The sequence below is a fragment of the Hypanus sabinus genome, chromosome 25, assembly GCF_030144855.1.
Source record: "Hypanus sabinus isolate sHypSab1 chromosome 25, sHypSab1.hap1, whole genome shotgun sequence".
NCBI lineage: Eukaryota > Metazoa > Chordata > Chondrichthyes > Myliobatiformes > Dasyatidae > Hypanus > Hypanus sabinus.
In genome coordinates this window covers 33,987,076-34,275,433 of record NC_082730.1, presented here as the reverse complement: position 1 = coordinate 34,275,433, position 288,358 = coordinate 33,987,076, and the positions used below count along the sequence as shown (strand labels likewise).

The 288,358-nt window shown below is 40.2% G+C and overlaps 4 protein-coding genes across 7 annotated transcripts; 2 read left to right on the top strand and 2 right to left on the bottom strand.

Moving 5' to 3' along the window:
• Positions 1 to 56,063: 56,063 nt before the first annotated feature.
• On the bottom strand, positions 56,064 to 57,592 carry gpr25 (G protein-coupled receptor 25). The gene has a single exon (XM_059950674.1). The coding sequence runs from the start codon at positions 57,453 to 57,455 to the stop codon at positions 56,358 to 56,360; it is 1,098 nt and encodes a 365-aa protein (XP_059806657.1). The 5' UTR covers positions 57,456 to 57,592; the 3' UTR covers positions 56,064 to 56,357.
• Positions 57,593 to 80,979: 23,387 nt separating this feature from the next.
• LOC132381152 (protein FAM107B-like) lies at positions 80,980 to 217,443 on the bottom strand. Of its 2 annotated transcripts, none has more exons than XM_059950431.1 (5): positions 217,367 to 217,443; positions 106,040 to 106,076; positions 93,507 to 93,675; positions 88,913 to 89,057; positions 80,980 to 82,212 (listed from the first exon to the last, which is right to left on the bottom strand). In XM_059950431.1, the coding sequence occupies exons 2-5, from the start codon at positions 106,059 to 106,061 to the stop codon at positions 82,105 to 82,107; spliced, it is 444 nt and encodes a 147-aa protein (XP_059806414.1). In that variant the 5' UTR covers positions 106,062 to 106,076; positions 217,367 to 217,443; the 3' UTR covers positions 80,980 to 82,104. The 2 variants fall into 2 exon arrangements, with proteins under 2 accessions (XP_059806414.1, XP_059806413.1); XM_059950430.1 differs by lacking the exon at positions 217,367 to 217,443 and adding an exon at positions 123,726 to 123,931.
• tmem167b (transmembrane protein 167B) lies at positions 129,903 to 138,952 on the top strand. The gene is made up of 3 exons (XM_059950424.1): positions 129,903 to 130,060; positions 136,847 to 136,978; positions 137,560 to 138,952. The coding sequence occupies exons 1-3, from the start codon at positions 130,051 to 130,053 to the stop codon at positions 137,640 to 137,642; spliced, it is 225 nt and encodes a 74-aa protein (XP_059806407.1). The 5' UTR covers positions 129,903 to 130,050; the 3' UTR covers positions 137,643 to 138,952.
• Positions 217,444 to 217,529: 86 nt separating the features above from the next.
• LOC132381150 (mitogen-activated protein kinase 14) lies at positions 217,530 to 274,333 on the top strand. 3 transcript variants are annotated; one of them, XM_059950427.1, is made up of 13 exons: positions 217,542 to 217,680; positions 217,873 to 218,008; positions 231,683 to 231,812; positions 236,990 to 237,048; positions 240,509 to 240,620; positions 248,042 to 248,071; positions 248,636 to 248,683; positions 253,606 to 253,720; positions 260,404 to 260,475; positions 264,823 to 264,902; positions 268,803 to 268,881; positions 270,131 to 270,304; positions 273,457 to 274,333. In XM_059950427.1, exons 2-13 carry the CDS (start codon positions 217,893 to 217,895, stop codon positions 273,528 to 273,530), a joined length of 1,089 nt encoding a protein of 362 aa, XP_059806410.1. In that variant the 5' UTR covers positions 217,542 to 217,680; positions 217,873 to 217,892; the 3' UTR covers positions 273,531 to 274,333. The 3 variants fall into 3 exon arrangements, with proteins under 3 accessions (XP_059806409.1, XP_059806410.1, XP_059806408.1); XM_059950426.1 differs by having other exon boundaries at positions 217,530 to 218,008; XM_059950425.1 differs by lacking the exons at positions 217,542 to 217,680; positions 264,823 to 264,902 and adding an exon at positions 265,483 to 265,562.
• The last annotated feature ends 14,025 nt before the right edge of the window (positions 274,334 to 288,358 follow it).

Below are 288,358 nucleotides of genomic sequence, written 5' to 3'. Positions count from 1 at the left end.
TCCCTTTGCACTTGGAGGTGATTAGGGGTAGCAGGAGCGAGGTGAAGTAAGGCAGCGGGCCCATCATCCAAAGCAAAAAAGATCTTACTTTACTTTATTGTTGCCAAACAATTGATACTGGAGCATACAATCATCACAGTGATATTTGATTCTGTGCTTCGCGCTCCTATGGAGTACAAATCAATAGTAAGTATAATAAAAATTTAAAATTATAAATCATGAATAGAAAATAGAAAAAAGAAAGTGAGGTAGTGCAAAAAAAAACCGAGAGACAGGTCCGGATATTTGGAAAGTCCGGCCCAGATCCGGGTCAGGATCCGTTCAGCAGTCTTATCACAGTTGGAAAGAAGCTGTTCCCAAATCTGGCCATACGAGTCTTCAAGCTCCTGAACCTTCTCCCAGAGGGAAGAGGGACAAAAAGTGTGTTGGCTGGGTGGGTTGTGTCCTTGACCTGAGGTTCAGTCGATTTAAGTGATGAGCCACAACGGAAAGGTTAGGTACAAGCCAAATTGAGGTGGTGGAGTTCAGGTCCCTGATTATATCGAAGTGACTGAACCCCAATGTTTGGACGATGACTTAAGCACCATGCTGAATCGGAAAGGTAGGTACATTCCGAATTGAGGCAGCGGGATCCAGGTAACAGACCATATTGAGGCAATTGAACCCAAAGCTTGGACAATGATATTGGCGCCAGGCTAGATTGAAAAGGTCAGGGTGTTGGGACCCGAAGCAAGGTACAGGCCAGTTCAGCTTGCTGCTCCATTCTGCCCTGAACTAGGGGTCTGTGGATGGACACTATTTGTGGACTTCAGTTCACTACATCAGAGCACTACTTGCTTGCATTTATTGTTTGCATGATAGGCAGCATCAAAGCAGGGAAAGAATGTTTCAGGCTGAGACCAATCCTGATGAAGGGTCTTCATCAATCTTGGTCCGAAACATTGACTGTTTATTTCCCTGCACAGATATTGCCTGACCTGCTGAGCTCTTCAGTGTTTTGCAAGCATTAATCTTGTTTGCAGACTATTCCACTGTTTTATGTCCAAAAAGTAAGCTCAAGTACTTTCAGTACATTTTCCCAGGGCATGCATTACATTTAATATTAAACCTATATATTGAACCTAATATTAACCCTATTAACTTTTATGTAATATAGTATATCTGTATGGATGAGGGCTCAAATATAGTCATAAGGTTTAATAAAATCTTTCATTACGTTTATGAACATGTTGCTAAACTGCCAAAGCTCAACACATATGTTGATATCCAATATTTTATTAGCTGAAGCCTGATTATATTTTTAACACAATGCAGACATTTATAATATAAAACAGAACACAGCATCCTTAGCAACAGATGTATTCAGATTCTGCAAAGTATACAAACTATTTCTTCACAACAGACTACAGTTTAGCAGTTGGCTACTAACACTCTGTTTTCAGAATACTATCTTGCTTTGTTTGCTGCAGTTTAATTGACTTGTTCGATGTTTTATTCATGCCCTTTGCAAGGATGGCAATCACATCCACTTTTCAATACAAATGTGCTTCTCTCAGTAATCTGTATGGAGAATGAACAGCATGAAATGTGAATTGTGTTTCTTTCTCCAACAATACTGGCTAATTCGCTGGGCATTACCACTGCTCTCCTCTTTTTTTTAAACTCCAGATTTGTAGCATGCACAACATTTTTGTCTTCATATTGTCCTTATGTAGATACTTCCAAACTAAACAAGTGAAAAACTTGTAAGAACTGAAAGTTTGAGGCAGCTCCAGAATTCCTGCCTAATTTAGCTGCACCTACTTTGTGCACAAGGCTAAATGCTCATCGTTATTAACTACCCCTCAGGTTGAAACTTGTGCTTGCATTACAAAATAATGATAATGGGTCTCAAAATGACACGATTCACTCATGAAAAAATGCTGTAACTAAGCCAGTGGGGGAAGGGAAGGATTACTAACTACATCAGTCCTGATGCTTTAGATGATGAGAGGATGCTTTACTCCAAAGCAGAAATCTAGAACTAGAAGGCCTGGTTTTAGAATTAGGAGCCACCCACATAAAACAGAGCTCAGGAAGACTTTTATCCTTCAAAGACTCAGAAATCGTTGGACTTCCTGTCTATAGCTATATAAGATCTTGGTCAGACCCCACTTGGAGTACTGTTCATGTTCTGGTCACATCACTACAGGAAGGATGTGGAGACTATAGAGAGAGTGCAGAGGAGATTTACAAGGATGTTGTCTGGGTTGGGAGCATGCCTTATGAGAATAGGTTAAGTGAACTCGGCCTTTTCTCCTTGGAGTGACGGAGGATGAGAGGTGAACTGATAGAGGTGTATAAGGTGATGAGAGGCATTGATCTCCGCCCCCCCCCCCCCCCCATCCTCACCACATTCTACAGAGGATGTATCAAGAGCATCTTGAGCAGCTGCATCACAGCCTGGTTCGGGAATTGGATCACAAGTCTCTGCAGCAGATAGTGAGGTCAGCTGAGAAGATCATTGGGGTCTCTTTTCCCGCTATTACAGACATTTACACCACATGCTGCACCCACAAAGCTAACAGCGTTATGAAGGACCATACGAACTTCTCATACAAACTCTTCTCCTTCCTGCCATCTGGGAAAAGGCACCAAAGCATTTGGGCTCTCATGACCAGACTGTGCAACATCATTTATTATTATATTGAAATTTGTCTTCTACTGTGCCTATTGTCTTGTTTATTATTTATTTATTAATTATTGTACTGCCCTGCACTGTTTTGTGCACTTTATGTAGTCCTGTGTAGGTCTGTCGTCAAGTGTAGTTTTGCGTTGTTTCATGTAGCACCAGGGTCCTGGAGGAACGTTGTTTCATTTTTACTCTGTACTGTACCAGCAGTTTATGGTCAAAATGACAATAAAAAGCGACTTGACTTGACTTGACTTGAGTTGATTGGTTGGATAGCCAGAGGCTTTTTCCCAGGGCTGAAATGGCTAACATGAGGGGGCATAGTTTTAACGTGCTTGGAAATAGGTACGAGGGGGAAGTTTTTCACACAGAGAGTGGTGGGTGCGTGGAATGCTCTGCTGGTGACAGTGGAGGAGGCGGATACAATAGGGTCTTTCAAGAGAGTCTTAGATAGGTAAATGGAGCTCAGAAAAACAAAGGGCTAAGCAGTAGGGTAATTCTAGGCAGTTTCTAGTGTCGGTTACATGGTCAGCCCAACATTTTGGGCCGAAGGGCTGGTAACGTACTGTAGATTTCTATGCTCTACATTCTATGGAGAGCTATGATAGCTGACACTTTGAATGTATTCAACGCTTAGATAGATATATTACTGGGCAATAGGGGAGTAATAGAAGCTAAGATCAGACACCCGTGTTTTTAATTGAATCGTAGACAGGGTCAATGATACATGTGGCCCACTCCTGCTCTGCCTTATTAAAAACAGCAATGAAAGATATGGAGATGTTACTCAATGCCTGTGATAGGTGGACAAGTGCACTTTGGAAATGGATATCATTTGAATGCAACTGGTAGCCAATGAATGTAAATGCGGGCCATTGTGGCTGCTTCTCTGACCTGGTATATTCCTTCTTGTGAAATAATTAATGGATATAAATGTGTTTGTAGCCCTTGTATGAAATGATCCTTTTGAAGATGACCAGTTAAACAGCTTGCAGCCTGAAGTAAGCAGACAGAACTGGAATGGACCACATTCCTTCAAAATACTGTGTTCCGCGCAGGAGGTTTCTGTCACCTCTACTATCTTGGACTCCTTGTCCAACATATAAAATTCTGTACTATACTGAGCGGGTTCAGTGTAGTGGGGCTTTATGTGAGTATGACAATATCATGGTTATGCAGTAAGGTTTCTAATCAGAAAGCTTGGACCAAAGACCTAGATCTTAGAGTCCAAATAAATCTAGTATAATAAGCATAAAGCTAAAATTATTGCAAAAACTTACAGATACGTTTCATGGAGAACTGTATGTAACTCCGAACTAATAGCAAAGTGGTTGATGCGAACTGCCCTCTAAAATAGTCTCGAAATATCAATGATATCAATGATTTATTCAAGATAGTCAGTGAAATGAGGGGTTTTTGATCTTAATAGCCTGAAAATAAATGTAAAGTCTTTCAAATACTCTCTGAACGTGAAAGATCCCCAGGAACTAATCTGAAAATATGTGGAATTATTTCTGATGTCTTTTCTGAAATGTACCCTGTAATATATATAGAAACATTGAAAACCTACAGCACAATACAGGCCCTTCAGCCACAAAGCTGTGCTGAACATGTACTTACTTAGGAATTACCTAAAGTTACCCATAACCCTCTATTTTTCTAAGCTTCATATACCTGTCCAGGAGTCTCTTAAAAGACCCTATCGTATCCGCCTCTAATACTTTTGCCGGCAGCCCATTCCACGCTCTCACCAATCTCTGTATACAAACTTTACCCCTGACATCTCCTCTGTACCTACTTCCAAGCACCTTAAAACTGTCCCCTCTCGTGTTAGCTTTTCAGCCCTGGGAAATAGCCTCTGACTATCCACACGATCAATGCCTCTCATCATCTTATACACCTCTATCAGGTCACTTCTCATCCTCCGTTGCTCCAAGGAGAAAAGGCTGAGTTCACTCAACTTATTCTCATAAGACATGCTCCCCAATCCAGGCAACGTCCTTGTAAATATCCTCTGCACCCTTTCTATAGTTTCCACATACTTCCTGTAGTGAGGTGACAAGAATTGAGCACAGTACTCCAAATGGGGCCTGACCAGGGTCCTATCTAGCTGCAACATTACCTCTCGGCTCTTAAACTCAGTCCCACGATTGATGAAGGCCAATGCACCGTATGCCTTTTTAACCACAGAGTCAACTTGCGCAGCAGCTTTGAGTGTCCTATGGACTCGGACCCTAAGATCTCTCTGATCCTCCACACTACCAAGAATCTTACCATTAATGCTATATTCTGCCATCATATTTGACCTACCAAAATGAACCACCTCACACTTATCTGGGTTGAACTCCATCAGCCACTTCTCAGAACAGTTTTGTATCCTATCGATGTCTCCCTGTAACCTTTGACAGCCCTCCACAACACCTCCAACCTTTGTGTCATCAGCAAATTTATTAACACGTCCCTCCACTTCCACATTTCAGAGTATCTGTCTTGATCACATTACATACGTTATCCAACATTTCACACACTAAGTCAGTGGCTACCTTTTATCAGGACTTAATTGGGTCATACATAAACAATCTAGCGTTAACCGTTTTGCTTCAGCTATCAACAACCTGATTCTGACTCTGATTCAAGAAACTTATCCCCAAACCTATCCAACTCTCGTACCTCTTTTAAGGCACTCTTTGTTCAAACTTCTGATCATCTGTGCTTATATTTCCTCCCTTGTGACTTGATGCTAAAATTAATTTGGTAACCCTCCTGCAAAACACCTTGGGATGCCACCAAGTTAATGGTGCTATATAAATACAATACATGTTTTTTTGCTTGATGATTTAGTTTTATTTTGCAATCTTTGTAGCATTTAGTTATTCTGATTAGCCTATTCTGAACTAGCTGGATCATGGTCCCATGGGTCTGTTGCCAACTATCTTTAAACTTTGAGAACAGATGGCTCTGTCTCCTTTCTTTTGTCAAAGGTTTGTAAAGATTTAAAGATCTTTCTCCCCCTTCTTGCTAAACTTCCAGTCAGCAGTCTGTGAAAATTAGCATTTCAAGGCCGGTTATTAAGAGAGACCCCTTACATAAACATACTCTTTGGTCTGCACTGTTTCTGAATGATAAAGACCGAGGACAGTAAATTTAATGATACCTTTGTTTTTAGAAAGAACAGAACTGTGATGCAAGAGTTAAAACATTGTCCTTTTATTCTTAGCGATTTAAGTCATAGATCTTGTGGCAACGTCTGTCTTACTGCGGCAGCTGCTCTTGTAAAAATAAATGGGAAATAGGTCACACCTTAAATCACTGTCCTGCCATTTTGATTATTGCAGGGTGAATGCATCAGGGAGGACTGACCCAAAGCTGTTAAACCGAAAACCACCAATTATGCTTCAGTTAATGCAGAAATCTCACTTCAGCAGAGAAGCAAAAGAAAAATTCAAACTGAGAAGTTTAAGGCTGTTATTTAAAAATAAATATTAATGAGAATACCTTTTCTTGTAGTTTGGCTTGCTAAAATGTTCCGCTTATTTGCATATGAGGATTAACTACTTGAATAAGATAAAGCACAGTATCTGAAAAATGTGCCCAAGCATGAATCACTGGAGAAGGAATTCAAATCAAACCATTCATTCTTCTTTAAGTAAAGTCAGTTTTAGGCTATCATAAAGCAATGTTAATCTGCCAGTCCAGAACTAAGCCAGAATTGTACCTGGTGCTGTATTGATTGGGGTGATTTAAGTCATCCAAGTGACCTCTTCAAAGTTCGAAGTTTAAGGTAAATTTATGATCAAAGTACATATATGTCACTATATACAACCCTGAGATTCATTTTCTTTTGGGCATACTCAATAAATCCATAGATTAATAACCATAACAGAATCAATGAAAGACAGCCCAAGTAAGATTCATCCAGAGTGCACATGGCAACAAACTGTGCAAATACAGAAAGAAGAAACAATAATAAAAAGTAAGCAATAAAAATAAATAATAATAATTAAATATAAATAATAATAGTAAAAAGTAAGCAAAACAATAAATATCAAGAACATGAGATGAAAAGTGCTTGGAAGTGAGTCCATTGATCATGAGAGCATTTCAATGATGGGGCAGGTGAAGTTGAGTGAAGTTATCCCTATTGGTTCAAAAGCTTGATGGTTGAGGGATAGAAACTGTTCCTGAACATGGTGGTGTGAGTCCTGAGGCTCTTATATCTCCTTCCTGATGGTAGGAGTGAGAAGAGAGCATAACCTGGGTGGTGGAGGTCCCTGATGATGGATGCTGCTTTCCTGTGACAGTGTATCATGTCAATGTGCTCAGTGGTTGGGAGTGTTTTACCCTTGACGGACTGGGCGACATTCACTACCTTTTTCCATTGTGTTTCCTTACCAGGCTGTGATGCAGCCTGTCAATATACTCTCCACTACACATCTATAGAAGTTTGTCAAAGTTTTAGAATCTCCTCCAACATCTAAGGAAGTAGAGCTAGCTCTGAAAATCGGGATGCTATGGTAGTTTACTTATTTAGTCATTTAGAGATACATCACAGAACAGGCCCTTCCAGCTCATTGAGCTTCATCGCCCAGCAACCCAACTATTTAACACAAGCTCCCACTGCCTATTAAATCTTCCCAACGGTGGGCATCTCAAAATAACATTTAACAACTAAGTCCAGCACCTGGCCTTCACGTATGGCTCAGCTACCAAGCCCGGCGGAACAGTTTCTACTGACAGGACAAGGGGCAGGGGCGATTTACCGGCACCTTAAAGCCCGTCACCTCGGGCAGAGGGGTCTTGTTAGCTGTGGTTGACAGCTTGTCTCGGAGAAGGAAAACTCTGATCAGACTTGTAGCTATGGCCACTCATGGGGAAGGCTTCAAGAGTAAACCCCAAGGGAAAAATCCAGAGCTGGAGTCCTTAAGCCAGTCTGACATTGACTTCAATGCTGATGGGCCACTGCTACAAAGCCACTGGTGCCAAACTGCATCAGTCTCTGCCATTCAGTTGGATTCATCAGCTGCATGGAGAGGGAGGCCTGAGACATGGGCAACAGCTTGCTGTCCCACCTCATCCTGGCTTGGCTTGTGTATCATGTAGTCAACTGGGACACAACATCCGTGGTCAACCCTGACCAATGGAGGGCTTCATATCACTGTCTTCGGTGAGGTGCCATCAGAATCAGGTTTAATATCACTGGCATATTGGTGCACCATCAATAACTCTCGGAGACAGGAGGCGAACGATAGGCTTTTATTAGCTGCAAGAAACGACCACACAACATCCTGGAGACTGAGGGAGGAGCAGTGCCTCCAACTGCCTTTATTACAAGGGTCTGTGGGAGGAGCCACAGGAGTAGTCAGCAGAGGGGCGTGTCCAGACAGGTTTATGTTGTTCACCACATTCACCCCACCTTTGTTTTAAAAGAGAGTCCCCATGGGGCGAAGTTTCTTACAAGTATACTTACAGGTTAAGTCTATCAGGTGGTCGAATCTGTTGCTGCGATCTACATAGCACCGAAGATGGTGGTTGTGCTGGTTCCGGCCTGACTTGAGGCGTCAGCCCATTAGGCATCAGTAATCCCTCATGCGTGTGCGAGGCGCCCGGTATGGGAGTGTCATGAGGAGTGTGTGTAGGGCTTGGTGTGCGCGGTGTCTCGTGGGTATATACCTCGGTGGGTACGGGGTTTATAGTCACCATGGAGTGTTCGGAGTAGGGGTCTGGTGCTCCTGCGGGTGCCAGGTTGCAGACGGAGACCGTGTCCTCCCGCCCATCAGGTAAGACCATGTAGGCAAACTGGGGGTTCGCATGAAGTAGGTGAACCCTCTCGACCATTGGGGAGTATTTATTTCTCCTCACATGTTTCTGGAGCAGCAATGGCCCTGGGGACGTCAGCCAAACCGGTAGGGTGGTCCCAGTGGCAGAATTCCTGGGAAAAGAAAAGAGTCGCTCATGAGGAGTGGCATTGGTGGACGTGCATAACAGGGAGCGGATGGAGTGGAGTGCCTTGGGGAGGACCTCCTGCCGGCAATCCCTTTGACTTAAGGGCTAAAAGTGTGGCCTTCCACACTGTAGCATTCTCCCTCTCCACCTGTCCATTCCCCCGGGGATTATAGCTCGTGGTCCTACTAGTAACAACGCCCCTAGCCAGCAGGTACTGGCGCAGCTCGTCACTCATAAAGGAGGACCCTCTATCACTGTGGATATAGCAGGGATATCCGAACAGAGTGAAGAACTGGCGCAGGGCTTTTATGACGGATGTGGCAGTGGTATCGGGGCAGGGGATGGCAAAGGGGAACCGTGAGTACTGGTCGATTATGTTGAGAAAATAGACATTGCGGTCAGTGGAGGGAAGGGGACCCTTAAAGTCGACACTCAGTTGCTCAAAGGGGCGGGTGGCTTTGATAAGTTGTGCCTTTTCAGAACGGTAGAAGTGCGGTTTACACTCAGCGCGGACTTGGCAGTCCCTGGTCATCGTCCTGATGTTCTCAAGGGAGTAAGGCAGGTTCCGGGCTTTCACAAAATGGTAAAATCGGGTGACCCCCGGGTGGCAAAGATCTGCATGGAGGGTGTATAGCTGGTCGAGCTGTGCGCTGGCACAAGCTCCCCGGGATAGGGCATCAGGGGGCTCATTGAGCCTTCCAGGCTGGTACAGGATATCATAGTTGTAGAGTTCCATTCTCCACCACAAAATTTTTATCATTTTTGATTTTGCCCTGCTGTTGCTGAACATGAACGCAACTGAGCACTGGTCGGTCAGCAAGGTGAACCTTTTGCCGGCAAGATAGTGCCTCTGGTGCCTAATAGCTTCCACTATGGCCTGGACTTCTTTCTCCACCGCGGAGTGCCGAATTTCAGGGCCTTGAAGGGTATGAGAGAAGAATGCTACTGGCCTGCCTGCCTGCTTGAGGGTAGCAGCCAGAGCGAAGTAGGAGGCGTCACTCTCTACTTGGAAGGGAATGGTCTCGTCCACGGCATGCATCGTTGCTTTGGCAATGTCCCCTTTAATGCAGCTGAAGGCCGCACGGGCCTCAGCTGAGAGGGGAAACGAGGTGGACTTGACCAGGGGGCGGGCCTTGTCTGCCTAGTGAGGGACCCATTGGATGTCATAGGAAAAGAAACCCAGGCACCTTTTGAGGGCTCTGAAGGTGGTGGGAAGAGGGAGTTCCAACAGGGGGGGCGCATACGGTCGGGGTCAGGGCCAATGACCCCGTTCTCCACGACATACCCAAGGATAGCAAGTCGGCTGGTTTCAAACACACACTTGTCCCTGTTATAGGTAAGGTTAAGAGCTTTGGCCGCTTGGAAAAATTGTTGGAGGTTAATGTCGTGATCCTGCCAGTCGTGACTGCAGATGGTGATGTTATCCAGATATGGGCACATGGCTTTCAGTTGGCACTGGTCCACCATCCGGTCCATTTCCCTCTGGAAGACAGAGACACCATTCGTGACACCGAAGGGGAAGTGCAGGAAGTGGTAGAGCCTGCCGCCGGCCTCGAAGGCGGTGTAGGGGCAGTCCTCTGGGCAGATGGGGAGCTGATGGTAACCGGATTTCAGGTCTATGGTTGAGTACACCTTGTACTGAGCTATCTGATTGACCATATCCGCGATGCGGGGTAGGGGGTACGCGTCAAGCTGCGTGAACCTATTGATGGTTTGACTATAGTCCACGACCATCCTATCTTTCTGCCCTGTCCAAACAACAACCACCTGGGCCCTCCAAGGACTTGAGCTTGGCTCAATGATCCCCTCCCTGAGCAGCCGCTGCACCTCTGACTGAATGAAGGCCCTGTCCCCCGCGCTGTACCTCCTGCTTTTAGTTGCCACCGGTTTACAGTCGGGGGTCAGGTTGGCGAACAGTGGTGGGGGAGGGATCTTGAGGGTGGAGAGACTGCAAGTGGAGTCAGTAGCGTGGCTGTTGGCATGGTGCTGGGTTGATGTGCAGATCGGTGTGTGTGTGTGTGTGGTCAGTAGCGGGATGTATGACGAAACCCCACAAAACTGAGGATTTCTGACAGTGAGTGGTGGGAGGGGCCCATCATATGCCATAGTCACACTTTTCAGGTGGCTCTGGAAGTCAAGGCCCAATAGCACAGGGGCACACAGTTGAGGCATGACCAGCAACGCAAAGTCCCGATATTCTGTGCCCTGCACCACCAATGTTGCTACACAACCCCCCCCCCTCCCGGATGTCTGTGGAATGCGATCCAGAAGCCATGGTGACCCTCTGGCTTACCGGCCATGTCACGAGTCCGCAGCGTTTTACTGTGTCCAGGTGAATAAAACTCTCAGTGCTGCCCGTGTCAAACAGGCAGCTAGTCCTGTGCCCCTCCACCAGGATGTCCATCATTGACCTTGCAAGCTGGTGTGGTGCGCTTTGGTCGAGGGTTACAGAGGCCAGAGTTGAACCACCATCTTGGTGTCCGGTAAGCACCCGTGAGTCGGAGGCAGGGCGAGGTGGCATCGACAAAGATGGCCGCCCCCATGCCTCACACGAGGTGGGCAGGCAAGATGGCAGCGACCAAGATGGTGACCCCCATGCCTCGCACGCGGCGCTGCTCGACCCCACTCTTGGTTTAGACTTACAGACCTTGGTGAAATGGCCCTTCTTTCCGCAGCTGGAGCAGGTAGCTTCTCGGGCCGGGCAGCGTTTTCGGGGGTGCTTTTCAAGTCCGCAGAAGTAACACTGCGCGGACTTGTGACTGGCAGCAGCCGTGGTCGATTCGCCGGAGGGTTGCAGGGAGTTCATGGACTCGCGAGTGGCAGCAGCTGCGGTCGATTCGCCGGCGGGTGGCGGGGTCTGTGGAGTCCACGGGGCTGGTGGAAGATTACGCGGCTGGACAGCGTCAGCATCATGCAGAGCAGCCTCCTGCATGTCGGTCAGCTCGATCACTGACTGTAAGGTAAGATCGGCGTTTTCCAGCAGCTGCTGGCACACGTACACTGACCTGATCCCCATAACGAAGGTGTCTCGTACCAGGAGCTCCGCATGCTGTTCCGCCGTCAGTCCCCTGCAGTCGTAGGCCCACACGAGTGTCTGTAGGGCTCGGACAAACTCAGCGCTCAACTCTCCGGCCCGCTGCCGCCGTGTCGCTAAGCGATGTCTTGTATAGACGGTGTTCACCGGCCGCAGGTACTGTCTTCTGAGGGCGTCCAGTGCCCCTTGGTAGGTTGGCAGGTCTCTGATGAGGGAGTACACCTGGGGACTGACTCTGGAGAGCAGAACTCTGTGCATGATAGCAGGCTCAGTCACGGGAATCTCTTCCAGATACGATTGGAAGCATGCAAGCCAGAGTTCAAAGGCAATGGCTGCTTCGGGATCTTGAGGATCAATGTCCAATTTATCCGGTCGTAAAATGCTCTCCATGGTTTAACATTGCAGCTAATAAAATTGATGCACCATCAATAACTCTCAGAGATGGGAGGCAAACGACAGGCTTTTATTAGCTGCAAGAAACGAACACACAACATCCTGGAGACTGAGGGGGGAGCAATGCCTCCAGCTGCCTTTATACAGGGGTCTGTGGGAGGAGCCACAGGAGCAGTCAGCATAGGGGCGTGTCCAGACAGGTATATGTAGTTCAACACACATGTGTCGTGAAATTTATTAACTTAGCAGCAGCAGTACAATGCAAAATATGATAATATTAAATAAATAAATTACAGTATGTACATGTATGTTAAATGGTTAACTTAACAATAGTGCAGCAACAGAATTAATATTTTAAAAAGTAAGGTAGTGTCATGGGTTCAATGTCCATTTAGGAATTGGATGGCAGTGGGGAAGAAGCTGTTCCTGAATCACTGAGTGTGTGCCTTCAGGCTTCTGTACCTCCTTCCTGACAGTAACAATGAGAAGAGAGTGATGGGGGTCCTTTATAATGGACACCACCTTTCTGAGGCACCTCTCTTGAAGAAGTCTTGGGTACTACAGAGGCTAGTACCTAGCCAAGTAGTCATGGGTGTAGAGAGAGTAGAGCAGTGGGCTAAGTACACATTCCTTAGGTACGCCAGCGTTGTCATTGAGGATTACCAATCTGCACAGATTGTGGTCTTCCAGTTAGGAAGCTGAGGATCCAATTGCAGAGCAATGTACAGAGGCCCAGGTTCTGGAGCTTATCGATCAGGACTGTGGGAACAATGGTGTTAAACTCTAAGCTATAGTCAACGACACAACGAGAAATCAAATGGAGTGTTGCTTTACAGTTTTTGATGTAGATTGAAAGTAAAGGAGAATCATGCAGCTCTTTGGAGGTTGGTGCTGAAGTTGAATGAATAAATTGACAGTTCAGTTTAATCAGAACCCCATCTGACATGGAATTATGCAGAGATGAGCTAGATTTCAAAAGCACATTTTGATTCATTTGAATAAATGTTACAGTTTTGTTAAAAAAAAAATGACCAAAGTTAAAAAGAAACAGGTTAGAGAGTTCAAAACATTGCAATTAATTTATTTTGTTAAAGCTCAATAGATGGTAAAATCAGTTTGGGTACCCTGATGGAGTTCATCTTTCCAGTTTAATAGTCTTCACTATGTTATACCCATAGCATCCAAAACATCAAGCAGAATAACAGAGAAATCTGTCCTTCGGGATTGGGAAATGCCAGCTGCATAAGGATAGTTTCACACAGAGATAGGACATTGAGAGTGACCATTGATACCTACCCTCCATCACGACTTGGCCAACTGCAGAAAACAGACTTTCTATTAAAGTCCAAACACGAGGAAATCTGCAGATGCTGGAAATTCAAACAACAACACACACAAAATGCTGGTAGGAGAAGCACTGTCGACGTTTTGGGCCGAGACCCTTCGTCAGGACTAACCGAAAGGAAAGATAGTAAGAGATTTGAAAGTAGAGGGAGGAGGGGGAAATGCGAAATGATAGGAGTAGACCGGAGGAGGTGGGATGAAGCTAAGAGCTAGAAAGGTGATTGGCGAAAGTGATACAGAGCTGGAGAAGGGAAAGGATCATGGGATGGGAGGCCTCGGGAGAAAGAAAGGAGTGGGGGGGGGGTGGGGAAGCACCAGAGGGAGATGGAGAACAGGAAAACAACTAAATATGTCAGGGATGGGGTAAGAAGGGGAGGAGGGGCATTAACAGAAGTTAGAGAAGTCAATGTTCATGCCATCAGGTTGGAGGCTACCCAGCCAGTATATAAGGTGTTGTTCCTCCAACCTGAGTGTGGCTTCATCTTGACAGTAGAGGAGGCCATGGATAGACATATCAGAATGGGAATGGGACGTGGAATTAAAATGTGTGGCCACTGGGAAATCCCGCTTTCTCTGGCGGACCGAGCATAGGCATTCAGCGAAATGGTCTCCCTGTCTGCTTCGGGTCTCAACAATATATAAAAGGCCACACGTGACTCCTTTGTTCACTCGTCCACCCCCCATCCCTTCCCATCGATCTCCCTCCTGGCACTTATCCTTGTAAGCGGAACAAGGGCTACACCTGCCCTTACACTTCCTCCCTCACCACCATTTGAGGCCCCAGACAGTCCTTCCAGGTGAGGCGACACTTCACCTGTGAGTCGGTTGGTGTGGTATACTGCGTCCGGTGCTCCCGGTGTGGCCTTTTATATATTAGTGAGACCCAACGCAGACAGGGAGACCATTTCGTGGAACACCTACGCTCGGTCCGTCAGAAAAAGCAGGATCTCCCAGTGGCCACACTTTTTAATTCCACGTCCCATTCCTATTCTGATATGTCTATCCATGGCCTCCTCTACTGTCAAGATGAAGCCACACTCAGGTTGGAGGAACAACGCCTTATATACTGGCTGGGTAGCCTCCAACCTGATGGCATGAACATTGACTTCTCTAACTTCCGTTCATGCCCCTTCTCCCCTTCTTACCCCATCCCTGATATATTTAGTTGTTTGTTTTTTTCTATCTCTCTGCCCATCACTCTGCCTGTTCTCCATCTCCCTCTAGTGCTCCCCTCCCCCTTTCTTTCTCCCGAGGCCTCCCGTCTCATGATCCTTTCCCTTCTTTAGCTCTGTATCACTTTTGCCAATCACCTTTCCAGCTCTCAGCTTCATCCCACCCCCTCCGGTCTTCTCCTATCATTTCACATTTCCCCCTCCCCCCACTACTTTCAAATCTCTTACTATCTTTCCTTTCAGTTAGTCCTGATGAAGGATCTCGGCCCGAAACGTCGACAGTGCTTCTCCTTATAGATGCTGCCTGGCCTGCTGTGTTCCACCAGCATTTTCTGCGTGTTGTTTCTATTAAAGTCACCAAATACGGTTGAAGAATAATTTGCTTCACCTCAGCTCAACTATTGTGAATTAATCTAGTTACTTCAATTACAAAGCTGTAAATTATTTGACATCTACCCCTATTACCTCTGCCTGTGGGCTCATTCTTCTAGTGGTCATTCTATGTATGATAGAGAAACTTCCTTTCATCAGTTCCAGCCTTTAGCATTTGAACTTTTCATGTTCATTGAACTGAAAGGTTTATGCTTGCTTGAATGATTGCAGTCTTGCCCTTCAACCAAACAGTTTTAAATTCATACCCTGTTCCAAAGGTTTGAAGCACGTAAACTGGGTCATTACCTCAAATGAAGAGAATACAAAATCATGCCAGCCCTTCCCCATCTATCATAAAGAAAATTAGGACAAGAAGCAGGTTAGGCCTTCTGGTCTGTCAAGCCTGCTCCACCTTTCAATAAGATCATGGTTGATCAGGCCTTTATCAGTTTAGCTTCACAAAAAATACAGCTTTAAAGCTTAGAAGGATGTGATCCTAATTTGGACAATTGGGAGGAGTTTGATCAGTGGACCTCAAAATGGACGATATCCATTTCCAAGCTCTCAAGTGGTTGATGAAGGGTGGTGGGGAGTGCTCAGTAGCAGGGGGTGGGACATCCATAGCTGAGGGGTTACCACTTGATTTAAGAAATTAATTACTATTATAAGAATTTGATCCTTAGTACCTCATAGTTGATTACAAGGTACACATAATCAGCTCATCACTTGCAAATCCAGCATTTGCTTCGGCTTTGCTTCAGGCGTGTTAATGTTGTTGAAAAGCAAGGTGACATTTTTGTACTTGGCTTATCTGGAAAAATCTGGACTGAAGAAATCCCGGACTGCACATTATTACCATTCACTACTGCAGTACAGGTATTCCCATACCTTTATTACTCATTGATGCAATTCCATTCAATGGGGTAAAGCTCAGAATCTGCCCTTTCAAATGGTCTTGACTACAGACAGACAGACATACTTTATTGATCCCGAGAGAAATTGGGTTTCATTACAGCCGCACCAACCAAGAATAGTGAAGAAATATAGCAATATAAAACCACAAATAATTAAATAATAATGTTAATCATGCCAAGTGGAAATAAGTCCAGGACCAGCCTATTGGCTCAGGGTGTCTGGCACTCCGAGGGAGGAGTTGTAAAGTTTGATGGCCACAGGCAGGAATGACTTTCGATAACACTCAGTGTTACATCTCGGAGGAATGAGTCTCTGGCTGAATGAACTCCTGTGCCTAACCGGTACATTATGGAGTGGACGGGAGTTATTGTCCAAGATGGCATGCAACTTGGACAGCATCCTCTTTTCAGACACCACCATCAGAGAGTCCAGTTCCATCCCCACAACATCACTGGCTTTACGAATGAGTTTGTTGATCCTGTTGGTGTCTGCTACTCTCAGCCTGCTGCCCCAGCACACAACAGCAAACATGATAGTGCTGGCCACCACAGACTCGTAGAACATCCTCAGCAACGTCCAGCAGATGTTAAAGGACCTCAGCCTCCTCAGGAAATAGTGACGGCTCTGACCCTTCTTGTAGACAGCTTCAGTGTTCTTTGACCAGTCCAGTTTATTGTCCATTCGTATCCCCAGGTATTTGTAATCCTCCACTATGTCCACACTGACCCCTTGGATGGAAACAGGGGTCACCGGTGCCTTAGCCCTCCTCAGGTCCACCACCAGCTCCTTAGTCTTTATCACATTAAGCTGCAGATGATTCTGCTCGCACCATGTGACAAAGTTTCCCAATGTAGCCCTGTACTCAGCCTCATCTCCCTTGCTGATGTATCCAACTATGGCAGAGTCATCAGAAAACTTCTGAAGATGGCAAGACTCTGTGCAGTAGTTGAAGTCCGAGGTGTAAATGGTGAAGAGGAAAGGAGACAGGACAGTCCCCTGTGGAGCCCCAGTGCTGCTGACCATTGTCTGACACACAGTGTTGCAAGCGCACATACTATGGTCTGCCAGTCAGGTAATCAATAATCCATGACACCAGGGAAGCATCCACCTGCATCACTGTCAGCTTCTCACCCAGCTGAGCAGGGCGGATGGTGTTGAACACACTGGAGTAGTCAAAAAACATGACCCTCACAGTGCTCGCCGGCTTGTCCAGGTGGGCATAGACACGGTTCAGCAGGTAGACGATAGCATCCTCAACTCCTAGTTGGGGCTGGTAGGCAAAGTGGATGGGGTCTGAATGTGGTCTAACCATAGGCCAGAGCTGCTCTAGAACAAGTCTCTCCAGGGTCTTCATGATGTGGGAGGTCAATGCCACTGGTCTGTAGTCATTGGAGCCACTGGGGCGTGGTGTTTTCAGTACAGGAATGATGCAGGACGTCTTCCACAGCACAGGAACCCTCTGGAGACTCAGGCTCAGGTTGAAGACATGGTGAAGTACTCCACATAGCTGGGGGGCACAGGCTTTGAGCACCCTGGGGCTGACACCATCCGGGCCTGCAGCCTTGCTTGGGTAGAGACGTTTCAGCTTTCTTCTCACCTGCTCAGCTGTGAAGCCTACTGTGGTGGTTTCAGGTGAGGGAGGGATGTAGTCACGAGATCAGGGTGGGGGGCTGTGAGGAGGGGTAGGAGGGGAGAGTGGAGTATGTGTTGGTTGGGGGCCGACAACAGATGAATCATGTGGGGGATGGGCAGGGGGGCACAGTGTCAAATCTGTTGAAGAACAGGTTAAGTTACATTTTTCTAGCTCACGGCCCAACCGAGATATCACTGCCCCTCTTCAGGCAGAGAGTCAGGTTTTGCCTGAGCTATGATGACATCATAATTTTCCCCTTTATTGATTGCAGCACTTGAGGTTGGGCTTAAACAATAGGTGATTGACTATGATTATTGATCAGCAACAAAAATGGCAGAAGCAGACCAAACAAAAGGAAGTGTAGACAGTGCAGTGTGAAGTATCTGACATATGGATTTCTACCAGCACCAAGCAATCAACAGGAGCCAATGTGTCTGTAGTGTGAAGAAGTTTTTTCAAATGATGCAATAAAATCGTCCAAGTTCCTTGACCATTTGAAGAGAATACACTCTGATAAAGCAAATAAGAGCTCGGCTTATTTTCAATCACTTCGTGAAAGCTTTCAAAAATGGAAAACATTTCAAAGCATATTTCACAACAAACCAGAAATGATATGCATGCTTCATACAACAGTTTATTGCTCATTGCTAAATCTGGAAAGCTCCATCAAAATGTAGAAGAACTGATTTTGCCAATGAGGCCCCCTCACCGCGCTCGTATGCAATAGCTGTCTCCGCGGTGAGAATGCCACCTTTCATAAATAATATTTGTCTAGGGCTGGTATGATTTGGGGTTCAGTCAAACAGGAGTGTCATGATGTTCCAATTAAAGAAACGTCGATCTGAGCGAATGTTGTGTGAATACTGCCTGTGCTCAATTATCGTTCGGCAAGAAATAACAGATCACATACCACATAATATTATAAAGAAAGTATATTTATTAATTTCAGCTTTGTCAAACAGTTATTAAGAGAAAAGAAAGAAAGAAAAATAATAAAGGGGCCCATTACAGTTAAACCAGTCTAAATGTGCAATAACATTGGAGCTCGTATCTTCCAAAGCCATGTATAAACATCACTGGTGGAGCCAAACCCATGATCTGTGTGAAAGCACCAGCCACTATCCGACACCTCTTGAAGCTCATCACGAACAAACTGGCTCTCTCTCAGGAGTACTAGCCCTCCTGCTTGGAGCTATTCATCGGCACAAAGTACTTCATGCAATAGGGGCTCCTTCCCATGGCGTTCAGAGGCATCTTCCCACCTGACCTCCGCCAGCTCCATCCAAAAAGACTCCAAACCAGACTACTGTTAGTCACAAATCTCTCTCTGCCCCACTCTCTGTAGCACTTTCCCCAGATCCCACCATCCTGATTGGCTGACACAACATTCTTAAGTTGAACATCTTAGCCGAAATTTATCTTTGCCAAAATTCTACCAGCAGGACACATTTCTTTTGCAGACAACTGATGAAATGAAATACCTACAGCACAGCATTAGAAATCTTAACCAGGGTGTTACACCAGCAGTAAGAGAGATTCAGAGTACAGTTTTGCATAAGTCACCAGATCAAATAATTAAATCAATTCCACCCAGTGACAACTCTGTTCAAAGATGAATAGATGAAATATCTGAGAATGTGGAAGACATGTGGAATGCACAACATACTAAGGATGACAGAATTTGCTCTGCAGTTGGATTAGTCAACTTTTCCAGGCAATAAATTGTTGCTTCAATAAATTGTTCGCTCCAGAAAAGATGAAGGCATGGTTTTATTTGCAAGGGTACTGGAGACCGATATGAAGTGGGAGTCAATATTTTGGAGCCTTGAGTAATTTTTCAAAGAGAATGAGATTCCTCTCACCAACATTCTTGATTGTGCAACAAATGGGGCACCGTCAATGACAGGACAACACCACTGGGTTATTACTTCTTTGAGAAAGAACTGAAGCTAACATATTCACCAATCGCTGTGTAATTCACAGACAGCATCTTTTCACAATAAGCCTAAGTGATCAGCTGCCCATATCATTACATACGGATATCAGAGCAGTAAATAAGATCATCCCTTTATCTCAATGCATGACTATTTTCAGTGAATGATCTGAGTGCAGAGTTTGAATGCTTGCTGTTGCACACAGAAATCAGATGGCTCTCAAAAGGATACTGTCTGAGATGCTTTCATGAAGTTTTTGAAACGGTGACAAAATTATTTGAAAACTCAAATGCTTCTTTCAGTAATCAACTCAAGAATATTAGGAATGACCTTGCTTATTCATCAGAATTATTTGCAAAGTGTAATCAAATCAGTTCCAAGGGAATGATGTGAATATTATAAAATTTAAATCAGTCCTCTGCATTTCTGTCAAAGTTAACTCAATGCATTTATAACTTTGGCTGTCATGGTCTTTTCCAATTTCTAAGCTTCTCAGAGTTGGAAGAGAAAGAGAGAATATCAGATGATGATGTTCAAGTATACTGTGCCCACCTGGGCGAGCTGCATAAAGACATGTCAGAGAGATTTCAGGATCTTCTCTTGATCCAAAATCCAGATTGGGTAATAAATCCATTCCTGAATACTTGTAATGAGGAATTAACATCAAGGATGGAAGAAGAAATTATTTCACTGCAAAATGACTTTGGGCTGAAGCCGAGGTTAAAAAAAAATCATATCAAATGTTTGGTTGCAGAAAGAAATCTCTGAACACTATCCTGCACTATTTGAAAAAGTCAAGATGTTCTTTATTCCCTTTCCAACATCATATTTCCAACATCAAGAGCTATGTTTCAGTGCAGTCATCCAACTTCCGCCAAAGCAAAGGAACAGGTTGCAAGTTACTGAACATGGGGATCTGAGACTCGTTCTGTCACAACCATGGATTCAGCAGCTCAGTAGATACAGCAATTGCGCTTGTGAATTTTCATGTGTCAGCTAATTATTATTTAATCATGATAGTATTTAACTCCAGGCTTGTCATCGTAGTCTTGGACAGAGCTTTGCTACTGTTTGCATTCGGCTTTCCCAGAGATCTCGGACTTTCAAGTCAACTGACTTTGCGGGACGTCACGTGATGACATAGGGTCGAGACGTTGGGAATCCAGCTCCCTCGTAAAGAGTAATGAAATAGGGTTTAAATGAAGGAGAGTTAACAAATATCTATTAGAAACTATTTATAAGCAACTCAGGATTATCTTTTGATATGGCTCCTAAACTGAAACAGAAGAAAGCTACTACTTCGAAGACTGCGCAAATCGGCGGGGGAAAAGGCCTAACCGTCTCAGTGAAGCCTCGGGCTCAAGTTGGATCTCCTTCCAGCGAAGTGCATGGCACTTCCGATGATGCGGGAAAGGAAGTTGCAGCAATATCGGCGGTCTCTAAGAAGAAACAGCAAGAACAACGCATGCGCGAAAGTATGCATGAACAGATATTAACAAAACTACAAATCCCAACTGCAGCTGGAAGTGAAATTGGAAGTGGATCGGAAGTAGAAACAGACTCTTTGGGAAATTCAGAGGAAGAAGAAGAGGAAAAGAAGGAAGAGATTAAAAGAGACATAAAAGACATCCTGATATATATGACGAATGAATTAAAAGCTATAAGAACAGATATGACAAATGAATTAAAAGCTGTAAGAACAAATATAAGAAGGATGCAGAATACACTTGATAATGAGGTGGAAAAACAAAAGAAGATGGATAATAAAGTTAAAGAGATGGAAGTAAAAGTGGAAGAAAACACTAAAAGAATAGACAAGATAGAAGAGAATAATCTTGCCTGGACAATAGAAAGAAATCGGATGTTGGAAAAAATGGATGTGCTTGAGAACTCTAGTAGATGAAATAATTGTAACCCCCTGGGTCGCCTCAGGCTCGCTCAGCTAATTTCGTCTAGGGGGAGCAGCCTTCGGCCCCGCCAAACTGGGTAATCAGCTGGTGTGGATGCTGTGTGATGTCCCCGCCTCATCCAAAAACAGACAGTACACCATATGCGATTAAATGAGTACAATTTATAAAGGTTACTATAACTAAGTGATTAATAACGATACAGTATATATGAAGAGAAAATTAAAGAAAAGGCGCCAAACTTATCAAAGTCCAAACCACTTCGTGCACAGCCGTTGGAGCTCAATTTCTGAAGTCTTCTGGCCACCATTCGATCCCCTCCGAACTCCTCGACTCGCAGCTCAGGACCCTCCGAACTCCTCGGACTCTCCAAACAGCTCAGGACCCTCCGAGTGGTCAACCAAGCACATCTAGCTTCATCCCCCCTCCTCGGAGAATCTCCCGGCCTCGGACCCCCCTTTGGGGTCCGATCCTCGCCCAGCTTAGAGCATTGCGTCCTCTCTTTCGACCCCCTCGCGCCGATCTGCCCAAAAGCCCGTCAACAAAAGCTTACAGACTCAGAAGAAAGAACATTAATCCCCATTTGGTTTACAAAGGAATACCATTCTCGTTATCAGTAAATTAGCATTCCTGCTAGTTAACAAAAAAGAAGAAACCCTCTTTACATAATATTAGAATTGTTGGTCTTATGGAAGGTACAGAGGGAGAAAATCCAATAAAATTCTTTCAAGACTGGATTCCGAAAATTTTGGAAATGAAAGAAGGAAGTCAAGTAATTGAAATGGAAAGAGCACACAGAGCTTTAAGAGCAAGATCTCAACAAGATCAAAATGCAAAATCAATTTTGATAAAACGCTTAAAGTACCAAGATAAAGAAATGATCTTGAAGGCAGCTACTCAAGGTGCTAAAAAGAGAAATGGGCCATTGATAATAGAAGGGTAAAGAGTTTTTTTTTATCCAGACATAAGTTACGATCTTCTGAAAAGGCAGAAGGAATTTAATCCAATGAAAAAATCTTTATGGGAAAAGGGATATAAATTTTTATTGAGCAACCCAGCAAAACTGATAATTTTCCTGGATAATGGAGAAAGTTTTTTCGTTGACTACCGGAAAGTGGAGAAATTTGTACAAGAAGTACCTGATTTCCTTGAAGAGGAGTAAAGAATTATAGAAATGTAAGGACGAATGATGAAGACTGAAACAAGGTTGGACTTGATGGACATTTATCAGGGAAAAAAATAGTCGAGGAGTATTAATTGGGAGTAGAAACATTAATTATTTGTTTTTTTTCTCTTCACTAATATATATTCTTTTTTTTTGCGGGGGAGCTGGAGGAGCTCCTGATCGATGGCTGCGAGTTTCACGTGTACAATCATGGCGATTGCCATGACCCGTAAAATGGGGGGGGGGGTAATGTTGTGTTCTTTTTATTCGCAACATTAGTGTGGGGGTATTTTGTTTTTTTTTCTTATATATTAGTTACCTTTCTTCTATTTTTCTTCTTTTTTGCCTGGATGGTTGGGGAGAGACTCATAGCAACATGGAGAATTTTAAAGAGTTCCCAAGGTACTATGAATGATTAATTTACTTAATTTATTAAGTTTTAATGTTAATGGAATTAATGGACCTGTGAAAAGAAAGAGTTTTAACATATATTAAGAAAATGAAAGGAGATATAGCTTTTTTACAAGAAACACATTTAACAGAAACAGAACATAAAAAATTAAAGAGAGATTGGGTTGGAAATGTTATTGCAGCTTCATTTAATTCAAAATCGAGAGGAGTTGCAATTTTGGTTAATAAATCTTTACCAATTAAAATACAAAATGTAATAATTGATTCTGGGGGGAGATATGTGATTATACGTTGTCAAATTTTTTCAGAATTATGGACTCTTATGAACATTTATGCACCAAATGAAAATGATGCAAAATTCATACAAGAAGTTTTTTCGAAATTGGCTGATGCACATGATAAAATATTAATAGGTGGAGATTTTAATTTTTGTTTAGATCCAGTTTTGGATAGGTCAACTAAAGTTGCTACAAAATCAAAAGTAACAAACTAACTTTATCATTAATGAAAGATTTAAACCTGATTGATATATAGAGAAAAGTTAATCCAAGAGAAAGAGATTATTTTATTCAAATAGACATAAAACTTACTCAAGGATTGACTTTTTTTTATTCTCAAAAAATATTCAAGATAGAGTGAAAAGTGTGGAATATAAAGCAAGAATACTGTCAGATCATTCCCCCTTGATAATGACAATGATAATGATGGATAAGGAGGAATCCATCTATAGATGGAGATTTAATTCAATTCTATTAAAACGTCAAGATTTTTCTGATTTTATGAAAAAACAAATTCAACTTTTTTTGGATACAAATCTACATTCAGTTGAGGATAAAATTGTATTATGGGAAGTGATGAAAGCATACTTAAGGGGTCAGATTATAAGTTATACATCTAAAATTAAGAAGGAATATGCAGCAGAAATAGATCAATTGGGAAAAGATATCATAAAGTTAGAAAAAGAATCTCAAAGATATATGACAGATGAAAAACGAAGACAACTTGTTAATAAAAAGCTACAATATAATACACTCCAGACATATCATACAGAAAAAGTAATTATGAGAACTAAACAGAAATATTACGAATTAGGTGAAAGATCACATAAAATTCTTGCTTGGCAGTTGAAAACAGAACAGGTTTCTAAAACAATAAATGCAATCAGAACAAGTGTAAATAAGGTTACTTATAAGCCTTTAGAAATTAATGAAGCTTTAAAAAAATTTTACACTGAACTATATCAATCAGAATCAAAAAATAAGATTACTGAGATAGATAAATTTTTATCACAAATAACTCTTCCAAAATTAAATTTGGAAGAACAGAAAGGATTAGATATGCCCAGAGTAATAAATTCCCAGGAGAAGATGATTTTCCTCCTGAGTTTTATAAAAAATTTAAAGATTTATTAATTCCTCCTTTTATGGAATTAATACACCGTGGAAAGAATGCATAAACTCCCACAATCTTTTATAACAGTGATCATAACTGTATAGCCAAAAAAAGATAGACATCCTTTAAAACCAACATCATATAGGCCTATTTCTTTGTTGAATACAGATTATAAAATATTGGCAAAAATTTTATCTAATAGAATATCTAAATATTTACCAAAATTAATACATATGGATCAAACAGGTTTTATTAAAAATAGACAATCAATTGATAATATAACCCGGTTACTTAGTATAATTCATTTGGCACAAAAAAGAGAGGAAATGAGTGTGGCAGTTGCTTTGGATGCAGAAAAAGCTTTTGATAGATTGGAATGGGATTTTTTATTTGAAGTATTGGAAAAATATGAGTTAGGAAAATCTTTTATACAATGGATTAAAACTTTAAATACTAATCCTCAAGCTAAAGTAGTTACAAATGATCAGATTTCAACACCATTTTGCTTAACGAGGTCAACTAGACAAGGCTGCCCATTATCACCTGCTTTATTTGTATTGGCAATAGAACCATTAGCTGAATTAATTAGAACAGATTCAGATATTGGGGCTTTAGAGTTAATCAAGAAGAATATAAGATTAATTTATTTGCTGATGATGTTTAGATTTATTTAACAAACCCATGCAATCTTTGCAAAGATTATCTTTTAGATTGGAAGAATATGGGAAAGTAAATTGGGATAAAAGTGAAATTTTACCCCTTACCAAAGGAAATTATAATCAATGTCGATTAGCAACTCAATTTCGATGGTCAATAAATGGGATAAAATATTTAGGTATTAGAGTTGATAATGATGTAAAAAATTTATATAAACAAAATTATTTGCCATTATTAAAAAAAAATAAAAGAGGATCTTGATAAATAGATGATGTTACCTATAACATTAATAGGTAGAGTTACTGCTGTAAAAATGAATATATTTCCTAGATTGCAATATTTATTTCAAACGTTACCAATACAATTACCTCAGAAGTTTTTTCAAGAACTGAATACATATGTAAGGAAATTATTTTGGAAAGGAAAGATGTCAAGAATATCATTGGAAAAATTGACATGTAAATTTGATTTAGGAGGGTTACAACTTCCAAATTTTAAGAATTATTATAAAGCAAATCCAGTTAGATTTATTGCGTCTTTTTTTGATGAAGAAAAACCAGCATGGATTAGAACAGAATTAGATAAGATAGGAGAAAATATACCAGAAGATTTTATATATAAATGGGAATCCAAATGGATACGGGAAAAAAAAGAATCTCCTATATTAAGACACTTGATTGATTTATGGAATAAGGTAAATATGGACGATGAGATAAAGAAATCTTTATTAGCAAAAAGAACTTTAATTCAAAATAGGCTTATTCCTTTTACAATGGATAATAAACTTTTACATAATTGGCTTCAAAAGATGTCGTTTGATCAATTAAAAAATAAATATAAAATATCAAATAACACTCTTTTCTGTTTTTTTCAATTAAAAGCCTATTTACGAGAAAAGTTGGGACAAACAATGTTGATGCCAAAACCTAGTGAAATAGAAATATTAATTCAGAAAAGAAAGATTAAAAAAATTATATCTTTAATGTATAATTTGATTCAAAGGCAGACAATTAAATTAGGAATTCATAAATCAAGACAAAAATGGGAATCTGATCTGAATGTTAAAATTGATGGAAAAAACTGGTCAAGATTATGTTCTGATAGTATGAGAAATACAATAAATGTTCGACTTAGATTAATACAATATAATTTTTACATCAATTATATATAACACCACAGAAAATAAATAGATTAAATTCAAATATGTCTGACCAATGTTTTTGATGTAATCAAGAAATTGGTACTTTTTTACATTCTACTTGGTCTTGTTTTAAAATTCAACCATTTTGGATAAATTTAAGACTTTTATTGGAACAAATTATTGGAGTACAACTCCCACATAGTCCACTATTATTTTTATTAGGAGATATTGAAGGGACAATAATGAAATTTAAATTGAATAAGTATCAGAAAAAATTTATAAAAATTGCATTGGCAGTAGCCAAAAAATTTATCACAGTTACTTTGAAATCTGATTTATATTTAACTATGGATTGTTGGAATAATGAAATACGTAGTTGTATTCCACTTGAAAAAATTATGTATAATCTAAGAAATGAATATGATATATTTTTGAAAATTTTGTTCCCATACTTACAAAAAATAGGATTAAATACATAGGTCCTTTGAAGATAAAATTATAGTAATTGGGGAAAGTAAAAATAAATATCAAAATTATTTTGAACTCCATGGAGCATGTGGAGATCCTCCGATATCCAGGCAATCTTTCTCTTCTTTCCTTTTTTTTCTTTCTTTAGATAAGGGTTGGGGGGGGAGGGTTAATATTATTTTTCTTACTATTTTATTACCACATTTATTCTTTGTACTTTCTAAAATTTCATAAATAAATAATATTTTTTAAAAAAGTCAACTGACTCTGAAGACTAGTGGTATTCGTTTAATGTTTAGATGTTCTTTTCAGCCGCAGTGTAGGCTTTGTTTTCCTTTTGAGAATTTTAATTAATGGCTCTGTTTGGCCTAGCGTTTATTGTTTTATTTTCCCTTTAACACTGTTCGTATTAAAGTCTATGAATTATCGACCCGCTTCAGTGCCTCTCACTCTGCACTTGGGCCATATCCGAATCTGGTCACACCTTCTGAGTGATATTCAGTCTAATGTTGAAAAGCTCATTGTTGTAATGTGAATGAAGTCACTGGACAGACATAGCTGGTAGATGTAAAGTAGTCTTTTATTCAACAAAATGAGACACACTCTGAAGGAAAAGGCCTGTTTGAACCAATATTATATCGCATTTTAAATGCTAAAGATCAAAGGACAATTCTAAATTTACAATGCATCTACAATGCTTTCTTTGAAATACATACAACTTTTTCACCTCCTTCTTTGCACCCACACTCCAGACACCCAAAATGAATATAAATCAGCATTGTTTGTTTTTTTTTAAATTAACTACTGTTCACAGCTCTCGGAACCTATTATCCAGAGCTGCATTTTAAATTTCATCTACAGTCCATGTTCAGGTATATGGATTGTTTGCAGAAGTTAGATGCTGAAGGTAATATCCTGGAATACACCCTAAATCCAGAATATGTCTGAGCACATGTATCACTACACCAAGCCCATCCATCTCATTGAAGGGCGAAAAAGAAATGAAGTAGTGAATATTTGGACTATTTATGTGCATTTCAAAATTGTTGCTGAAAATAGTTTTTACTGCAATTAAATAAAGAAATAATTTTATTTGTAGCTTTAAATAGTTTTGAATAACTTTTGCAATTATTTTCACTGCTTTGAATTTGCAGTTCCTGTTTTCTTTCACTGTGCATCATAAATAAACTTTTTTACAGTTTTTTATGAATGGCCAGAATGGGAGAGGTCTGGGAGCCAAGGGGGCAGTAACCCAAAAGGGTTTGGGAACCATTGGTGTAGATGGACAGAAAAATCGACATGAGCTTGATGGGCCAAAGGGCCATCTCTGAGTTGTGGAGCTACATAATCTATAACTCTATGATACGTACCTCTTAATCAGAAAGTCATGTGAGCAGATGTTCAATGTCAAAGTGGAAGCTAGAAACAGAGAACTGTTCAGCCCACAATATTGTGCTCACCTTTTAACCTACTCTAATATTAATCTAATCCTTCCTTTCTACATGGCTCTCCATTTTTCTTTCATCCATGAACCTACTGAAGAGCTTTCTAAATGTCTCTAATGCAGCTGCCTCTACCACCACCTCTGGCTATACATTCCATGCATCTACCACTCACTGTGTAAATAAAAACTACCTCTGACATCAGTCCTATACTTTCCTCTAAACACCTTAACATTATGTCCCCTTGAATAAGCCATTTTCATCTTGGTAAAAACAATCATATCATAGGAGAATGAAATCATTTCTACGTACAAACTGAATCAAAGAGAATTCTCTATCAAAAAGCTCTGCTCCCAGGTCTTGTTCCCATCTTCTTATAATGAACAGTACCACAGATATTGCAGCCAATTTGAGTTTGCATTTATCTAATCAATATTAGAAGAATTGCAACAGGCAGTGTAGCAGAGGAAAGTGGTTGTTGAGATGGCAGTGGGCCAAGAGATTCAATAGGACCTCTACCACTTGAATTGTTTGTAATAACAACCTCTAAAAAGTTTACCTTTGCTGTGGTAAGCAAACAATGAAAGATAGACGAGTTAAGGGAACTTTTGCCCCTTAAATTATAAAGAAGAGCATTGGGATAAAACAGAAGCTGACATGGTATGTAAGGCTCTCTAAGCCGTACTCTGCCATTCTAACTCATGGCTAGTGCTCTATATCTGTGCCAGCTCATACTCAATACTGCTCTGCCAAGTTTGCTTGTGTCTTGATCACCTGAATACACAACTGCATGAGGTCCTTGTCAGGTCATGAATTTTTACTTGAGTGGTCCAATTAACTGAAGGCTCGGGTATAGTGAAAATATGATGCACAGACCTTGGTCAGCCTCAGAGTTCTGTAGGACATTAAAGGTTTCCATTGTTAATTTGAGAATGGCTATAGGGAGCTGGAACAAGTGACAGAGACTCGGTAAGGGGAATTGTTATTGCAGAGAGCAGAGAATACAAGAGATCTAGTATTTTACCATTCTAATAATTAAAATGTAATTTAATTTGTAAAGTACTGAGCATTTTAAATTTCACAAATTGTATGTAAACTGGTTCAGCAAATTAGTGAATGACACCAAGATTGGGGGTATAGTGGACAGCGAGGAAGATTATCAAAACTTGCAGTGCGATCTGGACCAGCTGTAAAAATGGACTGAAAAATGGCAGATGGAAATTAATGCAGACAAGTGCAGGGTGTTGTATTTCAGTAGGTCTTATACAGTGAATGGAAGGACACTGAGGAGAGTGGTAGAACAAAAGGGATCTGGGAATACAGGTCCATAAGTCATTGAAAGTGGAGGCACAGGTAGATAGGGTCGTAAAGAAAGCTTTTGGCACATTAGCCATCATAAATCAAAGTACTGAGTACAGGAGGTGGGATGTTATGTTGTATAAGACATTGTGACCTAATCTAGAGTATTGTGTGCAGTTTTGGTCACCTACCTACAGTAAAGGTGTAAATAAGGTTGAAAGAGTTGCTGGGTCTGGAGGAGCTGAGTTATATGGAAAGATTGAATAAGTTAGCACTTTATTCCTTGGAACATAGAAGACAGAGGGGAGATTTAATAGAGAGATATAAAATATGAGGGGCATTGATAGGGTAAATGCAAGCTGGGTTTTTCCAATGAGGTTGAGTGGGACTACAATGAGAGGATATGAGCTAAGGGTGAAAGTTGAAAAGTTTAAAGGGAACATGAGGAGAAACTTCTTCACTCAGTGTCATGGTCCGGATTGGGTTCCCTTTAAATTTACCTTTTTGTTTTACGATCCAGACCGTTGACTCCTTGTTTCCCTTTAATTCCCTGTTTTCCCGTGTCCCTCGGGCTTAGTGATTAAAGGCAATTTACTCTCGACCGAACCAGCAGTTTATAAGTCTTCGGCTTCAGCCGTTTGGTGCAAGAGCGTTCAAGGATAACCCGCCAGGGTGAGTCAGGAGCTCACCGCTGCTTGGAGTGGACTTGTGCCCAGTTATAGTACCGTCTATTGTTGTGTGGTCTCCATGTCCGTGTCCTGTGTTTAAAAGGGGTCCTGGCCCTGTGTCAAGAAGAGTCCCAACCCCGTCCAGTGACTAAGAAGGATTCCCGGCTCAGTGTTTTATGTCCTGTGTCTGAGCCTCTCCCGTCAATAAGAAAAGTCCCGACTCCATCCTGTGTCTAAGGAGGATTCCCGGCTCAGTCCTGTGTCTGAGTCTGTCCCGTGAATAAGAAGAGACCTGGCACCATGCCTTGTGTCTAAGGAGGAGTCCCGGCTCAGTGTTCTATATCCTGTGTTTGAGTATCAAGTCCAGGCTCCAAGGTTCCAGTATCAAGTCCAGGCTCTGAGATTCCAGTATCAAGTCCTGGCTCTGGTGTTAAAGTATCAAGTCCAGGCTCCAAGGTTCCAATATCAAGTCCAGGCTCTGCTGTTCAAGTATCAAGTCCAGGATCCATGGTCTGTGTTCTGAGTCCTGGCCCCGAGGTCCGTGTTCCGAGTCCTGGCTCTGATTCTCGAACTCCAAGTCCTAGCCCAGACTCTAGTCCAGGCCTAGTCCAGGGCCTGAGTTCTTGTCCATCACGCCTATTCCTGTTTCCACTTTGCTCTCCTTGATTTCTCTCTTTTCTATTCTTGCATCACGGCTCTCCTTGTAACTAGTAATAAAGTCTATTTGGTTAACCCCACAAAACGGTGTTTTGTGTCCTGCATTTGGGTCCTCCCCCAGCACCCTTGCCCCCACATTGTGACACTCAGAGGGTCATGAAAGTGTGAAGTGAGCTGCCAGTGCAAGTGGTGCATACAAGCTTGATTTCAATGTTTACGAGAAGTTTGGATAGGTGCATGGATACTAAGGATTGGATGGCTGTGGTCTGGGAGCAGGGCGATGCAACTACGCAATGATTCAACACAGACTAGATGGGCTAAAGGGCCTATTTCTGTGCTGTACTTTTCCATGACTCTATGGCTTTAGCACCTGTGAATTTTGTTGCTGCATACATATAACTAAATTTATCAGTATCTGGTTACAGATGGTTAGAATAAAATTTGCTTCTATGAATGGTCACAGGGAGCATTTTATTTTGCCAGTCTGTGTTTTATTTTACTACTCAGTAAGTTGTACATCGCCAATCTAACTCAAGTCAACCTCCTTCCTAATCATCATGGCCCTTGACTTCCTCAGTAACAAATGAAACATGATTGATCTCAACCTTGATTGTGCCCTATGAATGAGCATCTCCAGCCTTCCAGAGGATTGTTTCCAAAGATTTACAATTTTCTCTGGTAAAGTCATTTCTTCTCCTTTTGTCCTACCCCAGCACTAATGCGCACACTTCCCATCATGAAGAAATTACATCTCAAATTCCTTCCAATTATCCTTCAAGTATACTAGTAATAATAGAGTAATCACTCAAGGCGAGTATGATATCCTCCTGAGGAGAATGCCTCTTCATGACTTTGTTTAAGGAGGGGAAGCTGATTCACAGGCAACCACCACCAGGTTCTTCATGGGTCACAGGGACCAATGGCATGGGATGCAATATGACTGGGGACCCTTCACTGTTGCAGCATTCCTCTGCCCTCACTGCCATTGTCATCTGTCATTATCTTCTGCCAGATCCACCACTGAGGTCTTGGTTGGATTGCTCATTGTCTGCATCCTCCCCCTTGACCTTTCCAGCACGGGTGAACCCACCAGCAGATGAGGTCTAGATGGCATCGTTCCCTGGATCTCAGGAACTCACAAGCCTTTCAGCTATGATAAGGTGACAATCCTCAGAGAAGTCTTCAAGAGTATGGTCTATCACAATGACACCACCTCCCATTCTTCTCAGTTCCAATCAGTATGGGTAAGCAAACATTGTCGCACATCAATGAAAACTATCTCATCCAGACACCAATCCAATAAAAGATGTTGCCTGGGCATGTGCCCATATTTAGGTACAGTAATCTTGTTGTGATCTCACTAAAACCTTATGCTATTCCAGTCTGTCTTCTTTGCATTTGTATCCAATCTCCTTGTAATAAGAGCTAACACATATCTTGCCTTTTCCATTGTACTCTGTACCTGTACATTCGCTGCATTTCATGAACCAGCATATAAGACCATACGACCGTAATACATAGAGGCTGAATGAGACCATTTGGCCCATCAAGTCTGCTCCACCATTCAATCGTGGCTGATCGTTTCTTCCCTTCCTCAACCCCATTCCCCAACCTTCTCCCTATAACCTTTGATGCCATGTCCAATCAAGAACTGATCAATCTCTGCCTTAAATACACCCAATGACCTGGCCTCCAGAGCAGCCCGTGGTAACAAATTCCACAAATTCTCCACTGTCTGGCTAAAGAAATTTCTCCGCATCTCTGTTTTAAATGGACACCCCTCTATCCTGAGGCTGTGGCCTCTTGCCCGAGACTGTCCCAACATGAGAAACATCCTTTCCACATCTACTCTGCCTAGGCCTTTCAACATTTGAAAGGTTTCAATGAGATCCCCCTCATCCTTCTAAATTCCAGCAAGTACAGACCCAGAGCCATCAAGCGTTCCTCATATGAACCCTTACATTCCCAGAATCATCCTTGTGAACCTCCTCTGAATCCTTTCCAAGGCCAGCCTCAGGATATCCTCCTCTTTTCTTATATGACGAGCCCAACTGCTCACAATACTCAAGGTGAGACTTCACCAATGTCTTATAAAGCCTCAGAATCACATACCTGCTCCTGTATTCTAGATCTCTTGAAATGAATGCTAACATTGCATTTGCCTTCCTCACCACCGACTCAACCTGCAAGTTAACCTTTAGAATGTTCTGCACAAGGCCTCCCAAGTCCCTTTGCATCTCAGATTTTTGGATTTTCTCCCCATTTAGAAAATAATCTGCACATTTATTTCTATTACCAAAATGCATGACCATGCATTTTCCAACATAGTATTTGATTTTCCACTTTCTTACCCACTCACCTAATCTGTCTAAGTCCTTCTGCACCCTATCTGTTTCCTCAACACTACCTGCTCCTCCACCAATGTTTGTATCATCTGCAAACTTGGCAACAAAACCATCTATTCCATCATCTAAGCCATTGATATACAGCATGAAAAGAAGCGGTCCCAACACTAACCCCCTGCAGAACACCACTAGTCACAGGCAGCCAACCAGATAAGGATCCTTTTATTCCCACTCACTGCCTCCTACCAATCAGCCAATGCTCAAAACATGTTAATAACTTTCCTGTAATAGCATAGGCTCTTAACTTGGTAAGCAGCCTCATGTATGGCAATTTGTCAAAGGCCTTCTGAAAGTCCAAATCTACAACATCCACTACATCCCCTTTATCTACCTTACTTGTAACCTCTTCAAAGAATTCCAACAGTTTTGTCAGGCAAGATTTTCCCTTGAAGCCATGCTGACTTTGTCCTACCTTTGTCCTATTTTATAGCTACATAACTCTTTATACGAGTACCTACTAGTCGATTGCTGATGGGGAAAGAACTCCTTTTCTTTTCGTTCTACTGAAGTATTAGCTATTGTTACTTTCAGAACATAAGAACATAATAAAGATGAGCAGAAGGAGCCAAATTATCCCCTCAGCCAGCTCTGCCATTTAATAATGTCAGAGCAATGTGATATTGGCCTCTGTTCCATTTTTTCCTGTAATTATTGGCTCTTCTAAAGAATGTCTTCTGATCAGCCTTCAGTATGCTCAATGACTCATCCTTCAGGTTAGAAACTTCAGAGATTCACAATCGTGTAGGAGATTAGCCTGCTCCCTGTCTCCATCTTGAGTGGGTAACATGTTATCCTCTTAGTCTGGAGAGCCCCATAGGGGAAATATCATTTCAACATCTACCTTGCAAAGTCCCTTCTGAATCATGCATATTCCAAAGGAAAGTACTGTATGTGTTTCTCTTATTGTTCTAAGCTCCATTGTATCAGTCCTGCCTGCTCAATGCCTTAAAACAGAAATGAATGTCATGAATCTTTTCCAAGCTCTTTCCAATATGAGTATACTTCAGGCTAAATAGAGTAACTGAAACTAATGCACGCAGTTTTACCAACAATCTGTTCAGTTAAAACAATTCTAGTCAACTTTCATATTTTGCAATATGAAATAACCCTTCTCAATAAGGGCTAAAATTCCATTTGCCTTCCTAATAACTTGTTGTATCTGCATATTAACTCTCTGTGCATCATGTACAAGGACAGCCAGGTTCCCGTCTCCTGCAGCATTCCTGGTCTCATCCGTTTAAACAATATCCCACAGTTATTGCAAGCTTTCCTCTGCAAAGTGGGTAATCTTACACTTCCCCACATTGTACCCACCTCACAAAAGCTTGCCTACTCACTTAACCTCTCCATATTATTTTGCAATCAAATTTGCACTCTCCTCACACCTTACTTTCCTCGCTAGCAAGTTTACCTTTCTATCTAAGCATTGTGAAGAGCTGAGCATGCCAACCCAGAAATCCCATTTATTGTTGCTCTCGCTTCTAAATAAGCCTTCCTTTGAAAATAAAATACTGTGGAACCTGGATATCCGAAAAAGTTTTTCTTTAGTGGCTGGAAAGAGCTGCAGATCACACAGCACCTGTGGTTTGAGAAATATTTTGTGGAGATTTAACATTTAACTTTTATTCAAACAGAGATGAAGCCTTATCAGTTTCAATCTCTGTGGATGCTGTCTGACTTGCTGAGTATTTACAAATTTTTCAGCATTTAATTCATCATTACATGCTTTTCCCCATATTGTCAAGTATTTTTTCTTACAGCAACTGAAACAAGTGTATTAGAAATGCACATAAAAAGTATTATGGCATTTTGTATATTCAACAGATAGATGCCGCCAGTAACTGCTAAGCTGATGTTTCACATTGATTGCAGACAGCAGATCGTTGCAAGCAATTTTTTTGTTTCACTTCATGGTGTGGGAACATCTTCAACATGTTCAGTCTTTGAAGGGAATGGTTTGTGGCCTCTGCAAAGGTTTATACCACTTCCTGTGCTGATTAAGAATTGCCCTTGGACGATGGTGCAAATGTGTGGGAACATTCTAGTGAACAGCACAGGTTAGAGCTGAAATGACTGTTTGCCAATCAGTTTGTTTCACTGAGACAGACAGATATTAAAAAGTTCAAGAGTTCATGAGTCTCTGGAGTATCTTAAGTAAAAGCTGTACAGAAAAGGAGAAAATCTTCTAAAGGGATCGTGATTGGATAGCGAATGCTCTGTTACCATAGAAACAGACTTTTATATTTAAAAAAACAACATCCATTGTGCACAAATGAAACAAATTTAAAATATATAAAGATTTTAATTGGCTCTCGCTCTGCCTGTGCCATCCCATTGACTGGTACTTGTCATGCCCGTCATTTAATGCCAGTCTCTTCTCTATTGTATCATTTTTAAATAATAATTAATGTAGAACAGTATGTTCCAGTCCAATATTTGCTTCAATTCGCAAATGTAACATCAATGCTGTTAAAAGGTAAGACTCTATATTTCTTTGGAAGATTTTGAGAAATTATTTTTCCAAACTGCTGCTTATTCTGTCTGGTTGCTCTGCAGTGTCTGGGAGTGTATACTTCAGGAAAATACGTCTCTTTATTGAATGTGTTAAAAAAATGAAAAACGGAGTTTAGTGTGGAAAAGTGTTAGGCCAAGCACTTAGGCAGAAAAAAAATAGAAGGACATTGGGAATGAGTTGAGTACAAATGGACATGGCTTTTCTATACATGATGATATTACACTCTGTAATTAGAAAGACCTATAAAGGTCATTATTGTAAAGTGTGAAATTTTAAAATAGTAATGTATGGTCACAATTGTGCAAGATTTTGATGAGGCTGCCCAGCTTACAGTTATATTCTCTTTTCTTAAAGGACTATACTAGCATCGGGGGCAGTGTAGAAGAGATTAACTCAGCCGTTTCTTCATACGATGGGTTGTCCTATCATGAATATCTGATAAAGTTTGATCTGAATTCCTTGGAGTTTAGAAAGTGAGGGATGAGGGATGCAAAAGATTCTAGAGACATGACGGGGTAGACGTTGAAGTGTTTCTATAGGTTGATAGGTAGATGATTCAACTAGTCTAATGAAGGAACATACAGGCAACCATCTAGTTAAGAACACCCGACCTATGGGCACCATATCAGTGAGTGAGCTCCCGTAGTCTTACTAAATTCAAAGTCTGTTGCACATACAGGTATTCCTTCTTGCAAACACAAGAGATTCTGCAGATGCTGGAAATCACATCGACTGTTTAGATGCTGCATGGCTTGCTGAATTCCTCCAGCATTTTGTGTGTGAAACAGCGGAACTAGTCTCCTCTCTCTCTCCCCATTTTGCAGTTGTTCTTTCTTAATTGTTTTCTGTGCATCTGATGCCAAAACTGCTGAGATACAGTTACCATATCAAGTGATTCTTGTGTATTTATGGATAAAACCAATTTATAGACACCTGCACAACCAGAAACTATTTTGGTGGGGGGGGGGGTGGCTGTGTTAGAAGATATGGAGCTATCATTTAAAACTGAGAGGTGTAGGAATTGTTTCTCAAGGCAAGTGGTAAGTATTTGGAATCTTATCTCTCCAGATTGCAGAGACATTTTGTTAGGCTATTTAAAGAGGATGTAGATAATTTTTTGAAAGACAGAGAAATAGTGGGCCATGTGGAATTGGCACAGATGGGAAGCTGAGGCCTGGGGCAAATCAGCCATGATTATAGTGAGGGGTCATGGTTGATTCTTGGTCCTATTTTCCTCAATTTTCTTGAGTTCTCGTGTTCTTATTTCCTTTCTGTCTGCTTTGAAGACAATGAGTTTTGTGCTTTACCTGTGCCGATATCCTCCAGTCATTCAACCAACTTGTTAACCTTCATGGCTGAAACATTAACAGTGAAATAAACTCAGGGTTCAAAGGTCAAAGTTCAAAGTAAATTTATTATCAATATGCATATGTGTCACCATATACAACCTTGAGATCATTTTCTTGGGGCACACTCAATAAACCTATAGAATAAAAACCATAACAGTAGCAATAAAAGACTGCCCAGTTAGGGTATTCAACCATAGTGTAAAAGATAACAAATTGTGCAAATGCAAAATAATAATAATAATAATAATGAAAGAAATAAGCAAAAATATTGAGAACTTAAGATGAAACATTCTTGAAAGTGAGTTCCTAGGTTGTGGGAACATTTCAATAATGGGGCAAGTGAAGTGGAATGAAGTCATCCCCTTTGGTTTCCAGAGCCTGATGGTTGAGAGGTAGTAATTGGTCCTGACCCTAGTGGTGCAAGTCCTAAGGCTCCTGTACCTTCTTCCTGATGACATTAGCCAGAAGAGAACATGTGTTGGGTAATGTGGATCCCTGATGATGAATGTGATGAATGCTGCATTCCTGCAACAGCATTTCATGTAGATGTGCTCTGTGGTGGGGAGAGCTTTACCCATGATGGACTGGGACATATCCACTACTTTTTGTAGGATTTTCCATTCAAGGGCATTGGTGTTTCCACACCAGGCTGTGATGCAGCCAGTCAATACTCTCCATGACATATCTATAGAAGTTGGTCAAGATGTCATGCTGAATCTCCACAAATTCTTTAGGAAGTAGAGGCACTGTTGTGTTTTTTTTTATAACAGCACTAACGTGTTGGGGCCAGGACAGTTCAGTAAAATAATACTGAGAAATTTAAAGTTACTAACCCTCTCCAACTCTGATCTCCCAATGAGGACTGACTCATGGCTCTCTGGTTTCCTTCTTCTGAAATCAATAATCAGCTCTTTGGTCTGACTGACACTGAGTAAGAGGTTGTTGTTATGGCACGACTCAGCCAGATTTTCAATTCCACTCCTATATACTGATTCACCACCAACTTTGATTTGACCTATGACAGTGGTGTCATCAGCAAACTGAATTTGGCATTGGAGTTGTGCTTAGTCATACAGTCATACGTGTAAAATAGGAGAACAGGGAACTAAGCACAGAGTCTCATGGAGTAACTGTGATGATGGAGATCTTGGAGGAACTGTTGTTGCTAATCCGAACTGACTGAGGTCTGCAAGTGAGAAAATCGAGGATCGAATTGAACAAGGAAGCATTGAGGCCAAGGTCTTGAAGCTTATCGATTAGTTTTGAGGGGATGATAGCATTGAATGCTGAGCTTTAGTTAATGAAGAGCATCCTGATGTATGTACATTCACTGTCCAGATGTTCCAGGTCTTGGTGATTAACCAATGAAATGGCATCTGCTGTGCACCTGTTGCTCCAGTAGGCAAGTTGGTCTGGATCTAAGTCCCTTCCCAGGCAGGAGTTGATATTTTTCATCACCAGCCTCTCAAACACCAAGTGTTACTGGGTGATACTGGGTATGCAGGTTAATCCATTACTCTTCTCCTGTATGCAAAGAGTTTTCAGTAGTGTTAAAAGATAGTTATGAGGAGCAAGATTACAAAGCAGAGAGAGGCCATTCATCCCAGCAAGTTATTGCCAACTCCCAACAGAGCAATCCTATCAGTCTCATAAACATGAGGGATTCTGCAGATGCTGAAATTAATGAGGAACACACACACACAAAATGTTGGAGGAATGCAGCAAGTCAGCCAGCATCTACAGAGGGAGGTAAGCAGTCAATGTTTTGGACCAAGTGCCTTCATCAGAACGGGAAAGGAATGGGGAAGAAGCCAAGGTAACAAAGATGAGGAGCACAAGCTGGCAGGTGATAGTTGAAACCAGGGGAGCAGGACAGGAAGTTGGGTGGGGGAAGGGGATGAAGAAAGAGGCTGGAAGGTAATGGATGGAAGAGGTAAGAGACTGATAAAGAAAGATTCTAATAGGAGAGGATAGTGGATCTTGGACAAAAGGGAAGGAGGGGAGACCACCAGAGGAACATTTGAGGAGAAAAGAAGGGGTGAGATGAGAACCTGAATGGGGAATGGGAAATGAGGGGAGGTGGGGGGGGGGGATAGAAATTACCATAAGATAGAGAAATCAATTTTCATGCCATCAGGTTGGATGATATGAGGTGTTGCTTATCTAGCCTCAGTTTGGCAGTAGAAGAATGGGAATCGAAATTCTATCAAACTGTTCTCCCTCTCTTTATATCACATATTATATTAATGGGTGACAGTCAAGAGAGGCAGGGGGAGCAGACAGAGAGAGCAGAGCACCCCTGTGGCTATTCCCATCAACAATAAGTATACCGTTTTGGATACTGTTGGTGGGGATGACCTACCAGTAACAAGTTGCAGAGGTCCTGTCTCTGGCACTGAGGTTGGACCCTCGACTAGGAAGGGGAGGAGGGAGGAGAAGAGAGCAGTAGTGATAGGGGATTCTATAGTCAGGGGGGCGGATTGGAGATTTTTTGGGGAAGATCGGGAGTCTCGGATGGTATGTTGCTTCCCTGGTGCCGGGGTCTGAGACATCTCAGATCGGGTGCAGGTTATTCTCGAGAGGGAGGGCAAGAATTTAGATGTTGTGGTCCATGTAGGGACGAACGACATGGATAGGATGAGTGAGGGGGTCTTGCGTAGGGAGTTAGGTGCAAAGATGAAGAGCAGGACCTCCAGGGTAACAATCTCAGGATTGCTACCTGTGCCACGTGCAAGTGAGGCAAGGAACAGAAAGATTATACAGATTAATACATGGCTGAGAGGATGGTGCAGGAAGGAGGGCTTCAGGTTTTTAGATAATTGGGCTTTGTTCCAGGGAAGGTGGGATCTGTTCCAAAGGGACAGTTTACACCTGAACTGGAGCGGTACTAACATTCTTGCAGGGAAGTTTGCTAGTGCTTCTTGGGGGGGTTTAAACTAAATTTGCAAGGGGCGGGGATCCAGAATGTGAGAGAGGATAGCGAGAGGAAGAATAAGGGACAGGTGGGGGCTACACAGTTCCAGAATATTAAGTGTATAGTAGAGAAAGGTGAGGCGGAACAAGTGATAAGGAGGACACATGTACAGAGGGATAGTCTGATGGAACATGGAGTGAAATGTGCAGAAAGAATAAGTAAATTTAGGAAGGACAACAAAATTCTAGGGGCGTATAGCCCGATGGGAGTTCAGGGAGCTGGGTTAAGCACAATAGGCAGCGATTCAAACAGAGAGAGAAGTGGGCTAAAAATTCTATATCTGAATGCACGAAGTGTCAGAAATAAGGTGGATGAGCTTGAAGCTCAGGTGTGAATGGGTAACAATGATGTTGTTGGGATAACGGAGACATGGCTGCAGGGAGCTCAGACCTGGGAAACAAATGTACAAGGGTATACATGCTATCGTAGGGACAGAAATGTGGGCAGAGGGGGTGGGGTGGTCCTATTGGTGAGGAATGAGATTCAGTCCTTTGCAAGGGGGGACATAGGATCAGGAGAAGTAGAGTCTGTGTGGATAGAACTGAGGAACAGTAAGGGCAAAAGGACCCTTATGGGTGTTGTCTACGGGCCACCAAACAGTAGCATGGATATTGAGTGCAAGTTGAATAGGGAGTTAACATTAGCATGTGGCAAAGAGAATGTCGCAGTAGTTATGGGGGATTTCAACATGCAGGTGAACTGGGAGAATCAGGTTGGTGCTGGACCTCAGGATAAGGAGTTTGTAGAATGCCTACGGGATGCATTCTTGGAACAGCTTGTACGAGAGCCGACCAGGGACAAGGCTATTCTGGATTTAGTGTTGTGTAATGAACAGGATTTGATAAGCGACCTTGAAGTAAAGGAGCCATTAGGAGGTAGTGATCATAATATGATAAGTTTGTATCTGCAATTTGAGAAGGATAAGGGCTGCTCGGAGGTGTCAGTGTTGCAGTTGAACAAAGGAGATTATGGAGCCATGAGGGAGGAGCTGGCCAAAGTTGACTGGACGGATATCCTAACAGAAAAGACAGTGGAACAGGAATGGCAGGTACTCTTGGGAATAATGCACAAGGTGCAAAATCAGTTCATCCCCCGGAGAAGGAAGGATTCAAAGGGGGGAAAGGGGCCACAGTGGTTGACAAAGGAAGTCAGAGATTGCATAGCATTAAAAAAAAGAAAGTATAACAGAGCTAAAGTGAGTGGGAGGACAAATGATTGGGAAATTTTTAAGGAACAACAGAACTTAACTAAAAAGGCAACATGGGGAGAGAAAATGAGGTACGAACACAAGCTAGCCAGGAATATAAAGGAGGATAGCAAAAGCTTTTTTAAGTATGTGAAAAGAATGAAGATAGTTAAGAACAATGTTGGGCCCTTGAAGAATGAAATTGTTATGGGAAACAGAGAAACGCCAGAAGAATTTAATAAGTACTTTAGATCTGTCTTCACTAGCAATCTCCCAGATGTATGGATGGGCCAAGGACATAGGGTAACAGAGGAAATGAAACAGATAGACATTAGGAAGGAAACGGTGATGAGTAGACTGATGGGACTAAAGGCTGACAAATCCCCAGGTCCAGATGGTCTGCATCCTAGGGTACTAAAGGAGGTGGCCCTGGAAATTGCGGATGCATTGGTAATCATTTTCCAATGTTCCTTAGATTCAGGATCAGTTCCTGAAGATTGGAGAATGGCTAATGTTATCCTACTTTTTAAGAAAGGAGGGAAGGAGAAAACAGAGAACTATCGACCTGTCAGCCTAGCATCAGTAGTGAGGAAGATGCTAGAGTCCATTATTAAAGATGAAATAGTGGCATATCTAGATAGCAGTGATAGGATTGGGCTGAGCCAGCATGGATTTACTAAAGGTAAATCATGCTTGACTAATCTATTGGATTTTTTCGAGGATGTAACCAGGAAGTTAGACAAGGGAGATCCAGTGGATGTAGTGTACCTCGATTTTCAGAAGGCATTTGATAAGGTCCTACATAAGAGATTGGTGGGTAAAATCAAAGCTCATGGCATTGTGGGGAAGACATTGACATGGATAGAAAACTGGTTGGCAGATGGAAAGCAAAGGGTAGCGGTGAATGGGTGTTTCTCGGAAGGGCAGGTGGTGACTAGTGGGGTGCCACAGGGCTCAGTATTGGGACCACAGCTGTTTACGATTTAGATGAAGGCATTGAGAATAACATCAGCAAGTTTGCTGATGATACTAAGCTGGGTGGCAGTGTGACATGTGATGAGGATGTTAGGAGAATTCAGGGTGACTTGGATAGGCAGAGTGAGTGGGCAGATACTTGGCAGATGACGTTTAATGTGAATAAGTGTGAGGTTATCCACTTTGGGAGTAAGAACAGGAAGGCAGATTATTATCTGAATGGTGTAAAGTTAGGTAAGGGAGAAATACAAAGAGATCTCGGTGTCCTTGTTCATCAGTCACTGAAGGTGAATGAGCAAGTGCAGCAGGCAGTGAAGAAGGCTAATGGAATGTTGGCCTTTATTACAAAGGGAATTGAGTACAAGAGCAAGGAAATCCTCTTGTATTTGTACAGGGCCCTGGTGAGACCACACCTGGAGTATTGTGTACAGTTTTGGTCTCCAGGGTTAAGGAAGGACATCCTGGCTGTAGAGGAAGTGCAGCGTAGATTCACAAGGTTAATTCCTGGGATGTCCGGACTGTCTTACGCAGAGAGGTTAGAGAGACTGGGCTTGTACACGCTGGAATTAAGGAGATTGAGAGGGGATCTGATTGCAACGTATAAGATTATTAAGGGATTGGACAAGATAGAGGCAGGAAATATGTTCCAGATGCTGGGAGAGTCCAGTACCAGAGGGCACGGTTTGAGAATAAGGGGTAAGACATTTAAGACAGAGTTAAGGAAATACTTCTTCTCCCAGAGAGTTGTGGGGGTCTGGAATGCACTGCCTTGGAAGGCAGTGCAGACCAATTCTCTGGATGCTTTCAAGAAGGAGCTAGATAGGTATCCTATAGATAGGGGAATCAAGAGATATGGGGACAAGGCAGGAACCGGGTATTGATAGAAGATGATCAGCCATGATCTCAAAATGGCGGTGCAGGCTCGAAGGGCCGAATGGTCTATTCTGCACCTATTGTCTATTGTCTATTGTCTATCACGGCAACCACCTTCATTTTATTTCCCCTCATGTGTCCTTCAATCTCACATTGATCTTTTTTACTTGCCACTTCCCTACACTAAGGAGCAAGTTAACTTGTCAAAGCTACTTTAGGATGTGGGAAGAATCCCAAGGACCTGATGGAATCCCACACGCGACAGGCCGCACCCAGATCAAGGTTGAACCCTGGCCCCTGGAGCATGAAGCAGTAGCTCCAAGGGTCTCGGCCCAAAACGGCAACTGCTTATTTCTCTCAGCGATGTTGGCTGACCTGCTGAGTCCCTCTGGTATTTTGTGTGTTGTTGCACTGGATTTCCGGCATCTGCAGAATCTCTTGTGTTTATGATTTGCCGCGCCGCTATCTGGTGCATCGCCACCCACCATTAAATGATTCTGCTGATCTTCTGGGTGAGATCAGCTCAACTCAATGAGTCCAGTACTAACCAGAGTGGGCATGTGAGACAACTTCCTGTTAAACACTTCCCACCTGCATATAGTTTGCCTGCACACTGAACCATTGTCAGCTTTTCACTTCTTTGTAATTGAAGACAAATTCACACATTCTCTCATGATAGGCGCTGGGACAATGTTGACCTGATGCAACAGCTGATGCTGGAAATCTATAGGAATACATATCTTCGCTCTGTCCACAGCAATCAGGATTTCCCGGTGATCAACCACTTTAATTCCACTTCCCATTCCCATTCTGAAATGCCACCTCTACTGCATTGATGAAGAACAATATGAAGGATTGAAAAATACGGTGACACAAAAAAAGAGAAGAAAAAAACCCTACTAAAGCAAGAAAAAAGTGAGAAAAAAACCCATTGGGTTTTTATCATTGTTAAGAGTGCTGATTTAGATGTGAAACGGAACTTATCAGATAGTCCCTGTTCTCAGTGCATTTCTCAGAACTCCTGCAACAAAGCTGCTAACTCTAAAGTTTTGACTTGCGTAGCATCATTAAAGCAGTTTTGTTTAATGACCCGGATCCCACCACCTACAGTGATTAATTCATAAGCTGGTATCTCACCAGCTCCTGACTAATGTGCAGGTATAATGGTGGCCAGTATTGCCGAGATTTAGATTGGAAGCAATGATTATCTTCTCTCCTTTTAGCTTGGGGGGTTTTGCCAACACAAAGGCCAATTGCATTTCCTAACCACCACTCTGACTATCAACAGCCAACTTCACTGAGACCAGACACCAATCATTGTCTGCAGAATGCAGTGCCATATCAAAGCATACAGAGGCCGATTGCATTTGCTAATCACCACTCTATCACCGGCTGATTTAACTGGGACCAGACACCAATCATAGTTTATTAAAGGTCTACAGAATGCAGTATCATACCAAAAGGATCATTAACACACAAGCTTTTAAATATACCAGATTAGGTCAGGGGGCACAACGGTAACAAAGCAGTTAATGAAACGCTAGTGCATCAGAATTCAGAGTTCAATTCTGACACAGTCTGTAAGAAGTTTGTACGTTCCTTCCCATGAGCATTTGCTTTTCCTCTGGAGGCTCCGGTTTCCTGTCACATTCCAAAGATGAACCAGTTAATGTGTTACTTAGTCATTGTAAATCGGTCCTGCAATGAGGCTAGGGTTAAGTCATCGGGTTGCTGGGCGGTACAGCTCGTTGGGCAGGAACTTCCCGTTCCACATTGTAACTCAAAACAAACAAACAAACAGCAGGTAAATAAATATGAGGGTTAAAGGTCAAATAAGCTTCCACATTCCCAGTGAAATAATGGAATACACTATTACTGCATCGATTAAAGTCGATAACTATTTGCTTTCATAAGGTGGTTAAAGTGCTGTTCATATCATTACAATCAACATCATTTTGTCGCCACCCACCCTCTCAATGCTCTCTTAGAGAAATGCTCAAAAAGGATTTAGATGGTAAATGAATAAAAGTATAGATTTAAATGATTTTTTGTATGAAAGATATATATTGAAATAGAATGAGGAAAAGTGCTCAGAAAGCTTACCAAGAAGCTGGCACAGCAGGCTAGTGTAGTCAGAATGAAAGTCTCACTTCTGAAAATATCTATTCATCAAATACCATCAGTTGGTAATGTTAGTAGTGAATATATCATTTAAAAAAATACTAAACTTTAATCCCAGTAATAGTTCATGGTATTAATATAAAAAACTACAAAATGGCTCAGGTTTTGAAGTAATTTCATTTGATTGGCTTTATTTGTCACATGTCATATTGAAACATCAAAGCGTGCAGTGAAATGCATCACTTGCGTCAAACCAAATCAGCGAAGCTGTGCTAGGAACAGGCAGCAAGTCTCGCCATGTTTCAGCAGCAACACAGTGTGCCCGCAGCCTACTAATCCTAGGCGTACGTCTTTGGAGTATGGGTGTAAACCTGAGCACCTAAAGGAAACTCATGTGACCATGGGTTCGGAATGTACAAACTTCTTACAGACCGTGGCGGGAATCAAACCCCAATTAGCGATTGCTGACTCTGCAAAGCAGGTTATGCTGACCTCTGCACCACCGTGCTGCCCACACACTGCTCTTCATTATTTTCCCTTCTGTGCCTCACAGAACTTTCCCCTCTAATTGATGAGGTGAATTTAGATTTTCAGAAAGTATTTGATAATGTGAAATAAATCAGAACTAGAGTGCATGGATTTGGGGGTAATATACTTGTGTGGATAGAAGATTGATTAACTGATTAAAATGCAGGATAGGAATAAATGGGTAACTTTTGCATGAATTCTGTAGGGTGCTGTGAGCCCAGCTGTCATTAATCTATGTCAATGTCTACAATGAGGTCATCAATATATATAAAATATCTTAACTTGTTTGGTGCCAGTCTGGACTGTGAGATTCAGAGATAAATAAATGGGCAGGGTCAAGGCAGGTGGAATTTAAAGTAAAAAAAAAGTAAGGTCATTCAAATTTAGTAGAAAAAGTAGAAAACTGATTTTTTTTGTGTGCTGAGAATTTGAAAGGAACCATAGAACCATAAAGGATTACAGCACAGAAACAAGTCTTTTGGCCCTTCTTGGCCGTGCTGAACCATTTTTCTGCCTAGTCCCACTGACCTGCACCTGGGCCATATCCCTCCATACACCTCCCATCCACGTACCTGTCCAAGTTTTTCTTAAATGTTAAAAGTGATTTAACAGAACTTTAGAGGAACTTGGGTTTTCTTGTGCACAAGTACATGAAGTTTTACAAGTAGATACAACTAGGAACCAGGATGGAAAATTGTATGCTGACATTTATTGTGAGAGGATTTGAGTTGAGGAAGAGTCAACTTGCTTCATTTAGTTTGGTCTCCGGTGATCCAGCAACTGGCATTATCTTGCGTAAGCCTGAATGCCCTACCTAAGGATAGACACACTTGCAATAGAGAAGGTGCAAGAAATGTGCACTTGATTCAGTCCTGGTATAGGTTTTCAGGACCTGGTACATTCATTGTTGTGATTGAAACATTGTAGTTGATGTAAAATAGTGCGATTATCATGCAGAAGTTGGCAGATGAGGAAAGGGTTGCAAGGAGACCGCAGGACAGCAAGAAGATGTGAGGAAGCTGTTGTGAGAGTGCCAAAGGGGTGGGCAGGAAAGGATGGAAGTTGGGGAAAACACTGCAAGTTGGCTCATTGGGGAGATGAGTGGGTGTGAGACGTTCATTTGGGATCGCACTGAGAGAAGATCAGGAGGGTGGTGCAGAGAGAAGTTAACTGGGATAGAGACTGGCTGGGGCTGGCCATGTACAGGGCAGGGAGAAAGCGTGAAAGGAGGTTGGTAATAGTGTGCTCATAGAGCTGTGGAGAAGGTTTGGGGGGGGGGGAAGAGAAGAGTGCTGAGGGAACATCCACAGAGGAATTTAGGAAAGGGGAATCTGGATAGAATGCTACTGGGAGGTCTTGGACAGGGGAGACAGCTGTAGCTAGTTGGTGAGGTGGAGGCTTAGAGAGCTGTGGAGATACCAGTGGGACTTGGTGACAGAAATGGGAGATTAAATGCAGTGCCTGGGGAGGAAACTTTGTGTGGGCGAAGGGACGCATCAGGGGTTGATTGAGGGAGAACTTTAGGAGCAAATCAGATGGGGAGACACAAAGAGAAGTTCTTAATATTGAACAATAGTTGGAGGTGACAGATTGATGCAGGTGGGAACAGAAAGACAGACGGACAGACATACTTTATTTATCTGGAGGGAAATTGGGTCTTGTTACAGTCGCACGAACCAAGAACAGTGTAGAAATATAGCAATATTAAAAAAACGTAAATAATTAAATAATAATAAGTAAATTATTCCAAGTGGAAATAAGTCCAGGACCAGCCTATTGGCTCAGGGTGTCTGACACTCCGAGGGAGGAGTTGTAAAGTTTGATGGCCACAGGCGGGAATGACTTCCTATGACGCTCAGTGTTGCATCTCATGAAACACTGAAATCATGAAATCATGCTTAGTGGGTTCCAAAGGGAACAAGGGATCTAGGGAGAAGATTGAAATGTTATTAGATGGCAGAGAAGAACCTGACCATGAGCTGTCCAAATTCAGAGGGCAGTAGCAGAGTTGAATAGACTGCAGAAGGAGCGGGTGGTAGGTGATCTTAGTCCATTCACTCCTTCCAGTTTCCCTGTGTGATGTTCGCCCTCTGCCGTCTGTAATATATTTCAGCAAGTTCCTTTTCATCTTGGTGATAAATACCAAACAGTCTAATATACCCAGGGGGTGGTCTGGTCTAGAGTACAGTACAAATCGATCAATCATGACACCTTGTATAACTAGATTGCTCAATGCTTCAACATGCTTAAGTAATAATAGCTTGAATTGATCGGACATGTTAATCTATTAAAGAGTTTTTTCAACAACGTTATAATGATGCCTCCATGTGTAATGTGGCAGAATTGTCTCCAATGAATGTTATGGTACATTTTCATTTTCACATTTTGATGAATCCATCTTGTGTTGAAAGAGATCAATATTCTTTGGTTTCATGAGTATAGGATGTTTTAGCAAGTTTGTTAAAGTTTTCTTTAGGTGTGTGAGAAAAAGGCTTGTGCAACGAGCAGCGGGCCGATTAAAGGCCATTTATTTAACTGACTGGCATTGGTTTTCATGGACCGAACCAGCAGGTGGCGTCTGTAAGCAGCCGATCTGTAAAAAGTCAGCCAGTTTAGATGAAGATGTCTTAAAACTTCAAAGCTCAAAAACTATATAATGCTAATTTTTGCCTTTGTGGCACAGTGACTGTCTGTTGTCAACCCTGTGGAACCATTGATGGCAGCTTGCACCACTGCTGCAGCAAGCTTGGGAGGTGATCAGCCTGCGGGCAGCAGGAACTAAATATTTATCCTTGAAATGCCCTGCTGATTGGGTGCAACAGGGCCATCTTGGTGGCTGGGGGGCGTGGGGTGCTGTGTGAAGATGAAGATGGTGGCAGAGTGTCATGGATAATAGAGCTGTTACCTCACAGATCCAGTGAACCAGCCTCGATGTGGACCTCAGACACTAACTGTGCCCTTTCTCCCTGTGGATTTCCCCGGGTGTCCAGTTTCCTCCATCATCCCAAAGGTGTTGGTTGATAGGTTAATTAGCCACAACATAGGATTGGTGTAGGATGAGTGTCAAGATGGTTAATGCCAGCATGAACTTAATGGGTCAATGGGTTGTGTTCAGTGCCAGGTGACTTTAATAATAATAGAGTGGGAGAGGAGAACAGGGAGAAGCTCGTGGGGAAAATGGCTGACTGGGAAGAAAATGGGGTGAATGGGGTGGAAAGAAGAAAAAATTTCTTTGAAGGGGTTGGTACCAGCGTGGAGGGGGAGCTGGGAGATGATTTTTTAAGTACAAAGACTGTGTAGGTGTATCCAGCTGGTAACACAAAATCAGAGAATATGTGGAGATTGTGAAGGGAAGGGACCTAAGGAAATGGAAGACCAGGAGAAGATGAAGTAGGAACTAAGGGAGTCAAGTAAATTAGGATAGGGATGTCAGTGGAATTGATGGGAGCTTGACAAGGCCTTGGGGAGATGGAGAGGTGGGGGCTGGAAAGTAGATTGGTGTGGAAGAATTCAATTTTTAGAAGTTCAATACGGTTAATATCTTATAATAAATGTAGTCAGACAAGAGGATTCTGAAAATGACAACTTTTTCAAATGAGTTACACTCCTGAAAAATAAGACCATAAGACTTAGATAAAAATGACATAAAATAAAAATAAAACTTTAAAAGAAAAAAATCAGCTGCAAATATCAGGTGTGTATTTTCTAAAACATATCCAATGTCTATATAATCAGCTATTTCAGATATTATTTTTATCTACGTACAATACTCTCAAGTAAAGCATTTCATGCGTATTGCTTTGGGACTTATGAATTTTGAAATCATCTTGATTGAACAAAATGCAATAAAGTTTAACAGCGCCCGCGGAGGATTTAATCTTAGCCTCAAAGTAACCAGAGTACAATAACAACTATCAATAAGTGCTCTATGTGAAGGGCTATAATGTCGCTTTTGAATTTAGACAGTGCTACGCACTTTGTAATAAAAATAGGCATTAATATCATCCAACATTTCTTCATGAATAAATGTGAAGAGCATTCTAACCAAAGATTAAAGATCAAAACACCCCAGCGACTGGAGGTCTGCATTCAAACATCAGCATGGTTTACTGGTGCCATTTGGCACTCTTGCAACAAGTATTTAGTTATTGGTTTTATTCAGTAGGCCCCCAAGATAACAAATCTTACAGTTGCACATGGCGACATATGTGTACTTTGATAATAAACTCACATTGAATTTTGAAGTAAAAACAGAAGAGTTAGGACACGCTCAGTAGTTCAGGCAACAACCATGAAAAGAGATACAGAGTTAACAATTCAAGTCAAAATCCCTTAAATCAGAATTGTGAAAGTGATAAAAGTAAGTTTCAGAGGGTTGCTGCCTGACCTGCTGGCTATTTCCAGCATTTGTCATTTGGTTTCATACAGTACTGCAGCAATAGCTCTGACCTGCTTTACACGGCCCTTTCTAATTGCCCTCATTACCTTCATTCTTTCTTCTGGGCAAACATGACACCACCCCAGCCGAAATGTTACCTTTGGCCTTTCTACTTCCCCCTCTCCCTGCCACATAAATCCAACTTTGTTTTTTTTTGTTCTTCCCCATTTCTGATGAAAATCCTTGACCTGAAATATTGACTGTCCACCTTTTGACAGGTGCTGCCTAACCTGCTGAGCGTTTCCAGAAATTTGCTTTTATTCTGAAGAAGGAATCTGTTGATATTACCGAAAATTTCCATGTTTTGAGCATTTATTTATTTTGTTGCCTTCAATGTTGGTTTAAGGCTTTGAAAGTATATCACTCAAAGTAATGCATTCTGTGTTGATTTTTAAATGGGCTTAAAGAAAGCTTGGCATTGGAGAACAACATTTACAACCTCAAATGCCCCAAAGTGTCTAACAGGCAATAAAGCACTTTGAAATGTAGTTCTTCTGCAACATAGGAAACTATATATTTTGAAAGAAATCACATTTCAAATATGTTTTTTTCTGGCTGTACATATCTTCTTATTGGCATTAATTAGTTTTGATTGATTTGAAGATATAAATCTGCATACACAGTAAAGTGCACAATAAGCAAAACATTCACTTTGGTGCTGTTATTTGTGATATAGATGAGTTTTAGCATACTGGCGAAACTCCCCTATTCCTGTTTGCATTGGCATCATGCGGTATTTTGAATTTACCTAAGAAGAAGTTTTGCTGAAGAAGTTCACACTAAAAATGTGCTTTTCAAAATAAGATGTTGTGCTCAACATTAACTAATCAGCTTCATGTATCATTTTCCCATTCCTTTAAATGTATGGGCTTTAAAAAAAATTAAAGATCAGCTTGCTATACTTTTGCTTCTGTACTCACAGCAGAAACAGTGTTAATTCCAGAATTACGTAAACCACGTAAGCAGCAATTTTTACATTGTAAACTAACTTTTGTTAAGTATAGACACTGCTTTGAAAAAATAGTGCTTCACAGTCATCAGAATTTGTGGCGGGGGTGACAGCTCGTCTGAGATTCTCAACTCAGAAAGCATGATCTGAAATCCAACTGACAAAATGAGTTTCACCAGCATTTTGCCTTCTCACTGCACAGATTTTCCACAGGAATTAATTTAGCATACTCACGACTTTTTAAATTAAATTTATTAACTTTTGCTCTTGCTTCTCTTATTGAGTAAAAATAAAGTTTCATTAGTGTCCGTGGTTGAAACTAGCATTGAAGAATTTTCATGAGAAATGCCATACATGTACAGTAACTTACAAAATTTATCCCCGCTTGATGTTTTCAATAATTCAGAACCAAAGATTATTTTTTAATGAGAATTCTATCCTTGGGAAGCAGACCTACTTGATGTTTTGGGTACAATCTCTCAATCTGCACTAAATCAGCTTTTACTGTAATTAATTATTTTAAGATGTTCAACTTTGTTTTTGATATTTCAGAACTTATTCTTATGAAATTCAATTTAAAAAACATAACTGATGAATTATTTTCTGAATTAATTGCATGCCACTTCAGTTTTAGAAATACAACAAATGTCACCGGACCTTTTCCTACATGATCTTTATAGCTAATTGTTTAATTCATTAATGGAAATATATAAATTAGTCATAAAACCTGTACGTAAGTGCAGTATTTATTAAAAATGTAGAATAAATACAAATTCAAATATTGACAGGATATTTTAGTGTTATTCAAAGCTGAGATAAGATTTACTAAACAAAAGTAAAAGGAGAAATGTTGTGGAATATTGTATTACTGTGCAATACAACACAATGTTTCATTAATGGCACATCCCCACCTTGAAATAATTGCTGTTGTGAGATAAGTACTACTCTCGCTTTAGAGATTTGCAGAAAAAGCTTTGAAAATGTTGTGTTTTTTCTTCTGTTTCATGGAAACTATCGATGTAGAAAGAATGTGATATCTCCTCGTGATTAAATACAATAAAGAGGAAGCACTGAGGGGTGTTGAGGAACATCCCTGCACCAGGTCCCAACCCAAAACAATTGATGGTAGTGTCAGTGGTGAGATTTCTGGCTTCATTATTCCCTGGGTGAGGGAGCAGAAACATTGATTTTAAATTTTTGCCCTCCTAACCAATCAGCCACTATCCATAATTTTAAAGATAAAATTCCCAATGTCCAATGTCCAACATCTGCAATGGTTAGACAAACAATGGTAGGGAAAGAACACTTTCAGATAGTTTCATAAACCCAAGCACACTAATTGAATATTTCAAAATTAGTGATTTGGATATTTATTTTTCATTAGTGTACTTTGACTGTAGGAAACTAATGCAGTTAATGATAATTTGTTTTTTTTTAAACTATGATTCGTTCTTTCCTTTTGTAGTTCAAGCTGGGCGTATTTACTCCCTCACTGAAGAGTTGTTCATTTTCTCTTACTAATTCTGTAATTAAAAATCTTTCCTTGTAGAAATAATTATTTGTCACCGTTTTTCCCCAAATCACAGACCTTGATTCTCACCGCCTCACAGTGAGGATTAGTCATCTCAGCTCTACAGGTTTTCAAAAACTTACCTCTACGCCTTTATGTGAACTTGAGAACTTGTAAAATGAGTCATTTATTTTTGCCCCTGATCCTTTGGTTTCCTATATCATTCTAACTGTTCAACCTTGCATTTGATTTAATGCACTGATATATTCTTTTCACTTTAGGCTTTAATCCTATTCTGATGCTCATTTTCAGTTTCTCTAGAAAATTTACATTCTAGCCTCAGTTCCCTTCTCTTTTCTATCCCCCGACCTTACTGACTTCTTTGCTGTACAAATGCTCTATCATTTCAGTTTTGCTTCTGGCTATCAGTTGAAAAAGTTCGTTCAGTGTTTGCTCACAACTGGTTATACACACACACACACCCTGATAAAGGATCTCGGCCCGAAAAGTCGGCTCTTTATTCCTCTCCATAGTTGCTGCCTGACCTGCTGAGTCCCTCCAGCATTTTGTGTGTGTTACTCTAGATTTCTGGCATCTGCAGAACCTCTCGTGGTTATATTCAGAATGGCTTTATTCATTGTGAATGCTATGTGCATGTGAAAATCACTATATGAAGGTACATTCATTCCTTATGAAAACAAAGTCTTGCTCCAAATGAATGGGGAAGTTAAACATCAATGGGAAAAGCCTGGATTCAAAGATTCCAAGGCACTTACTATCAAAGTATCTGTGCAGTACACAACCCTGAAATGTGTCTTCTGACTGGAGGCTTGGAGTTGGAGGACAGTATGTGGGAGGCTGGGATGGAGGAAGTGGTCTTGTTTTGTTTCCGTTGTCTGTTTTCTTCTGTCAGGCACTGAGGGCATGATATTTTGGCATCAGAATGTGTGACAGCTCTTGTGGTCTGTCCCCCAGCACATCCTTAGGTGTGTTGGTTGTTAACACAGATGGCACATTTCACCGTATGTGTGATAAACAAAATTGGAATCTAAATCAGAACAGCACTCAAATTATTTCTGACTTCAGGTTTTCCCAAAGTAATGTACAAAGTTCAGCAAGACACTGAATGAAGGAGGGTTAAGCACTGGACAGGGCAACAAGGAAACCAGCCTACACTCACATTCAAAATAGTATCATTTGTGCTCACCCAGTTTGGGAGACTGGGCTTCATTTTAACGTGTCTATCAGCATAACACTCCCTTTGTATTATGCTGGAGAGTCAATTATGTGTTGCACAAATCTCAGTGTATGATTTAAACACAGAGTCATCTGACTCAGAAACACGCTTATTGCTCCATTCACTGTAAATTCTAGAAAATGTTGTGCGTGAAAATCCCAGGAGATCAGCAGGTTCTGAGATACTCAAACCTCTCCATCTGATACCAACAATCATTCCACAGTCAAAGTCTCTTAGGTTGCATTTTCTCCCTCATTCTGATATTTGATCTGAAGAAGAACTGAACCTTCTGACCACATCCACATACTTTTATGCAATGAGTTGTTGCCACATGAATGGCCGATTAGGTATCTGCATTAATGAGCAGGTGTACTTAATAAAGTGGCCACTGATTACATAATGTGGGGGAAGAAAGGAAGGTAGAAAAGTAGCGTAACTTTTAAATAGTAAGGTGTTTGAATGCCATTGATATTCAGAGGCACTTAACTGTCCTTGCAGATGAAAGCTAATGTTCAGATTCAGCAAGCAATTAGGAAGGTAAATAATTGGCATTTTTTGGAAGAGATTTTGAGTACCAATGTTTAGATGTCCTTACTCTGATTATGTTGAGCCGTGATATGAGTGCATGTGGAATATTATGCACATGATGATTGCCAGAGGAAGCATGTGCTAGTAATTAAGGAAATTAACTTGAGGTTTATCACTATGATTCTTGGTTTGTCAAATGAGGAAAGATGAACTTGACTGGGGATGCAACCTCTTTAGTTAGAAAACCTGAGAGGCGATCTTTTACAGCAAAAAAAAATTCTTACACCACATTCTGCATTCAGTTATTGCTTTTCCCTTGTACTACCTCATTGCACTGATGTGATGAAGTGATCTGTATGGACAGCAGGAAAACAGTTTTTACTCTACCTCGGTACCGTGACAATAAATAATTGCCAATTAGGTCATCAGGAGTCACTGTCACAAAATCAGCAACTGGCTATTCGGCAAAGAGGTAAGTACACTTTTCCCCAACCAAAGGATAGTGAAACTTGGGAACTCTCTACCCAGTGGTAGCTCAGTCCCTAAGTATATTGAAAAGACTGATTGACTTTTAGATATCATGTGAATCGGAGGTGTGGAATAAATGAAGGACAGTTCACCAGACCATGCGACATCAATCATGCTCTTATTGTAAAGGCGTCACAAGAGAGCAATGTCAATTCTAGCACTGATTTCCTATAATCATGTTCACATTTCAATTTGCTTAATCTTTACCTATTCTATTATGTGTCTTCCCAGAATAGTTATACATTACGTTCATTGACATCCTTGGGTCCTTTAATTTGGTCATCACTTCAAAAGATCATTCGTACTTTCAAACATGGTCTGCACACTACTGATCCAATTTGCCTGTCCTTGGGCAAATGGGAAGACCAACCTTTCCCATTTTCACAAGTTTATAAGTGTCATTTTATGTCAGAGCCATATTGTACACATTAGAAGGCTCTACGTGTCACTTCAAAATTGATTAGCAATCATTGAGAGTTAAGCCAGTAAAATTATGTCCTTTATTAGAAGAAAAGATTTGTAATCAACCCATTTATCTGCCTTAGACAGATAATTCCTTTGACAGCTTTATCCATATTAATTAATCACGCCTCTGAAAGCTGATCAGTTATATATGTTTCAGTGTGGTTGTAGAATCTGCTGTTTGTAATATTTACAGAGGATAGACTTTGGCGAGGGAGGAACCTGAATGAAGAAATACCTTTGGTGCTACTAATTATTCAATAAAATATGTTAGTATTAAATATATGTTACTTATTTTTGGTTTCATAGCTGAAGTGAAATAAACTGGCAGATGAGATTTTACTTTTCTTTGTCTTAAAGAAATTTGCCATAAATTCTAGTTTACTGAAAACAGTTAATTTGAGGAATTATAGACTCAGTCTGACTAAAGGACAAGCCCATCATCCCGGCAATCAATGTGGTTAGTCTCGCTCCTTACACAGGATATGCACACCACATCTCAAGTGTTGTGTTTAGGTACAACCGGAGCAAGAGACTTCACACCTCTTGCAATGTATAGTCTGTCCTCACAATTATCCACTGAACCTGCATATCAGCCCTCACTGATTCATGCACAAGAATATCCAATTTCTTCTAGAATTAAGGAATATTCTGCCTTTTTTCCAAGGGGAATGGTCTCATAATCCTCTCCACTATGCTTCATCTGCCACAGTCTACTCAGCTTGTCTATCTGTCTACATCCTTCTGGGATGCCCCTCTTCACAAGTTTATCTGATAAAGTTTAAAAGAGTACCTCAGAAGTGGAAACAAGACAAAAAGAACAGATAGCTGATGCAAAAAGCACTTCTATTTAATTTGGCATAAAAACATTTAAAGCTGCCTGAACACATGGTGTGAAAGGCATCACAATTTTACATTTGAATGGAATAGCAGAATTACTTGCATTTATATATCAGAATACAACCCACAAGCGTTAAGGAATTCATATTATCACTGAGACTCACCGAGGCTTTGATACATTTTCATGAGGATTCTACAAAGGTCACTGTTTGACTCAAAGCACTGAAGGTGTAATCATCAAGTGCAGAGCTTTAATTGTCATCATTTGGATTGTCTGCAACGTTTCGAACAAAAATCTGTACTTCTACATTGTGTCAATTGCTAGAAATGGTTTAATTTTGAAGGTTCTGCGAACATGCTGCTGTCGGTGGCAATCGACACAGAGCCAATGCTGTTCCTTCTCCTTCTGAAGTTTCCAAAGATACAACCTAAGAATCGATGAGCTCTCAGTCTGAAATTCCGATCTAAGAAGGCGTAAATGATTGGGTTCATGCAGCTGTTAACAAAAGCCAGGCAAGAAGCAATGGCCAAGCAATGGTTGACTATAGTCCAGCAAGACATGTTAACATTGCTGAATTCCAAGCACAGACTGATAGTCTTAAAAATGTTAAAGGGCAACCAAGACAAAACAAACCCAGACACAATGGCAAAGATGATTTTTAAGGAGTTTTCTCTTCTCTGGAGAACCTTGTTGTTGTATTCATAATGAACCCTTAGCCTATTAAGAATTGAGCAGTAACAGAACAGTATAACAATGACAGGCAGGACGAAGGTCAGGCAAATAGCAAACAAATAGAAACCTCGGTAAAAATAAGAATCTGAGTCTTCGGTGCATCGGATTTCATCATCTTGTGCAGGTATAAGTTTCCTGAAGTAGGCAGATGGAATGGCTAGAAGCATGGATGCAAACCAGATCACGAAACTGATTGTCATAGCATAATTCTGCGTCCTGAGGTGCTGGAAGTCGAGCATCTTAACGATGGCCAAATAGCGGTCAACGCTCATGCAGGTGAGAAAAAAGATGCTTGAGTACTTGTTGACAGCAATGATGTAGCTACTAATTTTGCAGAGTTCATTGCCAAAGATCCAGTGGTGATTGTTGCCAGCTGAGGATGCCCACAAAGGCAAGCTGAAGACAAAAATCAGGTCTGCAATTGCTAAGTTGATCACAAATGTATCCACCAGTCTCCTCCTTTTCTTCTCTTTGAAGGCCATGTTTATAATGACAAAGATATTACCCAGAGATCCAATCAAGAAGATCAGATAGTAGAGGACTGAGATGGAAATGTCTGCCCAAGGTAAATTCTCATGGTAACAGATATCGCCATTTATGTCATCGACATAATAATTAGTCATAAGTTCAAAAATTGGATAATTATCAGTCATGTTAAAGTAGTCTGCTTTGCTGGACATTTTCATTCAACTTGTCGCAATTCTGCTCTTACTTTAAATCTGCTGTACTGATGAAAGAGGAGCCTTCGCTATTTCCTTTGTTTTGTTCCTCAGAGTGTCTTCTGAAGACCTGAAGAGGTGCAATTTGCTCAGGAAAACCAAGGCAGACTGATCTTGAGCAGAAAAGTAAGACACAAGAGTATACAGCTCTCTTTTAAACTCATTTCATTCTAACCGATGTGGTGCTGTTTACGTCAGATGTGTCAGATTTGGTGATACAGGATGTGTGTGGCAAAAAAAATGAGGAGGGGCAAAGCAAGCACTTAATTGAGATAAGCACTTCAATCACACTATCGCCTGTCACAGCCACTCAAAGGTTAACAGTTGCTAAGCAAGTGTTTAATTGGGACAAAATGTGGTGCAATATGGACAATGTGGACAATGTTTTACTTGTCATTCTATGACAAGCAGAGAATGAGCTGAAAGAGAATATTATGCTTCTGACTTTGTCATAGAAACTATAAAATGTGCTAATTACCTGTAATGTTAGCAACAACACACAACATTACTGAAAGGCTCAGGATTTGAATTATTTTGTTTCTCTGAATTTTATAATTTCTCCAATTTTTGTTATTTTTTGCTCGAAATCTCTGGTTGGTCAGTTTAAGCACAATTAGTTTTCTGTCAGTAATATCTCAAACTGAGCAGACCTGTTATTCTACGCTGTAGAATCTGCAGGGACTTTACAACTTGAAAATTGGTATGCCCGTTTACCTTGAAATGAAAGCTGTGGAATTAAACACCCTCATCACAATTCTGAAGCAATTTAATAATCATTAATGCAATACCAAACAATTTATTTAAGCATTCCAGTTAAATAGCTCTGGCTAGTATGAACTTGTACTATAGATTTTCTTTCAAAAATGCAAAATTTCATATTTCTTTTGTTTTTGGTGTGATTGGCTTCTTTTGTCTCTTTCATATTCTGATTATTCTTGCCCTTGACTTACATAATGGATTTGAGTATTAACAGTCCTCCTTCACTTTCGTTGATGTGCTTTTCCCAGATTTTAAATCCTACTGTTAAAGAAGACAGATCACTGGCTCAGTAAACTCTCTCTAAACCATTATCAGATCACAGCACAGAAGTATTTTAAACTGAAGAGTAAGGGAAAAGTAACAAGATATCTTAATTCACAAGATATCCCACTCCAGCACCACCCAGCCTATTATTTTGCATCATCATGTTGACAAGGAATATTTACCAATATTCCAATGATTTTACTTCTTGTGTATTACTAAAAATAATTAAATGTTAATTAATTTAGAAAGTTATATTGGCTAGACTTTCATTGCTTTGATAATATTTCTAATGAGCCTTATCAAATGAAAACAATCCAAGAAGCCCCAATGTGAATGTTTAGAAGATCTTATTTAAGTAGTAACTAAAGGACTTTGTACAACCGATGTTTTACTATAGTTGCATTGTTTAATTCAACTAATATTTACCTATTTCACAGAACAAAAATTTCAATTATGCAGTGAGATTTGACAAATTGCTGTTCAGAATTTATTAAGGAATGTGTCAGAAAGTAAGTAAGGTAGAAATTATCTATGGAGGGGAATGCCAACAAAACTGATTAGAAAAGTTGGCTCTGTTATAGGAATCAAACTGGACACACTGGAGGCTGTGGTAGAACAAAGGACCCTACAGAAAATCCTGGCAATTCTGGACAATGTTTCTTACCCTCCCCATGTCACCTTGGCTGAACAGAGGAGCACTTCTAGTAATAGACATAGACAACTACGCTGCTCCAAAGAGATTATCTTTACCTTCGGCCCCTTCCTGTTAGACTGTTTGAGGGAACTTATTATTTTATTCTGTCTTACTTCTCTTCTAAAATCTGTGTATCTGTGCACTTGTAATGCTATTGTGACACTGTAATTTCCTTTGGGATCAAAAAGTATCTATCTAGCTTTCTATAAACAATCGACATTTCAGAACAAGACCCTTCATCAGGACTGGAAAGAGGGGGGGCAAAAGCCAGGATAAGATGTTGGGTGTGGGATGAGGAGTAGGGAGAGGAGTCGATGGGGCAGGTGATAGATAAGACCAGTTGAGGGGAAGGTAGGTGGATGGGGTGGTGGTGATGAAGTAAGAAGCTAGGATGGGGGGAAAAAGTAAAGGGCTGAGGAAAAAGGTCTCTAATAAAAGAGGTCTCTTTATACCCCTCCTCTGATGCTGCCTGATTTGCTGAGTTCCCCCAGAATTATGTATTTCATGCTCAAGATTTCCAATCTCTTGTGTTAACAAGAAACTAATTTTATTTGGAGGAAGGGGAGTGGAATGAGGGCATGCAGGTTTTAGATAATCACCAATAAAACTGTGGCAGATGAGGACTTACTTTTTACACTGCAGAAGTAATGCTTCCAAATGTACCTTCTCAAATAGATAGTTTAAAAAAGGAGACTCAACAGTAATTTCATAAAGGGAATTTGTTAATAATTGAAATTCAGTTAGTTTATAAATGTTGGGGGGGGGGGGAGAATCAAAATAGATAGGAATAAATAGTGTTTACAAAGTGTAGGCATGGTTGGTTGAATGGTCTTGACATCGGGCATAGGCCACCAGCAGCACATTGCTGGAATCCTCTGTCAAGTTATCCCCAGATTAGCCCATCTTCGAAGATCCTTCCTCTGCCAAGGATGGGCTCTTTAGAGCTTCTGCTAGTGTTCCTGCCGCACTCGTTTTTTTTGTGGGATGGGGCTGCTAACCCCATGGCCAGCCAGACTTGGGACCATCCATGGTGGAGTTGGCATGATTACACTAAATCTGCAATTCTCAAGATTACAAAGAAGCAAGACCAAAAATTGTGCAGTAGTATTTTAGTTATTTACAATGCCAGAAAGTGGCAGAATGAAACCTCATAACCACAGCTTAGGTAGCACATAATTCTTCAAAGTGTCAGGAACCAAGATGCAGTTCTCTGTGGCCACAAGTGCAACCTCAATTTGATACAAACATTGACATATTTGCACAAAGCAGCATGTCAGCTCTTAACTTGCTCACAAATTGTTTTGTTTAGGCAGAATCAAAACAAATTGTTTAGGCAGACATCTCCTTATAAGTCTATTGGTTACATCTGTTTATCATTGCCTTCTCATAATATACTGTTGGCAAATACCTCTTTCTACACATTTTATAAAATTGATGTTTGATCTGAGTTCTTATTAATAAAAAAACAAATAAATAAAAGCTGAGTTTAATATTTATATATCAACATGCAAATTAAAAATGGATTTATATGAGGAAAATAAAAATGGAAAAAACCATCAAATTCATAGAGGAACAAAATAATTTAAGTGTGAAGTGAATTTAAGTATACTAAAGCTCACTAAAAACTCTCACATCCATTAAATGTAATTAGAAAAGGTAATGAATGTTATTTTTATCTTAAGGGATTAGATAGAAAAGCAAGGAAACGATTTAAGATCAGAGAGCATTGGTTGGTCATCATGTGAAGAACTGAGTCAAAATTTGGGCACCAAAATTCAGAAAGAAGGTGTAAATGGAAGGTATATACTGAGAATTCCAGAAACTCCTGCCAAATCTTGGAATTTGCTAATAATTTGCAAGAGTTAAGGCCATTATTTCAAGGTGTAAATGCAGTAATTTTCACCAAACGTCACACCATAAGTTTCTGACACTGGTAATTTACTTTCCATACATTCATTGCCTCTTTTCCTCGTATTTCAAAACTGCTGATAAAGCTACAATGTGACACTGCATAAAGTCTCATTTGGAAGTCAATGTACAACACGTTAGTAGCATTGGTCTCCTTAATCCATTCATCACAGACATTTACACCACACGCTGCATCCGAAAAGTTAACAGCATTATAAAGGGCCCCACGCACCCCTCACACAATCTCTTCTCCCTCCTGCCATCTGGCAAAAGGCACCAAAGCATTCGGGCTCTCATGACCAGACTGTGTAATAGTTTCTTCCACCAAGACATCAGACTCCTCGATACCCAGAGTCTAGTCCAGGCATGGGCAAACTACGGCCCGGGGGCCATATGCGGCCCGTTAAGCTTTTTAATCCGGCCCGCAGAACTTGATGAAATTATATTAATAAACCTTGTTAACGTTTTTTCCCCGCAATTCTGGCGTTTTCCCAATAGATGACGCACTCTATATACATTGACCTTTGTTGAGGTACAGCGTATTACTCCACATTTGTGCTTTACTCTTTGTTCGGCTCGACCTATTTGTGTGAACAGGCGTTCAGCATCATGAACATCAACAAAGCCAGCCACAGATCCAAGTTAACTGATCAACACCTCAGATCCATCCTGAGAATCGCCACAACAAAACTAAATCCAGACTTTGATGCACTGGCTAAAAAGGGAGACCAACAACACTGTTCCCACTGAAATTAAAAATAAGTTTCTTTGTTGTGTTATGTAAAAAATGCATTTGAAAATATTTTTTCAATAAGCCTTACATGTTACATGTCATTTCTGTTAAGTGATGGACATGAGTAGTGCGCAGGTGCACGTACGTTCTCAAAATAAAAAATGCGCTCCAGATCAAATAACGCGCTCTGCATACTGGCGCGTTGTCACTGTTCTCTCCTTGTGCTGGTCGTTGTTGAGTTTTGGCACAGGGGACAATTGAATAAGAAGGAGCAGGACAAGTAGACCTGCATCTCCTACCGTTTTTGAAATAAAGACAGTCAGGAGGAGAGTGATGATGATAATATCTTGAAGGATAACAGAATTTTCATTGCTTTAAAATAATAACTGTTACTATTAAAAAAGCTGTATTTTATTCATTTAATTTTCAGTGTTTTAAAAGTCATTTCAATAAATAGCTAAATACCATGGGACTTCAAAAACAGATATTTTGTTGTAATGCATTTGTTCATTTTCAATTGAAATTAAAGCACATGTTTTCTACATATCCCATGATATTTTATTTTCTCTTATGAGGTGTATTACCAAAACACTCCGTCCATCTGCTCCTGGTCCGGCCCCCCTGTCAAATTTTAGAACCCTTTGTGGCCCACAAGTCAAAAAGTTTGCCCACCCCTGGTCTAGTCTCACACACACACACACACACACACACACACACACACACACACACACACACACACACACCTGAACACCACTCCCTTTGCAATTTTTGTTAATTTCTTTCTCAATTCTTGCTAAAACATTGTGTACATTTACATTTACATCTTTTATTATTATATTGTAATTTGCCCTTTACTGTGCCTATAGTCTTGCTTATATGTTGCAGCTATATAGGACCCTGGTTAGACCTCACTTGGAGTACTGTGCTCAGTTCTGGTCACGTCACTACAGGAAGGATGTGGAAGCCATAGAAAGGGTGCAAAGCAGATTTATAAGGATGTTGCCTGGATTGGGGAGCACGCCTCATGAAAACAGGTTGAATGAACTTGGCCTTTTCTCCTTGGAGTGATGGAGGATGAGAGGTGACCTGATAGAGGTGTATAAGATGATGAGAGGCATTGGTCATGTGGATAGTCTGAGGATTTTTCCCAGGGCTGAACTGGTTGCCACAAGAGGACACAGGTTTAAGGTGCTGGGGAGTAGGTACAGAGGAGATGTCAGGGGTAAGTTTTTCACTCAGAGAGTGATGAGTGTGTGGAATGGGCTGCCAGCAACGGTGGTGGAGGCGGATATGATAGGGTCTTTTAAGAGACGTTTAGATAGGTACATGGAGCTTAGTATAATAGAGGGCTATAGGTAAGCCTAGTAACTACTAAGTTAGGGATATGTTCAGCACAACTTTGTGGGCTGAAGGGCCTGTGTTGTGCTGTAGGTTTTAAATGTTTCTATGCTTATTAATTATTGTACTGTCTTGCACTGTTTTGTGCACTTTATGTAGTCCCGTGTAGGTCTGAAGTCTAATGTAGTTTTGTGTTGTTTCATGTAGCACCAGGGCCTTGGAGGAACGTCGTTTTGTTTTTACTGTGTAGTGTACCAGCTGTTATGGTTGAAATGACAATAAAAGCGACTTGACTTGACTTAAATACTCAATAAACTTAACACAACATGACTTAAAAATCTCTGCTGACTGATAAGCTTCTAAGTGATAATTATATTTTCTCTTGATTTAATATGTTTAAAAGCTTTCTTGCCACTAGGTTAAACTGACTAACCTGGAGTTGTAGAGTTACGTTTATACGTTTAAAAAATCATTAAAAGTTTTTCCAGCACTCTTGCACTTATTGCCTTCCCAATCACTTGATAAAGTTACAAACACTTCCCTTTGCAACTTGCACTGCTGTGTCTTTTAGAATACATCCCATCCAGATTTTTTGACTACTTAAGTGCAGGCGACTTTTATTCTGATTCCCCTTTATCAATTTTTAGTCCATCCAGTTTTAAATGTAACCCTGGTAGCATCTCTGTTCCTGACTAAAAAAAACAAAGAATAAAGATAAAAAAAATACTCATTTAGTATTTCCGACCTGCCTCTGCCCCCTAAATGGCCTCTACCTTACTTTTCCACCATCGGCTATTTAAATGTCAACAGAAACCTTTTAAGCTACGTTTTAGATGATCTGCAAATATGCTTTTATGCCCTTTTATTTCTCTTTTCATTTTGTAACCCAGTTTCCTTTATTCGAACTGCTTTTCAAATTTTTTCAGCTTTCCATCTATCAAACACCAGGCTTTTTTTTCTCTCTGCCTAATCTTACTCTGAGTCCAACTGAGACTTACTGTGACTGATATTTGATGTGTTGTTCTGCAGCAGCAGTACCATGCTAGAGTCCTCGGGGACTCGAATGTGCCGTGGACCATGATAACCATATTTTAATTTGATACTGTTAATTGTGTTTTATGAAGTTCTGTATATTTTATAATAGCGTTTTGCTGTGATATTGTAATCATTTGAATAAACTTTTGTATACACAAAAAAAAGTACACTGCAAAGTCATAAAGAAAGTAATCGTTCATGGACCATTCTGAAGCCTGATAGCAGAAGGGAAGAAGCTGTTCCTGAATCATTGAATGTGCGCCTTCAGGTTCCTGTACCTCTTCTCTGACAGTAGCAATGAGAAGTTATGTCCCGGATCGTTAGGGTCAGACTTGATGGGCCAAATGGACTAATTCAGCTCCTATGTCCTATGGTCTTTGGTGATGGATGCTGCCTTCTTGAGGCAACGCCTTTTGAAGATGTCCTCCATGGTGGGAGGTTTGTGACCAGGTTGGAGCTGACTAAGTCTACAGCCCTCTACAACCTCTTGTATCCTTTGCATTGGAGCCTCCATACCAGGCTGTGATGCAGCCAGCAAAATGTTCTCGACTCGATCTATAGATGGTTGTAAGAGTCTGTGGTGACGTACCAAGTCTCTTCAAACTACTAACAAAGTTGAGTTGTTGGCATGCCACCTTCATGATTGTATCAATGTGTTGAGATCAGGGTAGATCCACAGAGATGTTGATGCCCAGGAACCTGAAACTGCTCTCCCTTCCTTCTCCTGATTCTCTCAATGAGGACTAGTGTGCATTCTCCTGACTTCCCTTCTTGAAGTCCATAATCTGTTCCATGGTCCTGCGGACTTTGGGACTGCGGTCACTGTTGCCACCTCACTCAAACAACTGACCTCGAAGTAGGGTTTAAGCCTCCTCGTTTCCATCTGAAATTCTACCAGCAACAATAGCGTCATTAGGGAATTTATCGATGGCAATTTAGTTGTGCTTAGCCATACAGCATGAGCGTGGAGCAGTGGAATAAGCAAGCATCCTTGAGGTGTACCTGTGTTAATAGTGAGGAGGCGGTGCTATAACTAATCGACAGTGTGAAAGTCTGGGTGTAGTTCTCTTCCTAGTGTTAGGCAGCTCAAAGGGTAACGTAACCTGAACCTATTATGGGACCCTAATATTAACCTATTCTTTATCTGCAGTTTTTGCCTCGCTGTCCTTGATGTGAATTACCCTGGTCAGATTCTATGTTAACCTACCAAAAATTAGTCCTCTACACTTAAGGAATTTTATAGTAAACTCTTCTTTTACTTTCTATAGCTAATCCGAATTCTATGATGATGTGATCATCGTTTCCTCAACAACAAGCCTATCTCCTCCACTGATCAGTCTCATTTTCCACAACTAGATCTGACAGCTCCTTCTTCTCTAACAGGATAGGAAGATGCTGATTAAGAAAACACACTTGCACAAAGTATTTTCCTTCTGTGCTTTCAACATTGTTATTATCTCAGTTTACATTTTAATAATAATTGGTTCCCCAACATCATCGTTCGATGGTCCTCAGACCTCTACATGATCTATATCCTTCCCACTAAATAAAATAGTAGATTATTAATTTATAAGCATGATCAAACCATGAATTAAACTGTTTCCAAGCAGTAAATTTATTTCACTAGATATTCAGACAGACAGACATACTTTATTGATCCCAAGGGAAATTGAGTTTCGTTACAGTCGCACCAACCAAGAATAGTGTAGAAATATAGCAATATAAAAGAATAAATAATTAAATAATAGGTAAATTATGCCAAGTGGAAATAAGTCCAGGACCAGCCTATTGGCTCAGGGTGTCTGATACTCCGAGGGAGGAGTTGTAAAGTTTGATTGCCACAGGCAGGAATGACTTCCTATGACGCTCAGTGTTACATCTCGGTGGAATGAGTCTCTGGCTGAATGTACTCCTGTGCCTAACCAGTACATTATGGAGTGGATGGGAGACATTGTCCAAGATGGCATGCAACTTGGACAGCATCCTCTTTTCAGGCACCACTGTCAGAGAGTCCAGTTCCACCCCTGCGACATCACTAGCCTTACAAATGAGTTTGTTGATTCTGTTGGTGTCTGCTACCCTCAGCCTGCTGCCCCAGCACACACCAGCAAACATGATAGAACTGGCCACCACAGCCTTGTAGAACATCCTCAGCATCGTCCAGCAGATGTTAAAGGACCTCAATCTCCTCAGGAACTAGAGATGGCTCTGATCCTGCTTGTAGACAGCCTCAGTGTTTGACCAGTCCAGCTTATTGTCAATTCTTATCCCCAGGTATTTGTAATCCTCCACCATGTCCATGGATGGAAACAGGGGTCACTGGTGCCTTAGCCCTCCTCAGGTCCACCACCAGCTCTTTAGACTTTTTCACATTAAGCTGCAGATGATTCTGCTCACACCGTGTGACAAAGTTTCCCACCGTAGCCCTGTACTCAGCCTCATCTCCCTTGCTGATGCATCCAACTATGGCAGAGTCATCAGAAAACTTCTGGAGATGGCAAGACTCAAAACTTAAATGAAACAATTAAGATCCAAATTATTAAAAAATATAGAAAAAGACTAAAAATTGCAAATATTTTAATTTTAACATTTAAATAAGGTACAGGAGTAATAAATATCACATAAAAAAATCCGAAGTGCCAACAACTTCAAATTCTTAGCACTAAATTTGTACCCAATTTGTGCAATTTCTGCATTCATGCAGAGAGTTTGTTTCAAAACTACTTTCCTTATTTCCAATCTATGCTGTACTTTAATCACTTGTTCTCTTTATAGAACTCTACAAATTGTTCTTTTACTCTTAACCCTCCGTGAACAATCAAGGTCTTCCATTTCAACCTCCAGCATCGCAGATAAATTTTAAATCATATTCTTGTTGTAAGAGTTAAATCTTGGACTTCATCAGCTAAATCCTCTCATTTTCATTATGGTTTTCTTCAAGTTTCTTTACTGTTACTTCAGCTCATCCTTCTTCAGTCTTGGTGGACTTGTTAGAAGCTCACTTTTTATGCACCAACTTCACTATTTATTTGAAGATTTCTTAAGAATCTTAAAGCCCTAATTTAAATTCTAGGATGACAAGATCCCTCGATCGCAAACCAACTCTCTTCTCTTCCCCAAGTTTTAAAAAAATTGATGCAATTATCTCTCAGCACAAGCAAAATCCTAATCATACTAAAGTGTTCCATATGTATAAATTCAAGCATCATACTTAAAGATTCCTTAGAAATTATCTGAAAATTCTCAGATAGAAAATAGACGACAGCATTCAGAAAGGGTTGACATGAATTACCCAGAATTACACCCTGCAGCAAGAAACAGTGAACTGTCCTTGGCTGGTGTGTAAAACAAAAAAGAATGAATTAATAATTAAAATTCTAAAGAATTTTTAATCTAATAAAGAATTTCATGTTTTCACATACATCAAATGGAATGCAAAAAAGTAGTAATGTGTCTATAATTTTGTGATTTTACTAATTTGATTAATATATCTTACTTGTTTTATTTGCATCATTAGCCAAGGATAATTGTTAAAAATGAGAGATCAGTAGTCAGCCTCTTCACAATTTGTTTTTACTCAGTTCTTTGGTTATGTGATCATTGAAACAATGTTCCCTAGTATTGGTGAGTTCGCTGTTCTCAGTTGTTGTTTCACTCTCTGTATAACCTTGACTGTGTCACTACCCACAGCTTCAATCTGCTACTTGATTGGCTTAATCTCAAATAACAATGAGGCAGCCTACAGAGAAGAAGTCATCACCCTGACACAGTGGTGTCAAAAAAACATCCTCTCCCTCAATGTCACAAAAACAAAGGAGCTGGTTATGACTACAAGAGGAATGGAGACAAACTAACCCCTATTGACATCAATAGATCTGGGGTTGAGAGGTGAACAGCTTCAAGTTCCTTGGTATACACATCACCGAAGATCTTGTGGTCTGTACATACCGGATGTGTGGTGAAAAAAGCACTATGGCGCCTCTTTCACCTGAGATGGTTGAAAAAGTTTGGTATGGGACCCCAAATCATAAGAGCTTTCTGCAGGAGCACAATTGAGAGCATCCTGACTGGCTGCATCACTGCCTGGTATGGGAACTGAACATCCCCCAGCCACAGTTCTCTACAGAGAGTGGTGCAGACAGCCCAGCACATCTGTAGATGTGAACTTCCCACTATTCAGGATAATAACAAAGACAGGTGTGTAAAAAGGGCATAAAGGATCACTGGGGACCCGAGTCACCCCAACCACAAACTGTTCCAGCTGCTGCCATCCGGGAAACCATACCACAGCATAAAAGCCAGGACCAACAGGCTCTGGAATAGCTTCTTCCACCAGGCCATCAGACTGATTAATTCACACTGATACAATTGTATTTCTATGTTATATTGACTGTCCTGTTTGCATAATATTTATTATAAATTACTATAAATTGCACATTGCACACTTAGCCAGAGAAGCGACGTAAAGATTTTTACTCCTCATGTATATAAAGGATGTAAGAAATAAAGTCAATTCAAAAATCCTGTGGGCAACTGGCTTAGGAAGAACTGAATCATTTAGGATTCCAGTAATGCTCAATTATAAATTGGCAATGAAATTAAAGGTGATCAAGCCAAATTAAAGACAGTCACAAATCAGCATGTAGGAGGAGGATTGGAAATCTGGCTGAGTGGTGTCACAACAACAACCTCTCACTCAATGTTAGCAAGACCAAGGAGGAGGAAACTAGAGGTCCATGAATCAGTCCTCATCTGGGGATCAAAGGTGGAGAGGGCCAGTAACTTTAAATTCCTTAATATTTCAGTAGACCTGTTCTGGGCTAAACACATAAGGACAATTACAAAGAAAGCATGCAGAGCCTCTACTTCCTTAGGTGTTTGAGAAGATTTGTCATGACATCTCATACTTTGAGAAACTTCTTTAGATGCGTGGTGAAGAATATATTGACTGGTGGGGTAACACCAATGCCCTTGAATGGAAATCCTCCACAAAGTTGTGGTTATGGCCCATTCTATCATGAGTTAAGCTGTCCCCTCTATTTAGCACGTCTTCATGGGGCGCTGTCACAGGAAAGCAGCATCCATCAACAGGGACACCCACCACCCAGTTCATGCTGTCTTCTCGTTGCTGCCAGGACTCATACCACCAGTTCAGAAACAATTATTACCCCTCAACTGTGAGGCTCTTGAACCAATGGGAATAACTTCATTCAATTTCACTTGCCCCTTCACTGAACGGTTCCCACAACCTATGGACTCACTTTCAAGGACTCTTCATCTCATGTTTTCGATACTTATTGCTTCTTTATTCTCTTTGTATTTGTACAGTTTGTGGTCTTTTGCACATCCGTTGTTTGTACATCCTGATGGGTGTGGTCTTTCATTGATACTTTTATGGGTCCTTGGATTTACTGAGTTTGCCTGCAAGAAAACGAGTCTCAGAGTTGGATGTGGTGACATATATGCACTTCAATAATAAACATACTTTGAACTTTGAAGTTCACATTAAAAATTGGTAAGCGAACTGAAGAAAAGGGACAGGAGAAAATCTGCAGATGCTGGAAATCCAAGCAACACGTACAAAATGCTGGCCAGGAAAAGAGTAAATGATCGACATTTTGGGTCGAGTCCCTTCATCAGGATCGGCCGGAAGTGCCAACTGTTTACTCTTTAAATTAGATGCCGCCTGGCCCACCGGAGATCCTTCGCCACTTTGTGTGTGTTGCTTTAATAAGTAAAGAGGCAGGTTAAAGCACTAGCTTTGAGTGTCAGTTCATGTTATTAAAAAGATACACTGTTCACGCCACTTAAGGGATAAGACTAAGGTATCTATGATGTCTTAAAATGCAAAAGAATAGAAATTGTGTGAAATTGTAACTTTCTGGGCAGAGAAACCATTTCTATAACCATTTATATGGTTATAGAAACAGACTAAGTCATGAAGATATAGATTTATATATGGACATACACACATACACATATACATACATATATATGTATATATATAGATAGATAGATAAATATATACAAACGTTTGTAGATATAGATATATAAAACTGTGGCAGAGTTGCTTAAAGAAGGGCTGAGCATTTTTTTCCTTTGAATTAATTCAAATCTTATCTGGTTTGGAATCATCATTACTGACATACATCAAAAAAATCTGTGGTGTTTAATTTCCCCTTGTCAAACAAATCTTGTAAGGTTGCCTGTCTAAATACCAAAATTTCCCTCACAAAAGCTCTGCTGCTAAGTTCTGTGTTGAATCACAGGACATATACCAGAGGCTGACAATTCCTCCTGTCTAAACCTTCACTCATCCTTTGGAGGGGAGTGCATATAATTTTGTATATGCAGAACAGCCATTTGCAAACAAAAGTAATTTTCTGAAAGAAGAGGTAGATAAGATTAAAAGTTATTTCTAAATCAAGGAACAAGTTGATTCAGGAGGATTCAAAATACATTTTTTCTCAAAGTATGTATGCAGCATGCAATGCTGAGATTCATCCTCCCCACAGACAGCAACTAAACAAAGCAGAACCTTGGAACCTGTTCAAAGAAAGAGAACATCAGAACTCCCCAACCACCACATGCAAAATAAAAACTCATGCAAATAGCAACAAAAAAGGAGAGAAAACACACAGAATATAAAACACAAAATCAAAAGGCATATTTAAATTCAGCTCAGCGTTCCTTATCTACAATAACAAAGCCGCCATTTGTATCAGAAATTACATTATGTTGAATAAAGGATACATTCTGATCAAACAGGATAGAGACTCCTCGCGATCTAGATTGAGTGAAAGAACATGAAATATCATCTTTACGAATATAGGTTTCTTGAAGAAAGATTATACGAGTTTTAAGTTTCCAGATATAAGAGAAAATCTTATTTCATTTAACAGGGTTATTTAGACCTTTCACATTAAAACTGAGTATATTAATAAAAGAATCCATCAAGTATCCTTTAGTAATGTATAAAAGGTAATCACAGACATGTAGATAGTGAATAAATAAGACAGTAAAACCATCTAATCAGCTTTCTGGAAGAACCCATTTCCCCCCTCCCTCCCCCCATAGAGAGAAATCAGCCAAGGGAGGCTGAAGACTAAATCTAACGTTCCGAACCCAATGGTATTTGCAAATGTATATACTCCAAATACAGATGACTCCTTGTTCTTTGAACCTCTTTTCTGCCTGATTTGAATCAGTATTCCTTACTGATGGGTGGAGGTTTTAATTTTTGGGTTGACCCTATATTAGACCGCTCTTCAAGTAAAACCCCTGTCACTAATAAATCAGTCCTACTTTTTAAATCTTTTCTATTTCAATGTGGTATTCTCGACGTGTGGCATTTTTTACACCCCCAAGAAAAGGAATATTCATATTTCTCTCAGGCTCATCATGTGTACTCTCGGATTGACTACTTTTTTATAGATAGAAACTTGCTTCCACTGGTACGATCCTGTGACTATAAGGAGATTGCTTTGTCTGATCATGCACCTGTGCTTCTGGCTTTAAGATGAACTGTTTACTCTGTATCAAATAGAAGTTGGCGTTTTAACATTATTGTTATCTGATAAAAATTTTCTAAAGTTTTTGGAAAACCATATTACTTTTTTCTTTAAAGAAAATTTTAAAGGAGATACTGCTGGTACTATAGTCTGGGATACTTTTAAAGCATATATTCGTGGAGAAATTATCTCTTACTCTACCTATATAAAGAAAAAAGCTGACGAAGAAAGGTCTGACCTAGCAGCGATATTAAAAGATCTTGATCGAAAGTATGCCCTATCTCCAGAACCAAGTATATATAATAAACAGATTGAAATCCAATCCGTATAATCTTCTGCTGACTTACCCAATTGAATGACAGCTGTTGAGAGATAAAACTCAATTTTGTATTCACGGGGATAGAACAAGTAGTTTATTAGCCAATTGCTTAAAATCTTTTACCGTTAATTGTCAAATCACAGAAATTTTTAAAGATAATGGTACTAAGATATCCAACCATTCTGAAATTAACAACATATTTAAAGACTTTTACCTTGTTGTATCAGTCTGACTCTTCTTCAGATGATGCCTGTATGAATGCTTTTTTCAATAATATCAACATTCCTACATTGTCTGCTGATATCCTAATACAATTAGATCAGCCTATTTCCAATGAAGAAGTGGCTGAGGCTATATGTGCTTTACATTCCGGTAAGACCCCAGGACCTGATGGCTTTCCTGGGGAGTTTTATAAAACTTTCACTACGTTACTTACACCTTATTTATCCTCTGTTTTATCAGAGTCCTTTAAATCAGGTAAACTCCCTTAATCTTTTTATGAAGCTTTTATTTCTCTTATTCTTAAAAAAAATAAAAATCCAGCTGAATGTTCTTCATACAGACCAATTTCTTTATTAAATGTTGATGCAAAAATGTTATCCAAAATCTTAGCTCGAAGACTTGAAAATATTTTACCATCTATTATATCACATGACCAGACAGGATTTATTAAAAATTGTTACTCACGTTTTAATATACATCGGTTATTGATGTGATATATTCACCATCCAAAAAAAAAATCAGAGTGTATACTATCCTTAGATGCAGAGAAAACCTTCGATAGGATTGTGTGGAATTATCTTTTTAAGACCTTAGCAAAGTTTAATTTTGGGCCTAATTTTATTCATTGGGTTAAATTAATTTATTTGTCTCCTACTGCTCGGGTTATTACTAACTCTCAAATTTCTAAGCCCTTTAAATTACAGCAGGGAACTAGACAAGGTTGCCCTCTTAGTACTTTACTTTTTGCTTTAGCAATAGAACCCTTAGCAATAGCATTTCAAGAATCTAAGGACATTTCTGGTATACTAAAGGAAGGTATGACTCATAAAATTACATTATACGCTGATGATATTTTACTTTTTATCTCTAACACTGAAACTTCTTTACCTTTGGTTCTTTTCTTAATTTCCCAGTTTAGTTTTTTTTCAGGATATAAGCTGAACTTACATAAAAGTGAGCTATTTCCTTTAAATGACCTAATGTCATCAAATGCCAAATTTCCGTTCCAAGTTGTTACAAGTCAATTTACATATCTAGGTGTAACAATTACTAAAAACTTCAAGAATTTATTTAAAGAAAACTTAAACTCCTTATTGAATTATTTGAAAAAGATGCTTTCTAAATTGTCTCCTCTTTCTTTATCCCTAATAGGCCAAATTAATTTGATTAAAATGAAGATTCTTCCTAAATTTTTATGTCTTTTTCAGGCTTTACCAATTTTTATTCCTAAGTCCTACTTTGATTCTTTAGATTCAATTTTATCATCTTATATTTGGAATAATAAACAAGCTCGTTTAAGTAAAGTTTACCTACAAAGAAATAAAGAGATGGGTAGATTAGCCCTACCCAATTTTAGGTTATTACTATTGGCTGCCAATATAAGGAATATTACTTTTTGGTCCTATTATATTTATTGTGAAGTTTGCCCATCATGGGTCTCCTTAGAAGTTAATTCTGTAAAACATTCCTCTATTGTCTCTCTTCTTGGATCATACTCTTCTTTTTGAGCAAATAAAACAACAGATAACATAATTGTTAAGCAAAGTTTAAGGATCTGGTCTCAATTTAGAAAAATTTTTGGTTTAGCGAATTTTTCATTATCATCTCCCATTCTCCTTAATTATTTTTTTTATCTCTTCCATGACTGACAAAGTCTTTAAGAATTGGGATGAACTAGGTATTAAATGTTTTTGGGACCTGCTTATCTCAGGATCTCTTGCTTCATTTGACCAATTGTCAACTAAATTTGCACTGCCAAAAACATATTTTTACAGATACCTTCAAATTAGAGATTTCTTTCGTTTCCAATTAACTACTTTAATTGATAAAAATTTAACTGGATGATCTTTTAAATTTAAAACATTTTGTTAATGGTTCTATTACCGGTATCTAGAATTTGTTGATTGATTCTCGACAAGACTTTTTAGATAAAATAAAAAAAGCTTGGGAGGATGACCTAAATTGTCAGATTTCTGATGAAAGATGGAGTAAAATTCTTAAACCGGTTAATAAATCATCTTTTTGTGCTTGTCATTCTCTTCTACAATTTAAAGTGGTTCAGAGCTTACATTTCTAAACAGAAGCTGTCCAGTTTTTATCCGAACGTTTCTCCACTTTGTAATAAATGCAACTCTGCTGATGCCTCTTTAATTCATATGTTTTGGTTTTGCCCTACAATTGAAAAGTTTTGGCGGGAAGTATTCCATTCCTTCTCACAACCTTTTAGGGTCCAATTTGACCCAAATCCCCTTACTGCCTTGTTTGGTATTAATGCAAATGAAGATATAATTTTAAATTCTCCTAACCTACAGATTTTAGTTTTTACCTCTCTTTTAGAGAGGAGAGCAATCTTGCTTAAATGGAAGGAGTCTACCCCTCCTACACATCTTCAATGGCTACGTAATATTATGTCTTATTTAAATTTAGAGAAGATCCGCTGCTCAGTCTTAAATTCGAAACAATCTTTTTATGATATCTGGGGACCTTCCCTAAATTACTTTTCCAATTTATAAAGTTTAACAGTGCACAGACTTTTATGTATATTTCTATCTTCTCTTCTTAAGTGAAAATGCTTTTTTTTCTTATTATCCATTATCATCCATCAGCTTTTTTCTTTTGTAGTTGGTAGGGAGTTGACTTTTTTTATATAAAAAAATTATTTCATGATGTATGACCTGTCTTTAAATTTTTGATTACAGAGTGGTATACCTTTATGTGATATGCTATAACATTTTGATCAATTTTATTACAATATATGAATGTACACAATTTATGTTGAGATGTATCTATGTGCTGCAACTCTGTAAATCTTGCTTTTTCTTCTGAATAAAAATATTGTAAAAAGAAAAGTTCTTTATCTACAAAATTGCCCAAAATAGCAACAAAAAAAAAGGAGCAAACAGAAAATCTGGAAACACTTCATACATAGAGTCCAATCCACATACTACGTTGATAGGACCTTGCTCTGGTGCCATCTTCCAACGGCATCGAGGGAGATGGAGAGATCATTTGAACGCAAGGACCTTCCCTTAGGAGCAGTGAGCAAGAAGGAGAGAGAGATGGTCACATGCAGGCAGCTTCCTCCGGCAGCAGCAAGCGAGAGGCTTGCAGACAGCACTGAACACTTGCTCGCCCTCCGCGCCCACCTCAATGATTTCAATCTTCCTGGGCACTTCAATCAACGAGAAATGGCCCGCGCTCCATCTCCAGGCTCCGTGGCCTCTGTGCTACTTGCTTCACTTGAAGCCTCGTGGAACCCTCTTGGAGACAGTGAAGCACCAAATTGTCCAATTCACCCAAAAACACACCACCAGAACGCAGATCACAGGTTCCAACAGCAGTCGAACCATGTTTGAAGTAAAATGAAGACGCAAAAGAATTGAGTAGAGTAACTTCATAAACTGTCTTGACAATGCCAAACTAATTTGACAGAAAATGAAATGAAAAATTAGTGGAAAACACGCAATAAGGAAACCCTTAGAAGTTAGAGTTATGCACAAGGAAAGAAATTCTGGCTTAAGGTAGTGCTACTAAAGTGGGCGACAGCTTATGTGTGGTTTTCAAAGCAAGAAATACAACTAAATTATTAATAACACTTTTCATGTGGAAAATTGTGGTAAGCAATCACCACAATGAGGGAGTGAGCGAAAGCAAGGCCAATCCAAGGGTCGAGGTGAGCCAGTGCAAGATGGAGTCAGAGTGAAGTCAAGGCATATTTGAGGAGGAGTTGGTTAGAGTGGAGCGGAGTTGTTTTGGAGCCCGTATCCCAGAACGGGAGCAAGCTTGGATCCATCTAAACATCAGACTAATTTGGAAATGACAAGCACGTAGAATTTGGAGAAACAAGAAATCAAATTTTATTGAATATAATGCATTTAATTGCGCATCATGCAATGTTGCTTTGCAATAGTTCAACTAAGCTGAAATGTTTTATTGATGATTTCTATTTGTACTCAGTGTCTGAGGCTTCCTGCTTAAGTGTCCAACAATAATCAGCCAACATTGATGGATTCCAGTTGTCCTGATATTGGTTCTCCATGATCACCATATCTTGGTGAAACCTCTCACCATGCTCGCAATTGACTGCACCAAAGTTTGCAGGGAAGAGGTCTAAATTGGAATGCAGAAAATTAATATTTAGTGACCTGTTGCATGTCGTGGTTTCAGCTTACATTGTGGGCAACATTTTAATTGAATTATAAATAGAAATAATAAAATAGGTGTTTTCTTAAAAGAGGTGTATTATAGGGAAGTTTCACAGTGATTTTCATGATCAGCAGCCCAATATTCACAAAATACACCCAAAAGTATTCAGGAAGCACAATCTTTGTTGTCCAGTGTTATAGGCAATAAGCCTCCTTAGTATTGCTAATTAACAAATGTATGTGGAGTATTGTAGGAAAATAATTGTTGTACATAATTTTTTTGTATTTTACTTCTTCTTTTAACCCATCTTTCTGCTCTTTATTTCTCCTTATAGAGCAGAAATCTACTTTGAAGCTATCTATTGATGTTTATACTTTCTTCTTGGCCATTGAACTACTAGTTTCAGTATTATTCTTTTTGTTCTGTTTCTTTATGGTAATACAAAGTCTATTTCCCAAAGCACAATGCAGACAGCAATTTTGGTTGCAATAAAAAATATTAGGCATGCAAATGATTCTGTTCGAACAATGGGTCTTTGACTTGAAGTGATAGTTCTGTTTCCCTCTCCAGTGATATTCCGTTTTAAATTTCTAGCATCTGCAGTTCTTTTTTGATAAGTAGATGCCCTTTATCCTCAGCTTGGATATTTTGCAAGCAATATTGTTTCCACAATATTCAATATGATGAGAAAATTTTTTATAACTATATGGAGATGATGGACAGTACTACCCTCTGTATAGAGGAAGGCAATTGTGGAGCGGTTTAAGTTCAAAGTGTATTCATTATCAACCTTGAGATTCATCTCCAAATAGGCAGCTACAAAACAAAGGCACCCAAAAAAAGAACCTCTCTATATATAAAGGAGACTGTCCAACACTCAACATGTAGAGAACAATAACCCACAAAAAAATGTTGTGTCAGTTTGAATTTTGTGACAATCCCATTATGTACTCAATGCATCGAGACTACCTGCTACTTCCAAAGCTATAACTAGGTTTCCTCTGTGATGTATACATGGATGTTAAAACCTGATATGTACAATGCAGGCTGTAGAAACTATGGCAATTTTGAACACATAACTTGGGAGTTCAAATTGGTTTGAATGAGGAAGGGTTAAAAGTTTCTCAGTTATTTGGCATGTTTGCCCCTTATTGGAGGGTAGACTTTAACACAACCATTATGGGCGAGAAACTGGTGAATATCCCTAATTACTGTTTTAAGGGGACAAATAGAAGAGATGGGATCAGAAAACAGAATATTCATGTTCAGCAATTTGTACTTTTTTAAGAGATACACAACTTCTAGGAAACCTACTTTGCTATGATGCTTGTGATCACTTTGGGTGTTTGCACCCCTGACTGGTTTTGCTTCTGTCTCACTTGTGTTGTTTTGATTTGTTTTCAGTCCCCTGTGTTCGAATGCTAACTGAAAAACAGTCAGCAACAGAACTGTGTTTAAAGCTTGAAAACCACAGTTCTGAAGATAGGCATCTTGCTTTGCACACCTCTCATTCCACCTGCCTTATTTTGCATAAGCGGTGAAGAAGTTAACTAAGATTGCTACTGTGCAAAGTTCTGCACCCATGCTTACCCAGCTCTGTGTGACTGGAGAATTTTCTAAAGATTTGTTTTCAATAGTCAGGTAATTATGGCTTTGTATTGCTTTCACAAACCATACAAGTTCCAGGAGCAATACAGCTAGTGATTTGAATCCAACACAATGCACGATTTCATAGCCAATGATATGGTCCTACTGCAGCACAAGTGGTAGCCACACATTAATGCCAATGGAAAGCTTAAATCTTTGCCATGCAAAGTCCATTTGTTACCATCATGACAATGATAGTTTGGAGCATGTCCTCCAGGAGATTGTTCCATTGTCCTTGGTCAGGAAGACCAAATTCACTCTCCTACCACTCTCTCTTCACCAGCATCTTTGCCAACCAGCCCAGTCTGCTCCTGTTCAAGATGAAGCATGTAATTTTGACTAAACCTTGTTGAACCTGAGGTGTTAAAAATTAATCTCCAAGATCACCTGTGGTATCCACCACGCAGACTGCAACAACTGACAAAATACTACATTGGAGTGAAAGAACAGGAAACGCACAGAAGGGACGGCTGTCAACGTAATGTACATATATACTTAGAAAACTTGTTTGTGCATTTGAAATAGTCATATTTATAAATTTCGACTGGCATGTTTAAAATTAGGAACGGTTATTTTCTGCCAGCTTTTATTTCTGCATTGTCATCTAATGGATTTTGTGGTTAGTTTCAGATAGAAGTAATGGTGCAGGATCATTAATAAGTGGGAAAATTGGATTATAGTCATTTGAATGGCATTTGTATGAATTTTTCATGGGAAGTTCAACCAGCAAGTGGCTCTCTGGGTTGCTTCATCCTTTCTTTCTCCTCCATCTTCCTGTTTATGATCATTAATGCTTGTTGCCTGGTTAGTTGTACATAATAGGAAAATAATTTTAAGAAATGTAAGCAGTTCTGAAAGAAAACATTACTTCTTTTGTTACACTTAAAGTGTAGTGAATACGGGTACAGACAAATTCAATTACACAAATAATTTCCTAAAAAATTATAATATGTAGTCTTTTTTATCGTAATTGTAACAGCAGCTGCCCTGTTGGAAAAGAGAGAGAGAGAGAGAGAGAGAGAGATACCACTTCTACCTCTTCCAACGAGGCACAGGGAGATCTGTATTTACTGACAATTACCTTTATTGTTCAAACTAACTAATACGTGAATTCATACACTAAATACCTAGTGCGCACACCTGCTAAGTGTCCTTGACTCTCCTGGATAGTCAAAGAATAGCAAAGGTATTACCCGGGCAGAGGAATTTATGCTGGCCAGATGCTCCTTGTTCCTCGTGGTCCTGACTCACTCTCCATGTGCTTCACGCAGGGTTCTTCTTGCTTGTGTCTGCGATGGTTATTCTTCAAAGTTACCACCACCGGCACACACAAAGCATCCACTTTTATATCCATTGCTTATCAATTCAAATGTTGCATTCCCATGTCATTGGCCGCAGGTCATGTGCCTGGCCTTTAACACCTGGTCATTGGCTCTGGTCCAAGCCAGCATCCATCTATTGTCCTCTTCCCATCAAGGGACAGTTGCTGACTCATGGCTCTTTGTTCTGAGTCAGCAAAGAGCTCGAATCGCCTCAGGCATTCACAATCCTGCATGTTATAGCCAACCAAAGAACACCTCACAAATAACTCCTTATTTAGAAATGACCTCCAGTCCAGCAGGTTACCTGAAGAGTCACTAATCAAGTCCAGCTTGTCAAGCTTACAAAATGGAGAATCGAGTGTCTTCACAAAATGGCAGCCTCCATCCCTCAAGCACACGGCAAGAGCAAAGACTGCTTCCACTGTCCTTGATTCATTTGAATTCACTGATTTGAAGATTGTCATTCTTTCTGGCCAACAGCCCCAATTAGCTGAAGTTCCATGCAAGTAGTTAAAAAGGTATAAACAGGCAAACTACCACTTAACAGAGTAATAAATTATGTATTTAATCAAATTACAACACTACAAGTACTATTACAGTACTATAAAATTTTATTTTAGTTCCCAATACTTATCGATGGAGGAATTCATCCAGTGAATGGTCTTTTGAATTGATCGCAAATGAACAAAATCAGTGCAGACCTCCTTCATACAATGTTTTTGATGATTGCACCCTTCAAGTCTTCATTGTAATATTCAAGATGATTGTTGATACCTTCAACTTCTTCGTAGTACCTAACTTGTTGAAGTAGTGAAATTGTTCCATTTTCAACCCCTGCCGTTTCTGGCATCTCCAAGCCTGAATGCTAGAAACTGCAACCTTACTGCTTGCTTGTTTTGCCAGCTGTCAGTGACAAAGATCACTGCCTTTTGAACACAAATACATGCAACTGACGCTATTTAAAAACTGTCTACTCTAAGCATGGAGTAGTGTCGAACAGCCACGCAACTGTGTGTGACTGACACTAGTTAGGAACTGTTCAGCAACGATTTCCTGTCCCAATTAAATGGCATAGTGTCCTAAATAAGGGAATCCCAGCTATTACCTTGAATAGTTTTTGTTCTTTAAGAGTTATCCCAAATATGTGGCTTCCCCAATTAACCAATGGCTCAATTAGCCAGAATCCACCAGACAGCACTATCAACCAACTGAGTCAATTGTTGTGTTTCACTAGATGCTAAACTGAAACTATTATATTTATACTGTACATATATCTTTTCAGAAGAGACATTCCTTCTCCTGTCGATTCTGCATTTCTAGTATACTATTATTTCTGCCAGCTCCTCACCTGTTTGTCCATAATGTAACGCTCATGTAGCTGGAATGCAAGACAAAATCTAATAAAGTGGATTATTTTAATTTGTTAAAGGCTGTGTACAAAAGGTTAATTATTTATTTTTGACTTGCTCAAAGTCAAGTCAAGTTTATTGTCATTTAACTGTATACATATATATATATAGATATAAAACATATATAACCATATAATGTATATAGAAAAATGACAAAATTTCTCTGAACCAGGGTGTAAAGCAAAGGAGTACACATAACATACATAAAACATGATAACTTATGAAGGTAAGAATAAAATCTACAGATGAATTACACATAAACAACAAACTAAAGGGTATTAGTATTAAATATTGAAAAGTACAGAACAGACTAACCAGTGACACTTTGAACGTGATGCAGCCGGGAGTTCAGAAGCCTAATGGCCTGAGGTAAAGGAATTGTTTCTCATGCTCACCATTCTTGTTTTAAAGCATCGTAGTCTTCTGCCTGATGGTAGAAAGTCAAAGATGATGCTGGATGCATGAGTGGGATCCTTAATAATACTAAGCGCCCTGTGTATCCAGTGCTCCTGATAAATGTCCCTATGAACTTCTCAGCTGTTCCCACTGTCCTTTGTGGGGATTTCTGGTCCAATGTTCAACTGCTCCCATTACAGATGGAGATGCAACTTATCAGGATGCTCTCAATAGTGCTCCTGTAAAACACACTTAAGATGGGAGGGAGCCTTGCTTGCCTCAACTTTCTTAGGAAATGGAAGCACTGCTATGCCTTCTTGTTCAGGGAAGTGATATTGAGGGATCAGGTTAGGTCATCTCTGATGTGAGCTACCAGGAACTTGGTGTACTTAACTCTTGCTACGGAGGAGCTATGTATTCACAGAGGAGGATGGTTCATCTGCTCCTTCCTGAAGTCCACAATGCTAACAAAGCTAATGTTGTTCCAATAAACACACTTTGTAAACCATTTCATTCAGTAAACTACCTTTGTAATTAGCTGTACTGTATACAATATGACATACAATTGTTTAATATCAGTGATTTCTGACCATAGTAGATTACATCCTTTGAGGAAATTGGTTCATACCTGTTTAAAATGACCGAAAGAAAATAATCTGCTACTGTGGACAAACAGATGTTTCCAAAGCTGAGAATAGCCAAAGTAGTGAAATGCTTGCCTGATAATATGATTAAAACGATTGGTCAGATTTGAGAAATGTCGTGCTTTAAGTGAAAAATGAGCCAGATGTTACCAGAAATAATTCAGTTCATTGTTGAAAGTTACAAATCCCATCTTTCTCATCACTTCATGAGCTAGGATACAAAGAGGCATAGCATCAGTTAATCACTGTTTTATTCTCGACTAGTTAATCTAGCCATTCACTGTAGCTGCTTTCTTTGTTGTCCTCAAGTTTTCTTTGATCTTGACAAACTCTGGGACATTATCATGTTCTTCCAACTTTTGTTGTTCCTCTTCATACTGTCAATGAAAAGTAAAGTAATTTTCAGAAGTAATGTTATTCCATTGTAAGATAAATGTAAAATTTAAACAGTTTAAAAATACTACTTTACATAAATTACAAGAAGCTCTCTGTAAAGATGAACATCTAAAATTCTTGCTAAGCTTAACCTAACTCTCATCGAAATCTGTTCACCTGTCTTTTGAGTGCTCGTTGATTCAATCATTGATGTTCTCATTTCATTTTTCAATCTTTTTTATTGATTTTTAAATAAAGAATATACAAATCTGAAGAGGAGTTTAACAAGTAGATAATATAAAAGACATATAAACAGCAATAGTAAAAACAGAAAGTATATAATGTCAAAATCAAATAGATAAAATATTATGCTGTTATATATAAAATGGTCAAAAAAAACCTACAACTCCTCATAGCAATCATAAAAAAAAGATTGGAAATTTTATTGATAAAAAAAAAACCCACTAACTAAACTGAAACAAAAAAAAAAGAGAATGAATAAAAAAGGAAAGAAAAAGAAAGACTGGGCAGTCCAATTGAGGATAAATTTAGAAAAAAAAACCACATCCTTCCAGTCATCTCCGAACCTTCATGGACAAGGATTTTCCCCAAAGAGAATAAAGAAAAATGAATTAAAAAAATTAAATCATGTGAAAATATTGAATAAAGGGTCGCCAGACTTGTTCAAAATTAAAGGATGTATCAGATGTCCGGCTTCTAATTTTCTCCAAGCTTAGACATGGCATAATGGAGGAGAGCCAATAGAAAACAGTAGGCGGGTTAGATTCTTTCCAGTGTAGCAAAATATCTCTCCTAGCCAGTAAAGTTGAAAAGGCTATCACATGTTGAGCAGAAGCAGACACTTTGCTTGCTTCCTCTGGAATAATCCCCAAAATTGCTGTAAGTGGATTAGGTTGAACATCCACATCTATAACTTCAGATAATATTCCAAACACATCCTCCAAAAATTATTTAAACTTACACATGACCAAAACATATGAGTTAGAGTAGCCACTTTTGCATTACATCTGTCACATATAGGGCTTATATTAGGAAAAATATGTGCCAATTTATCTTTGGACATATGGGCCCTAAGTACTATCTTAAACTGAATTAAGATGTGGTGTGCGCAGACAGATGAATTATTGACTAAATAATAAATTTTACTCCATTGATTATCTAAAAGTGAATGTTGAAGTTCTACTTCCCAGGTGCGTTGAACCCAATCATTAGGTGACATGCGAGCATTCATTAACTGTTTATAAATGATAGCTATTAATCATTTTTGAAAAGGTTTAAACTGAAAAATAACATAAGCCAAATTTAAAGAGCAGGGCAAGGGGTAATTCGGTTAAAAATCATGTAAAAAATTCCTAACCTGTAAATACCTGAAAAAATGTGTATTAGAGATATCATATTTATCCATTAACTGTGAAAAAGACATTAAACAGTCTTGTAAAAACAAATCTAAAGAAGTTTTTATTCCCTTAATTTTCCATGTTAAAAAAAACCTTATCCAAAGTTGATGGTTTAAAAAAGAAATTAGAATAAATATTACTAGAAAGTAAAAAAATCATTTAATTCAAAAAATCTATGAAATTGAAACAAATTTTTAAAGTATGTTTAACAATAGGGTTAAGAGCTTGTCTACCTATTCTGGACAGTGAAAACAGAAGAGGAGCTCCTAATGAAGAAGCTAACGAAAACCACATTACTGAATTTTCCTCCAACTGTAACCATGAAAGGCGATCTTGGTCGTTTATATCATAAATCGAAAAAGTAATATAACGAATATTAATTGCCTAATAATAAAATCTAAAGTTTGGTAAAGCCAGTCCTCCATCTTTTTTTGATTTTTGCAATAAAAGTTTATTCACTCTAGAGCTTTTATTATTCCAAACATAAGAAAAAATCAGAGAATCTATTTTATCAAAACATGTTTTTGGAACAAAAGAGGGAACTGCTTGAAATATATATAAAAATCTCGTTAGAATAACCATTTTTATAGCATTTATTCTCATGTTCTCATTCATGTCAACAAAACTTTTCCTGACCCCTTCATATAAATCTCTGTAAGGTCACCCAACTTCTCAAATTGCTGGATTTCCTTAAGGACTCGAATTTCCTTTGTGTCACTGATTAAAACGCTCTGTAACCAAATACTGTTCTGATTGTCGCTAGCTCTCATTTTGATAAGTTATTTCTACAAAATATTTTTGGATAATATTCCACCTTAACCATGCAATATAAATACTGATTGTTATTGTATAAGCATACAAAAATATTTTACAGATTGGTTCGACCAACATACTGCAGATAGATCAATACATCCAGGTAACACACACAAAATGCTGGAGGAACTTAGCAGGCCAGGCAGCATCTGTGGAAAAGATTGTGTTGCTTGGATTTCCAGCATCTGCAGATTTTCTCTTATTTGTGAATAAATCCAGGTGATTTTTAAGCAGAACCTTCCAGAGGAAATTACTCTGAATTTACATATGAATGCAAAACCTCCACCTTATTTCCACTGTGTAGCCAAAATGCAAAGCTTTGTACCCAATTCAAGATCAAGGACAGGTAATCAGTGCATCTCTGGCCAATGAAAGGCTTGGTTTTACCACAAATTGCTTCCTGTGTGGCAATTTACAGAGATTAGTAGGTGGGGTACTCTGCAGACACTTTTCACCTCTCCCTGCTTCAATCCTTCATTCGTATCTGCTTTAAGAAGACAACTATCATGGCAGTAACTAAGAGAAACAAAGTAATATGCCTTAATAACTACTAACATCCATCACCATGAAGTGCTTCAAGAGGCCCGTTATGGAGGCAATAACTCCAGCTTGTTTCCCTTAGAAGGAGGTGGGATTTGGAGAGAGGTACAAGTGTTTAAGAATTAGGTCTCTGGACTCGCTACAATGTGGAGTGTGATGCACATTTGCAAATAGTTAGAAGCTGAGGGCTTTGTTGATGAGACTTCCGCTGAATCTGAATCAAAATCAGAATCAGACTTAATATCAGTGGAATATATTGCAAAATTTGTTTTGCGTTGGCAGTACACAATATTAAAAACTATAAATCAAAATAAATAGTGCAAAAAGAGAGGGGAAAATACTGGGAAAGTGTACATAGGTTCATTATCCATTCGGAAATCTGATGTCAGAGGGGAAGAAGCTGTTCCTAAAATGCTTTCTGTGTGTCTTCAGGCTCCTGTGTCTCCTCTTTGATGGTTGCAATAAGAAGAGGGCATGCCCTGGGTGATGGGGGTCTTTAATAATGGATGTCACCTTTCTGAGGCATTGGTCCTTAAAGATGCAGTTCCCATGATGGAGCTGGCAGAGCTTACAACATTCTGTAGCTTTTCCTGATCCTGTGCAATGACCTCCCCCCACCTTACAAGACACTGAGTCCATAATCTCCATGGTACACCTGTAGAAATTTGTGAGTGACTTTAGTAACATACGAATTTTCCTCAAACTCTTAATGAAATATAGCCACTGTTGTGCCTTCTTTAAATGTCTGACCTAGGATAGATACTCAGAGACATTGACATCTAGGAACTTAGAAGTGTTCACCCTTTCTACATCTGATCTCCCAATGAAGACTGGTGTGTGCTCCCTCAACTTCCCTTTCCTGAAATCTACTATCAATCCCTTGGTCTTACTGACGTTAAGTGCAAGGTTGTTGCCGCCACACCACTCAACTAGCTCATCTTCTATCTTGTTCCTGTACACCTCTTCATCACCATCTTAAGTTTTGCTAACAGTAGTTGTGTTGTTGGGAGATTTATAGTTGATGGATGAGCTGTGCCTAGCCACACAACCGTGGGTGTAGACAGAGTTGAGCAGTGGGCTAGGCACAGATCCATCAGGTATGCCAGTGTTGACTATCAGCAAGGAGGAGATGTTACTTATGATCTGCTTGGACTGTGGTCTCCTGGTGAGGAGATACAGTTGCAGAGGGAGGTACAGAGGCCCGGATTTTGGAGCTCGTTGAGTAGAATTGAACGCATGATTGCATTGAATGCTAAGCTGCAGTCAATAAGCAGCAGACTGACGTAGGTATTGCTATTGGCCAGGTGATCCAAGGGAAGAGCCAGTAAGACTGCATCTGCTGTAGACCTATTTGACAATAGGCAAATTGCAGCAGATGCTGAGGTCCCGGCTTGGGCAGGAGTTGATTCTAGCCATGATCAACCTCTTAGAGCATTTCATCACAGTAGATGTGAGTGCCACTGGGTGATGGTCATTCAGGCAGCTGACCATGCTCTTCCTGGACACTGATATGAAACAGATAGGAATCCCTGACTGCAGATGAAGATACCCTCGAATACTCGCGTCAGTTGGTTGGCGCAGATTTTCAGAGCCACACCAGGTACACCAGCAGGGCTTGACATCTTACGACAGAGGAGTCTTCATCTGGGAGTGAAGCATCACAGGCACTCATGATGTTAGGTTTTGCTTTGTAGGAAGTAATGGCCTACAAAACCTGCCAGAGCTGACGTGCACCCAATTCCAACTCGAACCTCAATCAGAATTGGTTTTTTTTGCCCTTAAAATTGACTTCTTGTAGAGCAGAGAAAATCTTTGGCTGTCAGCTACAGACATTAAAAGACCTGTTCAACACCAGAGCGAAGGAAAGAGCTTAAAAATGGACTTTTGATATCACCATCTATCGTATTTTAACCTTACATCTTATTGTCTACCTGCACTGCACTTTCTCTGTAACTGTACCACAATATTCTGCATTCTTGTATTGTTTTCCTTTGTACTACCTCCATGAATTGACCTGTATGAATGGTATGCAATAACTTGGTACTTGTGACAATTATGAACCAATTTCAATTTCTTCTTCTTCCTTCAATCCCCACACCTCCACATGGAGCACATATCCTTCTACAATTCCACCAGCTTCTTCTTCCATTCCTATGACTCACTGTCTTCAACGTCAAATCACTACGATCCACTGTGTCCCCCCCCCCCCCCCCCGCTCGCTCTATTGTCCTTAACAAATACAGAGCTATGATATCCACACCTTAACAACTTCTAAATAGAACAAAGCTCACCTGAACACTTTCTGCTGATCTCCCGAGCAAGTCCTAGTGCAAGGAATGCCAGAAAGCAATCTTTGACTCTCAACACTCAACTCTGAATTGTCCAGCCAAGTGCCAGAATGTTGCAGCTATGTTCCAATTTCCTAATCAATGCTCATAAATCCAGGTGGTTGTGAAAGGTTATCTGGATTTGGCTGAAAAGTAAACCAGGTGAAGGCAGGATGAACATAGTTCTTCAAGACTTCTTGGAGAGGTGTGTGAATATCACCCAGAGAATGTAGACCAATTTATAGAGAGAATACTTTGAATGGATCTGGGCTGAGAGCTGATACAGATCAGATGGGCCAAATAGCCTCTACCTATTTTGGGACAATATATGAAATATGAAAATTAAAATAAGGACATTGGATAAAAAGAGATGACGTATGGTAGAGTAGATTCAATGCTTTTATCATGATCTGAGATCATGGTTCGGTGAACAGTACAGAAGATGCACGAAAATCATGCATTCATAAAAAGAGCTTTTAATCAAAAGGTACATTGTTAATTGCATTGCTCAATGTACTAGGTACTGGGCATGTTTGGTTCCTTGGTAATCCTGATCTGTCCAGAGCAGTTTTCTTAATAAAAAAAAATGAAAAGTAAGCCCTGCTATTGGACACATTATTTTAAAGCTGAATACAAAATTCAGAGGTAACGTTTTCATTCTGGGCACACGTTATATATATTAGATTATCACTGCATCTCAGATTTCTACAGAATTATTTTTCTTAACAATAACTTCATATGGTCAAGAAAATGAACTGAATTCCAGGAGTCTTCCTGATTCAGTACAAATGCTGATATCCCATGATTTTGGTCTGGGGCATCCATTTTGTAAAGGGCAGATCATTCACATTACAAAATATCAAAAAAAAGACAGCTTTCTTAGAACCTTACTCCACCCTTCCTCCCCCCCCCCCCCCCACCACCCAGTTATTGACAAAAACAATTAGAACCACTCATTTACATTTGCCAGGTCCTCGGCAATTCTTGAACTTCCTGTATGCGTAAAAATACTTTTGCCGAATACAGATTTAATACCAGGCAGATAATTATCAATCTAAATGTAGGTTGCCCCTTTGAATATGGCAAGCCTGGGATTGAGGGATTAAAATGTAGGGAATAAAAGGCCAATGTTAAATGGTCACACAAAAGATGAGCTTGAAGAAATTTTTGTTGCAGCTAACTGAGATTGAATGATTACTGTTGTTGATTTGGACACTTCCATTAAATTGCATTAATACCATGGAAACAAGTGGAAACTTGTTTTTTTGTGTTTATTTTGTACGCTTGTTGGTAAAAAGCAATGCAATTCACATGCAAATTGATTTCCTTTGATTATTCAATAATTGCTTAGTGAAAGATTCAGATGGTTAAGCGTACACTTGAGAAACACACTTATTTTACTGTGTGGTTGGGACTGAAACTATTTTTACTAAAGCTGCCAATTTTTTACCAAATCTGTATAAATGTATAGACATATGTAGCTACAGCACACTTGTGCTTTATTGGTAATTGTACTTGAATACATTACTCTAAAAATTTTGAATAACTGATACTAGATTATTGACATTAAATTTAGCAAAGTGATACAAAGGGTCTAAACGTACCTGCTCTAGTTTCTGGTGCCACTTATGAAGTTCTCGTTCAAAGTCTGTTTTGGGTCTCTGGGCTTTTTCCTGTTCCCTTAATAAATTATATTTTCTTTGTTCCATTACCCATTGAAGTTCAGGTTTTCTCGGTAGTACAAAGCCTCTGAGAAGGAATATAAAAATGTTGATCTGTTTTATATAGAAACTTCCAAAATGCTTTGTTTCAGTGGACTCTTTAAGTATAAATTCAGTTTTTGTCAGGTGAACTTTAAGTTACATGCTAATGTTGCATGCTTCTATCTTTAAAGGACATTTAAATATTGGACAATAATATAAAGTTCATAGTTTGTTTATTCCATCAATAACAAAACCACACTCTACCATTATTTTTCCCTGTGCCTCAGGAATCAAGGACGTTCAGTTTCACAGTGAGTGAGCCTCGTGCAGGGTGTGCGCACAGCTGGCCACATCCTCCAGCAGAAAGCTGCATGTGGGGCCATTCAAGAAAAGTGCTTTTCCAATTTCTTTGGTCCTTATTCTTTAGCTATTAAATGAAAATCAAACATTAAATCGATAGGCAGATGGCCAGGATTCTCAGGGTTAAGGAAAATCTACTCCATTATTTATAAGGTTCTCAGTGTATCTTCTCAACAAGAAAGAGGGTTAAAAAATCTCTAACCAAGGTATCTTTCACAATGCCTGCCAGGAACTCCACCACCAGACACATATTCCTCTACCCCTTCCTTTCACTGCTCCCTTGCTGGCTCTTCAGTCCCCAGCAGCTACTCCCCACTTCAACATACTTTCCCATGTGAGCCAGGAAGTGCTACACCTGTCCTTTCACTTCTTCCCTGTGCTTCTTTCAATCTAGAGTACTGCATTTCCTGTTGATAATGTGGTCTCCTCTACAGCGGAGAAACAAAATGCAGCTTTGGCTGATAACTCTGTAGGGCTCCTGAAGTTAGTCTGTTGGAGCCGCTCTGAGCCTCTGCCACCTTAATTCTCCATCCCAGCCCTGCTCTCAGCTTTGTGCCAGCAGTAGCCTGCGACATCGCAATGAGGCACAACGCACGAGCCCAAGAGACGGCACCTCGTCTTTTGTCTGAGCACATTGCAAACTTCCAGACTTAGTATTGTATTCTCCAATATTACAGTAATTTGCTCTATCCTTCTGTCAGTTACCTATTTGTGATTTTGGCTCAGCACCATTCCTTCCTCTTGTATATCCTCACCTAATGAGCATGTCCCACAGTCCTGCTATTAACGATACATAAGAGAGACAAAGGAGAAGAAAATCTGTTTTTAACTGTCACATAAATCCAATTGATCTCTACATTTCATATGTACATATCTCTTTATGATAACGCTCCACACCTGCCTACTCTAGACTCTCTACAACCAACCTTATCAGCAAATATTTTCTCCTGCTTTTTCTTTTCTGACTTTCTATTCAAAACATCCATGCATTTCACCTCAACTGTGCACATTGCATATTAGATCAGTACAACACAGGAGTATGCCCTTCAGACCTCAATACAGTAAATGAGACTCATGCTGCATATTCTGGAAATCTGAAATGAAAACAAAAGTGCTGGAAAAGACTGAGGCTACATCCACACTGGACCGGATAATTTTGAAAACACCGGTTTCGCGTAAAAACGACAGGCGTCCACACTATGGGTTTTTAAAAAAATACCTCCATCCACATTGAAACAGAGATTTCGGTGAATCTCCTCCTGCGCTTGCGCAGGACACATCTACCCAAAACAAGCGACATGCTTGGTGCCGAATCTCGCAGTGAAAGTGCGCGTTTGTGTAGTTACAAACTAGAAAAACTTAAAACGACGGACAGCTGTTGGCTCTCGCGCAGGAGAACTTAAAATTAAAAAAAACAAATACTGGAGTGTATGGAGGCAACCGACAGAGACAGATTGACCCAGCTGACAACAAACATTGAAAAACTGACTAACTCTGTTGCATTAATAAAGCACCTTGTTAAATGTATAAAACACGTCTGCATCAGTGTTATCTTGTGTTTCCATACAATGTTACATTAGGATGTTACACGCCTATTGTCAGAGAAGTATTTGCATAAATAGGTAAACCACCTTCATACAAGCAAGGACAGAAAACAGGGCAAAGCGAGTATACTTATTTATTCAGTGAGTTATGGGTCAAAGTATTTGGTGAGTACATTTCTAACTCTTCTGGCTTCAGTCTCGTTGCCTGTTCTGAAATTGTTAGGTTGTGTTCAAGAAAACAATGAAATAGCGCACTGCCGTCTGACAGCGCTTTCAGAAGTCTCCGGTTACCCCGTCCACACTGCTCTGGTCAATCTGGTGTTTTCAAAAATACACACTTTGGAGAGCATTTATGAAAAGCTCTGGTTTCGGGGGACGAAAACACCATTTTAGTGTGGACGGAGGGTAAAAGCAAAGAGAAAAAGCTTCAGTTACGGATTTATAATAAACTGGACTGGTCAAAGAAAACTGAGGCTGTCTACAAGAAAGGCCAGAGCCGTCTCTATTTCCTGAGGAGACTGAGGTCCTTTAACATCTGCCGGACGATGCTGAGGATGTTCTACGAGTCTGTGGAGGCCAGTGATATCATGTTTGCTGTTGTGTGCTGGGGCAGCAGGCTGAGGGTAGCAAACACCAAAAGAATGAACAAACTCATTCGTAAGGCCAGTGATGTTGTGGGGGTGGAACTAGACTCTCTGACGATGATGTCTGAAAAGAGGATGCTGTCCAAGATGCATGCCATCTTGGACAATGTCTCCCATCCACTCCATAATGTACTGGTTAGGCACAGGAGTACATTCAGCCAGAGACTCATTCCACCGAGATGCCACACTGAGCGTCATAGGAAGTCATTTCTGCCTGTGGCCATCAAACTTTACAACTCCTCCCTCGGAGTGTCAGACACCCCGAGCCAATAGGCTGGTCCTGGACTTATTTCCACTTGGCATGATTATTATTGAATTATTTATGGTTTTATATTGCTATATTTCTACACTATTCTTGGTTGTTGCACCTGTAACAAAACCCAATCTCCCTCAGGATCAATAAAGTATGTCTGTCTGTCTGTCTTATCCAGCGTAGTGTGGACAATAGGTCATAGTAGAACAAATTTTCAATTGTTGCATTCAGGTCTAAAGATTTAATCGCCGTGGAGGACTTCTTACTCTTGTGGGATAATGTTTTTCCTGACAAGGGGGATCACTCTGCTCGGCAGGTGAAACTTGTGGCTGTGAAACCAAAACGTATACATGATAACGCAACTATTAAATACACAACAGGCAGCAAGAGCAGAAGGAAAAATAATTAACGTCTCATGACTCATAAAGTGCCTTGAACCTGAAATGTTAACTCTGTTTTGCTTACCAGTTTCAGCCTAACCTGAGAAGAATCTCTAGCATTTTCTGTTTTTATTGTATATTCTGACCACTCTTTGATTAGAAACTTTTTCTCAATTCTCCTCACAATTTATTCGTGAATATTTATAGCCTCTGGTTTTAGCGCACTCCGTAGATGGAAATATTACTTCCAGGTTCCGCATCATAAAGGCTTTTATTACATCATTCCTCAAACAGCTCCTTTCAAAAGAAAATCTAAAACTTCTTCAATTTTTCCCAATGTTTCTAATCTCTCAGAAGTCTGTATTTATTGACTTTCTATTATTTTTTATAATGTAGAAGTTAGAAGTGTTTCACGGAACTGCATCACTGACCCAGCCAAGTTTAACACAAATTTCCTAGTTTTATTTTCTGCAAATAGTGGTTAGTTTTCCTTCCCTACAATTGTATAACCTACATCTCCACATTAAGTGACTTATGAATGTCCCCTTTGTACCCCCACCCAGATGAAATTAGTATTTATCCTTCTTCTACACATTTTGAAGTTTGCTTTAAGAAAATTTGTTTGCCAATGAAATTCAAATTCTGAATGTTTTACTTACTTCTTATGTGAAGTCCTTTTCTTCTCACTCTTAATTATGTTGCGTGATTTAGTGTTTATTAGAGGTTTTTTTGGAATTAGCACATATAGCAAATAACTGGATTAAATCTAAAATGCAGCGAAGAACAATGGGCTCCCAGGAATTGTGATCCAAATTAATGAAAAACACCACAGATAATTGGAAGACCAGACATCGCACATTTAAATTTGTTATTTGTGTCTATAGTATGGGTGTGAAGCAGGAGGTGTATGTAGTTCAAAGGAAACATTGTAGATCTGGAATTGTCCTGAATTTTGATCATTAGCATATAAAATGTCATGTAATGTTGGGTCAATCAGGCCTCTTACTCTGAAAGGGGTCTCTCTCTTTCTGTCTCTCTCTCCCTCTCTCTCTCTCGTGACTCCAAAAGGCTGTCAGCTTATTTGTGAGTGTGTGTATCAAATAAAACAACACTTTTCATACCTACCAACTGTGTCTCTCCAGTGGCTTTGTTCACACAACAATGTCAAATCTACTGACAACTGAGTCTGAGGCATTTGTGCAAACTGTTGCAAGGACCAAAGGCAATTACTTTGCTCAACAGGAAGAAAATCACAGAACAAACATAAACTTCCTGTAAAATTATTTTCAAAATCACCTCTTAAGCAGGACTCACCTCTTGTGATTTAACACCAATTCACGATGAAGAGCACGATAACTCTTGGAATCCTTCACAGGATTGTTGGGTTTCTGGGGTCTAATGAGCTCAGTCTTGCCATCACCCTGAGTTACCTTAGCTTTCTTTAACCCCAATTCTGCTCCCCTGTTACCACTCCAGGCATTTCCTGTGTGAACAACAAGCAGATCTTTGTTACCCACATGTTACCATTGAATGTTGAGTACTATAAAATAGTTCATATAGTTGGAAGATTTAGTAATAAATTCAATCAAATCAAAGTTGTTTAACTTGCATTTAATTAAAATCACTAATAACTAAGAATTAATATTCATTTATTAATGAACTTATTGAAACAATGTGTAAATATAAAATATTGGTGTGACCCAGTGTTATTCACTGCAAGACCTCCTAAGCCAGTCTTGATTTCCATCAACCCCAGGAGAAGGAGCTGGGAAATGCAGTATGTCAAACATTTACCTTGCTTTTTGTGTTCTCTAGCAATGCATTACTTTTAAAGGGAAAACATAGTTACATAAACAAATGTTGCTGCAAGTTGTGCAAATCTCCTAAGTAAGTTTAGACCTGATAATCTGTTGGCAGAATTCAGCAGATCTGGCAGCAGCTATGGAGAGGAATAAACAGGGTCTCAGTGTGAAATATTGACTGCTTATTCCTCTCCATAGATGATGCCTGACCAGCTGAGTTCCTCCAGCATTTTGTGTGTGTTACTCTGGATTTCCAGAATCTGCAGAATCTCTTGTGTTTATTATCTGTTGGCAGAGCTGCTGGATGAGGAATTGATACTGGTTGGGGCAGAAGGAGAACAAGCTGACTCCTATTCAAATTGTGTCATAGCCTATTCATGTCCATTGGAGCATGCAGATGAGACATTTCAAAAGTTACCTTTTGCTCTTCCATCTGCATAAGTCTGCCCAAGATAGACCCTCAAAATAATGAAATGAATGAATGAAACAAAATGAAATATCTTTATTGTGGTACAGTTTGTCATGCACCAATACAGCGAAAATGAATTTGCAACTCTCGTACTCAATACTATAAAACAACAAATAAATAAACAGTAAATAAAATCAAGTAACCAGCCAGTACAAGCAATATCCAGCGGTACAAAAGAGCAACTCAGATGCATGACAGCCATAAAACCAGTATTAAAAGTAGCAATATAACAATTTATGGATGAAGCTTGATCAGTTGGTTCAGAGCAGTTATAGACATTTTTAATGGTATTGGCTGTTTGACAACACAAATTTTGACTCAACCACGTAAGAGCTGAAAGCTCTTATTTGAAAGATAATTTCTAGATATACTTCAGAAGAAAAGAAAGAAAAATGACACAAGTGTGAGTATGCACCTATGTGTTCACACACGCACACATACACACTTCACGTACAAAACTAAACACACAAAGACATGCATGGAGCAAGAGAAAGAGATACAGCCCTTTGTCTATTGCTTTAATTATAACCAGGAAATGGTTTGAAAGCAGAAGTGATATTATTAAACACTATCTATATATATATATATATATATCACAGAAAGAAATGAAATAAGGTTTTTATAGACTGAGTTTGTTTTACAGCTTGTGTTTTTTCTCTCCTCCTTTGCTTGGTTTGAATTGACTTTAAATGTTATTCAATGATAACATCTCATCAGTAAAAAAAATCTAGGGATAAATTGCTGATACTGAAAATATAAAATAAAAATAGAAAATTCTGAGAAAGTTCAGCAGGTCAGGCAGCATTCATGGAAAGAAAAGCAGAGCTAATGTTTAAAGCTGAAGATGTTCATTACAACTGGAAAATGAATCTCATCCTATGAAAATTAATGTCCTAGATAGTATTTATGGTGAAGTCCATGGTAACCAGGCACTGGGGACTCTCTTGTTGATTAGGGGTTGCCAAGATGATTATGAGGCATTCATTGAATAGCATTTTTCTTGCAGGTCTTTGAGTCCTTTGATATTGAATTGCTTTTGGGTACATCATTGTGCCTTTTCTCATTAAGCCCTAAGTTGATTGAAATGTCATGCTGGAGGAAAAGGGAGAATGGAAAAAGAGGGAGCAGGAGGAAGGTTATGGCAGGAAGGGATGTTGTCCTTGAAAGATGAAAATTCAACTCTGGTGAATTATGTTTCGTTATGTAAGATATTTTATACTAAGTATATCAATGCAATATATTCAATTAACTTTTGCCTTTGCTGTATTTGCTTCTTAGCAACTCATGACATGGCAGTAGTTCGCCAAATATTCTCTGTCAGATTGGTATTTATTCATTAATCCTAAATTGGGAATTGTGATTTTTTCTCTACTTTTAAGGACACTTTGTTCATTAGATTAATATATGTTTCACATGAGACATTAGCTCATTCAGGGTGAAAAATATTTGCACTGGAAAAACTAGAAATGAAAAGGGTGTTCCACTTTGGGATATCTCATTTGCCTATAAAACTGTGCATAAAATATTATGAGGAAGTAGTTGCATAAATTAGACATAAAAATTGATATCAACAGAGCATAATTATAAATTCATCTCGGAGTGGATTAAATTGAAAAAGAGTCTTGATCTAGTTGTTTCACACTAGCTGATGTCCCACAGCTAGGAAACAATTCCCCTCTGTATTTGATTTGTTCAGGAGCTGCATTGCCAATGTACTTCACCAGCTCACAGCAGAACTCCTTCTGCACAGATCTCTGCTCAGGATATATAGTAAATATAAAATGTAATTTTCCCTAAAACAGAGGATGTGTTAATGCCACTGCGTAAAAACCTGTTTCACAAATTAGCAAAATGTGATTTACAGTTAGGTCTTTCAGTAACCATTTTTTAAAACTTTCTTCATTTTTAAGACAATTCGGATGTGTAATTCAATGGGAATGCTGCAACCATTTTGTATTCCACTTCCATTCATGTGAAATGTGAATAAGAACTTCAAACTCTTCAATGGCTGTCAGAACTTATTGAAGACAAAGTGAAATGATTAAGTTTCTTTTTATTTGCTTTCAGATAGTGCCGCACAATAAACCAAACATGTAAACTATCTTTTCTACTTCCTTCGGGATGTTATTTCAAAAGTAATTGGTTTGGTCGTGTTATTTTCTGAGGTTATGATGTGAGATATGTATTATCATTTTAACAAATCTGGGCACAATAACACAGTGAAAATATAACGATGCATTTTTCAGTTCGTAAGAAATTTAACGAAGTTAAATTTTTTGTTGTAATAGGTTTTTGCTGTAATATTATTGACAGAAAATAATGTCCAGTTGTTACCATTTATACAAGGGTTAGAATGGACAAGAAGTTCTGATACTCTATGTTGTCAGTCAAAGTGTGATGACTATCTCACGCAGAAACTGTAGAATGCTTAAATTAAAATAAATGTATGTTTCTAACTTAGTAATCTACAGGACTTCGTATTTGTCTTTGTTAGGAGAGAGATGAAGGTTGGCCTCAGTATTATGGGGTAACAGTGGTCACACATGGACATAACTTCACATTACATCACCATTACCCACCAAGCTTGGTTACCAGTATATAATGACCTACTTTGTATGAGCAAAGATGGCATTGAGTATGCATCTTTCACATAAAATATTTGATCTGCACACGTATGATTTGCAATAGCAAGAGACTGACTTTCTTATTTTAACTTAATTTAGCTTTAGAACAATATTAAAAATAAATTGGACTCCTGCTCCAAAACATACTACTTTTTGCTTAAAGGCTTCAGCCAACCTTTGTAAAACTTGGCTGGAGAACAATGGGCGCTGTTTGATCTGCCCATTTAAACTAAAACCCTTAGTTTTCTAAACTCCTGGTTTACTCCACTTCATCAGCACCCTCAGTTTATCACAGTTTATCACTTAGCTTTTCTGCTTGACTTTGAATTCTGGTCCCCTGGTGGTTTCAATTTAAAATTTCCCTCCAAATATAAACGCTGTCCCCTCTTCAAATCTACTCAAGCACTTTAGCTCCATCTGCTGGTGGTTGGGCTTCAAGCACAGGAGACTTCACACACTGTAAATTAATTCCCTCTGCTTCTTCATCTCTCCCAGCTCCTTAAAGATTTTCACCCTCAATGGAGGACCAATAAATTGAAAAGGAAATGGAAAGCAGAATAAAATAATAACCTTGGGAACTGGAAAATCTTCTCTAGATATGTGAAAAGGTAAATAAAAAGGTTAATGTGGATTTTAACTACTTCTGCGGCGAACTCGAAGAGGCAAGACCCCCATCACCCAGGATAAGCCATTTTCTCATTGTTACCATCAGGTAAGAGGTTCAGAAGCCTGAAGGCACACACTCAGTGATTCAGGAGCAGCTTCTTCCCCTCTGTCATCCGATTTCGAAATGGACTATGAACCCATGAATGCACCCTCACTTTTTTTTTAATATTTCTACTTTTGCACTAATATTTTAAAATGTACCTATTTAATATACATATATATTTACTGTAATTCATTTGTTTTTTCTCTATATTTGTCATGTATTGCATTGTACTGCTGCTGCTGCTGTTAACAAATTTCACAGTATATGCCAGCGATATTAATCCTGATTCTGATTCTGAGTGAGGCAGGATAAATTATTTTGAGGAATAAGGATATGGTGCAGGTATTAAACAACTATTCAGGGAAAGCAGAAAACTGCATGTCTGGAGTAAATGAGGAATGAGAAGTTAGTTTGTGAAGAAGAAATACTGGAGAAATAATTGGTACTGAATTACTCCCTGGATCTAATGACGAGTACGCAAAGGCTTTGAAAAGGGATGACTGCAAATATAGTGGACTCACCGGTTCTCATCTGCCAAGACCCAATTGAATCTAGAATGGTTCCCCAAAAGATCACAAGCTAGCAAAGGGAGAGAGAAAATTGGGGACTACTGACCAAATTATTCTGTCATCAGTATTTGGGAAAATGTTGGAATCTATTAAGGAAGAAGCAAAAGGTACTTTAGAAAATAACGATTAGACTGCAGAGAGGACATTGATTTCTGAAAGAGAAATCATCTTGGACAAATCTGATGGAATTTTTTTGAGGGTGTAGCTAGTGCAGCAGGTATGGTTAAACTAGCTGATATGGTGTATTTGTACTTTCAGAAACCTTTCAATAAAATGCCACACAAGAGATTGCTGAACCAAATTAAAAAATGCAGGATTACGTAACATACTGGTGTGGATTGAGGATAGGTCAAAATAAACAATACAATTAATGGGTCTTTGTCAGGCTGAGAGGCTGTGACTTGCCTCAGTGATCAGTATTGTGGCCACATTTGTTCAGAAGGCATTTCAAATTATATGAATGAGGAACCAAAAGCAAAATATCTTTGTTTTAAATAGCTTAGTTCTAATGAAACCGAGCTGGGCGGCAGAGTTTATGAGAAGGATGTAGGCTTCAAAAGATGTAAACAGTCCATGAAAATTGGTTAAAAGTAAAGTGACAGAAAAAATGCAAAGAGGATTTTTTTTGTGTGTTTGAACATTGAAAGACTGAAGTACGTTGCATTCAAGGGAATTTTGATTCATTTAACATGAATCACTGATGGTTAACATTTAGGTGCAGCAAGGAATCAGGAAGATAAATGATAGATTTACTATGATTGCAGTACAAGTGACTCCCAGTATAAAGAGATCTAATGGCATTTATATGGTCAGCCCATACCTGGAATATTGGAAGACCAAAGTCAGTGCAGATTGGTAATAACATCTTTTCCTCACTGATCATCAGTACAGGCAGACTTCATTGACGCATGCTCAGCCCACTTCTTTACTCTCTCTACACTCATCATGTGAAATTAACCACAGCCCAAGTACCACTTATAAATTCGCCAAAGACAAGCTTTTGTTGGTGGAATCTCACACAGTGATGCGAGTGCTTACAGGAGTGAGGTAAATCCGCCTTTGAATGATGTCCTCACATTCAGCATCAGCAAGACCAAAGTATTGATTGTGGATTTGAGGAAGGGAAAGTTAGGAGGACACGCCCCAGTCCTTGTTGAAGGGTGAGCAACTTCAAGTTCCTAGTCATCAACACGTTAATGCAATCACAAAGAAGGCATCCCACTGGACCTATTTCATCGAGAGTTTGGGGAAATGGTGACCAAACACTCTTACACACTTCTATAGATGTGAAGAGCATTTTGGGTGGTTGCATCACAGCCTGATATGGGGCTTCCAGTGCACAGGATCGCAAAAGACTAGAAAGGGTTGTAGAGTCAGCCAGCTCCATCACAGACAAAATTCTCCCCACTATTGAGGAGATTTTCAAGAGGAGTGCCTCAAAAAGCTGACATCCATCATTAAGCACCCTCACCAGCAGGAAGAAGAGCCCAAAGACCCACGTGCATACTTAGAAGCAGCTTATTCCCGCCCACCATCAGATTTCTGAACAGCTATTGAACCAGTACTCATTATTTATTTTTGCGCTATTTACTACTTTTTGTCATTTGTAGATTTTTAGCTTTGCCACTGTACTGCTGCCACAAAGCAACAAGTTTCATGCCGTACGACAAAGATAATAAACCTGAATCTGAGACTGATTCCTGAATTTACATATGGTCTCTCTGTCTCGGGGGAATTGTGCTTGTGACAGGAGTGAAAGGAAGTTTCACTACACTGATTGCTGAAAAAATAAAGGTTTGATCTATGAGGGATTGTGGTAGGAATGAAGGAAACAGTGGATGTGGCTGAAACAAATTGAGGAGAGCTTCTCTCTTCTATCAAGTTTAAGTCACGAGAAACCTGGTAAAATGAAGCGGAACGTTTATAGCACATGAATAACATGATTCATGTCACAAAGCAAACCGATAATAGCCCCTGATTAGTCGGTCATATGACATGAAATTTGTTGCTTTGACAGCAGTAAAGTGCAAAGAGATAAAAATCTCTTCCTCTCTCGCAGACCCCAGTAAGTTTGGTTTGGCCATACTATAGGTTTTTGCAAATAAATCAAAGTGAGGCGTTTTATGTTTAATGAAACCTACAACACATTTTATTGAACTCCAAAACCTAAAGACAAAAAAAAAGCACTAAAAATCCTTAACATAACAACATCAGACTAGCCTCTTAAAGTGAAACCCTATGTCACAACCATGGATTCGGCAGCGCAGCAGATATGACAGTTGCACTCGTGAATATGCATGTGTCTGCTAATTGTTATTTCATTGTGATGATATTTAACTCCATTCCTTTCGTCGTCGTGCTTGTTGAGAATTGAACAAAGCACTGCAACACTTTGTGGTCTGCTTGCATTCAGCCTTGCCAGAGAAAGTGGACTGTCGAGTCAACTGGCTCTGAAGCCTAGCGGTGTTCATTTCATATTAGTTATTCCTTTCAGCCACTGTGTAGGCTTCGTTTTCCATTTGAGAGTTTTAGTTAACGGCCCTGTTTGGCCTAGCGTTTATTGTTTTCTTTCCCTCTGACTCTGTTCGCATTAAAGTCAGTGAACCTGCTTCAGTGTCTCTCGCTCTGCACTTGGGCCATGTGCAAACGCAGTGACACCCCACCTCAGTGTTGGTGGCCGTGATTTATGTACATTTCTCCCAATTACATTACCTTACACAGGTGCCTCCCCCAACCCACCCCAGAATTCACTGAAACCGGCATCGTGAGCCTGTCTGGAGCTTGGACCAGCTGCCCTGCTCAGGTCCTGTGTTCCGCAGTGGAGGAACCACAGGTGCCTCTGGCTCACCCAAAGGTGCGTTGCCACTCTAATGGTCACGTTGTGATGCCAGGGGCATGGCAGTGGATTCCTCCCAGTCTTGGTGGGCCAAGTAAGGGTACGTACCAAAAAACATTCAGGTTTACCCCTCTTATTTATGATAAAGATCTTTTCTCCCCATTCCAAAATACAAAACAGGCCATCATAAGGGGGCCCCAAGAGAATGTTGGTGTGCGTCATGGCAGACAGAAAGAAACAAGGTGGAATGTAGGTCCACAGGGACCCAAGAGCACTGTTTGTCATGATGGGAGGTGGGAACAGGGGAAAAGGAATTGAATTTACTGAGGAGGCTGAACACTGTTGAGAGGCTGACCAGGTGGTTTTGGCATCAGGAATAAGTACACCTGACACCCATAACACTGCCCATATACCTACTCAGCTGCGGATGGCTGCAGATCCTCTTTGGGAGCTGTTCTGAGTCCAAGCACGACCCATGGGAGTGATCATGCCAACACTCATTGGTCAGGGAAGCCCTCAGAGCAGCCTTTAAGGAGCAGTGAAACTGTTCACGTGGGCCATTGGCCTGTCAGTGGTACAACGTGGTGTGACGTAGCTTAATGCCGAGGTTCTGGGCCATCTCACGCACGAGGGGTTTGTGGTTAATGAACTCTGTAAAATGGCGACCCTCTGGAAGAAAATGGTGGATGGTCAAATGGAGAACAAGCAGCTCACAGTCCAAGGTACTGTACTTCCTTTCAGGGGTGTGGAGGTGTGGAGTTGCTGGCTGAAAAAGACGAGCAGCTGCCACACGCCTCCGACCAACTGTCCATGAACAGCACCTACAGCAAGGTCTGAAGCATCAGTAGTAATGGCTATGGGTGCATGGGGGAGCGGGGGGTCAGAAAGGTCACATTAGGAAGAGCTCGTTTGGTATCATCAATTGCCCTGGTCATGTCTGCTGACCAGTCAATCACCTGATTTGGGGTATTGTCTTTAAGAGCACTATACAGGGGGAGCAGAAGTTCAGCTACTCAGGAAATGAAACCTACCATACCTAAAAACTCCTGTAGTTTTTTTTAGTAGTGTGGGACGGTGGGAAATCCATAATAGCAGCTATCTTGATGGGAGGGGTTTCACACCGTCTGCACAGATGTAAAGACCGATAAAGTCGATGGTTGACAACCCAAATTGGCATTTAGCAGGATTAATAATCAACACATGTCAGCTTTAGTGCTTGAAAAATATGCAATAAGATATGCGTTCAGATTCAGTGCTCTGGTGACAAGCATATCATCCGGGTAAACAGAAAGAAAATCTAAGTCTTTTAAGACAGTCCATCAGCTGCTGTAAAGTCTGTGTTGCATTCTTCAGTCCAAACGGCATGTGCAGAAACTCAGAGAGGCCAAACGGGGTAATCACAGCAGTTTTGGGAACGTCCTCTGAGCACACAGGTAGCCCCTAACTAGATTGACTTCGGAAAAAATTAACTTTCTGGTTAAACATGTTGAAGTCTTATATGAACCAAGCGACGGCATTTTGCTCGCAGAACTCCAGTAGTTTCAAAGCAACTGCGTTAGCTGACATATTCAATAACTCTGGAATCATCCTAGAGCATCGGGGTCACCAATGTATGTTTTACAAATGAATTGAAGTGAAGCGTCCTACGTTTAATGAAACCCATAACACGTTTGATTGAACTCCAAACCCTGAACACAAACAAAATTTGTTAACAATCCTTAGGTAACAACATCAATGCATCAGACCATCCTCTTAAAGTGACAGTCATTGTGAATTCTGTACATTATCCTACAACATCTCCTTTACAACCAACATTAACACAGATGTACCACAAGGCTGTGTGCTAAGCATTCTGCTATATTTGTTTCATACTTATGACTGTGAGGCTAAGCACAGCTCCATTTAAGTTTGCTGACCACACCATTGTCATTGGCTGAATCAATTGTGGTGATGAATCAGCACATAGGAGGGAGATTAAAAATCTAGCTAACTGCCACACCAGTGACCTCTAATTCAATGTCAGCCAGACCAAGGAGTTGATTATTGATTTCAGGAGGAGAAAACTAGAGTTCCATGGGCCAGTCTTCATCAGGAGCTTTAAGTTGCTCAGTGTTATCATTTCTGAGGGTTTGCCCTGGGTTCAGAAGGTAAGTGCCATTACGAAGAAAGCACATCAGCACCTCTACTTTCTTAGAAGTTTGCAAATATTCAGCATGACATCTAAAACTTTGAGAAATGTCTGTAGGTGTGTGGTGGAGAGTATACTGACTGGCTGCATCACAGCCTGGTACAGAAACACCAATGCCCTTGAAAGGAAAATCCGACAAAATATGGTGAATATGGCCCAGTCCACCACGGGTAAAGACCTCTCCACCGTTGAGCACATCAACATGGAATGCTTTTGCAGCAAAGCAGCACCCATCGTCAAGGACTCACACCACCCAGACCACATTCTCCTCTCTCTGTTGCCACTAGGAAGAAAGTTCAGGAGCCTCAGGACCCACACCACCAGGTTTTGGATCAGTTATTACCTCTCAATAATCAGGCTCTCAAACCCCATCTCTTGCCCCATCACTGAACTGTTTCCACATCCTATAGACTCACTTTCAAGGAGTCTTCATCTCATGTTTTCAATATTTATTGTTTATTTATTACTAGCACTTATTATTTCTTTAGTATTTCCACAGTTTGTTGTCTTTTTCATATTGATTGTTTGACCATCCTGTTGGATGAAGCCTTTCATTGAATCTATTGTGGTTCTTGTATTTACTGTGAATGCTCTCAAGAAATGAAACTCAGGGTTGTATATGGTGAGAGACATGTACTTTGAAATAAATTTGTTTCAAATTTTGAACTTTGAAGTAAGTTTATTATCAAAGTACATATATGTTGCCGTATACAATGTTGAGATTCATTTTCTAGCAGGCATTTATATGAAAACAAAGAAATATAATCAAATTTTAAAAATCTATACATAAATGAAGAATGATAAACTGTGCAAATAAAAAATATAATACCGAGAATATGAGCTATAGAGCCCTCAAAATGAGTCTGTAGGTTGTGGAAGGTTGAGGTGAGTGAAGTTCTCCTTGCCAGTTCAGGAGTCTGATGGTTGTACAGCAATAACTCTTTCTGAGGTGTGGGACCTAAGGCTCCTACCCAATGGTAGCAGTGAGAAGAGTGGGGTCTTTTTTGATGGCAGAGCTCATTGTAAGTATGTTCAATGCTGTGGAGGCATTTACCTGTGATGGACGAGGATGTGTCCACCATACTCTGTAGACTTTTCTATTCCTGGCCATTCGTGTATCCATACCAGGCTGTGTTTCAACCAGTTAGGATATTCCCCACTGTGCATCAAGAGAAGTTTGTTGAAAGTTTGTTTGGTGGCACACCAAACCCGCGCAAACTTTATAAAGGTAGAGGTGCCTTTGTGTCTTGGTTCCAGGACAGATACTCTTATATGGTAACACCAAGACATTTAATGTTACTTACCATCTCCACCTCTGATCCCCTAATGAGCACGGGATCATGGACTTTCAGCTTTTTCCTCCTCAAGTCAATGATCAGCTCATTGGTGTTGTTCACGTTCAATAAGAGTTTGTCGTTGTGACACCATTCAACCACATTTTTATTTCCCTCCTATATGCCCATTTGTCACCACATTTGATTTGGCAAACAACAGTCATGTTGTTAGCAAATATAAATACAGAATTGGAGCTGTACTTAGCCACATAATCAAGTGTAGTGGAAGTAAAGCAGAGGGAGAAGCACACAGACTTAACACGGTTAAATGTGATTATAGCATAATCGTATAGATGAGTAACTGTTTTTGTGGCACCCTGAAAACTTGGAAGTTTTCTTACCAGAAACAGACCCAATGGCGGTGACCAATTTCTCCTCTTTTTTGAAGAAGCAAAGTAATCAAATCAAATCATTATGAATTTATCACGAGTCCACATTCAAATTCATCATTGGTGCCAATCTCCTTAACATGAACAACTTTTAGGAAATGGACTCTCCAGCCCTAATCATGTCATAGTTTATGGAAATTTCACTGCCATCTTTCTTATAATTGATCAAAGGTACTTTCTGATGTTCTGAGATCACTTATTGTACCAAATGAACATCGGTCTTTTTAGAAAATCAGGCAACAAGGGAGAAGGTGCAACACACACAAGATGCTTGAGGAGTGCAGCAGGCCAGGTAGCATCTATGGAAAAGAGTAAACAGTCAATGTTCCAGGCCGAAACCCTTCAGCAGGACTGGAAAAAAGACGAGAAGTCAGAGTAAGAAGGTGGGGGGAGGGGAGTAAGAAGTACAAGGGGAAGAGTCAGAGGGCTGGAGAGATCACAGGGGGAGAAGGGTGAAAGAGACTACCACAGAACTCTTGTCGAAAGGAATATTTGAATTGCTACAGGGTAGGCATCCCTTAAAGAGATTTTTCGGTGTAGTACAAAGAAAAAGATCAAGATTGGCATATAAATCCTCATTTACTTTAATTCCATATAACCACTTAAAATGACTGCATGTCAAGTTTTTTTTTTGAAGGAGAATAATTCAAGTCTTGGAATTTGAATACAAATAAAGATTCCTCATGAAATACATCAATAAGAGATTGCCCAGAATTGGATTTTAATAAAATAATTAAAAAAATAGTGCTTTGGCATTCAAAGTAAACCTTTGAAGGCTTGATCTTGACCCAAAATATTGATAATTCCTTCCCACCTCCATCACCATCCCCAAAAAGATGCTATTAACCTGCTGAGTTCCACCAACTGATTCCAGCATTTGCCGTATTTTGTGTCTCTCCTTTTTTGAAAACGTAACTTATTGCTTACCAGATTTTGTCCCATCTCTCATGCTTTTGAACCCTGTCTGTGGTGGGTGACAAACAGAAAAAGGAAAATTAGACTGCTTGAATTACTTGCTCTAATCGCTGCTGATAACCTTTGCAAAAATATCGAATTATCAAAGGCTTTTGAAATGCTGAACTCAAGTTAACTCCAGAATTTTAAAAAAATTATGGTTAAAGCACTATATTTACTGCAAACCTTGACTATTCAATTGGTTGGTCCTACATCCGCAAAATGAACATAACCAGTTTCAATTGACTGTATCTGTTTGTAGTTGTTTGAGTAAGTCCTTTAAGTGAAATTATTTCTTTTAAATTGACATCCAGAGCAGAGATTTATTTTTAAATATTAAAGTATGTTTGATTTACTGTGAAATTGGTTTATGTCCAGTAACAAATTTAATAAAACAATCAGTTCAGATTTTTAGTCATTTTCAGTATTTAAAATTCCATTTACAGTTGATGGACTTAACATTCCCATATACAAAAATCATATTCGGTTAATCCATTTTTGGCTACCTTTAATAAAAATGCAAAAGACTACAATTTATAAATATAAAAATGCATATTGACTAATGCAAGAAAAAAATCAATAATATTCTATTACTTTATCTATTGATCTGGATCTAGATTAAGCTTGTGATTAACTATCTCAGTTGGGCATAATTTTGAATGACAAAATCACTTCAGGAAAACTATAGACATTGCAATGGAGCTTGTATCTAGTTGCTGTCTGCATCTAAATCAGAAATTCTCATACCTCATACAAGGTTGCTGTTACATTATTTCCATAATGATATCTACTGTATCATAAGGGATCTAAATTGTTATGTCATTGCAAGAGATCTATACTGTTATACACAAAAGTAAGCAATTTATACTTATTGAATTGCATTTATCACCAGGGCAATATATTCTGAGCATTGTGCAGTCTATTGCCTGTACTCTAAAAGTAAACAAGAAGTAAGCTGCAGATTTGATTCAAAGTATATTTAAGAAATAGAGCTCAGGAAAACAATAATGTCACATTTGAGGAGTACTTGACTGGTATGCAGCTACCTACATTTTTCAAATAGTATATTCTCATATCATGTGATGTTGATTCAATAATGATGTCTAAAGCCATTGCAAAATATTTTAGGAGTATGCATCAGAGGACACCATATAGATTTAAAGAATAGTGACTTATCGCTAAGCCATTTTAACAATGTCTTGTCCAATAGGTTAATATTTGTATAGCCAGTGAGTTGTTACCTTCTTCAGCAATGCATTTTATCTAACATAAAATTAGCTTTGATTATGTTCGGTACATTATCATCTCTAATATTCAAAAAGAATGAAAGCATCACCATTTCACCATCAAATCATATATAAAGTTTTAAAATAAAAATAATCACACAATATAGCTGCTGATTTATTGCAAGGTTTCTGCATATTCAGTTAATTGGAACATGTTGGCACCGGGACATATTGTCCCAATTAAGAGGCTTCCCCAATTAACTGAAGTTTCATGGAAACAGATAAAAAGACAGATAAAAAGTACTATTTAACTAAGTAACAAATTGTGCATTTAAATAAAATACAGAAAAAATGGGGTCACTACCAATACTACAGGTGGTTGTCTATCTTATCTGACGATGACAGGAAACCTGGGTGGGAGGGCTTTAAAAGTTCCACTCTGCTGAACTCTGAAGTCCAGGTCTGGTGGGACAAATAAATATCACAACTGGGTTCTTCCCTGGTTACAGTGGATGACCATGACTTCTACTGCACCTTGTCATGCACTTTGTTCTCCATGTGGCATTGCAGAAGCACCTCCCTGACCATTGGATCTCATTCGCCCATCCACCAGAGCTGACTTCATATGCTAAGACAGGCAGGTCCCTATCTCACTGGAGTATGTGACCCACTGGCTACCCGTACCTGGTTTAGTCTGCCTGTTGAAGAGGTGTACAAGAGTGTAGCCACTTTCACATGTACAGCTGAGTTTTGGGTGCCTGGTAGGGACCAAAGGTAACACTTAAGTTGATTGTCGATACCTTCAAATTCTTCATAGTTCCTAACTTGTTGAAGTAGTGAAATTGTTTAATTTTCACTCTTGGCTGTTTCTGGCATTTCCAAGCCCGAGTGCTTTCAACCACAGTGAGCAAAACAGTTCTGAATTGTCTTACTGCTTATTTCTCGCCAACTAAGATCAGTGCTTTTTTAAAACAAAAACACATTCAACTGACACTCCTCAAAAACTATTCTCTCAAAGCACAGTGCAGAGTTTAATGGTCACACAAGCACATGTGACGGATGCTAATTAGAAACTGTTTATTAGCAGTCTTCTGTCTCAATCAAGTGGCATGGTGTGTCAAGTAAACTAAGGGAATTTTGGCTATTTCCTGGAATAGTTTTTGGTCTATAAGAGTTGTCCCAAATTAACAGCTTCCCTGGTTATCCAATGGTCCTATTATCAGGAACACAGGCAGCTGTGCGACTCCTAACAGCGCCTGACCGTGCTCGACTCCTCCCCTTTCCCCTTCCACATCTATTGCAGCCGTTCCGTGCTACGCTTCTCAGCTGCCAGCACATAAAGCAAGTTCTATGTGACAAGTCAGCAGCTACTTTCATTACCACCATTTTACAACTTCTCTTCGCCTCCTCTGGTCTCTCTCACTGGCCCATGATACTATCATGAAGAAGGTTCATCCCACCACTATCCCCAAATCTAAAACTTGCTGGTGGGCTGAGCTCAGACCTTCCTTCAGCATTTCCAGGAAGTCCGAGTCAACCCTTCCTCCTGTATTGTCCAACCCTGAAAAATCCTCATATGCTTGATATTTGTACTCTGTATGATCCATGGCAGGCTCATCAGCTCTCTGAATCACTGACATTATCATTCCCCATTTACTCTCACCTCCCCCCAGTAGCTGCTTCACTTCCCTTTTAATGAAGCAATATCTCTTTCCCTGTTATTTCCCATGTACCCTCCTCCACTCCCTGGGCCAAACTGTCCCAGAAATTCCAAATATTGTAATGTGAACAAAGTCACCAGAGAGAGAGAGAGACACTCACACAAAATGCTGGTGGAACGCAGCAGGCCAGGCAGCATCTATAGGAAGAAGTACAGTCGACATTTCGGGCTGAGACCCTTCGTCAGGACTAACTGAAAGGGAAGATAGTAAGAGATATGAAAGTAGGAAGGAGAGGGGGAAATGCAAAATGATAGAAGACTGGAGGAGGGGGGTGAAGCTGAGAGCCGGAAAGGTGATTGGCAAAAGGGATACAGAGCTGGAGAAGGGAAAGGATCATGGGACGGGAGGCCTCGGGAGAAAGAAAGGGGGAGGGGGAGCACCAGAGGAAGATGGAGAACAGGCAGAGTGATGGGCAGAGAGGGAGAGAAAAAAAGAGGGGGGGAAGAAAACTAAATATATCAGGGATGGGGTAAGAAGGGGAGGAGGGGCATTAACGGAAGTTAGAGAAGTCAGTGCTCATGCCATCAGGTTGGAGAGAGAGAGAGACTGAAGCAAATAGATACAGAGTGGCCGATTCAACAAAAACAAGCAGCAGGCATGATATTGAGACTTTTTCGGAGGAAGAGTCCTGCTTGACCCAACATCACACGGCCTTTTATATACCAAAGACCAAAGGACAATCCTATATTTACAATGTAGCTACAATGCTTCCTTTGAATTACATATAACTTTCATACCTCCTTCTTCACACCTACACTCCAAACAGTTACAACTAAAGTTAATCAGCATTGTCTGGTTTTTCAATTAACTGCTGTTCACAGCTCCAGGAACTGATTGTCCAGAGCTGCATTTTAAATTTATAATCCATGCTTAGGTCTAAAGATTGGTTGCTGAAGTTAATATTTAGCTATGCACATTACGTGCAGAATATACCCTAACAAGGGAAATTAAATCAGCCATAATCCAATGGTGGAGCAGACTTGATGTACTGAATGCCCAATTCTGCTCATTTGTCTTATATTCTTAGCTCTTGATTCCCCAACACTGGAAAAAAAAAGAGAGTGCATTTACACAATCTATGCTCCAGAAACAGTCAAAATTGATACAGATTAGCAGTTTAACAATGCAACCAGTAATGCAGTCTTGCAACCTTGGTAACCAGTAGATTACCAATATCTGTGAATGAATATTGCTATTTTAAAAGGAAACTTTAGCAATTCAGTAAAGGCTTTGGTCAGAGAATTTATAAATTTATTTGTATCACCACCTATTGAGGAGAATGAATAACTACATCATCAGTGAAAATTTAATAAGCATCCTGAAAGTTACAGTACGAAGTTCTTATCTGGGTGTGTTGGTCTCCAATTTAGTCACAGGCCTGTCTAGCTTTCAGACTGGCTCAATTAGCCCTAATCACTTGCCATTGGGAAAAAGTTATTTTTAGATGCAGAGCATTAAAAGAATACAAACAAAATATTCTTGGCCAACAGATCTCATCTGTAACATTAGTCAATACAGCATGGATCACCAACAAATACTTTGAGGGCCTGCCAAGCTTTTAAATTTAGACAGTTAGCTAAAATTAGATTTAGTTATTGTCTTATACACCAGGGTACAATCTAATTCTTGCATGAAACTCACAGAGGAAACAGTATGCATGGTAATCATGAATATAACACTAAACACAGAGAATAGTACAAAACACTGGGATGGCACAAAGAGGGAAAGCACAATCGGAAATAAATGCTAAAATATGGCAGTGACAAGCCTTGCACAAGGAAAGACCAATTCGTAACATACTGTATAACAGTACAACTCAGGAACAGGTCCATCAGCCTATGATGATGTGCCAAACTAATTATGCTAAAGATGTCTAATTAAACTAATCACTTCTGCTTGCAATGATCCATGTCCCTCCACTCTCTACATCCTTGTGTGTCTATCTGAGAGCCTTTTAAAGGCCTTAATCTGTGTGTCTCGCAAGACGATCCGGGTATTCCCTAACTGGAAACCTTGGATGAATTATGAGATTCAGTCCCTTTTGAAGGCTAGAGCTGCGGCTTTTAGGTCTGGGGATACCAGTCGCTACACAGAATCCAGGCGTGAACTCCGGAAAGCCATTAAGGGTGCCAAGAGGCAATACCGAGCCAAGTTGGAAGCCCAGGCTAACCAGACGGATGCCAGTAGACTATGGCAGGGTCTAAATGAGATCACTGGGCACAAAGAAAAGGCTGGAAATATCAATAACTGTAGCGCTTCTCTTCCTGACTACTTAACGTATTCTACGCAAGATTTGAACAGAAGAGGAGTGTCCCGCCCCCTCCGGATGAACTGGACCTGGTGGCATCAAGATTCATCGTCACCGAGGAAGACATTAGAAGAGCCTTCCTGAAGATAAATCCAAGGAAGGCAATGGGCCCAGATGGCATCCTGGGACGGGTTCTCTGGGCCTGTGCAAGCAAGCTAGCTGGAGTGTTTGCTGACATCTTCAACTGCTCCCTGCTTCAGTCTAAGATCCCCTCATGTTTTAAGAAGGCAACGATAATCCAGCTGCAGTGCTGCTGACAAAAAAGCCTTGCAGAGGGTGGTTAGGGGAGCAGAGAAGGTTATTGGGGTCTCCCTACCTTCTGTCCAAGACCTCTTTCAGAGTTGATGCTTCCAGAAGACACGGTACATCATTAAAGACCCCTCACACCCTCTCCATGAACTGTTTGTTCTTCTGCCATCAGGTAAACGTTACAGGAGCATCAAAACTAAAACCACAAGGCTACTAAACAGCTTCCACGACTGTTAAGTTTGAAAGTAAAATAAAGATTAGTATTTGCATGAACTTTTGTAGTATACACATAAGCTAAGATCACAACTCCTTAGTTTTTGTTTGCTGAAGAAAAGGAATAAAAATAGGTGGTTAGCAAATTGAAGTCTGATGCTACAAGACTTTAGTAAGGTACAAGATGTTAAGATATTAAAGGAAGTGACAATGTAATCGCTATCTATTTAGATGCTGAATTGAATGTATAACTATATTACTCTGTAGAAAAAAAACTCTTTTGTATTGTGTTAGATTATAAAATCCTGTAAGACTCTGTATTAATTCATTTTTACCAATGGTAAAAAAGCTTTGAAGGAAGGGGATGTTATGAATGTGCAGCAACTCTGAGGGGCCGAAGGGTACAGAGTCGCCCCCTCCTTTTTGAGAATCGCAAGATCGCTATTAATTCGGGTCTGCGACCCAGGAAATGAGAGAGAATCCTCAAGGTCTTTGGAATGTGTCCTGGCCTCAGCAAGACAAAGCCACGGATAACGGCCATTGTCTCTTGGAGACGGAATTGTGTTTTGAGTACTGTCCCATTCATTGAAGCCCCTCAGGGGACGACCAGAGTGGGCTGGTTGAGGGATGGCATCATCCCAACCTGATTGACATCTGAGACCCCGTGAGTAAGGATAAAAGTGGGTCTGGGGAACAACCCCTTTAGACGCACCAGGAGAAACGCTAGAAATCCCGTGACAGCGTTTAATAGTGACAGCCGGTGGGGGGCTCGCGTGTGTCCTTTTCCCTTGCCTGGGAATTGGCGGGCTCACCACGAAAGGACGGCTTCAGCACAAGTGACCGGCCACACCAACGGAACTCTTGAAGGGTCAAAATCATAAAAAGGAAAAGCTGGCAAGTTTCTAAAAAAAATCTCTCTTGTCCCCAACCAAAGGCTGCATCCTGAATGAACTGAGTGACTTTTATATTTCCATCGGACAGTTCATTATCTCCTAGACAACGATAGAGCTATTTCTTATTGATTATTATTATACCCACACTTTTAGATTTAGTATTGACGACGTATATTATCTGTATGTTTGCATTGATATTATTTTTGTGTATTTTTACTAATAAATACTGTTAAAAATAGTACCATCAGACTTCAACGGACCTCTCTATCTTTGCTGGTAAGTGACCCAGTTACGGGGTTCGTAACAATTCTGCTTTGGACACTTTTAACTTGCACTGGACACTTATAACTTGATTTAAACTGACATGTGGCTGTTGCGTTTTACTATTTATTGTTATGTTTATTATTTAGTGTTGCGTTTGTTATGTTATGATTGCACTGCTCCTGGGAAACGCTGTCTCATTCTGGCCTGCAGAGCTGATGTATGGTTAGAATGACAATAAAGTTTTAAAATTTTGAATCTTGAATCTTGAAAAGCAAGGTGGCATGCCTGAATGACTATCGACCTGTGGCTCTGACATCAATTGCTATGAAGTGCTTCGAGTGATTGGTTATGGCACACATCAACCAGCCTACCGGTCAACCTCGACATTTTGCAATTCGCATACTGGAGCAACAGGTCAACGGCAGATGCCATCTCTCTGGCACTAAATTCCTCCTTAGAACACCTGGAGAATAAAGATGCATATATAAGGCTCCTTTTCATTGACTACTGCTCTGTCTTTAATACTATCATTCCAAATACACTGATTTCTAAGCTCTGGAACCTGGGTCTTAGCTCTCAGATCTGTAGTTGGATCTTCAACTTCCTCACATGCAGGACCCATGCTGTAAAAATAGGGGACCAGCTCTCCTCTACAATCTTTCTGAGTACCAGTGCCCCACAAGACTGTGTACTCAGCCCCCTGCTGTACTTACTGTACACCCATGATTGTGTAGCCAAGTTTCCATCGAACTCAATATATAAGTTTGCTGATGACACCACAGTTGTAGGCTGTATCTTGGGTAATGATGAGTCTGAGTACAGAGAGGAAATTAAGAACCTGGTGGCATGGTGCGAAGACAATAACCTATCCCTCAACGTCAGCAAGACAAAGGAATTGGTTGTTGACTTCAGAAGGAGTAGTAGAATGCATGACCCCATCTACATTGGCGGTGCGCAGGTGGAACAGGTCAAAAACTTTAAGTTCCTCGGTGTAAATATCACAAATGACCTGACTTGGTCTAACCAAGCAGAGTCCACTGCCAAGAAGGCCCACCAGCACCTTTACTTCCTGAGAAAGCTGAAGAAATTTGGCTTGTCCCCTAAAACGCTCATTAATTTTTATAGATCCACCATAGGAAGTATTCTTCTAGGGTGCATCACAACCTTGTATGGAAGTTGTCCTGTCCAAGACCGGAAGAAGCTGCAGAAGATCATGAACATAGCCCAGCACATCACACAAACCAATCTCCCGTCCTTGGACTCACTTTACACCACACGCTGTCGGAGCAGTGCTGCCAGGATAATCAAGGACACGACCCATCCAGCCAACACACTTTTTGTCCCTCTTCCCTCCGGGAGAAGGTTCAGGAGCTCAAAGATTTGTACGGCCAGATTTGGGAACAGCTTCTTTCCAACTGTGATAAGACTGCTGAACGGATCCTGACCCGGATCTGGGCCGTAGCTTCCAAATATCCGGACCTGACTTGCACTACCTTACTTTCCCTTTTCTATTTTCTAATTATGATTTATAATTTAAATTTTTATATTTAATATTTATATTTACTTCGATTTGTACTCCAGGGAGTGTGAAGCGCAGAATCAAATATCGCTGTGATGATTGTATGCTCTAGTATCAATTGTTTGGTGACAATAAAAGTAAAGTAAGTAAGTAAGTAAGTAATCATATCAGCCTCCATCCACCACCCCTGACAGTGCAACAGCATCAGAATCATGTTTAGTATCACTGGCATGGTGTGAAGTGTGTCGTTTTGCAGCAGCATTACAGTGTATTCCAACCCTCATCACTCCCTCTGTAAATAAAAATGGCCCATCATCTCCTCTGGACTTGCTCCTTCTCACCTAAAACGCACACAGTCTGTTGTTAAGACATTTCAACACTTATCTATGCCTCTCATAATCTTAGACACTTCTATCAGGTCTACCCTGAGCTTCTGCTGGCTCCAAAGAAAATTACACTAGTTTATCCAACTTGTCTTTACACTGTAATTTCTCCTCTAATCTATTCAACACCCTACTAAACCACTTCTGCACCCTCTCCAAAACCTCTACATTCTTCCAGAATTGAATCCAATCAGCATCCTGACTATTAAAGGAAGCATGCCATATTTCTTCTGTGCATACATCATAATTGCAAAATTTATTAAAAAAATACTTTTGGACTAAATTCATAACTAAGGTCCAGGGGAGGAAGAAGCCAAGGACCAAATGAATAGAAGGCTGTAGACATGGGTAGATGGGTATCAGAAATGGTGGATCAACCCCTTCAGTAGATGGAGTAGAGCAGGATTCGGTAAAGGAATGGGCTGGATGTTGGTCACAAGGTAGATTGCCTGACTGGATGGGAGAGTGGAGATAATTCAGTGGTTAGTAGTTATAAGATAGATTACAGTAGACACAGACAAGATCAGAAAGAGAAATGGGGAAGAGAGTTGTCGGTAGTAAGAGGATGGTGGCAGAAAGGTAGGGTCAAGTAGCTTTTGTGGCTCATTGACTGCAAGTTCATTAGGCCAGCCTAACTTTCAGTCTAATTTTCATTAGGCAACCCTAATATGCAATCTAATTTTACATGTCAATTTTAATTGAAACATAGAAAACCTACAGCACAATACAGGCCCTTTGGCCCACAATGCTGTGCCGAACATGTTACTTACTTTAGAAATTACCTAGGGTTACCCAAAGCCCTCTATTTTTCTAAGCTCCATGTACCTATCCAGGAGTCTCTTAAAAGACCCTATTGTATCCGCCTCCACCACCATTGTTGTCAGCTCATTCCATGCATTCACCACTCTCTGAGTAAAAAACTTACCCCTGACATCTCCTCTATACCTACTTCCTAGCACCTTAAAACTGTGTCCTCTCATCTTAGCCATTTCAGCCCTGGGAAAAAGCTTCTGACTATCCACACGATCAATGTCTCTCATCATCTTATACACCTCTATCAGGTCATCCTCTGCCACTCCAAGAAGAAAATTCTGTGTTCATTCAACCCATTCTCAAAAGACATGCTCCCCAAGCCAGGAAACATCCTTGTAAATCTCCTCTACACCCTTTCTATAGTTTTCACATCCTTCCTATAGAGAGGTGAACAGAACTGAGCACAGTACTCCAAGTGGGGTCTGACCAGGGTCCTATATAGCTACAACTTTACCTCTTGGCTCTTAAACTCAATTTAAGATTGATGAAGACCAATGCACTGAATGTTTTCTTAACCACAGAGTTAACCTGCACAGCAGCTTTAAGTGTCCTATGGACTTGGACCTTATGATCTCTCTGATCCCCCACACTGCCAAGAGTATTACCATTAATACTATATTCTGCCATCATATTTGACAGACCAAACTGAAACACCTCACACTTATCTGAGTTGTACTCCATCTGCCACTTCTCAGCCCAGTTTTGCATCCTATCAATGTCCCGCTGTAACCTCTGACAGCCCTCCATACTATCCACAACACCCCCAACTTTTGTGTCATCAGCAAATTTACTAACCCATCCCTCCACTTCCTCATCCAGGTCATTTATAAAAATCACGAAGAGAAGGCGTCCCAGAACAGATCCCCGAGGCACATCATTGGTCATTTACCTCCATGAAGAACATGACCCATCTACAACCACTCTTTGCCTTCTGTGAGCAAGCCAATTCTGGATTCACAAAACAACGTCCCCTTGGATCCCATGCCTCCTTATTTTCTCAATATGCCTTCCATGGGGTACCTTATCAAATGCCTTGCTGAAATCCATATACACTACATCTGCTGCTCTACCTTCATCAATGTGTTTAGTCACATCCTCAAAAAATTCAATCAGGCTCATAAGACATGACCTGCCTTTGACAAAGCTATGCTGACTAGTCCTAATCATATTATGCCTCTCAAACTTATAATATGTTTGGAAATTAATTGCTAATGTTAATTGAATCATTGGACTGCTGTGCATTGGAACCATAGTATTGGCATTCTACTAAGGGCCAGATCAAAGGCATTCAGGTCTGGAAACCAAGTAAAATCCAAGTAGACCAGCTACAATCTTGGAAAAACACTCTCACGTGCAAGTGGCAATTCTGGACCAAACTTCAGTTCAGATTGGCATCAACATCTTTTCCACAATCTCCATCAGCACGGCTGCAACATAAGGTTGTGCTTTCCCCTTTGCTCTACTCACTTTATACTTACGACCGTGAGGCTAAGCACAACACCACTGTCATTGGCCAGATCAAAGCTGGTGATGAATGAGCAAAATGGAAGGAGGTTGAAAATCTGTCTGAGTGGTGCCACAATAACCAACTGTCACTCAACATCAGCAAAACCAAGGAGCTGATTATTGACTGTAGGAGGAGGCAGCCCGAGATCCATGAACCAGTTCTTATCAGGACAGGGTCAGCATATTTAAATTCCTCGGTGTTATCATTCTGGAGGTTCTGTCCTGAGTAGTGGCATGTAAGTGCCATTATGAAGAAAGCACGTCAGCGCCTCTACTTTCTTAGACGTTAGCGAAGATTTGGCATGACTTCTGAAACTTTGCAAAACTTCTATAGATGTGTAGTGGAGAGTATATTGTCTGTTTGCATCATGGCCTGGTATGGAAACACCAATGCCCTTGAGTGGAAAATCCGACAAAAAGTAGTGGATACAGCCCAGAGCAATGGGTAAAGACACCCCCCCCCCCCCGCCCCACTAGTGAGCACATCTACATGAAAGCAGCATCTATCATCAAGGACTTCCACCATCCCGACCATGCTCTCTTCTCACTGCTGAAAGAAGGCACAGGAGCATCAGGACTCACTACCAATGTGGCACAGATAAGTTGGTCCAAAGAGCCTGTTTCTGTGCTATAGTGTTCCATGACTCTCAAATAATATCAGATTTGGTCTGCTTAACTTTAAACTGCTAATTTCAGATTTTCTGATTAGTACTAATTAGTAATTATAGTACTAAATTCCATTGCTGGCTTTGTTCTATTTTTAGGCTAGTTAGCATTTCTAGGGCCAGAGCAAATTATTAGAGGCATATACAAGAGAAAATCTGCGGATGCTGGAAATCCAAGTAACATGAACAAAATGCTGGAGGAACACAGCAGGCCAGTTAGCATCTATGGAAGACAGTATATAGCTGATGTTTCAGGCTGAGACCCTTCATCAGGGCTGGAGAAAAAAAGATGAGGATCAGACTCGGAAGGTGGAGCGGGGGAGGGGAGGAAGAAACACAAGGTGATAGACGACACCGGGAGTGGGGAGAGGGGTGAAGTTAAGAGCTAGGGGGTTGGCTGGTGAAAGAGATACTGGGCTGGATTAGGGGCATACTCTGTCTTAAATAAAGCATGCTTTTATTTGTGTCTACAGATAAAACCCTGTGCAATTGGCCAAATGTCTTCTTGGGTTTGCGAGTACAATGTTTAAGCAGCACTGATGGACAGAATTAGATGTAAATGCAGTCACTAAGACAGGATAGAAGGACCTGATTTCCACAGTTTAGCCGATTAAGAAGTTGTAAATTCAATCGGGATTGAATAGAGAGCAGAATTTGTGAATTGGAAATGTTCTCACTTGAAAAGAAATTATTGTGCTTGTAATGCTAAACAGATTAGATAGAGCAGACCATGACAAGTTATTTCACCTTGTTCAGTGGAGTTGAACATGAAGACATGGCCCATACATGAAGGGATAAACTAATTTGCAAAGAACTTTGAAAGGAATTTTAACTGCAGGGATGGATTGAGTAAATTGGAGTAAGTTCAATGATGACTCATTCAACTTTAAACATATAAGTCCATAAGATAGGAGCAGAATTAGGCCATTCAGCCCATTGAATCTGCTCCACCATTCAATCATGACTGATATTTTTTTCAACTGCCATTTCCCATAGCTCTTAACCCCTTCACTAATCAAGAACTCTCTGCCTTAAATGCACTCAATAACTTGGCCTTCACTGCCCTCTATGGCAATGAATTCCACAGTCATGACCCTCTGGCTGAAGTAATTCTTTCTCAGCTCTGTTTTAAAGGGATGTCCCTTTATTCTGAGGCTGTGCCCTCGGATCCTAGACTCTTCAATTCGTGGAAACAGCCTCTTCATGTCCACTCTATCCAGGCCTTCTGACATTCAATAGTTTCAATGAGATCCCCTCGTATCCTTCTGAATTCCATTTAGAACAGGCTGAGAGACATCAAACACTCTTCATATGTTAAGCCTTTGCACTCCTGGGATCATTCTTCTGAACCTCCTTTGGATCATCTGCAGGGCCCACACACCTTACTTTAGATAATGGGTCCAAAATTGTTCACAATATTCCAAATATAGTCTGCTTAACACATTATAAAGTTGCAGTGGTACATCATTGCTTTTATGTTCTTCAGAAGGGTTTGAAATTGAGTGCCTAATTGAGCACAACTTCATGAAATGCTGACACAGGAAAGCAGGATCTATCATCGGGGACCTCCACCTCCCAGGACATGCTGTTTTCTCTCTGCTGCCATCTGGAAAAAGATGCAGGAGTCTCAGGACTCACACCACCAAGTTCAGGAATAGTTATTATCCCTCAGCAATCAGGCTCTTGAACCAAAAGGGATAACTTCCCACAATTTTACTTGCCCTATCATTGAAATATACCTACAATGAATGGGCTCATTTTCAAGGGCTGTTCATTTCATGTTCTCGATATTTGTTGCTTGTTCATTTTATATTATTTCTTTTTGTATTTGCAGTTTGTTGTCTTCTGCACTCTGCTTGAACACTGTAGCTGGGTGATCTTTCACTAGTTTTGTTATGGTCATTATTCCATACATTTATTGAGTACGACGACCAGAAAATGATTCTCAAGGCTGTATATGGTGACATCTATGTGCTTGGATAATAAAATTTGCTTTGAACTTTGAATGTGCTCTCAAGAAGTATCCTAATTCCCTCCTCAGCTCCTATTTGTTGTGACCAAACAGAAGTCAGATTTGTTCTATCTTAACGAGCAAACTGTAAACCTGAGCTCCTCGGAAGATGAAGGTAAGAGAGAGTTGATTGACTTAAATATGAATTCAAAAATCTCCTTTCAGAAAATAATATTTAGATAAAGAGTATGAGAGCAATTTGGCATTTCAGAAGAGCAGGTGACATGAGCCTGTGGTTCACACTATAAGATTTCTTTGCCTCATGACTGGATCAGTTGTAAATGAATTGACAGACATTAATTCACTTGGTTAGTCTTCCACTGTATTAGTTTTGAACCCTATGGCTAACTCAAAGGTAGAAGAACCACGTGAGCTTTCTTATGCTTTTGTCCAGGTTATTTTTTATATATTTTGATGTACTTTGGCTATACAGCTATAAAATAAATTCCTGATTCCCCAAATTAGTATTTTTTAAATATGACTTCTCACATGTGTATTCCTGTTTCAGATCTGAAACCATCTGAAATTGTCTCCAGAATAGGTTTCACATTTTTTAACATTATACTCTTTCTTTGCTTTAATACATGCAAGAAATCTCTTTGCATTTACTTGCGGATCTACACTCAGTGGCCATTTTACTAGGTACACCTGTGCATTAATGCAAGTATCTAATCGGCCAATCATGTGACGGAAACGCAATCCATAAAAGCATGCAGGCATGGTCAAGAGGCTCAGTTTTTGTTCAGACCAAACACCACAATGAGGAAAAAATATGATCTAAGTGACTTTGATCATGGAATGTGTGTTGGTCCCAGACAAGGTGCTTTGAGTAACTCAGAAGCCGCTGATTTCCTGGCATTTTCACACACAAGTCTCGAGAGTTTACAGATAATGGTGCAAGATACAGAAAACATCCAGTGAGCAGCACTGCTATAGGCAAAAATATCTTTTTCTTCAGAGAGGTCAGGAGAAAAAGGACAGGCTGATTCAAGCTGACAGGAAGGCAACAGTAACTCAAATAACCACACGTCACAACATTGCTATGCAGAAGAGCATCTCTGAACACACAGTAATCTTGAAGAGGATGCACTACAGCATCAGAAGACCACAGACAGGAGGTAGCTAATAAGGTGGCCTCTGAGTGTACGTACAAATTGCAGGCTGCTATAGCGGCAGCTTTATTCTCTCCCTGCTTGAAAATCATGCTAATTACAACATTACCAAGAAAATTTTAAAACTGATTACATTTTGTACTTGTCAGCCTTTTTCAAAGTCAATTAATTAATTGGATAGATTCTGTTAGCTTGAATAAATTTAAAAGAAAAACACCAGATGTTTCTCGAGATTAATATGGCTACCTTCAAGCAAGTTCCTTATTTAATCAATGTATCAGAGTATACAGTAAAATTACTTAGAGAATGAGAGGATTTCTCTATTTGCAACCACGTTATTATTACAATTTTTTATTTGTTGTACTATTTATATAGGAAATCTTGTATTCTAGAGAGATTTTCTGCACGATGCAATGGATTGTTCAAAAAGAATGAAATAGAAGTATTGATCAGAGAAAGAATATATCTTTGCCTAGACTTCAAGACTGGAAAACAAAATAGAACTGCTTACACAATATTCAATATCTAAGTCACAGCTTTTCAATTTCACCAAATGATTAGAGCTGACCATGCAACATTCAGAACTAGTTCAATTAAAGCTCCTGTAAGTGATGTGGTGTTACAAGAAGCAAAACACTTTGGAGCTAAAAACCTGAAAACAAAGCTTTAAAAAAGCAGCAGATTAGATAAGAATTCTAAAAATAAGATGGTTTTACTTTCAGACTCTGGTTCCTAAGGAAGAGTTTCATACTTGAAATAAAGGAGAAATTGTTTCCAATGGTAAAATGTTGGAAACTAGACGGAATAGAATTAAGGTTACTTAAAACAGAATGATGAGATGGGATGAAAACTGTTTGAATAGTTATAAAATATATTCCAAAGTGGGAAGGGGCAAAGGAGTAAAGGATAAGGTAGACTGTGCCAAATGGAATTCTCTTCGACAGCCTTCCACATTTACAGCTTCTGCAACAGATTTCTATTTCTCCACAGATATTGCTTAATATCAGTTTGCTTACTTTTTATATTTGCCTTCCAAATAAAGTTGTTTTGAAATTTGCAAAATACAACATGATGTATAATGAACAACTGTTATGAATTACTTCTCCTTAGTAATAGCGACTATATTAATTTCTGCCCTTACACTTTCAAGTTCCAAGCATGCTGCTAGTGCCTTGTACAATGAAGACAGGCAGTAAATGTTCAATTTCTTGTTCCCCAAAACTACCTCTCCAGCATCATTCTCCAACAATCCAATGTTCACTCTTGCTTTTTGTCTCTTTTTTTTTACACTTTATCTGAAATAAACCTTTGGTAAACTCTTGTATATTATTGGCCAGTTTACCTTCATATTCATTCTTTTCTCTCCTTATTGCTTTTTTAGTTGCCTTCTGTTGCTTTTTAAAAGCCTCCAAATCCTCTGGCTTCCCACTAATTTTTCCTATAGTGTATGCCCTCTCTTTTGCTTTTATGCTGGCATTGACTTCCCTTGTCAGCTATGGTTGCCACATCTCCCATTAGAATGCTTTAACTCTCAGAAACTTCATCCTTAGCTGCTCTACCATCATCCCTTCAAATCAGCTTTGACCATCTCTTCTCTCTTGTTTCTGTAGTTACCTTTTCTCAACTCTGATACCTATTCACATGATTTTAGCTGTTCCCTCTCAAACTACAGGGTGAATTCTATCACATTACACTCACTGCCTCCTAAGGGTTAGTTTGCCTTAAGCTCCCTAATTAAATCTGGTTCATTACACAACACCTCATCCAGAATTGCCTTTTCCCTGGCTAGCTTGACCCAGGCAACTCTAAAAAACTGTCTTGTAGGCAAACTGATTTTCCAGATCGAGATGCATCTTGAAATTCCCATCACCGTCACTGCCTTTTCCATCTCCTTTTGTCAACTGTACCCCACATTCCGGCTGCTGTTCTGAGGTCTGCGTGTAATTCACATCAGGGTCTTTTTACCTTTGCAGTTTCTTAATTCTACTCATAAAGATTCTACATCAATTCTTTCTAAGAATTTGATTTAATTTTTCACCAAGAAAGCCAAACCTCCCCCTGCCCAACTGCTTTTTTATACAATGTCTTTCCTTGGATGTTAAAATCACAGCTGTGATCTTCTTTCAATGACAACCCTGCAATGCCCACGTCAAAAATTTTAGATTGATCTTTATAGCAACATCATTATAACCAGAATATCTTTATGACCATAATTCACCATAATATTTTCATGGCAAATCCAATTTAGTAAACAATGGTTTAAATAATATCTGGTTATAATTAAATAAGTAAGATACAGGAGACAAGTTATAACATTTATCTGTCCAGATTTCATCAGATTCTCGTAACATAACTAAGATAAAACCATGTGCCAAACCCGCCAGCAATTTATTTGGCATTGGTAGTTTGCTCAAATGGGTTTCAGGAACCTTTATATAAAGATTTCTTCTGCACATTATATGATTTTAAATTGAAAGCTATAAAGAGGAAGCACTGATGAATAAAGATATTGAAAGCAGCAGATATGAAATGCAGACTTTTGTTTACTTATAATATATAAAATGATTGATTTTCTCAAACTTCAACTAAATCAACTCTTTTTCATATTATCACAATAAATAATATAAAGTAAGGAATGAATGAAAAAAATGCTAACCATGTCTCAATTAAGTAAATAACTAAATGGACACAATAAACTTACAACATTTACCTAGTTAATACAGTATACTACATAACAGTAAAATTAACCAGCTTTGAATAACCTCCACGAACTTACCCTTTTGCCTTGGGATCCTCCCATGCCTTGGAGTTAACCTATATTTTTGCTTCTATCTTGATACTAAAGCTTCCATCAAAAGATTTATTTATCAGTTTCTTTTATACTTATCCAGTATTTAGCTGTCCATGATCTGTTAAACAACCTTGACTAGAGATGGCAAAGAAAAAGTTTTATCTAGAAACAATTACTTGTATGAAGACTACTTCTTCATCCAAAGCAGAGTAGGTCTGTATGTTATGTCTGAAGCCTAACTTCGATATGGGTCAGCGGGTCCCTCAGTACGATCAACGTGTATTGCTAGACAGTGTGCATTGACTGTAATCGCATTAGCTCAGTCACATCATTTCAGTACATCTGTTCTATTCAGTGGATGCACAAACACACTGGGATTATGTTAATTGTCCATGACAGGACATGTCATCACCATGGTGCACAGAAATGATCAACAGCAAGACTCTCATAAGCCATACACCAATTCACAGCGTTTCAGCATAAAACTATACAAATATTTATTCATTGGACATCCAGTAATAAACCTCACAGAAATCTATATTTTTCTCTATTTCACTCCCAAGATACTTATGTTAAAACTAATTAATTCCATAAATGAAAAGATGGAAGGTGTCAGATATATAAAAGCAATGTGATCTTGTTAGTAGCACAGGTTTGCAGATTAAAGTTAACTGCTGTACATAACTTAACTAAGAGATTGAACATCTGGTAAATTAGCAAACAAAATATTTCAAACCACTCACTGAATAGTTACAAATATGAATAAAACCTTGAAAACGAACAGTCCTTTTGTGAACCAGATTACAAGGCAATTATTTATGTTTATGAACTTAAAATATTGAAGGAAAGAATAGGGTTGATAGAACAATCCTGTTTCCAGGAAGTAGGGTATCAAGTATAAAGTACAACTGATTAAATGTGACGGATTTCAAACAAAGGTCAGACAAGCTTCTTTGTATAGAGAGTTTTGTGACTATAGATTTCACGGTCAAGCAGAAGGGGAACAGCTGCTGGAATTATGGGTAATTGTGAGGAAGCAATACAATCTGGACAGGGGAAGCTTGAACTTTCCTCAAGGGTCAGAGAATTTTTCCCCCCTTAAGACAGATTTAGAGAAGCAGTTAATAATCGATCTGTCTCAGCTACACAGGCCAGGTTAAATATGTGCTCTGTGGGAACAGAAGTGATTGTTGGTCATTTTGCCCAAAGAATAAGGTTAAAATGATCTCCTAACTACAGAATTTAAATGCACCACAAGTTGAGAGTGAGGGAAATATTTTTCAAGGAGATACGACAGGAGGTCGGCCTCCATTTTCAGCCACTTAAAAAATTTGGGTTGAAAGTTCCTTCACTCACATCAAATGTCATTTGAAATGAGTCACTTCACAATTACGTAGGCTTCCCCTTGTGTCCTGGCAGAGCCACTGCAGGGCTGTGAGCTGGGATTACATGAGCAGTTTATATAAGCTGCTTTGTGCCAGGATGGTCAGCCTTTTAATACATTTCGGTACAACCAGCTGGTTCAACTGCAGCACCAGATCAGAAGAATGGGAATCAAATTAAATAATATTGACAGCTGATTATGATCTGTAGATACCAGAATCTTGAGGGAGGGGAATGGTGCCCAGAGCACAATAAAACCTGACTGTATGGGTAGGCCCATTGTCTCTGCCTGCTTCTGCCCCACTGAATTCATGTCCTCATACCTCAACTCCATTTTATCTCCCTTAGTTCCGTCCCTTCCCGCCCACATCCATGACATTTCTTATGCTCTCAATATCCTCAATAACTTTCAATCCCCTGGCCCTGTCTGCCTCACTTTCACCTGTACACTTCTATCCCCCATCACGAAGATCTGAAAGCCCTCTGCTTCTTTCTCAATTAAAGAACCAACCAGTTCCCCTCCACCATCAGTCTCCGTTTGGGAAAACTGGTCCTCACCCTCAACAATTTCTCATTTGGCTCCACTCATTTTCTCCAGACTCGAGGGATAGCCCTGGGCTCCAACTATGCCTGCCTTTTTGTTGGCTACATATAACAGTCCATGTTCTGAGCCTTCCTCCGTAGTGCTCTCCTATTCTTCCTCCACTACATTAACAACTGCATCGGTGCTGCCTCATGCACCCATAGTGAACTCATCAATTTTATCAACTTCCCTCGCCCTTAAATACACTTGGTCCATTTCTGCCACCTCCCTCCCATTTCTCGACCTTGCATTCTCCATCTCCGGAGAGAAACTGTCCTGCAACATCTTTTATAAACCTAAAGGTTCTCACGGTTATCTTGACTATACCTCTTCCCACCGTGTCTCTTGTAAAAACGCTTTTCTTTTTTCTCAGTTCCTGCTTCTCCACTGCATCTGGTCTCAGGATGAAGATTTTCTTTCCAGGTATCAGAGATGATCTCCTTCTTCAAAGAACTGGGTTTCTCTTGCTCCATCATTGATGTTGACCTCACCCACATCTCCTTCATTTTCCGAACATCCGTGGTCACCCCCATCTTCCTGCCGCCTTAACAGTGATAGAGTTCCTCTTGTCCTTACCTACCACCCCATGAGTTTCCAGATCCAACACATCATTCTCTGCAACTTCCAGCATCACCACCACCGAACATTTACTTACATCCTCACTTCTCTATTTTCCACAGGGATTGCTCCTTCTGTGATTCCTTTGTCCATTTGTCTCTCCCCACTAATCACCCTCCTGGCACTTCTCCCCACAAGCAGCCAATGTTCTACACCTGCCCATTCACCTCCACTCACGGCCCCAAACAGTCCTTCCAAGTGAGGTAATACTTCATCTGCAAATATGCTGGGGTTGTCTATTGCGTCCGGTACTCCCAGTGCGGCCTCCTCTACATTGGTGAGACCCATTGTACATTGAGGGGCTGCTTTGTTGAGCACCTCTGCTCCATTTACCAAAAGTGGATCTTCCCAGTGGCCAAACATTCCCATTCTGACATGTCAGTCCTTGCCTCCTCTTGTGCCATCCTCGGATTGCAAGATCAACACCTTACATTCCATTTGGCTTCCAACCTGATGGCATGAATATCAATTTCTCATTCTGCTAAGTTATTTCTTTTCCTCTCCCCTCTTCTGTTCCACATTCTGGCCCCTTACCTCTTCTCACCTACCCCTGGGTCCCCTCCTCCTTCCCACTCTCATCTCCTATCACATCCCTCCCTATACCTTTCCTACCCACCTGGCTTCACACATCACCTAGCTATCCTCCTTCCCCTCTCCCCATTTATTCTGGCATCTTCCCCCTTTCTTTCCGGTCCTGAAGAAGGGCCTCAGCCTGTAACACCAACTATACATGCTGCCTGCTCTGCTGAGTTCCTCCAGCATTTTATGTGCGTGGCTTCAGATTTCCAGCATCTGAAGAAGTTCTCATGTTTACAAAAATAAATATTGCTTTGTTTTTTTACTTTTTTTAAAAAAAAAGATACGTAGTTATTAAGAATTAATTCAAGGCTGTGAAATCAGACAACAGCAGAACAATTAATATTAAACATGAGTAAAATGATTCACTGATTTATACATACATAGTTAGACTTCACAGCATGGATTGAAGTTATCCACACTATTGTACTTGTCCCAGAGCTTTGCTTTAGCAATGTAGTTCATTCAGCTCTATCTGCTTCCTCTTTTCCAGCAATTCCTTTCCATTTTTTCTGTTTTATTCTTTTTATTTCATATGTGGGTTAACAATGCAAATATATTGCTTGCTCCTAATTGTCCTGGAAAAGGTGAGTCAACTTCCTCAGCTGCTGCTATTGTTCTGATGGTGGTAGACACTCGGGTGTTGCTGTTGGGTTGGTGAGCACTTGGCTTTGTACCATCAACAAAACATGTAATTTGTTCTACTCAGCCAAAACTGTCGATACAGAAATCGAATAACCTGGCTCCTGATTTCTGTGACAACCCAATATTCTGCCAGCCTGAGAGAGACTTCTTTATTCTCACTCTGTTTTCTGTCTGTTAGGAATTCTCAATCCATGCAGTAGATCATATTCAACCCATGCATTTTAACCTTTATAGAAGAGCCTTTCATGGGACCTTATCAAGAAGCTATATACACATGTAACCCCCTGGGTCGCCTCAGGCTCGCTCAGCTCGTTCTCGTCTAGGAGGTGCAGACTTCGGCCCCGCCAAACTGGGTAATCAGCTTGTGTGGATGCTGTGTGATGTCCCCGCCTCACCAAAGAACAGACAGGACACCATATACGATTAAATGATTACAGTTTATAAAGATTACTATAAATGATTAATAACCATACAGTATATATGGAGGAAACAAAAATAAAGAAAAGGCGCCAAACTTATCAAAGTCCAAACCACTTCATGCACAACCGTTGGAGCTCAATTACTGAAGTCTTCTGGCCACCATTCGATCCCCTCCAAACTCCTCGACTCGCAGCTCAGGACCATCCAAAGTGGTCAACCAAGCACATCTAGCTTCATCTCCTCTCCTCGGGGTACCTCCTGGCCTTGGACCCCTGCTTGGGGTCCATTCCTCGCCCAGTTTACAGCATCACATCCTCTCTCTCTCACCCCCCTCACGCCGACTCCCCAAAAGCCCGCCAACAATAGCTTACAGACTCAGAAGAAAGAACAACATTAATCCCAATTGGTTTACAAAGGAATACAATTCTCGTTATCAGTAAATTTTAACCCAAACAAGCTTCCAGCACTCTCTCGCAACAAACAAGCATTCCTATTTTTAACAAAAGAAGCCATTTTGATTAACATACGCAGTAACAAAGAAAAAGAAGAAACCCTCCTTTACACACATCTACTGGTTTCCTCTTTTCTACTTGTACCATCCTCAAATAACTTACTAAATTAACCAAAGATGGCTTCCCTTTCATAATTCTATGCTCCTCAATCTAATAATCTTTTTCAGAAGTTCTCTTATTAACACAAGAAATAGGAGCAGGAGTAGGTCATCTGGCCTGTCGAGCTTGCTCTGCCATTCAATAAGATGATGGCTGATCTGGCCATGGACTCATCTCCACCTACTTGCCTTTTCCCCATAACCCTTAATTCCTCTACTATGCAAAAAGCTATGCAACCTTGTTTTACATATACTTACTGAGGTAGCCTCCATTGCTGCATTGGGCAGAGAATTCCAGATTCACCGTTCTCTGGGTAAAGCAGTTCCTCCTCATCTCCAACCTAAACCTAGTTCTAGTCTCACCTACCAGTGGAAACAATTTCCTGCCTCTACAATATCTATCCCTTTCATAATCTTATATGTTTCTACAAGATCTCCTCTTATTCTTCTGAATTCCAGTGAGTACAATCTCTCCTCATAGGTTAACCCCTTCATCTCTGGAATCAACCTGGTGAAACTCCTCTGCACTGCCTCCAAAGCCAGTATATCCTTCCTCAAGTGAGAAGACCAGAACTGCACACAGTACTCCAGGTGCAGCCTCACCAGTACCCTGTACAGTTGCAGCGTAACCTTCTTGTTCTTAAATTCAATTCCTTCAGCAATGAAGGCCAGCATTCCATTTGCCTTGATAGCCTGCTGCACCTGCAAACTATCCTTTTGAGATTCATGCACAAACACTCCCAAGTCCTTCTGCACAGCAGCATGCTGCAATTTTTTCCCTATTTAAATAATAATCTGCACTTTCATTTTTCCTTTCAAAGCAGGTGACCTTGCATTTACTAACATTGTACTCCATCTCCCAGACCCATGCGCACTCACTTAACCTATCTATATCTCTCTGCAGACTCTCCCTATCTTCTGCAGAATTTGCTTTTCCCACTCAATTTATTAAGTACTTATACATTTACCAGAATCAAAACAGAACAAAGCAAAAGACATAAATAGAAAACAGAACAGACGTTAAAAAAAATGGATCAGAACTAGGACATTGAGCTTATGTGTCTGCTTCATCATTCAATCTACGGCTGATTTTTTATCAACCCCATTCACCCACTTTCTCTCCATAATGTTTAACACCCCATATATCAAGGAACTATCAACCTCTGCCTCAAATACTCGACTACACTCCACAGCAACAATCCCACAGATTCACCTCACTCTTACTGAAGAAACTCTGCATCTCATTTTTAAAGAGTCATCCCATTTTAAAGTCTATTGAACCCGGCTCAGTAGTTTGATTACTTTTAAAAGGCAAGCGCAATCCTTCGCAGAATAAGCGAGCGTGGCGGGATCGATGCCGCCTGGTGGACGGGTTTGATTACTTCGCCCTGTGTATTTACTCCGGACTCGCCAAGGAACAAGCCGGATCATGAGTGCGTGATAAAAGGGCGAGAGGCGAGTGCTGGACTGGCGACATGACCAACGGTAATCCCTCTGCCTTCACACCCCACCCCCCACTGTTAGTTCCCCCCGGCCTGGGGTAGAGGTGGCCAGCTGAGGGACTGCGGACGTGGCCACTCGGCAGAGAGTTAGGCCCCTTCACGGGAAGCGGACGGTCGGGCCGCCGCCGATACTCCTTCTGCTGCGGGCCGCCGCCCGACGGGAACCGTCCCGCCGCCTTGGGCTTTTAGCTTTGGCCCGAGTTTTCGGGCGTGCCGCCGGTAAACCGAAGTTGATTGCGGAAGAGAGTGTGGCGTGGGCTGAGTGGCGGCCGTGTCGCCGAATAGACAAGCGGCTTCCCACTCTTGTGCCAATGGTTGCCTAGATTGCTGGGAAGGCGGGTTTAAATAGCAATATACTCTCCCATCCTACCATCAGGAAAGAACTGCTTGATGTCTATTTGGAAAACCTTTTTTTAGCAATTAGTGTACCTCTATAAAATCCAAATTTGTAAGTCTATTTAAAAAAATGGCACTTTAAACTCATTTCATTGAGTTTACTCCCTGTGATATCCTTTCAGGTGTAACCATTCTGGTGTGAGTGTCAATCAAGCACCTTATCAGCGATTATGTTTGTGTTTCATTTCCTACTTATTAGACCAAGCTGCACTGAATTGACTTGCTGTGGTTGGATTTATTAAATTCCTAATTCCCTCAAGAAATGTGGAATTTACAAAAAACATACCGCAGATAACTTTAATGTTATTGTTGGCTTTGTGCTGACAATTGGTATCAGTGCTACTCTGAACACTTAAGTATAGGCCACGTTATTTTGTGTTGGTCATAGAAGGAATGTTTAAAGAAAAGTGATTTGTATTAACCTAATATGAGCATAATATTTAAGATCAGAATTGGTCAATCTGGCCCATTGAATCTTTCTGCTATTCAATCCTGCCTGATAAAGGAAAGTTCCTTTCCACATCTAGGTTTTTCAGTAGATTTCAATGAGATGTCCCTCCTCCTTCAGAACTCCATTAAGTCCAGGGCTAGAAACATTAATGCTCCTCAAGTAGTCCAAATATATGGTGACAAATACATGATTTTTTTTTGCCCTTGTGGGTTTTATTTCTGGGACAGCAAGATTATTTTTAAAATTTGTCATTGATCAGTACATATAATGTCTTTGTTCTTTCACTGTCTAATGCAATTCTCTGAACAAGTACACAAAGCCCATTTTCAAATTATTTATTGAGATACATAGAATAGGCCCTTCCAGCCTTGCTGCCCAGTAATCCCCCGATTTGAGCCGAGCCTAATGATGGGACATTTTACAGCATCTAATTAACCTACCAAATGGTACGTCTTTGGGAGGAAACCGGAGCACCCGGAGGAGACCCACACGGTCACAGGGAGAATGTACAAACTCTTTGCGTGCAGCAGTGGGAACTATTCAGGAATCTATAATGATACTGTCAAATTACTAGTACGTTCTAAGGGCCTTTACGTTGCCCACTGTTTTAAGAGGACCAAATGGAACCACAGCAAATCATTATAGAAATATTTCATTTATATACCATTGTTCTGGTCAATGCATGTTCATTTGGAGTCATAGAATCATGTAGCGCAGAAACATGCCCACTATCCCATGCTGACCAAGATGCCCCATCCAGGTTAGTACTGTTTTTCAGCATTTGGCCCATAACTTTCTAAACCTTTCCTATTTTTGTACCTGTCTAACTGTACCCTGTATGTTCTCATCCAAATCATTGATTTGGATGACAAACAACAATGGGCCTGGGGCACAGGTCTCCAGTCCACAAAATAGTCTTCTACTATCACTCTCTCCTTTCTACTATTAACCCAATTGTGTATCCAGTTAGCCAATTTTCCCTGGATTCTATGTAATTCATGTGGAACCTTAATAAATGCCTTACTGGAGTCCATATAAACCATCTATCACCCTGCCCTCATCAGTCTTTTTCTTCACCTCATTAAGTCCTTGAATCTCCTATACACAAAGCCATACTATCTACCACAAATCAACTCCTAGCTTTCTAGATGTAGATATATCTTATTGCTCAGAATCCCCTTTTGTAGCAGTCATTTCTTTTGTTTCTTGGTACTGATCAAGGGCCTTTAGAACAGTGTATAACTTTTACTCAAATGTCTATAGTTGTATACTGTATCTTGTTGGGTGTCTTTTGCATGTTGGTCATGTCCACACATGCAGTTATATAAATTATTAACGTGTGCAGCTGCAAAGAAGGTAAGAAAGGTAGCATTCATCATCATTCATCGCCCAGGACACGCCTCTTCTCATTGTTACCATCAGGAAGAGGGAACAGAAGCCTAAAGGCACACACTCAGCATTTCAGGATCAGCTTCTTCCCCTCTGTCATCCAATTTCTGAATGGACATTGAACCCACCAATACTACCTCACTACTTTTTTCTTTTTTATTTTGCACTACTTATTTTAATTTAAGTACTTAACAGACATGTACTTCCTGTAATTCATTTTTTGCTATATTTATCATGTATTGCACTGTACTGCTGCCGCAAATTTAACGTTTCACAAAATATGCCGAATATATTAATCTTGATTCTGATTAAATACTACTTGTCAGCTGTGCACTCATTTGAGGTTTTCTGTATTTTTCTTCCTTGACTACCATAAACAATAAATATCACTTGTGTCTCTATTATTATGCTCTGCATTTTCTCATACAACAACTGAAAGTATCATGTGGTAATGAAAAATACTACACTGAACTTCTGTTAGTATAATATATCTACATGCTTAGGTGTTAGAAATTGCTGGCCCACCAATTGAACATAATGGTTGACATGAGTTTTTAAGAGACAGTCCAGCTTTAACAGTGCATTGTCATAGACCAGGGTGTCAGCACGTAGCTGATGGATGGCTGTGTACTATGCTGAGCCTTTCTGAACATGTGTTTAGTTTCTATTTGGCAGAATGGCTTCAACTGCTGTTCTACCCCCGTGTTTGGAAACAGTCAGAGCTACCATTACATTGAATGTTTATGAGTACCAAAGTCACTTGGATACAATTTTTTTACACAATTTTTACTAAGTAACAGCTTTTTAATTGATTAAATGTTTAGTTAACTAAAAACCAAAAAAGAACATAAACTAGTTCCTACTTGGCTACAGAAAACATCACCCACAGCATGTCTATCTGGAATATCTTGTGATTGTGGTCTACTCTGGAGCAGAGGGCAGGATTTCAGCCTGCAATTGGGAATCTTGAGAATAGGTGGAAGCCAGTGTATGACATTCAATCCACTATCCACACCTCGTCAGCTTTTTACATCTCCTAAGATAGTACTTGGCAAGATAACCTACTAAATATCAAGAACATAAATATATACTTAAATATAACTATAATAAACTTCTGCTTAACAGTGCATTTTGCTATAATAATTAATTCTGAATGCAAAGCTGCTACTTTATATTCAACACTTTCTAGTGCTGTGATGTACATTTGAGTTAGGACCATTAAACATACCATTTGTGACTACCCAAAATCTGAGATGTGGAATAAGATTTGCTGCAGCAGAATTTATGTGGGGAAAGAAAGTAAACAAACATACTTTTTTTCATATTACATCTCTTGATGTGTGTGCATATGACACAGCTTCATAGAAGAGCACAGTACAGGCCCTTTGGCCCACATTATTGTATCGACTCTTTAGTCTACACTAGAATCAGATTTAATATCACAAGCATTTTTCATGACATTTGTTGCTTTGTGGCAGCAGTACATTGCAATAACCATTAATTTCAACAGAAGTGTGTGTGTGTGTATATATATGAAAATTAAATAAGTATTGCAAAAATAGTAAGGTGTTGTTCATGGGTTCATTGTCCATTCTGAAATTGATGGTGGAGGGGAAGAAGCTGTTCCTGAAACACTGAGTGTGTATCTTCAGGCTCCTGCATCTCCACCTTGATGGTAGCAATCAGAAGAGCGGATGTCCTGGGTTATGAGGGTCCTTAATGTTGAATCCCACCTTTTTGAGGCATTCCCTTTTGAAGGTGTCCTGGATGCTGGGGAGATTAGTGCCCATGATGAACCTGGCTGACTTTACATCTTTCTGCAGCTTTTTCCAATCCTGTGCATTCGCCCTCCCTTACCAGAGTGTGATGCACACAGTTAGAATGTTCTCCATGGTACATCTGTAGAAATTTGGGGGTGTCTTTGTTGACATACCAATTCTCCTCAAACTCCTAATGAAATATGGCTGCTAGTGTGCCTTATTTTGGTGCATGGCCTAGTGGTTAAGGCATTGGACTAGTAACCTGAAGGTCACTGGTTCGAGCCTCAGCTGAGGCAGTGTGTCCTCAAGCAAGGACACAACACATTGCTCTGTGACAACACTGGTGCCAAGCTACTTGGGTCCTAGTGCCGGTTTCCCATACAACCCTGCCCTCCAAGGCGCAAATCCATGGTCTCACGAGACTAATGGATGCCTATTAGTATATTTTCAGCCCAGGATAGATATTCAGAGGTGTTGACACCCAGGAACTTGGAACTGCTCACCCTTGCTACCTCTGATCCGTTGATGAGGACTGGTGTGTGTTCCTTCGACTTCCCTTTCCACAATCAATTCCATGGTCTTATTGACACTGTGCAAGGCTGTTGCTGCGACATCATCTATCTCATTCTCAATACCTCCTTGTCACCATCTTAAATTCTATCAACAATAGTTGTGTCATCTGCAAATTTATAGATGGCACTTGAGCTGCGCCTAGCCACACAACCATGGGTGAGGAGAGAGTAGAACAGTGTGCTAATCACACATCCTTCAGGTGCACCAGTGTTGTCATGAGGAGGACATGTTATTTCCAATCCCCATAGATTGTGGTCTCCCCAGTGAGGAAGTCAAGGATCAATCTCAGATCAGTCTAAGATGCACACATGTTTTAGGAACAGCTTACACTCTACTGCCTTAATTTTACTGACTGCTCCATTAACTGATGAATGCTACCTCATTATTCCTCTTTTGTCACTATTTTATTATTATAACTTAGAGTAATTTATTATGTCTTGCACTGTACTGCTGTCCCAAAAGCAACAAATTTCATTATGTCAGCAATAATAGTACGGATTCTGATGATTAGCTCTTTTTGTTGGCAGGGACAGGCTACAGCACAATGAGAAATTGTTGAGAAAAACACCAGTGCAAAGCAGAGCCTTGTTCAGTACCAGTTTTCACTGGGTTTTATTCTGTTGTTAGTATCCCGGTTTGCATGCTGTTATACAACAAAAGGAAGAAGACAAATTTCTATATTCACTTGCAGAGAAATAAGTACACAATGCAATCCTCAGCCACCCTTTCCCCACTGATGTGGTGGTCACCTGCATACATTACATCAGCCAAACAATCATAGATAGATCACCAAATTGCTTGATAACCCTTTGAGACCTACAAAAATGATACAGACCAGCTTGTCTGATGATTTGATTTTCTTAAAAATAATTTTTCAACACATAATGGATAATATCTTCAGCTTGTTGGATTATTTTGTCAAATTATTCCAATATCCTATATATTCCTTGGGCCATTATGGGAAGCTAAAGCCAAATTTTATAAAAATTTTCTGAACAAGAAAGTTTGACATCCACATGAAATTTTAAAACCATACATTTGTAACCCCCTGGGTCACCTCAGGCTCGCTCAGCTCATTCTCGTCTAGTGGGAGCAGCCTTCGGCCCCGCCAAACTGGATAATCAGCTTGTGTAGATGCTGTGTAATGTCCCCGTCTCACCAAAGAACAGACAGTACACCATATGCGATCAAATGATTACAATTTATAAAGATTACTATAACTAAGTGATTAATAACGATACAGTATATATAAAGGAAAAGAAAATAAAGAAATGGTGCCAAACTTATCAAACTCCAAACCACTTTGTGCACAACCGTTGGAGCTCAATTACTGAAGTCTTCTGGCCACCATTCGATCCCCTCCGAACTCCTCGACTTGCAGCTCAGGACCACTCTAAGTGGTCAACCAAGCACATCTATCCTCATCTCCTCTCCTCGTGGTACCTCCTGGACTCGGACCCCCGCTTGGGGTCCGTTCCTTGCCCAGTTTACAGCATCACATCCTCTCTCTCTCACCCCCTCACGCCAACTCCCCCAAAATGCTCACCAACAGTAGCTTACAGACTCAAAAGAAAGAACAACATTAATCCCAATTGGTTTACAAAGGAATACAATTCTCGTTATCAATAAATTTTAACCCAAACAAGCTTCCAGCAATCTCTCGCAACAAAGAAGTATTCCTACTTTTAACAAAACAAAGAAGCCATTTTGATTAACATACGCAGTAACAAAGAAAAAGAAGAAACCCCCTTTACACATTTGTTCTCCATAACTCACAGAAGGAAAATGAAACTGAAAGTCTTTTTTAAACACCAAAATATCTAATTGTTGTGAATCCAAGATTTTTTTCTCTTCCTGGATTCTTTCTTTGAATGTTTTAACTATTCCATTGCCATCATTTGAGTTCTTAATGAATTGTCACATTTATTTTCAATTTTCATTCCACTGAAATTTGGAGCAATATTACCTGATATTTAAGTCAATTATTCTTCTACAATATGGGCTACCCTTGTGCTGTTTGTGGCACGTGATAAGTCAACAATATTAACAGAAGATTAAAGGGATTTTCTGTGGGCATTGTGTTTTACGTAGACAGTCTGCTTGTATATGAGAATTCTTAGAATAATTCACTCAAATGTCTGTCATACTCTTGTGCAGTATATGATTCTTCATTTTTAACTAACCCTCTTGTGTTTTACAGTATATTCTTTCGACGGGCTCCTGGTTTTTGGTTTGCTTTTTATATGCACCTGTGCATATTTAAAGAAAGTTCCACGTCTGAATAAATGGCTACTTTCTGAAAAGAAAGGGGTGTGGGGTGTATTTTACAAAGGTAAATTGATTTGTGTACCAAATTTGATCGTATAGGTATATCATGTTAGTAAAAATATAGAATGAGTATTATCCTTGGAGCAAAATGATAAAGCAAGTTTTAGAGTAACATTTTTGCAAAAGTCTGTATTGAATATTAAATATATTTACTGTAATTCTATTTCATTTGTTTTGAATGAAGGAATGAATGTATTTTCAAATGATTAAGTAAAATGATGGGGATTTGATTTATTCTTTGTTTCATCAGTATTATCATTTTGCTGACTTTAGGTCATCTATCATTCTCAATCAAGAAAAAGATCAGATAACTTTGACTAGTATTACTCGGTACAATTCTTTAGTCCCATGGGCAAAGTTAATTTATGGACTGCTACTCAATCATAAAAGACCAAAACTTCTCCCAGACTCAGAAATGTGGGTATATCATGGATATCAAGTTCTAGTCATCAATAGGACATGGGTTTTGAGATATTCCTGAACGTGATTGTAGTTTGTTCAAATTTGTGTGCTTGTAAACAGCATATAAACAAAATAGTTAGCATCATTGCATGAATTACTAAATTAATCTATGTTTCCTTACAGCTGCAGTAATAGGAACAAGGCTTCATGTACCAGTTGCACTCTCTTGCCTTGTCACAGGTGTTTATGTTCTGTTTATTAAATAACACCAGCAATCCAAAACTGACCTTGATTCTGAATGGAACAATATATTTTACAAGATCACTCAGCGAGGATTAAGATCAGAAGATGTTTTCTTTCTATAGAAGAACTGAACACTTCATCACTATTCTCATGAACTATCCTGGAGGTGCTTGGAAGAAATACTGGCCAATAGAGTTAAGTGCTGGTGTATGTACATGGCCTATATTAAATCTGACCCAAAATTTTGCAATATATGCACACTTAACAACTTGTCTCACTTAAAAATGTCATGAAGGATGCATCAGCTAATTAAAAGGATGCTTGACTATTCCATTTTTAAAGCTAGTCTTTATGTTGTTTGGTAACTTTGTTAAATTTTTAATTAAACCATCTGAATTTTTTGGTTTCTAAATTTAATGTCAAGTTTCCATATTTAATTGAAAGTTTGTTTGGACTCCTTTTGGCTAAGATATTGAGATCGTTGTACCTTGGTCGAGTTGACTGTTTGCATCTGTCTTCCTAAAATGATGTGTATTATAGGTTAATAATAAAGTTAATGCTGTATTGAGAATCTAGTACTGTAATGATTTTAAAGAGGGAAACCTGCAGAAAATATATTTTTTTGTGTTTTTGGTTAAATTGGCCAGCCAAATCTGTAATTGACATTTTAGCAAAAAGAACTCTGCCTGATCTGCCTTAAAGTGGTCAGTTACTGGGAGCACAATGACTGCACTAGTCACTGGAAGCTAAAGTAATGATTTTCTGAATGTTGCTTCATTCATGCTTCTTGTTCTTTCCTTTATCTTGGATCTGCAGTATATGTTCTTGGGAATTATTAACTGCATGTTGAACATTATCATTTTGGACAGAAATATGCTGCTTTCAAACAATAAAAGCTACTCTTGCAGAGAAAAGCGATTTCAAATTTTAATAGTGATAATATTTTTCATTGACATTTCAAGAATGTTATTTGAATCTATATTTTATATCTTGCAGCTATATATTTTTTTTCCAGAAGAAATGGAATTGATTATTTCTCTCTGATACCAGCATCTGGTCTTCTGTTTTAAATCTGATCTGAAATGGTCTTAGTCTGTACTACAAATATGTAACATGATGAAACTTTCCCAATTAATTATCTGCAAGTTTGTAAACCCTTTTTTGACATAATGTTTCTCCACATCCCTAATCCTCAGCTTTCTAAGTATAATAGTAGGGTCATAAACCATTATCTTGTTTTGAAAAGAACATGAATGTGTACTGAAAGAACTTGCATGGCTAGGGACCTAGTGTTGGAAATTAGGATTAAATTGGACAGCTTATTTTGAATTGCTTTAAATTTGTACTGTAGTATAATTTTTCCACATTTCTAAAATGAATGGGTACAATCAATTTCTAAGCATATTAATTTTTTAATCGGGTAGTGCTCGACAAGGTGTTTGGTGTATGGTCTGGGTTGTCTACTCTATAATCTCTCATTGTGAAATACAGATGTGATTCTGGAAGAACTGTCTCAATCAAAGGGATGAGCCAGTTGAGGGTTCTTGCAGTGACTTTCTCTATGGCAGGCAGTAGGGACATATAATGATCATGAAATTGGTCACAAAATATTCAACACAACATTTGGAGGAAATGGCCTTGCTCTTTTTTTAATTAGTCCATGAGACCTTTACCATGTGCCTGTGCTCTCTTGAGGTTAGAAGAACGTGAAAAGATTTAATTGAATCATACAAAATTCCAAAACATCTTGATTTCCCTGGTTACGATATCCTGAACAATGTTAACCATTCAGGATTTTTGAATTATGAAGAGCTTTCCAAAAAAAAGGAACAACTGTTTTTTTGTGCAGCTAGATTTAAAATGATATGCAAACAATGAGGAAAGACGAATATTTTTACACAGTAATATTAGGAAGAGAAATTTCTTCACTTGGAATATAATGAATCTTTGAAATTCTTTGTCTAGGCTGGTTATCTTCAATTTGGGAGATTTGGATTTTAAGGGGATTATGAAATATTTCAAGATTTCAAAATGCAAGGTAAAGTTGGTAATAGATCAGCCATGATTGAATGATGAACCAGGCATAAGAGCTTTAACTGATTCCAGGTCTTACATTCTTCTGTGACTTTTGTTATCCACGTGGGTCTTTGGTTGAATCTAAGAACTGGCATCTACAACAAATTCATAACATCATCCACAAATCGCTTGTTACAGCATTAGATTGCCTATCTAGATTCTGTGTTTAGGAAGATCCTGTTCTGTTGCAAGCCTCTACAGTCAGCCCAGTGAGAGTGCTACTGGGGTAAGCCAAAGCATTCTTACGAACATAACATTTAGTGAGATATTTGTAAGGGTCAAATGTTTATGTATGATTTGCTCATAAAGCTACTAAAAAACATGTCAGTTTTTCTGATTTGCTACGACGTAATAATATTCAGATAGCGTTTACAGGTGCAAAAGTTTATTAAAGAATGGAAAGGATAGAATCTTTGACTGCCTCAGCAAATGTGTAGTGATTCTTGATAAAGGCTAAGTCACAGCCCAAAACTTGCTTTCTTCACCCCTCCCTCCACCATGTTCTGGTCACATTAATAAGAAATTCTCATGAACAAGGTCTCTGATCCAAGATTCTGATTTATGCATGAAGGGATTGGATTAAAATGTTGTTAAGATCATTAATTGTCCTTTGATTGTAATTTATCATCATATGGTATGATTCATGGCCCCTTTCTCTGTGCTCCCAGCAACGAGAAATAAATGCAGCCTTTCCATTGCTTTCTATTCACTCTGCAGTATTACATCATGCTTATAGTTCAAAGGTAAAACAATTCATACACTCCCATTTAAACATCACTGCAATAAATTGGCTACCATTCCATAGCAACCCAATAACCAGGGATATAATATACCTATACAAATTGACACCCAATACTCAGAAAAGCTAATGGGACTTTAAAGCATCTGGTGTGTAGGAGTTCTTCTGAAGTTGTGTCATGTTATTAGAACAGAGCCCAAGGAATAAGTATTCAGATCCAAAAAGTGTTCAATAGTCACACTAATCAGTACTGCTTTCTTTCATTTTGATGACTTGCAATTCTGAAATGATTGTTATTTGCTGATTTTAAACACCAGTCAGCAACTTTTTAAATGATATTGCTGCATCCTTTAAATTTATTGAGATACTTCGCAGAATATGCCCTGCTGACCCGTCATACCATGTCGTCCAGCAGCCCTAGCCTAATCATGGGACAATTTACAACGAATAATTGTTGTACCAACTGGGAGAGGAAACTGAAGCACCCAGAGAAAATCCACGCAGTAATAGGGAGAACGAACAAACTCCTTACAGACAACGTCTGGAATTGAAGACGGGCCTTTGGTACTGTAAAGCATTGTATTAACCATAACGCTATTGTGCCACTCCAATTCACTGACCCTGTCTCCCATCTCCCAACCTGCAGTCCCTTCACCTTTCACATGCAGTACTGCCATGATCTTCCACTATATTTGTAATTTGCTTCTACATTGCCGTAACACCTGAAGGGGAGGCTGGATAAATTCAGGTTGTTTTCTCTGAAGCGGCAGAAGATGTGAGGAGACTTGATAGAGACGTGTTCAATTCTGAGCGGCATTAATAGACAGCCGGTATATGTATTTCCAGATTATAGAAATGGACCATAGATGGACTTTTAAAAAAATGATAAATGCCAGAAGTACATGACAACTGTACATTACTTTCAACAAGAATTCTTCAAATAATCAGTGACAAGTGGAATTCTTTCATCTTGGAGATAACAGCTACTCAAGGTTTCTATAACATTGTTGTATAAGGTGGTAGAAGGGTGAAATGAGCTCACTTCTGCAAAGAACACACCTGGAGAAAGAAATTTCATGCTTTATTTTGCAGTTGTCTGAGCCAACATGCTGAGCAAGCAAAGCAGAAGTGTAATACAGTGATGTGTTATATTGAGTCACCCAAAATGGAGAGAGAAAGTTTAAAATAACCCAAATAAAATCCTATTAATCCATCTCTCCATAGCATTATTACCTAATGCGAGGATAAATCTAAAAGTTAACTGCTTATCAGCCATCTCAGAGAAAAACATTCTGTAATATCAAAGAAACACAGGGACAACTGGGTTCAGGCAAATAACCACTTTTCAATAAAATTATTTACACTTTGATGTGTTAGTAGCCTTTGGATGAAATTATGTTTTATTTGTACATGCAGTATAAACAGTCTGTCATCACATTAAATATTCATAGAAAATGGAATATTTTCTAGTTTCAAGAACCATTTCTTTGGCTTCTAATAAATACGAGTTACTAAATGTCTTTAGCATAGTAAACAAAGAAAGTCTTGCATTGATATGGTGGATATCAGGGCATCCCAGAATTCTTTCAGGTAAATCCTATTATAATGTTGGAAACATGGCTGCCAATTTGTGTACAGCAATCTCTCCTAAAACAACTGACCAGATCATCTGTTTTATGTGTTGGTTGAGGGATAGGTTTTGATCTTTATGTCTGGGGAAATCACCTGCTCCTTTGCTAGTGCTTTTAGATTATTTACTGCCTGGCTTTTCAGCTCCAGGATACCAGACTAAATCAAGGTCCCCACCAATGGACCTACACACCACAACAAAGAGCCCATAATTACTCAAACCATAAAAAGAAAGGGCAGATAGGCTGTTAGTGTACTGTCTGAAGCAAAATATAACACCTCGGACAGTGCAACACTTTCCATGGACATCTTCAACATTTTCTCGACACTAATGTGGCAGTGGTACCTTTCCAACTAGGGCAAATTTTTACTTCTTTATTCGTTTGATAAATGGCCTACATGTGATTTTTAAACTAATTCAGATCATCATCAGTGTTTCCTAATGCATGTGTTCAAAATTCTATCTGTTACACTAACCGCTTCTATTTGAAATCAGGCATTATTGATGTATTTGGCTAAATAACTTATCAGGATTAGGGCCTTTACCAGTTGAAAGCATTGCTATGCTCCATCCTAGTACTTGATGTCTTCATCTCAAACTGCTTCTCACATAGTATTTATTTCAAACAATAGTAGTAATCTCTGGTGTTCAGTGTGTTTTCTCAGAAGAGCAAAGGTTGTAGATTATTTATATAAGTAAACTTATCCTTCTGGGTACTTTGTCAACATTTTAACTACAATTATGCATTTGCTCACCATGCGTATATGGATATTGGCATTTTATAAATCATTAGATACTTTAGAGTTTTATCTAGGAAAGTGTCCTAACACCCTTTAGCCTAATCAGAAAATCTGGACATAGAGTTAAAGAAGAAGAAAATAGGATCAGGGAATCATAATTTTTAATATTATGGAAGATTTGACAGAAAAGTGAGGTGAAACTGTTTTCTCAAGTACATGAAGTGGTAACCATAGGTCACAGATTTAAATAATATGAATATACAGTATGTCTGTAAGTGAAGGAAGATTACTTACATTGTTACAAACCCGCAGGTTTCGTTTACTGTGGACTGTCACTTTAAAAGAGCGCTTCAGTGAGGCAGGGCTATGATGTTGTTCACTGACTGACTCGCAGCTTGTTTACCTTTAAAACAAGGGCACCAACAGTCACAGCCAGAAGACAGAGGAAGAGAGAGAGAGGAGCGAACCTGGAATAGGTAGCAGCTCCAGCTTGTCGAAGCTGGGAATTTGGAACTCTGCTATACCCACAAGGGTGGGTTGATTATCGATCTATTGCACATTGAATGTGTGGCTGTTACTTCGTATAATCCATAGGAGTGGATTTAGGAATGTCCTGTGGGACCACTCGAAGTTAACCCTTGCCTGGATATGTTATGTGGTAACCCCTTGAAGACGACATCCTTGTGACAGATGACTTTGGTGGTAATTCGTATGTGGATTTGGAATGGCTCAACGGATATCTTGGACCACTGATATTAATTAACACTTAATTACCATCATGGAACCTGTGGAATTCGACATAATTGCCTTCTATTTATTTATGCGATCTCCCCTAATATGTATGCAATCACCCCTAATATTGACTTATTTAAACAAAGGGTGGGACTCCAATCACAATATAATTTATTATTAACTCATCCTATTGAAGGCTACTTGTTTAAGCTAAAAAGTCAATTTTATATGTTTGGAGATAAAAATAACAAACTGTTTGCATCTCAATTAAAAACGGCCAGAGCCAGAGGCAAATTTTGAAAATCTGTAGGAAAGATGGTACCCTGGCTTGGGAATATGAAGAAATTAATAAGATGTTTCAAGATTTTTAAACTGAACTTTATAAATCTCAATTTCCAGTAGATTTTTCTAAAATTGATGTTTTTTTTTTACAAAAGATTGCTTGTCCTCAAATCTCTGCTGAGGATCAAAAAACTCTTGATGCTCAAGTTACTGAAGCTGAAATTCATAAAGCTATTTTTTCAATGCAATCTGGTAAGGCCCCTGGACTTGATGGCTACCCTGTAGAATTTTATAAAAAATTTGGAAAATTCCTCTCTGCGTATATGTTGGAAATGTTTAAGGACTCTTTTTTGAAAGGTGATTTACCCTCTACTTATGAGGCTTCTACTTCTTTAATTCTTAAAAAGGATAAAGATCCTACTAATTGTCCCTCATATAGACCTATTTCATTATTGAATGTTGATGCTAAGATCCTGGCAAAGATAATGGCGAATCGGTTGGAAAATATTTTGTGTAAAATTATTCTTAAATATAAAACAGGCTTTATAAAGGGTCATTATTCCTTTTCAAATGTTCAGAGATTATTTAACATTATATACTCGTCTTCTTTTAAAACTCCACAATGCGTCATTTCTTTGGATGCTGAAAAAGCATTCGATCGAGTCGAATGGAAATATTTACTTAATGTTTTAGAGAAAATTGGTTTTGGTGTTAATTTTAATAATTGGATTAGAATGATATATAAAACTCTTATTGCTACTGTTATTACTAATAACTGTAGATCCCCTTTTTTCAGCATTCACAGGGGACAAGACAAGGTTGTCCATTAAGCCCTTTGTTATTTAACTTAATATTAGAATCCCTTGCTATCGCTCTTGGTGAAGCTAAAGATATTCATGGGATTCTTGTGAATGAGACCATTCACAAGATTGCTTTTTACGCTGATGGATTTACTGGTTTATATATCTAATCCCGAGGAATCTATCCCTGCCTTACTAAAATTATTTAATGAACTTGGAGATTTTTCAGGATATAAAATAAATTCCAGTAAAAGTGAAGTGTTTCTTTCAAATGAACCTGTTTCTATATATGATATTACCCCTTTCAAAGTTGCAGATTCCTTAGATATTTAGGTGTTATAATCACTAAAATATATAAGGATCTTTATAAAGCTAATTTTGTTCCCTTGGTAGATTCTATTAAGTATTTATTTAGTAGATGGAATCCACTTACATTTTCACTTACTGGTCACATCCATATGGTCAAAATTATGATTTTACCAAAATGTTTATATTTATTTCAGAATATCCCTTTTTTGACTAAGAAGTTTTTGATCGGATTGATTTTATTTTCTCATCTTTTATTTGGAATAATAAAAGACCAAGAATTGATAAATGTCACTTAGAAAAATTGAAAAAGGATGGAGGTCTTGCTTTGCCTAATTTAAGAATGTATTACTGGGCTGTTAATGTGCGATAGATGTCCTTTTGGTTACACTGGGTTGATAAGAACGAGCAGCAAATTTGGGTAGACTTGGAACTGAAAACTGTGAATCTGTTTTATTTAACCTCATTATTGGGAGCTGCTTTACCTACAATTAGCTAAAGTTGCTAGTTTAAATTTATACCCTGAGATTAAGTATTCTTTACAAATTTGGCTCCAGTTCTGTAATTTTTTTAATCGTACAAAATTTAAACTTTGTAGTTTAATTTATCGAAATTATTTTTTTAAGCCTTCTTTGAGTGATCCAATTTTTTTTACTTTGGAAAAATAAACATATTAATTCTTTTTTGGATCTATTTAAAGAAGATAGACATGTCTTTTGAACAATTAGTTGGTAAATATTCTCTTTCATACTCACACTTTTTACAATACCTTCAAGTTAGACATTTCTTACAAAAATATTTAAGTAATTTTCCATACATATTGGATGCTGACCTATTAGGTAATATTACGAGTATGAACCCTATGATGAAGGGTTCCATTGGAAGAATTTATAATTTACTATTACAATGGGATAAACTTCCTTTATTTAAGATTAAACAAGATTGGGAAAAGAAGCTTACGTCGACCTTTATGACAGAGGTCGGGATGCAGATTATGAAGTTGGTTAACTCCTCTTCGATTTGTGCTAGTCATTCACTGATTTAATTTAAAATTGTACATCGTTACTATTTGACGAAGGAGAGATTGTCTGAAACATTTCCTAATGTTGATAGTTATTGTGATTGATGTAAAACTGAGAGAGCTACACTGACACACATGTTATGATCTTGTTCTATACTGGAACAGTTCTGGAAGTCAGTTTTTTCTACAATTTCTAAAGCACTTAAAATTAATTTACAACCTAACAATTAACTGTGCTTTTTGGAATAATTCCTCAAAATATCCGTGATATTTCTTTATCCGGCCAACATGTTATTGCGTTTGTTACATTGATAGCTGGGAGGGCCATTCTGTTGAAGTGGAAGGATACATCAGCTCCCATTCTGTCACAATGGTTCTCTCAAGTGATGCTATGTCTTAGTTTGGAGAAAATTAGAAGCCGAACCTTTGAACCTATGTTTGATCTTGAGAAAAGATGGGGTTCATTTGCTCATTACTATCATTTGAGTTAATTGATAGATTTCCTCCATGATCTCATTGTAAATTTTGGTACTTTTTTTTTCTTGCTGGTGGTTTGATGTTTATCTTTAGAAGCTTTTTGTATGACACATTTGTATGGCTTTTTCTCTCACTTTGCTTTAGTAGGGTTTTTTTTTTCCTTTTTTTGTGTCACCAAATTTTTCAATCTTTAAAACAATGTTCTTTTTCCTTGAGACATTGTAAATGTTACCTACTTCGATGTACTCTTGTTATTTTGGATAATAATAAAAAAAAAGATTTGAAAAGAAAGGAGATCTTCGACCACTGATATTTATTAATTACCATCGTGGAACCCGAAGAATTCGACATAATTGCCTTCTATTTATTTATGCGATCTCCCCTAATATTGACTTATTTAAACAAAGGGTGGAACTCGAATCACAATATAATTTATTATTAACATCCTGTTGAAGACTACTTGCTTAAGCTAAAAAGACAATTTTATATGTTTGGAGATTAAAAATAACAAACTGCTTGCATCTCAATTAAAAACGGCCAGAGCCAAAAGGCAAATTTTGAAAATCCTTAGGAAAGATGGTACCCTGGCTTGGGAATATGAAGAAATTAATAAGATTTTTCAAGATTTTTATACTGAAATTTATAAAACTCAATTTCCAGTAGATCCTTCTGAAATGAATGTTTTTTTACAAAAGCACAAAATGCTGGCAGAACTCAGCAGGCCAGATAGCATCTATGGGAAGAGGTAGTGATGACATTTTGGGCTGTTTCAGCCAGAAATGTCGTCACTACCTCATCCCATTAATGCTGTCTGGCCTGCTGAGTTCTGCCAGCATTTTGTGTATTTATTTATTTATTTCCAGCATCTGCAGATTCATTCGTGTTGCTTTTTTACACAAGATTGCTTTTCCTCAAATCTCTGCTGAGGATCAAAAAACTTGATGCTCAAATTACTGAAACCAAAATTCATAAAGCTATTTTTCAATGCAATCCGGTAAGGCCCCCAGACATGATGGCTAACCTGTAGAATTTTATTAAAAATTTGGAAAATTGCTCTCTCTGTATGTGTTGGAAATGCTTAAGGACTCTTTTGTGAAAGGTGATTTACCCTCTACTTTTTATGAGGCTTCTACTTCTTTAATTCTTAAAAAGAATAAAGATCCTACTGATTGTGCCTCATATAGACCTATTTCATTATTGAATGTTGATGCTAAGGTCCTGTCAAAGATAATGGAGAATTGGTTGTAAAATATTTTGTTTAAAAATATTTTAAAAGATCAAACAGGGTTTATAAAGGGCCGTTATTCCTTTTCAAATGTTCAGAGATTATTTAACATTATATACTCATCTTCTTTTAAAACTCCATCATCTCTTTGGATGCTGAAAAAGCATTTGATCGAGTCAAATGGAAATAATTAATGTTTTAGAGAAATTTGGTTTTGTTGTTAATTTTAATAATTGGATTAGAATGATATATAAAACTCCTATTGCTACTGTTATTACTAATAATAATGCCTTCTCTCTACATTTTACCTTGGGTTACAAGTATCTCTCTCCCATCATTTATTACTTGGATTACTGAACCTCCCTACTTTACCATCTCAAGACTCTAAGCCTTGTTCCTCCAGGCTCAAAAGTTTGGGAGCTATATTTACACATTTATGCACATAACACTTTAACTTTTGTTTATCTTGTTTAAGTTACAATATTTATAATTAGATACTAATAAAGATACACACGATGTGTATAAGATGATGAGAGGCATTGATCGTGTGTATAGTCAGAGGCTTTTTCCCAGGGCTGAAATGGTTACCACAAGAGGAGACAGGTTTAAGCTGCTGGGGAGTAGGTACAGAGGAGATAGCGGAGGTAAATTTTTTACCCTGAGAGTGGTGAGTGCGTGGAATGGGCTGCTGGCAATGGTGGTGGAGGTTGATACGATCGGGTCTTTTAAGAGACTTTTAGATGGAGCTTAGTAGAATAGAGAGCTTTAGGTCAGCCTAGTAATTTCTAAGGCACTACTTTGTGGGCTGGAGGGCCTGTATTGTGCTATAGGTTTTCTATGTTTTTATGTTTATATAGTGGTTTTAACATCAAAACCAGACTCCAAGTGTGAACACTATTTCTGCTGGTTCATTTCTAAATTGTTACGGTTTGTAACAACATGTACTAGGATTTTAAAATCTAATGGAGTACTACCCACCCCCTCCCGATATCATATAAACATTCAAAATGCATTTGGATAGGTAGTCCATGAGAACCAATTTATAAAATGCATTAAATTGGATAGCCTTTTGAAATTACTGAAAAGACTCCATCGTGTTCCAAGATTTGAAAATTCTTTGCACAACTTAATGGCTTTGTGATGACTGCTTGCAGTGCCTTAGTAAATGCTTTATATCCTCGGGCTATTCTAACTGGGTAATGGCATTGTTCAATAATTAGATGAAATTAGCTGTGTATGCTTTGCTGTACATGGAGACTTGTTTTCACTGCTTGCACAGAATTTTATTTTTGAGCATTCTAGATCAGAAGAATAAAAGTTGTAAGCTGGGAAATCTAAAGTGGCATGATGCAGGTGTGAGGGGTCCAATAGTGGGGTGAAATGCTGGCTCTGTAAGAAACCCTCTTTTTGTCATACACAAAGCCAATCGCTTGTGCAACGGCACAAATTTTTCGAGAAGCATGAGCTCGTGGAAGGAAGGAAACAATTGAGGAAATATGATTTTGTAGGGAGAGAGGCTGCTTTGGCAGAAGATTAGTAGTTCAGAAATAATCAGGAAGATGGTAACTGATTTGTTGGAAAGGATTCTGGGCCTCCCAAGAATATTTGTTACAAGGAAAGTTTGGGTGTAAGTTTTTGTGTATCTAATATTCAATAAGATTTGAGTAATATTATAAATGTATTGCCTGGTTAAGCATTCTTTGTTGCTGCATAATTAATTACATGTCAAATGTAAAAGTGCGTGAAAGATATATGTCATTATGCCACCATGTCATACATGCATGCCTTACTAAAGAGAAACACAGCTCCTGTATTTTTCTTTCAATTAGTTTTATGCTTACAAGTTACAAAACATAACAGTGGTGATGAATAAGTTTTAAAGTGAACCCAAGATGACTACCTACCTGTTGAAGTACAGCATTTTTTTTCACAAAGGTTGAGTTAAAAAAATGGCAGAAAACAGACAAAATTCATGTGATCATGAACTGTGAGTACTGGGTGATAATAATCATAAATAACAACAAAAAAAGCAGCAATGGCTGGCTGCATTAGAAAGATAGATGTGTTTGATTGCATAACAGATAATTGGATTATGTATACTGAACAAATTGAGCAGTATTTTAAAGCAAATGGAATAGCCGATAAAAAGTGAGTGTCAGTGTCACTGAGTGTAATAGGTGGAAGAACATACAGTTTGCTTCAAAGTTTAACTGATCCAGCCAAACCAGTCAAAATGAGTCTTGCTGATATTATGAACATAATGCAGGAAAATTTAGAACCAAAAGTTCTGCTGATTGCAGAATATTTTAGGTTTAATAAGCAGAATCAAAAGGAAGAAGAATCCATTTCAGTGTACATGGCTGAATTGAAGAAAGTGTCTGAGCATTGTAGTTCAGTAATGGGCTTAATGATGCAATGACAGATCATTTAGTTTGAGGAATCTTACAAGAAAGCATTCAAAAACACCTAACTGAAACACAACTCATATTTAAAAGAGCAGTTGAAATTGCAGTATCAGTTGAAACAGTAGTCAGAGTCACAATTAAGTTGCAGTCAGGAATGAAAGTGAGCATGAACAAAATTGCAGCATCTAAACAGAAACTGGCCTGGCTGAACAAATTGTGTTACCGTTGTTGCAGGAGCTCACATTCAAAAGACCAGCGAAGGTTTAAAGGTGAAGCTTGCAGAAAATGCAACAAAGTAGGACACATATAAAACCTGTCAGCCAGATAAAAATAAATGAACTGCACAGATAAAAAGTCAAGTTGCAGTTTCAAAAAGTGCACTAATCAAGTCAAGTCACTTTTTATTGTCATTTCAAACATAACTGCTGGTACAGTACATAGTAAAAACGAGACAATGTTTTTCAGGACCATGGTGTTAACATGACACAGTACAAAAACTACACTAAACTACGTAAAAAATAACACAGAAAAAAAAACTACACTAGACTACAGACCTACTCAGAACTGCGTAAGTGCATGATGCACCATCAATAACGCTAGGAGACTGGAAGTGAACAATAGGCTTTTATTAACAGCGAAAATGGAGCACAACATGTCAAAGACTGAGGGAGGAGCAGTGCCCCAATCGCCTTTATACAGGGGTCTGTGGGAGGAACCACAGGAGCAGTCAGCAGTGGCGCGTGTCCAGACAGATATACATAGTTTACCACAGTGCACAAAACAGTGCAAGCATTACAATAAATAATAAACAAGACAATAGGGCAGTAAGGTGTCAGTCCAGGCTTCGGGCATTGAGGAGTCTGATAGCTTGGGGGAAGAAACTGTTACATAGTCTGGTCGTGCGAGCCCGAATGCTTCAGTGCCTTTTCCCAGACAGCAGATGGGAGACCAGTTTGTATGAGGGGTGCATGGGGTCCTTCATAATGCTGTTTGGGAGTGCAGCGTGTAGTGTAAATGTCCGTAATGGTGGGAAGGGAGACCCCGATGATTTTCTCAGCTGACCTCACTATCCGCATGCTGTTGAAAAATCTATAATGATGAGAGCGACACAGGACTGGGTCGCCTTGAGATTTTTAATGTAAAAACTAACAAGAGATCAGCAATATGACTTACACCCGAAGTGAACAACAAATTAATTAAAATGGAATTGGACACTGGCTCAGCTGTTTCAGTCATTTCGCAAAATGAGTTTGAATGATGTGTCAAAGATACTGAATCGAAGCCTGCAGATATCCAGATAAGAACTTGTACTGGGGAAAAGATAACTCCTGTGCGAAAGACATTCATAACAGAGAAATGCAACGATCAACAAGCCACACTAGGCTTGTACATGGTATAAACAGGAGGGCCAGCACTGTGTGGCCACAGTTGGATGAGACAACTAAAGATTGATTGGAGATTGTTAGATAAATGGGCTATGACCAAAGAAAAACATGGCTGGATTCGCTTAGCACGATAGTGCAAGGGTATTTATCAGAAGTGTTAAATATCAAACAAGATAGCGAAAAGAAAACTGCCAATACTTACAAAACAACATCTACCAGAAAACACACTAATAGCCCCATACTTTGTCCAATGTGAATTCTTGGCAGCAGCAATCTCTCTCCCACTGAGAGCAATGAGCCCTGTTAATTAGGCCCCAGGTTATACCATCGTTAATTACACACAAAGTTAACTTACAACTACACATGAATTAGAATAGGATACACCCACAATGGAATTACAATTATATTACAAAGTAAGCAGAAGTATCTACCTTAAGTACAGGATAACAACAATATATACACATGTACATATCCCCCATTACTAAAGAAATAAAATACTCCGCCATGTTTCGTAGGAAAGGCACCATAAAGCCAAACTGAGCACATCAGCTTGGTTTAGAACCCATTATGTGAATGTACCAGGGTAGACAATGGTGCCTGCACTCAGCACAATGACTGTCGAATGACAAGGCAATGCTTGTGTGTGTGTGTGTCTGTGTGTGTAAATATGCATGTATGAGGAGTGATCTTGCCAAGCGCACTCCATCATATCATCACTCCCCTCTCCTGCGGCCACAATGTTCAGCAACTGAGAGAGGTAGTCTGCAGATGCATTTCCTCCCCCTACTTTATGGTGGACACAGAATTTGAAGGGTTTGAGCTCCAGGTATGACCGTGTTATTTTGGCATTTCGGTTCTTCTTTGTCTGTATCCTTGTCAATGGACCAGTGGTCCGTGTAAGGGTCAAACTCCCTGCCAAGGAGGTAGTACTGGAGGCTGTCAATGGACTCTCCTTTCCAATGGTAGAACAGGTGGTTTCCCTTGGGAGTTGTTTTGGGCTCAGGTAAAGGGCAGGCCACTCTTATCCAGGCTCTCCTTGTGCCAGTACTGCTCCAGTGCCTACTCCTGAGGCATTCACCTGGACAAGGAACCATCTGGACTTGAAAAGCATTTTCACAACTCACTTGTCCAAGTCAAGCTTCTCAGTAAGATCAGTCAGAGTGGCAAATTGGGGCATGAGCCTGCGATACTACCTTGTCAGATCCAGGAAAGATTTCACTTCCTTCTTGGTGAGGTTGATGGCTGTTGCGAATTGCTTCCACTTTGTCCACCTGTGCTTGTACCTCTCCATGTCCCAAATGGTAGCCAAGGTATCTGGTTTTCCTTTTTGTAGATTGACGATGACAGACAGACAGAAAGAACAGACATACTTTATTGATCCCGAGGGAAATTGGGTTTCGTTACAGCCGCACCAACCAATAATAGTGTAGAAATATAGCAATATAAAACCATAAGTAATTAAATAATACTAAGTTAATCATGCCAAGTGGAAATAAATCCAGGACCAGCCTATTGATTCAGGGTGTCTGACACTCCGAGGGAGAAGTTGTAAAGTTTTATCAAGACGTACAAAAAAGCTGGATGAATTCAGCAGGTCGGGCAGCATCCGTTGAAAGGAGCAGCCAACGTTTCGGTCGAGACCCTTCGTCAGGACTAAAGAAGGAGGGGGCAGAGGCCCTATAAAGAAGGTGAGGGGAGGGTGGAAAACCAATCAGAAGAATGGTCAAGGGGTGGGGGAGGGGAAGCAGGGAGGGGATAGGCAGGAGAAGTGAAGAAGGAATCTAAGAGGAAAGCACTATGGGTAGTAGAAGAAGGCAGAGTCATGAGAGGTGATAGGCAGCTAGAAGAGGAGACAGAGTGAAGGTGGGATGGAGGAAGGGAGAGGGAGGGAATTACCAGAAGTTGGAGAATTCCATGTTCATACCAAGGGGCTGGAGACTACCCAGACGGTATATGAGATGTTGTTCCTCCAACTGAAGTTTGGCCTCATCATGGTAGTAGAGGAGACCATGTATGGACATATCCGAATGGGAATGTGAAGGAGAGTTGAAGTGAGTGGCAACCGGGAGGTCCTGTCTATTCTGATGGATGGAGGGTAGGTGCTCGACGAAGCGGTCCCCCAATCTGCGTCGGGTCTCGCCAATGTAAAGAAGGCCGCACCGGATGAAACAGATGACCCCAACAGACTCACAAGTGTTGCCTCACCTGGAAGGACAGTTTGGGGCCCTGAATGGTGGTAAGAGAGGAGGTGTAGGGACAGGTGTAGCACTTACGCTTGCAGAGATAAGTGCTAGGTGGGAGATCTGTGGGGAGGGACGTGTGGACCAGGCAGTCGCGGAGGGAACGATCACCGAAAGAAGCAGAGAGGGGTAGAGAGGGAAAGATGAGGCCTTCTCCCACCTGGCACTTATCCTTGATCTTTCCTCTGATTGGTTTTCCACCCTCCCCCCACTTTCTTTACAGGGCCCCTGCCCCCTCCTTCTTTAGTCCTGACAAAGGGTCTCGACCCGAAACGTTGACTGCTTCTTTCAATGGATGCTGCCTGACCTGCTGATTTCATCCAGCTTCTTTGTACATCTTGATTTGACCACAGCATCTGCAGTGTACTTCGTGTTTACTAGTTGTAAAGTTTGATGGCCACAGGTAGGAATGACTTCCTATGTCACTCAGTGTTACATCTCAGTGGAATGAGTCTCTGGGTGAATATACTCCTGTGCCTAACCAGTACATTATGGAGTGAATGGGAGTCATTGTCCAAAATGGCATGCAACTTGGACAGCATCCTCTTTTCAGACACCACCGTCAGAGAGTCCAGTTCTACCCCAACAACATCACTGGTCTTATGAATGAGTTTGTTGATTCTGTTGGTGTCTGCTACCCCAGCACACAACAGCAAACATGATAGCACTGGCCTCCACAGTCTCGTAGAACATCCTCAGCATCATCCAGCAGATGTTAAAGGACCTCAGTCTCCTCAGGAAATAGAGACGGCTCTGACCCTTCTTGTAGACAGCCTCAGTGTTCTTTGACCAGTCCAGTTTATTGTCACTTCGTATCCCCAGGTATTTGCAATCCCCCACCATGTTCACACTGACCCCTTGGATGGAAACAGGGGTCACCGGTGCCTTAGCCCTCCTCAGGTCCACCACCAGCTCCTTAGTCTTTTTCACATTAAACTGGCAGCATGAATATTCCCTCGGACCCTGCGCAGATGGTCCAGGTGCTCTGACCACATCATCTAGATAGGCCACACTGTAATCCTCATAGCCTCGTAACACCCAGTCCATCAGCCTCTGGAAGGTTGCATGTGCATCTGAAACAGTGATCTGAAACAGACCCAGGGATGTGCAGAAAGTAGTGAGGGATTTAGATTGGTCGGTGAGCAGCAGAGCGTGTTTGCTGATTTTCCACAGCTGCTCCAGCAGAGACCCGGGTTGTCAGAGGTCCTACAACGTTCCGTCAGGATCAGACCTGACCAGCATTCAGTATACCAACACTACTACAGAGCGCCTGAGTGACGTTGGGGAGGGGGCGCGGCTGAAAGGTCAGATTCAGACCATGCTTGGGGTAGGAGTCACTGGACCTTCAAAAAGTGAGAGGAGCAGTCCTTTCGTTATCGTCCCCAAGAAAGATGACACTCTGAGGGCATGCATTAATTTCTGGAAGTTGAATGCCATTTCTTCTTTTTTGAATCTTAACTATGCCCAGCTGGGCAACCTACCAGAAAGGATTGGACGGGCAAACTATATTACCACACTGGACCTTTGCAATGGCTACTGGCAGGTTCTCCTGGATGAGCTGTTGCTTTTGTTTTAGCACGAGTCATGAAAAAATAAGAAACAGTGCCATTACTCATGAATTAACAAATGGAGGCAATTGGCTATTTCCCTTCCTCAGTAACTCATGTAACACGGGCAAATCTCTCCCCAAAATCATGTCAACTGGTAGTTTCTCCAGCACCCCCACTTTCGACAAGTACTTGTGGTCATCCAGCTCAACAGTGAGTTCTACCAGTGCTCAGACTTCCAGTCACCATGGACACCTCAAATAGGTGTTTGGTGACAGTAGTTCTCCCTTGCAAAAGCAAGGGAATAATTGTTCTTAATGGCAGTGAGCTACCAGAATCTAAAAGAGCCTTCACAGGTTTTCCATTAGCTTTTTCTATTATGAACATAGGCTCTTTCTTATCACATTCTGCCTTTTTTCTATTCCCACCTCAGAAGCATTACAATCGTTATCAATCATTATCACATTCTCCCTCTCTTAGTAGAAAGCACACACCTGACAATTTGGGCTTCTTTGGAGGACACACAGAGGACTGGCTGCTGACAATGGTAACAAATAAGTTTCAGGAGAAACTACCAAAGGTGTTTTCTCTGCTCTTGTTTCTCCCAATCCCCAGTTCTGCAGAGTTACCCTGAGAGTCCCTTGGAGGTGAGGAACTCTGTTGCTTCAGAATGATGGCTGCGATGATGCCCCTTGTGGGCAATGTGGTACTGCAGGACAAGTCAGGCTGCAGTGAGACCCATTGGTCTGGAGGAAGAACCTGCAACAGCTGCTCCAGAACAATGGCCTCACCAACCTCTTCCTTGGGTTTCTGCTCTGGTCGAACCTATCAGTGGTAGAGACCCATCAGGCAATGATACGTCTCAGTGGATGTTTCTCCTGGTGGAAGAGTACTGGAACAGGTAGTACAGGGATAGGTTTCTGCCAAGGGATTAGATTTAGCCAGCAGCGCCTCCTTCAGGTCAGGATAGTTGTGCTTGTAAATTTGCCCCTGTGCTCTTTCAAGCTTCCTGAAAGTAGACCAGAACTGCACACAATTTAGCCTCACCAGCATTTCAGAAACATAGAAAACCTACAGCACAGTACTGTACAGACCCTTCAGACCACAAAGTTGTGCCGAACATGTCCATACCTTAGAAATTACTAGGCTTACCCATGTCCCTCTATTTTTTAAGCTCTATGTACCTATCCAAAAGTCTCTTAAAAGACCCTATCGTATCCGCCTCCACCACCGTTGCCGCCAGCCCATTCCACCCACTCACCACTCTCTGCGTAAAAAACTTAACCCTGACATCTCCTCTGTACCTACTCCCCAGCACCTTAAACCTGTGTCCTCTTGTGGCAACCATTTCAGGCCTGGGGAAAAGCTTCAGACTATCCACATGATGAGTGCCTCTCATCATCTTATACATCTCATCCTCTGTCACTTCAAGAAGAAAAGGCCGAAATTTTGTACAACTTCAACATAATATCCCAACTCCTGTATTCAATGTCCTGATCTATGAAGGCTCTCTTTATGACCCTGTCTACCTGTAATACCCTCTGTTCTACCCCACAGCTCAGAGCCCTACCATTCACTGTGTAAGTCTTACCCTGGTTTGCACCCAGTAAACACTTGCTTATTTAACTTTTTTAATCTCCCTCTGCAGGTTCAAGAGTCCTTACAATGAACAAATTTTCTTTTAACCTTCAATCTGCATCACTAACATAGCAAAACAATTTTGAATTGTTTTTGTCTGTTCTAATAGGGACTACACATCAGAGTACTTTGGGATGACCTAAAGCCATGCAAGAAAGAATAGCTGAAGTATGTCTTTTATCCAATGTCACACAGTTCAGAAAATATATGCATATGTTTTGTATTTTATGTGTTAGACTTTCATTTTTGAGCCAAGTATTACAATGCTATCCCCACAATCCAGCCTATGCCCCCTTCTTGCTGCTACAATGAGGTACAGAAGCCTTAAGGCTGATTTATACTTCTGCGTCAAATGAATGCTGTAGTGACGGTGTAGCCACGTAACCTACACTGTATCCTACGCCATAGCCTGACGCACACCTCTCCAAAAATGTAACTGCGCGTCACGGCGATGCAGACAGCAACAACTGTGATTGGTCCGCTTGGTAGCATCGCATTTCCTCCTGTCTATAGGCATACTGTGCGTACACTGATGCAAAATAAATGGTTGGAGTCGATGAACCAAATCGTCAAATCTACCTGCCGACATCCGAAAATATTTGAAGTGCATTTCCTCGTCTGTGTCTCTCAGTGGCTGGACAAGCACAGAAAATTCACCCCACTCCTGCCTCAATACATTCGATGGTGGTACATACGATCTCCTCTAACATCTTTTCTCCTTTCTGCGTTGCAGTAATTTCAATAAAAGTAACCCTTGTTCAACATTTATTAGCTCCAACTCCAACATGATGGGCTCAGTCGCCATTGTTTGAAGCACACAAAGAAACTCTACACAGTGGCATAGAAACCCCACCGCCAACTAGCATTTTGGCGGTGAATTGCAGAGCAACACAGACACACCAACACACAGGTATAAATGCTCACAAAGGCGCAGGCCACGGCATAGGCTACTGTGCAGAAGAGTAAATCAATCATTAGGTCCTACACCACCGAGTTCAAGAACAGTTATCAATCTAAAACCATCAGGCTCCTGAATCAGTGTGGTTTAATTTCATTCAGCATTATTCTGAACTGATTCTATGACGGATAGACTCATTTCAGGACTCTTTACAACTCTTATAACTTTAATTTGCACAGATTGTCTTTGCATATTGGTTGTTCGTCAGACCTTCTCTATTTACGTATAGTTTTTTGTCAAATTCTATTGCATTTTTTCTTTTTCCTGTAAATACCTGCAAGAAAATAAATCTCAACATAGCACATGTCAACAAATACATACTTTAATAATAAATTTATTTTGATTTTTGGACTTTGAGCTTTGAACGAAAACCTTTTCACACTACCCTGTCACAATGAAGTGGCAAATCCAGGAAGTGGCTCAAGTTGTCACATTTAGTTCTTGCATAAAAATTTCCTGTGAAGTTATTGGCATCTACATGAATCTGGACATAAACAAATCAACTTGAAACCTGCACTTCCGTTGCATTTATTTAGTCTTCTGTATTGAGAAAGTATTTTAAAACCTGTTGGTTAGATTTTGTTAGTTTTCTAGGTTGGAGTGTTTTCATTCATGGACTGCTTTGAATTGTATCAATTGTTGCCAGAAACTTATTATTCATAGGTTCCATTTAGTTTAAATTGTGGTTCTTGATTAAGCATATGTAAGTTTTAATGCAAGTTTTTTTGATGGTTATTTTGCTCAAGCTGCTTACTCTCAAAATCTTCAAAGTTGAAAATAAATGTACCATTAAAGTATATTAATGTCACAATATAGAATCCTGTGATTCATTTTCTTGTGGGCACACAATAGAAGAAATGAAAGACCACACCCAACAGCACAGACAAACAAGCAATGTGCAAAAGACAACAAACTGAGCAAATACAAAACAGAAAATTAATTAATGGTTGAGAACATGAATTGTCGAGTCTCCAAAAATGAATCCACAGGTTGTGGAATCAGTTCACTGCTGGGGTGAGTGAAGTTATCCACTTTGGTTCAGGAGCCTGATGTTTTTAGGGGTAATAACTGTACCTGAAACTGATGATGTGGGACATACCTTCTTCCTGGTGGCAGCAGTGAGAAGAGACTGTGGCCTGGATGGTGGGGGTCCTTGACAATGGATCTGATTTCTTAAGTCAGTGTCCTTTGTAAATGTGCTGAATGGTGCAGAGGGTTTTACCTACGTTTCCTTGTACCGTAATGAGACATGGCTTTAAAAGAAAGTTAATGCTGAGAATGTGCTGTCAGCTGAACAATCTTGGCGGAGAGTCAAAATTTCAGGTCAGTGTGCCGGAGGCTGTTTCTTGTTCGCTTGCCCTCAAAAGTGATGTGTCAAAGTAAGAGCATTTAAAAATCTGCCAAACATTTGTTAGTCAAATTGGACGGTAAAGTCAATAAGTAAAGTGGTATTCCCAGTGTGACTACATTGAAGATAAATGAAATATTTCAAGGTATTATTAGATAAAAATACTCCAAGTAGAAATGTTTTTATCATTTTACTAAAAATGTCAAGGGTTTGAAATAAAGTTATAAGAAAAATAACATCCATGTTTGAAGCATTTTGCTTCAAACATGAAATAAAATCAGTTAATTATTTTAAACAAAAGCAGCAAGTAAGCTACTTATAAATATGGAAAGACCTACATACACATATTGTATACTACCAAAGCATGAATATGGTTATTGGCAAGAACATTCTAAAGTTAGCTTTACAAGCTGCTTTGCCAATTAGAATATATGTCAGGATTTTGTTCAACTCTTCTGACATTACTTTTATCACAAATAAATCCCAACAAAGCATGATCATTGTCCAAGGTAACCTTTCCTTAAAATCTTTCCATCTTATTATTTTAGTTTTGGTATAACTCTTGTAAGTGATGCAATTCCAGAATGGTATAAACTCTATGAAGATGTGCTATGTCTACTGTCCTTTGAAGGGAAAGGAAAGTTTTCATGAACTTTTATTGACTGAGGTACAGTGTGGAACAGGCTGTTCCAGCCGCTCTGCCCAGAAACCTCCCAATTAAATCTGAGCCTAGTCTTCTCAGGTTCATTTTAAAACTAACTCGTCAACTCTGTTATGTTTAATAACTCCAAAACATAAAAGTAAGTGAAAGAAAAATATGGGAACCATGTTTCTCTTTAGTGAGGTGCACATATATGAAGTGGTGACGTAATGACTTATGTCATTCACATACTTTTAGTTATTTATTTATTGAGATTTAGCCCTTCTGGCCCTTTGAGCCTCATCACCCAGCAAACCCCCGATTTAATCTGAACCTAATCACAGGACAATTTACAATGACCAATTAACCTACTGTAATGTTGAATCAGGCAAGCGAGACAGAAAACACTGGCTGTCAATAAGTATATTAATCTTTTGTTTACAAACTGTAAAAATTCAACCAAACATTTAAGTTCCCCAAGTTGCAGACACTACAAAGCTGAATATTCAACAAACACACTTAGTTAAAAGCACGCGCAGAGCATACCCTCTCAATGGTCATGTGCACCGCTTGTCTTAAGCAAAGGAAGAGACAGTCCCTCCCACATGTGCTCTCTATATACCCAGGATATCTGAAACTGTTCACCAGACAGCTAACCAATGGGAAAAGCGGCTGCAGTTTCTAAACTAACCAATCACGATGGAAGCAATTTTCAACAATCAGATTAAGCCACCTCCCTCCACAGGACACCTACCAACTAGTACGCCTTTGGACTGTGGGAGGAAACTGGAGCACCTGGAGGAAACCCCACATAGTAATGGGGAGAATGTACAAACTCCCTACAGGAACAGCGGGAATTGAACCCTGGTCACTGGTATTGTAAAGCATTGTGCAAACCACTATGCTACCATGGCACTCTTTCTTTAACTACTATGCATACAATTTGTTTACCCTTCAGTTATATAACTAAGTGTTTTACCATTTCCATACCACTGCCAAGCATCTGAGAAATAACATACAATAATTATTGCAGGTGAGCGATTTTCATTCACTGTTGACATTATATCCAATTATAATATGTAAACGTAAGATTGTAAATTGTGCATGACACAATCATAAAACACTATAAGATAAATATTTGATGTCTTGATAAAGAGGAGAATAATATAGTCAGAATTGTTGTACGACATTCATTTGATCCACTGATGTAAGAAATATATATTTAAAAATATATAGCTTTTATGTTAGGATTAGAGATTTATGAGTGAAAGTTCATAACTACATCGTTAGCCAAAATACAGTAGTGGCAATGCTCTCTGCATTTAAAGTTATATTCACTCATTTCTGGCTCCCCTCGTACCCCTTCCCTTCTCCTCATCTGCCTATCACCTTCCCCAGTGCCCCTCTTCCTTCCCTTTCTCCCAAAGTCCATTCTCCTCTCCTATCAGAGTCCTTCTTCTTCACTCTTTTACCTTTTCCACCTATCACTTCCCAGCTTCTCACTTCATCCCCTCCCCCCAGCACCTACCTTTCCCCTCACCTGGCAGCTTGTGCTCCTCTCCACCCTCTGCCTTCGTACTCTGGATTCCTCCCCACTTCCTTTCCAGTCCTGATGAAGGGTCTCCGCCCAAAATGTCTACTGTTTATTCCCCTCCCTTGGTGCTGCCAGACCAGCTGAGTTCCTCCAGCATTTTGTGTGTTGGTCCATACACTTTATTCTCTTTGTGATAAATTGATATCATTTACTTATTAGTTCACACATTTCAGAAACAATTATTTTTCAATGTATTTCAATGTTTTGATAAACTCTTTATAATTTGAAACAGACCCATTTCACTCTTGGGTTTGTTGCAAAAAAGAAGCAGGAGTAGATTATCTGGACCACCCACCTCACCTCCATTCAGTAATATGATGGCTGATAGGTTACCTGAAAGTTACTGATTTATGAGAACCACGTACCCCTTAATTCCCTCAATGTCTAAAACTCTGTTGATTTCTTTTTTGATCCATTTAACAACTGAGCCTCTGATGTCCCCTTTGGTAGGGAATGTAAAGTTTCACTCCTTTTTGGGTGAAGAAATTACTCCTCTTTTCTGTCCTGAATGGCTGATCCATTATTCAGAGACTGTGGCACCCAAGCCACATCGAAACCCAGAAAGAAGCTCACAGGAGATCATTACTTGTTCTTCTACTAGAGGACTAATCTGTATAATCTTTGCTCAGTTCACAATCCACCCTCCCACAAATCAATCTGGTGAACCTTCACCCTACTCCTTCATCATAAATGTTGTATATCTTTCAAAGTATGAAGTCTGTAATTGATAAAGTAAATCCTGTTGTATTTATCTTTGCTGTCTTGGATGGCGAGGGCTCGTAATGATAGATCCTTCCTTCCTGACAATTGAAATTTGGGAATTTCTTGTTCATGCTACCAGGTTGAAGATAGGCCAGGTGGAACATGGGGTGCTTACCTCAGTCCCCTCCCCCACCCACCTGGCCTGATCTTTCACCTTCTAGCTCTGTCCTCCTTCCTTCTGGCATTTTCTCCCTTCCTTTCCAGTCCCAATGAAGGGTCTCGGCCTGAGACATCGACTCTTGATTCCTCTCCATAGATGCTGCCTGATCTTGCTGAGTTCCTCCAGCATTTTGTGGGCACTGCTCTGAAACATGGGCTGCTGTTCTTTAATTTGCACTTAGCCTCAACCTGGCAATGGAAGAGGCTGTGGACAGACAGGAGATAGGGTGATGGAGACCCTGTGTAGTCAGACGGAATTAGTTTATCTTGGTGTCATGCTTTGTGCAGACACTGTGGGCCAAGGTCCCTGTTCATAGGTCCTATTTGTTCTCTGTGTAAATGCAGAAAATGCCAGAAACATTCAGAATGTCAGGTGGCATCAATAAAAAGGGAAACTTTCAGGTCAATATTCCTGTATCAGGATAATTTCTTTAAAATGTGGTTACTGTTGTATCATTGGAAAGCATGCAGCCATTTTCCCCACCTCAAGGCCCTCAAGAACAATGTTGTAATTAACTAATTAAATTGTTTTATTTATGAATATTCATACCAGGCTGCATCGTGTAGTTGCTGCAACGCAAGAAATTTCACTACACACATATTATCACATCAGTGATAATAAACCTGATTCTGACTCTGACAGTGCAGACAATATCTTATGTCGGTTTGTGAAGGTAGATAGGATTCCTGAACGTTAACATATCAGATGTCCTGTCTTGGGTTCCACACATAGACGAACCACAATGAAGATACGCAGTCCCTCTCCACTCATAAAAGCTTGAGGAGATATGGAATGTCACCAAATACTCAAACTAAGTTTGTATTTGTACTTCAAATTTATTTTATTTCTTACATCCAAGGGAGTAAAAATTTTTATGTTGCGTCTCCATCGCAACGTACAAGCAATAAGGGAAATGTGGAGGATATTGCTCAAACACTAAGCTTGTATACATCTATGAATGGACAGATGGGGAATCAGATCAAACTGTATTGATAAATCTGATGGGCTGGTGAAGGAAGCTGTCCCATAGCCTGTTGCTCCTGGCCTTAATGCTGAGGTACCATTTGCCAGACAGAAGCAGCTGAAATAGTTTGCGGTTGGGGTGGCTGATGGTCCTCCGGGCTAGTTTTATGAACCTGCTGCCATAAATGTCCTGAACAGAGGGAAGTTCACATCCACAGATGTGGTGGACTGTCCGCTCCACTCCCTGCAGTGCCCCACGATTGAGGGTAGTACAGTTCCCGTGACACAGCCAGCCAGGCAGGATGCTCTCGATGGTGTCCCTGTAGAAAGTCCTGAGGGCTTGGGGACTCATGCAAGCTTCTTCAGCCGTCCGAGGCAAAAGAGCCGCCGTTGTGCTTTTTTCACCACACACAGCTGGTGTGGACAGTCCGGGTGAGTTTTACAGACACACTGTTGAAACCACTCTGATTGGTTGTGTCGCAGCTCGGCACAGCACAGGAATGCAAGCGGCTGCAGAGAGTCTTGGACACAGCCCAGTCTATCCCAGGCATAGCCCTCTCCACTCTGATAGCATCCACATAAGGTAATCTTTCAAAAAAATGATATCAAACATCAGAATCAGAATCATGTTTACTATCACTGGCATATGTCATGAAAATTGTTGTCTTTGCAGTATTAATCAATACATTATAATAGAGAAACAAACTGTGAATTACAGGATGTATACATTTGTATACTAAATACCTCAAAGAATGACCGTAAATATATTTATATAGATATATAAAATCAAGGATTCTGCACCATCCAGGACATGGCCTTTTCTTACTGCCACCTCCTAGGCAGGAGGTACAGAAACCTGAAGTTCCATAGCCACGGGATCAGGAACAGCTTATTTCTTGCAATCTTTAGTTTCTTGAATAAACCTGCACAATCCTAACCCTGTCCCAGCAGCAGAACACCAAGGAACCCCTTGTGCATTTATCTCTATGCATTTTTTTGCACTGTCTTGTTTTTGCAGTCTTCCCCCCCCCCCCCCCTTCACTGTCTTGTATGAAAGTATAAATGATAAATGGCATGGGTGTCATTTGTGTCTGCCTGCCGGTGATGCTGCTGCTGCAGGAATTGTACCTGTTCCTCATTATACTTGTGCACATAACAATGAACATGACTTGACTCAACTTGATGATCAAGGAGGGAAAGCTATTAATTGCACAGTATAGTATTATCAGTTCCATTTACAACCTTGAACTAAACTATTTATATCTTCTCAAGAATCCTCGGGTAGGTCTTTAGCTCACAACCTTATGTCTCCAGTGTCAGAATGTTACTTGAGTTAAAGCTGACATATTTAAAGGAAATTTTCAGACAAATGCTGTAAGTTTCATTTTATCATTTGCAAAGAATCACAAAGCAAGATTATATCTAATTGCTATCGATAGCTGCAAAAACTGGAAATCTCATTCACAGTACAGGACTAAATTACTTCCTCATCTTTACTTTCCTGGGAAGGTAGTTCAAAGTTTAAAGTAAATTTATTATCAAAGTACATATAGGACACCTTATATGGTACTAACCTGAGATTCATTTCCTTGTGGGCATACTCAGTAAATCCAAGCAACACAATAGAATCAATGAAAGACTGCACCCAACATGATGAATAAAGTACTAATGTGCAAATGAGAACAAACTGAAAATGCAAAAGAAAAAGAGAATAAGTCATAATAATTATCAAATAAGCAATAAATATTGAGAAAATAAGATGAAGAATCCTTGAAAGTGAGATCATAGGTTGGGGGAACTGTTCAGTGATGGGGCAATTGAAATTGAGTAAAGTTAACCCCACTGTTTCAAGTGACTGATGGCTGAGGGATAATAACTGTTCCTGAACCTGGTGGTGTGGATCCTGAGGCTCCTGCATCTTTTATTCTGATGGCAGTAACGAGAAGAGAGCATGGCCTGGGTGATGGGGGTCCTTGAAGTTGGATCTTGCTTTCTTGCAATAGCACTCCACGGGGAGGGCTTTATCCATGATGGACTGGGTAGTACCGCTACTTCTTGTGGGATTTTCCATTCAAGGGCATTGAAGTTTCCATACCAGCCCATAATGCAAGCAGTCAATATACTCTCCACCACACATCTATAGAAGTTTGACAAAGTTTTAGATGCCATGCCAAACCTCCACAAACTACTAAGGAAGTAAAGGCACTGCTGTGCTTTCTTCACAATTGTGCTGGTTCCAGGACTAATCCTCTGAAATGATAACATCAATGAATTTAAAGTTACTAACCCTCTCCAGCTCTGATATCTCAATGAGGGCTGGCTCATGGACCTCTGGTTTCCTCCTTCTGAAGTCAATAATCAGCCCCTTTGTCTTGCTGACATTGAGCAAGAGGTTGTTGTTGTGGTACCACTCGGCCAGATTTTCAGTCTCCCTCCTATATGCCAATTCGTCACCAGCTTTGATTTGGCCAACGACAATGGTGTTGCCAGCAAACTTAACAAAGCATTTGAGCTGTGCTTAGCCGCACAGTCATAAGTATAAGGTGAGTAGAGCAGGGGGCTAAGCACACGGTTTTGTGGTGCACCTGTGCTGATGGAGATTGTGGAGGAGATGTTGCCAATCCCAACTGACCGGAGTCTGCAAGTGAGGAAAGTGAGGAGCCAATTGCACAAGGAGATATTGAGGTCAAGGTGTTGAGGTTTACTGATCAGTTTTGAGGGGATGATAAATGTAGGAATCACTACATTAAACCCTGTACTAAACGTGTGGCTATGTTACAATGACTTTTTTATCTGCATGAAACTTAAGAATCAGAATCGGGTTTAATACCATAACCCTATATCACGAAATCTGTTGTTTTGTGGCAGCAGTATATTGAAATACATAATAAAACAATGAATTACAGTAAGACATATATATATATATATATATAATAACAAATTAAATAAGTAGTGCACAAAATAGGGCAAAAATTCTGAGGAAGTGTACAAGGTAGCATTGCCCTTTCAGAACTCTGATGGCAGAGGGGAAGGAGCCGTTCCTGGAACACTGAGTGTGTGTCTTCAGACTCCTGTACCTCCTCCTTGATGGTAGCCATGAGGAGAGAGCATGTACTGGGTAACAGGGATGTTTAACGATGGATGCTTAACGATGGATGCTGCCTTTTTAAGGAATCGCCTCATGAAGGTGCCCTGGCTGCTGGGGTGGCTAGTGCCCATGATGGAGCTGGCTGAGCTTACAACTCTCTACAGCTTTTTCTGGTCCTGTGCAGTGGCCACTCATACCAGATGGTGATGCAACAGGTTAGAGTGCTCTCCACAGTACATCAGTAGAAATTTGCGATTGTCTTTGGTGATATACCAATTCTCCTCAAACTCCTAATGTAATATAGCTGCCTTCTTGCCTTCTTTGTAACTGGGCCCAGGCTAGATCCTCAGAGATGTTGACACCAAGGAACTCGAAACTGCTCACCCTTTCCGCTGCTGATCCCTCGATGAGGACTGGTTTGTGTTCCCTTGATTTCCTTTTCCTTAAGTCCACAATCAATCCCTTGGTCTTACTGACATTCAGTGCAAGTTTGTTGTAGCGACAACATTCAACCAATTGAACTGTTTCACTCCTGTACACCGCCTCATTACCATCTGAAACTCTGCCAACAATAGTTGTGTTGTAGGCAAATTATAGATGGCATTTGAGCTGTGCCTAGCCACACAGTCAAGGGTCTAGAGACTAGAGCAGTAGGCTAAGCCCACATCCTTGAGATGTGCCAGTGTTGATTGACAGCAAGGAGGAGATGTCACTTCCAATCCACGCAGACTGTGGTCTCCGTATGAGGAAGTCAAGGATCCAGTTGCCGAGGGAGGTACAGAAGCCCAGGTTTTGAAGCTTATCTTTTCTTTCATCTTACTGAAATTGAGTGCAAACTTGATGCTTCAACACCACTCAACCTGCTGACCTTTCTCGCTCCTGAACACCTCCTCATCACCATCTGAAATTCTGCCAAGAATAGTGTCATTTACAAGGTTATATATGGTGTTTGATCTGTGAGTGTGTGTAGAGAGTAGAGCAGTGCATCCTTGAGGTGCGCCAGAGTCGATTAACAGCAGAGGAGATGCTATTTCTAATCAGCACTGACTGTGGTCTCTGGATGAGGAAGTCAAGGATCCAAAGGCACAGAGAAATACAGAGGCCCTGGTTTCAAAACTTGTTGATTAGAACTGAGGGGATGATTGTGTTGAACACTGAGCTGTAATCAATAAACAGCAGCCTGACGTTAGTATTACTTTTCTTCCCATATTCATGAAGATAAGAGTAAAAGGGTGTGAAATGGCAAATCCAGGCTTGTGAATGAACTTGCATTCTTATTGGGCAAACAATTCAAAGGTATTAATTTGGAAATGGTGGCTTGAATCCAGATCAGCTCTACTTATACACATGGGGAAATTCAAATGTGCACAATTCTATTACGAAATCTCATTTAGATTTATTTATCACATGTACCAAAACATACAGTGAAATGTGCCATTTGGTTTAACATTCAAGGATGTGCTGGGGGTAGTCCGCAAGCATCATCCCACATCCCAGCTCCAACGCTCATGGAGATTATTGATGAATTTGATGAAGATATGAGTCAAAGCTAGGAGAAAGCGAAAGAGACGGGAGTCAAGGGGAATTAGGATTTACAGGGATTGCTGTGATAGCTTCCCGAGGGTTGAGAAGTCGGAGGATGAAATAGGGAGAGGGAGTGGTTCGAAGCTTGTCAACTGAGGTGTGGGGGAGCGGAGGTGAAGGGGTTCAGAAAAGGAACACAGGTAATGAATTAAAGTGAATCTACTTGAGCCAAAGGTACGATGCCTGGCTGAGGCGTGCCTATCCAGGGTGGCATGCTTTAAACTGTACTGCTACAGACCATTGGATTTATTACAAGTTGCTTGATCTTAGAGTAACTAATAAAAAGTGTTCCCACTTTGCAAAGGGAACAGCATCAGATGTGCGCATCAGGCACAGAGAATGCATCACAGATGCAAGTGTTTCTTGTGAATGGATGGTGCAGTTAAATTTTCAATGTACCATCGCAACCGAGGAACTATCAAGACTGTTTCCCATTCTGGAAAAAAAAGGTATGATTTCATAACTTAGCGCTGAAAAGCTGCAGCTATTTCATTGTATTATCACAATCATATATTTATTTTAAAAATAGGTGATGTGAAGGTTGCTAAGGGTGACACTATTATTCTCAGCCAGAATGGAAATGAGGGGATAATTCCCCTGTCAAGTACTGCTCTAAGTGACTGGAATTGACTCTGGGTATATAATTTGCATGTAACTATTATCCACCAGTTGCTTTTATCTGGAAAAATAACTTTGGTTTTGTAAATGACTTCCATTCCTGGCACTTCCCACTCAATCCCTTATTTTTGTATCCTCTATTCATTTAAATGGGGCGTGAGGTTAAGTTTCTTGTTTTTTTAAAATTTCATTTTACATTTATATTTTTAAAATTAGTAGAACATAGAACAGTAGAGCACAGAATCTGCCTATGTTCAATCCATCTCTTTCCACTTGTGAAGAAAAACAATTCCGATTGAAGTTAGAGATGGTATTGGATGTAGTATATAAGCTTTGGCTGGATTTGCCGGTCATTACCTCTACAAGGCGAAACCTAACATCGTGAATGGAGCTTTTCATGCATGCTTTGTAAAGGAGAATTAAACTACTCCTGAGGCGTCTGGTGACCCCATGATCTCTGTCTTGGAGGCCAATGTCAGATCATCTTTTAAGAGTTGAACTCTTGCAAGATATTAGGCTATTACCCTGTCGTACTCTTCTCTACTGTGATGAAGTGCGTTAAGAGGCTGGAATCAGCCAGAATCAACTCCTGCTTAAGCAAGGACATGGAACTGCTGCAATTTGCCCATCACCACAACAGGTCCAAAGCAAATTGAATCTCACTGGCTCTCCAGTCAGCCTTGGACCATCTGGACATCAGCAATGCCTACCTCAGGCTGTTATTTAACACCAACATACCTTCAGAATTAATGAACAAGCTCCAAAACCTGGGCCTCTGTACCTCCCTCTGCAACCGGGTCCTTGATTTCTTCATTGAGAGATCACAGTCAGTATGGACCAGAAATAAAATCTCCTCCTTGCTCACAATCAATACTAGCGCACCTCAAGGATGTGTGATTAACACACTGCACTGTTCTCTTGATGCCCCCAGATATACTGACGACTAATTGGACTAATCTCAAATAATAATGAGGCAGCCTACAGAGAAGAAGTCATCATGCTGACACAGTGGTGTCAAAAAAACAACCTCTCCCTCAATGTCGCAAAAACAAAGGAGCTGGTTGCGGACCACTGGAGGAATGGACACAGGCTAGCCCTATTTGACATCAGTGGATCTGAGATTGAGAGAGTGAACAGCTTTAAGTTCCTCGGCATAAACATCACCGAGGATCTCATGTGGTCTGTACATACGGGCTGTGGGGTGAAAAAAGCACAACAGTGCCTCTTTCACCTCAAATGGTTGAAGAAGCTTGGTGTGGGACCCCAAATCCTAAGAATTTTCTATAGGGGCATAATTGAGAGCATCCTGACTGGCTGCAACACTATGGAAACTGTACAGTATGGAAACTGTACTTCTCTAAATCACAGGACTCCAGAGGGAGAGGTGCGGACAGCCCAGCACATCCGTGGATGTGAACTTTCCACTATTCAGGACACTTATAAAGACAGGTGTGTAAAATGGGGCCAAAGGATCATTGGGGACCCGCGTCACCCCAACCACAAACTGTTCCAGCTGCTACCATCCAGGAAATGGTACTGCAGCATAAAAGCCAGGTCCAACAGGCTCCAGGACAGCTTCTTCCACCAGGCCATCAGACTGCTTAACTCTGTATTTCTGTTAAATTAACTATTCTGTTGTACATACTATTTATTATAAATTACTATAAATTTCACAATGCACATTTAGATGGAGACGTAACGTAAAGATGTTTACTCCTCATGTATATAATTCAATTCAAGAATGTGGCAGAATTTCAGATAGTGTGAGATAGACCATCTGTTTGAGTGGTATTTCAAAAACAACCTTGCACTCAATATCAGTAAGACTAAGGAATTGATTGTGGATTTTAGGAAGGAGAAGTTGAGGGAACATACAACAGTCCTCACCGATGGATCTGCAGTAGAAAGGGTGAGCAGTTTCAAGTTCCTGGGTGTCAACATCTCTGAAGATCTATCCTGGGCCCAACATACTGATGCAACAAAGACAGGACAGCAGCTGTATTACATAAGGAGTCTGCAGGGTTGTGGTATGTCACCAAAGACTCGAGCAAGTTTCGATCAACATGCCAAGGACAGCACTCTGACTGGATCTATCACCATCTGGTATGGAGGGGCCACTGCACAGGACCAGAAAAAGCAATATAAAGTTGCAAGCTCAGCCAGTTCCATCACAGGCACCAGCCTCCCCAGCATCCAGAACACCTTCAAAAGGCAATGCCTCAGAAAGACAGCTTCCACCACCCAGAACATGCCATCTTCTCATTGCTACCATCAAAGAGGAGATACAGGAGCCAGAAGACACACACTCAGTGTTCTAGTAGCAGCTTCTTCCTGTCTGCATCAGATTTCTGAACTGATAATGAACCCATATTCACAAACTCATGACTTTTTTTCTCTCTTTTTGCCCTATTTATTATAAATATCTTACTGTAATTTAATCTTTATTTATGTATTGCACTGTACTGCAGCCTCATACTATCAAACCATGACATATGCCAGTGATATTAAAGGCTGATTTTGATTCTGATATTCAAATGTCCATCTAACAACCTCTTAAATGCCATTATTGCACTTACTTCCCCCATTATCCCTGGGAGCCCATTCCAGGCACCGATCACCATCTATGTAAAAAAAATCCTGCCCCCACACGTCCTTTAAACATCTGCCCTCACCCCACTCAGCTTACATGGATGTCCTCCAGTGTTTGATTCTCTACCCTGTGAAAAATATTCTTATTGTCTTCCCTATCTGTGTCTCTTCCATCAGATCTTCCCTCAGCCTCCAAAGCACCAGAGAAAACTACCCGAGTTTGTCCAATAATGCCTTAGAGATCATACCCTCTCATTCAGACAGCATTCTGGTGAATCTCTTTTGCACTCTTTCTCCACAACCTTCCTGTAATGGTGGGAACAGAACTGCACACGATACTCCAAGTGCAGCCTATCCAGAGTTTTATGTAACTGCAACTTGACTTGTTTATTCTTATATTCAAAGTCCTGACAAATGAAGGGAAACACGCTTATGCCTTCTTTACCATCCTATCTACTGGTCTGACCACATTCAGGGAGCCAGGGACTTGGACATCTAGATCTATCTGCTCCCCAATTACTTGCTTACATTTGAATTCTCAATGATCAACACCTCACACTTTTAAACTCCATCTGCTATTTCTCCACATACATATCTGTAATTGATCTGTATTCTAAAGGGGCAGCATGGAAACGTAGTGGTTAGAACAATGCTTTACAGTACTAGTAACCTGGGTTCAATTCCCATCACTGTCTGTAAGGAATTGGTACGTTCTCCCCGTGATCACATGGGTATCTTCTGGCTGCTCCAGTTTCCTCTCACAGTCCAAAGACATACAAGTTGGTAGGTTAATTGGTCATTGTAACTTGTCCTGTGATTAGGGTAGGATAAAATTGGGTAGCTGGGTGGCATGGCTCAAAGGGCCTATTCCATAGTGTATAAAAATAAATAAATACTGTCTTTGTACATTTTGAAAATATTTTCCACAACTCCATCATTCTCTATGCCATTTGCAAACTTACTACTCACCTACCTACATTTCAGTAGACTTATAGATATTAAGAATTGATGGCAGATTAATGTACATTCAGCCAGAGACTCATTCCACCAAGACGTAACACTGAGCGTCATAGGAAGTCATTCCTACCTGTGGCCATCAAACTTTACAACTCCTCCCTCGGAGTGTCAGACACCCTGAGCCAATAGGCTGGTCCTGGACTTATTTTCACTTGGCATGATTAACTTATTATCCTTTAATTATTTATGGTTTTACAGTGCTATATTTCTTCACTATTCTTGGTTGGTGCGGCTGTAACAAAACCCAATTTCCCTCGGGATCAATAAAGTATGTCTGTCTGTTTACCTAAATTTATTGTTCTTTAAAATACTCTTTAGGTTAATTTAAATATTTTAGAATACATCTAAGAAACTTGAAAGCAAAGGATCACGTCAGGGCCAATGATTCTTAATCTAATGAAAGGGAGGGAATGGAGTCCAGTAGAATTAGCAAAGGGTGAAGATGGTGGTAAAACAGTGTAGTTGAGACACAGCCCGGCTCAACATTGGGCTCATCATCTATTTTATAAATGCTTTCCCTCAGCTTCTTCACTGATCAGTGTAAGAATAGAGATCACTGGTCCTCACTCTTTGCTTCTCCACTCCCCTCATCCCACTCAATGACTGCATTGAACAATTTCTTCTATCTTCAATAAAATTTCTGTGTTAGGCACATCTTGCTTTTCGAGCATTCCAAAGGGGCTATTCCCTTAGTCAATCTTCCAATCATTCCCATTCTCACCCTAATTTCCCAAGCAACTGCAGAAAGTGCAACATCTGTTTTCTTTCCTCATTCCTTCCTGCCATCCAAGGACCTAAACAGTGATTTACTTGCCCTTCTCCCAGTGCAGAGTTCTAGATTCACTGCTCAGGTAACATTCTCTTCCATTTCATTAAAAAAAAAAGGAAATAAAAAGTAATGAGATGGTGTTCATGGGTTCAATGTCTATTTAGAAATCAAATGGCAGAGGGGAAGAAGCCGTTCCTGAAACACTGAGTTTGTGTCCTTGGGCTTCTGAACCTCCTTCCTGACAGTAACAATGAAGGGAGGAAGTGATCTTTAATGATGGACACCACCTTCCTAAGCAGTGCTCCTCGAAGATGTCTTGGATACTATGGAGGTTTCTACCCACAATGACGATAACTCATTTTACAAGTTTGTGCAGTGGCCCCACCACCCCACCCCATACCAGATGGCCAGTCAGAATGCTCCCCTTGGTACATTTGTAGAAGTCTCAGTTAAAACCTTTACTTCAATGTTTGGTGGAATTTAGGTATTATTATATCATGCATTTGAATCCATCACTGCTACTTTATGTTCTGAGTTTAGTATAAAATAGGCGATAAAACTGATGACTCATATGTTCTTTGAATATTCAATATCCAATATAATATAAATAGCGACTAGAATGAATACAATTAAGATAACCTTTTTTTTAGAAATAAGTAGTTAGAAAATCTTTTAATATAAAATTGGGGGTTGTTGGGAGTGGGTAGAGAAGTTGAAAATGACACCCTTGGGACTTTTTGAAAACAGATCTTCCTAACCTAAATAGCAAGACATTGTGTCTGTTCTAAAAGAATCAATCCAGTAGCTTTGCCGGCAGTATAAACTCTAACACCACGTTTCTACCTTCAACAATTTGGCACTTGATAAGATAATTATAAATTTTCTAAATTTGTGATGCATATACACTCCTCCTACTCTCCCAGGGGTGTTATTTACAAAATGAGTCGACAATGCAAAATATAGTTGTACATATTCATCCAAGTGTAGTCGGATTTAATTTATCATTGTCTCATTATCACTACCAGAATTACTGTCATATTTGTGCTGGTGTTAGGGTTGTTCCACTTTATGTTGTCAATATGGTAATATATCTTCTAGGTAGATGAATTGGAAATTTTTCTTTAGCAATTTGTTTATATTTGTAGTTTGTTATGCAGCACCATATTTTGAAAGAATACCTCCCAAAAGAAATTCCTTTGGAAAACAAGAAGCTAGATATAATGGCAAAAAGTTTCTTTGAGTTTAGTCTCTGAGTAAACCTGTTTTTCAGGCTAATCCCTTAAAATACCGGTCCAACAATGGCCTACATCATTAAAATGTACTTTTCTAGTGTGTACAGATACAGACACGCACACATACACAGAATACAAACCTAAGCAAATTTATACTAATGGACCAAGGCAGTACAGCACGAGACTAACTTACTGCTGTACAAGTAAGCACAGTGCAAAGGTTCAAGGAGTGTATAGGTTTCTGTTTAAAATAAAAATTAGAAAAAAGAACTCGTTCAATGTCAAAAAGAAATTAGAATTACTGAACATTCTGCTGCTGGTCTGATGAACTTTAAACCTTTGGTGAACAGAAATCACTTCAGCAGGTGCATTGTAATTCCAAAAAGGTTTATTGCAGTAGATCAGCATAACAAATGGCTGATGCCTTTTGCAACTAAGCCATTGGTGAGGACAATTATGTTTCATGAAAGTGACATTAAATCTGTACAGAATGTCTATTGCTTCCTTCTCAATTAGAAGGACATAACAGATATTCTGTTACAGGTCTTTGGACGGCTGGTCATCCTTGAAAGTTGAGAAGCTATACATAATTTATAAAGCTGCCTTTGGAATATCAACTGGATGTAGATTTTCAGCTAACTATCAGCTGGGATTAATTTTGTTCATATCAAACACTTCTGCTAACTATTACATTCATAGGAATGTCAACATTTTTAGATGGATGTGGAAAGCCAGTGGTAAATATATGGAATGAAGCATAGAATCAGAGTTTCATAGAGCACAAAAACAGACCCTTTGCCCACCTAGCCCATGCTGAACTGTTTTTTTTGTCTAGTCCCATTGCATCTGCACTATAGCCCTCCATACCCTTCCCATTTACTGTATGTACTAATCTAAAACCTCTCTTAAATGTGACAATCCACCACTTCCTCTGGCAGTAAGCATAAGGACTTTCTCCTATGCCCCCTTGTACCTTTCAGTATTTAAATGGCTCCTCGTTGAATGCTGTCAATGACTCTGCTCCAAGCTCTCAGTGTTAGAGAATTCCAAAGACTCATTATGTCCAGAGGACGATTTGAACCTCATCTCAGTCTAAAACTAGCACCAAGATTCCAATACTTTTACTAATAGAAACATCTCACAGCATCCAAACTGTTGCTTTCTCTCAGAATTCCATTATTTTGAAATTATTGTGTTCTTTCAGTGAGTACAGAGTCAATACACTCAACCTTACTTTGCATGTGAACCCCTTCAACCAGGAATCGGCCTAATCACTGAACCTTGTGCAAGTACACCCTTTCTGAAATATGAAGACAAAATGATATGCAATATTGTGAGTGCTCATCTTCCCTATTTTATATTCCAAAACCCTTTTAATACAGGCCATAAGACCATCTGTTCCTTTATTATGTGCCATATCATAAGACATTAGCAACCCTGGTCAAGCTTCTCCTGGGCAGCAGCCTTTTGCAAGACGGATAACCCCCAACCATTATCAATACTCTTAGATATTGTCTGTCTGGCATCAGTGGCCACATAACTATGACTTGTGATATGCACCACCTAGCCCCATGGCTCCATGTGATCCTGATCGGGGGCTAAGTGGATGCTACACATACAAAATACTGGCCAGGCCAGGCAGCATCTGTGGAAAAGAGTACAGTCAATGTTTCGGCTGAGACCCTTCAGCAGGACCGGAGTAAAAAAGGTGAGGGGTAGATTTTAAATGTGGGGGAGGGGAGAGAGAAACACAAGGTGATAAGTGAAACCAGCAGGGGGAAGGATGAAGTAAATAGCTGGGAAGTTGATTGGTGAAAGAGATACAGGGCTGGAGAAGGGGTTGTGTGATAGGTGGGGATAGAAGGCCATGGAAGAAAGAAAAAGGAGGGAGGAGCATCAGAGGGAGTCAATGGGCAGGCAAGGAATTAAGGTGAGAGAAAGAAAAGGGATGGGAACTGGTGGAAGAGATGGCGGGGGTGGGGGGGCGCGATTACCAGAAGTTCGAGAAATCAATGTTCATGCCATCAGGTTGGAGGCTACGCACATCTTGCCCAAGAGTGACCTGCGGGCTAGCGGAAGGAAGGAGCACATTTCACCTCATTTGGTAGAGAGGTATCTCCACTCCACCATCCCAAACAGACACCTAGCCTTCCAATTTGCTTTACCTACCTGCTCACATTTTGCATTTCGTGTACTTAGGCACTTTTGGGCCCAGTCCATTTAATTAATAATTTGCTTTTCTTTGTTCTTTCTGGTGGATAACCTTCCATTTTTTCACATTATGCTACTGACTTCTTGCCCACTCACTTAACCATGCAAGGAAGCACAATAGCATGGCAGTTATCACAATCACTTTGTGGTGTTGGCTGTCAGATCAGGGTTGATTCTCACTGCCGTCTATGAGAAGTTTGCACATTTTGTTGGTTTCCTCTGGGTGCCCTGGATTCCTCCCACATTCCAATGATGTTAGGGTTAGAGTTAGTGACTTGTGGCCATGCTATGTTTGTGGCAGAAGAGTGACGACGCTTGCTCAGCAGTATCCTCGCTGATTTCATTTGACGTATGCAAAACATTTCACTGTATGTTTAAATTTTTTGACATACACATGACAAATAAACCAGGAAATCATAAGCCAGTGAGCCTGATATCAGTAGTAGGAAAGTTATTGGAAGGTATTCTAAGGGACCAGATATATGAGTATTTGGATAGTCAGGGACTGATTAGGATAGTCAGCATGGCTTCGTATCTGGTAGGTCATGTCTAACCAATCTTATAGAGATTTTCGAGGATGCTACCAGGAAAGTTGATGAAGGCAAGGCAGTGGATGTTGTCTACATTGACCTTACCAAGACATTTGACAAGGTCCTGCATGGGAGGTTGGTCAAGAAAGTTCATTCACTTAGCATTCAAGATGAGGTAGGAAATTAGATTAGTCATTGGCTTTGTAGAAGCCACAGAGAGATAGTAGATGGTTGCCTGTCTGACTGGGGGCCTGTGATTGGTAGAGTACTGCAGGGATCAGTGCTGGGTCCATTGTTGTTTGTCATCTATATTAATAAAATTAATTGAGTTAGCAAATTTGCAGATGACACCAAGATTGACCATGTAGTGGACAGCGAGGAAGACTATCATGGCTTGCAGCAGGACCTGGACTAGCTGGAAATATGAGCTGAAAAATGGCTGATGGAACCTAATCCAGACAAGTACGAAGTGTTGCACTTCGGAAGGATGAACCAGGTACGACAGGACATTGAGGAGTGCTGCAGAACAAAGGGATCTGGGAATACAGGTCAATAGTTCATTGAAAGTGGTGTTACAGGTAGATAGGGTCATAAAGAAAGCTTTTGGCATATTGGTCTTACTAAACCAAAGTATTGAAATGGGATGTTTTGTTGAAATTGTATAAAACATTGGTGAGGTCTAATTTGGAGTATTGTGTGCAGTTTTGGTCACCTACTTATAAGATAGATGTAAAGTACACAGAAAATTTACAAGGATGTTGCTGGAACTAGAAGACCTGAGTTATAATGAAAGATGGAATAGATGAGGACCTTATTCCTCGGAACATAGAAGACTGAGGGGAGATTTGATAGAGGTATACAAAATTATAAGGGGTATAGATAGGATAAATGCAAGTAGGCCTTTTCCACTGAGATGCAGTGGGATTACAACTAGAGTGATAGGTTAAGGGTGCAAGGTGAAAACTTTAAGGGGAACTTGAGGGGAAACTTCTTCACTCAGAGGGTCATAAGAGTATGGAATGAGCTGCCAGTGCAAGTGGTGCATGCAAGCTCGATTTCAACGTTAAGAGAAGTTTGGAAAGGTACATGGATGGTAGAGGTATGGAGGACTATGGTCCTAGTGCGGGTCAATGGGAGCAGGCAGTTTAAATTGTTCAGCATGGACTAGATAGGCTGAAGGGCATGTTTCTGTGACTCTAAATAAAGTTAATCTTTTTAATCTTCATCTTTCTATATCACTTTGTAGATTCTTTGTATCCTTTCCACAATTTGCTAACCCAAATATTTAGTTCAGCTAAAGTTAATTGTTCCTTCCCTCATCCAGTCATGAGTACAGGTGAGGAAGAGCTGAGGATCCAACACTAATCCATGTGGCATCCCATTATTTACTGCTTGCCAACTGAAAAATAACCATTTATTCCAATTCTCTGCTTGCTGCATATTATCTTCAATATCATGCACTTATCTCTTGTGCAGTAACCTTTATGAGTGCTTCTTTTTTTATCTGCCAATTTAATAATATTGTCTCTGCTTGTTTGTTTTATGGTTTTGCAAATATCCTACCATTACTTCCTCAATAATGGATTCCAGCATTTCCCCAATGACTAATTGTCCTACAGTTTCCTGTTTTCTCTCTCCTTGGTTTCTTGAACAGTGTTGTTATATTTGCAGTTTTCCATTCCTTTGGGATTCTCCAGAATGCAGAATCTTGAGCAGCATTTTATTAATGTTAAACTAAGGTAATTTTCCCACAGTACATTTTTGTTACTCCAAATATTAGCCCAGAGAGGTAAACAGACACTTTGGCCAGTTGTGATTTGCACAGGCTAAATTAAGCACACTAAAGAAACAAAGATGAAGAAAAATGTCCCGAAAAAAGGCCTCAGCCAGAAAAGTTGACAGTTTATTCCCTTCCATAGATGCATCCTGATGTATTGTTCCTCCAGCATTTTGTATGTGTTTCTCGAGGTTTCCAGCATCTGCAGAATTTCTTGCATTCATGGTGCAAGGCAAAGATGTTTCCGTTAACAAGAATCATTGTGATTAAAATAAACATTTGTCAATACAAGTATTATAGTAAATGATTATTTGATACTAATGTTCAAATTTCGAAGTTGAAAGTACATTTATTATCAAAGTGTGCATACCTCATACAATCTTGAGATTCGTCTCCTTACAAAACAAACCCGTTAAAAAAAAAGTCCATCAAATACCCACTCTGCAGAGAGAGAGAAAAAAATAGTGCAAACAATAAAAGTACGGAAATAGCATTCAGAACTGAGGTTTATGAAAGAGAAAACAGATATGGTGCCACGGCTTCAGTTCAGCGCAGAGACAAGTAAACGTCACAAAGCTGAACTGGCTCTTGCCACCGGCCTCAACTCCCTGAGCTTTTTAATCTGACCTGGTGCTTTAATATTCCAAACCCTGGGTCGTTCCTTGCTCTTGGGCCCAGGCTCTGTTGCCCCAATATGCTCTGGGGCCTGGACCCTGCTACTTCAATTCATCTTGCATCCAACCTTTCCAATTCAGCCCAGATCCAGCCTTTCCACACAAAATGCTGGAAGAACTCAGCAAGCCAGGCAGCATCTATGGAAAAAAGTCCAGTTGACGTTTCAAGCTGAGACCCTTCGGCAGGACTGGAGAAAAAAAGCTGAGTAGATGGGAAATGGTGAAGCATCTACTGTCTGCCAGAATAAGTGCGATCCCCCAGTGGCCATCCATTTTAATTCCACTTCCCATTCCCATATGTCCATCCATGACCTCCTCCACTGTTGGGATAAGGCCAGTGGTTGGAGGAACAATACCTTATATTCCGTTTGGGCAGCTTCCAACCCGATGGCACGAACATCGATTTCTCAAACTTCCAGTAATGCCTCCGCTCTCTCCCCCTCCCCTTTACCATTACCCATCCCCTTGTCCCTCTCGCATGTTATCTCCTTGCCTGCCCATCGCCTCCCTCTGGTGCTCCTCCTCCACATCTTTTCTTCTTTCTTCCATGGTCTTCTGTCATTCACCAATCAACTTCCTAGCTCTTTGTTTCATCCCTCCCCTCTAAACTTCACCTAACACCTGGCACTTCTTTCTCTCTTCCCCCCACCTTTCAAATCTACTCCTCAGCTTTTTTTCTTCTCCAGTCCAACCAAAGGGCTTTGGCTCAAAATGTTGACAGTACTTTCTTCCGTAGATGCTGCCTGGCCTCCAGGATATTGTGTGTGTTGCTCGGATTTCCAGCATCAGCAGATTTTCTTGTTTCCAACCTTTCCAATTCGGCCTGCTGCTTAAATCGATTGAACCTTGGGTCTTCCCACGCTCAGGCTCCATCTCAGTTCAGCTTCGCCTCCACTCACCTCACCTCAGTTCTGCTACATCGAATCACCTCCAAATCCAAAGGGAAGCTACAGACTACTCATTTTTATTATATTAGTATTTTATATTATATTATTGTAATAATATTTTAAATTTTGTTTTACTGTGTCCAGTTCTGGTCAGCTCACTATAGAAAGGATGTGGAAGCATTGGAAAGGGTACAGAGGAGATTTACCAGGATGCTGCCTGGTTTAGAGAGTATGCATTATGATCAGAGATTAAGGGAGCTAGGGCTTTACTCCCTGGAGAGGAGGATGAAAGGAGACATGCTAGAGGTATACAATATATTAAGAGAAATAGATAGAGTGGACAGCCAGCACCTCTTCCCCAGGGCACCACTGCTCAATACAAGAGGGCATGGCTTTAAGGTAAGGGGTGGAAAGTTCAAGGGGGATTTTTTACTCAGAGAGTGGTTGGTGCGTGGAATGCACTGCCAGAGTCAGTGGTGGAGGCAGATACACTGGTGAAATTTAAGAGACTACTAGACAGGTATATGGAGGAATTAAGGTGGTGGGGTTATATGGGAGGCAGGGTTTAAGGGTCGGCACAACATTGTGAGCCGAAGGGTCTGTATTGTGCTATAAGGAGTTTGTTTTGTTTATTTTACATTAGTATTTATTATAATAGTTAAATGTGTACATTTAACTAGTATAATAAATTCTCCTTTCAATAAAACACGTTATTACTCCAAAAGAAAGGAGCCAAAAATTCTTTCATACTTGAACTAATTCAAGGGAATGATTGTTGCATCCAAATGGATAATCCATTATCAGCTTTCAGACTTCATTCCCTTTGAAATGGTGAACTGTGGAGTCTATTTTACATCCCCAGGCCTCCAAGTTAGAGATGCCACATCTTCGGTATATGATCCATTGAAGTCCATGATGGGATGAGGAGCATGGTGGGTGGGAGAAAATGGTAAAGAGGTGGTGCCACGGATACATACTTTGATTGGAAGCAGGTAATTGTGGTAATTATGAGGAGTATGGTGAAGGACATATTTCAAAAATACAACATTCTGTTGATCTTAAATCAGTGATTCCCAACAAAGAAAACATTCAGCATGTATATATAGTCATAGAATCATTGGGCTATCTGGCACAGAATTGGGTTATCCATCCCAACTTGGATAAATGACCCATTTGATAACTGCAAATATAACAACACTATATTCAGATAGGCGTTCTGCTGACCATAGTGCCTACCTGCATTAATCGTACTTTGCATGCATTGTGTCCAGATCTCCCTAACACTTTCCCATCAGATATCTTGTAAGGGTATCTGCCACTATGTCCTGCTCTGGTGCCTCTGTCCATATAATGACCCCATCTCTGTTCGGGAAAACGTGCCCCTCAGATCGCCTTTAAAACCGTTAGGTTTGACTCCCTTACCCTGAGAAAAGACTCAGACTATCTCCCCTATTTGTGCCTCCTGTAATCATGTAAACCTAGGACAAGGCACTGGTCAGACAGCACTTGGAGTATTGCAAGCAGTTTTGGGCCCCTTATCTAAGAAAGGAGATACTGGCATTGGAGAAGGTCCAGAAGAGGTTCACAAGAATGATCCTAAGTATGACTGGGTTATCATATGGGGAGCATTGATGGCTCTGGATCTGCACACACTGGAGTTTAGAAGAATAAGGAGGGGGATCTCATTGAAACCTATAAAATACTGAAAGCCTAGATAGAGTGGTTGTGGAAACGATGTTTTCTATAGTGAAGGACATCCTTTTAGAACATAGATGAGGAGAAATCTTTTTACCCAGAGGGTAGTGAATCTGTGGAATTCATTGCCACAAGGAGCTGTGGAGGTCACATCATTGGGGATATATTTGGGAGACTGAAAATCTGCGTGAGTCGTGCCACAATAACAACCTCTCATTCAATGTCAGAAAAGATGAAGGAGGTGATTGTTGACTACAGGCGGAAACCAAAGGTCCATGAGCCAGTCCACATTAGGGAGTTAGAGGTGGAGAGGATCAGCAACTTTAAATCCTTTGGTGTTATCATTTCAGAGGATCTGTCCTGGGTCCAGTACCTAAGTATCATTACAAGAACAACAGCAGTGCCTTTACTTTTTTAGAAGTTTGTAAAGATTCGACATGCCATCAAAAACTTCGACAAACTTCTATAGATATTTGGTAGAGAGTACTGGTTACATCACAACCTGGAACGGAAACAGCAATACCCTTGAATGAAAACGCCAACAAAAAATAGAAGATACAGCCCAGTTCATCATGGGGAAAGCCCTCCCTACCACTGAGCACATCTACACAGAGCACTGTGCAGGAAAGCAGTGACCCATGCCATCCAGGCCATGCTCTCTTCTTGCGACAATCATCACGAAGGAGGTACAGGTACCTCAGGACCCATACCACCAGGTTCAGGAACAGTTATTATCCCTCAGCCATTGGATCTTCACTCAGTTTTACTCACTCCAAAACAAAACTGATCCCACAACCTATGGACTCACTTTCAAGGATGCTTCAAATCATGTTCTCGATATTTATTGCTTATTTATTCATTTTTGTGTTTCCATGGTTTGTTTTATTTTGCACATTGGTTGTTTGTCCATCTTGTTGAGTACAGTCTATCAATGATTCTATTGTGGTTTTTTTGGTACTTATTGTGAATTCCCACAGGAAAATCAATGTCAGGGTTGTATATGGTGACATATTTGCACTTTGATAATAAATTTGCTTTAAACACTGTATTAGTAAGAGCGTAAAATTTTATGGGGAGAAGGTAGCAGAATGGGGTTGAGAGGTATAATAAATTAACCATGCTGGAAGAGCGGAGCAGACTTGATGGGCCAAATGGCCTAATTCTGCTCCTATGTCTTGTGGCCTTATGATCAGTGTAATATTTATTTCCTGCATATTTTAGCAAAGGCACGATATGGAGTTTATTTCTAGCATGAAAATGGAAGACAGAAGAATATATTAAGAGATCATCCATTAAAATTACAGGAGTGATTCAGAGGGTAGGACACTTAGAGAAGATTTTCCTTTCTTTGTCACACAAGCAAGTAGTTGCTTTAGTAACTTTGCTTTAATTTCTCTTCCTGATTCACAATAAACACAGAGGTTTATTAACTCTAAATTTAACTCTAAAGGTGAAATTTAAATCAATACCAAACCTGCATTTTAAACTTGACCATCATGTCGGTAATAATAGGAAAAATTCATTATGACCCTTGTGCTCACTAAACCCTTGTGTTTCCCACTCCCAGATGAAGCTTAAATCTCACTGATGATTAGAAATATTGAACATCATGAAAGTCTGTGACTAGCTACAGACAAAGGAAAATATAGCATTCTATTTCCCATTGGCAATGATTTGTTTCTAATATAATTTAGAATTTATTGCTTCTGTGCAAGGTAGTAGTTGAAATTCTGTTCTCACTTTTGTCTTTTACTTTCCCGAGGTTAAATTAGAAATTAATCTTTCAGTTTGCAGGAAGGGACAATTGTCTGGGAGGCCGCATTCTGGAGGAGGAGAAGCAGCTATCTTCTAATCAAACACCTCCAGATTTACGACACTCACCACTTATTTTTTTTGTATGGTTATATTGACTTACATCATTAGCCAGCTAAAATTAAATCATCACTGCAAATTAATAAACTGGCAACCAGATCAGGAAGTTGAAACTACAAAAAAAAAGCTAAGAAAAAATTGGAGGATTGGACTAACACAATAAATTGAGCCAAGGAATTGATCAAGGACCACTTTAACATTGGGCTTACAGGCAGGGTGGAACTCCAGTATAGTGCAGAGTTAATCCTGTTCCAAAGTTCAGGGATGGTTCATTTAGCGGTCAAGGGCCAGAGTTTTGCCAAATATGTTGAAGTCATTAATTTTTAATGCTCAGTCTTGTTCCATGTGTTTCAGGCAACCTCAAATCTCTACAGCAGCTTTACGAACAACAATATTACCCTGTTTACTTGTATCAATATGCATATCAGCTGAGGGATGTTTGGCATTTGTAACTCTGTTGGTTTCCAGGCTGTGATAGATTGCAATCACATAACTATCCAGAACAGGAAGGACTTTCACTGGCAAGTTTTCACACACACATATTTAAATCTTTGCCAGTTTCCATAGTGATAGTCATGACACTGCCTCAGCAATACTCATTCATTGCTCCAATTTTTTTATGCACCTAATAAGCACAAGAGAATAGGTGCTCAAAGAACTGGGATCCTACCATCGCCCACCTCACAACACAAATTAGTTGGGTATGTATTTCTATGATCACATTACATAAGACTCACTGAGTATAGTTCAAAGACATGGGACACAGCGTGTACTTCTGGCTTAATAACGCAAAGATTCAAGTATTGTGACACTGCCGAGACGAGGTGCGCTCATCATATTGTACCGCATTTTACAGAACTGGGGAAAGCAAGGAACATTGGAATTGGAAAAAAGTAGAACATCAGTTAAAGCATCGTCCGTTAAGGAAGAATTATGGCTGAAAAGCAAGAAAAGAAACATTTAAAGACAACACCAGTGAATCTGCAGATGCTGGAAATAAGTAAAACCACAAAATGTTGGCAGAACTCAGCAGGCCAGACAGCATCCATGGGAGGAGGTAGTGACAACGTTTGGGCCGAAACCCTTCATCAGGAGTGAAGTAACATGGGAAGTATCATGGAATCCAGCAGTGGCAGGATCTCCTTGAGGCCACACGCTTCAATTATAGGTCAATTATAGGTTTCCAGGTCAGGATGGTATGTGTTGTTCTTACACATCTGCTACCCTTGTTTTCCTGGTGATAGGTGTTGCATTCAGATACCAAAAAATAAAATCAGAAACATTCACCGCACTGAAAATGTAGATAACTATGTATAAGTAAAGAACCAGAGCCAGGGGCTTTGAGCTAGAATGTGGATTAGACTGAAATACTTTTTTTCATTGAAATAAACATTACGTCTGAATGGTCTCATCTCCACTGTAAATTTTCAATGAGGCTAAGAAGTGTGTCTGGTGGAACCAGCAGCGTTGGGATGAACACAAGAGCCCACTTCTCTGATAGACAATTAGACATTGTGACAGCAGAGATGAACGCTCAAGGAAAGCATGGAGAAGCAACGCACAAAAAATGTTGGAGGAACTCAGCAGGCCAGGCAGCCTCTATGGAAAAGAGTACAGTCGACGTTTTGGGCCTTCGGCAGGACTGCAGAAAAAAAGCTGGAGTAGATTTAAAAGGTGGGGGGTGGGGGGAGAGAGAAAAACACAAGGTGATAGGTGAAACTGGGAGGGAGAGGGGTGAAGTAAAGAGTTGGGAAGTTGATAGGTGAAAGAGATACAGGGCTGGAGAAGGGAGAGTCTGATAGAAGAGGATTGAAGGCTTTGGAAGAAAAAGAGGAGAGGAGCATGAAACGGAGGTGATAGGCAGGCAAGGAGATAAGGTGAGAGAAGAAAAGTGGATGGGAAATGGTGAAGGAAAGTGGGAGGGGAGAAGAACTGGCCCTCACAAAAGTAGAAGAAAGCTTTACTCAGAACATGGGAAGGCAGATGATCCATCAGAGAAGGTCCCTTGACCATTTTAAGTGCATTAAGAGCAGCTCAGGTAGTACAAATATTTAACTCATAATTAAGACCATAGGACACAGGAGCAGAATTAGGCCATTCAGCCCATTGAGTCTTCTCTGCCATTCCATCATGGCTGATTTATTATCCTTCTCAATCCCATTCTCTTGCCTTCTTCCCATAACATTTGGCAACCTTTACTAATCAAGAACTTATAAACCTCTGCTTTAAATATACCCAGTGACCTGGTCTCCATAGCTGCCTGCAGCAATGAATTCCACAGATTCACCAGCCTCTGGCTAAAGGAATTCAGAAACAGAATCAGGTTTATTATCACTGGCGTGCACCATGCAAATTTGCAGCAGTTCAATGCAATGCACAATATAGAAGAAGAAGAAAAAGTAAGTATATTAATTACACTATACTTATATTGAATAGATTAAAAATGGAGCAAAATCAGAAATATATATTAAAAATTGAGGTAGTGTTCACGGGTTCAATGTCCATTTAGGAATCGGATGGCAGAGGGGAAGAAGCTGTTCATGAATCGCTGAGTGTGTGTCGTCAGGCTTCTGTATCTCCTACCTGATGGTAACAGTGAGAAAAGGGCATGCCCTGGGTGCTGGGTGTCCTTAATAATGGACACTGTCTGTCTGAGATGCCACTCCTTGAAGATATCCTTTGTACCTTGTAGGCTAGTGCCCAAGATGGAGCCAACTAAACTTACAACCCTCTGCAGCTACTTTCAGTCCTGTGCAATAGCCCCTCCGTACCAGACAGTGATACAGCCTATTAGAATGCTCTCCATCGTACATCTATAGAAGTTTTTGAGTGTTTTTGTTGATATATCAAATCTCTTCAAACTCCATGAAGTATAGTCTCTGTCTTGCCTTCTGTATATGTCGGGACTAGATTAGGTCCTCAGAGATCTTGACACCAAGGAACTCGAAACTGTTCACTCTCTCCACTTCTGATCCCTCTATGAGGACTGGTATGTATTCCTTTGTCTTACCCTTCCTGAAGTCCACAATCAGCTCTTTCATCTTACTGACATTGAGTGCAAGGTTGTTGCTGAGACACCACTCCACCAGTTGGCATACCTCACTCCTGTACACCCTCTCGTCACCATTTGTGATTCTACCAACAATGGTTGTATCATCAGCAAATTTACGGATGGTATTTGAGCTATGCCTAGCCACACAGTCATGGGTATAGAGAGAGTAGAGCAGTGGGCTAAGCACACACCCCTGAGGTGCACCAGTGTTGATCGTCAGTGAGGAGGAGATATTATCACCAATCCACACAGATTTTGGTTTTCTGGTTAGGATGGTGAGGATCCAGTTGCAGAGGAAGATGCAGAGGCCTAGTTTCTGTAACTTATCAATCAGGATTGTGGGACTTCCTTATCTCTATTCTAAAGGGTCGTCCCTCTATTCTGAGGCTATGAAGTCTGATCCTAGATACCCCTGCTATAGGAAGCATTCTATTGCAAAATCCAAGATGGTGGCGTGATACAGCTTGCAGCGGCTACTCCGGAGCTGATTATCTGTTATTTGTGAAGCAGGGTGCCGTGTGCAATCATAATCGGATGAAAAACAGACGTGGGAGCATGGAGGAACATTTTTCAAATCTCCAGGAAGACCTTCTTCGTTGCTGCTGCTGCTGTGAGGTCCAGGTCTCTGCTGGGAAGAACAGGCCCCCAGTCCTCGGGGTCGCTTTGCCGATGGCCGTTGGCAAGGGTGTCTTAATACACTTGGCAGAGGATGGTGCTTGGAGAAGCTGGGTCAGAGGGGATGGTCGGAGGCTTGGAGGTTCGACAGACTCGGAGTCCGCTGCGGTCGGAGCGCTTTCACTGTGTGCTGTGTCTGCGAGACTGGGTTCGACGGAACTTTCATTGTGTGCTGCATCTGCGAGGCTGAGTCGGGCGGTGCCGTTGAAGTCCATAGCAGGGGTATTCCCTTCTGCCACCTGCATGGGATGCCGAGTCTATCAGGACCCTGAGGACTTGTGGAAACTGTGTGGTGGTTTCTTTTGAACTTATAGTCTTTTAACATCTTTGGACTATTTTTACTGTGCCCATGGTCTGTTTTTTTTTATCAATTATGCTATTGTTTGCACTGTTGTAACTAAATGTTGTAACAATGTGGTTTTGTGCAGGTCTTGTAGCTTTAGTTTTTGTTTTGTCTGGTGGGATTAGAGCTCCTTTCCGGGGAACGCATTAGGATGGTAGCGCGATATTAATATGCAGCAGCCTCTCCGGACTCTGGATTGGGGATTGCCAAACATTATGTGGATTTTCTGGTGTAGTCTGTTTTGTCATGTGATTTTATGATAGCATTCTGGAGGAGCGTTGTCTCATTTTTTAACTGCATTGCATTTGTGGTTTCTAAATGACAATAAACTGAATCTGAATCTGAATCCGAATACTCTTAACATCCACTCTATGTAGTCCTTTCAAAATTCAATAGCCGGTCTTCAGTCTGACATTAACGGCTGTATTTCTTTTTAGTTAATCCCCCGCTCTTCCGTCTTTTTGTTTTGTATTTCTAATTGTTGCAACAGCATCTGAACTCCCGTGTTGCATGCTAATATGCACTATCACAGCGTGTATAGGGATCATATTACATTGATTGTTTTTGCACTTGTGCATTCACATAGCACATAAGGTGCGTCACTTAATGGATTTCCTCAGCTTAAATGTTAAATGTGGCTTCATGTATGTAAACTGGTGTTGCCACAGGAGCAAATATTGAGGGCACTTCACTAACAATATCAATTATCTGAACATTGAGTACTCCGTATCTAAGTATTTTCCAATAGTAACATGAGCACCCTAGACATAGTCATACAACATGGAAACAGGCCCTTTGGCCTAAATGGTCTATGCTGACCATGATTCTCTTCTAAGCTAGTTGCATGGGCCTGAGTTTGACCCATATCCCTCTAAACTCCCCAACCCTTGTACACGTCCAAGTGGCCGTTAAACGGTGTTCATGTATCTCTGGCCCAATACAGTCAGTTGCTCATTGAGGTTCTGTTCATGTTACTGCTGGTGGTGAAATCAGTCTTAAGACTTTCAGCACTGTTATTACATTTGCCAATGCAAAATTAGGGAGCAAAAAATTCTATTTTCCTTCAATGATCTCTCAATGTCCAGCCCTACTAATGGTAGTCACAGAAATGTTGCTAGAATACTGGTCAAAGACAATACTAAAACGTGAAAGATCATTTTTATCAGATAACAAAATATTACAAAAATCTGAGCAGCAGTAAATTATTATGCTATGACAATATTAAGATGCATAGAAAAAATTCAGTCTAATCCAAGGCATTCTACAACATACAGTACTTGAAGAACAGACTATACTGAGGGTAGGACCAATCAGGGATAAAAGAGGAAACACGCATCTCGAGTCAGAGGAATGCCTCGCTTCAGTATTCACCAGTGAGAGGGACCTTGATGAATGTGAGGTCAGCATAGAACAAGCTGATGTGACAACGTTAAGAAAGAGGACGTGCTGGAACTTCTGTTAAAGATTAGCATCAATAAGTCCCCAGAGCTGGATGGAATATACTCCTGATAGCTATGGGAAGAGAGGGAATAGATTGTTGTGGCTATTGAGATGATCTGTGTGTCCTCACAGGAGTGGTGTGAGAAGATTGGAGGATGGTAAATGTTATTCCTTTGTTCAAGAAAGGGGGAATAAGGGTAACCCTGGGAATTACAGACTAGTGAGTCTTGTGTCACTGCTGAGCAAACTATTGGAGAGAATTCTTAAAGACAAAACTTACGAGCATTTGGAGGAGCACAGTTTGATTAGGATAGTCAACGTGGCTTTGTGAGGCTTCAGACTGAAACTCAGAAGGGCGTTAGAGACTTTCCAGACTGCTGACAAAACAATTAAACTGGAAATTCCCTTTTTGTGTCCAGCCTAGAATTTGCACTGGCAATGTTGAAGACTATCAATATTCACCGTCAGTGAAAACTTACGGCAACCAGATACCTAGGCTTCCAAACATGCTGCCAAAATGACTGCAGGCTTTGCTCCAAGAAGATGCAGCTCGACCAGTGAGCGTCAGCTTCTATCAATTGCCCAGCACATATGAAATCAATTTAGAGCAAGTCTGTGGGAGTGCAAGGAATGTTTTCCCATCATAGAAGACAATAGTGGAAGATTTAAAGTAGCATGTTGATTTAAAAATAAATTCCTGAAAAAACCCTTTCCCGTGGCAAACTAATTCAAAAATAATTAACATTTCTGATCTAAAATTATTTACAACAGCTTACTAATTTAAAAAATTAAGAGCTGCTGGGTTTACATCATTCAAAATGATTTGAAAGTTTCTAAATACTTTTAAAGTTTTAAATTACTCTTCCTGCCAAACAATTCAGGCCAAATTTGGGTGGGTCTGTCCAAGCTGATTGAACAGGTTTTTCCTCTTTTTGTGGGCAAAGTTGGAGTTGATCCATACTATGTGATGTAATTTGAAGATGACTTGAAATGATGTTAAAGAGTTTGCCACAGAAAAATCTGCCAACATTTTGTCCAAGTCTACTGCCTGTGTCAAGACGTACAAAAAGGCTGGATGAACTCAGCAGGTCGGGCAGCATCCATTGAAAGGAGCAGTCAACGTTTCGGGCCGAGACCCTTCATCAGGATTAAAGAAGGAGGGGGCAGGGGCCCTATAAAGGTGAAAAACCAGTCAGAGGAAAGATCGAGGGGTGGGGGAGGGGCAGGAGAGGTGAAGAAGGAATCTAAGGGGAAAGCACTATGGGTAGTAGAAGAAGGCAGAGTTAAGAGAGAGGTGATAGGCAGCTGGAAGAGGAGACAGAGTGAAGGTGGGATGGAGGAAGGGAGAGGGAGGGACTTACTGGAAGTTGGAGAATTCGATGTTCATATCAAGGGGCTGGAGACTACCCAGACGGTATATGAGATGTTGTTCCTCCAACTGAAGTTTGGCCTCATCATGGCAGTAGAGGAGGCCATGTATGGACATATCCGAATGGGAATGTGAGGGAGAGTTAAGTGAGTGGCAAGCAGGAGATCCTGTCTGTTGTGGCGGACGGAGCGTAGGTGCTCGACAAAGCAGTCCCCCAATCTGCATCGGGTCTCGCTGACGTAGAGGAGGCCACACCGGGAGCACCGGATGCAATAGATTACTCCAACAGACTCACAAGTGAAGTGTTGCCTCAGCTGGAAGGACTGTTTGGGGCCCTGAATGATGGTAAGAGATGAGGTGTAGGGACAGGTGTAGCACTTATGTTTGCAGGGATAAGTGTCAGGTGGGAGATCTGTGGGGAGGGACATGTGGACCAGGCAGTCGTGGAGGGAACGACCCCTGTGAAAAGCAGAGAGGGGTAGAGAGGGAAAGATGTCCTTAGTGGTGGGGTCCTGTTGAAGGTGGCGGAAGTTGCGGAGGATAATATGCTGGATCCGGAGGCTGGTGGGGTGATAGGTGAGGACAAGGGAAGCACGGTCCCTGTTGTGGTGACGGGAGGATGGGATGAGGGCTGAAGTGCGGGAAATGGAGGAGATGCGGGTGAGGGCGTCATTGATGACGGCAGAAGGGAAACCACGATTCTTAAAGAAAAAGGACATTTGGGATGTCCTGGAACAGAAAGCCTCGTCTTTGGAGCAGACGTGGCAGAGATGGAGGAACTGGGAATAGGGAATAGAATTCCTGCATTTGGCAGGGTGGGAAGAGGTATAATCAAGGTAGTTATGGTGGTCATTCTGGTTTATAGAAGATATCAATGAACAGTCTATCTCCAGAGATGGAGACCGAGAGATCGAGAAAGGGGAGAGAAGTGTCCGAGATGGACCAAGTGAATTTGAGGGCTGGGTGAAAGTTAAAGGCAAAGTCGATGAAATTGACGAGCTCAGCATGGGTGCAGGAAGCAGCACCAATGTAGTCGTCAATGTATCGAAGGAAAAGTTGGGGAGCAGTACCAGTATAGATTTGGAACATAGACTGTTCCACATAACCCACGAAGAGGCAGGCATAGCTGGGGTCCATGCGAGTGCCCCTTGGTCTGAGTAGCTACACCCTTGGTCTGAAGAAAGTGGGAAGAGCCAAAAGAGAATTTATTAAGTGTGAGTACTAGTTCAGCCTGAGGAGTGTAGTGATGTTGGGTAACAGGTGAGGTCTATTGTCCAGAAAGTAGCGGAGGGCTTTGAGGCCTGCTTGTTAAGTGTATAAGGATTGGACATCCATTGTGAAAATGAAGCAGTTGGGACTGGGGAACTGGAACTGGCTCGCCCTGGTCTTGAACATGTGGCCATTGCAGTTCTTTGGGGAACTCACCCGCCCTGGCTGGAGACCTTGTCGACAAGGTTCTTCACCCAGTGGTGCCATGTTAGCACCACCCCCTCACACCATTTAGCCCGCCAGCTGGAGTGGTCAATGGCGGTTTGTGACTTGGAGGTAGACATGAGAGATTTAGGAGATGGATGAGGACCAGTGATGACAGTCCATCCTACTCAATAGAGTGCGGGTGTCAGACATCAAAGGTACTGCTTCCATCCAGAGCCCCAACTGTGTAAACAAGAGCAAACTTGTGACGCAACAATAACATAATAATGATGAACAATAAACAGAATAATTTCTTTAAAATAAATCTACTAAATACTTACCATTATTAACAAAACTTAATACTCACATATTGCTGCTCCCTGTGTTTCAAATCAAATCAAAACTAATCCGCACAGGATGCAGAAAACATCTTACATACAGGAAGTGATGTCGTTACAAAATGAACTACAACTCTGGAATCCAGAAGACCAAGTCCACATCAGAAAGATCACAGAGGGTTAGTATATTGTTATTACTTAAGCTCCTGCAAACCCTGCAATGATGTAATGTGCAAAGAAGATAGATGGTGTTAATTGTCAGTTACATCCATTACTGCTATCAATACAAGTAAAGAGATCAGAACATTCTTGGTGAAAGTGATACACACATTTTCCAGGCAGTAAGAATTCTCAGTTGCCAAGTTCTTATGCAAACATACAAATGGAACTTTTAAGCATTCTTACTTTTGTTAACTACTGATCTATGTTGAAGGAGTCATACTCACCTCATAATGGAAATATTATTGAGCAATACAAGTTCTCCCCTTTGGCTATTTTGAAAGGAAAACAAAGGAGAACAAGATATCATGAGTGTGTGATGCCACCAAACTGCCATTATTCCAGCAAAAGGCAAGTGGACCCTACAATTATGCTGGTGGACTGTGTGGCGAGCTCAACTATTGGTGAGTCAAGATTAGTTAATATCATTTCCGGTACACAAGATTAAAGGAGAATGTGATTATAGTCAATCTGGATCTGATGCAGCACAAAATAAACAAAATAAGATAAGGAACACAATAATTTAAAGAACACAATAAATATATACGTAAGTGCATAAGATAGCTTATATACATAATTGATTGTATGTGACTAGATACACGAGTGTCAATACATAAGGAGGCTCTGACAGGAAATGATAAAGTAGTGGTGGTGGGGTGGGTTGGTGGGTGGAGTTGTTAGTCAGCTTCACCATTTGTGGAAAGTAACCATTTTTGCGCCTGATGGTCCTGGTGTGGATATTGTGTGGGCTTCTCCCTGCTGGGAGTGGAACAAACAGTCCATGAGCAGGTAGTTGGGATCCTTAATGATGTTACTGGCCTTTTTCTGACACCTTTCTATATATATATATATGTCCTTGATGGCTGGTAGGCCTGTGTCAGTGGTCTCTTCACCCTCCTCAGGAAGTAGAGTGGCAGATGAGGTTTCCTGATTGTGTAGGATACATTCTGGGACCATGTGCGAAATGTGGACTGGAACGTCAATGTCAAGAGGGGTGTGAGTGGTGCAAGTTCTCCTGAAGTCGATAACCATCTCCTATGTCTTGTTGACATTGAGGAAGTGGTTTTTTGCCAGGCACCAGGCCTAGAACCTCCTCTCTGTAGACCGTCTCAATATTGTTAGTGATGAACATCACTGCTGTTGCATCATCAGCAAACTTGACAATGGGATTACTTGGGTGTTTAGCTGTGTAGTCATGTGTCAGCAGAGTGTACAGCAATGGGCTAAGCACACAGCCCTGAATGGCACACAGGTTGAACGCGATAAGGAGAGAGGAGCAGTTGTGCATTCTGACTATCTGAGGCCCTGATTATCTTGGTTAGGAAGCCTAACTCTCTGTTGCATGGTGTTGTATTTAGACCGAGAATTAGGAGTCTGTTCATCAAGGTCTATGGGACAATAGTGTTGAATGCTGAATTGAAATCAAGAAACAGCATTCTGACAAGTGTCACGCATTAAATGCTGAAGGAACTGATGAAGGGTCTCGGTCCAAAATGTTGACTACTTTTTTCATAGATGTTGCCTGGCCTGGTGAGATCCTCCAGCATTTTGTGTGATTTGCTTGGATTTCTAGCATCTGCAGAATTTCTCATCTTTCCTCTGACAAATGTCCTTGTTTCTAATCCTTGTTGTGATTTTACTTCAACAACCCTTCCCAAATAAGCAATACAATTTTCTTCACCAAGACGTGCAAGCCCAATCAAGTGAAAGTTCATCCACACAAATCTAGCCTCATCAGCGTTCCCTTACGACAGCTAATTTTGAACATGAATGACAAGCCTTCTGATCAACGGTGATAAGCCCCAGAGGTATCATCTGAATCAAATAAATGAGTATCTCATTTAAAAAAAAACATGCCCAAAGACATGCTGCTGCCTGCAAGGAGTTTGTACACTCTTCCCGAGACCGCATGGGTTTCTTCTGGGTGCTCCAGTTTTCTCTCACAGCCCAAAGATGTACCAGTTGGTATGTTAACTGGTCATTGTAAATCGTCCTGTGAATAGGCTAGGGTTAAATCCAGCGTTGCTGAGTGATACAGCTTGAAGGACCAGAAGGGCCTATTCCATGCTATCTTAATAAATCAATAACTGAATGAATGAATGAATAAATAAATAAATAAACAACAATATTAAGTCATACGCTCCAGAGTCAATGTGAAGAGAAAATTATGAACTATCCCACATATAGGCAAGCCTGTAGCAGAGAGGTAAGCAGCTAGAGTAAGATCCATTTTGACCAGACCCAGAAGAAAAGCCACAGCAAACATGAGGAAACCTGCAGATGCTGGAAACTCAAGCAACACACACAAAATTCTGGTGGAATGCAGCAGGCCAGGCAGCATCTATAGGGAGAAGTGCTGTCGACGTTTCGGGCTGAGACCCTTCGTCAAGACTAACTGAAAGGAAAGATAGTAAGAGATTTGAAAGTAGGAGGGGGAGGGGGAAATGCGAAATGATAGGAGTAGACAGGAGGGGATGGGGTGAAGCTGAGAGCCGTAAAGGTGATTAGCAAAAGGGGTACAGAACTGGAGAAGGGAAAGGATCATGGATGGGAGGCCTAGGGAGAAAGAAAGGGGGAGGGGAGCGCCAGAGGCAGATGGAGAACAGGCAGAGTGATGGGCAGAAAGGGAAAAAAAGAGAAGGGGGAGAAAAAAACTAAATATATCAGGGGTGAGGTAAGAAGGGGAGGAGGAGCATTAACGTAAGTTAGACAAGTCAATGTTCATGCCATCAGGTTGGAGGCTACCCAAATGATATATAAGGTGTTGTTCCTCCAACCTGAGTGTGGCTTCATTTTGACAGTAGAGGCAGCCATAGATAGACATATCAGAATAGGAATGGGACGTGGAATTAAAATGTGTGGCCACTGGGACATCCGGCTTTCTCTGGCGGACAGAGCGTAGGTGTTTAGTGAAATGGTCTCCTAGTCTGCGTCAGGTCTGACCAATATATAAAAGGCCACACCGGGAGCACTGGTCGCAGTATACCACACCAACCGACTCACAGGTGAAGTGTTGCCTCACCTGGAAGGACTGTTCAAAAACAATTATTATCCCTCAACTATCAGACTTTTGAACAAAAGGGGATAACTATGCTCACTTGCCCATCCATTGAGATGTTTCCACAACTAATGATCTCACTTTAAGGACTCTTCATCTTGTTATCTCATGTTCTTGGTACTTAATGCTGTTCATTTATATTTGCATTTGCACAGTTTGTTGGCTTCTGCAGTCTGGTTGATCTTTCATTGATTCGGTTACAGTTACTATTCTATAGATTTGCTGAGGGTGCCCATAGGAAAATGAGTCTTGGGGTTGTATATGGTAAAGTCACAGATTGGTTCTCTAATCTTTCCACCAGACCTTCCCCTCAGCAGCTTCCCACTTAATTCCTTCCACTATGTCAACCTTTCGTAGAGTGATCAAAGGTAGGAAGCAATTGATATGCAGGTCTAAGTCTTATGACACACTTAAAACAGATGGTACATTGAATCAAACATCTCTTAATCAGAGCAAAAGGTCTTATTCTAATAAAAGAACCCAACACATTTCAACTGTTCCTTGCTAATATTGAAATAATCTAGACTCTCACCAAGGAATGAAGTCAAACAGCTCCCAAGAAACTACCTGAAGCAGAAACAAATTACACCCTATTTCACACAAGAATGTTCTAATTTAGCCCATGTTCCAACTTAACAATATCTTTAAAAGAACAGGTGCATTGAAACATCTCAATCACAGTAGACTCTTGATTGCCCACAAGTAATGGCACAAGATGTTAGACAGTATTGAATTATTCATATTTACAAAATGGCTAATCACATTGGATTTGAAATATCTTAAAGTTATTGTTTCTGTGCCACTTTTGTGGTCATCCATGCAAATGAAACAGTCAATCCTGCAACACCCAGATCCAGAAAAGCTGTCAGAGGCATGAATGCCTGGATTAACTCTTCATTTAGTTTGGGCTAGTCATCAAGGGATCATGATGGGCTGGAACACAGATAATTCCTGGAATAGCAAAGGATATTTTGCATACAGACATATAAGGCTTTTAGTTGAAGCTTTATTTGAAAGGTTACAGACACACTTCTCCTCTTAATTATCTATTTTGAGGTGGATTTTCAGTAGATGAAATGAAATGCTTATTTATTATTTTTCTTTTGTATTTGTATAGTTTATTGTCTTTTGCATACTGGTTGTCCACCCTGTTGGGTGTTGTCTTTCATTGATTGCATTACATTGATTGGATTTACTGCGTATGCCCACAAGCAAATGCTGACATATTGTATATGTACTTTGAACATTGAAAAAGAATTAAAAGACCAGCAGTTTAAATACAGCACAAAGGATCTATCACATTTCACTTCTGGTTCCACTATAAACCTAGTCCATCAATGGGGTTGGATGGGAATCTCTCTCTGACATCTGTATTAAGAAAACTAGGCCTGTATTAGAAACTCAGGTATGACTTATGGAGGACTATTTCAAGAGCCAAGAACCAATTCCAAGAGAGGCTAGAGGTGACATTGGATGCATGTCAACTCTGTGTAGGGTTTGCAGGCAAGGAAATCCCAACATCATGAATGACAGCAATGCCTCACTACCAATGCCTTTTATGCTTGCTTTGAAAGGGAGAATAAAACCACAGCTATGAAGTTCTCAGCAGCATTTGATGACCCTGTGATCTCTGTCTCGGAGGCTGACGCCAGTCTATCTTTCAAGAGGATGAACCTTCACAAGACAGTAGGGCCCCGTGGATTACCTGGTAAGGCTCTGAAAATCTGTGCCAACCATCTGGCAGGGGTACTCAAAGACATTCTGAATCTCTGACTGCTATAGCCACCTGCTTCAAAAGGGCAACAATTATACCAGTGCTGAAGAAGAGCAGCGTGAGCTGCCTTAACGACTAACGTCCAATAGCACTCATATCTATTGTGGTGAGTGCTTTCAGTGGTTGGTCATGGCTAGAATCAACACCTGTCTCAGGAAGGTCCTAGATCCAATGCAATTTATCTATCAACACAATAGGTCTGTAGCAGATGCAAACTCAATGGCTCTCCATGCGGCCTTGTGTAACCTGGAGAATTCAAGTACCTTTGTCAGGATGCCGTTTATTGACTACAGCTCAGCATTTAACACCATCATTCCTACAGTCCTGATCAAAATGTTACAGAACCTGGACCGCTGTACCTCCATCTGCAACTGGATCCTTGTCTTACTAACCAGAAGTCCACAACCTGAGAGAATCAGAAGTAACACTTCCACCTCGCTGACGATCAACACTGGCACACCACAGGAATGAGACCTTAGCTCATTGGCTCTACTCTCTCAACACCCATGACTGTGTGGATAGGCATGGCTCAAGTTTCATCTATAAATTTACTGATGATATAACCGTTGTTGGCAAAATTTCAGAAGGTACAGGAGTGTTATATACCAGTTAGTTGAGTGGTGTCGCAACAACAACCTTGCACTCAACCTCAGCAAGACCAAAGACTGTGAAACTTCAGGAAGGGTAGGCCAAGGGAAAACAAACCATTCCTCTTAAGAGAGATCAGAAGTGGAGAGAGTGAGCAATTTCAAGCTCCTGGGTGTCAGTATCTCTGGATGCAACGATTGATGCAGCTATAAAGAAGGTAAGACAGTGGCTATATTTCATTACGAGTTTGAAGAGATTTGGTTTGTTAACTTAAACATTCAAAATCTTCTACAAACATATCATGGAGAGAATTCTGCCTGGCTGCATCACCATTTGCTATTGAGGGGCTACTACAACCCAAGTGCTACACCTGCCTACACACCTCCTCCCTCACCTCCGCACCAAACAGTCCTTCCAAATGAGGCAACACTTCACCTGCAGTCTCCTCTTCATTGATGAGACCCATCGTAAATTAGGGGACTGCTTCGTCGGGCAGCTCCACTCCACCTTCCAAAAGCGGAACTTCCTGGTAGCCGAACATTTTAATTTGGATTCTCATTCTTATTCCAGCATGTCAGTCCATGGCCTCCTCTTGTGCCAAGATGAGGCCACCCTCAGGGTGGAGGAGCAACAACTTATGTTACATCTGGGTAGCCTCAAACCTGCTGACATGAATATCCATTTCACCTTTCAGTAATTTTCCCCTCTCCCCTCCTTTTTTTCTATTCCCCAATCTGACCTTTTACCTCTTCTTACTTGCCTATCATTTACCTCTGGATCCCCCCACTTCCCTTCCTCCCTATGGTCTATTCTCCTCTCCTAGCAAATTCCTTCTTCTCCAGCCCATTACCTTTCCACCCACCTGTCTTCTCCTATCAGCTTCTAGTTATCTTCTTCCCCCTGCTCCCACCTTTTTTATTTTGGCATCCTTCAGCTTCTTTTTCAGTCCTGATGGAGGGTCTCAGCTTGAAACGTCAACTGTTTTTTTTCATTAATGATGCCTGATGCTGTGTTCCTCCAGCAATTAGTGTGTGTTGCTTTGGATTTCCAGCATCTACAGACTTTCTCCTGTGTATCTTATGCACTGTTGCTAGCTGCTGCATGTCTTTTGTCTGGGAGTTAAGCCAGAGTATTAAGTTTTAATTCAGTTCTATTCAAAATATTGGTTGTCTATATACCCATGGATGTCACAATGTGAATGATATACTGCTTAACAGTTCCTCTTTTGATGGCTCTGGGCCCATACTCGCTGGAGTTTAGAAGAATAGGGGTGGGGGGATTTCAATGAAGCTTACAGTATATTGAAAGGCCTGGATAGAGTGGACGTGGAGAGGATGTTTCCAATAGTGCAAGAGTCTTGAACCAGAGGGCATAGCCTCAGAACAGAGGATGTCCTTTTAGAACAGAAAACAGGAGGAACTTCTTTAACCAGATGTTGAATGGTGGAGTAGACTTGATGGGCCAAATAGACTAGTCCGTTTCCTATATCTTATGGCCTTGTGATCTATTTCTGATCTCTCAATTGCTCCTGAATGTTTCACCCCACCTACATGCCCCAACCAAAATGTTCTGCAAACATTTAGAATTCAGCTTTACCGAGTTTTCAGAGAACAATAATCACATGACAATGATACTGCCAGTTGCAAAAACTAATGGACTGCCAATGCATGTAACTGCATTACTTCAGTGTGCTGATCTGGATAATTTGCACAACATCCTCTGTGAGGAAAGTAACTTCTTGCAATTTCCCATTTCAGGATTTGTTTGTCTTAACATAACAAAGATTTCAGCACCTTTTTACCCCAGTCAGAATCCTGGCAATACAGAGTCTGTAATGCTTAGCTATTAATGATAACAGTCTCAGATAATTTAGCATTCTGTATTACAACAGTGACTAAATTTGAAAACATTCATTGGCTGCCGAGCATTTTGAGACACTCTGAGAACATAAAAGGCACATTATGATCATTATGATTTTGCAAATAAATCACTTTAATCAACAAATATATTAAAAGAAATAGTGCTTAATAATGTGTTAAATTAAAAGTGCTGGTCCCTGCTGTGTTGCATACTAGAAATTTGTCTCATTCATTTACGTGCTTCAATCATTTTAACCACAGATTAAGAAAAGCATGTGGTAAGTCTTGCCAAGTATGTGGTAAGTTCACTCATGTGGACACATATTGCTTAGAAATTCATCCTTGGTCAACAATATTGGATGTGCATTACGTAATATTGGTGCATTACATGCTGTGTCTTTTGAACTCATTCCTCTGAAAGGAACACTAAGCAGGGATGAATTTTCAGGCATATACTTGTACACATTAACTCCAGTACTGTATGTCCAACTTTTGTTTGTTTACTTAAATACTTCTGTCAGTGGGAGAGCTTGATTTAACTAACTTATTCATCATATGTTCTCAATGTTTTCTGAAATGACTACTAGCAGCTTGGATTTTTATTTCATCCTGTTTACAGCTGCAAAGGAAAACATTCTGGAGCATCCACTTTGAACATACGGGACCCAGAAATTCCATGAGCGTGAGCTACTTACCACTAGACTGGCAGATTACCATTACCAATTTTTCATAATCTCTGGGAAAATGCAAATTAAAACTTAGACTATGGAATCGTACAGCACAGGAACAAGCCATGTGCACACTTACTAGGATGCCAATCTGTACTAATTAGATCTGCTTACACATGGCCTGTAGCGTTCTATTCCCTGCTTATTCACATTTTAAATGCCTCTTAATTCTCACTGCTGTATCTGTGTCTGCCTGTTCCCCTGGCACCACATTCTAGCCGTCTACCATTCTCTGTGCAAGTTTCACAAATTTCCTTTTAAAATTTCTCCCTCCCAAATTAAATCTATGCCCTCTGAGTATTCCATCCTGGGAACAAGACTCTAACTATCTACTCTATCTTCATGTACTTATTTGGGGCCTTAGCTCCCAGTGGAGCAAAGGCTATCGATGATCTCCCATCTCCATTGTCTTAAACCGATGGTATGGTTGGGGTTCTGCAATCCATTGCATTTGCTGTACAGGGGATTGGCCTATACGGCTTCACCAGATCCCTGTTGGCTGTCCTTACCTGCGTCCACCTCTCATGATGGGGATGTGGAGTTGGACTTTGAGAGACACTCTTTCTTTCAATCTGCTAGTATTCTCCCAAGACTCAATAATTTCTGAAAATCTGCAGCCAAAGTCTTTACTCGCTCTGAGGCTACTTACGTTAAAACCCTTGAATGCAACCATTGTGTTGTGGTGACTCTTCTGCCTTCCAACCCATTAATTTTTCCAATACCTTGTCACTCATGATAGGGATTGTTAGAAGGCCTTCCATGATGCTTGAAAGCAATCCATCTTTGGGATATTTCCAGGGTCCTCCATTGAGAAATGCAGCAGAACAACTTGGAACTTATTTGCTATTGATTTCTTCTCAATTTTGATAAAAGCTTATCAATGATGAACAATCTAACATATCTTAATTCTGCTCCACAGATGTTGTGTGACTGCTGGAAGTAGCTACATCCGTAGCCCCTTCCTTTTTCAGAATCACAAGATCACTATTAAATCAGTTCAGGAGACCCAGAAAATGAGAGAAAGACATGCAGAATCCACAAAGAGTTTGGAATGTGTCCTGGCCTCCAAAAGGCGGAACCATTGATACTGGCTATTGTCTCTTGGAGACGGAATTGTGTATTGAATCCTGTACGATGCATCGAAGCCCCCAGGCAATGAACCGAGATGGGGGGGGGGGGGTTGGTGAAGGGATTGCATCATCCCAACCTGATTGACATCTGAGGCCCTGTGAGTCAGGATAAAAGAGGGTCTGTGGGAACAGCCCCTCAGATGCACCAGACGAAACGCTAGAACTCCTGTAACAGCGTAATAGCGAAAGCCGGTGGAAACAGCCCACCGGCGTCCTTTTCCATTTGCCTCGGAATTGGGGGTCTTGCCACGGAAGCACGGCTTTAGCTAACCACAAAGGGGAAACCAGTCCCCCAACGACTCTCGAAGGATTGACCTCATAAAAGGAATGGGCAAGTTTAACTCTCTCTCTTGACTCCAACCAAAGGCTGCAGCCTACAGCTTGAATGAACTAAAGTGACTTTTATATTTCCATCGGACAATACATTATCCCCTAGACAACGATAGAGCTATTTCTTATTGATTATTATTATACCCGCGCTTTTAGATTTAGTATTGACGATGTATATTATCTGTATGTTTGCATTGATATTATTTTTGTGTATTTTATCAATAAATACTGTTAAAAATAGTACCATCAGACTTCAACGGACTTCTCTATCTTTGCTGGTAAGTGACCCAGTTACGGGGTACGTAACACTACCAAGGTGGCCACTGAGTAATGATCATTGTTTATTACCAAGATCATGTGAGCCAAGAACACATTGTTAGAACTGCAGAGGCTCCTTAGTGTTGCAGGTACACCAGCAAACCAACACTATTTAGAGACTAAGTGGGGCGGTGGGGGGTGGGTTTGACCCTGTGTGCTGTGCTTTCCATTTCAATCCAATAACAAGGCTCCAAGTCAAAGAGTATGTTCACATTTTAATTAAGAATCCAGCAAAACTGACAATCGAAGTGATAAAAGACTAGAGAAACTAAAACAAAAATAGCAATATAACAAAATAAACAGACTTAGCAAATTAAACGTCCTTTAAGCTTTCTTCAACTTAATAAAGCTTAATTAAGCTAACATAAAAGGACTTAGGTGTGCTTAAGCAAAGTTAAGTGATTTTAAAAGTGACCCGGCTCACTCCCTAGCTCTATCAACTTCAAAGACAAAGCTAAATGCTTTGCTGCTACCACACCTCCACCCACATGACTGACTACCACAATATACATAATAAACACGCAATGCAGAACACAATGCAGACAGAAAATGGATACATGGCTCCTATACTTAGGATAGAGTCCTAGTATTCATCTTCCATCAATGGCCTTCCCTCTTCGTCATAAGGTTAGAATATACCCTGATAATTGTACAACATTCAAATTCAGTCACATCCTCAGGCAGTAAAATTGAGGCAACATTTAGGTATGGGCTGACAAATTGAAAGAAGGCACCACTGCCTTATCTGCGGGGGATTAGTTCCGGGACCCCTCGCGGATACCAAAATTCACGGATGCTCAAGTCTCTTATTCAACTTGTCTCAATGCGCTGGACCTTAGGACCCAGTGGAACCCCAGACCTTATGTAACCTGTCTTAGTGCGGTGGACATTAGGACCCAGCGGCAGAGATCTAAATCTCCAGTGTTTCTGTTCACGAAAATAATCACGAACACGATTGAAAATAAAGTGGAAATAATAAAGCGATCAGAAAGAGGTGAAACACCATCGATCATTGGGAAAGCATTAGGCTATGTCGGTCAACGATCAGAACAATTTTAAAGGATAAAGTGAGAAAGGCTCTACCCTGATGAAAGCTGCAATTATTACTAAGCAACGATGAAGGGTCTCGGCCCGAAACGTCGACAGTGCTTCTCCTTATAGATGCTGCCTGGTCTACCGTGTTCCACCAGCATTTTGTGTGTGCAGCGGTTTAATTATTGGGTTTTGGGGTTTTGATCCTCCACATCAACTCGGCACGGTGGAGAGCGCACTCCATAGCGATCTGTCACTAGATCGAACTCCTGAGCCCGGCGCTGAAGCATACGTTCTTAAGTGTTTTATATGCATAGAAAGTTAAAATATATACTAAATATTAAGACAAACATTTGTCCAACTGACGCTAAATAATACCAGATGTACCTGTTCCGACTTACTTAGTAAGAGAACTTCTGATTTTTTTTGATCCTGATCAATGATAACCCACGCACATCCTCCTGTATACTTTAAATCATCTCTAGATTACTTATAATCAGAAGGATCTGTTCTGGGACCTCTACTTTGCATGATTATTATTAACAACCTGGATGTGGGGGTAGAAGGGTGGGTTGGCAAGTTTGCAGACGACACAAAGGTTGGTGGTGTTGTAGATAGTGTGGAGGATTGTCGAAGATTGCAGCAAGACATTGATAGGATGCAGAAGTGCGCTGAGAAGTGGCAATGGAGTTCAACCCGGAGAAGTGTGAGGTGGTACACTTTGGAAGGACAAACTCCAAGGCAGAGTACAAAGTAAATGGCAGGATACTTGATACTGTGGAGGAGCAGAGGGATCTGGAGGTACATGTCCACAGATCCCTGAAAGTTGCCTCACAGGTAGAAAGGGTAGTTAAGAAAGCCTATGAGGTGTTAGCTTCCATAAGTCGAAGGACAGAGTTTAAGAGTCGCGATGTAATGATGCAGCTCTATAAAACTCTAGTTAGGCCATAAAACTCCAGTTAGGCCACACTTGGAGTACTGTGTCCAGTTCTGGTCGCCTCACTATAGGAAGGATGTGGAAGCATTGGAAAGGGTACAGAGGAGATTTACCAGGATGCTGCCTGGTTTAGAGAGTATGGATTATGATCAGAGATTAAGGGAGCTAGGGCTTTACTCTTTGAAGAGAAGGAGGATGAGAGGAGGCATGATAGGGGTGTTCAAGATATTACAGAGAATAAATAGAGTGGATAGCTAGCGCCTCTTCCCCAGGGCACCACTGCTCAGTACAAGAGGACATGGCTTTAAGGTAAGGGGAGGGACATTCAAGGGGGCATATTAGAGGAAGGTTTTTCACTCAGAGAGTGGTTGGTGCGTGGAATGCACTGCCTGAGTCAGTGGTGGAGGCAGATACACTAGTGAAGTTTAAGAGACTACTAGACAGGTAAATGGAGGAATTTATGGTGGGGGGTTATATGGGAGGCAGGGTTTCAGGGTTGGCACAACATTGTGGGCCGAAGGGCCTGTAATGTGCTGTTCTATTCTATGTTCTATGTTCTAATACCTAATACAATGTAAATGCTATGTAAAATGGTTGTTATACTGCATTGTTTAGGGAATAATGACAAGAGAAAAAGTCTACACATGCTTGAACAACAAGTGCTGGAAGAGCACTTCCGGGTTTTCACAATTCGCGGTTGGTTGAATTCGCACTTGCGGAATTCACGGATAAGGAGGGCTGATGTATTCTTTCACACAAGTGTGAGGCAGTGAACATCTTGAAAAAGAATCATCTTCCCTTGGCTTTCAATAGACTTATCACAATTTAATCTCCTACCACTGATACCCTAGAAATGATTAGGAAATTAATTGAAAGGAATATAAGCATTTTTGCAGTAAGAGAGGATCAGGTATCCTTCAGCAAGTGACTTTTTTTATTGGTTTCTGTTGTTTTTTTTTGTTTTGTGGCTGCCTGTAAGAAGATAAATCTCAAGGTTGTATATAGTATGCATTCATTCATACAAATGTACTTCAAGCTTTGAACGTTTAAACTTTTTATACCTCGACTTCTCAAAATCTTTCCATCATCTGCAAGGCACAAGGCAGGAGAGTGATTCTTCCATTACCTGGGTAACTGAAGCTCCAACAAGATGCCAAAGTCAAGGTGCACCAAAGCATAACAATCTGTTTAAATTCTCTACCAACTACCTTCCTTTACTCACTTTCCCACTGGAGAGCAGGCCCTAAGCCTACACATTGTCTGGAGATAAGGGCAAAGGGCATGGGATCATAAGACTCTGGAAATCCCCCTCCAAGTCACTAAATATCCGTTACCAGCAATATAAGTAGATTTTAAAAAACGTGATGCAAAATGCATGATTTGTGAAAATTGGATATTAGTTGAGTACTAAAAGCAGATAGAAGAGCGAATGTTGTCTGAGGAAAAGGAAAATATCTTCTCAGTGTTGTAAGTTTGTGTTTTGTATTAGAAAGTAATAAAACAGAAGACAGTGACTTTTCTTTAGCAGAGATTGGTAGTGGGAGGGAATGATGAAGTGGAAAGCAGAAAATTGAGCAACATTTGCACCTCCTCAGTCAGATTCCATAATGCTTTTACTTCATAACTTTTTGATTAGTAATATATCTAATCAGTTTTTCACATATTAGAAAGAGTTCAAGGTTTAAAATTAAAGAATTGACAAAAAATCTCAGTCTCTAATTTACAGTTCTAATTAGAACAATGGTAGTTTGCACCTAAATTTATAAATAAATGTATATTACTTAATAGCTAAATTTGGTTTTACAAATTACAGGAATCACTGACAAAGGAATACCAGACTACTGGAAATCAATATATTAATAGGCCAATTTAAAAAATTAATCTTAAAAGTAATATTTGAATTGGAGTAGTTATTTTAGATTTGTGAAAATTCATGCCATTTGATATCAAACTTTTTGAGCTCCTTTATGGACAGAACAGTTCATAATCAGGCTTTGACCGCAATTACTCTTTGGATAGGAGGGTGCTGACAGAAAATTTTATTCCCTTATTCACAAAAGAAGGAAGGATGTGGTTAGCGAATGTAAGCCAGTTTAACGACAGTGGTGGAAAGTATTTTTAAAAACTTTGATCTGGGATAATAGTCATCCACAGGAAAATGGAATAAATAGGAGAAATCAGCCTGGATTTGTTCATAGCAAATTGCATATATTAGCTACAGCTGTACCTTCAATACTATAATCCCATGAAACCTCATCTCCAAACTCCTAATCTGGGACTCAATACTGTCTTTTGCAACTGGATCCTTGACTTCATGACCAATTGACCACAATCAATAAGGATAGACAGCGACACCTCCACCACAATTCTTCTCAACACTGATGCCTACCGGGCTCCATCCTCAGCCCCTACTCTATTCCTGTACACTCTTGACTGCTTGGGCAGATTCTGTCCTAACTCCATCTAGAAGTTTGCAGATGATAGTAGTGGGCCTCACCTCAAATAATGTTGAGCTGCATTACAGGAAGAAGATAAAGAGATTAGTGATATGGCATCATGAAAGCAACCTTTTCCTTAATGTCAGCAAAACAAAGGACCTGGTTGTTGACTTCAGGAAGGAGGGAGTGCACATGCTTTTATCTACATAAACAGTGCTAAAATCGAAAGGGCTAAAAGCTTTAAATTCCTAAGAATGAACAGCACCAATAACTTGTCCTGGTGAAACCACCTGATGCCACAGTCAAGAAAGCTCTCTCCAGAGGCTGAAGAAGTTTGGCCTGTCCCCTTCGACCTGCACCAATTAAAGGAATGCTTCCTATTATGAAAGACTACAGCTACAAGCATCCATTAAAGGGACTGGAACTGTTTTCAGAGGAGAAGAGAAGACTGAGGAGAATTATGGAAGTGTAAAAAATGACAACGTGTCTAGACAGAGAGGAATTGAAAACCGGAGGTCATTGTTTTAAAATGTTAAGGAAGATTGACTTGAGGAGGATTTATTGTTACTTAGTATGTGGCTGGGATCCAGAAGGCATTGTTTGCAGATGTGGTGGTGACATGCCTCACCGTGGCCTTCAAGAGGGAACTGGATAAATAGACGAAAGAGAGAAATTAGCAAGACTAGGGAGAAAGGACCAATGGCTGGATCTGGAGAAATCACTCTGTTAGAAAGCCTGTGCAGAAATTATAGGCCAAATACTCTTTAGTAGTGTATCCATTCTGTGATCCTACCATTCTATGAACTCAGATGTTAAGTTGCAACATTTTATTTACTTTAAATAAACAGATGTGATATACAATACAAACCTTCTGCTCATGTGATTGAATGGAAGTGGCTGCAGGGGTGGTGAAATTTTAATTGAAATATTTTGAAACAGACTATGTTCCAGAAAATTGGAAGACAGCCAATATATCACAATTTCCTTTGTTCAAAAAGCCTCAAAGACAGAAGTTGGGGAATAATGTTAAAATCCATTTAATATAAAGAAGTTACTAATCAAAGAGAAAAAAATGTAATCATTTAATAAAGCAGAGTGTTATAAAACCTAGTCAAAAGCTTTTAAAATTGATTTATTATTGTCTCTTGTACCTGAATACAGTGAAAATCGTTATTTTGCATTCCATCCATACACATCATTTCATTGCATCAGTACACTGAGGTAGTATGAGGGAAAATCAAAAACAAAATGAGAATAAGGTATCACAGTTATAGAGAGAGTGCAGAGCAAGCACACACGAAGGTGCAAGGTCATGGCAAAATAGACTGTGAGGTCAAGAGATCATCTTATTGTACAAGAGGTCTGCTTAGTAACACTGGACCACAAAGATTTTGCTTCCTGAATACTTCCAGTTGTAATTTATGGATTTTGGGCCGCTGATCATGAAAATCACCATGAAATTTCCCTGTCACACACCTTTTTAAAAAAACTGCCTATGTTTGTTTTTTTTTGTGTGTGTCATACTCTGCCAGAGCCTCAGCGACCACTTATTTTTTCAAGTGGTTGTCTTGGAGGAAAGATTCTGTGAGTGGTCCCCCACGTGCTTCTCACAGCGCTGTTGTTTTTTGTCATGAGGCGCTGAGTTGCGAGCTCGACACTCAACCCAGCACGGATGGAGAATGTGTCCGGGAGCGACCTGACTGGATTCAAACTCAAGAACCTTCGCTCGCTCCGGAGCCAAGCGCTGATGGCACTGCGCCACCAGCCATGACCTGTATTTGTTACTGCAATTCATAACTGAAGTCAGAATAATGTGCCAAGATTAAGGAAGGCATTTTTGTTGGTCCTCAAATCAAACAGGTCATCAGTCACAGGCAATGTGAAGAACTCCAACAGGACCACAGGGCATTGAAGGATGTTGTGGGAAGACTTTCTTGGCAACTATGGAGCATCAAACTACGTGCAGCTGGCTGACAACATGCTCCAAGCACACAGAACCATTAAGAGCAACATGTCACTAAAGATTTATTTCCTGCATACCCATTTAGACTTCTTCCCTCCAAATCTTGGCCCTGTCAGTGATAAACATGGTGAAAGGCTTCACCAGGACATTGCGGTCATGGAGAAACAGTATCAGGGCAACTGGAATCCATGAATGCTAGCTGATTATTGTTGGACACTTAAGGGAGAAGCCTCAGTCACTGTGTACAAATGAAAATCATCAACAAAACATTTTTAGCTTAGTTGAACTATTGCAAAGTGTCAGCACCATTATGCAATTAAATGCATTATATTCAATAAAAGTTAATTTCTTGTTTATTCAATTTCCTATGTGATACATGCAGTCTGAAATTATATTTATGTTCAGCTTCAAGCAGTCTATCATAAACAAACAAAAATTCTGAGGAAACAACACTTCCAAAAAAATTGCTGTCCAGTGTAATCTAATATTTTATGAAAGGAAAATTATGTTTGACAAATTTTCTTAAGTTATTTGAGGATCTGATAAAGAAGTCATAAGTTCAAGGTTCAAAGTAAGTTTATTGTTAAAGTATATGCATGTCACCACATAGAATCTTGAGAGTCTTTTTCCTGTGGGCATATTCAGCAAATCTATAGGACAGTAGGGAATCTAGAGAGTATGCATGGATTTCTAAAATAAATTTTTAAAGGGGCCACATAAGAATCTTGTGCGTAAATTAAGTGCCCAAAGTATTGGTAGAAGCATATTAACATGGACTGAACACTAGCTGTTTGATAGAAAACAAATAGTTGATATAAAGAAGTCCTTTACAGGATGGAAGGATATAAATAGTGAAATACCTCAGGGACTGGTTGTTGACTCTCATTTAATTTTTACATTAATAACCTTAAGAGGGATGAAAGTGGAAGGTTTCCAAGTTTACCAGTGATACAAGTATAGGTAGATGGGAATGGTTTGATAAGGATAAGGCGATTCTGCAGTGGGATATAGATAGCTTGAGGGAATGGGTAACAGAGCTGGCAAACGGAGCTCAGTGTGAGAATGAGATCAAGCACCTTGGAAGAGGAATTAAGTGCAGACAGATTGTGAATGAATGGAGTTCAGAGGGATCTCGATTTTTTTAGTATATGAAACACAAAAAAAGTTAAAAAGCTGGTCCAAAATGTAGTTAAGGAGACAAATGCCATACTGGCATATTTTTTCAAAGTGGTTGAAATTTAAGAATAGGGAGGTTTTGCACAGGTTGTTAGTGAGGCCACACCTTGAATACTGTGCAGTTTATTCACTTTCTATAAAAAGAAAGCTATAATAGCAATGGAGGCCATACAACAGAGATTCACCAGGCTAATTCTTGAGATAAAACGGCTGTCCTATCAACAGAGGTAAGACAGTTTGGGGTATGTATCTTGGAGTTTAGAAATATGAGGAGTGACTTAACTAAAACATGTAAGTCGATTGATAATCTTAACGATGTAGACATTGAGATGTTTTCACTAGCAGGATTCATAGGGAACATACAGAAGAGACAAAATAAGGCCCAATCATTTCAAACCAAGGTATAGATAATTTTTTTCTCCCAGATAGTACTGAGTCTGGAATTCTTTGCCAGTGAAGGTGGTGGAAGCCAGATTACTAGATTTGTTGGCTTGTTGCCAGGGGCCAGAGAGAGAAATTAATTAAGTATCTTATTATTTATTAATTGATTCATGGTAATGTTACTTTTAAGTCAGAAGTTTACATACACCTTAGCCAAATACATTTAAACTCAGTTTTTCACAATTCCTGACATTTAATCCGAGAAAACATTCCCTGTCTGAGGTCAGTTAGGATCACTACTTTATCTTAAGAATGTGAAATGCCAGAATAATAGTACCGAGAATGATGTATTTCAGTTTTTATTTCTTTCATTACTTTCCCAGTGGGTCAGAAATTTACATACACTTTGTTAGTATTTGGTAGCATTGCCTTTAAATTGTTTAACTTGGGTCAAACATTTTGGGTGGCCTTCCACAAGCTTCTCACGTTAAGCTGCTGGAATTTTGTTCCATTCCTCCAGACAGAACTGGTGTAACTGAGTCAGGTTTGCGGGCCTCCTTGCTCACACACGCTTTTTCAGTTCTGCCCACAAAATTTCTATCAGATTGAGGTCAGGGCTTTGTGATGGCCACCCCAATACCTTGACTTTTTTGTCCTTAAGCAATTTTGCCACAACTTTGGAGGTATGCTTGGGGTCATTGTCCATTTGGAAGACCCATTTGCGACCGAGCTTTAACTTCTTGGCTGATGTCTTGAGATGTTGCTTCAATATATCCACATAACTTTCCTTCCTCATGATGCCATCTACTTTGTGAAGTGCACCAGTTACTTCTGCAGCAAAGCACTCCCGCAACATGATGCTGCCGACCCCATGCTTCACGGTTGGGAAGGTGTTCTTTGGCTTGCAAGCCTCACCCTTTTTCCTCCAAACATAATGATGGTCATTATGGCCAAACAGTTCCAGAGGACATTTCTCCAAAATGTAAGATCTTTGTCCCCATGTGCACTTTCAAACTATAGTCTGGCTTTTTTTTATGGCAGTTTTGGAGCAGTGGCTTCTTCCTTGCTGAGCAGCCTTTCAGGTTATGTCGATATGGGACTTGTTTTACTGTGGATATAGATACTTGTCTACCTGTTTCCTCCAGCATCTTCACAAGGTCCTTTGCTGTTGTTCTGGGATTGATCTGCACTTTTTGCACCAAAGTACGTTCATCCCTAGGAGACAGAATGCATCTCCTTCCTGAGCGGTATGACGGCTGTGTGGTCCCATGGTGTTTATACTTGCGTACTATTGCTTGTACAGATAAACGTGGTACCTTCAGGCATTTGGAAATTGCTCCCAAGGATGAACCAGTCTTGACATCATTTTCTGACCTCAATCTGATAGAAATTTTGTGGGCAGAACTGAAAAAATGTGTGCAAGCAAGGAGGCCTACAAACCTGACTCAGTTACACCAGTTCTGACTAACATTTGACCCAAGTTAAGCAATTTAAAGACAATGCTACCAAATACTAACAAACTGTATTTAAACTTCCGACCCACTGGGAAAGTGATGAAAGAAATAAAAGCTGAAATAAATAATTCTCTCTACTATTATTCTGACATTTCCCATTCTTAAGATAAAGTAGTGATCCTTACTGACCTAATACATGGAATGTTTTCTGGGATGAAATGTCAGGAATTGTGAAAAACTGAGTTTAAATGTATTTGGCCAAGTTGTATGTAAACTTCTGATTTCAACAGTATGTGTTGTGTGTGTAAGTTATATGTACTATGTCGTGCACCTTGATCTGGAGAAACATTGTTTTGTTTGGCAATATACATGTATAAGGTTGAATGACAATAAACTGAACTTAAACATGAACCTGAGATACAGGATAACCTGGAGATATTCTGCATGGTGGTGAATGGTTAAAAGAAGAAATTACAAAATGGTTCAAAATTACAAGAGTCTGGATATTAGGAAACTGCTCTTAGTAGAGGACAAAGAACTACAGGAGGTAGATTTAAGGTGACTGGCAAAAGAACTTAAGTTGGTAGGTGATTTTTGCATAGTCTGTGGTTATATGCAGTGTCTGACAGGATAGTGGAGTCAGTCTATCAAAACTTGCCAATGCAAATTGGATCAAACTTGAAAGATAAAATTGCAGTTTCAGGGCTACATGAAACGGGGGAAAGATCTACTGACATATTCTTACCGAGAACTGATTTAAAAAGTTGTATAGCCTCCTTTTGTCCTCTAATTCCATGACAAAGCCCAGCTCTAACTCGCCATTATCCTTCTTCACTCTTCTAATTTGCTAAGCAATGTGTACAACTTATAATACTGAAATATTAGAAAGTTTGTCAAACCAGTCACTCTAATTGTGATAAAATCTCCCAAAAACTTTGAACTTCTAGTTTGAATGTATGAGAGCAAGTCACATGATGAAACAATTGATTCTTGTTATCATCCTATCTGCAATACATGTTTACCTTCCAAGAATAATGTTCTCGTAGGGTTTGCAGGCTTGCCTGCCTCAGTTGGCCAAAGTCCGGGCTGTAGTAAGGTCACACATGCCAAACAGGTCAAAAGGTAGAGACTAGACTAAGAGTGGTCCACTGGTCCTCTAGGGTCAGGGGTTCTACTCAGGGCTAACCCTGACTGGTAAAACAAAATTGTTATGGGAAGATCAGTGAAGATTCCTTCTATATCTGTGTGAGATGGTATTCCTGAGCCTCCTCCCAGGACTGGCATGGCCAATAGTAGTGAAAACTGAGAGGAAGCTACTGGCACAATGAAGGAAGTCCTGAACACCACCAAGACCAAGACTCTGAACTACACCCGGGGCACAATGGAGAAGATGGCCAAGGACAGACAGAGATGGAGTACCTTCATTGCTGCCCTAAACATCAACGACATAATGGGCAGTGACGCACCATCAATAACTCTCGGAGACGTGAGGCGAGATATAGGCTATTATTTGCTGGAAGGGAGCAGTCAGCAGCAAGAAATGACCACACAACATCCTGAAGACTGAGGGAGGAGCAGTGCCTCCAACCGCCTTTATACAGGGGTCTGTGGGAGGAGCCACAGGAGCAGTCAGCAGAGGGGGGGGGGGCGTGTCCAGACAGGTATATGTAGTTCTCCACATTCACCCCCCCTTTGTTTTAAAAGAGCGTCCCCATGGGGCGAAGTTTCTTACAAGTATATTTACAGGTTAAATCTATCAGGTGGTCGAATCTGTCGCTGCAATCTACGTAGCACCGGAGACGGTGGTTGTGCTGGTTCCGGCCTGACTTGAGGTGTCAGCCCATTAGGCGTCAGTGATCCCTTATGCGTGTGCGAGGCGCCCGGTATGGGAGTGTCGTGAAGAGTCTGTGTAGGGCTTGGTGTGCGCGGTGTCAGGTGGGTATACACCTCGGTGGGTACAGGGTTCATAGTTACCGTGGAGTGTTCGGGGTAGTGGTCTGCTGCTCCTGTGGGGGCCAGGTTGCGGACGGAGACCGTGTCCTCCCACCCATCAGGTAAGACAAAGTAGGCATACTGGGGGTTCGCATGTAGTAGGTGAACCCTCTCGACCAGCGGGGAGTATTTATTGCTCCTCGCATGTTTCCGGAGCAGCACTGGTCCTGGGGACGTCAGCCAAACCGGTAGGGTGGTCCCAGTGGCAGACTTCCTGGGAAAAGAAAAGAGGCGCTCTTGAGGGGTGGCATTGGTGGATGTGCATAACAGGGAGCAGATGGAGTGGAGTGCCTCGGGGAGGACCTCCTGCCAGCGAGAGACCGGCAATCCCTTTGACCTAAGGGCTAAGAATGTGGACTTCCTCACAGCGGCATTCTCCCTCTCCACCTGTCCATTTCCCCGAGGATTATAGCTCGTGGTCCTACTAGTAGCAATGCCCCTAGCCAGCAGGTACTGGCGCAGCTCATCACTCATAAAGGAGGACCCTCTATCACTGTGGATATAGCAGGGATATCCGAACAGAGTGAAGAGCTGGCGCAGGGCTTTTATGACGGACGTGGCAGTGGTATCGGGGCAGGGGATGGCAAAGGGGAACCGTGAGTACTTGCCGATTATATTGAGAAAGTAGACATTGCGGTCGGTGCAGGGAAGGGGGCCCTTAAAGTCAACACTCAGTTGCTCAAAGGGGCAGGTGGCCTTGATAAGTTGTGCCTTTTCAGGAAGGTAGAAGTGCGGTTTGCACTCAGTGCAGACTTGGCAGTCCCTGGTCAATTGCGGGGAGGGTTGCGGGGAGTTCACTGACTCGCGAGTGGCAGCAGCTGAGGTCGATTCGCTGGCGGGTGGCGAGGTCTGCAGCGCCCATGGGACCGGTGGGAGATCACGCGGCTGGACAGCGTCAGCTTTGTGCAGGGCAGCCTCCAGCATGTTGGCCAGCTCGATCGCCGAGCATAAGGTAAGATCGGCGTTTTCCAGCAGCTGCTGGCGCACGTACACTGACCTAATCCCCGTAACAAAGGCGTCTCGTACCAGGAGCTCCACATGCTGTTCTGCCGTCAGTCCCCTGCAGTCGCAGGCCCGCACGAGTGTCTGTAGGGACCAGACAAACTCAGCGCTCGACTCTCCGATACGCTGCCGCCGTGTCGCTAAGCAATGTCTTGCGTAGACGGTGTTCACCGGCCGCAGGTACTGTCTTTTGAGGGCGTCCAGTGCCCCTTGGTAGGTTGGCAGGTCCCTGATAGAGGAGAATACCCTTAGACTGTCTCTGGAAAGGAGGATTTTGTGCATTGTGGCAGGCTCAGTCACGGGAATCTCTTCCAGGTACGATTGGAAGCATGCAAGCCAGAGTTCAAAGGCAATGGCTGCTTCGGGAGCTTGAAGATCCAAGTCCAATTTTTCCGGACGTAAAATTCTCTCCATGTGTTAAAATTCCAGCAAATAAAATTGATGCACCATCAATAACTCTCAGAGACGTGAGGCAAGATATAGGCTTTTATTCGCTGGAAGAGAGTAGTCAGCAGCAAGAGACCACCATACAACATCCTGGAGACTGAGGGAGGAGCAGTGCCTCCAATCGTCTTTATACAGGGGTCTGTGGGAGGGGCCACAGGAGCAGTCAGCGGTGGGGGGGGGATGTCAGACAGGTATATGTAGCTCACCACAGGCAGTGAGTACTACATGCTTACACAATGCTCTAAAAATGCTGTCGTATCTCAAGCATTTAAGGTAAAGGGGGCAGCACCATAGCATAGCATTTAGCACAGCACTATCACAGCGCTAAAAACCTGGGTTCAATTCTGCCACTGTTTCTAAGGAGCTCATACATTCACCCCATGACACTGTGAAGCTCCTCCAGGTTCTCAGATTTCCTCACACATTCGAAAGGAGCACTGGTCACATGGGTATAATTATGCAGTGCTGGCTTGTTCGGCTAGAAGAGCCTGTCACCAAGCTGTATCACTGTATAAAGCTGAACAAATTCCTTCAGAACCTTCACGCCATGCTTGACCTGCAGACGAACTTCAAATACCATATCCATATCAACAGTATTTCATCTCCATCATACTGCTCAACCCTGCCCTTCTTCATGTCATCTGGTAATGAAGCTGTTAGTGATGACTTGTTTACCTCAAACCCTGACAATTCGAATGCATTCCTGGTCAAGTTCCCATCTTCCATTCCTTGTATTTTAGGTCATCCAGATACCTTCACTCATAATGGGCATTGTTATCTAGTCTGATTGGATTTGCATGTATGATTTTCTGGTTAAAGAACACAACAATTTAATAATTTTATCCTCAATTTCATACTCCTATAGCCTTTTCTCCCCAGCTTCATAATCTCCTAGGCAACACACACAGAATGCTGGAAGAACTCAGCAGGTCAGGCAGAATCTATGGAAATGAATAAACAGGTGACATTTCAGGCCGAGGCCCTTTTTCAGGACTGGAAAGGAAGGGGGGAGATGCCAGAGTAAAAATAATTTACAAGATTAGCTCCATGTCCTGAAGAAGGGTCCCGGCCCAAAATGTCAACTGTTTATTCATTTCCATAGGTGCTGTCTGGCCTGCAGATTTCCTCCAGCATTCTGTGTGGGTAGCTTCGGATTTCCAGCATCTGCAGATTTTGTTGTGTTCATAATCTCCTGCAGCTACAACTCTGACTTCCTCTGCTCCCCTCACCTCATCCTCCTCACCCGGCCCCATCTCTCTGTAAGATGATTTCTCATGTTTCAGTTCTGATGAGAAGTCATAAACCTGAATCACTGACCCGGTTTTCCTCACACCACAGAGTCTGTCGGATCTGTCAAGTATCTCCATTATTTTCTGTTTTTATTTCTGCATTCCTCCATTGCTAGCATCTCTTACATTCACAATTTAACTAATTCACCTCTGGTAGCTGTGTTTTCAAATGCTGAGATACTAACTTCCGAAACTGCTAAATTAGGAATCAGAAACAGACTTACATCATGAAATTTGTTGTATGCCAGCTGCAGTACAGAACAATACATAAAAAATTACTGTAGGTTACAATAAAAATATGAAAGTAACCGAATTTTAAGGATACCTCTCCTTGCTTTTTAAAATCTCTCATCAAAACCCATCTCTTATTGTACTATTATTTCCTCATGTAGCTCAATCAAGACTTTAATATTCTCCTGTAAAGAGCTTGATATGAGAAGCAGTGGGGTGAGACATGTGATGGAGTCCCTCAACTCCAGTAAAGAAGAAGCAACGGTTCAGGGGAAAAAAAGGAAGGCATCTCAAATGTTATGTCTTTAAAATGCAGCATGTGAAACTGAGTTACGTATTCATTTCCAGAAGTGATACATATCAATTTGCATATTGAAAATAAGTTTTGAAGGAAATATATCTCCTGCAAAATTACGCAAGCCAGTCACTGTGAGCTTGCAGAGTGTAAGGGAAGTGTCTCAGGTGATGGAAAAGGGTGAGAAGTATTCATTTTCTTCTTAGCCAGTCACTGACACTGCATCAGTAGGTGGGTTTAAGTGTATCATAGATGTTTCACTCACCCCCTCCCCTCAGCGAGAGATTACGCTGAACATCTGCAAAATGCGATCGGCGATACCTGCATCCGACAGGATCGAACGGTCGCCTGAGTGACAGGTCCTCCAGCGCGTGCGCGCGGGGGGGGGGGGTGGTGGGCGGCTGCTCGCGCGGCTGACCCTCCCGGGCATCGATGCCAGGAAGCATGACGCAATCCCCGAACGATGCGAGGCGCGCGCTGGTTCGGTTCGGGAGGAGGGCTGCCTGACGTCACTGCGGCCGAAAGGGGAAGTGGAATGAGTGGGAGCTCGAGCGCTTGCTTGGCTGCCGGTTGTCAAACGTGCGTTTATTGCCCCTGCGCTGCGGAGCGCTCAGCAGGATGGGTTTCTGCTTTAAATTGTGATTTACAACTTACAGCTTGAGCTGGGAGCGCATATTTTGTTTGGGGGGGGGGGAAATCTCTTTTTTTTATACATACTCTCTTCAATTAATTATTTCCATCATCTGGCTGACATCCTCCTCCTCCTCAAAGGGGCGAGCAGACTCTGCACCATGTCAGAAGTCAGGCCGCACTTTTACAGGCAGGAGTTGAATAAGACAATCTGGGAAGTGCCGGAGAGATATCAAAACCTCTCGCCTGTAGGATCCGGCGCTTACGGCTCCGTCTGGTACGTGACTCTCTGCTTGTTGGTTTGCTTGCATGATTTTATTTACCTACTTTGAGTTGCACGTAAGTTGCAAGGAAGAAAGTTTATTTTTTTTTGGAGTGGGAGCTGTAGCGTCGCTTCTACTTTGCACCCTTGCAGGCCCCGCTAGGCCCCTAAATATCCTTAACGTTTCTTTAGCCTTGTGCATGGTGTGTGGACAAATGCCGTTTTGCAAACATGAAAAATGAAAGTATAGGACCCCCATACTTTCCCCCCCCCAACACCACCCTCTAAGAAGGTTGCTTAGAAACTTGTTGCAGAAGAGATTGGACTCTCCCGGTCTAATATTATCCAAAGTTATGTTGCAGCAGAAACGTGAAGCAGCCAGAGGCTAGCGAAAACATGTTGTGGTTTCTTTGATTGAATGAGTGACATTGCTCGTTGAAACAGGTTGTCTTAGGTTGAATTTTAAACTTTTATGTGTTACAAATGTTTGTGTGGTTGCCTGACACCAGCTGCATTTGTTTGGTCAACCGAGCATTAACTTGGATTTTTTTGTTACTTTTTGACCAAATTATTATTAGTGCATGGAAACTGAATGACACGAACAACGTTTTTACCCCTCTTGCTAATCTGTAGGTTTTAATGATTTGGCTTCTTGAAGTGTTTCTCTTTTTTGGGAAGCACCTAAATTGTTTGTCTCTGATTTGTACTTTGTTGATTTACAGTTTGGAAAGTCTTCTGTTCTCGATGTTGTTCTGCATCTTTAGTTGTTCGCCCGTGCAAAAGTGACAGTGCTATATAATTCTCCACTGGTCCTAGCTTGGTGCAAAAACGAGATTGAAATCTTGCACGATGGTTCAGTAGATATCACATTTCAGCATCTTTTTTTTACTATAAAATCTAGCTTGTGGATCTAGAAACTGTATACGAAGTTAGAATGGAGAAAGGCTGTCCAGGAGCTTGTGAATAAGGTGGAGAAATTGGATGTATTTAAGGATAGAAATAATTTGAAGAGACAGAAGAAAGATGCAGATTGGTTTGTTTGAACAGCGTAGAACATAATCTGTCACAGGTTTCGTATGTTTTGTAAAATTATCCACGTTAATGTACAGTATTTCAAATAATTCAGTAAAATGATAAAACAGGGAGCGGATTTCCTGGAAACTGAGCATTAGTTGCCAGTCGTGACACTTGTGCCATTTAATAAGCTGGGTCTGTTTGTTGAATAGGAAATCTAATGGTTCATTTGTAAAGGTTGGCAATATAATTTTATCTCTAGAAATCTTCCTGATGTGTGGAAATGTTGTAATTGCGTGGCAAGGAAATGTAAATGTACAATTACTTGCTTTTATTGTACATGGGCATTATTCAAAGTGGAAATAAACAGTAGGAATCTAGAATAAACATACAGAAGGCTGGCAGTGCACCATAGGTCAATCTGCATCTATGGAGAGGGAAACTACAGCATTAAAGTGCTTTTGATTGACAGTGTTTGGATGAAAGGTCTTTGTTTCAGCAAAGAAGCTGTCTAACATGCTGAGTATCAAATTATTGAACACTTTTGTTATTCACTGTATTTAGCAGAAGCAGTTTAATAGACTAAATGGGTAAAAATATGATATGGGAAAAGTTGAGTGGATTTGTTTTAAAAACCTATTATCTTTAAACTTTTTCATTCACAGTATTTAGAAGTACTTCATAGACAATTTAAAATGAGGTCAGAAGGTTCCAGTATGGCAAATAAGCAATAAGATTTTAAAATGCAGCATCAAAATTTTTATATCGTTTGTGTTTGCAACTTGGTCATTAACTTTGCAAAATTATAAGTTGTATTTAAAAGCACATGGAGAAATGTTGAGCCATTTTATTTACAAAAACCTTTTGAAAGATTATTCAAGTAGTTTAATTCTTTTGACCAAAGTGTTTTCTGTGCAAATCATTTATATTTCAGAATATCTTTAACAAATAACTTTGAAATGTACACACCACAGCTGTTGATTACTGTTTATCAATAGGCAGCAATTAATTTTCTCTTCTATATTTGATGGTCACAGATTGCCTGCAATGGGTGTAATGGCTGGTTCAAAAAAAATTACATGAGATTAATCCAGTAAGCCCTTATTTAAAAATTCATGTCGTTAGATTATGCTCCTCATCTGATCATTTTAATTCATTTTCAGACTTGCTGCTCAGCTAATACCAATCATAAACAAGTTTTGGATATTTAGATGGAATATATTTTTGTCGGGTGCTGTTAGTAAATCTTTCCAACTTTTGAAAGCAACTCACATTATATCCATGTTCATAAGTTCTGCTTTTAAGAAAATAAATCTTGGTTAAAGAATTGGTTTCTAGTGTTTATTGTTCAAATTTACATAATTGCTGTAATAAAAGTATCATTACTATATTTCACAAGACACTTCATCTGATGCCAACAGATTTAATTAGCTTTACACAGTCACTACTTTGGTAGGAAGTGTTCCAATGTGTCATACAAGTAGGGCACCAAACCATTGTATGAGAGTAAAGGGAGGCATTCAGAAAGATGTTTTCAAGATGGTTTTAAAAATTGAGAGGAATAAGGATATGGCAGTTCTTGGTAGAGAATGACAAGCTAATTGAATGGGCGAGATGAGCATATTAAATTGTGCATGATAGATGTAGAGTGCTGAGCTCTGGATGAGTTAGACCAAATGGAGAATCAAAGCCCACCAAGAAAAGTATTGGAGGAGTGGAGGTCTGGAAAGGATTGTAAAAAAGTTTTGGCCACTGCAAAGAGTGTGTAATAATAATAGGCTAAAAATAAGTTGTTTTATAATCAGATAGGATGCAAGTTCACATCAGTGTTTTGATCTGAGTGTGAGCCAGACAAATGGAAATTATATAAACTTCATATTTTTTGGTTATTTTGCATCATTTTGTTAATGGAATTCTTACTATCATTTTTATTTAACAATGTACTTAACTATAGTTTTTTCCTTTCCATCGAAACAAAAAAAAAGGTCAGTGATGCCTGTTGTGTCCAAGGTGGTGCTCCCAAAACAGGGATTTTTAACACAAGCTAGGCAGTCACATTTGTGCAGACTGAGGGCACGTTCATTGCTGCAGATGGAAGCAAAAGATTCAACCACAGTATTTGGAGAAAAGAGGAGTGTTCTTCCCAGTTAGCCGGTATTGCCTGCAGATTCTCTGAATGTCATCTTTATATTGTGAGCTCTGATGTGGAAATTTACTGCCATACTTCCTATATTGCAACAGTGGTTACACTTGCAGAAGTATTTCATTTTCTATAAAATGGTTTAGGATATCCTGTGATCATGAAAAGTACAATGGAAATAGAAGTACTTAATTTATTTGTTCAATTATTCATGAATGTGTATATCAGGAATATTGAAAATGTGTTCTGTTTCTCATCTTTCATGCCACCTCAGGTTTTTCAGTTGAAGGATGTGGGAATGGGTCATGAATTCTCTCAAATGGGCAACTGAAACACCATAAGTAATGGATAATAGGGTCTTAATATTTGTCTGCGACACCCCGGTCACATGCTGCTTTGCTACCCTCTCACCTGCACTTACTGCTTTTGTTAAATTGGGTGCAATCATCTGATTTTTCTGTGGATCTGGAGTGGTTTTGGTGTGGTATGTTTGGCTCAGACTGTGGTGCCTGTGCAGAAGCTAGCTATTTCATGGAGTTTAGATCTGACATGGAAATCAAGCAGCAGGAAAAGCATGAGAATCAGTCCTGATATACAAGTAGTTCTCTGTTTAGCCAGTACATTGAATTGGCTTCTTTGGTGAACTCTCAAGAGGATACCTTGCTTCCTCACTAGTTTTGTGACTAAAGGTCAGTGAGAGAATTGCAGACTCTTCCGAGGCTGCTGCAGCAAGAACCTGACTGGGAGAGTGAATGGGTAGTTTGTTAGGCAATGCTCTCTGTTCACCATTTCCAAAGGTGTTTGTGAACTCCTAATGCATTAATGCCAGGCTCTGAATGGCTTTTAAATTGTTTCATCACCCATTTGAGCTGTCACAAGCCAGGAGTTCCTTGGAAGTGTTTTGAGCACATCTTTGAATCCTCTCCTTTGACTGCTTGTTAAACTCGTCCTGTGGCAGAGCTTTAGGAATTTAATATTGAGCCTGTGAACAACGTGACTTTCCCAATGTAGCCAAATGACTTAACTGGATTTCTGTGATAGCTGACCTTGCAGCTTTTCCTTCCAGTAGATTTGGATTTGAAAGATCTTGCAGAGATAACATTGATATTTTTGTGGTGTGACTTGCTGCAGGTAGTCCAAGATTGTGTCATGCTTCCTGGCATTGATGCCCGGGATCAATCCTAATCTCTGGAGTCATCTGGGTGGAGTTTTCCCTGGGTGCTGGTCCATGACCATTAAGACATGCAGGTTGGTAGTCAAATGTAGATTTGTGGTAGAAAGTGCTGGGAGTCGGTGGAAACTTAGGATACGTAAAGGACTGGTGCTAATGAAAACTGATGGTTCATTTGGACATGGACTGCTTGTTTCCATATCCTTTGACATCCCACATTAGTTTCATCAGCCCCCTCAATCCAGAAAACTGAAAGGGAGCAAGTTGTCCTCAATCCACAGGGAATACCTGAGAACATCAAATGACGTGTAATAGAACATAGAATAGTACAGCACATTACAGGTCCTTCGGCCCACAATGTTGTGTTGACCCTCAAACCCTGCCTCCCATATAACCCCCCACCTTAAATTCCTCCATATACTTGTCTAGTAGTCTCTTAAACTTCACTAGTGTGTCTGCCTCCACCACTGACTCAGGCAGTGCATTCCACGCACCAACCACTCTCTGAGTGAAAAACCTTCCTCTAATATCCCCCTTGAACTTCCCTTAACTTAAAGTCATGTCCTCTTGTACTGAGCAGTGGTGCCCTGGGAAAGAGGTGGGCTGTCCACTCTGTCTATTCCTCTTAATATCTTGTACACCTCTCAATATCTTAATATCTTGTAATAATAGATTGAATTTTGTAGGCTAACATTGATTCTCCTGAACGGATCATTCTTATATACAGCAGTTTCTTCACTCTTCTAAATCTCAAAGTTAAAGTAAATGATGACAAAACTCAGTCTTCAAACACAAGAAATTTTGCAGATGCTGCAAATCCAAAACAACCCATACAAAATGCTGGAGGAACTCAGAAAGTCAGGTGCATTCTATGGAAATGAATAAATAGTCTAGGATTCGGGCTGAGATCCTTGTTCAGGACTTGGAGTAAATCTTGTAAATGTTTATATCACAGACAACTAAAATATTAAGTGTTGCTTATTGCTTTTAAACTCCCAATAGCTGTGGACTGCACCATAAGAGGCCATGCCACCAGCAACCTCTGGAAACTGGCAAAGTAGGTGCTCCACGAACAGAATAATCAAGAACCAGACCACTGCTGGCAATACCAAACCACCATGATCTGGCTCAAAATGTTCTGTGTGTGTTTTTTTCAAATTTGAAGTAGTAATGATTTAAATCTTTAAATCCAACTCTGTTAATTGTCCATACTGAATACACAGATCTGCAGGGAGTGATCAGCATTATATAGTGGAAGGAAGTTCAGCTATTTAAGGATACCTAATGACCAAACCTATTCCTGGCATTCTACAATACTGAATCTGTGCTTTTAGTTATGATTTGTAACTTGGTAATACAATTTCTTCGATATCCAATTTTCCCTTCACATGCAGGCCACAATACCGTGCAAACCAATGTTCCACCACAGTGCAAAAGATGAGATGCTTTCCACCCTAAATTAATTTTAATTCCTAAATAGCTTTTTCTTTGAAAGTCCAAGTAAGCAAATGCAAAATCAAACTTAAAGTACATTTATTATTTTGCCATGAAAATTTATATGTACCTTTTGTTTCAGCACCAGCAAGGGAGCCACTTGTACCAAATTGGCACAATCCAAATACTCTGTGGAACTTTGGTTCCTGGAGCCATAATCACACACTTTGAATGATCCTGAAGTGGGTGAAAAGTAATTTGGAATCAGCCATCCACAATGTCATTTAATGTTGTTCCAGTCTTGAACAAATACTCTGTAATAAATTATTCATGCAATGAGAAAAACATGTTAGAATTGATCTTACCTGAAAATATAATCTAACACTGTATTAGATTATTGTAATAATTCACCTACATCTTCAATGCACCATCAGAGCGTTGGATGAATTGAGGAAAAAACATTTGAAGACCAAGATAAAATCTTGCACAAAGTTTGTGATTTACTGGTCAGCAGTGCATCCAGCCCCCACCCCTGGCAGTCTTTCTGTCACCTGTACCACAGTCCTCCTGCATTGCTCCACCCACACCATTCCGAACATCCTTTGCCCCTGCCTGATTTACAAACTTGCTCTCTACTCCACATTGACAAATGCAGTACTGTGCAAAAGTCTCAGGCACCCTAGCGGTATACATGTTGCTAAACTTTTGCACAATTCTGTATAAGTGAAAAAACTTTCCATATCCTCTTTTATATTATTGGCTAGTCTGCCATCATACTTAATCTTTTCTCCACTTGTGGCTCTTTTAGTTGCCTTCTGTTGGTTTTTAAAAGCTTTCCATTCCTTTAACTTCCCAGTTTTTTGCTATATTATATGCTTTGACTTTTGTTTTCGTGTTGCATTTGACTTCCCTTGTCAGTCACGGTTGCATCATCCTCCGTTTAGAATACTACTACTTTAGGATGTATCTAGTAACTTCCGAATTTCTCCCAGAAACTCCTGCCATTGCTATTCTGATGTTTTGTTCCCTTCCAATCAACTTTGGCCAGATTCTCTCTAATGTCTATAATTCCCTTCACTGTAATACTGGTACATCTGACTTGAGCTTCTCTATCTCAAACTGCAGGGTGAATTCAATCATGTTATGATCACTGCATGTAATGCTGCTACAACTTGCTGGGGTGGTCTTTTGTGTCCAGTGTTCTCAATGTAGCCTCCTGTACATTGGTGAGACCTGTCGTAAATTGTGGGACCGTTTCACTGAGCATCTCTGCACCATCTGCCACAAGTGGGACTTCCTGGTGGCCAGACTTTTAAATTCCATTTCCCATTCCCATTCTGACATGTTGGTCCATTGCCTCCTCTCCAAAAATTCCAAATTGTAGCCACCCTCAGGGTGGAGGAGCAGTATCTGGGTACCCTCCTACCTGATGGCATGAATATTGATTTCTTCCGGTAAACAAATTCTCTCTCTCTCCCCCCCCCCCCCCACCTCTTTATTCCCCACTCTGACCTTTTACTGCTTCTCACCTGACTGGTACTTCTCCCGGGTCCCCTTCCCTTTCTTTTATGGTCCACTATTCTCTCCTATAAGATTCCGCCTTCATCTTTCCCCATACCCCCTTCGCATTCAGTCCTGAAAAAGGGTCTTGGCCCGAAATGTTGACTATTCATTTCCATAGATGCTGCCTGACCTGCTGTGTTCCTCCAGCAATATGTGTGCCACAGTGTGTTTTATGTGGAATAATTCAATACATTTTGTTTATTTTGGGGGGAAATCCTTGTGTATTTATAATGGTCCATTTTAGCAACTGGCTGAAAGCTTTCCATATACAGCAGTTTCTTCACTCTTCTAAATCTCAAAGTTAAAGTAAATGATGACAAAACTCAGTCTTCAAATGGATTCTACAATGGATTCCAATTAATTGGGCCATTGGTTAATCAGGGTAGCCACTTACTTGGGACAACCCTTAACAAACAAAAACTAATCGAGAATATAGCTGGATTCCCTTCGTTTATTTTAAACTAAGTACTTTTTGAAGTGGAGTCTCTGTTGTAGTGTAAAATGAAAAAATAATCTGTGTGCTGTAATCAGCAAACAAAAAACATAACTTTACCCAAAAGATTAAAAATTGATGTAGGGCAGCAAATTTAAACCAATCAAAGTAGTGCTTTGGGGTTCTTTGCATGCAACTGAGGCAGCAGATAGTCTGATAAATGTCTTAGTCAAACAACAGTATTATTTCATTTAATGTCAAGCTATTTGCTACTGTGTCCCCAAACTGAAGTCACCAGAGTTTAACTTGTCAACCTCTCATTATATGAACAGCTACAAATATTGTTCATGTGTCAGTTCCTACAGCATTTATTCAGCACTACACTTGGAAAGTGTTGTTATTTTGTAAAGTCGGATTTGAATTTGGACCATGTGTGAAAGAGTTCAAAGATTCATTTGGGGGGGGGGGAATGGTGTGTAGTGGCTTTGAGCAGAGGAGTTGATAAAGACAGGAAGAAGTCGAGAAGAGCTTTGGAAAATAAGTTGAACTTTATCAACCCATTAGTAGACTCCATATTTGTCAATTTGATGGTAGATGAAAGGGAATTGCTGAGAGTCAAGTATATGTTAGTAGCTCAATACAGGATGTGCAAGATGGAAATCTGAGCAGGTGATGTACAAATCCTATATTGATTGGGCCTCTCTTGTGTAGTAATGGTGCAAGTTGTTGAACTTTTAAGTTTAAATGGGCAAAGCATGCACTGTTCATGTTCAGAATCTTTGTGTTTAAAAGGTTGGCTTAGAAATAGTAGAAGAATCCAGTTGCTCACGTTAATAGTTTATTTGAGAACATTAGAAAAATCCCACTATTCAACAAATTGGAAAATACATTCTTTTCAAAGTATACTTTTTCTTAACTATTTCATAAAGCAGTCCAGTTACTTATAATTGGGATGTGCTACTGCTTATGTAGGCTTACACAATTCATGGACAACACTTTTTTTTTGAAAACAGTCTTGGATTTAATTTGCTATGGTAATTCGATTGTATATTTATCTGTTTATCTCAATAAAATCAATAAAATTATATTTTATTCAGAATGAACTCTGTTTTTGCATATAAAATTTAAATGTTAATCCTTGATATCTTGATAAATTCTGAAATGTATTATTTAGTATGGTATCTAGAAACTGGTCTGGATGTAGCCCAACTTTATAAGTGTAGAAAGTCTTAAACAATGCATAACATTCTGGCAATCTGGATTTTTGAACCCACACCAGCTGATTTTACAGATTATTGGATGTTCTTTCCCATTAACCTTTTGACAATGCCCGTCTCTTCCTGGCAAATGGAGCGTTGAGCATTTTTCAGTTGACAGTGATTGCAGAAGTAACTTTGACTTAAGTGGCCTTGTTGGGGTAAGGGACAGGTTGGAGAGGTGGATTGTAGAGTAGAAGAAAATATCTGTAAGAACACGTGAATAAACTTGTGGCTGAACTGATTGATGTAAAAATTCAACTTTAAATTAATAAAATCTATTAAATTTAAAGCAATAAAACACTTAATATTTGCAAAATGTACTGAAATAAAAATCTAAAAGAGTACACTTAGTGCTTTGTGGCTGAAAATGAAACGAAAGGGGAATAACTCACTAACCTAATGCAAATTGTTTATAATAGATTCCCTGCTGGAAATCTCCAAACTGAATAGAGAAGCTCTGTAGTTTCTGTCAGTTATGCCATGACATTTTTGTGGCTTGTGCTGTGCTGTACATTCTTCTCTGCAAAATCTAGGCTATCTTGGAACATTATACCATAAAGTCGGACCCATGTGCCTATGGGTGGTAACTAGGGCATTGCTTGTAATAAGGGAAACATTTAAAGACTGAGGCACATGAAGGAGACACGGAATGCTGCAGATGCTACAATCTCCAAGGCTACAAAGTAGTAGCAGTAGTAGTAGTCAAGGATGCAGATCATTGCAAATTTAGTGGTGGCTATTTCATTATTAAATAACATGTTTGTACTTAGTAAATTCATGATGTTCCTAAGTGAACAGTCAACTTGATTATGACACCATTACAATAGAGTTAAATACTCATTTGTAGTACCTTTTTAAAATAAATCATTGCAGGAATGACTTTCTAATTCTACTTGGAGAAACTAATTCAGAATAATAGTTTGAAAATTTTTTAATGATTTGGAGTTTTAAAATATCTCCATTTCAAAGTTCAGAATAAGTTTATTATCAAAGTACTTGTATGTCACCATATACAACCCTGAGATTCATTTTCTTACGCGCATTCACAGTAAATACAAAGAAGCACCGTAGAATAAATGAAAAACTGCATACAATAAAGATGGACAAACAACCAATGTGCAAAAGAAGACAAACTATGCAAATAAATAAATGTAATAAATAAGCAATAAATATTCACTCACTAAAAATAAATATTGAGAACATGAGATGAAGAGTCCTTGAAAGTGAGTCCACAGGTTGTTGAACAGTTCAGTGCTGAGGTGGGTGAAGTTATCCCCTTTAGTTCAAGAACCTTTGGTTGAGGAGTCATAACTTTTCCAGAAACTGGTGGTGTGGAACCTGAGGCTGCTGTACCTTCCTGATGCATCAGTGAAAGGAGAGCATGGCCCAGATGGTGGGGGTCCTTGTTGATCAATGCTGCTTTCCTGTGGCCCTGGTGGGGAGGACTTTACCCGTGATGGACTGAGCTGTGGCCACTAATTTTTGTCGATTTTTCCATTCAAGGACATTGGTGGTTCCATACAGGGCATGATGTGACCAGTCAATATACGCTCCACCACATAGCAATACAAGTTTGTCAGAGTTTTATATGACGTGGTGAATCTTTGCGAACTTCTAAGTAGAGGTGCTGCTGTTTGTTCTTTCTCATGGCACTTAGGTGCTGCACCCAGGACAGATCCACTGAAGTGATAATGCCAAGGAATTTAAAGTTGCTGACCCTCTCCACCTCTGATCCTCCCCCTCCCCCACCCCCCCACCCCCGATAAGGACTGGTTCATGGACCATCCAGTTTCCTCTTCCTGTAGTTAACAATCAGCTCCTTCGTCTTGTTGACATTGAATGAGAGGTTGTTGCTGTGGCAACACTCAGCCAGATTATCTATATGCTGATTTGTCACCACCTTTGATTTGGTCAACTACAGTGGTGGTGTCAGCAAATTTTAAATGTGGCATTGTAGCTGTGCTTAGACTCGCAATCGTAAGTGTAACGTCAATAGTGTAAGGGGACAAAGCACACAGCATTGTGGTGCACCTGTACTGATGGTCATTGTGGAAGAGATATTGCCAATCTGAAATGACTGGAGTCTGCAAGTAAGGAAATTGAGGATCCAATTGCAAAGGGAGGTATTGAGGCCTAGGTCTTGGAGCTTATTAGTTTTGAGGAGATGATAGTGTTGAATACAGAGCTGTAGTCATTGAAGGACATCTTGATGTATGCATCTTGACTGTCCAGATGTTCCAGGGTTAAGTGAAGAGTCAATGAAATGGCATCTGCTGTTGCCTGTTGTGACAGTAGACAAACTGGAGTGGATCTAAGTCATTCCTCAAGCAGGAGTTAGTGCTTCATCACCAACCTCTCAAAGCACTTCATTCGTTGAGGCAGGTTACCATGATTTTTCTTGGGCTCTGGTATAATTGAAGTCTGCTTGAAGCAGGTGGGTATCTCAGACTGATAAAAGTGCGAGGTTAGAGATGTCACTGAACATTCCAGACAATTGATCAGTTCAGGTCTTCAGAACTCATTCAGATACCTTGTATGTGCCTGATGCTTTCTGTGGGTTCACCCTCCTGAAGGATACTCTCAAGTTAACCTCAGAGACTGAAATTACAGGGTCATGGGGGTGTTATATAACTTTGTGAAGGTGTCTTCATGTTTTGACAATTAAAGCGAACATAAGGAGCATTGGACTCATCTGGGAGCGAAACCTTATTGTTACCTATGCTACATCTGCCCTTACACTTCCTCCCTCACCACCATTCAGGGCCCCAGACAGTCCTTCCAGGTGAGGCGACACTGCACCTGTGAGTCGGTGGTATACTGCATCCGGTGCTCCCGGTGTGGCCTTTTATATATTGGTGAAACCCGACGCAGACTGGGAGACCATTTCGCTGAACACCTATGCTCGGTCCGCCAGAAAAAGCAGGATCTCCCAGAGGCTACACATTTTAATTCCACGTCCCATTCGCATTCTGATATGTCTATCCATGGCCTCCTCTACTGTCAAGATGAAACCACACTCAGGCTGGAGGAACACCACCTTATATACCGGCTGGGTAGCCTCCAACCTGATGGCACGAACATTGACTTCACTAACTTCTGTTAATACCCCTCCTCCCCTTCTTACCCCATCCCTGACATATTTAGTTGTTTGCCTGTTCTCCATCTCCCTCTGGTGCTCCCCCCCCCACCCCTCTTTCTCCCGAGGCCTCCCCTCCCATGATCCTTTCCCTTCTCCAGCTCAGTATCACTTCACCAAATATCTTTCCAGCTCTTAGCTTCATCCCACCCCCTCCGGTCTTCTCCTATCATTTCGCATTTCCCCCTCCCCCCCCCCCCACTACTTTCAAATCTCTTGCTATCTTTCCTTTCGGTTAGTCCTGGCGAAAGGTCTCGGTCCAAAATGTCGACAGTGCTTCTCCTATAAATGCTGCCTGGCCTACTGTGTTCCACCAGCATTTTGTGTGTGTTGTTGTTTGAATTTCCAGCATCTGCAGATTTCCTCGTGTTACCTATGTCACTTGGTTTCTGTTTGCAGGAGGTGATTTCAAGCCCTGCCACAGCTGTCGAGCATCCTTTTGTGATTCCCGTTTAAGAGCATAAGATATAGGAGCAGAATTATGCCGTTTGGCCCATCGACTCTGCTGCTCCATTTCATCATGACTGATCCAATTTCCCTCCCAACCTCAATCTCATAGATATAATGTATAACTAAAAGACTTGGCCTCTACAGCTGCCTAGACCGAAGATTCCCCACTCTCTGGCTAAAGAAATTTCTCCTCATCTCCATTTTAAAAACACAACCCTCTATTCTGAAGCTGTTTTGTTTTGGTCTTGGATTCTCCCAACATAGGAAATATCCTCTCCACATCCACTCTATCAAGGCCTTTCACCATTTGATTGGTTTCAATGACATCGCCTCTCATTCTTCTGAATAAGAAATTTGGTCCGGATTTGCACTTTACTTGTCCCTTACTGACTTTATAAAGTCTATTGGCAACCATGGCATATTCATTTAGAACCTCTTGAGTCCTTACAATTGTGTCCTAGTCTACAGATTCAAAGCGGTCCTGTAGGTGCTCCTCTGTTTCTTATGACCACTTCTTCATTGTCCGTCTTTCTGGTACTTTGCTCTTTAACCTCCCCCTCTATGAAAGAGGACAGCTAGATGGTCAGATTTCCCAAAATGTAGTGTAGGGATTGAACGATAGTCATTCCTTATGGTATGGTTGAGTTTCTTCTTTCAGAAGAGTTTATTCTGAAACACAGACCCTCACTCTTTGAATCAGCCCAGTGTGTCCAGAAGCCCTCTGGTCTTACTGACATATCTGGCTTGTCCGCAGTGAGCTATGTGTCCGTGAAACACAACATGGCAATCTTGCCCTTGGATCCACAGTCTTGTTCTCCAGAGAGGGTACTTTTGCTGACAAGTTACTGGGTAGAGGAAGTTTAACTCCCTGTTGCCCTAACTGAAAAGCAAAATTGGTGGTTTAATCTACCTTGTGCTGTTGGGAATATTGATTTTTTAAAAATGAAAGAATTAGCTTGATCAAGTTAATGCTGAATGTAGAATATTGATAGAATTATTAATAGTTATATGGTCAGTACTTTAATATTTTTTAAAATTTCTAAGTTCCTAATGGAAAGTAGTTATAATGATACTATTTGTATTTTCTAGTGCTGCTTTTGACACACAAGCTGGTATTCGAGTGGCAGTTAAAAAACTTTCCAGACCGTTTCAATCTATCATTCATGCGAAACGCACATACAGAGAGCTTCGATTATTGAAACATATGAAACACGAAAATGTAAGTATTTACTGTTGTACTGAATGTATCAATTTTTTTGACATTTCATTGCAACTATAAGAAAAATGTAATATTTATATTTTTATATATGTTCCAACCTCTTGTGTCCACTTCATTGCCAAATGTAATTGTTAACTTTTAATAAATGATGACATAAAATATAGTGCTTTTGGATTTGACAAAAATAAGTAACTCTGTATCAGAGTTTTCAGTATTATTAGAGCCTAGAACAGTACAGCACTAGTCAGGCTTTGCCTCATGATGTGCTTTCTTGGTGTTAATTAATGCTGAATGTCATTGTCCTGTGTATCATCCACATCTCTCAATTCTCTTCATATTAGTGTCTAACTCTGCCAAATTGCCTCATACCACTACTAACCTATTCCAACCTACCAGTCTTTCTGCATTTATTTAAAAAAAAACCTAGCCCCTGACCTTAAAAATGTATCCTTAGGTATTTGACATTTCTACTCTGGGGAAAAGATTCTGTCTAGTCTATCTATGCCTTTCTTAATTTTAAATACTTCTATCAGATCTCTTCAACACTCGAGGGAGAACAACCCAAGTTTATACAGCTTTTCCTTGTAGCTCATACCCTCTTAATCCATGGAGTATTCTGGTAAACCTCTAGCCTCTCCAGTCTCCACATCCTTCCTAGAATGGGGTGATCAGAACTATATATAGTAGGTCAAGTGAAATCTGACCGCTTTACATAACTGCAGTATGACTTCCTTATTCTCACACTCAACACCCTACAAATAAAGGCAAGCATGCCATTTGCCACCTTTCACCTTATCTACTTGTGTAATTGCTTTCAGTGACCGATGGTCCTGTTTCTCGATGCTGTTTAGGGGCCCACCATGAACTTCTTCTGTCTTCCATCTTGCTGCCCATACCTACGTATATCCTGCTGTAGAATTCTTTAACTTCCTTTATAATGTCTACTTCTCCACCAATTTTGATCTCATCTGCTAATCTGTTTATTGATATTTTTATCCAAATAATTGATAAATATATCATACACAAAAGGACTCAGCACCAATTCTTATGGAACATCACTGGCTGTGGCCTCCCATCCAGAATAACAGCCTTTCACTGCTACTTTGACTTCTATGCACAAGTAGGTTCTGAAACTAAACTTGCATATCACTCTGAATCCCATGAATCTTTATGTTCTGAATCAATCTATTATGCAAGACCTTATTAAATTATATACTATGGTCCATGTAGATAATATCCACTGCCTTATCCTTGTCAAGCTCAGGAAAAAAACAACTTGATCAAGTTTGTAAGGCATGACTTACCCTGTACAAAGCCACACTGACTGTTCTTTAGCAGGCCATGCCTTTCCAAATGCAGATAAATCCTTTTCTCCAATAGCTTCCCTACTGCTACCATGAGAGTCACTGGTCTATAATTACCTGGATTACTCCTATCTCCTTGAACAAAAATACAACATTTGCTATCATTCAGTCCTCTGGGACCCCGCCTTTTGCTTGTGAGGCTGCAAAGATCTTTATCAAAGACCCAGCAATCTCATTTGCTTCTTTCAATGCTCTTAATACAGAAGGCCCAGTACTGCCTCCTTAATCCCAAAATATTCCAGCATATTAGGATGCCCCATTCTCTATTCACAATCCTCCAAATCTTTCTCAGTAATTATGGACACCATGTAACATTTAGTGCCTCAGCCTCTTGCTCTGACTCCAAGCATAATTTCCTTCCTGTATCCTTGAGTGAACCCATTCTGTCCTTCAGTTACTCCCTTTTTCTTAATGTAAGTATGAAATGTGTTTCTCCTTGATGCTGTTTGCCGAAGATATCTTATGAACCCTTTTTAGTCATCTAATCACCTGAGTTGTAGTCATAGAAAAACACAGCGCAGAAATAGGCCCTTTGGCCCATCTAGTCTGTGCCAAACCATTTAAACCGCCTACTGTCTGCCTGCTTGAGCACTTTCCTGCTAACTTTTAATTCCACAAGGCCCCAGTCTCATTTCTAGTATCCTGAGCCTCATGTATGCTTCCTTTTTCTTCCTGACTAAATTTAGAACCTCCAGGATTATTTGCTGTTACTTTGCCTCACTGTTCTTGTCATTACTTCTTGCTTGAGCATGCAAATCTCAAACTCTGATCTGCTGTTTTTAAACAACTTCCACATGTCAGTGTTGGATTTGTCCCACAGCAGCAAACCCTTATCAGTGCCCCTTAGCTGCTGTCTTGTCCTGTTGTAATTTACCCTCTTGGAGTTTTATACCTTCCCACAAGTTCCTCCTAACTATGTTAAAGCATAATGTTATGGTCAGTATTCTCAATGTGTTCACCCACTATTAGGTCTGTCATTTGGCCCAGTTCATTTCCCAAATGCAGTATGTTTTCTCCTCCAGTTGGCTTCTCCACATACTAATAAACAAAAGACTAATGGGCTGAAATGTGTTTATTTTCAACTCTTTAAAATATTTAATTAGTTAAATAATGTGCAATTTTCCCTTCCTGGTTTCAGTCTAAGAATTATTAATGGTGATTGGCTGTTAAGTTTCTTTTAACAGTATCTCTGTTTGAAACTAAAAGTAATGCCTGATAATACCTGGCGTCAGGAAAACTGAAATCCACACCAGAGCTCACTGGATCTGGTGTTCTTCAATATCCACAGTGGTTCTGCCGCTGATTATAAACTTGGCAAATTTGTCACTGCATTGCTAAATTAATTTAATTTGGCTTGTGTGCGTTGCTACATGATTGAGAAATATTAATTTTGACTTAAAATGCAAGAAGCTACATGCTTGTATCTGCATCTGTACTGCCCTACATAAACTATAACTGGATCAGGGAATTGTTATGGTGGTATATAGTGGCACCTATTTCCATAGTATGATTAAAATTGCATCATTGAATATATTAATATTATCAGACTAATTAGATCACTGAGTATTTCAATTTTCTCAATGAGTTATCTAGTCAATTCCACTATTCGGCTCTGTTCTTTCCCTAGAGACCAGCTGTTGTTTTCTGCATATTGTAAAGGTATTCAGCCCCATCCTTTTGTTCACATAAATGAGTATTACAACCAAAGATTTTGATCAATTTAACTGAGAATTTTTATCTGTGAATCACGTGCTCCTTTTTTTTTCACAGTAGAGCCTGAAAAACGGAAAATTATAAAGCATGGAAAACTGAAATTCCAAAATCTGAAATGTCAGCAGTTCAGAAGTATTCATCTCCCTTTGCTCAGCACTTGGTTGAACCACCTCTCACAGCTATTATAGCCAGAAGTCTTTTTGAATAAATCTTATCAGCTTTGCACAACATATTGGAACAATATTTACCTATTTTTCCTTGCAGAATTGCTCAAACCACGATATGTTAGTTGGGAAGCAGTGGTGGACAGCAATCTTGAGGTCTTGCCAAAGATGTTTGATCTAGTTAAAGTCCAGAGTCTGACTGGGTCTCTCGGACATCAATTTTCTTCATTTGAAGCCACTCCATGGTTACTCTGGCAGTATGCTTTGGATCATTGTCCTGCTAAAAGACACATTTCCTCCCTAGTTGAAGTTTTCTGGCAGGCTAGCTGATTTTTATCCAGGATCGCTCTGAATTCATCTTCTCATCAATCCTGATTTCCAGTCCCTGCGGCTGAAAAGCATCCCTATACCATGATGCTATCCCCCACCATACTTTACAGGAAGAATGGTGTTACCAGGCTGTTGTGCAGTATTAGATTTATGCCACACATTCTGTTTAGCGTTGAGGCCAGAAAGTTCCAGTTAAGTCTCATCTGATTACAAGACCTTCTTCCATATCTTTACAATATCTTCTAAGTGAGGCTTGACAAAGTCTTTAGTGGCAAGGATATGTTTTTTTTTGCCAAGGCTTCTTCCGTACCACTCTTCCATAAATACCCTTTTTGTGCAAGGCCTTGGAGATTGTGGAACTAAAAACTTCATCTCCATTTGCAGTCAGTCTCCTGCAGCTCACTCAGGGTGACTATTGGCATCACACTAGCCTTTCTTTACAAGCTCCATTTTTCTCCGACAACTAAGTTCAGAGGGGTGGCCTGACCTAGGCAGTGTGACTGGGTTTCATATGTTTCCCACTTTTTCACAATGCGCTGCACTGATCTCTGAGGTATGAGGCTTTTGAGATGGTCTTGTATCCTTCCCCAGATTTGAGCTTCTCTATTATCATTTACTTAACTTGTCTTGAATGCTCTTTTGTCTTCATTGTGGTTTTGTCTGTTGAAAATTCTGCTATACTGTTGAACTATACAGAGAGAGGGGGTATTTGCGTATTCCTATGAATTCATTGAAAACTGGTGATCCTCCAGTTATATATATCAACAAATTGGGTGAGTTGGTAAGGTAATATTACACCTAAGGAAAATTAGCGTAGTAATTACACAGGGGATCATAATGTTCAGAGTCTCTCAATTTTAGTTTTTAATTTTTAGTAAATTGTTGACGGGCTTTGGAATTTTTGTTTGGATTTGACATGATGCACAATGTTTTGTAGATTAGCTCTAAAAATCCTACTTCAATATTTTTAAATTTAGAAAATGAGACAGTAAAATGTGAAAACAGTTGTGGAAGCTGAATGCTTTTTCAAGGCATATCCAATTCCTTTTTAAAAATTGCAGTGGAATTTTATTTCCAATGTGTTTGCTGTTTTGCTGATCATAGCAAGTGCCTGCATTTAAAAAAAAACTCTATTTTTGCTGTTTTTTTTCCAGCCATCTTAAAAAAAAACAACAAATTCTTGGGTTACTGATTTTGTTCCTATCTTTTAGCTGCTTCTCCCATCCCCTGCTGTTCATCCTCTTCTTTTTCCTACTTTTTTCGCATTTCTGACCTTCCCCACCCCCACTCTGGTCCTCTGCACTTCCACCATTCAGTAACATCATGTGCCTGAAGTTCACTTTTCTGGTAATCTGTGTCATCCAGTGGTGCTGAAGCACCTATGCTTCATGATTGTGAATATAATTTGAGTGAACATATACATTTTGCTATTTTCAGTAATTCCAAAAATACTGTCATCATTTGATATTTTTAGCTATTGCAAAAAATATTTTCAATTAAGACCAAAGCAAAGAAAGAGTTTGTCTTAAAATGGGGTACTTCTTGAGTAAAGTAACTACATCTCAAGTTTTCTCCCTTGTCCTGTTTTTTAAAATTTTGTTTATAGGTGATTGGCCTGTTGGATGTTTTCACACCAGCAGTAACTTTGGAAGAATTTACAGATGTGTAAGTGTGCTCCTATATAATTTTGTCCTTCATTTTGTGTGACTTTATACATCAGTATGTTTCTATTACTTTTTCCAGTTATGTCAATTGAAAATGATTATGAACTGTTATTTAAAAGAGCTTCAGTTCCTTAGATAGAAGCTGTTCCTATGTGGAAGAAGTTCTGAGTAAGTGAATGAGTATATAGCTGGACATTGATAGGATGCAAAACTGGGCTGAGAAGTGGCAGATGGAGTTCAACCCAGTTAAGTGTGAAGTGGTTCATCCTGGTAGGTCAAATATGATGGCAGAATATAGTATTAATGGTAAGAGTTTTGGCAGTGTGGAGAATCAGAGGGATCTTGTGGTCCGAGTCCATAGGATGCTCAAAGCAGCTGTGCAGGTTGACTCTGTGGTTAAGAAGGCGTATGGTATATTGGCCTTCATCAATCATAAAATTGAATTTAGGAGCTAAGAGGTAATGTTGCAGCTATATAGGACCCTGGTCAGACCCCACTTGGAGTACTGTGCTCAGTTCTGATCGCCTCACTACAGGAAGGATAGAAAGGGTGCAGAGGAGATTTACAAGGATTTTGCCTGGATTGGGAAGCATGTCTTATGAGAATAGGTTGAATGAACTCAGCCTTTTCTCCTTGGAGCGAAGGAAGATGAGAGGTGACCTGATAGAGCTGTACAACATGATGAGAGGCATTGATCATGTGGATAGTCAGAGGCTTTTTCCCAGAGCTGAAATGGTTGCCACAAGAGGGCACAGGTTTAAGGTGCTGGGGAGTAGGTACAGAGGAGATGTCAGGGGTAAGTTTTTTACTCAGAAACTGGTGAGTGTGTGGAATGGACTGCCGGCGATGGTGGGTGGAGGTGAATACAATAAAGTCTTTTAAGAGGCTTTTAGTTAGGTACATGGAGCTTTGTAAAATAGAAGGCTATAGGTAAGCCTAGTAATTTCTGAGGTAGGGACATGTTTGGCTCAACTTTGTGGGCCGAAGGGCCTGTATTGTGCTGTAGGTTTTCTGTGTTTCTGTGAATGGTATGAAATAATGGAAAACATTACTTGGTTTCCCTTTCGATTTTATTTTGCAGTAATTTTGTAACTTTTCTAAGTGGCATTGTTTTCAGAAAGAATCATTCAAGTTCTTCTAAAAGAATTCTTGTTATTCTTAAGAGAATTGATTTTAGAATTAAAATTGATTGCATCAAACTAAAAGGTGCTTTTTAATCCCATTAGAACCAAGTGAAGGTAAACTTGATTTTTAAGTTACTGGATGTGGAGGCATTGTAGAGTTTTCAATCAGTGCACAGTTTCATATTTTCCTGCCCTCACGATGCATTGCATGCCGGTTTGTAGTTTGCTATGGTTTTGTCAAGCGATTATAAGAATTTATGGACTGTAATCAATCATCTAGCCCATTTAGCCTGTGCTGCCATTCAATAAGATCGTGGCTGATCTGGCCATACACTCAGTTCCACTTATCTGCCTCTTCCCCATTACCCTATGCAAAAAATCTATCTAAAATAAAATCAAAAAACAAAAAAAGTGTTATTTATACTGTCCAGGAAACCTGAAGCCTCAACTCTGGGAAAATTGAGCTCTACAAAATAAAACAGAGCAGATCGGGATGTGTAATGAAAGGGAAATTGTGGAGGGGCTGAGGGAAATTGACCTGAAGCTTACAGATAGGACCTTGCCACCTGCATTCTTCACTCAGCTGCATTTGGAAGGCTGATAATGCAGGTACAATTAGCCCAGAGCCTAAACAGTATTGGGGACTCAGACCATGTAATGTGGAACCGGGTGGGCCAAATGCTATTGAAGGTTTTTGACAGCTAGCAAAGCCCACTGCCCAGCTTTGCCAACTATCAGGATTGTCAAGCTTATTCAATGTCATGTAAATATATGGAAATAAACTTTTTTTTTTCTAAATGAACTAAAAGTAATTTCAAACACTTTTTTTCAATAGCTAAAAGCATTATTTATCCCTTCTCTATAGTCGCATAATCTTACAAGTATAAATGTTGAGAAATCCCAGCAAGATCATGATCAGTTATTGTACTTCATGGGAAAGTTCAGCACTGCTGGGAAACAACCATTGGCACTCATCCATTAAGATCAGGGCTTTTCCTTGGGCGTCTGAACTGTTCAAACATGTAAGCAGAGGAATGGTGATTTTGCTGCCTTTGCACAGAATCCAGGCCAGAGTCTGTTGTGAAACTAGATAAAGGCAAAGACCAAAACTTATGGGTAGTGAAGAAAAAAACACTTTCATTTGAATTCTGGAAATCTGCTGCTGAAGTAGAAAAATTGAACAACATGACAGTTCAAGGTTTAAAGTTTTAAAACTCCTCTGTGTGCTCCATGAGCAGTTTTTCTTGCAGCATGAAAATTAAATGCTTTCAATGGTGGCATTGTTTTGCATTTTCCCTGTGATTAACTTGATTTCCATGTACTGTACCTTCTCCCCACCCTATCAATCCATGTATTCTATGTTATATCAAGATTAGAATGTTCACATTCTAAATAATTGGCACTCTCATCTAAAGAATTGTTAGTGAAAGCATAAGCCGTTCAAGAGACAAACATTCCAAAAGTCAAATGCCACTGTTTTGATTAAAATAAAATAATAGTTCTGAAATATAATCAGATTTTATGGACGGATCTTGCATCACTTAGATTCTGTGAACTCTGGAAACTTAATTAGGACCATAATTTTTGAGGTAGGCACATTCATTGTCTGCTAGATTTATGCTATCAGAGGTCAAATGATAATTTTTTTTATGTGCCAATCAGTTCCCACTTACTGCCTTGCTTATATTTGTAATGGCTTTTGAAAAAAAATCTTAAAGAAAATACACTATTAAAATATATAAATCCAATTTATTTGAGCTGCTACACCTTAAAAGAATATCTAATTGACAATATTGATGGTTTTTTTATTATACAGTACTGTGGAAAAGTTTTAGGCATATGTGTATAGCTAGGATGCCTAATGCTTCTGCCCAGTACTGTATTGATCAACATGGAGCAGAGAGCAACTTTGTAAATCTGGTGTGAGCAAAATGGTGAGGGTGGAGCATTGTGGGAGGGATGTGGGACAGGTGAGAGAAGGAGTGCCAGAGATGGAGGGTGGCAGAGGTGGAGACACCAGGCAAGGTCATTTGATTCCAAACAGTTGGTTTATTGATCATTGCAGCATGACTCTGGTGCTTCCCTCTCCCTTCCCCTTTTCCCAACCATGCTTCCCTTCTCCCTGACGCTTCCAACTCTCAGTCCACAAAAGAGACCCATTCCAGAATCAGGTTTATCATGACTTTGCGGCAGCAGTCCAGTGCATTACATAAATTATTGTAATACTACAGATGTCTTGGGCTCCCTAAATATTTATGTCTAAGACTCTTACACAGTACTGCAGATTATAGCATCAAATATTTATTTTAATATTGTAATTTGACTTTTTTTGCACAGGTATTTGGTAACACACCTAATGGGAGCTGATCTTAACAATATTGTTAAATGTCAGAAACTCACAGATGACCATGTACAGTTCCTAATATACCAGATATTACGCGGCCTTAAGGTGAGTTTCTTTTCTTCCCGTATCTTCTTTTCTGGAAATGGTGACTTGCAGGGGTATGCATAAGTAGGTAATCATGCCTTTGCCAAGAACTATCCAATTTTGTCCCATTATCTACATTAGCTGTAATTGTACAAATTGTTTAGCTTTAATTAAATATGACTCTTTGGAAAGTTTATCTCGAATTTACTTCCACCGGCTTTTAAAGCATCATAACCAAGTTATCATAACACACTATTTCAAAAACACAATCTCTCATCTGGCCCTTAATTCTTTTATCAATTATCTTAATATCTATTAATTAAATGAATCCTCTTCATAGTGACCTTCTTGCAGGTGGAAATGATTTATCCTCGTATATAAACCCTTTTACCATTCTGAATATCACTTTTACATTTCCTATCAACTGCCCCCCTCTTGAGGGAAACAATTCCTGCTTTTCATATTCCTCCACATAATTGAATTCCTGCATCACTGGTATCTTGTAAATAAAGCCTCAACATTGTCTTTAATATTTTGTGAATGGGATACGACATAGTGCTGGAGCTGAGGATGGCCAATGATTTATAAATATTTCACGTTGCTTTATTGATTTATTTTGTATGCTATCGCTAATTATAAGCTTGTGGATCATAAGAACACAAAAAATATGAGCAGAATTACTCTATTTGGCCTGTTGAGCTGCTTCAGCATTCAAAAAGGTCATAGTTGATTTGGCCCTGGTCTCAGCTCCACTTAGCTACCTTTCCCCATAATCCTTGATTTCCCTGCTATGCAAAAATCTATCTAACAGTGGTTTAAATATACTTAGTGGTGTAGCCTCTACTATTTCCTTGGGGCAGAGAATTGCACAGATTCACCACTGCCTGTGAAAATTAGTTCCTTCTCACTCCGTCCTAATCTACTCCCCCGAATCTTGAGGGCATGTCCCCTACTTCTAGCCTTGCTTCCCAGTGGAAACGACTTCTGCTTCTATCTTGTATATCTATTTCATAATTTTGTTTCTGTAAGATTGCTTCTTATTCTTCTGAATTGCAGCGAGTATAGTCCCAGACAACTTGATTTCTCCTCATAGGCTACCCCCTCCTTCTCCAAAAGCTTTATATTTCTCACATTGATAAATTATAGATTGGCTCGTCATTTTCACAAATACTGAGGTACAGTGAGAAAAATTGTCTTGCATACCATTCATGCAGATCAATTCGTTTCAATGGTGCATTGAAGTAGTACAAGATAGAACAATAACAAAGTGCAGAAGTGTTACTACACTGAGAAAGTACAGTGTCATTAGGCAGTATGGTCAGGAATCCATTTTATTGTATGGAATTATTCAGTAGTCTTACTAAAGCCTGAAAACACTGACTACCAGGTTCAAGCTCAGCTTCTACCCTGCTATTATATCTCCTGCCTGATGAAGGGAGGAGAAGAGATAATGTTTGGGTTGGGTGAGATCTTTGATTATGCTGGTTCTTTTACTGAGGCAGTGAGAAGTGTACTATAGGTAGTCCATTAATGGAGGCTGGTTTCTGTACCCTAAGCTGTGTCTATAGAAGGAGTGGAGATTTGAGGCTTTGACTCGAGAGATTCTGGCAGTTTTGGCAGTTGGACTGTGCAATCAAGTCAATCAAGAATTGCATAGCTCAGACTCAGCAGAAAGCAGCTGATTGGGGAATGGAGGTCAGGTGACCAAGCAGTTTGAAAAGCTCAAATAAATAAATAGAGGGGTAGCTCAAGCGGAGCGGCCTGTGGAAAGTGGCCAATGAGTGAGTGGGCCAGTGAAGGAGTGGAGATTTGAGGCTTTGACTCAAGAGGCTTCGATAAGAAGAGGAGGAGGACGAGCTTGTTCCCAGTTAGTCTTTACAATGCCTCCTGAGTCGGTGATGTCCTCTCCTGTGAGATGTGGCAGTCTTGGGGGAACTCCCCTCTCCCGCAGAGTCACATGTGCCAGAAGTGTTTGCGGCTGGGCGATCTGGAAGACCGTGTGAGGAATCTGGAGCAACAGCTGGATGACCTTCGGCTCATAAGGGAGAATGAGGCAGTCATAGATGAGTGCTACAGGGAGGTAGTCACGCCTAGGCTGCCGGAAGCAGGTCGTTTGGTGACAGTCCGGGGGGGAGGGGAGCAAAGGAGAGTAGATAGGTAGTGCAGAGCACCCCTGTAGCCATTTCCCTGAATAATAAGTTTACCGTCCTGGATGGTGTTGGCGAGGATGACCGACCAGGTGTGAGCCACGGTGGCAAGGGCTCTGGCACTGAGTCTGACCCTGTGGTGCAGAAGGATGGGACGGAGAAGAGGAGAGCTGTCGTCATTGGAGACACTATAGTCAGAGGAGCAGACAGGAGATTTTGTGGATGTGAGAAGGACACCTGCATGGTTTGTTGCCTCCCAGGTGCCAGGGTCTGGGATGTCTCTGACCCGGTGCATGGCATCCTGGTACGAGAGGGAAAGCAACCAGAAATCATGATACATGTCGGTACCAATGACATAGGCAGGAAGATGGATGAAGTCTGGAAGTGTGAGTTTCGGGAACTAGGCAGAAGGCTGAAGAACAGGACCTCGAGGGTGGCTTTCTCAGGTTTGCTGCCAGTGCTACGTGATAGTGATGGTAAGAATTGGAGGAGATGGCAGTTGAATGCATGGCTGAGGAGTTGGTGCAGGGGGCAGTGTTTTAGATTTTTGGATCATTGGGATCTCTTCTGGGGAAGGTGGGACCTGTACAGATTGGATGAGTTGCACCTGAACTCGAGGGGGAGCAATATCCTTGCAGGTAGGTTTGCTAGCATGGTTCAGGAGGGTTTAAACTAACTTGCAAGGGGGATGGGACCTGGAGCGATAGAGCAGTGAAAGAAGTGCATGTAGTAAAGCCAGATCTAACATATATAGAGGCTTTGAGGAAAGAGAAGCAGAATAAAGGGTGTAAAGGTAGTAAGGTAGAAGGGCTAAGGTGTGTGTACTTCAATGCAAGAAGCAGCAGGAACAAAGGTGATGAACTGAGAGCTTGGATACATACATGGAATTAAGATGTAGTTGCCATTACGGAGACTTGGCTGGCACCAGGACAGGAATGGATTCTCAATATTCCTGGATTTCAGTGCTTTAAAAAGGATAGAGGGGGGAAAAGGGGAGGAGGGGTGGCATTACTGGTCAGGGATACTATTACAGCTGCAGAAAGGGTGGGTAATGTAGCAAGATCCTCTTTTGAGTCAGTATGGGTGGAAGTCAGAAAAAGGAAGGGAGCAGATACTCTACTGGGGATATTCTATAGGTCCCCGGTAGCAGCAGAGATACCAAGGAGCAGATTAGGAGGCAGGTTTTGGAAAGGTGCAACAATAACAGGGTTGTTATTATGTGTGACTTTAACTTCACTAATATTGATTGGCATCTGATTAGTTCCAAGGGTTTAGATGGGGCAGAGTTTGTTAAGTGTGTCCAGGATGGAATCCTGTCACAGTAAGTTGACAAGCCGACTAGGGGGAATGCCATACTAGATCTAGTATTAGGTAACGAACCGGGTCAGATCACAGATCTGTCAGTGGGTGAGCATCTGGGTGATAATGATCACCACTCCCTGGCCTTTAGCATTATCATGGAAAAGGATAGAATCAGAGAGGACAGGAAAATTTTTAATTGGGGAAGGGCAAATTACGAGGCTATAAGGCTAGAACTTGCGGGTGTGAATTGGGATGATGTTTTTGCAGGGAAATGTACTATGGACATGTGGTTGATGTATAAGGATCTTTTGCAGGATGTTAGGGATAAATTTGTCCCTGTGAGGAAAATAAAGAATGGTCGGGTGAAGGAACCATGGGTGACAAATGAAGTGGAAAATCTAGTCAGGTGGAAGAAGGCAGCATGCATGAGGTTTAGGAAGCAAGGATCAGATGGGTCTATCAAGGAATATAGGGTAGCAAGAAAGGAGCTTAAGAAGGGGCTGAGAAGAGCAAGAAGGGGGCATGAGAAGGCCTTGGCAAATAGGGTAAAGGAAAACCCCAAGGCATTCTTCAATTATGTGAAGAACAAAATCATGACAGGAGTGAAGGTAGGACCGATTAGAGATAAAAGTGGGAAGTTGTGCCTGAAGGCTGTGGAAGTGAGCAAGGTCCTCAATGAATACTTCTCTTTGGTATTCAGCAATGAGAGGGAACTTGATGAAGGTGAGGACAATATGAGTGAGGTTAATGTTCTGGAGCATGTTGATATTAAGGGAGAGGAGGTGTTGGAGTTGTTAAAATACATTAGGACGGATAATTCCCCGGGCCTAATGGAATATTCCCCAGGCTGCTCCATGAGGCAAGGGAAGAGATTGCTGAGCCTCTGGCTAGGATCTTTATGTCCTCGTTGTCCACGGGAATGGTACTGGAGGATTGGAGGGAGGTGAATGTTGTCCTCTTGTTCAAAAAAGGTAGTAGGGATAGTCCGGGTAATTATAGACCAGTGGGCCTTACGTCTGTGGTGGGAAAGCTTTTGGAAAAGATTCTTAGAGATAGGATCTATGGGCATTTAGAGAATCATAGTCTGATCAGGGACAGTCAGTCAGCATGGCTTTGTGAAGGACAGATCATGCCTAACAAGCCTGATAGAGTTCTTTGAGGAGGTGACCAGGCATTTAGATGAGGGTAGTGCAGTGGATGTGATCTGCATGGATTTTAGTAAGGCATTTGACAAGGTACCACATGGTAGGCTTATTCAGAAAGTCAGAAGGCATGGGATCCAGGGAAGTTTGGCCAGGTGGATTCAGAATTGGCTTGCCTGCAGAAGGCAGAGGGTTGTGGTGGAGGGAGTACATTCAGATTGGAGGGTTGTGACTAGTGGTGTCCCACAAGGATCTGGTCTGGGACCTCTACTTTTTGTGATTTTTTTTATTAACGACCTGGATGTGGGGGTAGAAGGGTGGGTTGGCAAGTTTGTAGACGACACAAAGGTTGGTGGTGTTGTAGATAGTGTAGAGGATTGTTGAAGATTGTAGAGAAACATTGATAGGATGCAGAAATGGGCTGAGAAGTGGCAGATGGAGTTCAACCCAGAGAAGTGTGAGGTGGTACACTTTGGAAGGACAAACTCCAAGGCAGAGTACAAAGTAAGTGGCAGGATACTTGGTAGTGTGGAGGATCAGAGGGATCTGGGGGTACATGTCCACAGATCCCTGAAAGTTGCCTCACAGGTAGATAGGGTAGTTAAGAAAGCTTATGGGGTGTTAGCTTTCATAAGTTGAGGGATAGAGTTTAAGAGTCGCGATGTAATGATGCAGCTCTATAAAACTCTGGTTAGGCCACACTTGGAGTACTGTGTGCAGTTCTGGTTGCCTCACTTATAGGAAGGATGTGGAAGCATTGGAAAGGGTACAGAGGAGATTTACCAGGATGCTGCCTGGTTTATGATCAGAGATTAAGGGAGCTAGGGCTTTACTCTTTGGAGAGAAGGAGGATGAGAGGAGACATGATAGAGGTGTACAAGATATTAAGAGGAATAGACAGCGTGGACAGCCAGCGCCTCTTCCCCAGGGCACTACTGCTCAGTACAAGAGGACACGGCTTTAAGGTAAGGGGAGGGAAGTTCAAGGGGGATATTAGGGAAAGGTTTTTTTTACTCAGAGTGGTTGGTGCGTGGAATGCACTGCCTGAGTCAGTGATGGAGGCAGATACACTAGTGGAAGTTTAAGAAACTACTGGACCGGTATATGGAGGAATTTAAGGTGGCGGGTTATATGGGAGGCAGGGTTTGAGGTTCGGCACAACTTTGTGGGCTGAAGGGCCTGTAATGTGCTGTACTGCTCTATGTTCTATGTCTGCAATTTCTTGCAGTCATGGGCAGAGCAATTGCCATTGTAAGCTGTAATGCATCCATATTGGATTCTTTCTCTGGTGCAACAAAAAAAGACTGGTGAGGGTCTAATTAGACATGCTAAATTTCTTTAGCTTGCTGAGGAAATAGAGGTGCTGGTGTGTTTTCTTTGTTGTGGTGTCTGTGGTTGGTCCAGGGCAGGCCACTAGTGATGTTCACTCCTCGTAACATGAAGCTACCAACCCTTCCAGTCTCACACCTTTGGTGTAAACAGAAGTATGTGCACAGCCCCTCTCCCTGAAGTCAGACACCAGCTTTTTTGCTCTGCTGACATTGAGGGAAAAGTTCTTTCATGTTAGTAGGCTTTATCAACTTCTTAGTATAAAATTCTAAAGGGATTGAACAGGCTAGATGCAGGAAGATTGTTTCCGATGTTGGGGAAGTCCAGAACGAGGGGTCACAGTTTAAGGATAAAGGGGAAGCCTTTTAGGACCAAGATGAGGAAAAACATCTTCACACAGAGAGTGGTGAATCTGTGAAATTCTCTGCCACAGGAAACTGTTGAGGCCAGTTCATTCTCTATATTTAAGAGGAAGTTAGATATTGCCCTTGTGACTAAAGGGATCAGGGGGTATGGAGAGAAAGCAGGTACAGGGTTCTGAGTTGGATGATCAGCCATGATCATACTGAATGGCGGTGCAGTCTTGAAGGGCCAAATGGCCTACTCCTGCACCTATTTTCTAAGTTTCTATGTTTCCTTGGAAGGTTAAAGCAATTTGGCATGTCCCCTTTGACTCTAGGCATTTCATTTAAATGTATTATTGACTCATTATTTTAAATACAGCCCACTATGGTGTTACCATATGGAAACTTGTAGATGGATTTGGTATAGAGTCTGGACATGCAGTTGTCAGTGTTTAGTGAGTAAAGTAGGAGGCTGAGGACAGCCTTGAGGCTCCAGTGTTAAAAATCATCCTTGTGGAGTGATGGTCAGGAAGTCTTGTGGCCCAGCAGGCAAATAGTGTGCTGTACGACTATGTTGTTGAATGAGCAGTGAAGTAATTAACAGGCAGAACTGGTTATGATCCATAATAGTATGTGCAAAGTCAGATTAGGTGATTTTTATATATAAGACTTGGTATTGTATATAAGCCAAACAACTATTTCAATAAGAATATCAACTCATGACATTCAATGATATCATCACTGCTTAATCTCTAACTGTTAATATGTAGCACGTTAGAGATTTTGCACTAAGTGACTTGCCTTTTGAATTTCTCAATGGAGCATTTACTGTGTATAAAACTCAAGTATCATAGAATACTGTCCACCTGAGATGAGAAGTATATCCCTAGTTACTTTGGAAACTCTGCGCCACCTTCAAGATCATTAGGGCATGAGTGCTAAGTGTTGGCCTTGCCAGTTACTTCTAAATCTGGAGTATGAATTAACTTGGTTTAAAGCTTTCTGTTGAGTGTCTTTCACATCCTATATTAACTTTAGTTCCTTTGAGAAGTGAAAGTAAATGTTTTTTAAGAACCTTGTTATAAGTCTTGTTAATTATAAATAATATTCTGTTGTAGCATATAATTTATGGAAGATGGTTTGGCTTTAAAACGGTATTTAATTTTGTTTTTTCATAGTATATCCATTCTGCTGGAATTATACACAGAGTAAGTATTTCATATTGTGAATGCATTCATTTTTACTTTAAGTACTTTCTTTACGACTACTATAAGTATAGAACATTTGATGCTTTAAATATGAATGCGAGTACCACTGACTTGTGTACTGTAGCATCTCTTGTATTATTCATTCAGAGTACTGCTGCATTTAAAACATCAAAATAATTTGAAGTATTAAAGGTTGGTTAAGATGGTTATAATTTCATCCAATAAAGCATATTTGCTTTCTTGAATTTTGTTGTGCTTTTGTGGAAGGTTGAGAAGAGAATTAGTTGCAAGATTAAGCAAAAATTAAATACCACTTGTTGTAATTTTAAATGTAAATTACCATGGTATACTGAGATGAAAAACTTGTTTCAATCAATACTTTATTCTGTGTATTCAGTCTGGACTTATTGCTTATTCTCAATGAGACATAAATACTTAGTGTGTCTGGAAAGCTTTATGCAATTTCTTAACTAGGATGTTTCTGAATATTTTGAGCAATCTACAATTTAATTAAGAACAGCTGAACAAGATTATTTCAAATAAGTTATTTATTTTGTTTGATAGGATTTGAAACCCAGTAATCTTGCAGTGAATGAAGATTGTGAGCTAAAGGTAAAGAAACGCTTTGCTTAAAGTACTTCAGTTGTTGCTTAGAAGCTTTCTTGTCCAGTGTTGAGAATGCCTTTATCCATTTCTAAATGGATAACTGGAGACGGGGCAGACTGAGAAGTGGAATTAATTGATTTTGATTTCAGATAATAGTTTGATTGTGCAGAATCTTTCCTGGCATCTTTAATGGATTTCATTAGAGAAGAATCATTTATGGCATAAATTGTTTGAACCAGGATGTGCTGCGATGCAGTTCTCGTGCAAAGAACTTTATCCAAAGCTTTGGTAGCAGTATTAAACCCTTTGCAGAAAATAAAATATTAGTGGTTAGCCACATTTCCTTTATCTCTCTACTCTTTTTCCATTTTATCTATCCTTGCCTTACAATCTCTTTCTAACAATTTATTTTGACTAATTTAGATGCTATGAAATTTGTCTCAAAGGCAATTAAACATTTAACGAGGCAGTGGAGAAAGGCAACGAATCCCTTGTTTTAAAAAAAAACACATTCTGAAATCATCTGGTGTTCTTTCAATTTTTGCTGCCACTTTGCATTCAAAAGCTTTTCCTCATGTAATCACTTAACTATTTTTAAGACATCTTAATCAGTGCTGATTTCTGAAGTACAAAGTTCCAGTCTTCCAAGCTAATCATAGTAACTAAGGGCCTTCAAACTTAGCATCAATCTAGTTGTCCATTCTTAAACTTGTCTTGTACCCCATTATCCGTAATTGGGGCTGTGCAGAATAAGACTGCACTTCTAAATAACGCCTAAGCATATTTCTGGTAAAGACAGTAATGTCTTTATTCTACCTATCATTATATTATAATTTTGGTAGGATGATCTGATGTGTTGAAATTATTAAATATACTATGGTTAAATTTTTGTCTTGCTTTCAAGTAAGAGAGCTATATCTGATGAGCTGATCATATTCTCACGTTTATGTAATCGCTCTGGACAGTAAGAATGTAGAACTGTTTGCACTATTTGTTAATTTGTAGACTCAATATTCCAAATAAAAATGGCATTTAGTTTCAGTAAATTTCTTTTCTTGCAACCAGTTCAATAAAAGGAAAGTAATTAACCAAAGACTTTGTTAACTCGTGTATAGCTGAATAAACAGAAATATATTCATGTGAAAGAGCCATGCAGCATGGAAACAGGCCCTTCAGTTCACCATGTCTATGCTGACAATCAGTACCTATCCATTCTAATTGCATTTATCAGGACATGGTAATTCAAGCAAATTGTGAATGTTGCTAGAATGTTACCTACCCTTAACCATCACCTCAGATTCAATCTTCCTTATGAATGGAAAACTTTCTTCCTTGAATCCTATCTAAACCTTGCTTTTGAACTTAAGACACTTCTGCCATAAGGAAAACATTCCTTTTATCTATCCTATTTATGTCTCTCCTAATTCTGTGTCTCTCCATTGGGTCCCTCTCACTCAGCCTCTATTCCACAGAAAACGAATACAACTCGAGTCTCTTGTTATAGCTGAAAATTCTCTTCTAGTCAACATCCAGGTAAATCTCATCTACACCCTCTTTGGTGCAATCACATCCTTTCTACAGTGTGAAAGCAAGAGCTACACCCAATATTCCATTTTCGCCTAATATTTTATAAAGTTGTATAAAGGCCCCTCCCTCCTACATTCCTAAGCCCTTGCTAATGAAGGCAAGTGCTTGTATGCTATCTTCATCACCCTATCTGTGCTACCAACTTTTGAGGATCTTTGGATTTGTACATCAAAGGCCTCATTTCTTAAATATTCCACAGGAACCTAACATTCATTGTGTTTGCCATACACTAATTGAACCTCAGAAACTACATTGCATTAAACTTGTCAGGATTAAATTTCATTTGTCATTGCTGTGTATGATTTACCTGCTGAGTACTATTGTTCTGTCACCTAATAATGCCCTCCTCATTAAATAATACTGCCAATTTTTGTCATTTGACACAAGTTCTTCTTTATTTGCTTTGATATCTCATACTTGAGAATAACTCCTTTGGTTATGGAGATGTGAAGAATTGTCTGCTGCAGTATGAGGAGCATATGTGATGATTTTACATGGGGAGCTAACTATTTAAAATAGCTTCACCAAAATTGAAATATTATAAATCATTAATGTATTTTCCAATGAGAAGGTAGAGGATTTGGACTTGTAAAAATGCCTAAAGCCTTTTACTGATTAAAATTACTTGGTCTTTAATTCTGAATGGAAATGATAATGCAAAAAGTTTGTATTGCAAAATAGAACATTATAGAGCACAACACAGGATTATGCCCTTTGGCCAACAATATCTGCACTGATCACAATGCCATTCTAAATTAATCATGTCTACCTCTCCTTGGGAATTTGGGAGGAAGCCTTATTTCTACAATTTTTTAGCCTGACATGTTGAAGTGACCATTTGAAAGTGAAATAAAAACTTTGTCAGCAACTAAATTTTTTTTTCTCTATAAAAGTATTGGTAGATATGGTGCAGTATAGATCCATTTCATTTTTATGGTATTGCAGTGCCTATAAGGGTATTCACCTCACCACCCCCCCCCCCCCCACCTTGGAAGTTTTCATGTTTCATTGTTTTACAGCATTGAATCACAGTGGATTTGGCTGTTTTTTACACTGGTCAAAAGAAAAAGACTCTCGTATCAATTAATTACAAATATAAAACACAAAATAATTGATTGCATAAGTATTCACCCCTTTCAAGTCAGTATTTAGTTGATGCACCATTGACAGCAATTATAACCTTGAGTCTATGTGGTAGGTCTGTATTAGTTTTGCATATCTAAACACTGCGATTTTCCCCCGTTCTTCATTACAAGACTACTTGAGCTCTGTCAGATTGCATGGGGATTGAGCAAACAGCCCTTTTCAAGCCCAGCCACAAATTCTCAAATAGATTGAGGTCTGGGCTCTGACTTGCCCACTACAAGGCATTAACTCTGTTGTTTTTAAGCCATTCTTGTTTAGCATTGGTTTTATACTTAGGTTGTCTTATACTCATTGTGTTGCTGGAAAACAAATCTTCTTGCAAGTCGGAGTTCTCTTGCAGACTGCATCAGGTTCACCTCAAGGATTTCCCTGTGTTTTGCTGCATTTATTTTACTCTCTACCTTCACTAGCCTTCCATGGCCTGCTGCAGTGAAATATTTGTACAGCATCATGCATCCACCACCATGTTTCATAGTAAGGATGGTGTGTTTTTTGATTATGTGTGGTGTTTGGCTTGCACCAAACCTAGCATTTAGTCTGATGGTCGAAAAACTCAATTTTGGTTTAATCTTCTTCCAGATGACTTCAGAGTCTCCCACATGCATTCTAGCTGAGATTTCATGCAAAGTTTTTTTCAACAGCAGCTTTCTTTTTGCCACTTCCATAAAGCTGAGACTAGTGAAGCACTCAGGCGACAGTTGTGTGTATAGTCTCTCCTATCTCAGCCACTGATGCCTGTAACTCCTCCAGCGGTGTAATAGGTCTCTTGATGACTTCCCTCTCTAGTCCCTTTCTTGTACAGTTAGTCAGTTTTTATGCTGATGTACAGCTGTGCCATATTCTTTCCATTTCTTGATGATTGACTTAACTGTACTCCAAGGAATACTCAGTGATTTGGAAATTTTCCTGTATCCCCCAGACTGGTGCTTTAATGACCTTTTTGTGGAGTTGTTTGGTGTGTTCTTTTGTTTTTATGGTGTAGTTTTTGCCAGGATACTCACTCACCAGCAGTTGGACCTTCTAGATACAGGTGTTTTTTTTACTACAATCAATTGAAACAACTTGACTGCACACGGGTCTCCAAAAACAGATCTGTATTTAACTAATTATGTGACTTCTAAAACCAGTTGGCTGCAGCAATGGTGATTTGGTGTGCCATTTTAAAGAGGTATGAAACTTTGATCATCAATTTCTTTGTTGTTTTCAAAGATTCAAAAACTTTATTGTCATTCTAACCATACATCAGCTCTGCAGGGCAGAATGAGACACCGTTTCCCAGGAGCAGTGCAATCATAACATAACAAACGCAACACTAAATAATAAACATAACAATAAATGGTAAAACACAACAGCCACATGTCCGTTAAAAACAAGTTATAAGTGTCCAGTGCAAGTTAAAAGTGTCCAAAGTAGAGTCAGGTAGAGCAGCTATTTAGCAGTCTGACTGCCTGTGAGAGGAAGCTGTTTAGTAGCCTTGTGGTTTTAGTTTTGATGGTCCTGTAACATTTACCTGATGGCAGAAGAACAAACAGTTCATGGAGAGGGTGTGAGGGGTCTTTAATGATGTACTGTGTCTTCTTGAGGCATCGACTCTGAAAGAGGTCTTGGACAGAAGGTAGGGGGACCCCAATAACCTTCTCTGCTCCCCAACCACCCTCTGCAAGGCTTTTTTGTTGGCTGCACTGCAGCTGGAGTACCAGGTTATATTTGTAATTAATTTAGATCACTTTGTAGAGGTCTATTTTCACTTTGACACTTAAGAGTCTTTTTCTGTTGATCTGTGTCAAGAACTCCAAATTAAATCCACTATGAATCAAAGTTATAAAACAATAAAACATGTAACTTCCAAGCACATGAGTACTTTTTATTGGCACTGTAGCCCAGTCTTTCTCATATGGCGTTCACTGATAACCCTACTTTAATCATTATCCTCCAACTTCATTCGTTTTACTGCAGATCTGCTTACTGATGTCTTTTGGCACTACAGTCAGTTACTTGGTAATGCCAAGGTATTTTTATGTTTGATATAATGACATGAAAACTAAGATTAAATTGTCTGTTGATGCTATTTTGATTTCCAGAACAGGCTATTTGTAATTGATAGTTTTTCCTTTAACCTGCAAATTTAGAGTTTTGTTACTTTAAAGGGTGTAGTAAAATGATTCTTGTCTAATATAATCATTTTATGATTACAGATTTTAGACTTTGGATTGGCTCGTCATACTGATGATGAAATGACTGGATATGTAGCCACAAGATGGTATAGAGCACCAGAGATCATGCTAAATTGGATGCATTACAATCAAACAGGTGAGGTACAACAGTCCGAGCAGTTGTTTCTTAGGTTTAATTCCTGGACAGTTTCTGTTAACTTTATATTAATCGTAGACACAGTTTACCTCTTTCACTTGGGAAGAGGATATTGAATTGAACTATTTCTTAATTACTGCATGTGACTTCCTACTTCTACGTTGTATGGAAACTACATTGCCACTTTTTTCAAGATGAAAAATATTCTTACTGTTCATGATGGCATGTTGGGATGGGTCTTTTGTTTGCTTGTAAGGTTAATTATTTTTGTAGAATTATTGCTTCCAAACCATTCAAACATGTTTAACAAGTATGTTACCGGCATTTTTCTCCTTTGAGTTTAAACATACTTGTTTGCAGCACGAGATTTATTACTTGGGAACTACTTTATTTGCTGATCAACTAATAGCTTGGGAAGTTGCTTAAATGCACAAGACTTGCATTGCAAAATATTAAATGCATTTTTTTAAAATTGGAACTTAATTTGTTCTATAATTTCACAGATTTTGTGCTGACTGTACTTTGATTAAATTTTGCTGATTGACATTTGTTTTATTAGTTCCTTTTGATAGTTTTCCTCAATTCCTTAAAGCTTACAACAGTGTTTTCTTCTGTGTAAATTTAAAATAACTTTACTATCAAGTTGATTTTGATTGTCAGACTCATTGACATTTGCCCAATATTGAAGTATTGTAGCGGTGTGCTACACACAGCGCTGAAATAACGACATGCATTCGGCAAGTTGCAGTTGCAAAAGAGATTTATTCAAACTTCGCGGCCTCGCTTTAAAGCCTTCCTGTTCCTACCCTCCCTGGGCGGGAATGCTATAGGGGGGCGCATATTCACAGTCCTGTCCCGCGCGCGGGCTTTTCCCCTTGCTGGTGAAGAAATGCTGGTGCCCTTTTTGGGACTGGCCTCAATGCCAGTGCGCGCCACTTTGTGAGCTGGTTCGAGTGCACTGAGAAGTGGGGAGAAGTGAGTCGCCACATAACCCCCCCCCCCCTCCAAACCCCAGAACCGGCGATACATCCTCCAATGTCCTCAGTCCGGGTCGGACTCTGTTTGGAAGGTCTGCCTCAGTGCCGCGGTGCTTGAATCTCAACTGGCTGCACCAAGTCCACATGGGCAGGTTTGAGTTGGTCGACTGTGAAAACCTCCTCTGTCCCCCCAATGTCCAGCACGAATATGGACCCGTTGTTTCTGATCACCGTAAACGCCGCCTCGTAGGGCTGTTGTAGCGGAGTCCAGTGTCCGCCCTGTCGTACAAAAACAAACTTACAGTTCTGCAGGTCTTTGGGTACGCAGGTCGGGTTCTGTCCATGCTGTGAAGTGGGTATGGGGGCCAGGTTACCGAACCTCTCAGGTAGTCTGAACAGGATTGCTGCGGGTTCTTCCTCTTGACCCTTGGGGCTGGTATGAACTCTCCTGGGACAACCAGGGGTGCGTCGTACACCAACTCGGCCGATGAGGTGTGCAGATCCTTTTTGGGCGCCGAGCAGGACCCAGGGAAGCTCGTCCACCCAGTTAAGCCCTTTGAGGCGGGCCGTGAGAGCTGACTTCAGGTGACGGTGGAAACGCTCCACTGGTCCGTTTGACTGTGGGTGGTAGGCAGTTGTATGGTGCAGCTGTGTCCCCAAAAGGCTGGCCATAGCTGACCACAGGCTGGAGATGAACTGGGCGGCTCTGTCGGAGGTGATGTGGGCCGGTACGCCAAAGCCAGATACCCAGGTTGCAATCAGTGCTCGGGTGTAGGATTCGGAGGTGGTGTCGGTGAGCAGGACTGCCTGTGGTCATCTTGAGAACTGGTCTACGATAGGAGGTGCCGCGCTCCTCACGACACTGGCAGGGTGCCCACGATATCCACATGAATGTAGTCAAAACGCCGGCAGGTGGGGTGGAACTGCTGCGGCAGGGCTTTGGTGTGCTGCTGCACCTTGGCTGTTTGGCAGTGCATGCATGTTTTGGCCCATTCACTGACCTGCTTACGGGGTCCGTGCCAAACAAACCTGTTGGCTACCATCCAGACAGTTGACCTGATGGAGGGGTGCGCTAAGTTGTGAATGGAGTCGAAAACGTGCTGCTGCCGGGACGATGGGGCGGGGTTGGCTGGTGGTTATGTCACAGAGTAGGGTCCTCTCACCTGGGCCTACGGGGAGGTCCTGAAGCTGCAAACCGGAGACTGCAGTTCTGTAACTAGGGATCTCCTCATCTGCCTGCTGTGCCTCCACCAGCACTTCATAGTCTACCCCCTGGGACAGGGCTTGGATGTTAGGTCTGGAGAGAGCGTCCGCCACAACATTGTCCTTTCCTGAGACATGCCGGACATCCGTCATGTACTCAGAGATGTTGGACAGATGTCGTTGCTGGCGGGACAACCAGGGGTCGGACGCTTTCGTGAACGCAAAGGTTAGCAGTTTGTGGTCCATGAGCGCTGTGAAGGGCCTACCTTCTAAGAGGTACCTGAAATGCCGGATCGCCAGGTATAGCGCCAACAGTTTCCAGTCGAAAGCACTGTATTTGAGCTCGGGTGATTGTAGGTGTTTGCTGAAGAACGCCAGGGGTTGCCAATGACCCTCGATGAGCTGTTCCAGCACTCCTCCGACTACTGTGTTAGATGCGTCCACTGTGAGGGCGGTAGGGACGTCCATTCTGGGGTGCACTAGCATCGCAGTGTTTGCCAAGGTCTCTTTGGTTTTAACGAAAGCGGCTGCGGACTCGTCGTCCCAGGTAGTGTCCTTGCCCTTACCCAACATCAGGGTGAACAGGGGGCGCATGATTCAGGCTGCTGACGGGAGGAAGCAGTGGCAGAAATTCACCATACTCACGAATTCCTGCAGGCCTTTTGATTGTGTTGGGTCGTGGGAAGTGGCGGACCGTGTCTACCTTGGTGGGCAGAGGGGTTGCCCTGTCTTTAGTAATCCTGTGGCCCAGGAAGTCGATGGTGTCGAGCCCAAACTGGCACTTGGCCGGGTTGATTGTTAGGCCATATTCACTCAGTCGGGCGTAGAGTTGACGGAGATGCAACAGATACCCCTGACGACTACTGCTCGCTATGAGGATGACGTCCAAATAGATGAAAGCGAAGTCCAGGTCGCGTCCATTAACCGCTGGAACATCTGTGTGGCATCCTTTAGGCCGAGCGATATGTGGCAGAACTCGAAAAGGCCGAACAGGGTGATGAGTGCTGTTTTGGGGATGTCGTCAGGATGCATCGGGATTTGATGGTATCCCCGGACGAGGTCTACCTTGGAGAAGATCCGTGCACCTTGCAAGTTTGCTGCAAAGTCCTGAATGTGCGGCACAGGGTAGCGGTCCGGTGTTGTAGCCTCGTTCACCCTGCAGTAGTCGCTGCATGGTCTTCAGCCCCCTGTTGCTTTGGGCACCATGTGCAGTGGGGAGGCCCATGGGCTGTCGGACCGCCGTATGATCCCCAATTCCTCCATCCTCTTGAACTCTTCCTTCGCCAGTCGGAGCTTGTCCAGGGGAAGCCTTCAAGCACGGGCGTGGAGGGGAGGTCCCTGGGTCGGGATGTGGTGCTGTTCTCCGTGTCTGGGCATGGCTGCCGTGAACTGCAGTGCCAGAACCAATGGGAAATCCACCAGGACTCTGGTGAAGTCGTTGTTGGACAGCGTGATGCAGTCTAGGTGTGGGGCTGGAAACTGGGCTTCACCCAGGGAGAATGTTTGAAAGGTCTTGGCATGGACCAGTCTCTTCCCTTGCAGATCGACCAGTAGGCTCTGAGCTCGCAAAAAATCTGCCCCCAGGAGCGGTTGGGCTACGGTGGCCAGTGTGAAGTCCCACGTAAACCGGCTGGAGCCGAACTGTAGCCACACCATACGGGTGCCATGGATCCTTACTGTGCTGCTGTTCGCGGCCCTCAGGGTGGGACCCGGTTCTCTGTTGTGGGTGTCGTAACTCACCAGAGGTAAGACGCTGATCTCGTCTCCAGTGTCAACCAAAAAGCGGCATCCCGTCTGCTTGTCCCAGACATACAGGAGGCTATCCCAATGGCCAGCCACAGTAGCCATCAGCGGCGGCTGGCCCTGGCATTTCCCTGGAACTTGCAGGGCGGGCTACAGCGGTGGGCTTCTGCGCCCCACCGCTGGTGGTAGAAGCACCATTGTTCGTTGGTCTCCTCACTCCTGACTCTGGGGTAAGTGGGCTCTGCAACCAAGCCTGGTCTGGTCTGCTGCTGGGAGCGTGGCTTGGTGATCTGTGCGACGGACGCTGCACTCTACTTCTTGGCTTTCCACAGCACATCTGCCTGGACTGCCACCTTTCAGGGGTCGCTGAAATCCGCGTCGGACAGCAGCAGGCGTATGTCCTCGGGCAGCTGCTCTAGGAATGCCTACTCAAACATGAGGCAGGGCTTGTGTCCTCCAGCCAGGGCCAGCATCTCGTTCATCAAAGCCGATGGCAGCCTGTCCCCCAAACCATCCAGATGCAGTAAGCAGGCAGCTCGTTCATGCCGTGAGAGTCCAAAAGTCCTTATGAGCAAGGCTTTGAATTCTGTGTATTTGCCATCCTCCGGGGGCGACTGTATGAACTCCTCAACCTGGGCGGCAGTATCCTGGTCGAAGGAGCTCACCACGTAGTAGTAATGTGTGGAATCCGCGGTTATCTGCCAAATGTGGAATTAAGCTTCTGCTTGCTGGAACCATAGGTGAGGTCGCAGCGTCCAAAAGCTTGGCAGTTTTAACGAAACTGCATGAACAGATGCAGCGTCATTCATCTCTGGTCCTAATATTGTTTGGGCCATCGGGGTCACCGATTGTAGCGGTGTGCTACACGCAACGCTGAAATAACGACACACAGACGGCGAGTTGCAGTTGCAAAAGAGATTTAATCAAACTTCGCGGCCTCGCTTTAAAGCCTTCCTGTTCCTGCCCTCCCCGGGCGGGAATGCTGTAGGGGCCGCATATTCAGAGTCCCGTCCCGCACACGGGCTTTTGCCCTTGCTGGTGAAGAAGGCCTGGCGCCCTTTTTGGGACTGGCCTCAATGCCGGCGCGCACTACTTTGTGAGCTGCTTCGAGTGCGCTGGGAAGTGGGTCGCCACAGTATATTAATTTTAGCCCTTGATTAAACTTTCTCTACACTGAAAATTAAAAAAAAAACACATTGCAAAATATAACAAAGCTTAAAAATTGACTCTGTTTAATATTAGCTGTGGGACCTAACAAGGAAGTGGTTTTCAAAGTTATGATCGCTACCCACTCCACTACCACCCCAGCCATCATTACCAAATGAGCGACCAATATGGATCAGGGAAGGAGCAGCAGTGTGGGGCCTATGGAGCCAAGATGATAAGTAGCTCAGGGGTTTGGGAAGAAAGACAGGTGTAAGAAGCCTGAGGGCATGTGTCTGTACATTCTTCCTCTCCTTTGATTTCTCTAAATCCACGCCAGCTTGTGGCATGTAACGATGAAATTTTATTTACTAACGTCTCTAAACTTTTAGCGTTTAAATGCCTACAAGTAGATTTATGGTTGGTCAGCAAGTTATTATTGGGTTGCATGGATGAGCCATTAGGTTTCTTGAAAAACAAAACTGAAAACCACTGTTTTCTTTAGCTTTTTACTTTGTCTAAACACGGGATTCTGCAGATGCTGGAGATCTATTGTAACACACACAAAATGCTGGAGGAACTCAGGTCAGGTAGCATCTATGGAAATGAATAAACAGTCGACGTTTTGGGCTGAGATCCTTCATCAGGATTCTGAAAGGTCTCTGAAGTGTTGACTGTTTATTTCTGTAGATGCTGTCTGATGTGGTTATTTCCTCAGCATTTTCTGTGTTTTTTTTTTGTCTGATAGCTCAATAAAAGTGAAGGAGAAGAATTAATTTCATGTAGTCATAGGCTGCAGGCAGTATCCCAGAAAACCTGTAGGAATTTGAAGTACAGACTTCTCGTACGAAAATTATGGAAAAAGTAATACACATTTTAAATATGCTATTGTATTGTGATTATTTTTAAACTTTAAGTGTTATTTCACAAAATTGATTTCCAATAGAGTTAATCCTTAGTGGTAATAGGAAATAGTTTTATTAAAAAGAAGTTTGCAAAGGATTTATTTTTTAAATGATCTTTTTCTGAATAATTGTTCTCCAGTGTTATAAATTTTATGACTATATTTCAGCTTGAAATTTCTACTGAATAGTTTAACCATATCTGTATTTGTGATTTGTGGCTATTTGTACATTTTTTTTATTTATATATCAGTGCAATTCTTAAAATTAATTTGCAGATATGGTGGCTAAAGCATACTAAATGTAGTATTTAAATTATTCATAGCTTTGTTACACCTTGCTTCCCATATTAAGGTGGGAAACTAGATTATTAAAAAGTATGTTAAGGTCCCCCACATCCTTTCTGATTTACTTGCCTATTTAGCTTTGTTGACTTTACATTTAAATGATTGCTCTTAATATGGCATTAAACTTTTGATGTCAATATGGCTCCATCCTTCTTGGTATTTTAATTGTTTCACTAATGTGTTTATATTTATTCTTATGTTTATATTTAGCTGACTTCAACTGACCTGTGCTTCCTTCCACCTCCTCCACCACCATACCTCACCTCAGTGGAATGAAAATGATAAATGCTTTAAGTATTGTAAAAATGATTTTTGTTCACAGAATCTATGCATGATCAAATTAAAACACTGTTCTCTCTTGCCTCCAGTTGATATTTGGTCCGTTGGGTGCATTATGGCAGAGCTACTGACAGGAAAAACTTTATTTCCAGGCACTGACCGTATCCTTCATTGTATTAGTTTAAAAAAAAGAAAAGTTGCTTGTCATTTTTGAATGTGGGCAGGTAAAAGGTTTTGTTTTAGGTAAAATTTATACCTTCAGTAAACTGTTATATTAAATTCACACATTAAATTGTAATGTCTTGTTAAGTGCATTATATTGAAAATTGGTCAATTTGCAAAAATTATCACTACTTAAATATTACATTGACTGAGATTACCACAGTAATCAAACCCTATTTTAAGGAGAAGTGATTTGTATTCCTCTGCATCCATCAGTGTGAATACAAATTTTTTGATTTTAAAACAGATTTTCTCATTTCATATTATTTTATAAACATTCTTATGAGATGGGTTTATCAGTTGTAAGATTTATTTTAAAGCGTGTTTTGGAAAGTAAACTAAATTGTTGTTAGATTTTTAGTAAGTACTCAGCTGAAGCTTATTGTATAAATTCCTTTTCAAGGTAGCATGGGTACAAGACCCGTCAAAAATGCAAAATACTTTTGGTAGTTGTCTTGCTGGAGAGCCATCTGGCCAGATGTACTTCATTTCAACTTAATCCAGAACTCAAATCACCTGTCCCATCTCTGGTATCTGGTTCTTACTAACATGAGCTGGCCACTTATGGAAATATAACCAAGTATCTTCAGTCTGTTTTCAAAAGTGTTAGACTTTGCCTTGTTCTCTTTTCCAGATGATATTTCTGAGGTGTTCTTACTCTCAAAATATTATGGTAATTTGGCAATTTGGTGTATGTTCTCAGTGAAAACATTAAAAGCATTTTGGCGTTCTTTCATAAACATTTTATAGAAATCTCTTGAAAATTAACGTAGCATATTTCAAAACATGTCTTTTAGTTAAGAATAGCATAGCATTGTTACTTTTTGTGAAAAAATTACCCTTAAACTTTACTACTATCAAAACAAAAAAACTCAATGCTGTCTTGGAGTATTGGACACACCATTACTTTTTATAAAAACATTTTATTCATTTGGTCTAATACTTTAAATTTATAAGTGTTTTGAATAAAGCTGGGTGACCTGCGAATGTAATCGGTTAAGCCGTTTGTAGACTTGTCCAATTTGGTAGCTTGAAAATTTTCAGAAATTACTTTCTGTTGCTAGGCTGCAAGCTGCTCACTGCAGTATTTATCTGAAATTATTTGAATTTTGCTTGGATGCTTCCAAAATATAGATCCCCATTCAGTAAGATTTCTTAAAATGTTAAGCCAAAGAATTTCTTAGCAAGTAATAGTAATTACTAGCCCTTAATGGTTTTCTGTTCCAAAAATACTGTTTCTGTTAATGTATATAACATAACAATGCAGTTTGCTTCAGATGCAACTTTCTTAACTTCTACGTGGTATAGGGTTTTGCTCCAATTCAGAATCTAACTGGTTAAGCTTGGATAAGTTCAACAAAAAAAAAATTGCCTAATGAAACTAAATTTTGTTTAGTAGTGCAACTTAAAATAATTTCCAAGGAGCTCCAATTTCATTTCCAAGATCCTCCTTTTGTATTGGGCTGCATTTCCTGTAGCTACCTTCTGACTGCCCCAGTCCTTGTATACTTTGAAGTGAAGTAAAATAACTTCAGTTCTAACTTCTCTTGGGGAAAATTAAGCTTCTATGGCCACTATGTAATAATGAAAACTCTTATACACTTTCTGAACTTTTGTACTGTTTAGTATTTTATGCTTGATTGTCTTTATATATTATATTGGTTAGCTGCACTTTTAAGCAGACAAATTGTTCATTGCATATTAGTTATGTGTAACAATTGTTAGTACTGTGATATAATATTCCTATATATTGGATCGGTTAACCATTATATGTATCTAGATTTTTGGTAGATTTTATAAATTGCTTATCAATTGAAAAAAATTGAGGCATTTTTGACCTGTAATTCTTTTTATGAAGATTGCTAATTTTAGTATGATAAAATTGTATAGAAATAACTTTCAGATGACCTTTAATTTTAAAATCATTTATAGGTTTGTTAACACTTTATGCATGAAGTTATGCTTTGTGTTGCTTTGGAATGTCTTCTTATTAACCTATTTTCCCAATGCATATTTGCTCTTCATTTAATTTTTACTTTGCACAGAAGAAAGTTTGCAATTTCTGCTTCATTTGTGGTTGTCACAGAACTGTTAAAGGAACGTGTCTTTGTATTATAACTCCATGGTTATTTGAAATTTGCATGAGCCATACTACCATCTGTTCTCAATCATGCTTTATTTTACTTTTACTAACCTAATCCTGCACAGACAAGCATTTCAATAATTAGCTAGAACTCATAATGCTTAAGCTACAGGAAAATTAAGACATACTACTTTTGAATGTAGCTGTAATCAAACTTGCATGTTAAAAGTATTATTGAAGTGCTGAATTGAGTTTTTAAAATTTATGAAGCAGGGACCTGACAGGATATAGTTTTGAGATTAAATGATAAAATTAAAATCACCAATAACTTATTCATTTTTTGGTATTCTGAATAATTGCATTCCTTTTTAAGATGTTAAGAACTAGAACCATATTAACTGAGTTGAGCTATTGCTTGATGAATTTAATGGATTGAAGCACCCGGCAGCATAGCAGTTGAGCTGAATCACTTCCATGCTCAGTTTTAGTCCACGTAAATCAAACTGTTCTCAGTAGGGGCATTATGTTGAGTAATGAGGCTGTATTTTGTTGGAAGTGGAGTGCTAGTTGGGGGTTTCTGTTCTGTAATAAACAGATTTTATTACTATGTTTATATGACAATTAGATGATAAAGCTTAAACTGCTTTTGAGTACACTAACAATTGAAAGGAAGGCGTGTTAAAACTGCTAAAGAATGGATAATTGAGCAAGTTATATGGAGTTAATCGCGTTGCTAGAACTGTATGCCAACTTGAATGAGCACCTGAATGATGATCAAAGAGATGTAATTCTAGCATTTAATTGAAGAAAACATTAAATCCTTAGCATGAAATAATACTAATTTCAATTCAAGTATTTAAATTTCCTGAGCAAATCAAATGATTTTTGAAATTATTCTGCATCACAGATGCTCTATTTTAAATTGTAACCTTGTATGGGAAGCTTTCTGTGATTTTTTTTTTAAACTACTTCTTGCACTCTGCCTCTATGCTTAATTAAAAAAAAATTGGCTTGAATCTTTGATATAATGATTAATATTGTAAACTGGCTGCTTCACTAATGTGCACTTTCAATTCCTTTTCTGATGCAGAATCAAACTAAATAATCCTTTTATACCGAGGTCCACAACAGTTAAAAGATTTATCTCCAGATCGTGGAGATTACTTAAAATAAATGTAATTGTTTATGTACTGAAGTGCATTTAGCATTAATAGAATACTTAAAACATTTGGGAGTTCACATCTTAAGCATTTATATTTTTGATTTCATAAATTTAATTCAGTTGAAGAATTGAAGGTAAACTGCAGTCTGACTTTTGATCTCATTTGGGTGAGCTGGAGCTCAGTACTAACAAATTTCAGTCATGTCACTGACATTGGATTTCACAAAAGGCCATCACTGGTTCTCTAGTTCTATAATAATATACTCTCTGATAGGTTTTTGCATTAATCTATCATCCATTTTGTGGCTATTGCAAGAGCATAAAGGCCTCCAAAAGGTAGGAAAGAATAGAGAAATTTGAGACAGTATAATGTCTGAACAGGATACTTTTATTTTACCTCTGATTTAGAGTTGTATCGGTAATATGGAATGCTAAGCAGGAACAGTTGTTTGTTCTGCAAATACTGTGCAGATTGCACACATTTTTAATAATATGGATGAATAAGAAAAACTTTGATTAATAAGATTTAAAGCCAAATTTCCACAGATAAGGTAAGGCAATGGAAGAACCAGAAAATTCCATAGCCGGAGAGGGGCAGCTTGTTATCAATAATCAGATCAAAATACCTTTAAATATTTTTAATGAAATAACTCCAGTATTAAATTGTACGTGCATGAAAGCTATTGTCAAAGCAAAAACCATCAAGGAAAGCTTCAGGAAGTCCAGAATGAAGTTGTAATTTGATTTTTCACATAATACAATTTATAAATAAAAACAATTGGAAGGAACTGAGCTCTTTAAAGTTAACAATTCAGTACTTTTAATTAAGTAGTGACTGCAGAAGGTAAGAATAAGTCCTGCCAATACAGTCTATGCAACTCAAAACTTACAAATGCTAACAAAATATGAATAAGCTGATGATATCATCCATGACCATTGGCTCAGGATTCCTCTGAATTCCATAATCGTTACAACTCTAAAGTACATTGGCCGTTTTGTTATAACCTGTCCCCTATGTTTTCCTTTATGTTACGATGTTAGATATTGATCAGTTGAAGCTAATAATGCAACTCGTCGGAACACCAGGGCCAGAACTTTTGATGAAAATATCATCTGAGTCTGTGAGTTTATGCATTGCCTGTACTTTCTGCTGGTAGTTATTGACCACTCCTGATAAATGATTTCTTGCAGTGCTTTAAATTACACTACCAAAGCACAGATTCACCAACGTTAATTAGCACTGTTTGATTTACTTTTAGAAGTGTTTTGTTTGTTGGTATGGTGACTTTAGTTAATACAGCAATAGTTTTGTAGGTAATGTTTTAACATGCTACATAACAAGCCAAAATTAACAAAAATATCTGTTAATATTCAAGTTTATTAAATGAAATTTGATTATTCAAAATATTGTTTGTAATTATATATGAAGTGCTTTTTTATTTTTAAAAGAAGCATGGTAACAACCATTTAACACTAACAAATCTAACACCATGGCATGCTTCTCAGATATCATTGCTTCACCCCTCACCCTTGCATGTTGTGTCTTTTATTTTCCAATGCAACATTATACTTTTCTAATGTAGCAACCAGTAGCACATGAATTTTGCTAAAATTGTTATTTAAGTGGACGAGAAAGCAGTTTTTTCCAAACTTGAGTATCCTTTTGAAAAACGGATAAACGCCTTGACCTGGGCGTTCAAGATATTAATCAGCTTCAACAGATCATGAGATTGACAGGAACCCCTCCAGCATCCTTAATTAACAGGATGCCCGGCTATGAGGTGAGACAGACAGGCTGTTGATGAGCTCTGTGCAGGGAGGATATTTGATAATTATGTATTCTCTATATTTGGATCAATGGAGTACTTAGCTAATGTTGTCAATTTAGCAGTGAACAGATGCCAGTTATTTTTGGTTTGGGATGATTGTCTTCTATTTCCATGTAAATCCATGGGCAAAATGCCAAATTTGATATACAAGTTGTTTGTGGGTCAGCATATCCATGTAGGTTTCTGAAGACCCATGTAGTATTCCATTATTATTAACCTGTCTTCTGGAAATGCACCACAATGTTGGTTATGCTTGCAATCAATAATTTGGTGCATGAAATTGCTGTTTTTGTTTCTTGCAGATTGGGAACGTGAATAGATATAATTCTGATCGATGTGATATGCAGAGCCTTTTGGAGAGGAAGTTTTCTTAGTGGCTGTGATGACTTTCATACATTTCTTTACAGCTAACAGTGAAGTTTGAAGAAGCTGATTTTCCCTTTTATTTTTCTATAGCAATTGAGATTTTATTGCTATTGAGTTCTATTTGTGTAGCCTGATCAGTGTATAGGGCCACTCTCTAAAACCTTTTAAAGGTTTTATCATTTAACCATGAACGTATTTTGTATAACTGCTTCAACATACAACCCAATTCAGAAATTGAACATTCAGGGTAATATTTATTTTTGGAAAGATGCTGCATGTCTAAGAGTGAATGAAGTTAGCTATTCGTCATTGTTCTTTGTAAATTTATCCATTCTGGGGAATAAAATTGTATGCACTTTTACAATCACATATGATGTCAATATCCTTAAATTATTGTGATTACCTATAAATTAAGTTGGGATAGTATAAAAGTTCAGCCCTGCTTACTGAACTACTGCTTTGACTACCAAATACATCAAATGTTCTGGTAATTACCTTGAGTAATTTTGTGTGATTCTGACAAAAATAAGCAAAATGCACTCCTGAACAGTTTGTGGTATGTTATACCAGCAACATTAAAACCACATTTTTATTCCCAAAATCACCCCATTCAGAGATGAGAGACCAGCAGGATGTTGCCTGTAAGTAGGGCATAAGACACAGGAGCAGAATTGGACCATTCAGGTCATCGTATGTGCTCAGTCATTTGATCACAATTGATTTATTTTTCTTCTAAACCCCGTTCTCTTGCCTTCTTCCCTTAACCTTTGTGCCTGTACTAATCAAAAACATATGTCTCCACTTTAGCTATACTCATTGACATGGCATCCATTGCTATCTGTGATAATGAATTTGACAGATTCACCACCACCTGTCTAAAGAAATTCCACCTCACTTTTTTGAAAGGAGTACCCTTCTATTCTGAGGCTGCGTCCTCTGGTCCTAGCCTCTCAAACCATTGGAAATATCCCCTCCTCACCCATTCTATCTAGACCTTTCAATATTCAGTACATTTCAAAGAGGTCCTTCCTTCATTCGTCTAAACTCCAGCAAGTACAGGCACAGAGACATCAAACTTTCTTCATTCAATAACTCATTTCATTTTCAGGGTCATTCTTGTAAACCTCCTCTGGACCTTCTCCAGTACCAGCACATCCATTCTTAGATGTGCTTAAATGCTGACTATACTTAAAATGTGGTCTTTTAAAACCTCAGTGTTAGATCCTTTTTATATTCATGAATGCTAACATTGCATTTGCCGTCCTACTATTGACTCAACCGCAAGTTAATATTTAGGGAATCCTGCATCATGACTTCCAAATCCCCTTGCACCCCCAATTCCTTAATTTGCTCTCATTCTGTAAAGTCTATTCCTTTATTTTTTCTCTACCAAAGTGCATGACCAGACACTAAACTGTATTCCATCTGCAGCTTCTTTGCCCGTTCTTCTAATCTGTCCAAGTCCTCCTCCAGACTCCCTTTTTCCTCAACACTATCTGATCCTCCATCTACAGTACTGTGCAAATGTCTTAGGCACATACGTATAGCTAAGGTGCTTAAGGTTTTTGAATAGCACTGCAGCAACGTAATGTTTTGCTCTATACTGCTGCAAAAAAAAACAAGTTTTAATACATGTGAGTGATAAACCTGATTCTGATATGCATCTCTGTTGTAGACAGTGCAAAGGGGGCAGAGAGATGGGTATCGTGTTGGGAAAGGGGAGAGAGAGGGAAGGGAACCGGAAGTACCAGAGAGATGTTCTATAATGAATAAACCAATTGTTCAGAATCAAATGACCTTGCCTGGTGTCTCAGGGCTGGGTGTATCTTTACCTATGCTACCCTCTGGCCCTGACACTTCTCTGCCACCTGTCCCATGGCCCTCCCAACATCCTTTATTCCAGCCAGATTTACAAACCCACTCTCCGCTCCATGTTGATAAATACAGTACTATGTGAAAGTCTTAGGCTCTCCTGCTGTATATATGTGCAAAAGACTTTTGCCGAATACTTTATCTTTGTATTATTCACAAACTCAACCACAAAGCCATCAATTCTGTCAACCATATCATAAACATATAGTGTGAAAAGTAGTGGACCCAACACCAACCCCTTCAGATAAGCAGTTCAGTTATGAGGAGAGTTGAGAGAAGCTATATCTATTCTTCCTCGAGTAGAAAAGATTAAGATGGGACATAATTCAGTTATCTAAATTGAGATTTGTTGATAGGGCAGACTGCAGGAAACTTATCACTATCAGAGACAGATAAAATTAGAGGACTTTGATTTAGTTAAGGGAGAGGAGATTCAGTGGGGATATGATTGGGATCTTTTCCCAAAGAGTGGTGATCACCTGCAATGTGTTTCCTGAGAGTGGTTTGAAGTTGGGTTACTGAAAGCATTTAAATCTAGTTGAAAAATTGAATAGCTGAAGTATAGAGGGCCGTTGATTAAGTGCTGGGCAATGGAGATTATGTGGAAGGTTAGCGACAAGTTTGGCCGAATGTTGAGCTTAATAAATATTGTACCATTTCTCAAGTTTTATCCATTATACAAATTTAGAACCAAATGGATGACATTGTGATCTGACTAGCACAGATAGTTCTAACGAATTTTGGGATGTAACCATGAACTAATTGCTTTGCCTGAAATAGAAATATTTGATTGTTGTGAAGAGTGTGTAGCACAAAACTGATCTACCTAATGGTTTAATGCTCCATGCATGGTTTGAATGTCTCTGTTAAAGACACAGAAGATGTACAGTGAGGATCTGGAGTAGATTATTATTGAAACCTAGATTACTAGATTTATTTACATTTTGTCTACAGGCGAGAAACTACATCCAGTCATTACAGCATATGCCAAAACAGTCCTTTGCAGGCGTATTCATTGGAGCTAATCCTCAAGGTACTTATTTTTAATATCCATATTTTAAAAAATATTTTTGGGATCTGGGCAATGTTGTCATTTACTGCCCATTGTTACCTTCCTGGAGAAGGTGGGCGTGGAACCACCTTAAACTGCTGGAATCTTTCTAATGATAATTGCATGGTGATGTTGGGGAACAATTCAAGGATTTAGACCCAGCAACTATGTACAGTCTGTTGTTGATCCAGCTGAATTTCCAGTGTATTGTAAGCCCCAGGATACTGATAACATTGTCATTGGACATCTTGATAGGTAGCTAAATTCTCTTGTTGGAAATGGTCAGGATCAATTTTTATAATTATCCTTGCCAACTTGATTCTAATGATAATACAGCAGTAATTCTTCTCCAATTTTGCTGTGTTAGAGATAGTAGAGAGGAAGTGTAAAAATAGACAGAGGTCTAATTATTTCTTTTGGAGAATCACAATTTCAACCACTTGACAATGCTGCTGGCACATGATAATGGCACCACCATATCAATATTGGCATAAAATTAGGCTGGAGTTATTTCACATAATTATATGAGTTAATTATAAAGCTCTGCTTAAAACTTATTCAGCCATTCAGATTCTGCATTTGTAATAAAACAGAAATGCTGACACTCCCGAAGTTGCTTCATTGATCATTTTGTCTTGGACAGTGCATTCAAGGACATGAAGTGTTAATTGAACTCTCTGCATTATCAAGTATCATTTCAAATAAGTCAAGTTTAACTATTTGTCCAAAAGTAGCATAACAATATTAGAATGTGATTGATCTAATACTAAGGTTCAGAATAATATTTGTTTTAATTGTATGGAAAGTAGTTACTAGATAAGGGATGCTTGATAGATAAATAATGGTAAATATCCTCCTTTACTTGTGCCATATGTACTAAACACAGCCAATAGATTTTGCTTCAACTACTCCAGTGTTATTTTTGGGGCTGATATTTGCTGCTTGTAACCGCTGTTGATTTAATGGGTTAAGCACTTAACAGTGTAAACCACCATTAGCTGCTGAAACCACTGGGAGTGTATTTATAGTCAGCATTTTTTTTCCACCTACAAATTTCATGTTTAAGGAGATAAGAAACATGCAGAAATAATTTCACAAAGATGATGTTTCATACTTAATATTTAGCTAATATGGATATGAAAATTTCACATGGTGTGACTATGAATGCTTGCTTCTGAATAATATAATTTTACAAATGCATCATACAAGTCATATTTATTGTGTTATGTAGCTGTTGACCTTTTGGAGAAAATGCTTGTGCTGGACACAGATAAGAGGATCACAGCAGCAGAAGCTTTGGCTCATTCTTACTTCTCTCAGTATCATGACCCAGATGATGAGCCGGAAGCAGATCCTTATGACCAGTCTTTTGAAAGCAGGGAGCTTGAAATAGAAGAATGGAAAAGTAAGTGTAACTATTATATTTCTGGAAAAAACTGCTTGAAGATCAACAGTTTGTATCAGTATTGTCACTCTCATTCCTTCATCGTGAGCATTGCTGAGATAATTGCTGAGAAGTTATCCACTTTGGAAGCAGGAACAAGAGGGCAGAGTATTGTCTGAACGGTGTCGAGTTAGGTAAGGGAGAAATGCAAAGAGACCTAGGAGTCCTAGTTCACCAGTCAATGAAGGTGAATGAGCAAGTGCAACAGGCAGTGAAGAGGGCAAATGGAATGTTGGCCTTTGTTACAAGGGGAATTGAATACAAGTGCAAGGATGTTCTTTTGCATTTGTACAGGGCCCTGGTGAGACCACACCTGGAATATTGTGTACAGTTTTGGTCTCCAGGTTTAAGGAAGGACATTCTGGCAATTGAGGAAGTGCAGCGTAGATTCACTAGGTTGATTCCTGGGATGGCAGGGCTGTCTTACGCAGAGAGATTGGGCTTGTATACGCTGGAATTGAGGAGATTGAGAGGGGATCTGATTGAAACGTTTAAGATAATTAAAGGATTTGATAGGATTGAGGCAGGAAATATGTTCCAGATGTTGGGAGAGTCCAGTACCAGAGGGCATGGATTGAGAATAAGACGTCAGTTATTTAAAACAGGGTTGAGGAAGAGCTTCTCCTCCCAGAGAGTTGTGGAGGTGTGGAATGCACTGCCTCGGAAGACGGTGGAGGCCAATTCTCTGGATGCTTTCAAGAAGGAGCTGGATAGATATCTGATGGATAGGGGAATCAAGGGATATGGGGACAAGGCAGGGACTGGGTATTGATAGTGAATGATCAGCCATGATCTCAGAATGGCGGTGCAGACTCGAGGGGCCGAATGGTCTACTTCTGCACCTATTGTCTACTGTCTATAATAAAATTTTCACTTCAACTTAAGCAGTTTGAATCTGGCTTTCTAGTCCTGACGAAGGGTCTCAGCCTGAAACGTCGACAGCGCTCTCCCTATCTATGCTGCCTGGCCTGCTGTGTTCCACCAGCACTTTGTGTGTTGTTGTTTGAATCGAGCTCTGGTTTGATTTGGGAACATTCTGTTGCATGATTGACTGCATCCACAAATACAAAACCCACCCTGTTGATCAGTGAACATGATATTAAGTGATAAAAGCAGAATTAGGCATCTGGCCCAGTGATCATCTTCTGTCATACAAGATCATGGCTGAAGTTTCACATCAGTGTCACTTTCTCGTACCATCCCTGTATATCTTAAATCTCATAATAATCTCATAATATCCAGAAATCGAATCTTACTGAATTAATTCAAAACGATTTGAATCTCTTCAGCCTGTAGGGGTTGCAATTCACTATCCTGAATAATGAGCTTTTTCTGCCTCTTAGTCTTAGAATAAGGGATAGGCTGTTCAAGATTTTGACCCCTATTTTAAGACTCCTAGGTTCAATCCTGACCTCCAGTGCTATCTGCGTGGAACCTACACATCCTTTCTGTGCCCACTTGGGTTTTCTCCGGGTGCCCTAGTTTCTCACCACCTTCCAAAAATTTGCTTGTTTGCAAGTTAGGTTGCCACTGTAATATGCTCCTAGTAGTTGGTGAGTGGTGGAAACTGGGGGTGATAATGGGAAGGTGAGGAAAATAAAAAAGATCAGTATAAGGTTAGTGTGAGTGAGTTCCTGGTTATTGGAGCAGACATAGTGGGACAAATTGTCTGCTTTTGATATTATTTCACTCTGACTCATACTACCCAGTCTCTTGCCATTTAAAAAGAACCATTTTGATGTCTTTTGTTCATCAAAATGGATGACATTTTTTCCGCATTGTATTTGATCAGCTGTGTTACCCCCACTCATTCAACGCGTCATATCCATTCAAAACATACACCATCCTCCAAACTCATAATCCCTCATAGTTTGGTATCATCCGGCAATCTTGGAAATAAATTTTGTTCCCTTAACCAAATCATTGAAAAAGATTGTGAATAACTGGGAGCCAGGCACTAATCCCTGCTACACCCCTCTTGTCACAGCTTGCCAACCCAAGAAGGATCCTTTTGTTTTCATTCTGCCCAAAATATAATACTTGATGCATAATATATCTTGCTCCTGAATGGTGCTCAAACTGTATTGTAATTTCTTGTTTCCTTTATTGAAAACCTTCCAAAAATCCAGATATGTAAGATTAATTGGTTCTTATTTATTTTAATTCCAATAACCCTAAAGTGCTGCAGTGGATTAGTCATGCATAAATTTCCTTTCTCATATCCATGGTGATTGCTCAGTCATATTTTCTAGCCATTCTAAAAGTGTACCCTTTATAATAGGTCCCAGCATTATTCTCACTACTGTTTTAGACCAAGAATTCAGTAGTCCGTGTTTTCTCTCTGATTTATATAGTGGAGCCACATTTGTTGCTCTTCAATCCACAGGGTCAATCCTGGAATTTACAAAAATTAGTAGATGATAACTAGAACATTTGCTGTCTCTCTCAAAACTCAAATGTACACTATCAAATTCTTGACCACATACAAAATCTAAGTGTCTGGGATTTTTCACTAGAGCTATCTTGTGGGTGGTCATCCTGAGAGTAGATTTGCTAATCAAGATAAAATTGTTGCTTCCCTCCCCATTAGAGAAGTATTTCCATTAATTTACTGGATATTTCAATCACTTCAGACCCAGCATTTAAACTTCATCTCTTATTGCCTATGAGAAAGTTATGACGTGCTGAGTATAGAATGTAAAACAATTCGATTACTAATTTAATTAGTTCAAACAAGAACTGATTTATTTCCTAAATTGATATGTAGATAGGCAACCAGAGCATTTACAGCTCAAACACAGCCCCTCCCAACAATGGTTGCTTCACTGGAGGCTGGTTTCCTTTTATATCATAAAACTAGATAAACAAGGGCTAGAAATGTCAAACACTGGATGTCTTTTGTCAAAGGGTAGTATGAGACATAGATTTGCGAGACATAAACTCCCCTGAGTGGGTGTTTGTTCGCAAATCTAGTGTGCATTTTACACTAATGTTTGCTTAATTGGATTATACAGCATCAGAATCTTCATTGTGACAAGGTTTCATTCTGTGCTTTTGTTTGTGCTTAATAAAATTGCACAAGGTATCTAAAACTGTAGCTCTTTTCTTTTCAGGACTAACCCATGAAGAAGTAATGAGCTTTGTGCCACCGGAGCTAGTCTCTGAGAGTATGGAGTTGGAATCATGAAAACCTTTTACTCCCATTTTGAGATTTTTGTATCGCATCACTGTGAGGACTTAACCAGTTCGACTGATGGTCCTTTCCAATATTATCAAGTGCCTATCATGGTCTTGATGGCAGATTTTATGGGTGAGGGCAAAATGAAACTTTCATAACAATTATTCTACATCCCGCATGTTTTGCTAAATCCTGGACGATTGCCAGCTTTTTGTATATTGCCATTATCATCCACAGTGAACTGTTTGCTAACAAGAACTTTTGCAAGCACTCATTTGAACTGGTAAACTTCTGTGTATTTGTATGCCTTATTTTTAGAAATGCATACTATTTTAAATGTTTAATTATCTGTACAAAAGTCACCCACACCTAAAAAAAAACATGCAAGCAGTAATTGTTACTTTTATATAAAGTACAGATGGGATGTACATTAATTTATAGATGTATTTGCTGTTTACAGCATAAAAGAAGCAATTGTTTTTATTGTGATTTCAATTTTAAAACCTACTTGACTGTTCAGCAATACTACTACTAACTAAGAGTGCATGTTTTCACTGTTTATAAGGGATTTGGAATGGGAATGTTGTGGAACAAATTCAAAGGTATAGGTAAATATACATATTTGTATTAATATACTTCACTCTTGTGCAAGGTTAGGTAGATGTATATGAAAAATATTTTCATAATTACTCCAGTTGTTCTATGTACCTCTAGAGTTCTTCATTGTAATTGTATGTGACTTACAAAGTGTGATATTGTAGTGAGACCATACAATAAACTATTCTGAAATAAATTCAAATGCTTTTTCAAAATTAAGTGTATATTATGCCTGGGAAGTTGATAAAGATGTTTTCTTCAAGGCTACTTATGGTAAGATGGTGTGCTTGGTCACAGCGACTTCTACAGGGCTAACCAAAGGTATGTTGTCTTTTTTAATTGTGCTTTTTAATTATTGCAAGACCATGCTGGATATTCAGAATTCATAGTGTTACAGGTCTACCTCATGGAGAAAACTGAAGAGGCTGGACTTGGTGCAGACTGTGCTGCTGCCTGCATCAGAAAGACATCGAAGTTAGTGTGCAAAGGCGGTGTGTATTTGGACAGCGAGTGATTATCTTAATCACTTTTCTTGTGATCGCAAGGCCCTATTGGATATTGATAATAAGGAATTCTATAAGTCTGGTTCACTGGTTTATTGGAGAACAGTGGGTGAGCTGTGTGGCCTCTGGCATAGTGAGGACCATATAACCATATAACAATCACAGCACGGAAACAGGCCATCTTGGCCCTCCTAGTCCGTGCCGAACTCTTAATCTCACCTAGTCACACCTACCCGCACTCAGCCCATAACCCTCCACTCCTTTCCTGTCCATATACCTATCCAATTTTACCTTAAATGACACAACTGAACTGGCCTCTACTACTTCTACAGGAAGCTCATTCCACACAGCTATCACTCTTTGAGTAAAGAAATACCCCCTCCTGTTTCCCTTAAACTTCTGCCCCCTAACTCTCAAATCATGTCCTCTAGTTTGAATTTCCCCTACTCTCAATGGAAACGGCCTATTCACGTCAACTCTATCTATCCCTCTCAAAATTTTAAATACCTCGATCAAATCCCCCCTCAACCTTCTACGCTCCAATGAACAGAGACCTAACTTGTTCAACCTTTCTCTGTAACTTAAGTGCTGAAACCCAGGTAACATCCTAGTAAATCATCTCTGCACTCTCTAATTTATTGATATCTTTCCTATAATTCAGTGACCAGAACTGTACACAATATTCCAAATTTGGCCTTACCAATGCCTTGTACAATTTTAACATTACATCCCAACTTCTGTACTCAATGCTGTGATTTATAAATGCCAGCGTTCCAAAAGCCTTCTTCACCACCCTATCTACATGAGACTCCACCTTCAGGGAACTATGCACTGTTATTCCTAGATCTCTCTGTTCCACTGCATTCCTCAATGCCCTACCATTTACCCTGTATGTTCTATTTGGATTATTCCTGCCAAAATGTAGAACCTCACACTTCTCAGCATTAAACTCCATTTGCCAACATTCAGCCCATTCTTCTAACCAGCATAAATCTCCCTGCAAGCTTTGAAAACCCACCTCATTATCCACAACACCTCCTACCTTAGTATCATCGGCATACTTACTAATCCAATTTACCACCCCATCATCCAGATCATTTATGTATATTACAAACAACATTGGGCCCAAAACAGATCCCTGAGGCACCCCGCTAGTTACCGGCCTCCATCCCGATAAACAATTATCCACCACTACTCTCTGGCATCTCCAATCTAGCCACTGTCAAATCCATTTTATTACTCCAGCATTAATACCTAATGACTGAACCTTCTTAACTAACCTTCCATGTGGAACTTTGTCAAAGGCCTTGCTGAAGTCCATATAGACTACATCCACTGCCTTACCCTCGTCAACATTCCTCGTAACTTCTTCAAAAAATTCAATAAGGTTTGTCAAGCATGACCTTCCACGCACAAATCCATGCTGGCTCCTCCTAATCAGATCCTGTCTATCCAGATAATTATAAATACTATCTCTAAGAATATTTTCCAATAATTTACCCACCACTGATGTCAAACTGACAGGTCTATAATTGCTAGGCTTACTTCTAGAACCCTTTTTAAACAATGGAACCACATGAGCAATACGCCAATCCTCCGGCACAATCCCCGTTTCTAATGACATCTGAAAGATCTCCGTCAGAGTTCCTGCTATCTCTACACAAACTTCCCCCAAGGTCCTGGGGAATATCTTGTCAGGACCTGGAGATTTATCCATTTTTAAATTTCTTAAAAGCGCCAGTACTTCCACCTCTTTAATTGTCATAGGTTCCATAACTTCCTTACTTGTTTCCCACACCTTACATAATTCAAATCCTTCTCCTTAGTGAATACCGAAGAGAAGAAATCGTTCAAAATCTCTCCCATCTCCCTCGGCTCCACACATAGCTGACCACCCTGATTCTCTAAGGGACCAATTTTATCCCTCACTATCCTCTTGCTTTCGGATTTACTTTCACCTTATTTGCCAAACCAACCTCGTATCTTCTTTTAGCTTTTCTAATCTCTTTCTTAAGATTCCTTTTATATTCTTTATATTCCTCGAGCAATTCCTTTACTCCATGCTGCCTATATCTATTGTAGCCACCCCTCTTTTTCCGAACCAAGTTTCTAATATCCTTTGAAAACCATGGTGCTTTCAAACCTTTAACCTTTCCTTTCAACCTAACAGGAACATAAAGATTCTGTACCCTCATAATTTCACCCTTAAATGACCTCCATTTCTCAATTACATCCTTCCCATAAATCAACTAGGACTAGGCCTCAGGTTGCAGTGTCCAGGACAGAGACATTGGAGTCTGTGCTGGGGGCATTGATGCTGCTCTCCAGTGTTCAGTCAGCAGAAGACAAGCTGTATTGTATTTCACAACAGACTGCTGCAACATTCAGGGACTCTGGGACTTTTTTTTTGTGTCTTTTACCACTCTCTTACATGTCTATGTGTTAGTTTTGTGTATGACTGTTAGTGCTGTGTTTTTCACCTTGGTCCCAGAGTAATGCTCTTTCGTTTGGCCATGTTCATGGGTATTCATGTATGGTTAAATGACAATTAGACTTAAACTTAAACTTCAACCAAAGTAATGCCGTGTTAATGAAAAACATAATTACTACTTCTGATATTCTGTGGAAGATGTATGTACACCCAGGTACAAGACTGGAACATGGTATGGTATCCTGCTGCTGTAGCCCATCCACTTCAAGGTTGGATACGTTGTGTGTCCAGAGATGTTCTTCTGCACACCACTGTTGTTGCACATGACTATTTGAATCACTGTTGCAATCCTGTAAGTTTGAACCAGTCTGGCCATTTTCCCCTGACCACTGTCATTAACAGTGCATTTTCACACACGGAATGCTTCTTGTTGTCTTTTTCTGTGGTTTTCCACACTATTCTCTGTAAACGTGGAAGATAGTTATGCAAGATAGTCCTGGGACATCACCAGTTTCTGAGATATGAGATACTCAAATCACTCTGTCTTCCACAGTCAAAGTCACTTAGATCACATTTCTTCCCCATTGTGATGTTTGGTCTGAACAACTGAACCTCTTGATCATGTCTGTATGCTTTTATGGATTGAGTTGCTGCCACGTGGTTGCTGATGAGATATTTATATTGAGGTATACCTAATAAAGTGGACACTGGGTGTCATATTTTGATAAATGCTCATATTTTCCTTTTAATATCATGTGTTGACAGTAGATGATAGCATTAGAGACTTTATTTTTGTTTATTCATGTGTAGAACGTGTATGTACTGATCCGCTTGCACTGAGGAGGCAGCTAAGGGACAACCATAATCAGTGAGTCTAGAGTTGCATGTAGATTAGAGCAGGTAATGCAACAAATGTCCTTTTCTAAAGGACATCAGTGAACTAGACCGTCCTGTATTTCACAGTCATCAGTGATACTGGCTTTTTAATTTGGTCTTAATTATTTGAATATAAATTCACCAGCTGCTGTAGAATTTTAAATCAAACATTTTGATGTCAGGCAAAGAATTCAAAAGTTATGCAAATAGCTTGAGTTTTTGAATCTTACTGGTATTGGGCCAGAACTACTTGGGAAATGCCAGAAGTCTCCTGCAGGAACTTTCTCTTGACAGCAAATTTCGGATTTCTGTGTGAATTTGGTGATCGGCTGCCACAAACAGTTTCTTCGTTGCTCTTTGTTGAGCTTCAAATGGCTTGAGTAGCAGATCATGGGTTTACTGAAATTTCCAGAACAAATGGTCATTTAAAATTGATGCACGGTATCAGCTCCAAAGGGGAATGGTGTGTATGCTGCATATTAAGTATTGTTTAAATTAATTGTCTCCTTTAATGTTTTTGCTTGTGATTTAATTTTACACTGTTGCTTGATTTGATTAATGGTTTTGAATGCTTCAGAATGCTTGGGATATTTTCTTTTTAAGTGAGTTTTTTTTAGTTCAATGTCCTATGCCCCATGTAATTCCCTTTCTTATACTTCCTCAATTTTCTGCAACGCACAGGAAATACTGGAGGAACTCAAGTCGGGCAGCAGCTGTGTCAATGTTTTGGCCGAAACTCTTCAGAGTTGAAAAGGAAGGGGGGGAAAAGGCCAGTCTGAGTTGGGGGAAGGAGTACAAGGTGATAGATGAGACCAGATAGATGAACGGGAAGATGGGTGGAGAGAAGAAATGATAGGTGAAAGTTGAAAAAGAAGGAATAATAGAAGACAGTGGGCCATGGAAGAAAGGTATGGAGGAGGGGAACCAGAAGGAGGTAGTAAGCAGCTGAGAAGAAGGAAAGGGTGAGAGAGTAACCAAATTGGGGAATGGTGTGTAAGGAGGGGGGCGGGGCTTTTACTAGAAGTTGGAGAAATTGATTTTGTACTATCAGGTTGGAGGCTACTTAGATGGAATGTGAGTTATCTCTTCCAACCTGAGTTTGTCCTCAACGTGTCAGTAGAGGAGGCCACGAATAGACATGTCAGAATGGGAAGTTGAAGTATGTAGCTATTGAGAGATACAGCTTTTTACAGCAGAGAGAGCGGAGGTACTCAGCAAAGCGGTTTGCCAATCTGTCTTGGGCCTCATTGATGTAAAGGGGCACAGGGAGCATCAGGTACAGCAGATGACTCTAACAGATGAAGTGTAACCTCACCTGAAAGGACTGTTCGGGTCTTTGGTGGCAGGTGTAGCACTTGTCCCGTTTCCAAGATTAAGTGCCTGGTGTGAAATCAGTGGAGAGAACAAATGGACAAGGAGTAGCTTAGAGACACTCCCACCCCTCTAGAAGCAGTATGGGTGGGAAAGATGTGTTCAGTGGTAAGATCCTGTAGTGGAAGGCAAAAGTTACAAAGTATAGATATGGAGGCTCATGGCATGGTAGGTAAGGACAAGGGGGACCCTATTCTTTTATGATGATAGAATGAAGAGGAAAGGGCAGATTTATGAGAAATGGAGGAGACACAAGTGAGGGCACCATTGATGGTGGTGGAAGGGAAATGCTGTTCTTCGGGGGGGAGGGGGGCAGTTGGAGGAAAGGACATCTCAGATATTCCAGAATGGAAAGCCTTTTCCTGAAATCAGATGCAGTGGTGCGAGAAGGGTATAGCAAATTGACAAGTGAGAGTGTGAAGAGGAACAGTCAAAGTAACAGCAGATTTGCAAATTTACAGGCAGGATAGAGGTGACAAAGCCCAGAGTTTCCAAGTGGCAGAACCTGTTGTTCGGATGGAGATTTAAGTGCTGGGCCAGATTGAAAAAATCATGGTGTGGGGGCCTGAGACAAGTTGGGGGCTGGTTCAGATCACTGCTCCACTGTGTTTACTCGGCTTTGCACTGAACTATGGACTCACTTACAGACTTCAGAAACACTATTTGCTTGCAGTTACTATCTGCATTTTTTTTTTAGTGTACATTGGCCTTTTTATGGGTTATTGTATAATGTATACATACTCTGATAATAAATGTACTTTGGACTTTGAAAAAGTGTCAGTAGATAGTCTGTCTCCAACGACTGAGACAGATCAAGAAAAGGGAGAAGTGTCAAAATTGGGCCAAGTAAATTTCAGGGCATGGTGGAAGTTGGAGGCAAAGTTGATTAAACTGACAAACTCACCATGGTTGTAGGAAGCAGCACCAATGCAGTTGTTGAAGTAATGGAGAAAGGTTGGGGAGCATTACCAATGTAGGTTTGGAACATGGACTGTTCCTCATAGCTGACGGAGAGGCAGGCATAGCTGCAACCATGCAAGTTCCCATGGGACACCTTTGGTTTGGACTAGTTGGGAGCAGCCAAAACAGAATTTGTTGAGGGTGACACTGAGTTCCTCCAGACAGAGGATGGTGGTGGAGTGGAATTAGTTGGGTCTGTTGTCCAGAAAGGAGGGGAGAGCTTTAAGGCCTTCCTAACGTGGGATGGAAGTGCAAAGGGACTAGGCATCCATAGTGAAAGTACACTGATTAGGGCCAGGGACTGGAAGTAATAGAGAGCATGTGAAATGTCATGGATGTAGGTAAGCTGGAACTGAACCAATGTGGACAAAATTAAGTTGAGGTATGCAGATATGAATTCAGTGGGACGGAAGTGGGCAGAAACAATGGGCCTACAGAGACAAGAGGTAGAAACACACTACGCTGGTGGCAGTGGATTGGGGATCTTCGGAATCGATGAGGTTGGTGATGGTGCAGAAGACTGCTGTAGTACTCTATGAAAATAGCCTGCTGCTTTTTAATGAAGTCCTGTACAAGGGATAATTAAGAGGTTTCTGAGGGCTGCCATCTGGCTTGACATAAGGTTTTTGAATCCCAGCTCATGCTCTAATTTTTTTAATAGTAATGTACAGGTTACAAGTATAAGCTACAATATTGGTTCCATGATTCTGCATTAGCTTCTGAAATTCAGAATTTAAAATGTCTGTAAACTATTTCAGAAATCTGTTGGTTCAAGGCCAATAGTGTCAAGAGGCAAAGTTGAAAAGGGTAAGAGAAAAAAAAATGATTATGGATTACCAACTTTTGATTTTTAAAAGACTGTAGATAGCAAAGAAAGTTGTGCATGTGCAGTTTGTTTGCAATAACAGCAACTGGAATGAATTTACTGATTGGGTTTCACTAGAAATCATTTAAAACAAGCCAAAGGCACCACAGAAACATTTGGTTCTTTTACTTTAATCAGAACAGAGAAAGGCTAAGTGTAAATAGCAGTTTTTACACACAATATAGAACAGTACAGCATAGGAAATGGCTCTTTGGCCCATGATATCTGTGCAGAACATGATGCCAAACTAAACTAAATCTCTTCTGCCTGCGCAAGATTCATATCCTTCGATACGTAGCATATTTTAAACATTTTTTGTGTATCTGCTTTAACCACCACGTCGAACAGCCCATTTCAGACACCTATCGCTCTGTGCAGGCAAAAACAACTTGCTTTGCACATCTCCTTTAAAACTTTGTTACTCTCATCTTAAATGTAAGCCCTCTAGCCTTTCCCTCTTGCATTCCTGGGAATGCATTTCTATCCTTAGTAACCAAGTAATGAGAGAAGTAGTAGTGAAACATTAAGCATTGTGTGATGTTTTCAATGTACATTTATTATCAATGTATACTATATACAGCTTTGAGATTCATCCTCTAACAGGCAACCACAAAACAAAGAAACTTAATAGAACCCATTAAAACAAAAGAAGACTGTAAAATACCTAGTGTGCAGAGAGGGAGAAGAAAAACAAGTCGTGCAAACAATAAAAGCAAGCAAACAGTGAAACCCCATGAAGCAGGCACCAATGCGGTTGCTCCAGAAGTCCAATAGTTGCAAGACTTTGCCTCAGTCCAGCACATTTTAGCAAACCCACAGAGCAGTGAGCCGAACTGGCCTGCCCCTCATCTCTGGTCTTGACGTGCTGACCATTTCCATGAGATGTAGGAGTAGAATTCAGCCATCTAGCCCATCAAGACTGCTCTGCCATTTAATCATGGCTGATCCGTTTTTATTTCTCCTTCTCCTCAACCCCAGTTCTTGGCCTTCTCCCCATAACCTTTGATGCCATGTCCAATCAAGAACCTATCAATCTTTGCCTTAAATACACCCAATGACATGACCTCCACAGCTGCATGTGGCAACAAATTCCACAAATTCACCACCAAAAGGGCGCCCCCTCAATCCTGAGGCTGTGACCTCTTGTTCTAGATTCTCCCACGATGGGAAACACCCTTTCCACATCTACTCTGTCTAGGCCTTTCAAAATTAGTAAGGTTTCAATTAGATCCCCCCTCATCCTTCTGAATTCCAGTGAGTCCTGTAGTCTAGTGCAGTTTTTATGTTTTATGTAGTCTAATGTAGCCTTGTGTGGTCTCACATAGTCTAGTGTAGTTTTGTATTGTTTCTTGTAGCACCAGGGTCCTGGAGGAACATTGTTTCGTTTTTACTGTGTACTGTACCAGCAGTTTATGGTCCAAATGACAATAGATTTGACTTGAGTACAGACCCAGGGCCATCAACGTTCCTTGTATTATAACCATTTCATTCCTGGAATCATCCTTGTGAACCTCCTCTGGACCTCTCCAATGGCAACACATTTTTTTCTAAGTTGAGGAGCCCAAAACTGTACACAATACTCAAGATGAGGCCTCATCAGTGCCTTATAAAGCCTCAGCATCACATCCTTGCTCTTGTGTTCTAGACCTCTTGAAATGAATGCTAACATGGTATTTGCCTTCCTCACCACCAATGACTCAACCTGCAAGTTAACTTTCAGGGTGTTCTGCACAAGGACTCCCAAGTCCCTGTGTATCTCAGATTTTTGGATTTTCTCACGTTTAGAAAGTAGTTTGCACATTTAATTCTACTACCAAAGTGCATGATAATGCATTTTCCAACATTATATTTCATTTGTCACTTTCTTGCCCATTCTCCTAATCTGTAAGTCCTTCTGCATCATACCAGTTTCCTCAACACTGCCTGCTCCTCCACCAGTCTTCATATCATCTGCAAACTTGGCAACAAAGCTATCTACTCCATCATCTAAATTATTTATATGCAGCATAAAAAGTAGTGGTTCCAACACTGACCCCTGCAGAACGCGACTAGTCACTGGCAGCCACCCAGGAAAGGATCCTTTTATTCCCTGTCACTGCTTCCTACCAATCAACCAATGCTCAAACCATGTTAGTAATGTTCCTGTAATACTATGGGCTCTTACCTTAGTAAACAGCCTCATGTGTGGCACCTTGTCAAAGGCCTTCTGAAAGTCCAAATATACAACATCCACTGCATCCCCTTTATCTAACCTGCTTGTAATCTCTCAAATAATTCCAATAGGTTCGTCAGGCATGACTTTCCTTGAAGGAAACCATGCTGACTTTGTACTATCTTGTCCTGTGTCACCAAGTACTCCATCACCTCAGCCTTAACAGTTGATTCCAACTTCTTCACAACCACTGAAGTCAGGCTAACTGGTCTATAATTACCTTTCTGCTGTCTTCCTCCTTTCTTGAGTGGAGTGACATTTGCAATTTTTCAATTCTCTGGCCCCATGCCAGAGTCCAATGATTTTTGAAAGATCATTTCTAATGCCACCACAATCTCTAACGCTACCTCTTTCAGAACCCTACGCTGCAGTACCTCTTTTCCACATAACTTGTGTACCTTCAGGTCTTTCAGCTTTTTGAGCACCTTCTCTCTTGTAATAGTAACTGCACCCACTTCTCTTCCTTCACACACTACAAGATCAGGCACACTGCTAGTGTCTTTCACAGTGAAGACTGATGCAAAGGAAGGATGCAAAATTTAGTTCATCAGCCATCTCCTTGTCCCCAGTTATTATTTCTCCTGCCTCATCTTCTAGCAGTCCTACATCCACTCTCATTTCTCTTTTATTTTTAACATACTTGAAAAAACTTTTACTATCCATTTTGATATTATTTGCTAGCTTGCTTACATATTTCATCTTTTCTCTTCTAATGATTTTTTCAGTTGCTCTCTTAGGTTTTTAAAAACTTCTCAATCCTCTATTTTCCCACTAATTTTTGCTTTGTTGTATGCCCTTTTGCTTTTACAATAGCTTTGACTTTCCCTTGTCAGCCATTGTTGTACTATTTTACCATTTGAGCATTTCTTTAGTTTTGGAATACACATGTCCTGCACCTTCCTTATTTTTCCCAGAAACACATGCCGTTGCTGCTCTGCTGACATCCCTGCCAGCAGCTTCTTCCAATTTCCTTTGGCCAACTCCTCTCTCATTCCACTATAATTTCTTTAACTCCACTGGAAGAACTGCTACATCAGACTTTACTTTCTCACTATAAAATTTCAAGTTGAACTCAATCATATTGTGATCACCGGTTGCTAAGGTTTCTTGTAGCTTAAGCTCCCTAATCCCCTCTGGTTCATTACATAACACTCAATCCAGTATAGCTGATCACCTAGTAGGCTCAACGACAAAGTGCTCTGAAAAGCTATCTCTTAGACATTCAACAAACTCACTCTCTTGAGATCCATTACCAACTCCATTTTTCCCAATCGAACTACATGTTAAAATCTCCATGACTACCATAACATTGCCCTTTTGACTTGTCTTTTCTATTTCCTGTTGTAACCTTTGGCCCACTTCCCAGCCACTGTTGGGAGACCTGTATATAACTGCCATCGATGTCCTTTTTACCCTTGCAGTTTCTTAATTCAACCCGTAAGAATTCAACATCTGCTGATCCTATGTCACATCTTTCTACTGATTTGATGCCATTCTTTACCAGTAGAACTACACCACCCATTCTGCCTACCTTCCTATCCCTCCAATATAATGTGTAACCCTGCTCATTTAGTTCCCAACTACAATCATCCTTCAGCCACAATTCAGTGATGGCCACAACATCATACCTGGCAATCTGTAATATTGCAGCAAAATCACCCACCTTATTCCTTATACTATGCACATTTAGATTCAACACCTCGAGCAGTGAATTTGCTGTTCTTTCTGACTCTGCATCCCTAATGATTGATACCCAGCCAGTTGGCTGCAACAAAATCCCATCATCTGCCTGCCCTTCCTGGCAGTCTGACTGCATGCTATCTTTACTTTTTTACTATCTGTCCTACCCTGAGTCCCTTCAATCCAGTTCCCCACCCCCCTGCCAAATTAGTTTAAATCCTCCCCAGCAGCTCTAACAAATCTGCCTGTGAGAATATTGGTCCCTCTCAGGATCAGGTGCAACCCGTCACTTTTGAACAGGGCATACCTCGCCCAGAAGAGATCCCAATTATCCAAGTACCTGAAGCCCTGCCCTCTGCAGCAGCTTCTCAGCCATGCATTTATCTCAAAATCACCCTGTTTCTACCCTCTGGTGCATGGCACAGGCGGGACTCCAGAAATTACTACACAGGAGGTCCTGCTTCTCAGCTTTCTACCTAGTCCTCTAAATTCTCTTTTCAGGACCTCATTGCTTTTCCTTCCAATCTGGCCTGGCGCTTAAATCATTTAAACATTGGGTCATTCCTCACTCTCGGGTTTGAGCTCTGCTGCACTTGGGCTCCACCGCCTCAATTTGGCTTAAATCGATCAGAACTCGGGTCTTTCCTCGCATTTAGCCTCACCTCTGCTCTGCCGCATCGAATTTCCTCCAGGTTCACTCTAGCAACTCTGACCCAGACAATGTGCAACTCCAAGACCCCAACCCACACAGCAAAAGTGCCAGGCGGTTGAAAAGCTCAACTCCAACAGGGAAGCCACAGCCCACTGTTTGCAGTGATCATTCACCAGAAAATGTATGAATATCAAAATATTTGGTTGTTTTCTTTGTTCCATTGGCCACCAGCAAGTAGTCACTTGTTGAGAAGTTCATTGATTTACCTAGCTCCTCCCTCTTTCAAACCCTCCCTTCGTTTGAGTTCTGCTTTTTAGAATTAGACCCAGTTTCCTTATCCTGGTTTCAATTGTCTGTGCTTTTCTCATATTTGGATCCCTGCTCTCTTTCCACACTGCAACCTGCTCCACCATTTTGTTGTCCTCTTGTTTAAAAAGTGTTGAGTAAATTTGCGGTTTTCCCTTTCCAATCTGAGGTTTGATAAATCTAATTTATTCACAACCATGAATATCTAAGACCTCTTGTGCAGTCTTTTCTTTTTATCAAGTGAACACAGTTTTAAAGTCGGCAGTTTTTCATGTTGAACTGTAACTCTACAACCAGCTTCACAAATGCTGCCCTGTATTCACTACAATTGCTCTGTCACTTCAACAATAAAAGGACCAAAGTGCAGTCTAGACAAGCCCAGATAGATTTTCCACTTCCTCATGATTCACTGTTACATAATTCTCTATTTCATGTCAATGTTATTTATCTTGCTGACACATGTGAAATTTGTATTAACCTGTTCAGTGACTTAGAAGTCTACTGTAACCATGTAGGTTCTACTCCATATGCTTGTTTCTTCATCAACAGTATCGTATCTTTGTCTTAAGTCCTCTGCTAATTACCTGGCTGGTGGCAACTGGACCTTTGCGCACGGACCAATTCTGGTGTCTTGTATCCTGCCCCAAACCCCATGACATTTATAAAATACAGCAGCCAGATCATTGAACTGTATAGAATATCACTGGTAAATCTTTTTATACTGTGATTCATCCCCAGGCACCAACATCACCTCAGAACTAACAAAAGGCCATTGAAATGAAATATCATTGTTTTCCTCTTTGCAGCTGCTATTTGACTTTGAGGGTTTGGGGATATCCATTAGCAAACTCAATTGTTGGATTATTCTATTAGGTGTCATTTATCAGACTTGGGTTTAATATCACTGGCATATGTTGGGAGAATGTTTTGCTGCATCAACACATTGTAATTTATATATTATTATGTATTGCAGTAAGTAGTATACATTAAAAATTAAGTAGTGTAAAAGGAGAGAATAAATGTAGAGTTCATGGGTTCATTATCCATTCAGAAATCTGACAGTGGAGGAGGAGAAGCTGTTCACTCCAACAATGGCCACTCTGCTTGCCCTGCCTTAATTTTATTTGTTCTTGCCAATTACTTCGATCACTGGTTGCTGTCAAAAACACCAAACTGCCACAAATCAATGTGTTATGTATTCAGTTTTGTTGCAATATTTTTGAGGCAACACTTTCCTCATAGTTCACAATAGTAGCTGAGGTTTTTTTTAATTTGTCAGTCGTACAGCATTCTCTTTTCCAAATTCAAAATTGGTTGTGCATTTGCAATAGCAATTGGGTTAAAAGCTTGCTATTCTCTTCAATTATTAGGAAATCATTTATCCAGGTTATTACACACACTTTGAATGAACCAAATAATTGGTGCAGTATCGACATCTGAATGTAGAAATGCAAACAGATCTTTCAGTTTGTAACTCCAATGAATGGTATTACCAGGATACCATGACCATAACTTGTTATTTTTTTTAATACTGCGGTGCTTCAATTGTCTTCAAGAACATTTATGAAAGAAGTTATGAAGAGATGCCCTATCTTCTAAAACATCATTAAGGATTGCTTAACATCTTCAGGCTGTAGTTGCTGATTGGATTGTTACATTCATTAACTTTATCTTTGCAATACTAGATAAAACCTTATAATTCCTCATTAAAGCAGTAATAGCAAAATACCTTGACAGCCATCTTACTTTGTTTGGTGGTCTAAATGATGCAACATCATATTCTGTGACATTAGCTAATTCCAGCTGTGTGGCAACAATGTCTATGTGCACAGAAGCATTTTGGTTACTGAGTGGCTGCATAACCATAGAGCTTAGAGGAAATAGTGCTGAGTACACAGCCCTCCAGTGCTTAGTGTCATGGAGCTTGAGATGTTGTTGCCAACTCAGACTGACTGAGGTCTTTCCAAGATCAAGTTACCAAAAGGGGTGTTGAGTCCCAACAAGGAGAGGCGAGTTTACTTACCAGCCTCTGAGGGATCATGTTAAACACCAACCTGAAGTCGATGAACAACATCCTGGTGTATGAGACACTATTATCTATGTGGGGTAGGGCGGAGTGGAGGGCTGAGATGGGCATCATTAGCGGACCAGTTCGGAAGTAGGTAAACTGGAAAGCGTCTATTGTAGTTGGAAGGTGAGATTTTGTTTGATCTGTTATCTGCTGCTCAGCACTTCATGATTATTGAAATCAGTCCCACTGGGCAGTAATAATTTAGGCCAGTTACTGTCAGTCTCTTGGATACCAGAATGATGATGGCTGACTTGAAGCTTGCAGGGACAATGGAATGTTTCAAAACAGATATGTCGGTTAGGACCTCTGTTAC

Bases quoted from the DNA above. Each gene is read 5' to 3' on its own strand.
- LOC132381152 (XM_059950430.1), bottom strand. From the start codon at position 123,749: ATGGGAGGATCCCAAGGCAAAAGG. The intron at 89,058-93,506 runs GTGAGTCCTGCT...ATTCCTTCTCAG, and splicing joins TTGGTGTTAAATCACAAGAG to AGGCTTTGTACTACCGAGAA. The intron at 82,213-88,912 runs GTACGTTTAGAC...TTTCATTGACAG, and splicing joins GGCACCAGAAACTAGAGCAG to TATGAAGAGGAACAACAAAA.
- gpr25 (XM_059950674.1), bottom strand. From the start codon at position 57,455: ATGAAAATGTCCAGCAAAGCAGACTACTTTAACATGACTGATAATTAT.
- tmem167b (XM_059950424.1), top strand. The intron at 136,979-137,559 runs GTAAATTGATTT...GTTTCCTTACAG, and splicing joins GTGGGGTGTATTTTACAAAG to CTGCAGTAATAGGAACAAGG.
- LOC132381150 (XM_059950426.1), top strand. From the start codon at position 217,893: ATGTCAGAAGTCAGGCCGCACTTTTACAGGCAGGAGTTGAATAAGACA. The intron at 218,009-231,682 runs GTACGTGACTCT...TGTATTTTCTAG, and splicing joins GGCGCTTACGGCTCCGTCTG to TGCTGCTTTTGACACACAAG. The intron at 248,684-253,605 runs GTAAAGAAACGC...TTATGATTACAG, and splicing joins ATGAAGATTGTGAGCTAAAG to ATTTTAGACTTTGGATTGGC.